This window comes from Manis pentadactyla, chromosome 7 (assembly GCF_030020395.1).
Source record: "Manis pentadactyla isolate mManPen7 chromosome 7, mManPen7.hap1, whole genome shotgun sequence".
Lineage (NCBI taxonomy): Eukaryota > Metazoa > Chordata > Mammalia > Pholidota > Manidae > Manis > Manis pentadactyla.
This window is the reverse complement of record NC_080025.1, coordinates 143,651,890-143,924,246: the sequence shown is the minus strand read 5'-3', so window position 1 is coordinate 143,924,246 and position 272,357 is coordinate 143,651,890. Positions and strand designations below refer to the sequence as shown.

Sequence of the window (272,357 nt, the reverse complement as noted above, 5' to 3'; positions counted from 1 at the left end):
AAAGGGTTAAAAAACCTTGGTTGAGAGAGAGAGATCTCAGAAATGACAAGAGGGAAATTCTACTGGGAAGACTGGGATGGGAGACTGAGATGCCTTGTAGCATAGTGAAGGTAACAATTGGGAGGGCTGGACGACAGAAGGCACCTTTGCAGTGGCATATGTAACTATGGTGATACAGATTATAGATGATTAGGAGGATAGTTCTAATGCTCAGAGTGATGGGCCTGAATGGTCTATACTGGGAATAATGGGAATGAAGCAGTAATTGGAATAATGAGGGGGAAATATTTTAATTGGAAAGGAGGAGGAACATAATATGAGCAAAGTGCTTTTGCATTGAGAATAATTTTACAATGGGAAGCTGTAAAGCAAGAATTTTATGCTGGAAGTAGTGGGAAAATAAGGATCTTGGTGGTAAAACTGGGTATTAGGAAATAGAAATGAAAGAAGTAATGGAATAGATATACAAAAAGAGAGAAAAGTAAATAGGAAGGATGAGAAGGGAAGAGTTTGGTGGGAGAGAACTTTTATCCAGAAGGAATGGGGAAATGCCCCATGCTGGGGTAGGAGAGAAGAAATCCTGTCTCTAACCAGTGAAAAGTCCAGAGCTCTATGGGGCGGGCGGGGGTGGGGGATGCCCACTGCTGCAGTGCTAATGATAGTGAAAGAAAAGAGGTAGGGGGTTTTCATTGGGAATATGATCATGCTGGGAGAAAGTTATCTGCTTAGAGTAATGCGGAAGAAATATTGGTGTGCTAATTGGAAGAAAGAGGGCTAGGGAGAAACAGTGCTTGTATTTGGTGTGCTGGGAGAGTAACCTGCACAAGCTGAATTAAGTTGTGGCAGGAAGAGACAGCACTGTGCCTCAAGCAGTCATGAAGCAGTGTCTTCATTCCCTTCCTATCCTAGAAGGGAGAGGAATAATCTTCAAATGATGAAATGACAAACCTGTACAGGAAGGAAGGGGGCTGCAGAGACTAAGGTTATGAGGAAAAAGCACTGTGTCAAAAATGAGGATGACAGAAACAGAAAGATACTTCTCAACTGGGGGTAATGGGAGATGGATTTCTTGACTGTGAATTGTGGAGGAAATGGCACTACAGTAGAAGTAATCAAGAAGATGGAACTCTGTACTAGGAGCAGGGGGAAGAGAAGTGACCCAGAGGTGCCCAGAAGGAGAGAGGAAGATGAAGCTATGCGGGAGTGAGAGTGAGAAGAGCTTTGCGCTGGGTGGATGATAACTATTCTACAAATCATGCATAGGTACTAGAAGGATGTACCTGAGTGGTCTTGGCAACATCACACCTCTCTGTCTTAGCTTCCTCATCAGTAAAATTAGGGGTGTGAGTTAAGTGATCTCTAAGGTCACTTCCAGCTCCTTAATTGTTTTTATCTATAAGGATACCTTTATTAGTGAATTATTTCCTTAACAAAAAAAGGGCATCCTTTTTGAGGGGGAAATTCTATGCTTTTCAGTGCTGAGCTGTCATGGTAACTGACCAGAAGGAGGCAGGCTAGGATATATACATCTTGAGATGAAACCAGGGCTGGGCTTTAGGATAGAAAAGCTTTGTCATCTGGGATAGGGGAGGGGCTACTTGATTTGTGGTTGTTCACAGCCGTCATACTAAATGAAAGACAGAAACATGTTATAAAACTGGGAGTAGATCTAATCTAGGCCAAAACGATTGGATCAATTGTGACCGACTTTACTGGGTGAGGGGGAAGCAGTGCTCATCAGGGAGTGAGAAAAAGAAAAGCTGTGTTGGGGAATCAGTTCCTGGCTTTCCATATCATTTCTGGGTCGGATACAGTATTTATGATAGGATAACATTAGAATTCAGTCTCTTTTCATTCAGTGTCAACAAAGGGATGTGTAACACAGAGAAACAGCATGGGCTTTGGGTACAGATCGTGGCACCACCCTTTCTTTGTGATCTGCAGCAAAGTACTAACCTCTGAAGTGTCAGTTTCCTCACCAGTAAAATAAGGGCAAGAATACTTAGCTCACAGAGCTAAGGATTAAATGAGAAGATATTTGTCCAGCATCCTGATGTAACAAGTGTGCGAGAAATGATTGGTATTGTCTTTGTTGGAACTGGATGGGGAGCTTTGCTGGGAATTAAGTTGGGAAAGACTGCTTTACTAAGGAATTGTGTGGGATAGTTGACACTGTCTGTACTGATAAGGGTAAATATTTCTGGGAGTGATGATAGAAATAGCACCATATTTTGAGAATGGTTTATATCAGGAATATCAGGAGAGAACATTGTATGAATCTAGTAAGGGTAGAGTTCCAAGTTTTTCTTTGGTTCCTTCTCCCCCCTTTCAGTTTTCCTGCTACATTTTGACATCCTCTGGCTGCCCAAGGCTGCCCAAGCCCTTCTGCCATGTCCTACTGGCGCCTGTTCTTCCTTCTCCATTAAAAAAAAAAAAAATCCCTCTTCCTTTTCCTTCATCAGAATTCTGATTCCCTCTTATGTCTGATCTCCCCTTGATATTAGGAGCCACTGGATTAAAATAATTCACACTCAGATGGATTAAGGAGATTTTTTTAAAGCCCAAATGAATTTCAAACTGGTAGAATTCTCAGTGCATTATTATGAATAATTTCAGGTAATGTGGTAAAATTATTTTGGACAGGAAAGTTGTGGGAGTGAGGGGGAGTGGCTTGCTTTCCCTGGAGTCATGAGATTTTGTTCATTCCTAGTTACGGCATCATATGTAGTCAGAACTCTTTGGGTTGCTAGTGACAGCAGCTCAAATCTAGTTTAAGATAAAATGGACATGCATTGATTCACATGACTGTGAAGTAGAGGAGTGGATCCAGCGATGCAGACATTGTGTGTTGTTAGGTCTTTTTTCTTGCTCTCAACCTGGCTCCCTGCCCAGTCTTTGCCTCATTCTCTCCTTCAGACAGGTAAGGGAGGGCACAAAAAAGCAGCTCTAAATTTTTATAATCCCAGGTTGGGAACCCAGTGGATTCTAGCATATATAAAATCCTAGGATGACTGATCATCTAGCTTGAGTCAAGTCCCCAGGGAGATGGGATGTTAGGTTGGTCAGTTCCAGGTCATGTGCCTATGGGATCATGCAGGTGAAATCTGACTGACAGTCCCTGCACTGGGTTGTTAACAGGGGTGCTGCTGGTGGGTAAAAGGAGGAAGGGCTGTTGGGCAGACAAAAGCAAACCCCAAACAGATGTGTACTTCAACTAGAAAGAAGGAAAGAGTGTACCCTTAACTCCCTTTCAGTATTAGGGAGGATAGCCTTCTCCCTGGCTAGGTCGGCAGTCCTGGGAGAGAAAGAAGAGAGACTGGGAGTGAAGCTCTGAGGAGAACTCTAATGAGGAAGGTTGAAAGAATTGAAGATAGGTAGGTAAATTTCTATTCTTCAGTGAGGCTGATTGCAGTCCAAGAAAGAGCTTGTACTTGAGGGATGAGGGAGACAGCTGTAAACTAGAAGCTAGAGGAAAACTGATATTAAAACAAAACTGTTTCCATAGTTTGGTAAATTATTTTTTAAATGAGAAAATACATTTCTAAATAAAAGGAATGCTCATTAGTAACATTACATCAGACAAACCATAAAGACAGAAAAAATATGAGAAAGATCTGGCAGGAATTTTGTCTTGGGGAATGATGAGAAAAATAGGGTGTTTGTTAAAGGACAAAGGTGAAATTTGGTGAGTGAAGCCTCTCTGGTGGCAATTCCAAAACACTCTCTGAGAATGTTAAGGGAAGGTACTCATGATTAGGCTAGAGCTCTAAAGTGGCAAGTGAAAGGGATGAGGTCTAAACTCGAACCTGATTTGATAGGTAGGTTGTTTATCTGATGAGGCATCTAGAGAGAGGGCTCTTACTGTAAGTGGGAGGGGAGGAGAAGACATGTTACTGGAAAGGATAGAAAGAGCATTGATAGGAGATTCGGGAGACCAAGATTGGAGACATGGCTCTGTCTCCAGCTATGTGACTTAGAAAACTCACTTAATCCTTCTGAAACTTCAGTTTTTTCACCTGAAAATAAGGTTACTAACCTCCTGTTACTACTAATAATAGGTCTTCTCTACTTCAGTGAGTTGCTTGAAGATAATAAGTGTAAAAGTGTTTTGGAATGTCAAAGGTCCTACAAGGTGCTCTTGGCAATGACGATGTTAATATGCCACTAAAGGAGCTCTGAACTTGGAGTGGCTGGGAAATTGCCCTGAGCTTGTGAAGGTGGGAGGGGCTGTGGGTGACAATGGTGTAGAGAAAATATACATGTTGATTTGGAGTAAAGAATGTGAGGAGTCATGGGAAGAGGGGAGAGAGAAAGTGAAAATTAAATTTCCGTATTGTACCTAAAATTTTAGGAAGGTATAGTAGCAAATGAGGGTGTAAAATTAAAGGGGATGAGTGAAAAAAATTCAAAGTGAGCTTGTTGCTATAAATGATGGAGAAAAGTACTGTCTCTGAAAAGAAGGGAGAAATAATTCTCTTCAGGGCATTGTGATGAAATGAGGAATTAGAAATGAGAGTGGTGGCAAACATCTCTTTTTTGAGGGCTGACCTGGGTTTCTTCCCACCTTTTACCCCCCCACACACGCACATTGATTCGGTGTTCAGGAAGCTGAATGGTCAGCTGGGGACAATCAGGAGGAGGCCCGCTGTCCTGAGTGTGGTGGGGGAGTTTGAGAGTGGTCACTTTTGAAGTATAGGGAAGAGAAGTCAGAGCTGAGTGTCATGGGGGCGAGACTTCTTTCAGTGAATGATAAAGACTGTTGATTTATGTAGGTTAGAACAGAGTAGGGTGGATGAAGGACAGCACAGGGGCTCTGTGAGTTCCCATCACCTGGGGTCAAAAGTGGTTCTCCACTCCCTGGGCGGTTTTCCTCACCATGATCCAGGCGCACCACCTTAGTGACCATAGCTGCAGACTGTCTCTCTAGATTGTTCAAGCCTGGTGCTATTTATGCTTTCTACTGGACAAAACCTACCATGGATTTCTGGACCGTTGATTTCTTCCCCAGCCTGACCTGACCCATTCCTAAGGTGGAGTGTCCCTGTGTCTCTGGTGCTGCCTCCCTTCCTCTGGGAAGGAAGGCCCCATGCAAGTACGTCCCTGCAACTTGAGTGCTGCTCTCTGGAGTGGGAATCCGGCCCCTGGCACGGACTTTACAAGTAATTATGGTTCAAACCTTGTGATTTCCAGTTCTTAGGATAATAGCATCCACCAGAAGAATCCACATGAAGTCTGGATGTTTCCTAGTAACCAGTCTGCCCCACAATCATTCCCTCTGGATAGACACCAAACTGTTCACAGACTCTATCGAGGCTTACCCATGGGGAACAAGATGAAAACTCATTATACTCTGTATTACCAGTAATATCATTTTCATACACAAAGGACAGGACCTGTCTGTTTGGCCTACCTACCTTGCAGAGTCAAATTGTTTCCAATTTAAAAATTTTCCTTTTGCTGAAATTATTCTCACCAGAATCACTTCTTGTGTAAGATTTTCAATGAAGTTTTGTTGTTCAAGTTTTTTGTTCTTAACAAATTATAGCATCTGCAATTAGAAATTTACTTTATGGACATTATCTCTACCAAGTCCAATTATCCAAATCAAATTTTGCAAATAGAAATTTTATCACAAAATTTGCTTCTGTCAGTTTTTAGTCAATAACACATTTTTCTACGAGCAATTTTTGTTTGGTTTGGTTATACTTACCACCTTAATAGTCATTATAAATTAGATAAAATAGCCTGCCTTTACTTCTTAGCTAATTCATGAGAAAATGGTAAGCGGTTTCAGAACTGCTATACTGTGAAGGACTCGGCTGCTTACTGTATTGCTCATCCAAGTCTTCTGAATATGTCCTGTCACTCTGGGTGCTGTGTTTAGGTGCTGTGTTAGTTGGCGGAGCAAAGAACAGGCGGCTGGGCCAAGATGCTTTGCTTTGCTCCAAATGCATTGGTGTTTTGAAAAGAGGCGGGGCATTTTAATTTAAACGGCTTTCTGGTCTTTACTCTTTGATTTTTTTCCTGTCTTTTCTCTCTCCCTTCTCTGAAGGTTTCAGCCTTTTCAGTTTCTCTGACTCATCATTTAATTCTCCTGCGCCGGTGTCCACCCCACATCTCTCTCGCCCCATTCCTCTCTCTGCCAGCTTCGGCCTTTCCATTCTCCCACTCTTTCTGGTCTCTCTCACTGTCCCAGACCCTCTCCTCTGAGGCATGGAGCTGTATTTTCCCTTCTCGGTTGCTTTCTTCTACTGCCCCACCCCCACCTCCTTCCAAGAGTCCCTTATTTGAGCCCTCAGTGTCATAACTCTAAAGGCTCAGAGAGAAACTTGTGCCCCTTCTGCTCAGCATCTCTCTGGGACCAAGGAACCAAGAGAAGTTGTGAACTGGTGCTCCTTATATGGCTTTAAAAGCAGCCCTGAGGGTGGCCCGCTCACGTGGGCTTGACTTTATGGAATCTGTCTGAAGACAGAGGGATGGATGATGTGATCTCAGGAGGGCCCCGCCAGAGTAAGGAGCCTGGAAGCCTCATTCTCACGCATCAATTTATATTTGTTGGACACCCCCTGGGTACTTGGAGCTGTACTAAATGATTTCATCCTTTAAGCCCTGAAATCCAGGTTCTGCCTTTTTAGCAGCTGTTTAAAATACTGTAATATTGGGCTGAGTTTTTACAAACTTTTGTTATTCTATTGTTTACTATAAACCATGTTTTTAAAATTAAAAGTTAGAGGATTAGTAATGACATTGGTGACTGTCCTTCATTTCTTTTAGCATAAAATCCTATAGATTCCCATGGCATACAGAGTCCTCTCCAGCTAGTGTGAGATCAGAGGACATCCTGAGAAGTGGGTAGTATAATATTCATGGGGTCTATGTCTTATAGGCACTGGAGCTGGAAAGGGTGGGGTTGTGGGGACAGAGATGGAGAGAAAAAATGTGTGTGTGAGAAAGTGCTTGGGAATAGTTTCTTTCATTTAATCAAATATTTATTAAGTGCCTACTCTATGCAGGTAATTTTCTAGATGCTGAAGACACAGCAGCGAAAAAATATACTAAAAATCCCTACATCATGAAGCCTATATTCTAGTAGGAAGAAACAGCCAATAAAATAAATGAATAAAGTTGGTGACATATACTATATATTTTAAAATTAAGGTATCATTGATATACAGTCTTATGAAGGTGTCACAAGAAAAACAATGTGGTTACTACATGCACCCTTATTATCGAGTCCCCCCCATGCCCCATTCGGTCCCTGTCCATCAGTGTAGTAAGATGCCACAGATCCACTATGTGTCTTCTCTGAGCTGCACTGTCTTCCCCACGACCCCATACACACTCATGTACTATATTAAAGCAACAAATAAAACAGAGAAGGGAGGTAAGGAGTACTGGGAGTTTTAATTTTAAAAGGATGATCAGGGAAGGACTCATTGATAAAGTGAAGACCTGAAGGAGATAGGGAACGAGCTGGTGCAAAAATCTACTCCCAATAGAATGATCTCAAGGAGGGGCAGAGAACAGAGATGGGAAGCACAGGAGCAGGGAAACCAGTTTAGAGAAAATGTCGATGAGCTAGGTGAAGATAATGGTGGCTTGGACTAATGGGATGCTGAGGAGATGGTGAGAGGGGGTCAGGCTCTGGGTAGATTTTAAAGGCAGCACTATCAGGATTTGCTGGTGGATTGGGCACGGGTTATGAGAGAGGAGAGTGAAGGTTTGATTTGAATAACAGGGAGGATGGTGTTACCATTAACTGAGATGTGAATTTTCATGGGTACAGATGGGGACAAGCCAGTTTGGGGGAAAGATGGGGAATTCAACTTGGAACACATTAAGTTTGGGTTCTGTGGAAGTGGAAAATAGTGTGGGGAAGAGCTCTTAATGAAATGAAGGAGGAAACCAAAGATGTGAATATTGCAGAAAGCAAAATGTATTTGCCTAGGAATGAGATGAGGGAGAAAGCATGGGTGATGAGAGGTGAGTATTGTGAAGGATGCATTTTCTGTGGACAGTATATTTAGACAGTACATGAAGCTGGGCACTAGCAAAGCCTGGGCAAGCTGTTAAAGAGAGAATGAAGACAACTTACTGGTAGGAAGCAGTGAATGAGAGTAGCACAGGGAGGCTCGGTGAGCCTAAACTAGGGCTCACGTGGGTTTTGAGAAGGGTAGATAAAGAATGGAGCACTCAGGAAAAAAAGGCTGGGTCCATGGGACAAAAATGCCCTTGAGGTGTGAATAAGCTAAGTAGAGGGAGGGAGGTGATCTGGACATGGAGAATTCTGGTCTCTAAGGAGAATGTAAACCTGGCTCTTGAAAAAGAACAGGTGTAGATTTCATCAGTGAGGGGAAAGGACAATTCTGTTGATGGGGAAGGGGGTTGATAGTTACTGGGCTGATCCTGGAGGCCCTGTGAAGTTCCTTCTGACAGGTGGTAAGGGGTTAGAGAAGACTGTCAGGTAAGCTCTGGGTACTGGAAGGTGCTCTAGCCACATATGCACACCTTGTTTTCTTACAGAGCACTTCACCATTCCCTAAAGCTATTTTACTTTAGGTTATATTCTCAACCTCGGAGTGGGCTCATAGGTGCACGTGTGATCTGTGGCAAATACAGACAGATACACTCCTACATTTACGTAGCCCTCCCCCCTTTACACAGTGAACTCTGTTGGTAAAGAACTGACTGTGCATTTACAGATTATCCATTTTCTCTTGTTTCTTTCCTATTGGTTAGTTTTCTTTTGGCTTTTTGTTGTTTCACTGCTTATTGGTCCTTTGGGCAGAAAACAAGGGAGTTTGTAAACCCCAAACACTGAAAACATTTATAACTCATTATTAGCAGTTCTGGCAACACCATCAGTGGATAAGAAAATTAAAACCAATGGTTGAATTACATTTTAGAATTATGTACTGATTAAAATGTTTACATAGTTGCAATTACAAATAATCAAGAATCTATTAAGTGAGTCAAAATTTATTTTTTACCATTTTCCTCTCTGTATTCTCTCTTGCTGCACTTCTGTTTCTTCCTCGTCCTTCTCCCATATTCCCTCCAGTTCTCACAGCTGACATCAAGCTCAGGGTCCTCAGGATTCTGAACTGGAGCAGAAAGCAGCTGTTTGTGCTGCTCACGCAACCTCGGGAGGGAGGAAAGGTGGGAAAGAGATGATGTCATTTTAAAATCAAGGAGGAAAGAAGTATTGAAAGATGATGAGGGGGGCTAAGTAGCTGGGAGAAAAATCTGGCCACAGATACAATGGCTTGTGTCTGGGGGAGCTTCCCGTCCTGGGCTGGATGGTCTGGGTGAGGAGAACTGGGGACGGGGCGTTAAGGAAGCCCTCTGACTCCCGCCTACTTTAATCAGATCTCTTGGACCTGGATTTGGGAGGATGAAGATGGCAAATCTGATGACTCTCAAGTTTCCATCTGGAAATGAGAGTCTAGGATTCTAAATGTAGGGAAGAGGGACAAAGGGGAGATGGAATAGGTGTTAACACATAGGTTTTCCCATTGGGCCAGGTGAGGATTCCTAGGAAAAGAGCAGAGGCCTGCTGTCGTGATCTCCCCTCTATCCTGCGGGACTAAATCCTCTCACATTGCTCACTCCTGCCTTCTGTGACTGAAGGGCTCCTAAGCCGGGTCCCACATCGCTTGCTTCTGGGTCCTGAGGTTGTGGGGTCTGGATTTGGGGCTGGTGAATGAGTGCAGAACCCTCTGTCTGGCTCTGGAGAAAGCTGAGACGGTAGTGGGTAGGGAGAACGAGGTCGGATGGGGGGAAAGTTGAGGGGTCACGGTCCTGGAGATGGTGTTCTTTGATATACACGTATTGCTTTCCCACTTTGCCATAATGAAATCTGTGCTGGTTAATACCTTTCTTCCCGTTTGTCTTCCCTGAACCTCTTCCCCCACCATCCCCCGACCCTGCCCTGGATGTGCCATCCTTGTGCCCCCACCTCCCCACCTCATCTCCACGGCTGGTCTTCCTGCTGTGGTTCTGCCCATGCCTGGCCATGGTCCCGTGTGCCTCCTCCAACCTGTCTGCCTTCCCTTGCTCTCTCCCTCCCTGTCCGTTGGTTCTCACTCCCCACAGCAGAGGGGAAAGTGTACAGCTCAGATGAGGAGAAGCTGGAGGCACCGGCAGGAGACCCGGCAGGCAGCGAACAGGAGGAAGAGGGCTCAGGCGGGGACAGCGAGGACGACGGTTTCTTGGACAGTTCTGCGGGGGGCCCTGGGGCTCTCCTGGGACCTAAACCGAAGCTTAAGGGAAGCCTGGGGACTGGAGCTGAGGAGGGGGCACCAGTGGCAGCAGGAGTCACAGCTCCTGGGGGCAAAAGCCGAAGGCGACGTACAGCATTTACCAGCGAGCAGCTTTTGGAGTTGGAGAAGGAGTTTCATTGCAAGAAATACCTGAGCTTGACAGAGCGCTCCCAGATCGCCCACGCTCTCAAGCTCAGTGAGGTGCAGGTCAAGATCTGGTTTCAGAACCGGCGGGCCAAGTGGAAGCGCATCAAAGCTGGCAACGTGAGCAGCCGCTCTGGGGAGCCCGTAAGAAACCCGAAGATCGTTGTGCCCATACCTGTGCACGTCAACAGGTTTGCCGTGAGGAGCCAGCACCAACAAATGGAACAGGGCGCCCGGCCCTGAAGGGGCTCCCGAGGACCTTGGGAGGCGGAGGATCCGTTCCTGAGCCTGTTGGGAGACTGCATTAGGGTTCTGCGGGCCAGAGGGGCTGTGACCCTGCCCGGGAGGGGCTCAGGCGGGGCCAGCTACCTCAGTGTAGGTGCTGTAGGGGCAACCTGAGACGGAGCCTCTGCCACAGATCCTCAGGCCTGGGGCCTCCAGGGTTGGAGGGCTTGGTTCTCACCGCTAAGGAGCTGTTGGGACTGACGGGGACTCTGGGGGAGGGGCGGGTTCTAAAATGCCTGGGGCCTGAAACGTTCCTGGCTAATGACCTGAATCACTAATGACAGGGGTGGGAGGAATCCGAGTGAGGCCTAGCCAAGCTGATCAAGCTCCTTATTTATTTTGTGTAAAGTTTGTACATATGGAGCTATCTGCCTGTCTGTCTGCACCCTTCAGAGGGATTGGAGGAAGTTCTGCGTTTCCTCCGTCTTCAGCCAGAGTTCAGCCCTACCTTACTGCCTTGGGGCGGGTACCACCTTGCCTGCCTATAGTGCAAGGACATGCAAAGGACCGGAATAGGACTGTCACTAGCCTCCTAAGAAACGTCAGCACTCTGTCCCTTCCCATGTGACCTACCTCCGCCTCTGTCCTTTCCCACTCCGGGCTCTCCGCTGCTCGCCCCTCTAGACTTCACGCTCTTATTGTGGCGCTTCTTTTCTCTTTACCCAATAAACAGGTAAGCTTCCTCATCTCTGTGCCCTCTTTGCACGAGTTGGCAGATGGGCTAGAGGATTTGCTCCCTTTTGTAGTTTGAGGGGAAATGAAGTACTTGACCCTAGTTCAGCTGGGGTATATCTAGGCCCTGTGTAACCAGACACATGTTACCAGTCCTGTCACTGATTAGAACAGGCTGGGGGCTCACCCCTCTCATGTATGAGCTCATTAATCTTTTTCTACAGAGAGGACACAGTAGCTTAGCCCATCTCTGCCACCCTTTGTTATTCCAGACATGAGGGCCTGGAGTTAAAAGACTCATTTCCAGTTCTGTTTTTGCAGCATTAATTGTGGCCTCTCCTCCCCATTGCACCATTTATAAAGCTTGAGATTATCAAATCCTCTTCTATTATAAAATGAGATCTCTTGAGAAGGCCCACTGCAAACTGGATAAGGCAGGAATCAATCTGTGATGGTTCTAGAAGGGTGTGGACTGTGGGGGAAACTATGGAAATAGGCATCAAAGGCTTTGGGGTTGGAATTCTATGAGCAAATTAAGGAACAGCATCAGTAGACAAAGTAAACATAGGGAGTCGAGGCTTCAGGGAACTTGGGAGAGACACAGTATAGTGAGAGGGAAACAAGACAAATCAAAACTGCCATTTCCCCCCATCATAGAAAGGCTATACTCTCCTGTATGGACCATGCAGCAGGGTTGAGCAGACACTGGGAATAAGGGTTATTACAGAAGCCAGCTGCAGTTGGGACCATGGTAAACAGGCTTCTTGGGAAGAAACTTGACCTGCACTGATTTGGGAGGAGAGCTAGAGTAGGGAAGACAGCCACAAAGAAGAAAACAGGCTGTGAGTGAGGTCTGAAAACTCAGATTAAAGGTCATGGAGGGGAGAGAAGTACAGCTTATCAATGACCTGGCCAGCCTCCTTACCCTTCCTTAGGGTACCCTGCTATTCCCGATTCCTAGAATGGCAAACCAGCCAGTGTCTGTTCACTCAAACACCTACTGCCTGCCTCTTCTGACGAGGCTGAGCCTTTCCTTAGCAGTTCCTCTCTCACAACTGGCTTTGGCAGCCTGGGGCTGACTGGTCACTGACAGCGGGGCCACAGTACCCCAGCTCGGACACCTGGATCCAGGGCAGGTCTTCTCCATTCTCTGGCTGTATGTCAGCAAGGCTTGAGACTCAGGCTAAAAAATGTGTGGTCCAGACCAGCCCCATCCCTGCTCTGGGTCAAGGGCATCTCCGATACCTTAGACTCATCCATGCAGGGAACCTACAGGGCTAGATTCTTTTTAGGAGAGAAGCCCGGTAGATGTGGCTAGCAGGAGCTGTTGTCATTTTGACTGTGGAGAATCCCTCCCTGTCTGCAGATAGAGGGCTGGGAGAGAGGCTCTCTAGCTCTTGCGCCCCTGGGGGAGGTGGGCACCCAGGCAGGATAGCACTCTGAAACCAAGGCCCGGATTCGCTGTTTTTTCTGGATTTGCCTGTTAAGTATCCATACTATACCAGGCATTAATCCAGCCACTCAGGCAGCTTTCTGTCCTTAGGGAATGGTGGTGGTTATTGCTGGTATTTTCTGAGCCTGGGAACCTGTTCTTACACATACCCATGGCCCTGTCTCTGTCTACTTTTATCTTTGCTTGAGGCTCTTAGCCTTGCAGAAAGGGGCTGTGGACCAAGAAAATAAAATCTGGTTTCCTTCCCAAATATTGTTACCTGGTTATTTAACTATACATAGGCAGGTACCAATGCACGGAGCACCAGCCTAGCACACCCAGTGTACACTCAAAGTGTTGTGGACAAGGGCCGCCAGCAAAGTGGTTCCAGGAATGGGGAAGTAATAGACTCCTTACAGAGCAGGGGCCCTAACTTATCAAGTTCTTTTCCTTCAAGAACCGGTATAGAAGGGTTTCCCCCAAGTCTTTCTAGAATAACTCAGGGATAGTAGATGGAAAAGCAGGGGCTCTGGATTCTACCCCCAGCTTGGCAAGATGTTGGTAGGAGTCAGGGTGGCTGTCCTGCCATCAGTAACCTACCTCTTTCCTTTTAATCAAAAGCAGAATTTAGGAATAAGTACTGAGAGCCTGCTGCCCTAATAAACATCTGGCTGCTTATTTGGGGGCAGCCTCAGAATTTTCCTGTGCCTTGATTCAAAAATCTCTGTCCACATCTGGCTGTGTGGGCTAGTCCCTAGACTCTTAGGGAGGGGGACAATGTTTAGGCCCTCTCTTTGGGTGGACTTTGGCCAGTGTAGGGCATGAGGTGGCTGGATAGAATGCTGATGAGAACAAGAGGACCAGCTGGAAAAGCTCTGTGGGGGTGGGAGGTGTGAGTGTGGAAGGCAGCAGAAGCTTCCAGTAGGAAGCAAAGAGCCCCAGTTCTCCTATCAGGGTTCACTGCCTGTGCTGCTGACATACTCAACTACACCCCCAGCAAGGAAGGGCTGGGCTGAGAGATGCACATAGGAGGCTTAAGGGAAGACAGCCTGGGCCTCAGGCTAGCCGACAGAGGAGAAAATCTAGAGCACAGACAGCAGACGTAAGAAGAGAGCAGTAAAGAAATCGAGATGGGGGCCTTTCTGGAAAGGCAGAGATTGAAAAGGGGAAACCAAGCCACACACACAGTCTGTTTATTGGCTCATCATACACGCACACCAAATATGTACACAAACATAAATATTCCAATGTACAGATTTACATGGGACTCCCAGATCACACATTTGTCCTGTTCATCCAGCACCCCACAACCTGTGCCCTATCCAGGTTCCATTTTAGGATGAAGGCTTGCAGGGGGCTGGCACTACAAGGTAGGAATCTGGAGGAGGGAGAGGTCCGGCTCCCCTCTCCTCACAGGTGTCTCCAAAGGGTCCTGTCCCTTTTCAATGGCACCACAGGGCAGAGGGCTGAATACCTCCACTCCCTTCCGGCTGCAGTTCAAATCCCAGATGTGTCTTTTCTCCCACTTAGCTCTTCTCCTCTTTGACTCCCTAATTTCCTCCCCTCCTCCTCTTCTCACATCCCTGTTTCCCAGTCTCTATGTCTTTGTTTCCACCAGTGCTTATAGGGAGGAAGGTCCCCAGGCCACAGAATCTTTCTGGTCTCTCTTCCTCTTCCCGGGCCTTATAGGAGGCTAGGACTCCGGTGCAGCTCAGCAGAGGTGTTGGTGCCATTGGCAGGCTCTCTGCTGGGGGCAGGAGCTAAGCCACAGCCCTCCCCAGGGCAACCATGCTGGATCAAGATGTCTGCACACTCCTGGCTGCCAGCCCGACGAGCATAGGCCAGTGGAGTCAGGCCCCTGGCATCCCTGCTCCTCACGTCCACCCCGTACTGCAAAAGAAAGCACATTTTCACAGTTGGTATGTCATGGCAGGAAAGGTACGGGTTCTTAGGGAGAAAATGGAGAGGTGGCTCTCAAAGGGCTGGGATAAAGAGGGTGTCGGGAGGTCAGAGGCACCGGCCAGGGTGGTGCTGGGAAGGCAAGGAAGGGGTCCACAACTCACCCAGATGAGCAGCTGTGTGAAGACCACGTTGGCCATGGCACTGGAGAGGTGCAGAGCTGTCCGCCCGTCCCCGTCCCCGTAGGTCTCATTCACCTCCTCCTTGGACCCGTGTGCCAGAAGCATTACCAGCAGCCGCAGGTCGTCCTCCACCACAGCCCGGAGCAGCTGCTGCCCCAGCGGCACATCCGAGCTCGGCAGCGGGGCCAGGAAGAGCTTCTGTTCGTACTTGGCCCGGACCCAGCGCTCCTTCTCCTCTCTGTAAGCACAGGCCCAGCAGGGCGTGAGCACGGGGAGGGGGTCGCCAGGCCAGCAGGCAGGGCCAAGGGAAGGGTTAGGAAATGACAGGAGCACCCCAACGGGAATAAGGGAGAGAGAGAACGTGTCCGTCGGAGCAGCAGAGACAGAACTGGGAAATCAAGGACATGCAGAGGGGCAGTGGGCAATGCAAAGGGTGTGGAAGGAGCGGAAAGGCAGAAACACTAAAGGGAGAGCCCTAGGGGACAGCAGGGACGTGGGGGGCTGAGAGGGCAGGAAAATTCCAGGCAGGTCTCCTGTGGCACCTTATCTGGCCCTGCTGGAACAAAGGGGAGGACCTGCACTGGGGGCCCACACACTACCCTATCTGCCACCCTTTCTCCCCATCTCAGAGCTCAGGATAGGGCCTTCGCACCACAGAGCGATAGCGCCTTGCGCATGCGCCTCCTGCTGGCCCCCTGACCTGCAGATAACAGCTCAGAAAAGGCCTGTTGTTGTGAGGCGCCTGAGTGACAGGTAGGGGGGAGGGGCACCCCAAGGGGCCAGCTGCCAACTGCCAGTTTTAACCCTTCTAGCATTGTCACAACCACTAGCATCATCCCGACCTTCCCCATACCAGAGCACCGATGTCCCCTTCCTTCCTGGCCAGCTTCAGGGCCCCATCCACTCACCTGCAGGCATCAGGCCCTGGCTTTGCATAGCCATCCAGGGCCCCCTCCCAGACACTGTTGGCCAGAGCATTGCCCATCGCGGTCATGACAGCCAGCAGCTCAGGCGGCCAGTCATCAAGGTCCAAGGAGCGGACCCGGGACAGGTGGGCCCCCAGATGTCGGTGGGTCCCTGAGCACTCAATGCACATCAGGGCACCTAGGTTCAGGCTGGCCCAGTCTGGATCTGGGTGAGGAGAGAAGGCATCATGAAGCCCACAGACAACCAGAGTGAGACCACCAGGAAAGTCCTCCGTGCCCTTTCTTAGCCTACTGGAAGCCTCTCGCAGAGCTTCCTCTAAGCTGCCCCCGCCCCAGGCCCGCTGGCCCTGGCACTCACTGGGGGCGTCGCAGTCAATGCAGAAGCTGTTGCCGCGGACAGTACGGACGGCCTGCACAGCCAGAGCTGCATTCTGATTCCCCAGTCGAGTCTGCCGCGACAGGAGACACAAGGGGTGGCTGGTCAGTCACGAGCCACCTTCAGGTCCCACCCCACTCTGGCCTCTGTGCCAACCTTGTCCTTAGAGCTGCGGCAGCCCTGCAGGCTGGCAAGGATCTGGGCCTGCACGCTTTGTACCCACAGCTCCCGCTCCTCTGCTGTTGAGGCTTCGAAGTGCCACGTCTGCCCGGTGAGGGACACCACCACAAACTCAAACGACTCTTCTGCCTCTGTGGGGGACAGGGGCATTTACCACCATCAGGGCAGACCACCTTGTCAGCACTGCCTTCCTGACTCTCATCCCCCTCCCCTGACCCTGGCCTCAAGGGCCATGCTTTCCAAGGAAACTTGAAAGAGGAGAGCCATATGGAGCCCTCAAGCCTCCATTCCTAACCACCTGTGGAGCCTGGGTGAAAAAAGACAGGGTGGAGGTTTTATCATCCCTGGTACTGCCAGAATAGATCTGGAAATTAGGGGTGCTCCCTGGAGAAAGAAGGGCTGCGTGTCTGGGGAAGGATGTGATGGGGTGCTAGGAGGCAGTGCTGGGAGATGGTGGGAGAAGGCGGGCGTGGGCACCATCCGTACATGTCAGCTGCAGCCGCCTCATTTTGCAGCTCATTAAACCCAATATTCCTGACGGCGGCGTCAGCGTGGGGCTCCTGGGAGCTGGGCCCCTCCCCCACTACCCAGGCAAAGACAGGCAGTAAGGGCAAGTGGATAGGGAGAGGGGAGGTTTTCTCCACCAGCCATCATGTGTGAGCAGACAAGGACCTGAGGACATCTACAGTGACAAGCCCTATGAGCTGGACTGTGCCCTAAGCAATGTGATGAAGCTGTTCCAAGCTCTGCTCCCCCAAGTCCCCAAAAGACAGCCACATGAATCTCATTCCCAGTGGTCACCACCCCATGGGTGAGTAATTCCTAACAAGCAGTGTGACTGTTGTGGGGCTGGAGAGACAGCTCAAGTACATAGAAGGCCCAAGGGTTAGCCAGAGGCCAGGCCCGAGTCATCTCAACTCATGACACTGACATCCCCTGGAAGTCCTCCTGCTGGGCTCCTGCTCTCCGGGCACTCTTAACAGAACTGCCTTCTAGGAAAAGAGTACTGGCACCTTTTGTTCCCCCAGGTCCCACCATTTCATTTCACTGTACTTTCCACATAGGCTTTGAACTACATAATCTCAATCATTTTGGGGAATCTGTTCCCTGGTGCAGGTGGACCCCATGCCACAAATGCTGCCCATCGCTATGTTACAGGTTGGCTGGGAAAGGGGGCTCTTTCCCGTAGAGGTGATGTCCACTCCGTTACCCACACCCCTAGCCCTGACAGTCAGAGCAGAAATGAGAAACTATGCGTAAATAGAAGGTAAACTTATTTGGGAGAAAAAAAAAGACTCCAACCACTGAGAAGAGGGGCAACTGAAGATAATTTGGGGTAAACCAGGGAAACAGCACTATGATTAATAAAGAATTATAAGGAAGGTCCTATGGAAAAATGTTTGAGGAGCTAGAATTCCTTAGCCTAAAGACGACCAAGGAGAGACTTAGCCAATCCATACATGCGTATTAAGCACCTATTATGTGCTCAGCACTCATTAAACTCAATGGGTGATACAAGAGACACAGAAAACGTAGGTCCTGCCCACAAGTCTTGGAAGAGCTACTGGAACTTGCCTGCTATCTTGTCACCTTCTGTAAGAATAAAAGTAAACTCACATTTTAATAGAAAGGGTTTAAGTTAAGCAGAAGAAAGAGGTTTTCTAAGACACTCAGTTTAGATTACTAAAAAAAGTCACAGGACTACTTTTATTAGAAATTATTAGAAAGTGCTTAATCTAATACAGAAAACGGGGTGTAACTTTTAAGGTACTGTCCCCAAATCCCGCTGCCCCCCTCTTGTGCCCCAGTTTCCCCCTGGATCCCCCTAACCTTCAGCAGCACTGCTGGGGCCGTCTGGTCGGGGGGTCCCGGTGCTCTTTTTCCGCCGGTGCTTCTTCCGGTTGGAGTGGGGAGATGGGGGAGGCTCTAGCTTGGGGCTGGAACTGAGCACCTCAGCTGGGCCACTGGCTGGTGAGGGGAGAGTTGGAGAAGTGTGGGAAATGGGGAGCGGGGGCAGACACGCGTCCTGCCTAGCGCTGCTGGGAGCTCCACCCTGAACTGTCACTGGCCACCCTAGGAGAGCCCAGACCTGATACCCTTTCTCCCAGGAGGCGGGCCTGCCCAGCCTTGGAGGAGGCGGAGAGAGGAGAGGGTAGAAACAGGCAGAGCAGGATAAAGGCGAGTCAGAAAGTCAGCTCTGGCTTCTGCAGCCTGGAGGGGTGGAAGGCGGCCCGGGGAACTCACGGGGAGCTGGAGCCCCAGCACTCCGCACCAAATTTATCCTCAATCACACTCCCCGCTCCTCACAATTAATAGCAGAATTAGAAACAATCAGGGAGCTGCCTAATTACTGTCAATTAGAGCGCGCTAATCAAGCTCCTGTCTCCCACACCCCGCCCGGCGCTCACCACTAAATGTCAAACTTCATTAGAGGCAGACACGCTCCCTCCCTCCCTGCCTTCCTCCTTCCAGACTCAACAGAGGGTCCCCCCCAAGGCCAGCACAGGCCTTTGGGACGCTGTCCCTGGGAAGGGCCCCTCGCTCCCCTTCTCAAGCCTCCCGTACTCACTGCCCCCAGGGGGCTTGGGCTTGGGTCAGGCGGGGCGCCCAGTTCCTCCCTGCTGTCAGCTCAGGCTGGGAGACAGGGCTCCTACTGGGGCGGGCCTGGGAAGGGTCTTCGGGAGGCAAGTCAGGGGGCAGAGTCAATGCGCCTCAGGCCAGGCCCTCCTGCCCACCTCCTGGCTTCCCGGGGACAGCAGGCGCCCTGGGAGTCTCCCTCTTACACCCTCACTTAGGAAAGGCGGGCGGGGCTGCGCGGTTCCCGTTCAGAGTTCAGAACTGCTAGTGGGATCTTTGGCCACAGGGTTAGGACCGGAAGGAGAGTAAGGGGAGAGGGAGGCACTCACTGAAGAGACGGGAGGAAGAAACATGGAGTCAGAAGCGCAGAGGCGTGAGCAAGGTACAAAAATGGACAAAGGGGTGAGAAAATGAAGAGCCAAAGAAAGAGGAGGGAAAGATGGGAGAGAGGAAGAGCCGCCAGCCGCCTAGACAGGGTGGGGCCTCAGCACATCTGGGGAGGCAGCACAGGCGGGAAAACGACCTTTCTGGAAACTCCCGGGGTCTCGTCTGCAGGACCCCCTCCACCACGGCGGGCGAGCCGCCGCCTGCAGACCGTGTTTAAGCCCCCAGCCTCCGACCTCCCTACTCAGCCGCTTCCCTGTCCCCCCGCCGTGAGGCTGATGAGCCGGCTGCGCAGGGGGCTGATGGGGATGAGGAGCCGCCACCAGCGCTGCCTGGGGACGGTGGTGAGTGGGCGGGGAAGCTGAGGAGGGAAGGTCTCCAGCACCAGCCGGCCACTAGCAGGAGTCTGGGGACCTGGGAAAAGCAAAGGGGTGACAGGCGGAGAGGGCGCGGGCGGCTGCTGGAGAACGGACCAAGCTTTTACTCCATTTCCCAGTCTTAGGAGCTGGCCCTGCGGCAGGGGTCTAGCAGGCCCTGGAGAGCTCTGCCGGCCCCTCCACCTGGTCTGGACGCCATGCCTGTCAGCTTCCCAGGCCACAAACACTGCTGCCCAGCTGCCCTCCTCTGTCCCTTAACTGGGTCCTGCATACCTGGGGACAGGGCAGCAGCCTCACTCCACTGGTCGGCGCTGGAAACGGAACAGGAGCGCTGGTGCAGCCCCTCGGGATGGGGGCCAGCCCAGGCCGGGCTGCTGGCCGAGTGGGGGGCACCTGGGGGGGGAAGGGTCAGGTTGGGAGGGGAGGCCAGGGAAAGGGGTGCACATAGACTTTCCTGGAAAGAGAGCTACGGGTAGAGCTCGAGAAACCCCAGCAGGATACTGACCAAACCTGAGGGGATCTTGGGTTCACTAGGTACCAGCCCAGGCTTACTGGAGAACCAGAGCCCTCACACAGGCTCCCCATCCTCTCTCCATGAACATATAGGGGCATACCTCACCACTCCCAGTGATCTGGAGCCAGAAGTTGGGGGCGTGGTCCTGCCACTCCCATTACCACAGTGGTCCTCATCTGCCCATTGTCCCCAGTCCCTTACCCCTCCTGGTCAGGCCCCTGAACCTGATATTCTAGTCCACATATGCCATTTGCTTTGCCTCAGCTTTGCTGCCATTCTGAGGAGAAATAAGTGTATCAAATTCAAGTAATTATGTCTAATTAGTATTAGTAATTATCCTGTTGGGCTGAAGAAAATTAATCTTTCGTTTCCCATCAGGGAAGAACGGCAGAGCCGAGGGGAACCGCAGGCTCTGAGAGTGCCAAGGCCGAGCCAGGGAGGGCTGGCAGTGGAGGAGGCAGGGCAGCAAGCACCCTCAGAGCTCCCCTCCTGGGGAGGCCCATGGAACCAGCCATGGGGCCGCAAGAGCCCCTAACACTTGCAGGGTCCCTTCCCTAAGACAGGGGAGAACTGAGGCCAGAAGGCAATGGCCACGGGATGCCCGAGGACAGGGGGGCCTGTTGGAGGTGTTTGAACTGAAAGTGGAGGTGCTGGCCAGGTGTTGAGGGTAGTAAGGAGGCAGAGAAGGAGCCTGGAGTTGGATAGAGCTGGAGACAGCAAGTGGCAAACACAGAGGCCTTAAACCAGCCCTGCAAGTGCACGGTTGGGTTTCTGGAATCCTAGGAATGGGAAGCTCTGAGCTGAAGGCCACTAGAAGGTAAAGGAAAAGGCTTGACATCCCTGATGCCCTGGGGACAGTATAATGCTGAAAAGTTGGAGGGCAGGTTTTGTGTTTCTCTTGTATTTGTCAAAACACCCAAGGCAGGACCAGACACACAGTGAGTGCTTATGAACGCACGTGTGGCGCCAACTGCTGGCCTGGCTACCCTCGTTTCCAGTCCCCTCAAAGCAACACGCTGATCCTGCCTTCAGAATCCCTGCAACCCTAGCCCCTGCCAGCTCTGGCCTAACAGGTCCCTGCAAACTTAGCCTTTCTCAGAGAGCCTGTCAGGAAGCCTTCCTGGGAGCACACACAATTCCTAGGTTCTCAGACACCCTGCTTCTCCCCACCCCTCGCCTCCTTCCATCCCCTCCTAGGTTCCGAATCTTACTCCCCACCATCCCTGGCCCCAAAGATACTACAGGACCAACTTCCTCCCCAAGACTCCCAACCCAAAAGCCCGAGGGAGGGAAAGTGCTTTCCCTTTTCTTTGTTAATTCTCCCCTCATTACGCCTGCAATCCCACAATCAGTGTGCACTGTAATTGTCGAATTTGATGCTAATGATTAATGAATTAAACATGGAGCCATCAATTAGTCCTCGGAGGATAATTCTGCATAAAGCAGCGGATAATGTAATTACAGTAACAAAGATAATGAGATGTTAACATCGCCCGGTGAGCGGGAGACATGTGTGAGTGTGCATGAGGTCGGTGTCAGCCTGTGGCGGAGGGGACACGGCCTCGGTAAACGCCCGTCCATGTGTTCTGGGGATGTCGGTGAGTGTCTGTGGGTGCTGGGAGTCATGTGGGTGAGTGTGCTCTATCTCCCTTCTCCACGCACTACTCCTGCTGCCCAGGGTGAAGGCCATCAGGGCCAGGAATGTGACGGGATGTAGTGTCAGCCCAGCTCTCCTCTTGCTACTGCCTTCAAGGAAAGGCTCCCCTTCAAGTGCATTTTCACCGCCACCACCTCCGCCGCCTCCTCCAGCATGAGGAGAGAAGCCCCAACCCAGACCAGAGGCTGCCTCTCGCTATCTGCATGCGGCTCTGGGAGAGCTCCCGGGGCCCCAGCTGACCCCCAGTCCCTGTCGCGGATGACAGTGGTTGCCCAGCGCCCTGACCCAGCTCTCCAGGCAGAGCACCAGGGACTGCACATAGCCATCCGAACTGGACCCCACTCCCGCCCTCTGTGGTGGGTGGTGGTCTACCCCTGTTAGTCTCCTTTGTCCACTAGGGCTCTCCCTCAGCACAGTTCAAGGGCTTCTTTCTCAACTCAGGGTGGCTGAGGACAGAACATAGCTTTTCAAGTCAGACACACTTCAGTTCAAACCCCAGCTCTACCACTTGCTGTGGGATTTTACAGAAGTTATTTTACCTTTCTGAGCCTCTTTCCTCCTCCTAAAATGGGGATAGAAATCTCAACTTCATGAAGTTGTCAGACAGGGGCCTGACACAGAGTGCGTCCACTGCACTCTGCACATTTCAGTCCGCGGATATCAGTGCCCTGCCCTAGCCTCTCCCAGTGCCTCCAAATTGGTTAGCGGTGGCCAAACACACCCTTCAGGGCAGAGTGCCAGTGCTCATGTCCCTCGCCTGCCTTCCCTTAATCCAAGTCCCTGCAGGCCCTGTCAGCATTTTGAGAAGGGCAGTTCTCTGAGGCCTGTCCCACCCACGGCAGGCCCTAGTGCCCAGCCCTGTGTGCCCAGTGCAGCAGCCTCAGCACTGTGATAGGCAGGAGCACCCCGTCTCCACAGGCCCTCTAGGGAGGTGGCCCACCCTGCTGCTGAGCTAACCCCTGGGGCAGGGACGCAGCGGCAGCGGCAGGGCTGCTTCTGAGCAGCAGTTTCTTGGCCCCAGGAAAACAACATCCATTTACCTAGAACAACATCCAGGATACTGAGGTCTGGGGAATAAGGGTCCAAAAACCAAGGCAGCCCTGGGCCAGGGGGACTAGGTGTGGGACAGCTCAGGAGCCAGCGAGGCCTCGGGTGGCAGGCAGAGCTGGGCCAGGAAGGAGCCCACAGTGTCATCGGGGAGAGCTGCCCAGCCTCAACCTCACTCTCTTGGGCTCCTGCTCTTCTTTCTGGACTGCTGGACATACGGCAGAGTCTGCTTGGCCTCCAGCTTCTCTTCTAAACTCAGTCCTCTCTGAGCAAAGACCCGGCCTCTCACTGCAGATCTGAGGCCGGGTGAGAGGCTGACCCCAGGCAGCTCTGTCCTCTTCCACCTCCCTACGCGCACGACAGGCTTGGCTAAGAAGCTGGCCGTGCATGCCAGACATCCTGCCCCCACCAGCACCTTCCTCGGCTCCAGATGTGAAGGAGAGAGGGTCCCAGGACCACTGGTGCCGCCTGTCAGCATGAGGCTCTCTGGCCCCACCAATCTCCAAATCACTGCAGGGCCGCACACCAGCTATTGACCTCTGTGAACTCTAGGAGGGCAGCATTTTGGCCAACGAGTTTGGCTGAGCTGATCCTGAAGTGTGATGTTCGGGCCAAGCACGTTTGGAGCCCTGAGAACCCAGGCAGAGACACCCACCTTCCTAGGCCCCCTTCCCCAGCACTCCCACCCCCACCTGGCAGCCACCTCACCTGTGCCCCCACCCAGCTGTGTGTTACTCCGTTCCAAGGCCAGCCCGTTGGCCCGGGGGCTGGTGCCTGGGGCTGTGGCAGGGGTGGCACGGGGCAGGCGCTTCCCTGGCACTTTCACTGTCGTCCGCAGCAGGTCGATCTCCTTGCCGTGGATGTTCTGCATGTAGTCCTGAGGGCCATGTGGGAAGACAGATGCACGGTCATGAGGACACGCCCCTCCCTGGCACCGCGCCTCTGGCAGGGGACTCTCGGCGCCTGGGTCTCTCCCCACGTGCTGCCCAGGGTGGGCTGGAACACGAGGGAAAGCTCACATTCTAAAAAGCGGGACTGTGAGACCCACAGAGTATCTCCAAGTCTGGGTTAAACCTAGATTACTGCTGCCTGAACGTGGCTCTAGGGGCTCTCAGCCAGGAGGAGGGAAGGGCCAAGGGAGATCGAAGGCTCTGGGGCCGAGAGCCGAGACTTGGGAAGATGGCCCAGGAAGCAACACAAAGGAGGCCAAACACTGGACCAGGATGTGATCTAGGGAGAGTGCTCACATGGCCAAGGAAAGGGACGGGCTCCGTGGGATGGGATCTGAGGAGAGAGCTCACGTGGCCGAGGAAGGGACTGGCTCCACAGGATACAGAAAACTGGGGGCCCAGCTCTGGGTGGCTGGTCACCCACTACTTCAGCCCTGTGTTCAGAAGCTCCCATCCCCAGTTTGGTCATCAAGAACTTCTAAAGCCTAGAACAGTCCCATCCTTAGAGTGGTGCCTGACACTATAACTTGTTGAAGAGTTAAAGGAAAGCCTTTGATTTTTTCTGCTATTCTTGGAAAAATAGAGACAGCTCCATGGTCCCACACGTACCAGTGGGTGTCCAACAGCAGTAATAACCATCATCCTCATCACATCACCTGCCCGTCCAGGCCCCAGCTACTCAGCACCATCACTGAACACTGTAGCTGTATTTCATATATTGCCTCACGTAATCTTTACAACACAGTGGTGGGTGTTAATCTGCCCATTTTACAGCTGAAGAAACAGGCTTTCAAAGGTTAATCGGCCCCAGTTCACCGTCCTCAGGCGGCAGGGCCAGATTCAAGCTCAGGCTTTTCAGATTCTCAAGGCTGTGCACCGAGGCAGGTTTCCTTGACCCTGGAACTCACCCTGGCTTCAAGTCAGCACCTGGAGGGCCCTGGAAGTAGAGAAATGGGGAGGGACTCGGAGAGTGGGAGCCACTTGGTGCTCTGACCTTCCCTGCCATCCTGCCATGATGTAGGCCTGGGAGCACCACGGTGGAGGGGCAGCAGGGGCTGCATGGCACAAGCTGCCATTTTAAACATAGCTTGGCCAGCACCCCAGCTCTCCCCACTGCTTCTGGCCTCTCCTTCCAGACCGCCGACTCCCACTCCATGCCCGGACCACAGGTGAGATCCTCGGCAGTCCCCAGCTAGTGTCCTTGATAAAATGTGGCAAAAACTCCTTCCTGAAAGCAGAATCTGGGTGGGTGGCACCGACTTAACTGTGAACAGAGTTTCAATGATCAGACTCAGAAATCAGCTCCTCTCCTGCCCTCAGGAGCATCCAGAGAGATTCCCTGTAAGCCAGCACGCCTCACGCCTTCACATCCTTACGGGCCCAGCCTGCTGACCGTAACCCACGTAGGAGCATCAGACTCGGATCTAAAGCATTCTACCTTCTCACCTTTTAGCTTTTAGAAAAAGGGACAATGTCCTCTGCTTAAAAGAGCAGATGGGAAATGCTTCTTTTTTGGAAGCAGGAGAAGGGCAGGGGGCGGAGCAGGGGTGTGGGGGCTGCCCCTCTCTCTGGGAATGGCCAGACATCAAGTAGACAGGGGTCACCTGGCCTTACAGAGCGAAGAGAACGTAGGAGTTGCCAGCTGGGAAGAGGGGCGAGAGCAAGGAAACAGCAGCCAATGCCAGCCTCCCTCCTGCACTTCTGTTGTTTGGCTGGATGTCACCTCGGGACAGGCCGTCAGGGGCCTCACGGGAGACCCATGGAGGGAAGGGCTAGTAAGCTGGCCTCAGCCGGATCTGGCCCCAGGGAGCCCAGGCCTGGCCTGTAGTCACCCTGTATTCTCCAAGCAGCCCTGACACCTTCCTGGGCAAATGACCCTGCAGGACTGGAGGGGCATAGCTGGCCAGGGGAAATGTGTCCCACAAGTGTGCACCCAAGCACAGCTCCCTTCCTTTCAGCTCTGGCTGCACCTCAGCCCTCAGGCCACCACCTTGGCCTCTGTAAGGGAGGGTGCCAGGTGCCTGGCCTCAAGCACACCCCACCCCCAGGGCGAGTGCCTCAGGGCTCAGAACCACAGAACTTCACTGAGAAGTCGCTGAGAGAAGCCTCTATCCTGGGAGGACCCTTTTAACAACCCCTCGCCCCATTCTTCTGAGCGCTGCCCCCACGCTGAGCCTCACCACGGTAGCTGGGGAAGAAACAAGCCCAGGACCTCCCTGCCCCACAAGTGGCCCGTCTGTCTGCCCCTTCTCCGCAGCCAGCCGCAACCTCTCCCTCCCGGCCTGCCACCACAGGCCCTCTGGGCTTGCCATCAGCCCGGCGTCCAGCATGTGACTTCACTGTCTGGGACCACCCATCCAAGCCCCAGCACCCACTGGCCCGGCCTTCGCACGCATCCGCTCCCCCGTCCCCACAGACAACTCACATCCCAGACTGGCTGTTCCAGACAACTGCCAACAGCTGGCTGGGCCGAAGGCAGCTGCCGTCCCTCTCCTGGGGGAGGCCTGGGCTGCTCTAGTTCACAAGGAGGTCACAACAGCTGCAACCGTTTCCAGGCCCCACTGCAGCCCCGGGATGCCTAGGCTGGGACATGGTGGGAGAGGCTGACCCTATGCCAAGTTCAAGAGCTGCATGAAGGAACTTGGTTCAGAGCCGAGGAGCAAGAAGGGACGCAGGGGGCAAAGACTAGCCCCGTGAGCATCTCTGACCACACGGGACAGGAGCTCCTTAAGCCAGGGCAGGCCCCAGGGCCAAGCTGAGATGGAGCCTGGCCCGGGGGAGACTGTGGTGAGGAGCTCCAGGAGCAGCAGCAGGGACAGGGACATCGGGGGCGGAGCGACAGTGTTTCCCTCCGTCAGCAGAACGGGGAGCTCACGGTGGCGGTGGCAGCGGCTGCTCAGGAGAGCGGTCACCACGGCTGCCTTTATTACCCACCATCAAACAGCAATTTCTTCCCCAGCCTCCTCGCTAATTACCCAGCCAGCGTTCTCATCTCGTTTTATTACTGGAATTAACAACGAGTTCAGAGCGTGGAAAGCTATTAAGATGTGTGATTAAGCCACATTCAATTAGTTTCTACAAACAATTTAATTGATGTTGCAGATAGAATTAACAGAAGGTGATTGTGTGAATGGCTCCGCTGGCTGCAAAATGGGGGAGGCTGTGGCGGGCTCTCTTGGGCCAGGAAAGGACCAGGCGCGAGGCTTGAAGCTTACCCACCGGCCTTTCCTCCGCACGCACACCCAGTCCCTCTGGCCCAATGGCCTCCGTCATCAGTAGGTGAGTTGTCAGCCTGCTCATGGTCTCAGGCAAGAGCCACCCTTGGGAGAGCAGCTGGACCAGCGGAGAGTTCCGGGTGCCCCTCTGGAGTTGGCGCAGGTCCTCCTCTGCCCAGCTCCCCAACACAAGGGAGCCTCCAAGGGAAGCCAGGAAGCCCACAGGGAGGCAGGCTACCTGCTCACTGCTGGAGCTGAGAAGCCTGCTCCGGTTAGCAACGATGGCAAAGGGGAGAGAGAGGCAAGCGAGCCGGAGACACAGGAGCGCAGCAGAAACCAGGAAAGGAACCATGAAGCAAGAGGGGCAGATGGAGTGAGCGGCCCACGCCAGACAAAAACCCAGACCCCCGCTCGTGTGGCTGCACACGGCGACCCTTAGCGTGGCCCTGACTTGTACTCCCACTGCTCACATCACATCTGGGTCGTGTCTTCTGAGTAAGAAGAGATGGGTCTACAGGCAAGGGTGTCGCCATCTGCATGTGCCAGTTCCTCCTGGCATCCAGTGTGGAGGAAGGGCATGCACTTTGACCCCAGAGTCCATGGGCAGCCAGTGGAGAGCTGACGGATGGGGAGCTCACGCTCTCAAAGGACCATTCGCCCAAACTCTTCACGATGTCCTGTGGCTGGGACAACAAGAGGGAGGCTGCAGGGGCTGAGACTGGGGGGCTGAGCCAGCAGAGCTACCTGCCTCTTAGATTCACTTTGCAAGACAGCAAGGACAGGCCTGGGCACTCCTGTCGCCTAGATCCTGTGCCAGGCCCTGAACACACTAAGTTACACACAGGCCAAGAAGTGCAGTGCCAGAGGGATTCTGGGGAGTCCAAACCCCTAGCCTGGCCCAGGCAGGCAGGCCCATCAGCTCCCTCTGCCCTCCTACCTGACTGCAGTCTGGGCAACACTTGCCCCGATGTTAACTCTCCTGCAACTTTCTCAGCCAGCCCCGAAGGGACGTGTTCTTGGCAGGGCAGAAAGCCTCGGGGTCCAGGTCTTAGGTCAGCCACTGGCTGAGTGACTGGTAATTGAACAAACCCTGCCAAGCCTCTGCCCTCCAGTTTGGTGAGTGTCAACACAGAATTCCCTCAAGCACGTACCTTTCCTCCCTAAACCGAATTCAGAACCAAGCACTATACAACACCCAGCATTTTCCTCCATGTCCTGAGACCCCTTCACCACCCCTCTCCTCCGCCCTGGGCTTCCACTAGCTGAGGCATGGGGTCAAGCACAGAGGATGGAGCGCAGCACCTAGCTAGGGCACCACCCAACAGAAGGAACAGGTAAGGGTGCAGCAAAGCGGGGAAAGCAAAGCCCCCACACAGGTAGGGGAGACGGCGGTGCTTCAGACAGGCAGTTCCCAGCTTCCCAGGCAAGCTGCTGCCAAAGCAGAGAGCACATGCATCCTGTCAGGGGTCTGGGGCATGAAAACACAACCAGCTGAGACTTGGCAGACGCGGGTGTGCGCTCACAGCCTTGGCCCAGGACTGGGTGCGGTGGCCCCTCGGCCGCCCTCAGCTGGGAGATCCTGGACCTGCAGGGTGCTCCCTGACCTACGGCACTTGCACCTTGCTCAGGGCCAGTGCTCCTCTGAGTAGCCTTGCGGCCTCTCATCATCTCATCATCGCATCATCTCGGCAGTGGGACCAGGTCTATAAGTCGGTTGGAAGCTGCGTAGGGAGAGGATGGTGCTGAGGAGACTTCGTACCAAATACCCGAGTTGTATGCTGGGTGTGCCCTTCCTCCACCCCCAGCAGCCTGGCACCAGCCCCTGTGGAGGAAGGGACACCAGTAGGGAAGAGGTTAACTAGTGCCCCCTAAGCTAAGGGCAGGGGCCGGGCTCTGGCCTGACTGCAGACAGGCTGCCCCCTGGCTCTTCCTAAGACAGGCCTTCGTGTGCTCTCAGGACCCAGTTACGGCCAGGCACCTCTTGGGTTGGGCCTCCCTGATACCTTGTGCAGATTCAAAGGCAGGCGAGGGACCCTCGGAGGCAGGCCCTGGGCCTCTGGGCCGGGGTGGGGATGGCCCACGTGGTGTGCCTGAGGGGCTTCACAGGAGAACTCATTAGCCCCGCAGTGGGGTGGTGACAGAGATGGATTCTGGTGACAGCTGTGTGCTGGAGCCACGCAGTGAGGGGAGGCGAGGAAGGAAGGGTGGAGGAGCTGCCCCAGGGGCCACTCCAGTCATTGCAACCCCCCACTGGGGCACAGGCCACACACCCTCCAGACCCCTCTGCCCACTAGCGATGCCATCCCCACCCTCCTTTCCCCAAGAGGACCTGGCCAAGGCCCCTTGCCATGCTCAGCAGCCTCGGCTGAGCTGGCCTCTTGCTGTCCATCACCCAGGAGCCCAGAGATGACCACTAGTGCAGCTCCACTAAAGACAATGGAGTGGCAACACTGGCACCCCCAGACTTTGGCCTGATTCCACGAGATGGGCCCAGTCCAGCTCTTAAAATGACTAGAATGTAGGATATCGAACCCAAGTGCACACCAGCCTAGCCTGGCGTGACCGTCGCCAAGGGCAGAGCCACAGGTGAGAGCTGTAGCATAAGCGCTCACCTGGGCCTGGGTCTCGGGGTCAGCAGCTCCCAAGCCACCACAGTGATGCCCATTCTCAAGGGAAAGTCCGTCTGAAATCGGTAGGGTCTGCCTGCCTTTGGCCCCGGAGGCAGCAGTCAGTGCACATCCTGTCCCCCATCCTCTGCCCCCTGGCCCTCCTCATTCGTGCCCCCAGGTTCACTCCTCCCCAGGGCCCAGCCACCCCCCTGCACTGGACTCACATGCAGGCTGGGGTGGTAGGTGAGCAGCCCATTGTCACACAGCGTCACATACTTTTTCTTCCACTCCTTGTTCAGGGACTTGCCACTCCGCTTCAGCAGGATGCCCTGAGGACAGAGGGCAGATCAGCGCCAGGAGCCAGACCCAGAACACCCCGTGGCCTTGCCCAGCCGGTGCCATCGGGCAGCACTGTCCTCCAGCTCCCACCCTCCTAGGCCAAAGTGCTCATCTGAGCAGAGAAGCCATAAAGGACTAGAAGCCTTTCCCAGAGCCAGGCAGTCCCTGGTCACCCTCCAGGAAGCAGCCAGGGGCCGCCTCTCTAGTTACTGGGACCACTGTCCGCGGTGTCTCCCCCGGCTGGCGGGAGGGTGCTTAGACGCTCTCCCAGCAGTGGCGCTCTTACCTGCTCATCTCCAGGACAGGTGAGACAGCGGCCCAAGACCTCGGGAGGGCAGCCCCAGAATAAGGCAGAAAATCCCCTGACTGTCCCCCACAAGGCTCCAGCCGCCCCCAAGGCAGGCAACTGGGACCCAGTCGTACAGCAACCCAAGCTCCCATGTTCCACTAAGCCCCTCCGAGTGTGATGAGCGTAAGGGCTCCGTACAGGCTGGGGTTCTGGCGCTTTGTCCTCTACACTCTCAGCACCGGGAGGATGCCTGACACAAAGGAGGCACTCGGGAAACATCGCGCAGACAGGTGGGAAAAGCCAGCCGAGACTGCAGCTGTCAGATGCTGCACGTGGGAAGCGGACCCCTCAGAGGGCGGAGCTCAAGCACACGGAGGGCAGCCTCCCCGCCTGCCTTGCGGCTAACCCCCAGTGATGCGTCACCCACCCGGGCTCTCCCTGAAGCAGCAGGCAATGGGAGAACAGCCGGGCTTGGGGGCTGGGCTGGGTGGGAGGACTAGCAGTGTGCAGGCGGCAGATTCCCAGGACAGGACCAGGGTCATTCCCTGTGGCGCCTCCTCCCAAATTCAGGCGGGCTGAGAGAAGCGCCAGCGCTCCCCAGAGATTCCTCAACAAGACTCCTACAGGCCGAGAGCCACAGCTGGACAGGCACTGGCTGGGGAGAGCCAGGGAAGCGCCCGAGTCCGTCCCAGTGGTGTCGGACAGGAGGAGCTCTGAGACACGGCCCTGGCAGGCTTCTCCTTCAGGGAGGGCCTACCCAAAGCAGGAAGACAGGGATCGAGAGATTCAGGTGTGTGGGAACGGGCCACCTCTCTGTCACCATAGTCCCAGGGCCCAAGGGTGGGGCATAACCCCCACTTCCATTACACCTTCTCCTCTAAGTTCTTGCAAATAGGAGGCTCAGCCCTAGAGGGATGAGACCAGCCAACAGGTGGTGGCATTTCCTGCCTGATCAACCCCCGAAATAGGGACTGAGGTGGAGGTAAGCAAAGAACCTAAATTACAGTCTCCCAATTCTCAAGATGCCCCACATCCTCGCTACGCATCCTTCCTTCCCTCAGTCTCCTCCTCCCACTGCCCCCAAAAAACAAATGCCACTGAGAGAGGCATGGCCAACAAGATTGGAGTTGGAGTCCTTGGCTATCTGGGGACATAGCCTGCCCCCTAGTCCCCCATCAGTCACAGACCACGTCCTCACAAGCAGCTTCTGAAGACAAGCAGTGATAATGGGACCTTCACCAGACAACATGGTGCCTGGAACATTCTGGAAAGCAAAGCAATCAGGCCCCTGCCAGGTGGTCTGTAAAGGAGCCTTGGTGGCCTGCCTCCCGGCATGGCTTCTATCCCCATGCAGGACAAGGAACCCACACAGCTGCTCCCCTGAGGACACTGACTCTGCTCCCCCTCAGGAGGGCTGGGGGGGCTGCCCGCTGGCTCACCTGGTCCTCGTCTCACTCCTCCCCCTATGCACCCTCACCCTGGGACAGCCACACTGGCCTCAGCTCTCAAATCCTTCAAGCCCAAGCCCTGCCCACCCTCCCCTGTCCTTCCTCTTCATCCAGTTCCAGCTCTTCCTCCTGGGTCCAGGACGAGCTCCCAGTCAAGGGGAAGGGAAGCCAGGCTCTGCGGCCCCTCCTGCCTCCAACCAGCCTGTAACACCACACAAGTCCTGTCACTGCCTGGACCTCGGCCTCCTGGGTCAGGGGAGTGTGCAGTCATGTGTGTCAAAGCAGGAGCCAGAGGCTGCCCTTTCCCACCTGAACTTGCTCCCGCCTTCACCTGGGTCCCCACTTGGGACAAGGAGAGGAGCCCCAGCCAGTGGTAAAGACCAAAGATCCTGGCTGGGCTCATTAGCAGGGCTGTGGAAGGGGCAGGTGGAGAGAGGAGTGCAGGTGGCCAGGGACCCGACCTGCAGGCCTCCTCTCACCTGGCGGAGCCCACCACCAAGGAAAGCTAGGCCAGATAAGGCCTGCCCACCCACACTGCCTGCCTCTCCCATGTCTCCAGTTCCAAGGAGGGAGAACGAACTACAGGGGTTCCTGCTCCCCTCCCTGGCCGGCAGGCTGCGCACGGCAGAGCAGGAAGCAATCTGGGGCGGAATGGAAGCGGTGCGGAGGCGACAGCCCCCAGAGGACCTGTTCCCGCCACCGCCTCCCTCCCAGCTCCGCCAGCCGGCTTAATTGCGGAGTCCGGATTGATTGGGAATGCAAATGGCAACTGAATGCAATCTCCACTCCCAGCAGGAGCGGGGGAGGGGGAAGGAAAGGAATGGGGGGAATGGGACAGGAGGGCGGGGAAGAGGCTGGACCGGCCCTGGGCAGCAGAGAGGTTGGTGGGGGGAGCATGAGGAATGGCTGCTGGACAGGGAGGACTGGAGAGCAGAGGACCCCGGCGCTATGGCAGGCGCACCCCCAAACACCCTGTACCATCCCTCTGTGGCAGAAAAGCACAGGCCTAGGTACCTGCCCCCAGCCAGCGGCTCTAGGCAGGGTGGGCTGCCCTTGGCTTCCTTCCGGGCTCTGTCCATCCTACTGAGGGTCCCTGGGGTACAGTGGCCTGTAACACCCAACAACCTAACTGACCCCCCACTGGACCAGAACCCCAGGTGCAAGTTGACAGGGCTTCATCCTCCACACCACAGCTCCCTTACCCCTCCTTCTGTTCCCATTCAGGGACCAGACAGATTAGCTGGCACCCCAGACAGGGAGGGGGCATCTGAGGCTACACATCTCAAAGCAAGGGCCCCAGGAAAATGGTTCTCTTTTACTTATGAAATGTTTTATGTGTGTGGGTGCACACACAGACAGCACCCACCCCAAGAGCAGGAAGTGACAGTCCCCTGCTCAAAGCACATCCAATAGTGTGAGGCCCAGGGACACATGATCACATCATCAACAGGTTTGTGGAGCCAGATTCTGCACCCACACTTGGGCAGGAAGGAGATGGGGTACTAACCACCCCTCTCTCAGCCCCTTCACCCCCAGGACGCTGACCCAACTAGGGTAACTCCTGCCAGATGGTGATGACATTTTGGGGGGCGGGGCAGGGGGCGTGTTGCTGAAGGAAAAACACGGGACACAAGAGATGTGTCACTCCATCTGCCCTCTGGGACCCTGGCACACTTCCAGGCTCTCTGTTCCACATGCATCTTCACTGCAGAGTCAGAAAACCCCAATCTTAACACAAGAATCCTGGTCACATTGCTCATGGGCCCCAGAAGCCCCAGTCCGGAAGGCCCAACAGGAGCACAGGGCGCTGGGCGAGGCCAAGCTCTGGAGCTCCGGCCATATCTGTCTTCTCTATGGCCAACACCTGACAACATGGCCCCTGGAGCCATATCCTGCGGGAACAGCAGACTGACCACCAGGCCATCCCTGTGGGCACCTCAGTTAGCAGCTCTTGCGCAAGCTCAGAGAGATGCCTCCCTGCTCTGGCCCGCCCCCCCCCAGCAGTTCTGGAGCCCTGCCCAGCACACCACGTTTGCCCAAAGGTGCCCCCTGTCATTCAGTGCCTTTTCCCAGCACAAGGACCCCTGAGAGGATCCAAGCTTCAGGCAGCCCAGCCCTGCCAGGCAGACTCATGAAGGACGTGGGAAGGAGCCACTCAACTCAGGTTTTTTTTTTACAAACGTAGATAAGATGTGTCAACAAACTTGGAGTAGGACTAGCCCTTGGTATACCCTTCAGTGGGCACTCAAGATATGTTTTTCCGAGTTCTCTTCCTTTTCTGGGAGGAGGGGAGGTAGGCGGGAACCCAGACCCCCCTCCACGCGGCGGAATTCCCGAACCACGGGAGAGCCGCGGAAGACGGCGGGTGGCTCTCTGCTGCCCCCCGGTGGTCTGAGGAGGCCCCGCAGAGCCCAGGGAGGCCCGGCGGCTCAGCCCCGCCACTCTCCCGGGAGGTTCCACCTTCTTAGCAGAGCCTGGCGGGGTTGCTCGCCTCTTACACCGTCTCAAGGCCTGGGAAAGACTCGTCTAGCGTTTCCCGGGAGGGGCTCTTCCCAGCTCCGCTCCCGCAGAAGGAAGGGATTGCTGACCTGTTTAATTGGGATGGCCCGACCACTCCCGATACTGTCCACCTTGCACTCGGTGGCTTTTTTCTCCCGGTCCAAGTCAGCACCCTTTCGAGACTGGAAGAGAAAAGAAGAGGTGCGTTACAGGGGCCAAGGGGCCAAGGGAGGCAGCTGCCCACCTGGAGCCCCCAGCCCTCCCCGCCTCCCTCCTCCTGGGCAGGCCCTAGCAGTGGGCAGGGCCGGGGCGGCGGGACCGGGAAGGAACTGAGACCACGAGTATTCCAACGGGTTTATTCTTACACACGGCACCATACAGAGCAGCACAGGTCACCGAGCCGGCCCGCCCCTTACAAAAGAGCAAGGACACGAAATACCAAGGGCGCCAGGAGCGCGCAGCCCAGGGGGCTGGGGCGCAAGAGAAGGGAGGGGAGAGGAGAGGTGGCCGGTGAGGCTGGGGGGATGGCTGGGAGCACAGGGCGCGACAACGGGGGACAGCAAAGTCCAGAAGTGAGAGGGCGGTGGCCCGTCTGCGGCACAGACACCACACGGCACGTTGCACCGAGCACGTCGGCGCGGCCCGGGGGGCACAGTGGATGGAGAGAGAGAGAGGCCGGAAAAGGCCCTGCGCCCCCGTCGGGCTCCTGGGGCAGAGCCCGCCCGAATGCGGATCCTAGGAAATGGGGAGGCCAAGAGAGGGGGAAGGCAAGCGCGCGGCGGTGGTTGTGGCGTCCGGAGCGGAGTAGCAACGGCAGAAGTCCATGCAGGAGGGAGCAGAGGAGGGTAGGGGCGGGAAAGCTCCCCCCGGGAGCGGCTGGGCCGGGGCGGCGCTCGGACGCCCCGCCCCTCTGGGCCTTGTCGCGCTGGCCTCCCTTCTTCTCCATGCAGCGAGCCTGGCGCAGCGCGTCCGGCCGGGCCTGGTCCCCGGCAGCCCCCCGCCGCGGGCTCCAGCGTTCCTAGCCTTCCCTGGGGGTGGGGGTTAGTTACAAAGATTCCTGTGGGTCTCTGGAGTGGGGAGCACGGCGGCCGCTTCTCATCTGAGAGCAGTCCCAGGGCCCGGCCCGCCTCCGGCCCCGCACAGGGGAGAATGTCCAGAGGTGCTGTGTGTCACCACCTGGTCTTCTAATTTGGAAGGAGTTGGAAAGGCCTTTTTGTTGATGAAAAGTTGGAAACAGTGGCACATATCTGCAAATATCGAAAGAATAAAGATTTTGGCAAGTTATACTCAAGCCCCGCACAAGTTGGTCAGCACTGGTGAGGGCAGAGACCCAGGTGCCGGGGGAGAGGCAGCAGCGGGAGGAAGAGGAGGAGGAGGCGGCGGAGATGGAGAGGAGACGGAGGAGGGGCCAGAGGCGGGCCAGGCAGGCCATCTCAGCCAGGAATGTGGGCCGCTCGGCAGGCAGTGGGCCCCACATCTCTCCTGCTCTCCCAGGCTGCCAGGAGCCCAGGGCAGAGGCAGGGGGCAAAGGGCTTCAGCTGCAGCACGGGGGTCCAGCACAGCCAAAGGAGCAGAACTGGGCCGAAGGCCGCCGCCCGCAGCTCCACCATCAGCGCCCGCCCTGGGCCTCTCCCGGGCGCCGCAGCCTCTGCCCCTTCGGCCCAGGGAGGAGGCAAGTGGATAGGACAGCTGCTGGGTCCCCAGACAGAAGAACAGGCCGGGGGGTGGTGTGCAGCCTGCCCCTGTCAGGCTGGTGAACTGAGAGGCCCCCAACCACCAAGGGTCCCTGGGAGCCCCGAGGGCACCCCCCCAGGGACAGGGTAACTAAAGGAGTACATGATGCATCAGGGGGACTAGGGATGCCAGCGGCCACATCCAGCAGGAGGGTCACAAGGGCACCAGCCACAGAGCAGGCGTGGCTCTGTTGGAGTGGATGATGAGGGCAAGGGGGTGGCCTCAACAGCGACGATGAAAGGGGGAGGTCCTGAGATGCACCCCTAGAGAAGGACATGTCTTGAGGCTGCCTCAGGGACAATGGCGCAAGTGAGGTCACCATGGAAACAATGGAAAGGAAAAGTAAGGTCACCACAGTGAAGATGGAGAGAATGGAGGGGCCCAGAGGGAAGGCTTGCCATGAGCACGCGCAGCAAGGATGGGGCAAGGAGCACAGCGGAGCAGGCAGCAGAGCACGGGGAAGAGCAGGAAGGCGCTGTGGCGAGGCCGTGAGCTGGGCATGAGTGGTGGGCAGAGAGGGAACAGCGCGTCCTGGGGGTTGCAGGACGCACAGCGGAGGAAGGTGGGAGGTTACGAATGGTGCTGAGGGAGCAGGTGCCAAGGGCACAGATGGCGGTCACTGCAGACACAGGCACCAAGGGCTCAACAGCGTCAGCAGCAGGTGTGGGCACAGGCAGGCAGCCCAAGGTGCTGTGTGGTGCAGTGGGCACAAATAGAGATGGGAAGCTTCAAGTCCGGGCAGGGGCAGGGCTGGGGAAGCGCGAGGCGCAGCAGCGGCTGTCAGCAGAAAGAGGGTCAGTCAGCATGGACAGGGAGGGGCACATGGCAGCCACGGGGAGGACAGAGGCAGGCAGACCAGGCAGAAGTGAGCTGAGCAGGCAGAGTAGAGAAGGAATGAGCAAGGCCTGGGGAGCACAGCTCTGTCTGGGCAGGATCCCCAAGAACCTGGCTGGACATGGGGCCAGGCTGAGAGCCAAGCCCTGATGCTCAGAAAGAGGTACACTGAGTGACGCAGAAGGACAGAGCGATCTGAGAATCCACACAGGCAGCTGACCCACCTGTGTCTGACCCAAGACTCCCAGAATGGTCCAGCCAAGTCCTGGCTGGAGGGAACGGGTCTGGAGGTGGGCACTGTGTGTCAGAGGCGGGGCGTGGAGAGGGCAGGCTCGGGGTACCTGGTTGCTGAGGGCTGGGCCCCTAGCAGTGGAAGGCACAGGGCGGCCGGGGAATGAAGTCTAAGGTCTGACGAGAGAGGACGAGCCTAGGGGCACTGAGGCAGGGTGGTGAGACCCAGGCTAAGACCAGGAGGCCTGGGGAAGGATGTCTGAGCCTTTGTTATACGACCAGACCCGTAGTGATGGGTGGGAAGAATGCAATAATGGGAAGAGCGGGAATGCAGACTGGGAGGCCTGGGCCCGGGTTCTAGCTCTGCCAGCTAAACCTCCCTGTAGCCTGGGGCAAATGACCTCGGGTCGTTCACAACTGTGGACACACAGGTGTTGGGTGTAAAGATCCCTAGAGCTGACCAGAAGCCCTAAGGGATCGGGGGGAGGGGGGCCAGTGTGCACAGCAGGGCAGGAGGGTCCACGGGGCTACGCTGGGGGCTGCAGCAAGAGCCCAGGCACAGGTGAGGGCATGGGAAAGAGCTGCAGGGCTGTGTCTATGTGGAGGGCAACCCCGACAGGGCTGCCCGCCGCGCAGCTGTCCGTGGCTCCTGCCCGCGGCCTCCTCGGGGCAGGCTCAGCCCTGCCTCTTCAGTGCGGCCGGGGCCACAGGAGGAGGGTCGGCAGGGACACATACCGTGAAGATGTTGGAGCGCCGCTTGGACTGCTTGCGGATGGGTGTGGGGGTGGAGGAGGCAGCGATGGTCTCGATGCGGAGCTCCCGCTGGCTGATGCTGGGGGTGGAGGGGACTGAGGACGAGTAGTCGCTGAAAGCGCTGCTGCCGCCATTCGTGGCCTAAGGACAGAGAGGTTGCTGAGGGAGGCTCAGAGGTGGGGCCAGGGCAGGTGGACGCCAGGAAGCCCCGCGGTCCAGGGACCTGGCTGGGGGTTCATGATGCAGTAGTGAGGCTGCTAGCTCCTAGAGGGCACCGAGGGGAGAGGCAGCATGGCCTGGAGACCAGCAAGACCCAGAGGTCGCTGCAGGCTGCCCACTCAGGCCCCAGCGGGGACACTTCTGGGGGGTGACTCAGGGCAGCACTAGCAGGTCAGACTCAGTGACAGAGGCTGGAAGTGAACAAACTGGACTCTTGGTTCACAGGCGGGCCTGGCACCAGGTAGCAGGACACCCTGGATGAGCTGTCCAGTTAGTGACATGTGCCAAGGATACAGGAGGCCAGGGTGGGGCTCGGGGTGCTGGGGAGGATAAGGTTTGCTTCTAGGCAGTGTGGGCAGTGTGAGTGATGGGGAAGGGACCAGGGAGAGCCGAGGCGAGGGAACAACAGAGCTAGGACAGGTATCAGCGTGCGCAGCAGATAAAGGACGACGGGAAGGGAGAGAAAGCCAGGAAGGACCACAGGACGGAGACAGAAAGCGCAGGGCAGCGTCTACCCTGGGACTCCCGCGGAACCATGAGGCCACCTCCCTAACTGCCTGTAAGGCCTTCTCTAAGTAAAAAATGTGCACCCCCCGCCCCCCCGCGGTCTCCATGAGCCCTCACGTGGAGAAAGGAGCAAGATGCCAAGCTACTGCTGCTTGGCAGTCAGAGCCCCGTGGCAGGGCCCACTGCACAACTGAGCTGCACACACCCTCCGAGCTATCGGCTGAGGCGAGTTGCTCAGCTATGGTGAAGACCTATCATTCCTCCTTTATCCCACATGGAGACACTTACAGGGGACTCCCTGCCGGCTCCGGGAGGGCTAAGGGGAGCAGTCTCTGCAAGAGCAGCCAGCAGTCAGGAAGCCGGTGGGCAAGAGTGGGCCTTGGAAAGACAACAGCCCTTGGCAGAAGTGGCTGAGAGTGAGAAGGGCATCTGGGATGGCCCCAGGCATCCACAGAGTGGGGACGGAGTGAGGAAACGCAGTTATGGAAGGAAGTACTGGCCCAAATGCCAAGGGCCAAAAAATACCCAGGCAGTAGGCCCAGAAGTGGGCAGGTATCCAAGCACAGTATGGAGGGACGCTGGCAGGACCCCTCGCTCAGAGACACCCCCCATACACACCCCACACAGCACAAAAGCCACTGTCCCTGCAGGGCAAGTGCTGTCCCCCTAGATGCAAACAGGAGGGCGACAGGTGAGGAGTGGCAGGCCTGACTTCTGTCACAGGCTGATCCCGAGCAGGCCTATGAGAACTCCTCTGGGCCTCCTGAGCACGGGTCAGTGGCAAGCAGTTCCCAAAGACAGCTCTAGCCGTGCTGACCACAGCCAGCGTACGGGCGGCCTTGGCTGACACAGCTGCGGGGCAGGAAGAGCGGTGAGCAGAGCTGGGCCACTAAGCAGGAAGGCAGTACACAGGGTGCAGATGAGGCCAGGCCCGTGGTGCAGCTACAGGGAACTCAGGCCAGTGCTTTCAAACCATCTGCAAGGCAGGAGACCAGACCAGGTGGGGACAGGCAAGCAGACAGACAGCACGGTGAGGCAGGGCCACGCGCTGGGAGGCGGGGAGGCTGGCCGCACCTGGTTGATGTGCACGGCTGGGATGGAGGCGGCGGACACTGCCGAGTGGCTGGGGGAGTTGGGCAGTGACTTGCAGGGCCCGATGGCCAGCTGCTGCTTCTTCCGCAAGGCCACTACCTTCTGGGCCACTGCAGAGGACAGCAGAGTCAATTACCCCTCTGGGGAGAAGGGAGAAGCCCAGCTTAGAGCCGCCCCCCAGAGCACACAGCACCGCTGGCCAGAGGCTTCTTGAGCCCCGTGCTGGGGGAGCCGTCCCGCCTGGCGCCCAAGTTACCATCCTGGAAGACACGTTCCACGTTGAGCCCGTAGGTGGCACATGTCTCATAGTAGGTGCAGCGCTTCAAGTCTGTGGAGAGCTTGCGGGCCCTGCTGTCGTCGATGACCCGGGGGTTTGCGGCACTGATGGCGTCTGTTGGGGGTTGGGGGGGCATTTGTTCAGTCTGCTGAGTAGCTGGGGCCTCTGCAGGGAGGGCCCTCTGGTCAAAGGGTGGGCTGGTGAAGCGCAGGGGCAGCAAGGGCACAGAACAGGCAAGCGTCTAGGCCTTATTCCAGCTCTGCCACGACTCCCTGAGGGGAAATGAGCCAGCCACTGCAGTTCATCTCAGAACATGTGGACATGGTCAACAGAAGGAATGGCAGGATCTGGCTGGGGAAGGTCCGCAGAGAGCAAGGAGGTGGCACCAGCCCTGGGGCACTATGACAGGGGCTAGGTCAGCACCAGGAGGGGACAGGTAGCTGGGCTTTCTCACCTGCCCACCTGGGGACCCACAGCTGCCTGCCACCCTGCAAGCCTGCTCACCCTGTGTGCCCACCAGCACCATGGGCACCTCGCTGGCATTGCGGAAGCTGCAGAGCCGCAGGAAGTAGTTATACACTGTCTGGAAGCTGATTTCATCCTCCAGGCTGAACACAAACACCACTGCGTCCACCCAGGCAGCAAACTAGGGGGACCGAGCAGAATTACTACCCTCACCTGGTCTCAGGTAAGCACCATACCCCTCTCCCCCACCACACACAACCTCACCAAGTCCCAACCAGGGTCTTCAAGAAAGGGGCACCACAGGCCAGGGCCAGGGCAGGAGCATCACCTGGAGCTCAGGGGGGCCTCCTTCATCCCGGATCAGCAGCAGGTAACTCTGGCCATCCACCACAATCTCCTTCTTAAACCGACCCCCTAGGACAGAGTGTACAGTCAGGCCCCAAACGGGAGCCAAGCAGAAAAGAAATCCAGTTTCCCAAGGAGAAGAGGGTAGGACTGAGGAGCACCAGGCTCTCTGCACAGACGACAGGAGAGAAGGGGGCCGGCCCGTAACGCTCACCTTCCGGGGACTCCTCCTGCACATAGGTCCCCGTCAGATAGCGGTGCACCAGGGCTGACTTCCCACTAGACAGGTTCCCAACAATGCCCTGTGGGAGAGGAAGGGGTGAGAGCAGTGGTCAGGAGGGAGAAGATGGGCAGGAAACGGGAGTAACACCAGGAAGGAGGATTGGCCCTGAGGACTGGGAAGGAAAGAGGAGCAGGGAGGGAGGGCTTTGGGGAGAGGCCAAGCTGAGAGGGGGCCCACCACTCCAGCCGGTGCCCACCCGACCCCGGGGCCGCCTGGGCCTGCCAGGGGCCCACTCACCACTTTAAGCTCTGGCACCGAGCGGCTCAGGGTCCACTCCTGGCTGTTCACAAAGGAGTCTGTAGGAGAGAAGGCGGCCTGTCAGCACACACACCTGTACTGCGGCCACCTGCTGTCTCCTACCTGCCCCTTCCTAGGCCAAGGCCAGAAAGCAGCACGTTCTGATGGGACCCCAACCCTCAGCCCTAGGCCCCCAGGGAGCAGCAGGAAAATGCTTTCAGAGGGGAACAGAGCGATGATAGTCCTCAGGGAAGGGACGCGGAGGGCTGTGGGCTTAGGCCCCCTGGCTGGGACCTGTGTCCCTCCACCTCTTACTGCTCAAGCAACATTAGTAATTCCCACCTTGAGCCACACCCGGCCTGGTGCTCAGGTGAGAAGTCACCCCAGTAGGTCTCAGCCCAGAGCCAAGCAGGCTGGGCACTTGGCAGCCTCCCACAGCGAGTAGGAACAGCTCACTGGCACAGGGTGGGGCCACCCACCACATTCCTAGCCAGAGTAAAGAGGGAGGAGCCCTTACCAGGCCCTGTGCTGTGAAAGGCGGGTGAATGGGGAGCGCGCTGCCAGCCTGGCCCTCCTCCCCAAGCTCCTCCTCGGTGGCAAGCCACCACCCTTTCTTTCCCAGAGACCTGCCTCCCGACTCCTCTCTAGCCCATTCTCCGACCGACAGTGTCCCGGCATGGCTGGCCCCATCACCTTTATCCTCTGGGTTGTTACGGGCGTCCTCCAGGCAGCCCTGCGTGGCCCTGGCCTGGGCCTGCCTCTCTGGCTAGGCTGTGCTTGCTTCCCCTCCCCAGGCTACTTCAAAGAGTGGTAAATACAGCTGGTCCACAAATAGCCCCTAAATTCATCTGCAGGGGCAGCCAAAGGGACAACCCAAGCCCTGCCTGGGGCTAAAAATGTGACCTAGTCCTGCCTAGCGCCAGCTGACGGTAGGCGCGCCTGGACGCCCTGGGTCTCAATTCTGCACGTGCCAAAGTGACAAAGGGGCCGATCTGTCCTCATCTCATATTCTACCACACCACGGGCGAGGGTGGGCGCGGGTCCCGGGTGGCCCAGCCCGGACACCCTCCTCTGCCACGGGCGTCTGGGGTCCATTAGCGATCGCAGAGCCTGTGCGCCCTCTCGGTGGGGCCAGGCCCGCTACCTCGGGCCCAAGGCGGCCCTCCCTTCCCGGGTGGGTCCACGCCGGCTGTCACAGCCGCTCTCGGCAGGGGCCTCCCACCGGGGAACACCCGGGCCGCGCTCTTCCCTTACCGCTCGGCGCGCCCAGGGGACCCGGGGCCGCGGCCGCCCCGCAGCCCAACAGCGGCCCGGCGGGCGCGGGCTCCCTCCGGCGGAAGCGGCTGAGCAGCAGCCTCCAGAGGCCGGCGGCGGCGCGCGGGCGGCCGGGCTCGGGCGCGGCGCGCGGGGCCTCGGCGCCCAGCAGCAGGTCGCGGCGGCCGGGGAAGGCGCCCAGGGCGCCGGCGTCCCCGTCGCTGCGGGTCCGCGCCCGGGGCAGCAGCCCCGACTCCGCGCGCCGGATCTCCCGGCCGCGGCGCAGGCGGAAGCTGAAGCTCTTCCTCAGCGCCGACAGGCCGCGCCGGGGGCTCGGGGGGCCGCCGCCGCCGCCGCCGTGGGGCGCCTGCCAGCGCTGGCTGCGCCACAGCGGGGCGCCCCGCAGGAAGCCCGCACTGCCCGCGCGGCCCAGCCCCGCGCCCTCGGCCGCCGCCGGCTCCAGGCGGTGCACCTCCAGGAACGTCATGCTGGCGGGCCGCGGCCGCTGGGCCTGGGCCCCCTGCGGGCGGCCGCGCCGGGCCGGCGCGGGGCTGGGCGCGGCCGAGGCAGGAGGCCCCGAGGGCGCGGGCCCGGGAGCCGGCGGGCGTCCGTTTGCGGGGCCGCGGCGGCCGAGGCGCGGGCGCAGGAGGCCGAGCAGCAGGCCGCGGGCGCCGGCGGGTGCCGGCCCCGGGCCGCCGGAGCACACGCTCCGGGGCCGCGGGGGCTGCTCGCGCGCCGCGCACAGGGCGGCCTGCAGGGCGGCGGCGGCGCGGCCGGCCGGGGCGCCGTGCAGGTCCAGCGAGTCGCACACGCTGAGGGCGCGGCGGCAGGCGGCGGGCCGCTCCCGGCTGCAGCAGTGCCCCGGCGGCCAGCCCCGCTCCATGCTCAGGGCCCGCGGGCGAGGGCCAGGCCCATGGCGAGGGGCGCGGGGCTGGGCCCGGGCCGGGGCCGCGGCCGGGGCGCACGGACCTCCGGCCTCTGGGCACCTGGTGGCGGCCGGCCGACCGAGTCCCTCGACGCCTCCACCTCGCGGCCGGCAAGCCCAGACCTGGCGAGGCCGGGGAGCCAGCCCGGCGATGAGAGAGAGGCGGCAAGCCTGGCCTGGAACACGCCGGAACGGCGGGGCAGCCCCCAGAGCCCTCAGAGAACAGGAAATTCCAGCCCAGGCCTCCTGCTCGGGTTGGAGCAGGTAGGTGAGAGCTGTCATTAAGGGCAAGCCAAATAAGTAACAGTCCTCCGCTCACCGCACACTGGGCCGTTTTGGAGAGAAGTGGGCCATTTGCTCCTTCCCCAAGGGAAGAATGGGAAGGTGATACACCCGGGGCCAGAATTCAGGTAAGACTAAATCAGGTGTCAGAGGCAAGTCTTAGGCTCACTTTGGGCCTCAGTCTCCTTATCTGTAAAATGGGGAGGCTGACTGAACGATCCTGTCTTAGTTTTGGGCTCAGACATTCTGAGATTGGAAAACTCGAGACTCAAGAGTGGCTGGAGGCTACAGTTGGCTCTTCTGTGAATGACTTGAGGCTGTCTTCTTCCTTGGAGATGATTAAACCATCTCGACTGGGTTACGTGTTGTCCTGCTCAAGGGCAGCAGAAATTCAAAAGGTAACCTCTGGATCAGAGTTTTGGGTGAGTGACTCACATCTGAGTCCCTCAAGTCTCCTGTCTCCGGCTCACTGGGTCTCACGCCCTCTCCAGACGCTGTCCAGGGGTCGCCCCGCGGTTGGCTGGCAAAGCAGAGGTGAAGCAGTTGCCTGCAGAACTGGCTGAAGCCTGACGCTCACTCTGAGCACAGATATCCTTTCACAAGCATGGGCTGCACCAGATTCTCATAAACTGCAGGGCTCACCCCAGGATGGGGGCACGTAGCTGCCTTGCTGGACTTTCCTCTGTATTCTAACATCAGTCCTCTCCGAAGCCCTGGAAATGAACCGGTTTACCACAATCCACAAGGACCACGAGCATATCAGGAGAAACCAATTTAGGTAGAGGGAAGGATGGGGGGGCTTGCATCTCCTTTAAAGAGAGAATACTCCCAGGATTCCTCCGCCCCTAGTCCAACCCAACTCCCAGCATCCCTCTCAGCGTTAGAATTCCATGGTCCTGGTCAGAAGCAAAGTACAAGATAAAAGTGGCACATTCCTGAGGGGCTGGGGTGGGGGAATGCCTGAGGGAGGCAGGGCCTCTCCATCCTAGGTGCTCGGCAGAACCCAGAGCTGGAAACTTCTAAATCCCGGGCTGGATCTCTGAGCCTGGAGAGGCCCTGGGGGTGATTTCATATTTTCCTGGGACTAGGTATTAACAGGGATGAGGATGGCTCCTCCTCTCCACGATGCATATTACCCACATAATAGATGGTTCTGCAGAAGGGCCTTCCCAGGATGCTTCAGGCATGGAGACAAGAACACAACCCAGGAATCCTGACTCACATTTCTGAGTTTAAGCCTCCCACAGTCAACTTCCCTATCTGCATATCTATCTGTCTGTCTGTCCTCCCTCACACACACTGGAATTACCCTTCCCAAAAGAATAAGGCTGCTTATTCTAAACCCTCCTCCCAAGCCAATGAAAATGCAAGTACATGCCAGCAGCCCTCAGAGCTGTCTGGGGACTCGGGAGGGACAGGGGACACGGTGCCCAGTGGGGGATGGGCAGCTTTAGAATAACTGGCTGTCTCAGTGGGAGAGGAGCAGGATGCGATTAGAGGGGAGAAGGCCCCCAGTACCACACACTCAGACAGACACACACGTGCACATGGGCTCAGGGAAGGCAGGCAGCAGCTCCCAGCTCCCAGTCCTGGTTGGCTCAGCCCCTGCAGAAGCAGTCTAGGCAAAATGCTCGGCCTGGAGAAATGCCCAAACCTGCAACAGCTTCCTCTTCCTCACCTGGCTGCCTCCTTCCTATCCCTTCTCAGAGAGCCTTCTTGACCCAGAGAAACTAGACAGAGAAGGGCACCTGCCTACGCATAAATGTCCCAGGACGTCAAGCCAGGCGGAGACCCTAGAAAGGAGGACAGTGCAGACACACACCCCTTTTTTGGCATGTCACCCTTCAGGGATGAGGTCTGGGTGTTCTGTGTGACAAGATTCTGCTCCAAAGACATGCAGCAAGCACATCTCCCCTCAAAGCAGCCCAGAGGAGATTCAGGCAGTCCTACAAAACTTCAGGCTGGGACCTGGCACACAGTACAGAAATGCCGTAAAACCAGCCCTCATGTCAGTTGTCTATTTCTCAAGGTCCTCAGAAGCACCAGGCTAAATCTGCCACTAGGGATGAGACACCACATGGAAATTTCTGGGGGAATTAAAGGTGCAATCTCTCATGATGCCTGCAGTGTGCCTTCTGCATGAGGATGAATACACCCCTTCCTGGAAACAGAGAGGGCAGACGATGAGCACTGGGCAGCCCCTTCTGCTCTGCGAACCAGGAAATCAGGAGAATGAGCCGACTCTAGATGTACCCACAGCTGGGTGAGCTGGACTGGCCAGACCTGAGAGAAGAGGCCACCTGCACCGGGTACCTAGGGGCCACAGGGACACACTACTAAGCCAGGGTAGCTAGGGGGATGGAGAGATCCCTGCAAAGGCCTGACACGTGTGGCCGTGCACAGAACAGAACACTGGTCGTGAGGAAGAGCAAAGGGCAGCCTCCCACAGCCAGAAGGCCAGCCCAGGAATCCCACAGAACCTTGTACCTAGTCTCCACTCAAATATTTGCTGGGTGATCCATTGATAAGTACGGAGGTGTGCCCAGGTGAGGCCACGCAACCCACATGGCGCCTCTGGATGTCCTTTTCAGAGATGAGGAAGGGTCAAGTTTCTGCTGAAAGCCAAACAGTGCGCGGCGTGGCTCTGGCGAAAGGCTCCGGCTTCTTCCAGCCAGCTTGGGTGGTCCAGAGCCACACTGGCCCCCTCAACACCTGTCGGGTTCTTCTTGCCCACAAGGTGGCAGCAAAACCTCTTCCTGACGCGGGGCTGCTGGCGGCGCCGGAGGAAGGCGGGGACCCCAGCAGCAGCATCCAGAGCAGGAGTGAGGCTGGGTGGTCTCCCGCTAGCTCTGGGAGCCCCCGGAGAAGAGGAGGAGACTCGGGCCGCCGTCCCTGACCTGCCCGCGGCTTCCCCAACAACGGGCCACTCGCCACTGCCTGGAGGACACAGGGTTCCTTATGAGTCTCAGGAGTTGTCACCAAGACACACAACAGCGCTCCGGAACACACTCACTAACACTCACCTCTTGGCCATTTCCTGGTTTTAATGCTCCCCCACGAGGAGGACGCAGGGCACACAGGCGTGCGGTGGTTTTATAAATGAATGCGTGTCTCTGCTGAGCATGAACTGCACCCCCAGGCTTTTGTTCTTGTGCGGAGGGAGGCAGGCCCATGAGAGACAGTACCTGGCTGGCACAGTCTGCCGAGGAGAAAATTATCTGCAAAGACCCCGTGTCGAGAGGCATGGGAGTGTCCTGGCAAGACTCATGCTCTTGAGTTGAGATCCGGGTTCCAATTCAGCCTGTGGCACCTATTAGCTCTGTGCCTTCAGTAGTCACCTCAACTCACTGGGTCTGGGGTTTGAGTCTGTAAACTAGGAATGATCCCACCACGCCGGCTGAAGTCTCTCCGAAGACCAGCGATGCGAATTTGGAGGGTCCAGCACAGTGCCCAGCACACGGCAGGTACCAGCAGAAGGAGCCATTACCACTGGGCAAGAGTCACATCGGACACAGAAGTGACTTGGGCCAGCGCCAGCACTGTCCGGAGCAGAGTCTGGTGGCGGTCCGCCTCGGCAGTTCCGGCCACTGGCCCCCCGTCTCTTCCCCGAGAGGTCGCAGGCTGGCCCTCAGAGATTCCCGAGGCCCTTTGGGGTCATGTCTTTCTCTGAAAATCTGATGAAAGCCATTATAGGCTGAATTGTGTCCCCCCTAGATTCATATGCTGAGGTGCTACTCCCCCACCTCCCCCCAACTTTAGAATGTGACCTTATTTGGAAATAGGGTGGTTGCAAATGTAATTAGCTAAGATGAAGCCCCACTGGAGTCGGGTGAGCCTCTCGTCCCATATGACCGCTGTCCTTATAGAAGGGGAAATCTGGATACAGACAGCAATGCACAAAGGGCAGGTGACATGAAGAGACACAGGGACAGGCAGCTGTGGGGAAGCCAAGAAGAGAGGCCCAGGGAACATCCCCCCTAAAACCTCCATAGGGAGCTTGGTCCTGCCCACACCTTGATTTCAGACTTTGGCCTCCAGATGGTGGGAAAATAAATGTCTGTTGTTTAAGCCACCAAGTGTGCAGTTCTTGTTAGCACAGCCCAGAAATCGTATAAAAACTAGACCCAAGGGGGTCTGGCTGCACAGAGAGCGGCCCCCACCCCTCCCGTGGCTGCTCAGAGGAGCTCGGAATTCTGCCCCATCTCCTGGGTTCAGGGTGTCAGCTCCCCGTGGCTGTGTTCCCCTCCTCCCCATGGAAAAGCTGAGAGGACCGAAGGGGAGAACCAAGACCACCCTCTGCGGGGCAGTCATCCCCACCCGGAAGTGGCCTCCTAGCACTAAACTAGCTACTCACTGGTAGTTGCTTGATTTTTTTTTCTGTCCTCAAACTGTGCTAGGTGAAGACCTATCTCCCACTGGCTTCCTTGTTCTGACTTGCCACATCCTAAAACCCAGAGATGGACCAAGACAGACACCGCTCCCCATCTCAGACTGAGAAGGATCCACAGGCTGGCTGGCTGAGGCCCAGGGCCCAGTGTCCACTGCCGTGCCACTGCACATGGTGTCCCTCACTCCTCCAGGGACCCCGGCGCAGGCGGCATGGGACTGCGCACTGCTCTGTTGCAGAACATCAAACAGGGAAGCTCCTTGTAGGCACTGTGGCTTTTCATTCCCATCTGGACATGTTTCCTGCACGTCACACATCTTTAAGTGTTGTTCTCTTCTGCATGATGCCCAGCTTAGGTCCCAGGAGCTGGAATTCTGCCTCTTCAGCCCAGCGGGCTTATCAAATGCATTAAGTTCTGAGATTCCTAATCAGCAGTACCAGCAATCTGGTTTGCTTCATCATATTTTTTACAAAGTAAAGGATTTTAGTAAGGGAAGATCCAATAAAATATTCAAATAATGACACTAATTTTGCTCCAAGATGTAGCAGCACCAGAAACTGCACTGCTGCAGCCGGTGGCACCCCCACCTGAGAGCTCAGATACAGATGTGTAAGTTCAGGGTCTCAAGGAAAGGGGGGCTGAGGGTCAGTAAACACTATTTAAAAAAAACGGTAGCTTCAGAGTCTAATGGACAAAAATGTAAAGCATCTAAATTACAGTCCACTACAGATTTTGGAAGTGGCGCAGGTCACTTCCCCAGCAGGTGGGGCCTACGTTCCCAAGGCCAAGCCCACCCACTGCCCATAGCATCCGGGATCCCTGAGGCCTCTGGATGGGCTCACCAAAGGGAGCCACAGGCAGCCCAGACTGATACCTGCCGGGCCTGGACGTGAAGGCCACCTCCCTCCAGCCCTACCAGCTCATGCCTGCTGCTGGGGGTCTCCCAGAGCTCCTGGCCTCCTTTCAATATCTCCAGCTCATCCTGTCTCTGCGATGGAGACTGATACCAATCTGTGTTCACCTCACCGGGGCTTGGGCTCCTGGCACGCACAGGACGGCTGGCACCGGCCCCCATGCCTCAGAGCCTGCCTCTGGCCAGCCCTAGAGACACCAGGGCCACATTTGGTGCCCTGTACACCCATAGCAGTGGCCACACAGGACACTGCTGATCACCTGTTAGGAACAGCCATTCATTGAACACGACAGGCCCACTGAACGCTTTGCACATACGGATCCACTTACCCCTCCGAGAGCGGCATGTTGTTCTCCCCATTTCACAGATGAGGAATCTGAGGCAGACACCAAGTAACCTGCTCAAGGTCACCGGCCAGCAGGTGGCTGAAGCTGGCATTGCAACCCAGGCTGTCTGGCTCGCCCCGAGCCCTTGGGCCTCACTGGTGTGGCAGATTTTTGCTGACACAGGGCCAACCTGAGCCCAAAGGTCATCTTGCTGGCGGGTTCAGTCTATCTTCCTTTCCTCCTGCCCAGGTACCCACACTGGGATGCCTAGCCTTGCCCTTCCTAGCAGAGACCCTCCTTCCAAACCCTCCCCTGGTTCCCCCTCACCCACCTTCCAAACAAACTCCTTATCTCCAGCTCTGACTCTCCCAGGCCTGGACCAGCATGAGGGGCTGATGTTGTTCTGGAGCCCGGCCCAGGGACACACAGCACTCACAAAGGACAACACTACCTCAAATGAGGCCCTTAACAGGCAAAAGGGGAGCTTTTGGGGGCTGACGGGCCCTCAGCGTGCCTCCTATTCATGCATTAGACAGCCTCAGGAAGCCAGGCCAGCGGGGAGGGGTCAGTCCAACCAGCCTCCCGACCGAAGATGCTCCTTCCCCGAGACCACACGCATCCGGAGCCCTTTAAGTAGCCAGGAACTGACAAGCGAATGCCCTTCTCTGAGACGTGCCCCCCTCCGCCCGCCCTGCAGGTCCGTACCACACAGCTTCTGTGTGCTCCTGGCGGTGGCCGTCCCAGCACTGCCACGGCTATGCAGGAACACCAGGACAGGGTGGGAGCCACCTGCGGCACTCCCTGGGGGCACAGGGCTACCTGCACAGGCAGCCGGTTCAACTATACAACTTCCCATCAACTGCCACCGCTGTTGCCAGCCCCACTGGCTCTCCAGCATCACAGAGTGGCTGGGGACCGGATCAGAATCCCAGCACGTCTAGCACCTGGGTTTACATTGTCATCTTCACCCTTCTCTCATCTGTCTACAGCCTGATGAATCACTGCCCGGCCAGCCCATCAGCTTGGCGGTGCCATCCCATCACAGTGCCAGTAACCCTGGCGACCGCATGGGAGCCCTGGGAGGGTGTCACAGAGGAGCTCTGGGTCCTGCCTGGGCCCTGTGGCCAACCGCAGCCTTCCCCACAGGGCCCTCAGCTGCAAGATGGGAAGGGCTAGGAGGTCCCTGGCTGATGGGCAGCCCCCTGACAGGACCAATCCCCAACAGAGCAAGGGCATCCAGGCCGCTGGTCTGTCGGCAGCACCTCCGTGCGGCCAGTGTATGAGACAGCAGCAGGCAGACAGGTCCCATCTGCAAACACCCGTGCCTCAAGACCCCAGGCAGACAGGTCACCCTCTCCTCTCCACACCTTTACCTGCACTCCTCTGCGCATGCTCCTCGCACACACACACACACACACCCTGCATGAAGGCCTGCGCATGCACACCCGCCACTCCCCCACGCCTCGGACCTCAGCTGTCCCACCAGCTGAGGGCACCTCTGGGGCTGGGGCCGGGGGAGCAGCTACCCAGGGGCGGGGGGTGGAGCCACAGAGCTGGTGCACTGGGCCCGTGGGGAAGGAGGGCAGCAAGCAACACACAACAAAGCTCATTGGACTTACAGGACAAGAGAGAGACTGAGAGGCTCAACTACATAAAAATAAAAAAAATCCAGAACGATAAGAAACTACAAAAACCCTAAGAGAAATATGATTAAAGGAAAGTCAACACCAGGAAAAAAAAGTGTCTTTGTTAATGAGCTAATATTCCTAATATATACAAAGCTCATAGACATCACTTAAAAAACACAAAATCTCAACATGAGTAAAGAAAGTACAAATGGCCAACACATGTGGACACCACTTGGTCTCATGTGGTAGTCAAAGAAATGGAAATCGAAAGGAACTTCAACCTCTCACCTACCTCAGCCTAACGGTTGGCTTTTGTGTTAGTGAGGCCCCCTTGTGCGTGTGGGGAGCACGTCCTCTGTCCCCGAAAAGCAGCTCAGCCCTGCACACGAAGGGAACGGAGCCCTCTGCCCCTCATCCCAGTGCCACAGGAGCTCCTATGGAGCCCAAAGAAGTCCAGCCCTTCCAAAAAAGTGAAACCAACTCTAAACATCCAGTAACTTGGAAATGAGAAAGTAAAACACCCCTGTCTCCAGAAGGTGGAATACCACGCAGCATTCAAACACTGTCCGCAAAGACTTGTTTGCCCAGCACCAGTGCAATTAGGCTCCTGTTTTTTAGAGCAAGATGCAAAATTGTACATAATGCAGAGCCATGTGCAAAACGCAGGGAAAAGGGGACACATCCAAACAAGGACAGGGGCTGCCTGCAAAGGTTAGGACCTACAGTGATTTGGTAATGATTCTTCCTATTTTTCTGCAAAATGTATATTTCATTCAATCTTCTAAAATCTTTATAGAGGGTCTGTTGCTTTTGTAAAAAAAAAAAAAACAGAAGCAGAAGAAATGGAAGGCTGTTCCACGAGGGAATGGGGGCTGGAAAAGCAGCTTGCCAGGAAAACCAGGGGTTTGTGCTTGCTGGGCTCCCCAAATCCCTGCTCTGCCCAGCCCCTGCACCTCCACATCTGCAGCCACTCTGGGATCACCACACATTCTAACAAGGACTCACGAGGGCTTTCCGATTCCAGGTCTGGGCAGGACACAAAAGCAGCAAGTAGGCTGTGACAAGTATGCGTAATAAATGTATGCTTTGCCCATCTTTGTAAAATGTCATGTTAGGGCATAAACTATACTCACAACACACTCAGAAAACTGCTCTTGCCCCCTTCCCTTCCCTTCATGTGGAAAATTCCAGAAGGAGTGTCCAGCACCCCCACACCCACAACAGGATCAACTTCCCACATTTCACCAAACTGCGCTGCCCGCTCATGGACCACTCTTGTGCCATCCCTGGTCCCTGGCCCCTGGTCCCTGGACACGGTTCTTGCTGGCTCTCACTGGTCAGCTTCGTAATACTTCACAGGAAATACGTTCCCTGCATTATCCAACCTTTCCTCTACTCAGGAACACTCAGGTTGCTTCCTTTGTCTTTTTTTAACCACTACAAGCAAGGCTGAAATCAATATCTACGTACCCGTGTGTCTGCTTTCCGTAGGATACATGCCTAAAAGTAGGACAGTTGGGCTCAAAGGCATATGAATTTTTCATGTAAATGGATACTGTCCGGTTACTTTTCCAAACAGTAGGCAATTCATCCACCCTTTCTGCAACCAGCAGGTCTGCCAACGCCACTCTGCCACTCTCGCCCGCATCCGAAGTTCTCGTCCCGCCTTCTGCTGCTAGCACAGGGCACCCACGACATCGCTCCTCCGACTTACATTTCCCTGAGGATACTGAGGTCGACCATCTTTCCAGTCAGTGAAAATCTGCAGTTTCTCTCTTCTCTGAGTTGTCTGCCTTGTCCTACTCTTTGTCTGTTTGTCTTTGGGGTTTTAAAAATATTTCTTAACAGTTTACAGGAACTCTTTGTATAACAGGCATCTTAACATTTTAACTAGCATTTGTACCCAGAGAGTAAATTCTCCTACTTTATTCTACAAAAATGTAATTAAATCTATTAATGTTGTCATTGATTATATTATAACAGCTGAACAACAATCCATGAGGCAAGAGCGACACTAGAAAAAGGTGGGATGTGGAAGCCCTTACGATAGAAGACCTGCAGAAGGGATGTCTGGCTAAGAAAACTCCCATGTGGCAAATGCCAACATGACCGGTTCAGGCCAGGAGCGCTGATGAACTTAGACACCACCGTCTACAAGGGTACCCAGAGCAGCTTATTTGCAAGGTGTGGAAGCCTCACCCCAGATGACCTACCAATTACAAAGGGGTTAGAAATGGCCCTACAGGATCAGAGGATCTGGTTGTTATCTCCTTGACAGCACGAGCAGCAGGGCCTGATGTGACACAAAAGGAGATATTTCTGTCAAAAGGGCTTAATTGGATTTCATCAAGCCCTAGACCTCACTTCAGGTCATGGGCAGCACCAGGGATGAGGAAGAAGTTAAATTCACGGCATGGACCTTTCCAAGAAATATGGTGTGGACTCTTCCAAAATCTGTGTGACAGGAAAAGGTTTGCGATGGGCCCTGCCCCAGCCGGTCCCATCCCCATCCCATCCTGACTGGGAAAAACAAAAAGGTCACATAAGACATTTGGGGGATAATTGAGGAAATGTAGTAATAGATGAGCTATTAAATGATGGTGGTGAATTCCTGCTAATTTTCTTAGGTGTGACTATGATATTACATTGTATAGAAGAGTGGGCCTGCTCCCAGGTGCCCGCTGAAGTGCCCAGGGAGGAAGTGCCAAGGTGTGTAGACTACTGAGCACCACCCCCACAAAAAAGGGAGGGGAGGACCCGAGAGAGAGAGAGAGAGAGAGAGAGAGAGAGAGGGAGAGAGAGAGAGAGAGAGAGAGAGAAGCAAAAAGATAAACTGTTAACAATAAACCTTTCAAGGTGGTCATTTTTCCAAATGAAAAGCTGCAGGGTGGGGGGGAAATCGTCAGTCTTTTCCTCTATAAATTCTGGGTTTCCTGTCTGAGCCTGAGATTAGACGGTAGCTCGAATTCTCTCCTGGATGTTGAAAAGCTGTATTAAGTTTCAAGGTGCAGCAGTGCCCACCTGCTCAGGGCACAGGTGAGACCGCACTTCCTGGGTTCTTCTTGCCTCTGCCATCATTCTCAAGTGACCTTGGGCAAATTCCTTTCTATCTCTGTGCCTCAGCATCCTCAGCTGCAAACTGGGGGTGCCACTGACCCTGCAGAGACGTCCTAGGAGTTAGAAGCAAGCACAGCAGGCAGTGCCCAGTGTGCCCGAAGCCTTAACAGAAAGTTCACCTTTCAGCTCTGTTCCTCCAGACACGCCAGCTCTGGTCCTGCCACCGTTAGTGAGAACCCCATGCTCTCTGGCACCTGCAGCAAGAGCTGTCAATCCTGCAACATTTGCAGTATGCACACAAAATGCTGGGGTGTGGGGTGGCACGTTTGAATGGTTTAAAAACACTATACCAGCAATTTTCATAATAAATCACTACCCCAGGAAAACAGGGTCTCACAGTGCCTACCAAAGCGGCCAGGCCTGCCACCGCCCTCCCCCGCCTTCCGTCCACACTGGGTCATGGCCCTCGGCACAAAGGCTTTCAGTAAACACAGTTTGTCTCTGGTGCCGGCTCAACGGCCACGACCCAACGCCCTCAGCTGTGTGGGCCTCACACCTACCGCCACCCTACAGCTCCATCCCAGGGGCGAGGGTCACAGTTGGGTGTGGGCCTGCATTCCACACCCCTGGCTCCGGAGCTGACTCCTCCCTCCCTCGGGGCCTGCTGGCAGGGAGGGCCACTTCCACGACTCCCCAGGGAAGCTTCCTCACTGCTCAGGTAGCTTGGCCGTTAGGCCCTAAGCCTGCTGACCTGTCAGAACCAAGCACCACAAAAAGCAGGCCCCTGTGCTTTCACTGATCGCTCAGCTCTGACCCCTTGAGGAGGAAGGGGAACTCCGAGAGGCAGGAGAGAGAACGCAAGGTACCCCCCTCTTCTGGTCACCTCAGCGCCCTGGCGCGTGCTGGGCACTCCACGAGCGCCAGCAGCCTGGGCCCAAGCTAAACAGAGCACCAGTTTGTCACGAAGGCCCTTCCCCACACTCCTGACTTGGGGAGGACGCAGGCCCCACAGACCCGACATCAGGGTCCCACCTGAACGGCTGCCCCCACCTCAGGCAAGTAGGGAGGAGGCCCTTGGACACTACCCTGGCCCTGGGGGGCAACAGAGCACAGGGATACAGGCTGGGGGTGCCCCTGAAGGACCTCCAGGGTGCAGCAGGGCTCCTGGACTGGGTAGGTCCCCTGGTGGTTGGTCAGGCATTACCTGACAGGCTGGTACTGGGCTCAGTGTCCAGAGGGGATGCGGCAAGCAGGGCAGACACCAGTTCATGACAAATGCCAGAGGAAGAGCCAGGGGGCTGGGAAGGCTGTGGGTCGGAGGAGGGCACACAGACCTTGACCCAGAAGGCAGGCCTTGGAGCTGGACAGAGCCAGGTGTGGGTCCCGGCTTGCGGAGTGCCCCCGTATGACACTCCTCTCACAGGTAAAGGGCCACCCTGCAGGGACCGCTGTGTTGCTCAGCACGCACTGCCTGAGGGCCGCAAACCAGAAAACCTTACAGAAACAGGCCCCGCCTAAGATGCCAGGATGGGGAGAAGAGAATATTGTGACATTTGCTGGTGACACGTAACATCTTCGCACCACTGCAATGGGTCATGGCCGAGGGAGAGGTGGCTACCAGGATCGCCCAGCACACCTCTCCTCTTGTGAGCCAGAAGGGGGTCACCACAATGCAAAAAAGCCGGGGGCCTGCCCAGGCCCTGCTGCTCAGCAGTGACCTTGAATCCTGGGATGGTCACTTCCGCCCTCTCTGGCCTGCCAAGCAAGGGCTGGGCTCCCCTTCTCCAGCTGGACCTGCTCGGCTGTCTGGCCTATATGATCAGCACCCTATTCCCTAACTGTCTGCACCTCACGACCCAGTACTTTACCAATCATGTAACACTGACACGCAGAAGGGTCTAGCACTGGTCTACAAGGACTGCATGCGCCAACTGACTTTATTCTCACACCAACTTGATGAAATGGGTGCTTGTCAACCTCATTTTAGCAACAAGGAAGCCAATACACAGAGATTAAGGAACTCACCCAAGGTCACACAGCTACTAAGTGATCAAGTCTGGGATTCAAATCCAGGCAGCATGGCCCCAGAGCCAGATTCTTAACCCCTGCCTCATACGGGCCCTGACAGAGGAGCGATGACACCTGGGCCTCACTCCACCACAGCACCCAATGTAAAGAGGTCTAGAATAGTCCAGAAGCAATAACCAAGCAGAAGAGGGCCTCTGAGAGATTAAAAGCTTTTCATAGCTCTTCTCACCAAAGGCTACAGGGCCTTCACTTAGCACCTTCTTAACAAAAAAATCCTCTGGGCAGAGAAGTGTGTCAGCTCCTCCCTTGAAGAAAGCAGGAGGAGGAAGGGCTGGGAGCTCCCACCAGGAGCAGAGCAGGAGCCCTGAGTGGGGTCCAGATTTCCGGAGCTCCCCCCCCCCCATGCACACAGATACACACACCGAGAGGTGTGTCTGGGCTTGAATCCTACTCTGTGAGCCCATGCTCCTGGTTTGCAAGCTACTGAAACATTAAATTCAAAGGGAGAAGAGAGCTGCTGTAGGTGAGCACACCAACAGTGCAAGGCGGAGCACCGACAGACGGGCCAGGGAGGGAAAATACACACTACGAACACCACAGAACAGTGAAGGCACATCCCTCTGGGATCACGAGGCGTGGGGGCCCCCCCCTCAGGGCCCGGAGGACGGCAGGCCCGGGGCTCCTGGACCGCCAGGGTGGAGGCTTCCTTCCCCAAAGCAAGGAAATACCCGCTTTGGAAAAACCTGTATTAAGAGATTAAAACTGACTTACACAAAGTAAGAGTAACAAACTGAGAGGAAAATGAATGAAGGATATGAAGAGAATTAAACAAAATACAAACAACCAAAAACATTTTTAATGTTGACTCTCACTGGTAATCAAATACACATAAAATACAACAACAAGGAAAAGCATTCAATCGTGTTCTTTAACCTTTGAGGGGGGCAAGCGGGGAACAGGAGTGTGGGGCAGGGAGCAGGTGGTCTACCCTAGAAATGGGAATGGGACAGCGGGGGGCAGCACGAGGCCTGGAAACGTGCGCACCCGACAGTCTCACCGTTTTCTTCCGGGAATTTGTCCAAAGGAAGTAATCAGATGAGTGTACGAAGATCTACGTCCAAGGAGACGTATAAGGAACCCTAATCCTAACACAGGGCACCCTGCAGCCTTTTAAAATAGTGACCAGCACTCACTGTGCACTTCCTCGGTGCCAAACACTGCCCTAAGCACTTTACAAGCGTGACCCGCCACGCCTCACCCAGCACAACCTACAGGCGGGTTCTGTGGCAGCCCCTCTATCTCACATCAGGAAACAGGCACAGAAGCTCTCCCCTTTCCTTGCCTTCAAGGGGGCCCCGGGCAGCACATGTCAAAGTGCCACATGCAAGGAGGTGGGCTCAGAATGTCCCAGTCCCTGGACGCAAGAGACCATGGCCAGAGAGTCTAGATGGATGTGGTTCAAACACTCGTGTGCAGTCACAGCAAGCTATGCAGATGCCACCCAAATGCACCTCCAGAAGACAGGCGAGGGCAGAGGTGATGCACCCACACACTCTCTCCAGCCAGCAGCTGAGCAGGAATGAGAACCCAGGGATCCTGGTCTCTATCAGGGAGCTGCAGGTGGGCAGATGACCAGAGGGGCCTTCCGGGAATCTGCATGTCTCTGGCTCCCCTTCCCCTTGGCAGTATCTTTCATACAATCTCCCCTTGGCTGTGAAATGCCTACAATACCAAACCGATCCGGTGTAGTTGATAGTAGGTATGTGCAGGGCAGAACACAGACCAGAAGGCTGCACATCAGACACCAACAGCAGGCACCTCCCAGGAGGGGAAGGTGGGGCACACATGACTTCTGCTTCCTTCTTTCCGCATTTGAATTTGTTCTAACAAGCATGCATCACTTTTGTCACTAAAACATATATTTAAGTTTTTCAAGTGCTTAAATATTTCAAAGTGCTTATGAGCAAGCACCTATGTACTGTATGCAATAGCCATGCTGCTCACAGAAGGAGAGATGCCCCCCGAGAGCCATTGTTTGGCTGGGGATTCAAGACATTGAGAAGGAAATTACAGCAGCAAAGAGGACCCTGAGACAACTGTAAGTTATTTTCTAGAAGTTTCCAAAAGTTAAACCTGAGGTCAAAAAGCTTCCCTGAGAGGCACCCTTGAATGGCTGATGGGCATCCATCCAGGCCAGGGGAAAACACCTGACAAGCAGCTGGAAAGCCTGGTTACATCCCTGGTTCCACCACAATGCGCATGGCCTGGGAGAAGTTGCTCAGCCCAAGTCCTAGGCCAGCCCACCCGCAGATGGAGATGATACCTACGTACTGAAAAGACTCTGTGGGAAAATAAACAGTAAACTGCACAGAGCTGCACATGCCACACAAACATCTGTAGCAGGCAGGCGGAAGGGTGCTGCCTGGGGGAGTACCGTACCAGCCCCAGGCTGTGTCCTCAAAAGCAGCTGTTTCAGGAACCTCCCTCCCACCTTCATGAATCTAGGGCTCAGCTACATGCTCCAAAATTAGCTGTCACTGACCCCTTGTGTGGTGAGAGTCAGTCAGGAGTCAGGAGGAAGGCAATCTGGTAAAATGAACTTTGAGTGACCTGCACATTAAAGAGAATAAGAACAAGCCAAAGGTTCCTGGGTGGGTGCTCAGGCAGTGCTGAACAGACAGGGGAGTTCCCAGGGCCCTGCCCTGCGTCCCTGGGGCCTCAGCTCCCCTGAGCTGGTAGTCTTACCTTTCAAGAAGGGCATGTTCCCTCCCTCCCTCCACTATGGAGGTTCTGATGCCAAAGACTGGCTGACAGATGGCAGGGAGGGCTCATGGTGCAAATGCATGATGTGGACACTAAGAGCTCGTTTATCCACTTCTCTTCCTGCTGCATTGCCCAGCGGCTGCTGCTCCCTCTAACCCATCTAGCACACTGCAGCCGAGAGGGCAAGTTCTCAGACCCAACCTGACTGCAGGCTCCTGCTTCGGCCCTCCCAGGACAGCCCAGCTTCTGCAGAATTAAGCGCCATCTCGAAAGGTCTCCTGGAATAGTGAGGTGTAAATAAGTTAATACAGGATACAGTATTAAAAACTCCCAAAGCAGGGTCCTCCTGCCTGTCCCCTGAGGACTCAGTGGCCCAGCCATGCAGACTAGCCCACTGCTCCTTGAACACCACGCTACACTAGCACCCTCCCTTGCCTCCTTCGGCGGACCTGTTCCCTCTGTGTGGAAGGTCTCCCAGATCCTCCTTCCCCGACCCCCTGGCACACACATCTGATTAAAGAAATAAGTGGTGGTGAGGACTTGATGATGGGGGAATCTAATAACCACAATGTTGCTCATGTAATTGTATGTTAATGATACCAAAATAATTTTTAAAAAATCTAAGTGGTAGAGGAGAGTAAGTGGCATGAGCCGGCCATGGGGTGCTCAGGAGGGAGCACTGTCCCGTCTACGCAGTGCGTTCCATCTGGCAGAGAACTGAGCTCAGCGCATGAGGACTGACTGAGAGGGTGGGGGCGGCCCCAGCGCACTGCTGCCTGAGGTCAGGCCGGGGAGGGGGCCTTTCCAGCCCTCTCCTCTGAGCTTGAGGAAAAGGGGTCTTGATGAGTCTTCGCCAGTCCTAACTAACCTTTGCCCTGATCTTAAGATCTAGGCTTTATTCCCCGACTCCCAGTCTCTGCTCTGGCACCTCCCACCGGCTGATCCAGTCCCCCTGGGGGTCTGGAGGGAGGGCTGGCACGGCCCCTTCTCTTCCCTCTCCCCTTCCTTCCACCCTCCCGTCCCTGAGCTAGCTGCAGCTGGGCCACACAGTAGGAGCTAAGTGAATGTATCTGGAACACACGCAGCTTTCCCTGGCCAAGAGCACCTACATGAATATCCTCTTTTTCACAATTCTTCGAGTTCTTTTGTGCAAAGTCCTAAATAAGCAACCAGAGCCCTACCAGGCACTCATTCCCTAAACCAGAAAGGCCAAGGAAAGTTACAAATGCAGGTGCCTGGTCCCATGTAAAACCCACTAAATCAGATCCCCTGGAGGGAGCCTCGGAAATGCAGACCTCAGCAAATCCCAAAGGTGAGCACCTCCAGCAGGTTGGGGCCCACTCGCTGAACAGGCTAGAAGGGCCAAGGTGCTCAGGAGCGAGCTTCTCTGTCTCCAGAATGATTCAGTGGTTCTCCTCTCTGCATCAGAGGGCTACTGCTAGGATCTAGTCACAGGACACACAGGAAATGGGAGACAAATCTGAAGCCCAGGCAGGCCTGCAGGGAAGGGTGTGGCTGCTGAGGCTGACACCCTCTTACTGCTCCCTCTGAGTCCCCATGCCAGGCCCATGGCCTGTGGCCCCTTCTCTCTTGAGCCAAGAACCAAACAGGAAAACCTGCACCTCTTTACCTGGGTCCCTTGAGAATGCTCCCCCACCCCAGTGCCCACAGAGGCAGGCCGGCGCCTGAATGTGTCAAGGGAACAGTGAGGTGAAGGATGAAAAGGTGTTGGCCTGAGCTGGACGCTCGAAGGCACTTCACTGATTTAAAAAAAGTTTGTTTGCTGGGGGCAAACAGAAGGGGACAGGAACAAGTCACCCAGTTGACAAAGCCCGGTTCCTGTGCACAGTAGCTGCCATACAGCTCACCGTGGCTACGGTCCACTTCCCGGCCCTCCCTAGCCACCTGCGGAGCCCACCCCTGCTTGCCCTCCTCTCAGGCAGCCCTCCCCCTGTTCACATCCACTCAGCAACAAGCCCACCTTCCCAGGCCACTTGCTGGGAGCCAAGGGCTGCTCTTCCCAATAGCTCATCCTGCCTCCCAGCTCATTTGGCCCAGTGCCCCTGCGCCCTGGTGGTCCCCCGTCTGGACTGGGGCCCCGTTCCCCTGCAGCCCTTTCTAGGACACAGCCAGGAGACCCAAGCAAGTCCTGGGAGCTCCTTTCCCTGCAGGCTCCTGCCTAGGCCCTGCATAAGTTTCCCCACCAGGAAGGTGGGAGTGACTCAGAGGTTCTGCATGTGGTCTCCTGTCACTCTATCCCGGCTCCTGACCATGCATCTCTCATTCCTTAAGAGCACAGGATGCACAAGTTTTCTCCTTCTTTGGCTTTTGGTGGGAAAGGAACTTTTCAAAATGGTCTGCCTCTCCTCAAATCCTGTCCTGAAACACAGGAAAGCAGAACATTTCTCTGCTTCCTCCTGTCCTGGACACGGGGTCAGAGGTGACGGAGAGAAGCAGAGAGAAGACAGGAGGGCAAGGTGCCATTGCGCTTCCTCAGTCCCAAATGGATTCCGCCTGCATCTCCCAGGTCACCTTCAGCACTGGGAAAAATAAACCTTTTACCAAAGTATTACAGGGGCGAGGTGGAGGCTTACCATACGCTAGGAAAATGCCATCCCTTTCCACTAAGAGGCTCATCCCTAGTAAACGCAGGTCAGCCTTCCAGACATGCTGTGATGTAACAGCCAGGACTCAGGTCTGCTGGGCTCCAGCAGGGGTCCTGGTCAGGCTCAGAGTGAGCAGGGAACCACCGAGAAGCTGCTCCCCACTTCCCCCCCAGAGAGAAGGTGGGGTGCTGCCTTGCAGGATGGCAGCAATATGGTCTGGCAGATAGAGGGAAGCTCTACTGCAGACAGGTTAGAGGCAGAGACTGGAGAAGGAGTTTTTTTGGGTCTTTCTTTTTTATGCCTGTCATCAGCAGAAAAGCTGAGGTGACAGTGGGAAAGCAGGGATGAGATTGGTAATAAAGATGTTTCGAGAGAGAAGTTGGAATAAAGGGGAAGAAGAAGGAAGCAAATGCGAGGCCTTGCCAGGAAAGAACAGGGAAGCTAGGATCAGCAGAGCTGAGAACGATGCGTGAGGAGCAGCTGGGCCTGGTGACAATGAGACATCGGGTCCCAGGATTCGCGATGAGACCAAGCTCCCAGGCTAAGCAGATGGAACATGGGGTACTTCCAAACTGCAGTGGGGCAGTTGGTCATGGGGGAGGGCTCCAGGAGGGGAGATTCTGCCTGTCCTGTTGAATTCAAGCTAGGGGGTGAAAACGCAGGTGCGGCTTTCTCAGCCTAGAGGTCCCAGCCAGGAACCTCCTGAACTGGGGCGTCACTGCTGAGGAGGCAGGACTGGACATAGACGCCAGCTGATTCCTGCCTCTCCCGCTGTGGGCGGGCTCTGCCACACACGCCTCCCTTCCCTCACCCCTCTCTAGCTGGCCCACCAAGCTCTCCACCAAAAGGGGCTGACGGCTGTGTTTTGGCGCTGACGGAGATGTTTACGTCCCCTGAAGGACTGGAGGCTGCAGGGAATGGCAGCTCTCCCCACCCCACCCCCTTCAGATCTAGGAGGAAAAATTGGTCATCTCTCTTTGGGGCCCCAGGCTCACACAATGCCATCTCCTGGTCCCCAGCCACAACGGTGATTCAGGCCATTTACTCAGACCCATGTTAATGAGTTTTTTCTGTCCCCTAATTAGTTCACAGTGAACTCAGCCTTGAGAGAAAATAGATGAGAGAGGGCTGGGAAAAGGACAGAAGAAGTCATGCCGGATGGTTACAAAAAAGGGCAGGGCCCAGCCCTAAGTGGGGTCCTCTACTCCCAAATGACTAACCTGCTCCTTTGCCAGGTCGGAGGACCTGTCAAAGCACAGAGTTAATGTTCAGGAAGGAGATCCAGAGCCTCACAAGGACACAGATGGGAGCAGGGCCCTAACTGTGAGACCAAAGATGTGGATGGGCCCCTGCCCACAGTTCCGTGTCATCAGCAAAGACCTGGCACTCTTCCTGCCTTTTCACTAGGGCAGCAGCCACCACCTGCTGGTGGGTGTCCCCCTTCAAATGGAGCCAGAGGTCGAAGCAGGATGAGGCCCATCTGCACAACCGGGACTCAAATGTCACCATGCCACAGGGTTGCCTGTGGGTGTACCTGCCCCCAACACACCAGGGGTTGTGGGGAATGTGCCAACAGCATGCACCCAAGTCCAGGGCCCGAGAGCCTAGAGAAAGAAGCGCTGGGCAGCACAGTGGTCCCGGGCTCCAGTCCGAAGCCCAGCGCTGTGCCCCCAGATGTCCGCCAGCGTCTCGCAGTCCTGCACCCGCCTTCCATGCGGCTCCGGAGAGCAGCGGCGGGTGCCCGGCGCGCTTGTTATTCGGCGAAGGCGCCCATGGACCCGCCGACACCTCCCACGCGGTGGCGGTGCCTGCGCCCCGCGCCAGGCCTAGCCCGCACCCACTCGGCCGCGGCGGCGTGGGGGTTTGCATCGGGAGAGGGCGCCGCGGCGAGCGCCACCCTCCGGGGCCTGCGGGAGCCGGGCCCGGGAAGGCTGCCATCCACTAAAGGGAGGCTGAGATCCCCACCCCGCCGCGTTGCAGGGCCGGGGCAGTGGATGACACGCTTCTCCGGCAACGGTCCCACCTCCCGGCCAGCCGAGGCCCTCGGCCGCGCCCACCCTCCCCGGCCCTGCTTGACCAACTCTGGCTCCAGGACCCCGGAACCTCTGCGGCTCCAAGAACACCCGTCCCAGAGCGACACCACCATAGCGCCCGGAGCAGTAAGGGCAAAAAACATGTCCCCTGGCATGGGACCGGCGCCCGGCCCCAAAGTGTCCCGGGACAAGATATGGCAAAGCCTGGAAACCGACTCCGCAAAGCCAGCGACCAGCAAACCGCGTGGTCCAGACCTGAGGCGCGCGACGACCCCACACTGGGAGAGCGCGGCTGGGCCGAGCCCCTGGCCGGCGCTGGAGGGGCCACCGCTCCCCGGCTCCCGCAGTCTCTGGCTCCGCTTACCCTCGATGGAGATGACGTGCTCCCGGATCTGGTTCTGCAGCGCCAAGTCCTCGATGCGCTCGATCAGGTCGTAGATGGCGTAGATATTGGGATGCACGGACTCGAAGCGTTGGATCTCTGCCCGGATGGCCGCCGAATTGGAGAGCGCGAATTGCTGGGGAGGCCCACCGGCCAGCTGCTGAGAAGGGCCGCCGCCGCCCCCGGCCCCGGGCCCCGCGCCACCGAACTGCCCGCCGCCCCCTGCGCCGCCGCCGCCCCCCGGAGCCGCCAGGCTCGGCTGCTGCTGCGGGCTCTGCCCACCGCTCGCCTGGAAGTTCATGGCTCCGGAACCGCGGGAGCCCGAGGCTGGCCCGGCCAGCGCCTGGGGCGGCGCTGCGGCGGCGGCGGGCGGGCGCGCAGGGCTGGCGGGGCCGGGACTACAGAGTAGGCTGCGCGGGGCTAGCGCATCGGGTCGGGGGCCGGGCGCCGAGGCCGGGAGGCGCCGCCGCGCACGCTGTGGCCTCCGCTGCCCGGCGCTTAGCAGCGCCGCGGTCCCGCTGCCTCGGAACAGCCTCCAGCGGCGACAACAACGGGGCCGGGAGCGCGCATCCCGGGCCCTCCCCCCGCGTCATGCGCACGCACCGCCGCCCCCGCCGCAACGGCACTGGCAGACCGAGCCCCCTCCCCGCCGCCCCCGCCCCTCGCAGGCTCGCTCGTTCTGCAGCCTCCGCCCCCGAGCCGCGCGCTCCAGGCCTGGCGTCGCTGCCCCTCCCACCTAGCCAGGGCCCTTCCGCCTCCTCTCCAGCCCCACCCACACCCGCCGCGTGGGCTACTCGTTCGGAGCGGACAGCTGCTCTGGCCTCCTCCCGGCCCTGGCGGTAGCTTTCGCCTCCCTGCGCTGGTCTCGTGGGGGTGTCCGATCCCTGGGCAGTGCCCGAACAGTGCCCTGCGCCTGAGGGTACTGCTGAACGCGGCTGATTGGCGGCAGAGGGTCGCCAGCCCAGGTGCCACGCTAACATCGTCCTCCCTTCGGACTCATCTTCTGGGCATCTCCTAAAAGACTTCCCGCCGGACTGGAGAGGGTTAGCTGACCACCGCTGGACTCCTTTGGTGCATAGAGGAAGAAGGGGAAATAATCAAATATGCCTTCTTCCCTTACTCACCAGAGCCCACATGGCTCTCTTAACTGTCCTCACCCCCTTGTCCAACTTGTGTTCCTGTCCATTTTTTCTGGGGCCCGGGAGCTCCCTTCAATGTCCCAGTTTCCATCCCCATTTGTGAGAGCTGCAGTCCTTCTAGCCACCTCCACCCCCCAACACACACAAACACAACCTTCCCTAAAACCCACAAGAGCTGGCATGTGCAGGACACTGGTCCTAAACAATCAGCCTGCCAGGGCTGCGTCCCTCTGTGTCCTCTGACAGTTAACACGCCATCCTTTTTACACACACTTCCACTTCCCAGGCCAACATGGGTCTTTTCCCAGCAAAAAGTTGCCTCCCATTCAGCTAGCACCACAATGTTCCCCAATACCAAACCAGTCACCATTCCTAAGTGTTCTGCAGTCTCCAAAGAACCAGATGCAAGCTCATAACACCTAAGGCTCCCCAGCTCCTGAGATATAGGTCTTATCCACCTGTTTGACTTTAAGGACGTTCTGTACCCTCTCAGCACTTCATCTGCAAAGTAAGTGGTTGAACAGATCACCTAGCTGGTGATCCAAAATTCTAGAAAAAAATGTCTAACATCTCTTTTAGATGTTTAATTACAGTTGACAGTGAGAATTTGTACCAGCTAAATACCAGGAGAGATGCTGAGGGTAAACAGCTCCTCAAATGCAGCCAGCACACAGCTGGCTTAGCACAGTTGGGCGTTCTATACCTCTGTCTCCTCTATTATATGTGGGCCACATGAGGGCAGGGACACATTCACCTGTGTTGTATTTGCCATTGTATTCCCAGCACATAGTATACATTTAATAAATGTTTCTAGAATTAACGAATGGGAAGGAACTAGAAATAAGTTAGTTCTGTATGTTACAAATTTTAACTGACTTTCCCAAGGAAACACTTGGAGAACTTGCTCCCACAAGTAGGGATGTTCTATGGGAATACCTGGGGCTACATCACATTTAATCAAGACTGGCCTATAGAATACAGGATGTGAGATCTCTGTAGCTATAGGAGCCCAGAGGAAGGAGGGAAAACCCACAGAAATTAGGGGCCCAGGCCAGATTGGGGCTCAACATCCTCTACACAGTAACTCTAAGGACCCAATTTCCAAGCCTAGATTTTGGTGAGGGGAGTGTACTAATACTAGGTGAGCAAGTATCTACCGCATGATAGATCCCTTACCTGTTTTTCACACTTATTTAATAAAACACCTGATTTCTTCCCCACAATTGCCTTATGAGGTATGTTTTACGAAGAACGAAATTTAGTTCAAAGAGGTTCAATAATGCACCCAAGGTCATTTAGTGGACAAACACAGGATAAGGGATCAGTATTTGTGCCAGGTTCTAAAGTTCATGCTTCCTGCACAGCCTTACAGGGGCAAAGTGGAAGAGGGGACCGGGAAAACAGGAGAGCCCAAGCCAAGGTGGCCAGTCGTGGGGGCGGGAATCCTCAGCCAACCTGGTGGAGCAGCCCTTGGTACTGGGCTCTGGGTTGGAGAATCAATGGGGGAGGGAGTGGGGGAGAGGGGAGGGGAGGGCTCCAAGGTGCCTTGTCGAGTACACTTGACACCTGAACTCCCCAGAGCCTGCATCTCCAAATACGGTGCTCTGACGTGATCCCGATGACGCTAGTTCCTGGAGTGACAGAAGCCCTGACTGCGGGCTGCGGAGGGGGCGGAAATCCCTAGAGGGTGGTACAAACCCCAAGCCCGTCTCCACCGGCCCCTCGGCGACTAGCGGGCACCGGGATTAGCCCGCCGAGCCGCGCAAGTGGGTCCGCAGGGTGGCAGGCGGAAACTGGGCACTGTGCGGGACTACAAGTCCCACAATGCTTCGCGAAGCGGCTGCGGGGAAGCGGGGGTGCCTTCAGGTGTCTGCGACCTCAGCGCCTCCCGCCCGGAAGCGTCCAACGCGGTCCGCTATGGACCTGGCGGAACAGGGCGGTGAGTCCCTGCGCGGTGACCGCGTCTCCCCCCAACGCCGCCGCCCCGGCCCCAGCTGGACCCCGCTCGCCCCGCCCCAGGATTGCTTTTGCCCTCCTGCGGCTCGGTGGGGGCGGAAAGGTGGGAGGGGTGCTGGAGAGGTTAGGGGCGGGAGGGCGAAGTCCAGGATTTCCGGGCGGCTTCTGGGGTCTACCAGCCAGCTGCGTTCGGCGAGGCTTCCCGAGGAGGCGCGGAGTCGAGCTGCCTCTGGATGGCGCGGAGTGGGCCGGGAGGGACCGAGTTGGTCCAAGGGGTGGCAACCGTCCCAAGCTCCAGATTGCCTAAGGGCGGAGTTTGACGTCTGGTGTGGGGAAACCTTGGGAAACTGTCTCGTGCCGCGGGTGGGGTTTGGGTAAATGGTAATAGGAGGTGAGGGTGGGCATAGAGGCCCTTTTTCTCCCCCCTTGGTTAAACTTTAACGAGCGAGTAGATAAACTTTGGGGTAGATGGGCTTTGGAATGAAATAGATGAAGGAGTACATATTAGCTTTGGAATGAAGTAGACCTTCACTTTAGAGTGAAGTTTGGTGAGGGTTGAATTTAGGGGAGAGGCTGCTTAGAAGGTTAAAGTCCTTACTTAGGCGCAGTGTTTGAGTGAACTGGGGAGCTGGTGAAAGACCTGGAACTCGGGTTACAAGTTAGGACTTGGGATTTGGTGATGGGAAAGGGTACTCGAGGCAAGTTTAGGGTGACCAGAGCAATCTGTGCCCTGGGGTGGGATTTGGTAAGGGGGCACCAGAATGAGAAGTGGGAGAGCTATGGTGGGGTGGGGTCAGTAGCCTTCTGAGGTTCAGAGAGCTCTCGGCCAGTGAGCCCACCTCTCATGGGTTCTTTGTGCCTCCCCAGCTCGGTAGCGTGGCCAGCAAGGCAGATGCCATGGCCCTGATTGAAGGGGTGGGTGATGAGGTGACCGTCCTTTTCACGGTGCTTGCCTGCCTTCTGGTGCTGGCTCTTGCCTGGGTCTCAACACACACCGCCGAGGGCACCAACCCACTGCCCCAGCCATCAGGAACCCCAACACCAGCACAACCCAGTGAAGCCATGGCAGTCACCGACAGCATCAGAGGAGAGGCCCCAGGAGCTGAGACCCCCAGCCTGAGACACAGGGGTCACACTGTTCAGCCAGAGCCTGGCACAGGGCTTGCAACAACGCTGCCACCCCCAGACTCCCCGCAGGAGCCCCTAGTGCTCCGGCTGAAATTCCTCAACGATTCAGAGCAGGTGGCCAGGGCCTGGCCCCATGACACCATCGGCTCCCTGAAAAGGTAAGCTGGGATGAGGACAGAAAAGAAATGCTGAACAGTGGGTGGGAGTGATCACAGACCTGGAAGGGCCCCCAGCGTTTTCTGGGACTCACCCTGCATTTAATAGATAAGGGAACTGAGGTCCCCAAATGGAACACTCTGCTATTCCCCTGTAGCTGGAGGGGATCCCCTTGGAGGCCATGACCTGAGTGGTGGGTGGAGGGGAGAGGTGAGGCGTGGGAGTGTTGTTCTGGGCGAGGGACCAGGACTGCCTGAGGCCTGCTCTCTTACCCAGGTCCCTCTCTCCTCAGGACCCAGTTTCCGGGCCGGGAACAGCAAGTGCGACTCATCTACCAAGGGCAGCTGCTAGGAGACGACACCCAGACCCTGGGCAGCCTTCATCTCCCTCCCAGCTGCGTCCTCCACTGCCACGTATCCCCTCGGGTGGGGCCGCCACGCCCGCCCTGCCCACCGGGGTCCGAGCCAGGCCCCTCCGGGCTGGAGGTAGGCGGGCTGCTGCTGCCCCTGCTGGGACTCCTCCTGCTGCTGCTGTGGTACTGCCAGATTCAGTACCGGCCCTTCTTTCCCCTGACCGCCACTCTGGGCCTGGCCGGCTTCACGCTGCTGCTCAGTCTCCTGGCCTTCGCCATGTACCGCCCGTAGTGCCTCCCCGGGTCCTCGGCAGTGTCGCCGGCCCTCCCAGACCTTGCTCCCCACGACGTGGTGGGAGTTGCTGTCTGCCCAGGTCGGCCTCTCCCGCCTGCCTCTTCCCACTACCCTGGAGCCCTGCCCTGCGCCGCAGAGCCCTTCAGGGCCCCGCCGAGGCCCCTCCGGGTGGCCTCCGTGGCTCTGGGCTGCCCGGGGCTGCTGGCCTTCAGCCCTCACTGACTGTGGGCCCCAGGGGGTCGGGCGGCTGCTGTCAGTGCCTCGACCCTGGGCAGAGCCGGGCCGCGCCCCTGGGCCCGCCTTAGTGTTCTGCCTGAGCACCCGGCCGCCTCTAGCCCCAGAGCATCTTGGGCTGGTTTGGGGAATCCAGGGACCGCGGGGGGCTGGTGAAGGGGTTGGGAAGGGTGGAGGGGTTCTCTGGAACATGTGCGGATTAAAGAACTGTGAATTTTCACTCTCTGTGAGTGTGAGTGTGTGGGCCCCTGGGGTTGGGGGGCCGCCCTCGCCTTCCCCCTCCCGGAGAAGAGCGCAGGGCGCGGAGAGGACCCTTCGCAGGTTGACTTCCGCTCAGCTTTCCGCCCCAGGCTCGGCGCCCAGCCTTTTGGGTCCGCCCACCCTGTTTCGAGCCCGCCCCGGCGTCGCGGAAGCAGCTTCCCGGAAGTAAGGAGCGGAGCTCGCGGAGCCCCGGCGCGCGGGGCCTGACGGGAGCCACGTCTTTGCTGGCTGAGCACAGAGCCGCGATTGACGTTTGGACCGTGTTCTGGGGGCTGCTGGGAAGATGGCGGACCCGGCGGCCCGCCGATGAGGAGGCCGCGGGGGGAGCCCGGCTTCCGGGCCCCGAGACCGACTGAGGGAGCGACCTGCGCGGGGCCTGGGGAGTCATGTAGGGGTGGCGCCTTTGGGGTGTGCCGCGGGAGGGTGGCGGAAGTTGGTGTTGGCGACCGTGACCACGGTCTCCCGGGTCCCCAGGCCGGGTGGGTGTGGGGACCCTGACACAGCCGACTCGCGCGGTTGCGAAGCTGCGCACTCGGGCCACACGGGCGCCCTGCCAAGTGGGCGCAGAGTTCTCCTTTCACGGGTGAGGAGGCTTGGGCAGAGAGACGAAGCCACTCGGCCAAGGTCACGCAGTTGGTAAGTGGGAGCGCCCAGCATGGAACCCAGGACCGTCCGGCTGCGGAGCCCGCGTTCCGTTCTCCGTGCCGCCGCCGCCTCCTGCGGGAGGGGGAGGTGGTCGGGGGGTCGTATCGACGGAGCGAGCCGGGCACCAGGCTGGGCGCGACCACTAACCCTGTTGGTGACCTCGGGCTTAATTTAACCCTTTCGCCTTTCTGGGCCTTGGTTTCTCCACCTGTGAAATCGAGGTAATGACAGCCCTACCTACTCCTTCATAGGCGTTAAAGATCAGAAGAGATATTTAATGCATGTGGAGTTGCATTGTAAATATTACTGCGCTGAGGACACTGAAGGATTATGATTGCTGCTTGTAAGGATAGGAGGAGATAAGGGCTGGGTGGGGAAGAGGACCAGAGCAGTCACAAAGAAGGATGAACATAAGTCTGGGTTGCTCTGAGCCTAGGCCCCTCCAGATGGGGAGTGAGGTGAACAGTAGGTAGCAGGTCTTTCTCCCCTTTGGAGAAAAACCTCACCGTCTTTTCTGGGCCACCCTTCAGGGTCTCCGTCACCCAACTCCATGCTTCGAGTCCTGCTCTCTACCCAGGCCTCCACTGCACGGCTGTCTGGCCTGCTGCTGCTCCCATCAGTACAGCCCTGCTGTCTGGGGCCCAGCAAGTGGGGGGATCCGCCTCCTGGAGGAGGGCCCCATGCAGGCCCTGTGCAGGGGCTGCAGCGGCTTCTGGAACAGGCAAGGAGCCCTGGGGAGCTGCTACGCTGGCTGGGCCAGAACCCCACCAAGGTGCGTGCCCATCACTACCCGGTGGCACTTCATCGTCTGGGCCAGCTCTTGAGGTCTCAGCCACAGCCCCCTCCTGTGGAGCAGGCCACTCTGAAGGACTTGAGTCAGCTCATCATCGGAAACTGCCCCTCCTTTGATATTCACACCATCCACGTGTGTCTGCACCTTGCAGTCTTACTTGGTGAGGAGGGTGCCTGGGGGGTGGGTGTTAATGGAAGAACAGGCAAAGAGCAGTAGAGGACCCAAGTTCACTGACAGAATTCAACTCTCAGGCTTTACCAGGAGTGGCAACATAGCCCAGCACACTTGCCACTGCCCTCCTGAGTCCATGACAGCCAGCAGGAGTCAAGCAGCATTCATTTCAGCTTAGCCAGGGTTTCCCCCCTCCTAACGTGTTCTAGGAAGTCACCATAATTTGCACCATTGGCATGAGACAAGAACTTGCCAGCTTTGTATAAGGCCTTCCCCACAGACTTCTGACACCTTACGTTCACATGGTGTTTCACATTTCTCTAGTGTTTCCACTTACACCATAGCAACCCTTTCAGCCCAGAACATGGAGACGAGAAAGGTTGGGAATTCATTAACTGAACTCCCTGACTGGAGCAAAGTAGAGCAACTCCGTGTTACCAGAACTGCCTCCTCTGACCCTCTCTCCCTCTCAGGCTTCCCATCAGATGGGCCCCTGGTGGGTGCCCTGGAGCAGGAGCGAAGGCTCCGCCTCCCTCCGAAGCCACCTCCCCCTCCGCATCCTGTCCTTGGTGGTCAAAGATTGGAAGCTGCTTTGAGCTGCCCCCGTTTCCTGCGGCATCCACGGCAGCACCTCATCCACAGCCTGGCAGGTGCTGGAGGGGGCGAAAGGCAGGTGGGGGTAGGGACTGAGGAGGAAGCAGGCAGTGTGTGGGCGAAGGAGGATTCTAGTCTGGAGGTCTGGCCTGAAGGTCCAGCCTGATACGCTGTTCTTTGCAGAGGCCAGGCCAGAGGAACTGACACCCCATGTGATGGTGCTCCTGGCCCAGCACCTGGCCCGTCACCGGTTGCGGGAGCCCCAGCTTCTGGAAGCCATTGCCCACTTCCTGGTGGTCCAGGAAGTCCAGCTCAGCAGCAAGGTGGGATTGCCTCCCACCCTCCCATGCTTTTCTCCTAGTCATCTTCAACCACCCAGTTAGGCCCAGCACCCTAGCCAGCCTGACTGACTTGCTTCCTGCAGCAAACAGCCCGAGGCTCTGCTCTGCCTCCCGGGGGTCCATCTTGCTCACACCCTCTTGGCTTGTCCAACTGCCCTGCTCTGCAGCTCTGCAAGTACTCAGCCGAACTGCGTTGATCCCACTTCTCTCATAAGTCTTCAGTGCCAGACCCCACAGTGATGTCTACCTGGCTTCTTTGGTGATTAATCACATGGGGTTCAAGACACTGGTTATATTTCTGGTGTATGTGTCAGGGGTAGAGGGATTGTTCAGCCTTTATAGTGTTATGAGCTTGCAGGCTAAGCCTGTCTGAGGTTCAGCTTGTGCAGGATAACGGAGAGCTGTTTCGTTCTGGGTGATGGGTTGCTCTTCCTCCACAGGTGGTACAGAAGTTAGTCCTGCCCTTTGGGCGGCTGAACTACTTGCCACTGGAGCAGCAGTTTATGCCCTGCCTTGAGAGGATCCTGGCTCGGGAAGCAGGGGTGGCCCCCCTGGCCACTGTCAACATCTTGATGTCACTGTGCCAGCTGCAGTGCCTGCCCTCCCGTGCCCTGCACTTTGTCTTCTCCCCAGGCTTCATCAACCACGTCAGTGGTGCGCAGACAGGGCTGGCTGAGTCCCTGAGGCCAGTGGGCAGGGAAAAGGGGGTTGGGGGCACTGCAGCCCAGCAAATCTCAGTCCTGCTTTCTTGCAGGCACCCCACATGCCCTGATTGTGCGGCGCTACCTCTCCCTGCTAGACACGGCTGTGGAGCTGGAGCTCCCAGGATACCGGGGTCCTCGCCTTCCCCGAAGGCAGCAAGTGCCCATCTTCCCCCAGCCACTCATCACCGACCGTGCCCGCCACAAGTACAGGTGGCTGGGGCAGCCTGGGGAAGGGAAGGGACCCGCCCGCAAGCAGCACAGAATAGAAAAGCCAAGGGGCCCTGAACTGTCCATGCTTTTACACTCTTAGCAGTCAGAAAGAAAAGTGGGCCGTGAGGCAAAGAAGGCATTTGCCCAGGGTTGAGGGGCTAGGCTGCTGATTTAGGAGGAGACTCCTGGGCCTTTCCAGGAATCAGTGTCCTTTTCCCCTCTCAGTCACAAGGATATAGTAGCTGAGGGGCTGCGCCAGCTGCTGGGGGAGGAGAAATACCGCCAGGACCTGACCGTGCCTCCGGGCTACTGCACAGGTGAGCTCCAGGTGGGCGGGGGCGGCCAGGGAAGTGGAGCCTGGGCTAAAAGCCTGTGGCCCCTTCTCTTCCGGCCTCCAGACTTCCTGCTGTGCGTCAGCAGTGCTGGTGCTGTGCTTCCCGTGAACACCCAGGACCCTTTCCTACCATACCCTCCCCGGTTCTGTCGCCAGGGCCAGGCTGCCTCTCAGCCTACTACCCGTGACCCTGCCCAAAGGTAAGGGAAGAGCGCGGGCACCTCTCCCCTGCCTGCTGGGTCAGTGATCCTGAGCTGTGGTCTCCCCCCTCCCCAGGGTGGTGCTGATGCTGCGGGAACGCTGGCATTTCTGCCGGGATGGCCGAGTGCTGCTGGGCTCCCGGGCCTTGCGGGAGCGGCACCTAGGCCTAATGGGCTACCAGCTCCTGCCGGTGAGAGCCTCCTGCCCCCACCCCACGCTGGGCCCTGTCGCCAGCCCCGTAGGCACTATGGGTGACCTGCTGCTTCTCCCCTGCAGCTACCCTTCGAGGAACTGGAGTCGCAGAGAGGCCTGCCCCAGCTCAAGAGCTACCTGAGGCAGAAGCTCCAGGCCTTGGGCCTCCGCTGGGGGCCTGAAGGGGGGTGAGGGGGTATACTTGGGGTTCAGTTTGGCCCCCCTATGGGGGGTGGACAATTTGCACTTTGAATCCCTTTGTTTTGGTTTTTCATTAAAGTCTCTTTCCCCATGGCGCATCTCATTTTTGGGAGAGGGAGGGGGCAGGGCCCCCCGACCTCTTTTCATGTACCCCCATCCCTGCCCCCAGAGAGACATAAAGCCAGAGATAGGTGAGGACCAAAGCACTTTACTGAGGTGGGGGCAGTTAGAGGACTTTAAATTATTTACTTAAATAAAAAGGAGGAGCGGGGGGAGAGCACCCCCAGCCCACTCCTCTGTCCGTCGTCCCTCGCTGTCCACTGGGGCAGCAGCTAGACAGGCATAGGCATCTCGTTGTACTCATCGACTCCCTCCCGCTCATCAAACACCGGCTCCGCCTCATTAGCATCCAGCTGTGGGGGGACGGCATCAGGAAGGCTGACCCCAACCTTGGCCTGGGACAAGGCCACAGGGGCGTGGGCGGGGGGTGGGGTGGGGGGGGGCTTACACATTTCATCTCCCGCTCGGTGAAGATGCGGGTGAGCACCACCATGCGGAGCGGCACTGTGAGGATGAGGATGAAGGGGAAGGCCAGGGAGGCGGCTGTGGACATGACAGCCCACAGCAGGGCCAGGCAGAGCAGCTGCAGAGCCGTGAACAAGTGCATTCGGAGGGTTCGAACCTGGGAGGGGATGAGACTGGTAAGCCCAAGCTTCTGCCCAGTCTCTGTGGGCCCTGGTCCACGCAGGACCGTCCAGCCTGCCACAGCCAGAGGACAGCTGACCCCTTCCCTCCACCGGCTGGGGGCTCACCAGAGCCAGGTGTGCACAGACTGAATGGCGGCCGGCCAAAGTGGGGCGACGGGGGCCTGCAGGCTGACCCACGCAGACCAGGAAGGGGCAGAGGCAAGGGGCCCTCCCAAGCGGGGTCTCACCTTCTTGACATAGGTGACGTCTGGGTGGTGTTTGGGTGGCATGAGCAGCAGGTGCAGCCGCTCGTAGAACTGGATCCCATTGAGGGAAGTAACTCCCATATACAGGAAGATTCCAAAGAGCACGGCCAGGGGAATTTGCCGCAGCAGGTCCCCGATAACCATGGAGAGGCCTGGTGGAGGAGGAGGAGGAAGTCGGCCCCAGGTCTCCCCACCTCCACAGGCTGCTCTGGGAAGGTGCGGGCAAGAGGTGAACATACCCACAAGTAGGGCAACCAACAGCCCTGTCACCCGCTGCTCCTTGACTTCCTGGATCTTGGGCTTGTCCCCAGGTGCCACAGCCTTGCTCATGACGGTGAGCGCGTTGGCATGAGTGACGGAGCGGACGGTGGCGGCAGCCAGCCAGGGCAGGCCAAAGAGGGCACAGATGCCACCCATGGCCACGATGAGCAGCAGGTCCAGGTGGAAGCCCGAGCCCTTGTGCAGCATGCGTTCCTTCTTGGAGATGATCAGCCTGAGCAGGGCCAGGCACTCACTGAGGCCCGGGCCCTGCGCCCAGTTCAGCAGCAACGGCGCCTTTCCAGGCGCCTGGAAACACCTAGCTAGTTGCCTGTTTTCGGAGCCTGGTGGCCCCTGCCCCTTCTATCAAAGCTGTCGAAGAGCCGAGCCCTGCCCGTGCTGCCCTCCCTGCCCTTTGGGACAGCTCCCACCTGTCCTGCAGCCATCCCAGCAGACAAACGTCAGTGGGATTTTCTGCTGCCTACACAATGAACTCCAGCAGCTAGCCTGGCATCCTGGGCTCCCTCACCCAGTGCAGCTGTGCCCCTTCGCCTGGCCACAGCTCTGGCCCCTCCACGCATCGGGTAGCTCCTGTCCGCACAGCACCCCCCTTGGCTAGGGCCACTCACGTAGTGATTTGGGTCTCCATGAAGATGAGTATGAAGACTAGAATGGCGGGTAGGAGGCTGGCAACCATCATCCACACAGGGAAGGGGCTGTTCTCCCCCAGGGGGTTGATGACCCAGCCCCGCTTTTTTGGGGCTGTCACTGAGAATCCATTGGGCACGCTCAGTTTCTGCAGGGCAGAGGACAGGGCCAGGGGCCAGTGAGCCTCAGAGGGAGAGCCCTGAGCTGCACTGGGCAACGTGATGCTAACAGCATGCTGAGGTAAAGGCCCGGCATCTACCCAGTCCACCCCTCTGGGGTTGGGGGACTAGAGGCAAACACCCCAAGCCCAGTGCCAGGCAGCACCTCCTCACTGCTGCATGTGCTCCACCTCACCTGTGTGTAGGTGTCCTCAATACTGTAATCCACAAGCACCATGATGAGGATCGCAATGGGCACCCCAAAGTCCCCAATCACCCGCCGTACCTGTGGACAAGCACCACGCTCAGAGGCTCTCTGCCTCGCACTCCGGCCCTAAATCCAACTCCCCACTTGCTGTCCCAGCTCCCACCTCCCTCCAGCCTTTCAGCCCACATACTCGGCCAGGGAAGAACCGGCTGTTCTTGAATTTACGCAGGAAGAAGGCAATGAAGAAGGTGCCGGCCATGAGCACCAGCGACAGCAGAGCCGTGTTGGGCTGGCCTCGGGGTCTCGCCTGCCCAGATTGCCTGGCTGAGCTCCCGTTCCCAGGCCCCAGAGTGGCTCCTGCCCCAGCCCAAGTGGCATTCTCGCCGCTGTCTGCCTGGGACCTGTTGGAGGCTGAACAGCCGTGGAGGGGGTGTTCCTGGAATATCTGCGAAGAGGCAAAGGAGCCTGTCAGTTGAACTGGAAAGATTTCCAGGCTGAGCTTACCGAGCGGGACAGGTAGGATGGGGGATGGCCGGCCTGCCGTCAAGGAGTTTGCCTTAAGAAAATGATCAGGTAACCAGATCGGAGTACAGGGCAACTGGGGATTAAAAGAGGGGTTGGTCTAATTTGGGAAGGCAGCTGGGGAGTGTGGCTCCAGCCAGGCCTAGAGGAGGGCAGGGGGCACGGGGGGCCGTGGGGACAAGTCTTCTCCTGAGCTTGACACAGACATGGATGTGATGCCCAGAATGGGACTGTCATCTTGGGGGCCTTTCCCTTTCACATTTCTGGACTGTTTGCCACTTTAATGAGAGCACATGTTACCTTTGTTATTAAAAATATGTGTGTTTTAAGACTGATCTGAAGCCCTGGTATGTGTGTGCTGGTGACAGGAGGGTAGTAAGGGCACAGGAGGAAGAACTTTGGGCACCTGGGACTGCAGCCAGGGGACACTCTGGGCCAGTGTGACCTCGCACCCAGGAGAGCGAGCAAGGGAGAGCACACCACCCGGGATCCCTCCAGGCCTGAGGCCTTGCCCCCTCCTGGCCCCATTCTCAGCAGGGCCTACCCACCTTAACCAGCTTGTAGAAGGTCTCATAGATGAAGATGAGGGAGATGAGGAAGGCAAAGATCTCCTGGGTGAAACGTGAGACAAAGCGCACCAGGAAGCTCCCCTCTAGGGCCACCATGAGCAGTGCCAGGAGCACCAGCCAGAAGCCAATCCACACACGGCCCACCAGGTACTCCAGCTCGTTGCTGCTGCAGAACTGGGGTAGGAGAGGGGGGGTGGTCCGGTCCAGAGCCAGGGCTAGCACGGTGGGAGTCCCGGGGTAGAGGAGGGGCGGCTGGAGCAGGTGGGAAGAGCTAGCCCGAGGAGTCTGAGGACCCTTACCGAGAAGAAGGCCTCCTCAAAGACCAGCAGGGGCCCTGAGAAGCCAATCACCAGCAGTGGCTGGGCGCCCAGAAGGCAGAAGACCACACCCTGCAGTGCCGTGGACATGATCAGCTCTGATACCCCGATCAGGTCCTGTGTCTTCTCTCCTGGGGTGGCAGGAACCAGCTGAGGAGCTGGCGGCTGGGGCCCTGTGCACGCCCCCCCCCCGCCCCAAAGCCTCTCCTTACCCAGCAGCCCCCCAAAGGTGATGGCAGGAGACAGGGCCGCAAAGTAAATGAAGATGACAGCAGCCAGGCACTGGGGGTCCAGCGCGTCTCGGAAGTCGCTCAGGTAGTGGGGATAGCGGCGTCGCACATCTCTGATCAGTCCCCCAAAGGGCCGGCCTGTCCTCCGGAGGGGATCGTCTTCCACTGCACCCACTGCCTCTACCATCTGCAGGAGCGCTGCAACCCAGGCCTCCATCAGGGTCCCTGCTGCAGCCCCGTCCTACCCACCCCGCTCTCCTCCACATACACACAGGTGCCCCAACCTGACCCCAGAAGCCCCCACCCCAGCCAGCCCTGCCCCGGCCCCTGGCCTGCGCTGGCCCGTACCCTTATCCTGGGCGGACTTGGGCTCCAGCCCAGCCCCCGTGGGCAACAGCCGGCCTTGCTCCTCCCGCTTCTTGAGCATCTGGCGCTGGAAATGAGCAACAGATCGCAGCAACTCCTCGCCCTGCACTTCCGAGGGCGGCAGCACCACACTGCAGTCCAGGAAGGCGTTGATGGCGGTCAGCAGGTCCTCCCGCTCATCTGCCAGGTAGGCTGCCTCGTGGAATTGCTGCCAAAGCAGGATCAGGATTGTGAGGGCACAAGATGAAGGCCGGGGGCTAGAGCAGGGCTGGGCATGATGGTTAGGGGGCATCCAGGAGGGCTCTGGGGCGGGGCTGACCTTGTCAGACATGAGGGTGGAGATGGAGCGGCCAATCTCGTGGTAGTCCATGTTGGCAGTGCTTGGGCCCAGCAGCAGGAAGAGGAATCGCACAGGCACCGGGACCTCCAGCACAGCGTCCAGCTCCACTGCCTCCCGCAGTCGGACAAAGGCCATGGTGGGGCGGGAGAGGAACTCCACGCAGCCTAGGGGCAGGCGCCATGTGGGCACGAGCAGGGTCTGGCTGTCTCCCAGCCTCCAGCCCCTGGGTGGCACCCCTCCATCTTGCTGCCAGAGCCCCCATGCCCGAGATGCCCCCCACATACCCACGAGGACCACCGTAGCTTCAGCATTCTCCGGGATCTTCTCCAGCAACTTCAGCTCATGCTTGGACTTGGAGCGAGTGATGCCGGTTGGCGGGGCTGGAGGTGGCAGCTCCCGCTGGGATGCAGGAGAACGCGGCTCAGCCCAGCTGGGTGCCCTAGCCCCACCACCCGTTCACCCTGCACTTGCCCGCAGTCCTGTAGCTACATGTGGTGGCCAGGATCTGACCCAGGCAGGGCCACCTCCCTTACCTCTCGCTCCACCTCCAGCCGGCTCTCAGGAACACCTCCAATGAGAGGCTCGGTGACGTGCGGGTCGCTCTCAGCTCCCTGGCCATGGTGATGCCCCAGCAGGGAGCCCAGGGAGCCCGCCGAGATGTTGCGAGGGAAAGAGAAGTCCTTTTCGTCACTTGGGTGGCTGCAGGGGCAGAGGGAGGCGAGGTCAGGAGGGGGACAGCGGGGCTAGGGCCAGGTGAGCAGGGTGAGATGGACAGAGCCCCACCTGTGTTTCAGCAGCAGGGCCCGCAGCACGTTAGCTCGGTCCTCAGCCTTGATCTGGTCAGAGATGACCATCTGCTCCACCACCTGGTGGGCCACCCCAGGAAGGGTCTGCTGATCCAGGTCCAAGAGTACAGCCCCTGGAATCAGGATGGCATGGAAGGGCCCTCATCCCTGGGCAAGACCAAGGGTGCAGGTGGGAGGGAGGGAGAGTTAGGGAAGGAGGGAGACAGCCAGGCTAAGTGCAGTGTTTAGGGTACAGAGCACCAGCCAAAAATCTGTGAGCAGGGTTCCAAACTCATCCTCTCTCTCACCTGGTCCTTCCTACCGCCCTCCCCTTAAGAATGTTGGGCTCAGCAGAGGCCATGGGACCCCAACTATTAGCCTGGGCTGGGCCCTGCCCAGACGCCCCTTCTAGAGAACATGAAGCCTCCACTGGGGAACCCCAGGCCACCCACTCAGACAGAACTGCTCTTCACAGTTAGGAAGTTCCTCCTCCGAGTGAGTTGTAGACGCCTCCTCTGACGTCCACTCTAGGGTCCCAGGTCTGCCTCTGGAGTGCGAGCTGGTCTGTGGCCTTGTCCACATGTCAGCCTTGAGCCATTTAAGATGACCCCTCTACCTGACTTCCTAAACTTCCCCAAGTCCAACAGCTGCTCCCGGGACGGCCTCTAGAGCTATCCACGTGGTCATTGCTCTGAGCTGCCATTTCACATGGAAATGAAAAGTCCTTCCCAAAGTCACCAGGCCATTTTTTCTGTCAACATCAACTTGCAGGAATACAGAACTAAAGACAGAAACAAAGGCCCCTGAGCAGCCAAAGCAGAGACAACAAAGCCCAATGATAAAGCCCTGGCCCTCTGGCCCTCAAGCCTCACTCAGAATCTATTTACTACTCGTTTGGGAACACTTCTGAGGGTAAGCTTCTGAGTCCTCAGCTGCTTAGAAATAGGCCCTCTGGCAGCAAGCGGGAGGCACTTCCCCAGTAGGAAGTAGGACACAAGCAGAGAGCAGATCCTGCGCCTCTGGTCATTTAGTGAAGTAGTTTATACAACCCTGTAGGTTAGATCATTTCAGAAAGCTTTCCATCAAAATTGCTTAAAAACAGGTTAGCATCCAAAACATACCAGCTTCAGTGATCTGAAAGTATCACCTAGAGAAGCTGCTTGTTGAAAATGCCAGATAAAAGAGAATAGTGCCGATCCCGCCTTGCCATCACCCAGTGACAGACCCCGAGGAATGGCAGGCTGGATGACAGCAGGAGAGCCTCCCTCCTGGGCTCTGGTGATACTACACACTGTGCTGCTCAACACAAATCTGGGGGTCTTTTGTTCTTCAGAGGATGGGCATGGGTGAAGGGAGCTTCCTGGGGCGAGGATGGACAAGGGAGGAGGGCCGGGTACCGTGGGCCAGGGTCCGGCGGAGTTCCAGGAGGCTGCGGAAGGACAGGGAGGCCACGTGGGGCTTCCCCCAGCGCTCCGTCTCCTCCTCCACATCCTCCTCGAATTTGATCCAGCGTGCCGTCTCCCTCCACTGAGGCTCTTGGTTTTTGTCCAGCAGCAACTCATTCAGCTCCACAAACACCTTGGGGTGAGTGAGAAGGCGTGGTAGGGTGAGAGCCGGATGGGGTCCGAGGGACTGGGGTCCAAGACAAGCTGAGTCGGGTGGGGCACATCACCCCACAGGGCACAGGCACAGAGCCCGGCCAGTTACTAACCAATCTGTGACTCTCTTTCCCTCATCTGTGAAATGGGGGTAATAATATCCATCTCAAAGGACTGTTATGGGGACTTAAAAAACAAAGCATACAAAACACTTAGCACAGTTGGTGACTCATAAGTGCTTGATGGATGGTCACCATGCACACGCACACACTGGGATTTCATATGATTCCATTTATACACACTCAAGAACTGGCAAAACTAATCGTGAGTAGAATGACAGAAGGGCAGTCATCTACACGGGCACCAGCTGGGAGGAGGCTGAAGGAACCTCAGTATGGGAAGTGGTCTGTATTAGGTTAGCCAGGCATTTACATGTGCAAAAGTCACTAGGCTGTATGTTTAACCTGAGGGCCCTTTACTGTGTGTCTGTTAGACCTCAATAAAATGGTAAATAAAAACCCTCTGGAATGGTCAGAGCTCTGGAGTCTCAGATGGGCAGCATCACTAAGTGACTGAGTGGCCTTGACCAATCACTGCCCTGGAGTATGGCTGACGCCACCTTCACAAGCTGTGGGAGGATCACGAGTGCAGGGGGGGAATGGATTCTGAAAAATGAAGTGTGCTGCTCCATAGAGCCGTTCTAGCCTCGAGGGACCTCAAACACCTCAGGGAACAGCCATGGTAACAAATCAGTGGTGTCTAAAAGTGACGCAGAATTGTAAAGCCCAGACCAGCACCGTCCAAGCTGTGCACACAACACCCTTGTGGACCGCACGAGCCCCCAGCCGCAGAGGACAGCCCTGGCGCGCATGGTTACTGAGAGGTGGGGGGTCAGGGAGATGAGGGACAGGGAGACAGTGGAAGAGCGTGAAGTGGCCAATAGTACCTCGTGGGGCTTGTGGGAAGCCCGGGGTCGGGCCCGGGGCGTGGGCCCAGGCTCTCGCCCTTCCCGGCTGCTCTGCCCAGACCCTTTGGCATTCTTCCGCACCAAGTGCCGCCGTACCCCGGGAACGTCCTCAAACCGGTGACCTGTGGGGGGCAGAGGGACAATATCAGGCTCCCCCTTCCTCTTGCTCCTGTTCCCACCAGCCCCTGGCCCGGCACTCACTCTTCATGAGGTCTAAGTCAGCTGTGGCCAGCGTCTGGGCCTCGCTCTCATCTGTGGGGACCTGGGGCAGCAGCGCCTGCTCAGCCCCAGTCATGCTTCCAATGCGCCTCCTCTCCTGCAGGTTGTAGCTGCGGTGTCCGGGCTGCACTTTGGTCGGGGGACGCCCAGAGGCACCCCCATCATCGCCTCCTGCAGTGCCTCCAGCCACCACCACCACCTCTTCCACCAGGGCTCTGGACAGACAGGCAGCCGTGAGCTCCTGCGGCCAGGAGCCAGGCAGGAGGACCCTGGGAAGGGGACCCCCACCCTCCTCGCTTCCCGCTTCTGTTAGGTATGGAGGTGAAAGAGGGAGGATGCTGGAAGCGGATGGTGGCATTTGAATCTGGGGCTACCCTTTACTGGCTGTGCCACTTGAGCCATCACACCAGCCACCTGTGAACAAAACTCAACAGCAAAATGGAGCTGAGGCCACCTCCCAGGCTCTGGGGAGCAGCGAAATACACTTGGTGCAGGCCTTTCCTTCCCAGGCCTTTCTACCCCTAACCGTGACTCAGGAGGGTCACAGCATCCCGTTTCTAACCAAATGGTGTAAAATATGTGGACGGATATGAACTCCTTGTCCCTTACATTCCACTTCTGCTCCTATCCCCCACCTAAGATGCTCCTTTCTCTCTGCCATTGCTCGTGTGGCCTGGTCCCTGCCACATCATTCTAAACAGTTCTCAGGCATGTAGCTCCTCCCACTGCTCCAAACCCTGGTCTCTGCCCATGACAGTCTCCCCCACCAGGCTTTCTCTTTGGTCTGCCTGCATGCTTGGCAACAAATCTGACCCCACTTTTCCAAGGTCATGCTTTCCAAAGCTCCCCCACATCCTCCTGGTCACCCAGCCACCTGTGGGCTTGCACCACAGTGCAGACGGCCACTACAGGCCAGCCCCACATGTACAGCCTTTCTCCTTGGTGAGTCTGTGCACCGCTGGAGGGGCAACAGGCCCTTCACTTCCCCACAGCCCTTCGTGCCACCTGGCACCCAGAAAATAACAGGTCCATGATAGTAGTGCCCTTGAGACCTAGTTCAAAGTGATTTCCTTCAGGGAGGCTGGAGGCCTCTGGTAACACCCCTAAACTCTAGTCACCCTGGTACTAACACTGCCTGAGCCAGGCAGTCGGCACAGGAACTTGTTCTGACAGTTCTCATTTCAGGAGATAACCAGGGTGGACTGGCAGCTCCAAAAAACAAAAGGGGTTCTCCTATTCCTCTTACACTCTGGGGACCCTGGGGTGCTTGGAGGTCACCAGTCCAGTCCCTGATCCAGTGCCTGATGCTGCTCCACCTGAAGCCACGGCAGGGGGCAGCTTAGACTGCATATTTCTGTGCCAGGCCCCCGCACCTAAACCTTGATTCACACCATCTTTTAATGCCTGCAACCACCCTGGGAGAATAGTTCTATTATTCTTCATTCACAGATGGCAGAATGGGGCTCAGAGGTCGTTCCTTGCCCAAATAGCTGCAGATGGGCAGGACCGGGATTTGAACCCCAGTCTGATGATCCCAGGCTCATTATTTTTTTCTCCTGCAATACCTCACTGACCACACCAGCAGAGGAGGTCTGTCTGGGGACACTTACCCAGTCTGGGCCCCTTTGGTGGCCCAGGGAGCTGCCTCCTGGTGGGGCTGCATTGGAGGGGTAGAGGGACTAGTCTTTTCTGCCTTCCGGTCAGTGCCTTCATCCTCCTGGAGAAAGAACTGAAACAAGGACCCATGTGAGCAGGTGAAGCCAGGCCAGGGACCCTGCACACATACTCTGGAGCCCTGCCCCTGCTCACCTGCACCGAAGAGGGCGTGGAGGCAGGGGATGGCTGGGTGAATGCCCGGGCCCCCTCAGCCTCCCCGGCCTCATCCTCCTCTTCCTCTCCCTCCTCAATGGTAGGGGTCTCCCCAGTGGGGGAGGCTCCAGGGCGCCTGCGAGCCTTCCGTCCTGGGCCCTGGGGTGTCTTGCGGCGGCGGGCGTCCAGAGGCAGGTGGGTAGACAGTGGGTGATGGATGTGGTGGGAGGACTGGCGGTGGTCTGCAGGGAGGAGGAGGTCTGGCTGCTGAGAGGCACATCTTCCCTGTGGGCCATCCCGGCCCCTCCCACTAGGCCCCTAGCCCCTTCCTTGCTGGGCAGTCAAACCTAAGCTCCCCGGCCTCCCCCTCCCTGTCTGCCCCTCACATTCAAAGTCCTCCTCCCCATAGCTGCGGCCTGGCTCCTCCCCTCCTCGAGACCCAGCTTCCTGCAGGATCTCCTCAAACCGCTCCACGCCCAGGGTGCGGTGAAGTTCATCCTCCTCCTGTTCGCTGAAGCCAGGCGCTGCGGGGCCCAAACTCTCTGGCTCTGGCTGTGAGAAAAAAGATGTGAGACACACACACACAGGGGCTCCCCAGGGGTTGTATCCTGCCCAGTGCTGGAGACCCAGGACTCCCCTAACAGCCTTCCCCTCAAGTGCCAGGGACCCAGGAGGAAGCCTGGCTGTGTCCATTCCTGTTGGTTCTAAGGAAGGTGGAAACGGCCTGGGGTCTGCCCTGGAAGTCTCAGCACAAACCCTGTATGTCCGTGGGCAGTTCACAGAGCTGAGAGTGAACAACTCCGTCCGACTAGAGGACAACTACTGAGTCTGAAAGTAACTTCTGGGCCAGCCCAAGCCAGCTGACTCGACTGAGTCAAAACTGAAACCCAGCCCCTGGGTTTCATGGGAATGCAGCACTTCACCTGGGCAGGAGAACCCCCTATTTGCAAAGCAGCACCCCACGGAGACAGGGCCCCTCGCCAGATCCCTTGCCCCGCCCCTCACCCCACCCCACTCCCCCCACCTGAGTCATACTGCAGGAGCAGAGCAGCTAGACTGCGGTGGCGCTTTCCAGAGCTCTGTCTAGCTAAGCGGCCAGATGCCTAGCCGGTGGCCTTGGTCCAGCCCCCAACCCACCCCCTGCCGGTCTCAGCTCCAAGCGCGCCAAATATTTGTTCAAGAGCTTCTGAACCTGAAGGGCATCAGGATCTCCAAGGGCAGGGTATGGAGCCCCCTCTGTGGAGGTGCCAGGCGCTAGAGCACGGAAGAGCAAGGGGAGGAGGTCTGGGAAGAGGGCGGGTCTTGGGGAGACGCAGAGGTGGGGATAGGAGCAACTAGGGATGGCGGGGTACTGGATTCAAGAAGATCCTGGGGTCAGGGGGCTTGCTTCATCCCTGCCCACCTCTGGCTTCCCACAAGCGCTCAGCCCCACTCTCACCAGAATTAGCACACGGGAGGGAGGTGGCAGGAGGCTGCCCAAGCGAGCTCAGGGAGCTAGCGGGGTGAGGGAGGGGGTCGAGAACCCCTCGCACCTGAGGCCGCAAGAGGAAGTCCATGGCCGGCTAGGGAGAACTCGGGAAGGAGGGGGAGGGGACCAGCCCACACCCCTTCCCAGTCACGTGCCCGCTGGGCCAAAGTGGCCAATAACGGGCTGATTACCGCACTGGGGGTTAATCATTAGACTTCCCAGGAAAATCGGGAGGGGGCCACGTGGGGCGGTGGCCACATGGGAGCTGGAGGGGCGGGCCTGAGTGGCACGTGGGGCTGGTCACAGCGAGCTTGCCTGATCCAGAACCACTGTGCCCCGACCACCGCTGCTCCAAGGCCGGGTCAGAGAGAGTCTCCACGTTGGAGACCCAGGGTCCCCAGCGTTCCCTAGCTGAGGCTAAACAACCACCTGGGTTCAGCAAACAGCCTCAACTCCACCACAGGCCTGGAAACTGTGACCCTCCACCAATACCCATGGCAAACCCCCGTGCACCCGGCAAGGCCAGAGTAGGGATGGCAGCGCCCCTCCCGAATCCATCACAGGCTTCCCTCCCTCCCAAACCTCTCTACACACAGGCACCCTTGTTTGACCTGGACCTCTGCCGGAGCACCTGTGGCTTGAGAGGGCCGGTGGGACTGCCAACCCGGCGGGCAATACTCACAGTGCAGAAAGAATCTGCGCCCGAGGCGGGGCGCCGGGGGGCGCTGCTCATGGCCAAGTCTTAGCCCTTTTCGCTGTCGCTGCGGCTTTCAAGGCAACAAGGCGGCGGCATAACCTGGGAGGGGGAGAGTACCAGTCGCCGTGTGAGAGCGGCCGGCCAGCGTGGGCGTCCCGGCCCTGGCAGCCCCAGCTCCCGGCCCAGGACAAATCAGGACTCGGGGCTTACCGCCCGCTGGCCACGGGGCGGGGGCCTCCCGGCTGCGCAGGATCCTCCAGCCTGGGAAGAGCCTTAGAGTGGCCCAAAGAGGGGGAGAAAGCAAAGTTATTTATAGGAAGAAAAGAGAAGAACAAAAAGGGACAAAGGCGAGGGCTGAGCAGAGGGAGCCACAAAGGGCCAGGCGAGTCAGCAGAGCAGGGGGAAGGAGCAGAAGGTGGGGGAAAAAATGGGGCGTAAAAGGAGCCATGGGCCAGACCTGAAGAGAAGGCAGCAGAAATCAGGGAGCAGGGATAAGAGGAGGGAGGCAGGGAAAGAAAGGACAGACTTGAGCCAGAAACAGAAGCAGGAGTGGTGACCGAGTGGTGGCACCGAGGGGGCTGAACCAGGGGTGTGCTGCGGAGAGTGAGACCCTCCGTGGGGCAGAGGGGCTAGGGAGAGAGAGGGCCTAACACAGCAAGCAAGGGGGCTGCTGAGACCCTGGCCCAGGGCGAGAAGGGGTGCTTGGCTGTGCCCCCTCCCCCGAGGAAGGCCAGATGGGGAAACTTGGCCCTCTGGGGGAGGGGCCGGAGCCCAACTCCACTCACTCAATAGGAGGGAGGAAGGGCCGAGAGCGGGCACAGGCAGGGCCGATCTTTTAATGGGGGAGGGGCACGTGACGAAGTGGGAGGCGGGTGGGCACAGAAGCCCTGAGGTTCAGCCCTGAGGGGCAGTCCTGATCCCTCCCCGCCCCTAGTCTGGGGCCAGGAAAATATGAGTGGCTTGTCTGATGCCCTCCTGATGGTGACTGTAGGGGTATGTGGAGAGAACGCTATGTGGTGGGGGGAGCGGAAGAGTTGCTGTTAAGGAAACTGACCAGTGCAAATTGGGGTACCCACTCACAGGAAGCACAGGAGTCACCCAAAGCTCTTGGCAGGTAAAAATACTGAAGCTCTGCAGGATGTTGTGGGGGTCAGACGGGCCCAACTGGGGGTGTAAAACAGTCCAGTGCAGGGTAAACAATATAGGTTAGGGGGTCAGCCCAGGGTGGGGAGCCTGGAACAGACACATTCCTGGCAAGCATTCCCACTCAGCTGACCGCTGTCTGTAACTCCCTTAGCAGGCCTTCAGCCAGGGCACGTCTGGTGTGGGGGGAAGGGACCCTGGTGGTATGGGAAGGGTGGGAAGGGCCCTGAGCTCCTGCAGGTGCCCCACTGCCACCTCCGGGCTGTGCTCTCAACGTGCACCTCCATCCTCCCCTTCTCCCTCTCCCCCTCCAGGTCCCAGAACACAAAGCAGCTTCTGTCCAGAGCGTCGGTGCCGATAATCCGGGGTGGGGGCACATTCCTGGACCAGCCCCGACCCGCCCAGAGGATTAGCATTTCTCCCCCGGCCCAAGGGATTAGCACCCCGGACCCCCACTTGGGCATTAACTACCCCCAAGTGAATTCGTACATTCCACAGCTCTTCCACGTGGGGGCTGGCTAGGGGTGCGGGTAGGAGGGCGCAAGGAGGAAGATAAAGTGGACCCTGGATTTCAGACAGCGGCACCCCTCACACCCAGCACGGAGCACCCCATCCAGACAAGCTAGCCCCCCAGGAGTCAGGTCCAACTCTCCGAGCCCCTCTTGCCCATCTCAGCTGCTCCCTCTTCTGCCAGACCCCTTGTCCTGACCTGGCCCGCTACCCACCCTTCCAGGCTCCCTCTCAACCCGGAGGTTGGGGGCAGAGGCCCGGGGCAACCCCCAAGACTGGGCGCCCTGCACCGTAAAGGATAAAGTAAGGGGTCACAGGGGAGGGGTGTAGACTGCAGCCCGCCCGGCGGCGTCTCCCCGTCTACCCACTTTGGGTGGCAGGGGGCGCGGCACCCTGGCGTTAGGGGACTCTAACAAGCGGACCCCGGATCCCGCTTCCGACCAGGGTTCTGTACGCCTCCCCATCCTTCTCCCCAAGACCTCGCTTCCCCGCGCCCCAGTCTCCGCCCTTTCCTCCACTTGCACTCCCTCCCCGCTCCGAGTCCCGAGTTCCCCCCTTTCCTTCCCCCTCCCTTCCTCTCTCCGCGGCCCTGGCCTCCCCTGCCACCGCCTCTCCGCTTACCCGCTTGCTCTGGGCTTCGTGCCCCGGGGGTCTCGGGGTCTCTACGCCTTCTCCCGTGCTCTCGCGCGCTGCTGACGACTCCCCTGTGCCCACCTCGGGGAGCGCCCCCGCCACTCCCAACTTCTCCCAACTCAACTTTCCCCCGCGCCGCGGGCAGGCCAGCCCCCTGCGTGCGCGCCCCGCGGCGCACCGTGCGCGGCCCCGCCGCCACAGGCTGGAAGGCACGGAGCCAGGTCTGAGTTCCGGCGCGGGGGCGCGCTTCCCGGCACCGCCCGGTACCGTGAGCCCTGGGCCGGGGAGGCCACCGGCTGTCCCTCGGCCCGGTCCCGCGAGGCTGCCGCTCCGGGCTTCCCCGCACGGAGCTCGAGCGCCCCGGGGACGCCGTCTCTTGGCCCCAATAAGCACCTCTGGGCGGAAAAAGAGCCCGCCTCACGCTGGGGATCCCAGGAAGGAAAACTCAGGCACGGAGATGATCAGAAAATTTGGAACGGTGGAAGTTGAAATATAAATGCATAGGGATCAAGATTCTGTCCCGCCCTCTTCTCCCAACCCCTCCCCGCTAATCTCCAGTGCCTAAGAATTTAGAATTCCCCTGTCTTTGCCTGGGGGACGGGGGTGGGGAGAGGAGAGGTTTGAGAGGGGTGATGGTTGCTGGAGGTTGAGTGCCCTTTACCCTAGCGGACCTAGGCTTTCCGAATGGAACTGCTTCCTCAAAGAGATTCCCTACGGAGACTTCTTTAAAAGATCTCTATGTGCTTCTTCTGGTTTTCTCAACTAAATTACGGATTCTTCTAGATAAGGAATACACTTTTCGCTTCCTTTCTTTGTTTGCCACTGTGTGAAACAGAACATTTTGAAGAAAACGTTTGGATATAAACGAGTTAATTAACAAATGTTAAGCACCAACTCTGGTTCTGGCGCTGAGTGCTGTTTGGAACCGTTTTCGTCCAGCTCACAGCCTTCAAGAATGCAATAATGAAACAGTTAGCACCGCAAGAAAATCTGTAATCAACTCCTTAAGGAATGAGGTCAAGGTTGCTTCAAGTGTTGCATCTTTCTGTGTTTCTGTCTGAGGGCGGTGACCAACCTGCCGGCCCTCGGCCACACCCAGGCTGATTCCAGTGGGCCCGGAGCCCAGAGGCTGGCAAGGGGGGATTCCCAGTACTTCAGCCAACTTGCCTCGCGATGTCAGAGTGTAGACCAGCTAGTGTCCGGTAGGCTCCGAGGCGACAAACGGGGCCCAGAAGAGAGAGGGGTCTCTGGCGCATGTTAAATCCAGTCTTGAATGGGGCACACCTGTCTCTCTTCCCAGCCCTGAAGTCAACTGCTTCCTGTGAAGTCATCACCAGCAAGACATGGCTCCGAGCCATTCTCCAGTCAGTCCTGGGTCACTAAGATGGCCTGGGGAGAGGTCGAAACCCGTGCTGAGATTGTCAGGAGGTCGCTGGAACCTCAACACCATCAGCTGGGTCAGAGCCAGGTCAACTGGGCCCAGGATGCAAGCCGCCAAACCCCAAATCGCAGGTGCGCCCCACCCCCACCCCTGCTGCATTCTGGAATGTGTAGTCCCGGAGAGGTCCTTTTCAAAAGGTTGTAATCACAGAAAAGAGCGGGGCACAGTGAGAACCGCAGAACCACCGCGCGGACGCACGGAAAGCGGATACGCGATGCTTCCTGGGTCTTGAAGTCCAGGGTTTGCCTCCGCGGAGGCACTGGAGCCCGGAGAGGTGAGTGCTGCCGGACCCGAGCGCGGCCTGCTGGGGGTTGTAGTCTTGTTGTCTAAGGCCATGGGCATTATTTGGGAACCTGGACGTCCTAGGACTACAAGACCCATAAGCCCATGCGCAGCAAGAGGCGGGGCGGGACCGGAGGCTAGGTTGCCGCCTCCTCTGCAACGCTGGGCCGGAGCCTTAGAACCAAGGGCCCATAGGGGTCCCCGCGGCTACCGCCATGCAGAAATACGAGAAACTGGAGAAGATTGGGGAAGGTAATGGGACCACGAGATGTTCCTGCAAGATCTTTTCCTGCAGACCCTTCAGCATTCCTTGCAGCCCTGGCTTCTCTACCGTCAACAATACCCACAGACTCCGACCTCAGCACTGGCTGCAGCCTTGGCCCCGAGCTCAGGACTCCGTACAGACACCTATCTGAGACCCGTTAGCATTTCCCACAGACGCCGCTTCCACGCTTAGCACTCTCTGTAGACCCACCTGCCAACCTCAGCACCTCCTGCACTTCCTATCCCTAGCCTCAGAACCACGAGCCGGACCTCACCCACCTCCCAGCCACTGTTCTCGCGTCAGACCTCCAACCGCAACATTCCTGCCTTGTTCCCTTCCCAGACCCCTGCTCACGATTTCCAGACCCTCCTGAAGCATGGCCTTTACTCTAGACCTTCATACCCTGCAGCCCCAGCCTCTCCCCACCGCAGACACCCTTGAGCCACCTGCAGGCACCTTTTATGCCACATTCCCACTCGCGAAGCTCTTCCACTGGGGCCTTCATTGTGCATCTCTTCCCTTACACCTCCAGGCATCAGAAATAACACTCTCACGCTTCCTGCTTCCTGCAGGGACTTCCTAGGATGGGGAAGGGTACCCATCCTTTTCCTCACCCCAAACTCTTTCCTCTAGGCACCTATGGGACAGTGTTCAAGGCCAAAAACCGAGAGACCCATGAGATTGTGGCTCTGAAACGGGTGAGGCTGGATGACGATGATGAGGTAAGACTGGGGTATTGGGGCCAGGGAGGGTGTTGAGGGCCCAGGCTGGGTGGGATGTGACTGTTGCCCACCCGGCCCCACCCCCCACCCATGTAGGGAGTGCCGAGTTCTGCTCTTCGGGAAATCTGCCTGCTCAAAGAGCTGAAACACAAGAACATTGTCAGGTGTGTAGACGGCAGGGACCTCTTGCCCCTGTGGTTAGTAGGAGGTGGAGGGGGCTTCAAAGGTAGGCTGGCCTGATACTGGGATATTAGGCGCACACTTGTGGATCTGCCTGGCTGAGCCCTCCCTTCTCCCTTCTCCTAGGCTTCATGATGTCCTGCATAGTGACAAGAAGCTGACTTTGGTCTTTGAGTTCTGTGACCAGGTGAAAGGGAGGCTTGGGAGACAGAAGCCTTGGGAGGGTGTAGGGACCAAGAGTGAGGTTAAACTCTGTCCCGTTCCCACACCCCCATCCCTTTTTAGGACCTTAAGAAGTATTTCGACAGCTGCAATGGTGACCTAGATCCTGAAATTGTAAAGGTGAGAGACTGGTGTTCTGGGGACTTAGGCTGGGTGGGGGTCTGTATTCAGTGTACACACCCTGAACACCAAGTTCAGGCCCTGAGCGGGGTCACCCTGGAGTGTCAGGAAACCAGCAAACCCAGTTTCTGCTCTCCACAAGCCTCCATCCTAGTGAACATTTTCACTTGATCTCTTTGACCTGCTAGTACCACTCTGATGTCAACGATGTGATTTACACTTGAAAGAGGAGAAAATGAGGTTCAAAGAGATACATTCATTCATTCAACACATACTTACTGAATGCCTTGCTGTGTGCCAGGCCCTGTTATAGGCCCAAAACCAAGTGCCTTATTCCAGTTCCAAGGAAACAGTGCTGAATACGAACACAGTACAATATGTCTGTTGATGGCTCTGATGTGTGTGCCCACATGAGGGGAAAGAGGTCATGGGCTGGGAAGGGAGGAAGGCCCACCAGGCTCTAAATTCTGGAAAGGCAGGGACCCGGGCCTCCACTGACTGTACAGTTCTAATCCCTAGCTCAGAACGAAGCAGGTCCTCCGGAGTGAATGAATGATGTCTTACTGAGCTTACCGCTGCAAGACGGGTGGGGCTTTGAGACAAAGCCGAGAGTGAAGAGAGGGGAGCATCCCCCTGGCTGGGTGCAGCATCCTGTCCAGGGCTCTGACGTCCTCCTCCCTGCCCCTCAAGTCTTTCCTCTTCCAGCTGCTGAAAGGCCTGGGGTTCTGTCACAGCCGCAACGTGCTGCACCGGGACCTGAAGCCCCAGAACCTGCTAATAAACAGGGTACCCCCCGGGAGAGGGTGGGAGGTTGGGAGGCTGGAGCCACAGGCAGCGGGAAAGGAGGGGAGCTGGCTGAAAGGGGCGAAGCTGGCCTGAGACTGTTGAAAAGCCCCTCTCCATGCCCTTTCCCATCTCCCTGCAGAATGGGGAGCTGAAATTGGCTGACTTTGGCCTGGCTCGAGCCTTTGGGATCCCTGTTCGCTGTTACTCCGCTGAGGTGAGCCGGGGGTGTGGGGCGGATGTGAGGGAGGGAGGCCCAGTGAGCATCTCTCAGCTCTCCTCCAGGACCCAAAACTTTATTTTCCCTTCCTCGCTGAGCTCCCTCCTTCCTAGCTCTCTAAGTAGGGGGCCCTGTGGATGGGGTCTTCTCCAGGTGGTCACGCTGTGGTACCGGCCACCGGATGTGCTGTTTGGGGCCAAGCTATACTCCACATCCATTGACATGTGGTCAGCCGGCTGCATCTTTGCAGGTGACACGCTAGGTCTTCTGTAGAGGGGCACTCTCTCCCGTTCGAGTGGACAGCTACGGCTTGGAGGGTCCCTCTAGAGAAGGGGGTGGGACCCTCGGGGATGGAGACAGAAGGCACTCTAGAGGGTGCCCGAGCAGTGAGGGGCTCTTCCTGTGCCATCTCTTACCCACGTCCTCTGCCCCAGAGCTGGCCAACGCCGGGCGGCCTCTTTTCCCTGGCAATGATGTAGATGACCAGCTGAAGAGGATCTTCCGATACCCTTGCCTTCGCCTTCATGGAGCCCCCTGAAAGGAGAGCAGGGAGCCATGGAACTCAGAGTGCAGGGAGGGAGGGTGGCAACGGGCTGGGCCAGGGTGGGGGTGCTTGAGAGGGGACAGAGGGCGGAGGGTAGTGGACACCCTGGTGTCACAGGGCAGATGGGCGCTGCCAGCTGGTGTGATTGCAGCACAAAGGGCTCGTGGAGGAAGCCAAGAGCAGGCTCCTCCAGCCGAGAGGTGGATCCTTAGGATGAAGAGTCCAAAGGAGCAGGAGGATTATCTGGGGCTGTGTGGAGGCTGGCTTGTTCATCAGGAGCTCAGGCGTCAGGGTTTAGGCAAGTAGTGAATGTTTGTAAGTGCCTGGTTCACCGAAGACCATGCAGGTGGGGCTGAGTATGAGAGTTGCTCAGTCTGGCCCCTACCTCTGTCATGGGCTGGGGTTGTAAAGTGAGGAGGGTAGGGTGGGGTGGGGAAGAGCCCCTCATCTGCCCCTTTCCACCTGAGTGGTCCTTGACCCTGTGGACACGCTGCTGGGGACACCGACTGAGGAGCAGTGGCCTGCCATGACCAAGCTGCCAGACTATAAGGTGCAGTGGGGAATGGAGGGGTCATGGTGGTTCACTGGTGGTCCCCTTTTCTTCCTGGCCCTACAGCCTTTATGCTCTGACCCTCCCTGCACCCCCCGCCCCCTCACAGCCCTACCCGATGTACCCAGCCACAACGTCCCTGGTGAACGTCGTACCCAAGCTCAATGCCACAGGGAGGGACCTGCTGCAGGTGACCAAGGGCAGGGATAAGGGGTGGGGTCAGGACAATTGTCCAAAGGCACATGGAGAGGGTGGGGTTCTGGCGGCTGACTGGCCTGAACCTGCTGCCTTTTTTCCTTGCCTCCAGAACCTCCTGAAGTGCAACCCTGTCCAGCGCATCTCGGCAGAAGAGGCCCTGCAGCACCCCTATTTCTCTGACTTCTGCCCCCCGTAGGCTCCAGGACTCTGGCTGCCAGGCTGGTGCCTGGCCTCTTTAAGCCCCTCCCAGGAGGGGAGGAAAAGCAGGGGACACATGGGGTGCTGAGCCTCAGCTGTGCTGGGCTCAGCCAAGGTGGAGGTGCCCGGCTGTGTTCTTCTCTCCCTCCGTGGACTTTATTTAATATCATAAACTGCCTCCTTCCCCCCAGTCTGGCTGATTAGTAGGATGGCTCTGAGAAGGGGTGGCTTGGGCAGGGGTCTTCGCTCTGCTCCATCCACCCTCCATAACCCTGCTTCCAGCTCACACTGAGCCCAAAGGCCCCATCCTTGATCCGCTGCTCCTGGTGGCTGGGCTCCAGGGCAGCACACAGCGTGGCTGTCCGAGGCTCTCAGCATGCCCTTCCTCCCTCGGCCCAGGAGGGCAGTCCTGAGGGGTCAGGCAGCCAGTGCCTGAGAGCAAGGGCGGCCTTCCCCGGAATGGGGATAAAGGGCTGGGCCTTTCTATGGCCCTCCATCCCCCGCACATGCCTGCCCGGTCCCTTCCCTCCCCACAGGCCTTCAGGCTGGAATGGGAGAGACTCAAAGATGTGCTTGGGTGAGGAACACCCCTTCCCCACCTGCTGGTTTGTCAGTTTTCCAGTGTTTGGGGGGTTGCAGAGAAAGACCTGGGAAGGTGGGCTGTGGCCAGGGCCTGGGTGTGCCCTTACTAGCAGGAGCAGGAAGGGAGGGTGTCCACCCTCTCAAGCTGGGGCCCCCAGTTTGCCCTGGGGCTTGGGTCCCAAATGTGGGATAAGGGTCCTGATCTTCTATGCCTGGATAGCAGCTGGTGTCCGTGGAAGTGGGCAGCCCGCATCTTCTCCCTTCTTGCTTCCCCACTTGCCAGGCTGCCTTCTAGTTATTCACGGCTGGTACCCACAAGGTGGCTGTCCTATCCCATATTCCTCTCTGCCTTCTCACCTGGCTTTGGGCTCCGTTCTCCGAGAAGTCAGTCTGATAAAGTCCTTCACACTGGAGGTGCAAATGCCTGAGGCCCTCTCACTACTCTGTTCTCCCAGAGATTGGTGGTGGTGAATTGGGACCCACCTTCTTTTCAAACACTAAGTCCACTGTGTGAAGGCTGGCAGGGTCCTGTGCCGGACAGGGCTGAACTTGGCCTGACTAGTCTGCCAGTAAGAGGAAAAGCTGAGGCTGATACACTAGAATTTTATTGGGGGTGAAGATGGCAAAGATCTATGCAGGCTGGACATATCCAAGATGTCAGGGTGCAGTCCTGAAGACACCAACACCGCGTCTAGAGCCGTGTGACAAGGTAGCAGGTGCGGTGGGAGGCAGAGAGAGTCCTGGTGACAGCACAGGGAGGAGCAGGGGGCCTGTGAGGAGACAGCACAGCATTGAAACAGAGCCTCACAGCTACTGCCCTGCTCCTGGGCCTGGACTTGGCCCTCTGGACCGGACCTGCCCCTCCTCCCTTGACCTTAGGGAGCGATTTCACATTACCTGGGGCCCAGGCTGAGATGGGGAACTTGGGCTTGATGGCTGCCCAGTCCTTCCTGAAGCTGTAGGTGGAGGGAGAGGGTCAGATGGGAGGGGTCCTTTCTCCCAGGGACAAGTCAAGGTCACTGCATGCCCCTCCCATGACAACTGTTTTCTCAGCTGGGGAAGGCTGGTGTTCTAGGCTTCAGGGGAAGGGCCTGTGCCCACTGTGGAGATGGCAGGGGAGGAAGAGGGCTGTTACCAGATTGGTGCTGGAGTGCCTTTGGGAATGCCTTCGGTTCCAGAAGTATCCCAGGACCCTTTCTCGGAACACCTGGGGCCAAGCAGAGGGGGAAGTGACCAGCGTACACCCTCCCCTTGAGTCCTATGGTCTGATTCCTCCTCCCCCTACTGGGGCCTTGGGCCCACCTCACAGAGGAAGTCGAGGATCTCAAGGATGGTGAGCAGGCTGGCTCCGATGAATAGTCCCATTTGGCCCCCAATGTCTCCTACCAGAGACAGGGTCACCCATCAGCTCACAGCCACCTGCTCAACCCACACCTCCCTAGATGCCTGGGATGCCAGACACACCCAGCAGCTCTGATACTTCATAGGCCTTCTTCTGCTCCACAGTCTCGTAGTTGAGGGCCTCAAAGAAGATGTCCAGCACCAGCACGTTCTCCCTGTAGGAAAAAAGGCCAGGAATGTTCGCTGGAGAGCCCCTGGTGCCAGCTGCTGCTAGGAAACAGGTGCCTGTTCTCTTGTCTCTGACTCCTTTCAGGAGCCCTGGGAGGGGCCTCCCGGCCTCGCGCCCCCCGTTTGCAGAAGAGACTGCATCGGAGAGGTTAAGCAGCTTGCCCACTTGTCCCAGAGCCCCGCGATGATGTGCAGACCGGTGGTCCACCCGGGCGTGCGCACGGAGGCTCACCCTGGGGAGGGGAGGGGGGGGAGGGGGCCCGCCCCGCTTACGCGATGTAGGCCTCGCTTCGGTTGTGTTTCCGGGCCAGGTAGCGGGCGGCGGCGCGGCTGGGGATCCGCACCATGGAGAGCTCCTTGGCGTAGCGCGTGCTGGCGCACGGGTTAGGGCAGGCGCACGCGTCCTTTCGCAGCATGGCGTCTGCGGGCCACAGTCGCCAGGGTCAGGGCCCGGCCCCCGGGGGGTCAGGGTTGCCGGGCGAGTCGGGCGGGGGAGGCTTGCCCTTACCCAGCGCCGGGTTGGCGCAGTCCTTGTACTGCTGGGGGCTGCACACTGGAGCGCCGCCTGGGGTCGGGGTGGGGGTGTGAATACAGCTTCAGGAGCGGTCCCCGGCCCCCACCCTGCGCCGCCCCCTTCTCCGCTCCCCCAGCCCCTTACCAGGCATATGCATCATTCGGCAGCCGCACTTCCGAGCCACATAGCGGGCCTCGCAGGCCAATCGACACCCCATTAGACTATACGGTGGGCTGGAGCCTGGGCTGGGGGGACCCGGGGAACCAGAGGGATCCGGCTCGAAGTCTGGGTCCAGAGAAACGGAACTACAGTCGCCCCAGGGTGGTGGCAGGAAGCTCAGCTGTGGACAGTCAGGTTAAGGAGGGACCCGGCTGGAACGTGAGCGGTCACTGTGGAGCAGAGGCCCCTGGCACCAGTCTGAGGAGCTGGGGGCGGGGGTGGGGCCGCACCAGTGAGGATACCTGCTGCTGCTGGCAGGACACGAAAGTCTGGTAGCCGGGGGCCACCCCGAAGCCCAGCTGGTCAATGATGGGTGGCTCCTCTTGGCTGTGAATCTGCACGCGGATCCCCACCTCAAACAGGGTCTCCTCTGCCGGGGGAGGGGAACCCTGAGGCCTGAGTCCTAGGGACCCCGTGCCGGAGCCTCCTCTCCCCAGGACTGAGGCCAGCCAGCCCCGTCCTCTTCCCCCAGGAAAGGGCATGATCGGGGCTCCTTCCAGCCCCGGCTCACCTTCCCAGAGCTTTTGGCGTCCCACCTGTGCCCCACCTCCCTCGCATCCTCCCAGCAGCCCCCATACCCATGTCCCTCCACACGGGCAGGTACTCATCCTGCTGCACATCCAGCATGACCTCCAGCCCACTGCCCATGCCACCCCTGGGAGTAGTGAGAAGCTCTGCCCCGTCCACGCCGGAGTTAAAGGTGTAGCACTGGCCCATCCGGGTGAAGATCTGGGGATGGGCAGACAGGTGGCAGACCTCACCAGGGAACAAGGGCCCTGGCCAGCCCTTCCCCCGGGCAAACATGAGGACCGTGGGACCTCTCCCCTCCGTCCGTTATTTGGATCTCTTCTTTGAACACAAAACCCACATCTCAGTGCCCCCAGTCCCTCCCTCATACAGGCACGCGTTGTTAGCCGCTCCTGGGATCCCATCACCCCAACTCCTCCTCTTCCCCTCTCCCCTCCACCCTTCCAGGCTACAGGGCAAGCGTTTCTTTGGAGACCGGTGTGAAAGGAAATGGGTCCCTGTTACCCTCCTCCAGGCAGAGGGAAAACAAGTCCCCTCCTCCTGGCAGAGAGGGGTCACTAGATTCCCACAGCCCCGTCAGACTCCCCCCACCCTTCAGGAGTGGGTAGGGGCTCCTCAGACCAGACCTGGGGCCCAGAGCCAGCCTGGGTCAGGGCCCCGGGCTGGGAGGCATGAGTTTGCACAGTCCAGATGAGTGACAGGGAGGGGACCCCAAGGAGGACAGCTTCCTGGGGGGAACCGAAAGGCACCAATGGGGCGGGGAGCTCGGGGCCTGGCTGCGGAGGAGGGGATCTCCAGGCACAGGTGCTGAGTTTCCCTGGCTTTGGGGAAGCTGGGGCTGGCAAGGCCGGGGATTACTGGTCCTGGGCAGGGACTGGCTGGTGCTCCTGGGTCCCTGGTGGGATGGGTCTGGTGGTCAGCTCACCGTGGTGAAGTTCTCAGCCCCACACGGTTGGCCACGGTAACGGCAGTCCAGCAGCATGTCCTCAAGGGTGTGCCCTGCTCGGGCATAGAGTCGGGCCATGTCGAAGGTGGGACTGGGCATGAAGCCGGGCGGCGCGGGGGGCCGGCCCAGGGCGTGCAGGAAGGCAGCATGCTCGGTGGGCTCCAGGCCCAGCAGCGTGGGCCCAGCCCAGTGCAAGTCATTGGGTGTGAGGTGTGAGCGCCGCAGCGGGTTGATGTTGCACAGGGTGATGGCTGGGAAGGTGAGCCGGTGGCTTTCACGCTCGTCCAGGGCCGTCTCGTGGTGGAACTCCCCGTAGTAGCGCACCCTCTGAGCCACCTGGTACAGGAAGGCAGCCAGCGACAGCAGCATGGCTGCTGCCCACAGCCCCCGGCGTGGGGTCAGGCCCCCCGGGCCAAAGACATGGCCTAAGCCGTGCAGTGTGCAGCTGCGGGCGAACACGCGGATGTCCGAGGCTGGCTGCTGGGCCTCCTCTGGCCCTGAGGGGGGCTTCATGGCTGAGGGGACTGAGAGGGCGGGGGGGAATGGTGACCAGGTTAAAAGAGGCTTGGAAGGAGGAAAAAGGTTCCGTCTGAGAACTGGGTGGGGCTGGGAGAGGCTTTGGGTGGCCGGGCAGGGATAGCTGCAGGTGAGGCAGGGGGTGGGGGCAGGTGGAGGAGAGGAGCCGAGACTAAGGGGTGGGGGGCCCCGGCCTGGGGAGTCCAGTGCGGCCCTCTCCGGGAGCAGGCTGCGGCTGGGCTGGGCGCAGCACTGGGCTGGGGGCTCCGCAGCAGCCCTGGTAGGCAAGCTGGTGTGGCGGGCAGGGGCCGCGTGGCTGGAGGCTGTCTGCTGAGCCTCTGCCGCAGAGGATTGGGTTTCAGCGGTGAGGGGGCAAGGGGGCCGGCGGAGCAGTTTGGGGGCGGGGTAGGTCCCTGGGGCCCCCGGCTGAGCCATTAGTGCGGCATGTGGGGGGGCTGTGGCTGTGGAGACCAGAGGCGCCAGCAGGAAACCACAGCAATCTTGGGTAGAGCTTGAGGGGAGCCCAGAGGTAAGTTGGGGCTGGGGGCGCCTTTGGTCCCTCTAGGTTCTCAGCTGCAGCCCCTGTGGTGGGGCTGAGGGTCAGTTGCTTCCCCTTGGCCCAGCCCCTCTCTCCTCTGGTCTGTCCTCTCTCCCCACTAACCTCACCAGGGACCATTTGCTTTTTCACAGAGAGTGAAGTTGGCTCTCCACCAAGCTGGGAAGTGGTGGGAAGTTTGGCATTGGCAGATTCCTCTTTCAGAGCCCCCAGCCTCCCCTGGCCGGCCATGGCCTCTTCAGGTCCCATGTTCAGGGGCAGTCTGTCGCCAGTGGCCCCCTTTCCCACTTCCCCACACTCAGGCCCTCCTCTATTGGAGACTGATTTTGGGCTCACCTGCCACCCTCCCAGGCATAACCTGGGTGCCCCATGTGCCACCCCCCCAGGGAACCTGGGTATCCTATAATTTCACATCTCTTTTTTTACTTAACATATCCTGCAGACCATCCAGCACCTGGAAAACTAATCCATTTGGGAGAATGCACACCATTCCATTACATGGACCCCTACTGATGAACATTGGGGGTTTCTAGTCTTCCACTGCAAACAATGGTGCTTATCTATATCACTGCATGGATGTAAACTCCAGAAATAGAACTGCTGCTGGGTTAACAGGCAACTGCATGAGTTATTTGATAGATAGCACAGAATTCCCCACCTTGGGAGTTATGCCACTTTGCATGCCCAGCAGTAAAATGGAGTGTGCCTGTTTGGCATGGGGGCTTTTCTAAAGGAAGAGACACTGTGCCCCTAAACTGGCTGCAATGCCCAGGGGCCATAATGCCTAGAACAGTGTGGCAGCACCGGCCTTGGAAGGCCAGCGCTGGCACATTTGACTGAAGATGCCTCAGTTGATCCAGAAGAGACAATGGGTTGGGTGGGGAAAGACTCCCAGTGGCTGGAGCAAACATCTCCAGAAAGCCAACTTGCAAGGTGAGTGCCACCTGACTTGGGACAGGACAGGGGGTGTCTTGCTGATCCTAGGTGCAGGGAACAAGGGGTGGCAGCAGGAGGGCTGGACGCTGGGGACCACAGGAGCCAGCCCAGACACAGCACGTGGAGGATGGCAGGGCCTGGCCATCGTCAGTGTCAAGCCCTGTGTCTGGTGAAATACTCATTTGCCCCCAGGTACCTAGGATGGAAAAGCACTGCACTGTAGACGTGAGAAGGCAGGTTTATCTCCATTAATGTATTTACCGAGATTTGTTTCTATTCCCATCTCCTTCCACTAAGCATTTGAAGACAAGGGTTCACATTGGTGGGCTCTTGGCTGAGTGGAAGAAACAAGTTCGCCAACTAAACACGACCACTCTGTGCTGGGAAAGCCTATCCACCTGTCTGTCCTCCTGGCCAGACCGCAGGTTTCACGGGCAGGACTTCTTACCCCATTGCACCTTCTTAATGAACACAGCTCTCAGAAGGCGAGAGAATAACATAGTTTATTGCACAGATGTGACCAGCTTCTCAGGCTGTACTATTGCGAATTTTAAGTACTTCACCACAGATTCTCCCAAGTAAACTCTTAAGCTCTCAAGATGAAGCAGAGCCAAGGTCATGACCCCTGATAAATAGCCCCATGAGCCAAGGTTGAGGTTAAGGCTACACAGCAAGCGTGTGGCCACCACACAGCCTTCTAGGCTGGATCGCTCTGCTTCCCTAGTGGGTGGGGTGCGAGCAGTATTTGGGGGCCACCCGCAAGAGGTAAGAGACTCTCAGAATTTGGTGTCAGAAGGCATCCCAGGTAGCCTGAGGCTGGGGCCAGAGCTGGTGGGGCAGGAGCTGGCCTTGGTCGACTCGCTGCAGGGAGGCCAGGCAGGCCGGTGTGGACCAGGCCTGAGTGCTGAGGCCTGCTCTTGGCTACGCTCACTAGGGAGGTGTTTACTGGCAAAGCAACCCAGCCTGTACTCTGTTTCCTGGGCTGTGACCGCCAACCAGCAAGGAAGCAGGGTTATCAAGCCAGTGGCTGCGGCCTTGGGATATTTCAGATGCTTTGTCCCCGAAGCAGTTATCTGGTCCTAAACCACATCCAGAAAAGACTGTGGGGACTCTCATCCCTGGGCTCTGTACTCATATCTGAGCCACTGCTACCTACTCCAGGCTGGCCTCCAGCCACAACCCACTCTGCTCATCCTGCACCCTTGAAACGTGCCATCGCCCTTCGGTGCCACAGGATAAATCTTCAAGGCTTGGCTGCCTCGGAGGTCTGGCGTAGGCAATCCCTCTCCCCCAGCCTAGGGAGCAGGGTGCAGCCTGAATGGGTCCTCTTCCCCACCCCAGGGCACAGTCCTTAGCCTGGAATGCAGTGAAGGGGTAAGGATTCCTGGTGGGAAGACAGGACCAAAACCGAGGCAGGACGGGTGGGCTGCTCTGGGAGACTGTGAGGAGGCTGGTGGGAAATCCTGGCCGTCCTAGGCCCTCAGAAGCCAAGTCCAGCCGTGCATCACTCACACCTTTGGGGCTAGACATAGACTCCTCCCCCCGCGTGGTTGGCCCAACCTCTTCCAAGGTGAGGCTCTGGTCCCACCTGCCTCAGGGAGCCTCTCTGACACTCCACGGAGGCTGGTCCGGCAGGAACCTCTCCTTCCCAGACTGATTCTATATTCTGAGGTCAGCATGAACTGCTCCCTAGCGGCCTGGTGACTCCCAGCACTATATACTCCCCATGGCTGGAGTCTTGGCGTGTCTTGCCCCTTCTGTCCCCTTCAGATCTTGGTGTTTTCACATAGGAGGGGAGCTGTCCACAATCTCATCAGGTGACTTCAGGCTCACGGGGCCAGGGCAGTGGTAAGATAGCCCAGTCCACTGGGAGCTCCTGGAGGACCATGGGGGGGCCCTGCCCCTCCTGCCTCCCCAAGGGCCAGGTGCGTGTTAGGCACCTATCCCATTTGGATGGCGGGGAGGGTGAAATCGAGACAGTCTAGAAACACTGGACTGTCAAGGGAGCAGGGAGAAGAAGGGAGTTGCTCCCAGGCTGGTGACTTGTGGGTTGGAGGGGTTGGCCCAAGGGTGGGCTTCTTGTGCCCTGGCCTAGACAGGCAGTGGGGAAGGAGAACTGCTGGGTATCGGTCTGAGTGAGGGAGATCCTGGCAAGGGTGTGGGCACAGGTTTCAGCTCCAGGTAGAGCGGGAGACTCAGCAGGGTCTCTGAGAAGGTCCAGGAGGGCCTGGCAAAGGGAAGGACAGAGGAGGAGCTCGGGGCCTCTGCCTCCGCCCTGGTGCAGCCCGGCCACTCAAGGCTCTGGCAGGAGGGAGGCAGCAGGTGGCAGGAGAGGGACTGGGTGGGCGCGGTCCCACTCACCCCCAAGCCCAGCACTCGGCTGGGATTTACCGTGAGCAGGGCAGCAGCCCAAGTATACTAGCCCTCCTGGGGGCTCAGGCCCTGGGAGCGCCCCTGCGCTGAGCCCCGGCCCTGGGCACTGCTCTCAGGACTTCACAGGGCGGTTCCTGGGGCCTTTGGGCGCCTCGGGTGGTGGGGCTTCCAGGGCCTGCCTGTGGATGAGCTCTGCATAGAGGCCCCCCTTCTTCAGGAGCTCTTCATGAGTCCCCACCTGCAGGGAGGAAGGAGGAGCAGGTGGTCACTGAGCCCACTCGGAGTTCAGAGCCCCAAGAGGGCTGGCTCCTTATCTGCCACCTAAGCCAGTGTCCCTTCTGGGGACATTATCAGCCAAAGCACAGCTGGTCCCAGGTTGCCATCAGCACATCTCTATTTGTTAGCACCACCTCCCTGCTTAGCCAGATTTCAGAAGAGCAGCTGAGTCCTGCCGCCCTTACAAAGCCCAGTGACTCCAGCTTCTGCTGGAATGGGTGCTTGGGGGCTGAGCCAGACCCCATGTAGCCTCCAAGCCTGGCTGCAGACCCAGCCTGGGGGGTGCTGCTCCTGGGTGGCACCTGACCAGGGTCCCTGGTGCTGCCTCTTCGGCCTGCAGCCCCTGGCCCCTCCCCCAGCACAGCACATCTCTGAGTTCTTTTCTTTGCGGTCCTGGGAGTCATGGTGCAGCTCTACTACCCCCAGGGAACAGAGCAGGAAACTGGGGCCCTGGAGGGCAGGGCTCACCTAAGGGCAGACACTCCTCATCCACATGAGGTACTGCCCCAGAACATGGCCCCACAGCCCTAGGGCCAGGCTAGACCCTCACACGTGCCATCCCAACCCACGGACCGGCTCCCTGGGCCCCGGCTGACCTCACAGACACGGCCTTGGGCCATCACGACGATGTGGTGGGCCCCACGCACGGTGCTGAGCCGGTGGGCGATGACCAGCACTGTGCGGCCAGTGCTGGCACGGTCCAGGGCCTCCTGCACAACCTGCTCGGACTCAGCGTCCAGCGCGCTGGTCGCTTCGTCCAGAATCAGCACCGTGGGCTGCTTGATGAGGGCACGGGCGATGGCCAGGCGCTGCTTCTGGCCCCCAGACAGGGCAGCACCCCGCTCACCTGGGGAGGAAGGGGTCAGGGCAGGGGCCTGAAGTGATCCTCAGCTCTGACTTGGGGGCGCGCACACGGCACCGGGCCATCCAGAATGTCCCACCCAGCCCCTTGGGGCCCTCCCCACACAGTGCACATCCGTCATGCCTCTCTGAGGGCAGAGGCTCTGCCTGCCAGCATCCTGACCCTATGTCCCCATGCAAATGCACACGTACCCACACATGATGACAAGGTGCTCTGCATGGGGCAGGGCTCAGCGCACCCAGGGCAGTCACCAAGCACCCCGCCCGCACTACGGCAGGGTTTCAGAACCATGAGGGGCGCCCCCCTGCCCCAGCCCCCCGTTCTAGCCGCCTTCTCCTGGCCTCCTGGGACCTGATGTGCACTCCAGGAGTGTGAATGGCTCAGTGGGATTTGAAGCCCAGCACTCAGGCACTCTGGGAAGACCACACTTGGGGTCCAAAATGCCCACAGAGAACAGCCAGGGAGCCAAAAGGAGCATCACGCAGTGGCAGCTGCAGGTCAGTGAGGGCAGACTGAGGTGCCAGACAGGCCCAGGGGCTCTGTGTGGAGCTCACCCAGGGGTCAGAGGCACGAGGAAGTGCTGCCCACGAGAGGCGGGCCCAGCTCCTGCAGTCAGGCAGTGTGGCATGTGAACAGTGAGTAAAAGCCGCCGGAGCAGTAACACCAAGCATGACGGACAGCCGTGGACAGTGGGGGCCCTACTTGGATGGCCGAAGCTCAGCTAAACTGCTGTCTCACTTTCAAGAAGAGTTGAGAACCCCAGGTATGCCTGCACCTTGAGACATGCTGGAACATTCTGCAACAGAGCCAAGGACTCTGGACGATAAACATGCCCCAAAGGTTGAAAGAAAAACCTCTGAGATGAACACACAAGGCTGCAAGCTGCAATGTGAATATTCCAGGGAGATGCTACAATGCTTCAGGGTTCTAGAACCACTAAAGTCTTCTTCTGGGTAAGTCAGAAGAGAGACCCAATCCTATGGGTCACAAGAAGGGAAATGCCTTTATGTTAAGGAATAAAAATACAGCAATGGAACAGGAGCCAGAGGATAAATGATGATGGGGGCATGCTACCTCACTGTTTCTGGTTGGGTCTGGCGCCATGTGGCCCCTGGTGAGCTCTGAGGATGCCCAGCACCATGGATCACTTGTGTCCCTGCACTGCACTCCCAGTCACATTCCTGTCTCTGCAAGCACATGAGCCTGGACTTCCATGTCCCCACAGAACCATCTCTGTCCCCGTCAGCCACAGGTCTGGTCTGGTTTCTGACACTATGACTAAGTTTGTTCCCCTCGATCCCAGCCTCATGCCGGGGTACCTGAGCAGGATGCCATCCCTGGGACTCACCGACTATGGTGTTGTAGCCCTGGGGGAAGCTGGTGATGAATTCATGGGCGTTGGCTTCCCGGGCCGCTGTGTAAACCTCTTCATCAGTTGCATCCAGCTTCCCAAAACGGATGTTCTCCATGACTGTCGTTCCAAACAGGACTGGCTCCTGGGGGTGGGGGTGTCCACAGGAAATCTGACTTTGCCCCTGAGGGGCACGTCAGGAGAGGCTATTCTGGCCAGACCAGGACCCCGTGCAGAGCTGGTAGGGGCAGTTCAAAGTTACAGGTCAAATGAGAACAGAGGTCCATCAAAGTGGGCAGAGGCCCTCAGGAGTGGGAATGGGGGGTGGCTGGGGTAGACAGAACGGTCATCCCACCCCCACCTGCTTGGACCACTTTAATCCAGAAACAGAGTTCCTGCCCCGGTGAGACCAAGGCAGAGCTAAGCAGCAGCGCGGGTCCCAGGGCCGGGGAGCCAGACCCCAGTGAATGCTGGGGAGCCAGTGAGGAAGGCCAGAGGCCCCCATCCCCCCAGCAGGGGGCCATCGGGTGGGAAGGCAGGGAAAGGCCCAGGCGCCACCATAAGGACTGAGAGAAGTAGGACCTGGTGAGGGAGGAGAGAGGGGCTGGGCAGAAGGGACAGATACACTTCCAGCGGAGCCTGCAGTGAGGAAAGCATCTTGTCTCCACACCTGGCTGATGAAGCCGATGACCTGGCCCCGCAGCCAGGAAGGGTCCAGGGAGCGCAGGTCCCACCCGTCCAGTGTCACCATACCAGCCGTGGGGTCATAGAAGCGCTCAAGCAGTGAAGCCACAGTCGTCTTTCCTGGGAAAATGGGTGGGGGAGCCAGGGGCAGGTGGGAAGGGGGTGTGGGTTTCTGGAGACTGTGCCAGGAGAGAGGGGCCCCTACTCCCGACTTGAGCAGCTCTCCCGGGAAGGAAAGCCACGGGGTGGGAGGGCAGTGGGTTCCTCTTACCTCCCCCAGACTGGCCCACAAGGGCCACGATCTTGCCAGGGGGCAGTGTGAGGGTGAAGTCTTTGAGCACCTGGAAGCCGGGGCGGCAGGGATAACTGTGGGGGGCAGGGGAGCAAAGAGACCTTCAGTTGGACCAGGTGCCGACCCCTTGTGGCTCTGATCACTATACCCCTAAAGGGGGTAACTGGAGGGAGACACTGACCCACAGGTCCCTGGCCAGGCTCCCCTTCCCATTGTCAGCCCAGAGGGACCTACCTGTGCCCACCCGCTGACACTGACCTGAAGCAGACATCGTGAAATGTGACGGACCCGCGCAGGCACTCCCTGGGCACGCGGCAGCCCCCGGACAGCGGGATGCACGGGCTCAGAGTCATGTACTCGAAGACCCGGGTGCCCGCGCTGAGCCCCCGCACCACCTGAGGAGGGGATTTACTGGTGAGGGAGCAGCAGGGTCTGAGGGAATGGGTGGGGACAGCAGCGTCTTTGGACTCCCAAGGGCAGGCAGTGGGACGGGCTGGTGGTATCCCCAGTTCCGTGACACACAGTGAGTGGCGGCAGTCGGACTCCAGCCCAGATCCAGTCCACACCCCTGACCCACCCCCCAACTCTGCCACTCACCTGGCCGAACAGGACAGAGAGGTTGGCCATGGACCTGTGAAGAGGAGGAAGGAGGGGTGAAGGCGTGGGCCTAAGAAGAGCCTGAGAGAAAGTCAGCACCAGAGGGGAAGGTCTGGGTCTCAGTTGCCTGGGGGAACAAGCCGGATGAGGCTGAGCCAAAGCAGGGAGTGCCCCTCCTCTCTGGGACCGCAGATGCCCGGGACCCAGCAGTGCTCCCGGGAGGAATGGGCAGGTGGCTTCGCCTTTCGGAGTTGTGGTCCCTCCTTGGCTGGAGGAAGTGGATACCTGAGGACGGGGGCTCCAGGGGGAAGGGCCGTGGGAAGCAGGCACGGGGCTCAGCGGGGTGGCCCCTGTACTGCCTGCCTGCAGCCTGCAGGGCGGAGGCTCGCCCCCTGCACAAGCGCTGGCCACCAACAGAGGTCGGGGAGCTCAGGCCTAGTGCTGCTGGCTCCTGGGGAAGCTAGAACCAGTGCGGATGAATGCAAGTTAATCCTTTCAGAGAAAGAACAAGACACTGGACCACAGGGAGAACTCAGGGAACCCCAAAACCCAAATCCTCTGAAGACATTTTATTGTGGGCTGGCACTGCGTAAAGGATGGTGAGAGTGTGTATCTGTCTAGACAGTGGGTCGCCTCCTGTCATGTAGGGCTGCCTGCTGGTGGGAGGAAGGTGAGTCACTGCTTCTTAGTCACCAGTCCCTGACTGGCCTGGCCTGCCCGTGACAGTGTGTGCGTCTGTGATTGTAGGTGCACGTCCTTCTTGAAGAAGAGGAAAGACCGACTCTCCAGCAATCTCATTTCTTCCAGCACAGGGCTGGGTGGGGGTGGGGGTGGGGAGCCTGCCAGGAAGTGGTTCTGGCAGGTCAGAGGCTCAGAGCCATGGGCACTCGCCAAAGGGAGAGGGGAGGCCTTGAGCAAGGAAGAGCCGGGACAGCACGTTATCTGTGATGAGACGGGAGAACGTTCTCCACAGGAGATGTGGAGGCCATTGGGGCCTGGCAGAGGGGCCAGGCAGCAACTGAAAATCAGAGGCACGTGACTCAGTGGTGCGTGATGACCTTCCTCTCAGAGATGGCTTAGAAGGCAGGCCTCAGCTCTCCCTGGAGGCCTGGTGGTGGAGGTGGTCCATTCCTAGAGGGGCCCAGACATGGACGCAGACCAGGTCAGACTGGCCTATGGTCTGTCTGGGTACCTCCCCATCTCTTGCAGAGCCCAGGAGCCCCTAAAAGAATACTTATGACGAAGTCTAGAGGTTGAAACTGCTTCTCTCCCCTCCCTCCCTCTGCTGGATCCCAGGAAGAAACATACCAGCTTCTTTAATAAAATAAGACCCAATTCCTTCAAGGTGGGTCACAATGAAGCATCTCCACGTGGGAGGGGGCCCCCCCAGAGGACAGGGCTAAGGCCTGTGGCTATGGGAGCAGCCCCATAGCCAGCCAGGGAGAAAAACAGTACAGACTGGCTTTCTGGGCTTTCTTGTGTCTGTAACAGTAAAACGGCTAACTGGCTAGACAGTACGGTGAGGAGGAGAGCAAAGGGTCTGTACCTAGGCCATCAAGGGGCCTGGGGTGCAGAGGCAGGCCAGTCTGATGGCGGGCCAGGCTTGGGAGGTGCAGCTGCCTGCCCCACAAGGAGGCTTTCCTGCCACTGCCTGTGTGAAGGGCATCAGAAGGGCCTGTAAGGGTTCTCAGGACGACAGCGCGAGGCTGACGCTCAGCCCGGAGTCAGCCTGGGGGAGGAGCAGCAGGGTAGGGGTGAGGCAGCCCCACCTCCACAACAGCGAAGAACCTTAGTCCCAGGGTCACTGGGCAACAGTTTCTGGGCTGCAGGGGGGATGAGGTCGCACAGGACCAGAGAATCTGAACAGGCCCAGATGTGGGAGCCCCGGTAGAAATGGGGCTGAGGGTGGGAGTGTCTTCTGTGTGTCCTACAGCTGGCTGGATTAGCTCCATTTCACCCAGGGCAACACTGAGGTCAAGGGGAGGGACTCTGTAAGAAATGGGCAGTAAGACATGAAGCAGCGTCAGGCCACAAGCATCATCAGAATCAGGAACAATGGGGTAGCGGCACAAGGGGGTGTCTGGGTGACCTACCTCCTGGACACGACTGGCAGTACACCAGTTCTGCACTCTTCCAAGATTTATTATAGCATATTCACTCATAAGCTGTTTACCATATGTTAATGTTTTATGTATTTTAATATACAAGGCTTGTTTTGGGGGGTAGACAATGTGAACAGAAACAGCAGAAGTAACGGCAAGTGTTTAGCGTGGAGGAAAAAGAGGAGCCTGCGGCCAGGCCGGCCTCGAGCTCTGGGCTACCCAGGGCAGAAGGGGCCCAGCGGGACAGGAAGCTTTCACAGCAATGAGCCCGGTGAGCCGGGAGGCTGGCCCGTGTGCGGGAGGGTGAGTTTCTTGTTCCCAGGAAGGTGGGGCAGAGAATGGCAGGCTAGCTCTCAGAAGTGTGTCAAAGATGTTGCATCCATACATGGAGTCTTATTCAGTCTTAAAAAGGAAATCCTGACACAGGCTACATGGATGACCCTGGAAGGTGCGCCCAATGGAGGAAGCAAGTCACAGAAGGACAAACGCCACAGGATTCCCCTTACACGAGTACCCAGGGCAGTCAGCTTCAGAGACAGAAAGCAGAACAGCGAGGCCGGGGGCTGCGGAGGGGGTGTGGGGGACGGTGTTGAAAAGGTGCAGTATTTCAGTTTTGCTGTTTGAGTTGAAACAGTTCTGGGACGGGGGTGATGGTCACACCACCATGTGATTGTACACAGAGCTATGAAACCATACACTTAAAAATGGTTAAGATGGTAAATACTATGTTATGTATATTTTACTATGATTGAAAAAAAGCTTGTTAAGGAAACTTGTGAGTTGTCTGAAAGGCTGAAGATGACAACTGCATTTCTGAGTGTACAGTCAGCAAGGTGGGGAGGGGCTCTGGCGGAGGGGCCTCCCTCTCCCAGCCCTGTGCGTCGCTGGAGAAGCCGGCGGCCCGGCACTGTGAGGCAGTCCCCAGGACAGGCTGGCAGTCCCGTCTCCCGAGCCAGCAGGGCTCCTTGACAATGGCAATGGCCCCCACTTACCTCTGCACTGTCTGGGAGGCCACCAGGAAGGACATGAGATCTCCCCCTGTCAGCTGCTGCCCAGCCACGAGGGAGCCCCCAATAAATAGGGTGCCCAAGATCATGCCTGTACAGAGAAAGGGACGTGGTTAGGAAGGCAGCAGCTAGGAGCAGCCTCAGAGCCCAGCCAGTTAGTCCCCACTTCCAGCCCTTGCTGTACCTCCAACTGACTGGGATTTTGGCAAGTCACCCGAATGGTCTCTGCCTTTGTTCCCGCATTTGGAAAAGAGTGGGTGGGGGTGGGGTGCACCTCCACGGCTTCCTCCTGGGCGCCTAGCAGTACAATACACATAGCTAGGCTGAGACACAGCCCACCTTCCCACTGCCTGCCCGCATGAGCAGGCTCAGGGGCCTGGCACTCCACAGGCGTCTCAAGGACATCAAGCAGACGGACAGCTGCCCTTGCCTGCCTTACTGGGACTTCCTCCCCCCAAGCTCCCTGGCAGGCAGGCCCTGGCACCCCAGGGAGGGCCCTGCTCACTCACAGTTGAAGGCGATGTTGGAGAGCCCTTGGAACAAGGCGATGCCTCTGCCCAGCTCCTCCGCCTTACGGCGGGATTCCTCCAGCTCCGCTCTGTAGCGTCTGGGAGAGAGGCCGAGTCCCGCGGTCAGGTGCTCAGGCGGCAGCCGGGTTGGGGGCACGGGGGGGGGGGGGGGAGGAGGTGTGCGGGGAGCCCTCCCAGCTTTGTGCTCCACTCCTGCCCAGGACTCACTCCTCCTCCCGCTGCTCCATGGCGAAGGCTCGCACAGTCCGAACATTGCCCAGGGCCTCATCCGCTACACCTGTTGCCCTGGCAATCTGTAAGAAGCTCAGGAAATGGAGAGCCACGTTGGAAACGTGGAGAAGTAACAGGGCGGAGAGAAAGCGGGAAGGATAAGGAGGACAGGCAGAAACTCTTGCACCTGTTCCTGACACTGGCGAGACAATTTTCGGAGAGCTGAGCCCATGAGGGTGCCAACTCCCATCAGGGCAGGCGTGGCCACCATCAGCAGCAGCGTGAGGCGTGTGGACAGCATGGACAGGGACACGAGGCAGCCAGCCAACTGGGTGCAGCTCCGCAGCCCCTGAGGAGTGGGAAGGGAGGCAGGAAGGCCATTTGGCATCAGCACCATGACATGCGGGCCTTTAACAAGGATCAGCTGGCTATACTTCTACACTCACAAGGCTAAGGCCACAGGTCTGACCCCTGGCAGGCCGACTGGCAGTCCAAGGGGCACAGAATGGTGACCTCTTCTTGACCAGCAGGCATGAAGTGGCTCAGTGAGATTATCTGAGGACTATGGCACGCTTCCCTAGACAAATCTGCCGCTCTCTCTGCTCTAGAAACTGAACAAAAAGAATCGCGTGGGGATCCTGCCCAGTGACTGCTACGGGTCAGGCCCTGGCATGATCCTCAGCCACAGTGACAGTGCTAATGTGGGCGGATGAGGAGCGGACATCAGCAGTACAGTCAGGAGCCATGGCTCGTTCTCCCTAGCGCCTGTCAGCATGCCCGGCATCCTGGGTGCAAGGCAGGCTGGAGTGAGGTTGCTCTTAACCAGCTGGGCCAGGAAAGGCTCTTTGCTGAGCTTGTGGGAAGGTTTTCTGGGGAGGCAGGACTTCAGAACAGGAGAGAAGCAGTCTGTTCCGACCTTGGACACTGCCGTGGCACCTCCCTTCCATGAACTTCCCCAGCCCCTCACCCACATCCTCACTAGACAGCAGGCCTCTCGCTTGAGTGTGTCTAGGTTCGGGCCCAACGACCGGGTGGGGTGGGGCTGGCCTGGTTTGTCCGCACTGGAGGGGGAGAGAGTGTGTGTGCGTGTACGGGGGCCTGGACACCGACCTGTGAGATGACAAGTTTGAAGGATGACTTAAACTCCTGCACATCAGCGGTCAGTCGGCTCACCAGCTGCCCTGTCTTTTTAGCATCAAAGAAGGCAATGTCTTGTCTGGCAGTGGAACATGAGGGTAGCAGGTGGAAGAGGGGTAAACATTACTTCAGGGTGAGGCCACCCCCCACATTCACCCAGAGCCCCAGGGCCCAGCAGTGACCCCCACCCCCACCCTACAGCCGCAGTACCGGAGCAGGTTGCTGAAGAGAGCCCTCCGCATGTCCACAGCCACACGCTCCCCAACGCGGGAGAGCAGCGCCAGGTACCCGAAGGTCAGCAGGCCCTGGGAGAGAGGCCGGAGCACTCAGGGGCGCCCCCGGCAGCCTCTCTGGGCACCCCCAGGCCCTCCCTCTGCCGCACCTGGATGCCATAGAGGAGGAGCAGGTGAGCGCTGATATGCCGGGACTCAGTCAGGAAACTGCCCACGTGGTCCCTTGTGTACTTGGCCACAATTTCCACCAGCTGGCCCAGGAGCAGGGGAATCTGTACATTCACCAGTGCCGCACCCAGTGCCAGCTGGGGGAGGGGCAGACATTTAGAGGGGGCCGTGCTCTTCCCCGTCCCTGGCCCTGGGGCTGGCCCTTCCTCTCCTGCTGCTGTCCGTGTTTCGGCTGCTCCTGTGCCTCTCTGAAGTTAAAACCCAGGCTGCCAGCCCCTGGGAATCCCTACGCCCTGCACACCCAGCGGCCCTGCGCAGGCTCTCCTCCTAGCCCTCGGGCAGCCCTCGCTGCTCCGAGGCCTTCCCTGAGATTTGGTGACGCGAGAAGCTGTCCTCACACAGTTCCACCTGGGGCTTCTGCAAACCCCTGGCTCGGTCCTTCCCTGTCCCTGGTGTGAGCAGATGGGGGAAGATCTCACCACGATGGCTGCCCCTAGAACCAGCAGGTGGGGGTGCAGAAACTGCCAGAAGAGCTTCCAGTTAAAGTGGGGCTCCACAACATAGGGTCTGGAACAGGCAGGAGGGGCCTCTTCTGCCTCACACAGGGCCACAAGGTAGAGGCGGGGGCACTTGCTCAGCACCACAGGGCCCAGGAGGCCTCCCCCAACCCAGTGCCAGGCAAAGGGGCTTCGCCTGGGAGCTGGGGGTGTTCGAGGGAGGTGGGCCCGGAGCTGGCGCCGCACCTGGGCCATGGCCCTGAGGAGGTAAGAGCTGTGGTGGCCATCACAGTACCTGTGGGGAGAGAATGGCATTGATGGCTCGAGGCCACAGCTGTCCCTCAACCGAACAATAAAGCAGTCAGGCTCTGGGCTGGGCCCTCTGGTGAGCAGCATTCCTCTGCTGTTAAGCCTACGCTGCCTTTCTCAGGGCTGCTCTTAAGCAACCTCTGTTTCTGAGACACACACACACATGCAAAGCAGCGGAGGAGGCAGCAGCCTATGACCAAGCCTGATGCCCTCCCCACACCGCCTCTCAGCCTCCAGAGCCACCTCTGGTCAGTGACCATTTGCAACCCAAGCTCTTTCCGGTCACAGGACAGCAGAGCTGCAGGCTCTCCTTTAACAGACAAGCACAGAGAAGTCCTGCGTGAACAGGGCTCAGAGAGGTTAAGAGCTGTGGCGGGCCTACCCTGGCACCACACTTGCCTGCAGCTTGAGCCTGGGGCATGCGACCCCCTTCACTGAGGTCATGGCTTGCTGCGTTTGACCCTTGAACCCCTGGGAGGGGGACATCATTACCCTCACTCGATAGATGAAAACGTGTGGTTGAGAGAGCTGAAATAATGTCCCCAGGCAGCAGAACTGGGACAAGAGGGGAACCCTGCTGTGTGACTCCAGGATCCAGGTTCCTTCTACCCTGCTCTATGTGATGTGCTCAAGCCTATGTGTGGGACGGCCAGGACTGGACCCAAGCCCGCTGACCACTGGTCAGTGCTTACTGCACCCCACCACCCCGGCCCCTCCCCAGACCTTGAGAGCTTATGTGACCACGTACAGAGGGAAAGGGTGACACACTCCCTCTCTGTAAGCTGAAGGGAGGAAAAGAAGTAAAAATCCAAATAACGTGTCTTGTCTTCTCAAAGAGGTCAAGGTCACCTCCTCTGCAGTTTCCCTGTCTACAGACAGCAGCGCAGGGCTGCGTGCCTGCTGGAGGCCAGTGCTCTGCTATGAGGCATGGGGAATGGGAAGGGAAGAGGACAGACCAAGTACTACCTTTGCGGTGGCTACACTTCAGTGGGGTGTGGGGGTGGGGACACAGCTAATGGCTAAGGACAAAGCTTGCTGAGCGCAGAGAGAGGGGAACTGTAGGGCACTCAGAGCAGAGCAAGCCCTCCTCCTCCCCGCCCCATGAGACCTGAGGGTAAACAGGAAGGAGCTGGCCAAGTGAAGGAGGTGGGATAAAGTGAGGAAGAGCTCTAGGCAGAGGGGAATGGCCTGAGTGCCTGCAGGTAGGAAAGAATGGAAAAGAGGAACAGAATAGCCAAAGCCTGGCATACAAGAAGGGGGAAGAGACATGGGGGCAGTCATTACAGTTCTTATAAAACACCTGGACTTTAGAGAACAATGAGAACCATTCATGATTTTTAGGCTGGGATGTGACATACTCAGATTTGATTTTAAAGATCATAGCTGAGAGAAGTGGCCTGGAGAAAAGGACTGGATATAGGGAGGCCTGTCAGAAGCAGAGGTTATCTGGCCAAGAGTTTATGGTGGAATGCTCAAAGATACAAATGATTATTGATGGGGAAAGGCTTTTAACAAATGAATAGAGTGAGAGGTTTTCCCTTTACTGTGAACTGTGATAGTTTTTCACATTCCCAGACCTTCTTAACTGCAGACTCGATCTCATCCCTCCCCTGTTTCAGGGAGGCCTGGGCATCCTGCCACCTCTATGTTATGCCTCTCCCCACCCCATCCCAACTGCCTGGTTTTTATGTCTTGTTTTCCATTGTGAACTTTATGTCTCTCCTGATTTTAGAGGGAGAAGCCCACCCTCCTTCTGTCCTCTGTAACTGTCCAATTTCATCATTAGAATGTATACTCTCTGAAGGCAGGAAGCTCTATCTTACTCACCATTGCATCCCCAGCACTTAGCAGAGCTCTGATACATAATAAATGTTCGGCCAATGGTTATGTTTGTTGAATGCAGGCCCTTATTGGAAATGCAGAACTATCTGACCTGAACCACTACTGCAGTGTTTGCGAAGTCTTAGACTTACTGAGCTCAACGGTAAGAAATAACAATTTCCACTGCCACCCAGTACAATTTCAACTTATGTATGTCACAGAAAATTGAAATGCTTCACAACACAATATTTCCTCTAATTTTAAAACATATATCCTATTATATTCACTTTTATATGGTCCTGACCCACTAAATTCATTTTATAATCTATTGTGTCATGGCTTGCTCATTTCAAAAAGCCTGCACTAATAAACGGACAAATACTTGAATATTTGAGGTCTTTCCCTGGGTAAATAGTATCAACACCCTTCAACATACTAAGAACTAATTTACCATGGCCACTTTCCAGCTTCTCTCACCTTCTCCAAAACAAGACTCTAAGCCAGGCCTGGTCCCTGCCAACAACTGGAGGGTCACTTCCCAGCACCGGTACTTACAGCGCCAGCTCGGCCCAGCTCCTGCCCTCTGTCAATCAGACGGGCTTTCCAAATGACACAGGTCCACATCCACCTGATCTCTGTGGATCTGCTGCCTGCTCCAGGATTAGAAGGGGCTCATTCACTTCTCACAAAAAGCATTTACTCTAGGGTGCAGTTTCCGGGTCCTTGTTCGTTTCTCACCCGTGTTCCTCTTGCGACCAAAGAGTGCAGCGATAACACACAGAAACACACAAGTACGCCATTCCTAGATTGACTATTTATCTTTGCTGATAGTATCCAGACATAGGACCATATTTGTTCAGCTCACTTTGGGCCGTGAGATAGTAATAGTAAATGTCTCTGGGCACTAAAAATCTTTGTCCAAATCGCCTGACCAATCCCAACGGCGAGGACGCCAGCCCGGAAATGAGTTGAGACCAGAGGGCTCAACACCTGTGCATTATGGCGCCCCCTGGTGGGGAGTAGGGACCAGGCGTGGTCACCGACCCAGAGCTTCCCCTCCGCTCTGCCCACGCGCAGATACAGAGGCATCGAGTCTCTCACTGGCACCTGCGTTGTCGCTATAATTACTTGAGGCCAATTCCCCGGGAGTGACATTTCACCCTGGTCCAGCCTACAACTTCCAGCAGGCCGTGTGCGAGCCAGGGACTCCATCTCCCGGCGGGCCTCATGCCCCCGGCCAGTCAATGACCCGCTCCCAGTAGGTTTGTCCCTTTTTACCTGACGGCCGAAAATGTCTGCAGACGGAGGGGTAGCAGCGGCCTGCCTGGAATAGGGCCGCTCCGAATCCCGACCCGAAATAAGTGCAGCAACATGATGGGGCGGGAGAACAAGAGCAACCTGCAACGGCAGCTCCACCCTTATCCCTTTGAGAGCTCCATGTTGGCTCCGGCCCCATCCCGACAAGCCCCTCGCGCCTCGGCGATGATTGGCGGACAGACACATCAATCTCGATGCAAGCTGTCATTGGAGAAGCCCTTGTCAGCCCTCCCAGGTTTGGGCGGGGCCGAGCAGACAGGCCCTGCCTTCCGCCCCTGTCCGGGTCGGATCCGGAGTGACGTTCTGCCGGCGCGCACAGTGTGATCCTTACCCTGGGGTATCCGTAGTAATGGGTCAGCCACTGACCTCGGGGCCATTCTCTTGAGGGTGTTCCCTGCCGATTCTAGATGTCCCGGAGTCCCCAGGGAGTGTCGAGGGCTGATTCTGGGGGAGGAAGGGACAAAAATCGGCTGGCAAGTTTTTTCAAAACAGGTGCACGTGCCTTGCCTTGCCACACACCCCGCCCACCTAGGCGGGTCAGACATCCGGAGAAAACCCCTCTGGGGAACCTAATACTCCCCTTACTCAGCCATTGAGAACTACTCTTTTTTTTTTTTGGTATCATTAATCTACAATTACATGAAGAACATTATGTTTAGTAGGCTCCCCCTTCACCAAGTCCCCCCCACAAGCCCCATTACAGTCACTGTCCATCAGCGTAGTAAGATGCTGTAGACCCACTACTTGTCTTCTCTGTGTTGCACAGCCCTCCCCGTGCCCCCCCCACATTATACATGCTAATCGTAAGGCCCCCTTTCTCTTTCCCCACCCTTATCCCTCCCTTCCCACCCATCCTCCCCAGTCCCTTTCCCTTTGGTAACTTAGTCCATTCTTGGGTTCTGTGAGTCTGCTGCTGTTTTGTGAGAACTACTCTCATGGAGGCCCTGTACTTATCAAGGCACAGCTTCAGAACCATCTCCCCGAGGATACCTTCCTCACTGCGGTCAGGCTGACTTGCCTAAGGCTCCCACCACGCTGCTCTTGCACCTCTGAATAGCGCTTATGTCTTCCTGTTACATAACTGCGTAGCCGCTTCCACCACTGGGCTGTGACTTCTTTTTGGGTAGTGGCTCTGTCTCATTGATCTGTACCCCCATTCCCCTCCAAATGCCTGGAAGAAAACAATGCCCTTTATAGTAAATTGACTTCTATTGGTAGGGAGATTGTTAATTGATGGTTCTGGGGGGTAACTGGGTAGGGAAACGTGCCAGGATTAGCTTGAGTTTGGGCTGGGTGTAAAGGGGAGGGTATGCGAGAGGTCCTAATGTGCTTATGGTGGAATATCAGGGTGAAGTGAACGAGGCAGGGGAGAGATCCTTTAAAACCCCACATAACCCATCCTGACAGATGCATCAAAGAAATAGTAAGAATTTCCTAGCCCTGCTGCAAAGTGCAATTCCACTTTGGTCACTAGGATGCCACCTCCAGGAGGTGGCTTGAGCTACTATGACAATCCCCTCCCAGGAAGGAGGTACAGAAGGAGAAAAACAGGCATATCTGGGTTCAGATTTTTGTGGGCACTTCCACAATTGCCTCCACATGCCTCCAGTGAACAATCTGGGAAGTACTCCGGTCCTCTGTCCATTTCATGGATGCTGGCCCCTCCGTCAGCCCTCAGGCCTAAGCCCTCGAGGCCCTGACACCTGGATGGCTGAGTCAGCCCCTAAGGAATGGGCTTCCCTAGGAAACCTTGTGATTCAGGGCCTTGAGAATGGCGTTGGACAAGCCGCCAAACAGCTGCCTGGGCCACCTCCTCCTTGTTGAGGTGGCAACAAGGAACTTGACCTAGTCACCTCATTGCTGATTACTCAGATTATCCTTCCAAATCCTGGACCCCAGCTTCCCACTGCCATTAAGCTCTGGTGTTTCTCAGGGGCCCCAAAAACTGGATCAGGAATTGGGGAGGGTTTCAGAAGATAAAGAGGTAAACATAATGGAACTTCCAAGAGCCCCTTTTTCTACTGTAAGCTCCAAAATCACTTCTCGCATCCAAGAAAGCTGGCTCTCCTTTCTTCACTTCCTTCTCCTCTCAGCTTCCTCCAACCTGGCTGCAAATTCAGGCAATCTCCCTTTTTCCCTTCCTTAGTTCTTTCAGACAAAACATTCAGGCTTCCCTCCTTCCCTCCCTCCCTTCCTGTTTTTGGTTTTAAAGCAACTCTGTGTTGATTGATCACTGTATGTTTGTGTGTAGGCAAGTGGGACCAAATTTTAGGGAATCAAAGATTTAACATCTTGGCTCTGTAGTCCTATATCCTTTGACCTTTTTCCTTTGCTTTTTTATTTTGGCCGCTACTCTCTGGCCTCCCCTTTAAATCCACTCTGAGGTCTGAAGATGGGGTAACAGGTGTCTGCTCTGGTGAGGTGCTTCCGCGCCTGCCTCTCCAGCTGACGCCCCGCCCAGGCATGGAGGCGGGGCCCTGGGAGGTTTGGCCGCAGGTTGCCCTGGTAGGGGTATGAGTGGTCAGACAGGTGACTTGGAGGCTGGGACGCCAGAGGGCTGCTCCACCTGAGTCACTGTGCCGTTGTCACCATCCCTGTTGAAGTTTGCTCAGCAACCCCGACCTCTGTGAAAACAGTGGCAGCTCCCATCCTTCCAAGCTTTCAGGAGAAGCGGAGGGCCTGATGGTGAGGCGAATGGGCTGGGGGGGGAGCAGGGGGCAGATGGGGCGGTGGGGAGATCTGGGGCCTGGATCAGTGCCCCTCCTCCCCGCGCCACTGCCTCCTCTTCCTCCTTCTCCACGACGAGGGCACGGGGGAGGGAGGGTCTCCTTCTCTCTGTCCCCTTCCTCTCACACAAGAAGCTCTCTGCCGTCAGTCTCTCCTGTGGCCCCGGGGCCCCTGTGCCCAGTGGTGCAGGCCCCAGGGGCCTCTCAGACTCGCCCCAGTGCCCTCCCCACCCCAGCCACCGCCCCCACACAGGCACTACCCTTGATGTCACCCATCTCTGCTCCCCCATCCTTGGATTCCTACTCCACCCCACCCCTGGGCTCGGAGACTCCCCTGCCCTCCTGCCGATGCCCCCAGGATCCTCCTGGGCTGCGGATAGGCCCTCTGATCCCTGAGCAGGATTATGAGCAGCTGGAGGACTGTGACCCCGAGGGGTCCCAAGACTCACCTCTCCATGGGGAGGAGCAGCAGCCCCTCCTTCATGTGCCTGAAGGGCTCCGAGGTGGGTGTGGGACTGTGGGGGAAGTGGGTTGGGGAAGGGGCTCCCTAGGGGCTCCCAAAGGTGTGGAGATCTGGTCACTGAGGTGAGAGCCAATTTCCAATGCTCTCCCCTCTGTGCCCAGGCTCCTGGCACCACATCCAGAACCTGGACAGCTTCTTCACCAAGATATCCTTTGTGCTCAGCCTGGCGGCCATGGCGTGGGAGGGCCCCTTGGGTTGGCACTGCCGTCCTTGGCAGGGAGACCATGAGGGCGCAGCAGGTTTCGGTTTGTTGGGGGACTAGGGGGAGCGTCCTCAGGGAAGGCCCTCGTACCTTATTTCTTGACGCACCGCTACATCTACAGCTACCACCAGAGGAACGGCTTTGCCTGCATCTTCCTGGAGGACGTCTTCCAGCTCGGGTGAGATGCTGATCCCAGACCCCAGGCTCTGTCCTCTTGCTTCTTCAGTCGTGCCTGCTGCTTCTAGTCCACCCAGGGCCTCCCCAGGCAGCCCAGGGGCTCGGCGGGGTGGGGAGGACACTGGGGCTGAGCTGGAGGCTGGGGCAGGGGCCTATCTGCCCTCAAGCCCCATCACCACACCCCTTGCCCTCCCAGACAATTTGTTTTCATCATCACCTTCACAACCTTCCTCCTTCGCTGTGTGGATTACAACATTCTCTTTGCCAACCAACCAAATAATGGGACAAGACGTGGGCTACTCCATAGTAAAGTGACCTTGTCAGATGTGATCCTACCTTCTTCCCAGTGTGCCCAGCGGTGAGTGACAGCTGCTTGGGAGGAGGAGCAGGTGGGGGACATGAGCAGTCTAGAGCCCTCCTTTCATTCCTTGATCTAGATCAGCAGTTCTCAGGACACCGTTAATACATTTACAGTTGATTGAGAACCCCCAAAAGCTCTGCTTATGAGAATCATATCTATCCATGTTTGCCTTGTTAGAGATTAAAGCTGAGAACAGCGTTAAAACCTAACCTAAGAATGCATAAACACATGTTCCACTGGTATAGATGCACTGTCACGTGGCGTCTGGGAGCTCCACCCTAGAGACAATAAGAATGAAAACAGCAGAAAACCTTAAATTACCTGAAAAAAGTTTGACCTTGCAGACATCTGTAAGGGTCTCAGTAAACCCCTGGGCTCACACTTTGAGAACCACGGATCTAGCTGGAGTCCCTCTCTGTGACTCTCCCATCACCCCTCAAGTCCAACCTCCCTCTCTACTGAGACCCTCTCTTGCGTCTTTCTGTCCTGCCCCACACAGGATCCGCTCCAGCTCCCTGTTGGTCTTCCTTCTGATCCTAGCTGCGGCCTTCTGGCTGTTCCAGCTGCTTCGCTCAGTCTGCAACCTCTTCAGCTACTGGGACATCCAGGTGTTTTACAGGGAGGCCCTACACATCCCCCCGGTGAGCTGGGCAGGCACGTCTGTGGAGGGGTGCTGGGTCAGAGGCAGAGGGCGATGGGGGAGTGGGGGTTGTACAGATGGAAGAACCCACTGGAAAGTGGGCCGTAGGCCTCCTTGACACCTGCCCTAGGCCTGAATAACATTGGGAGGTGGGGTACCACCACTTACAAAACCTGGTTCTCCTCCTAGTAGAGCTTAGTTGGTTTAGATGAGAAGATGATTTATAGTCACATGCTTGTGGTCACAACAATGGGTATTTAGAGGAAGGGAGGTTATCTGGCTTTACAGCACAGGAGGAATTCGGGGTGGGGTGGGCAAGGTGGTAGCTGCAGAGCTGTTCCAAGCCCTGGAGCAGGAACAGGGGAGCGATGAGCATCTGTGGGCAGCAGCCACGAGATGGACCCACCCGTCTGCAGGCGGGTCCCGCCAGGCCCTGGGGGGTGACCCCATCCCCCCTTTCTGGCCTCACCTCTATTGCAGTAAGCCACTGTGTGGGCCCCTGCACTGTCCCTGGTCACGCTTTGCCCCTCTTTCCTCCCTGTCTTGCTCACGCTCCTTCCTGCTCTGTTCATAAATTATTTATTTAAGTCACAGCTCAAAGGCTTCCTTCTGAAGCCGGCTCCCCGTGCTCTCCTCAGAAGTCCAGAGCCCTCTGCACAGCCCTCCTGCACAGCCAAGGGGAGAGGTTTTGAACAGCCCCTTGAGCAAGGGAGTATGAGACACTGGGAGGATCGGGAGGGCTGGGGAGCACAGAGGGGGGAGAGTGGCAGTTAGAGCGCTGCTCTTCTGGAGGCGGCCGGCCCTTCTGGCTCCCCTCCTTCCTTCTCTCTCCCCTATACCTTCCAGGGGCTGCAGAACCAGGGATGGACTGGAGAGGCTGGCCCCAAGAGACCTGACTGAGCTGCACAGGGGCAGCTGGGTGAAACTGGGCTAAAAAAAGGTTTTCAGATGAGATCCAAATGAGAGCTGGCAGCCCCCACCCCAGACATGGACTCAGCCCGTGTTTTAGGAAGGTTATCTGGTAATGGAGTGGGATAGGGCTGGGGGCAAAGCGTGCAAAGGTGGTGAGGCCTCTGGACCAACGGCAGGAATGGGAAGGGGCAAGTTCCCCCTCACGTGCTGCAGTTCTGTGTGCAGGGCTGCAAGGGACTCGGAAAAATCTGCTCTTAATGAGCTGGGATCAAATACCTAAAAGGTTTAGCTTATGAAGTGTCGCTGGGAAGCACCTGCCTCAGGGCCCCAGGACTGGCAGGGGCCTGAGGAACACAATTAAGAGGATGAAAGCAAGGAGGAAGTGCCCCCTGGTTAGTGACAAGCTTAGGGGAGGACAAGAGGTGGCTGAGAGGAAAAGGTGACAGGTTTCACTCCTGACAGACCCTGGGTGTGGAAAGTGGGGTGAGGGCCGATGAGGGATGTAGCTCTCGTCCAGGTGAGTTTGGGTACCACGCTGCAGAGGAGGGTAGGGCGCTGGCGCTCAGCTGCACTTCTCCTCAGGAGGAGCTCGGTTCCGTGCCCTGGGCGGAGGTGCAGTCCCGCCTGCTGGCGCTGCAGAGGAGCGGGGGTCTGTGCGTGCAGCCGCGGCCGCTGACCGAGCTGGACGTCCACCACCGCATCCTGCGCTACACCAACTACCAGGTGGCGCTGGCCAACAAGGGCCTGTTGCCCGCCTGCTGCGCGCTGCCCTGGGGAGGCAGTGTGGCCTTCCTCAGCCGCGGCCTGGCGTTCAACGTCGACCTGCTCCTCTTCCGCGGGCCCTTCTCTCTCTTCCGCGGCGGCTGGGAGCTGCCCGACGCCTACAAGCGCAGCGACCAGCGGGGCGCCCTGGCCGCGCACTGGCGGCGCACGGTGCTGCTGCTGGCCGGCGTGAACCTGGCGCTGAGCCCGCTGGTGCTGGCCTGGCAGGTGTTGCACGCCTTCTACAGCCACGTGGAGCTGCTGCGCCGCGAGCCCGGCGCGCTGGGGGTGCGCCGCTGGTCCCGCCTGGCCCGCCTGCAGCTGCGCCACTTCAACGAGCTGCCGCACGAGCTGCGCGCGCGCCTGGCCCGCGCCTACCGTCCAGCCGCCGCCTTCCTGCGCGCCGCCGCGCCCCCAGCGCCCCTGCTCGCGCTGCTGGCCCGCCAGCTTGTCTTCTTTTCCGGCGCCCTCTTCGCCGCGCTGCTCATGCTCACTGTCTACGACGAGGATGTGCTCGCAGTGGAGCACGTGCTCACTGCCATGACTGTGCTCGGGGTCACGGCCACCGTGGCCAGGTGCCTGGGGGAGCTGTGTGGGGGCGGGGGCATTCCTCTGACCTGGGGCTGAGCCTCCGGTGAATCCCTACCCCTCCCACTTCCCCTGGCCCCCAGCCCGGCCTTCATCCGCACATCATCCTAACTCCAGGTCCTTTCTCCATCCGGATCCCACCTTCCAGGTCCTTCATTCCTGATGAGCAGGGCCGCGGTCGTTGCCCGAAGCTCCTGCTGCAGGCGGCGTTGGCCCACATGCACTACCTCCCCGAGGAGCCCGGCGCTGCCGGCCGGGACGGCGCTTACCCGCAGATGGCGCGGCTGTTGCAATACCGAGCGGTGAGCAATATCGAGGCCCAAAGGGGGGCCTCGGAGGAGGCTGTGCAGCCCGCGTGGTCTGGGAGAGGGTGTCGGACAGAGGCGCTGGGGACTGGCTCTCCCAGGAGCAGAATAGTGACCGGTTGGGAGGTTTCCTGCCCCGGAGAGCGTCTTTGGGGACCTCTTGGTCCTGATCAGAGGGTGGGCTTCCTTAGCAACCCCTTCTCAGCCTCACCCCTGCATCCCCAGGTCTCCCTCCTGGAGGAGCTCCTGTCCCCTCTCCTCACCCCGTTGTTTCTGCTCTTCTGGTTTTGCCCTCGTGCCCTGGAGATTATTGACTTTTTTCATCACTTCACGGTGGATGTGGCTGGAGTTGGGGACATCTGTTCCTTTGCCCTTATGGATGTGCGGCGTCATGGCCACCCTCAGGTTAGAGCCCTTTTCCGGCTGGGTGAGGTTGTGGGTTGGTGGGAGTTTGCTCATCTCAGTCAAAGCAGAGCTGGGTGCCACCTGTGACCTTGAATTAGTCACTTCACTGTCCTTACCTGTCAAATGAAGACAATGACTGTAGCCAGTGTGCAAGGCTGTCCTGAGGATTACAAGAGATGATGTGTGTGGAACCCTAATAGAGTTAATGGCATATCATAATGCCAGTAAAATGGGAACAAAAATCACCAGAGAGGTTGAGAAACCAGCCAGTCGGTGGATGGGGCTGGAGTAAGGCTGGGCTTCCAGACCAAAGCTGCCAGGCCAGCGCTGGGGTCCAGTGTGTACAGGCGGTCTCATCGTAGACAGTGAGCGCTGCACTCTCTCTCATGCTGGGTCTAGACTAGGTCCTGCTCCGCTGCTGTATGTCTCGGTGATCAGGAGCACGTCCCTGCTGCAGCCTCTGTTCTCTCACCTGGAAAATGGGGCTAGCGTTTCCTTCCTGTTCTGCCTGCCCCACTAGGCTCCCCCTGCAGCTATAAAACCCATGTCTGTAGTGCCTGAAGGACTGTCTTTGCTTTCAGTGGCTCTCCGAGGGACAGACAGAAGCCTCACAGTCGCAGCGAGCGGAGGATGGGAAGACCGAGCTCTCCTTGATGAGGTTCTCCCTGGCCCACCCACAATGGCAGCCCCCGGGGCACAGCTCCAAGTTCCTGGGGCATCTCCGGGGCCGGGTACAGCAAGATGCAGCCACCTGGGGTGCCACCTCTGTTCACAGCCCTCCCACCCCTGGGGTGCTCAGCGACTCTTCCTCACCTCTGGTGAGTCTGCCTTCTGCCCTCACCACAAACACCATCCTCTCTTCCGTCTCCTCTCTGCCTCACCCTCTGTATTAACCTGCTCACTGGTTCAACCTGCTTTCCTGCCTTCCTTAGACCTCCTCTCACCCCTTCTGCCTTCTCTGCTCTTGCTTCCAGCCTGAGGCCTTCCTGGCCAACCTCTTGGTGCACCCCCTCCTGCCTCCACGGGACCTGAGTCCCACAGCCCCCTGCCCAGTTGCAGCCACAGCCAGCTTCTTGGCCTCCATTTCCCGCATTACTCAGGACCCAGGGTAAGAGGTGGGGTCCTGAGATGCAGGAGAGCTGGGGTGGTGGGGTGGATACTCCAGGAGGAGTGTGCCCTGGAGAATTGGGAAGGGGATATTAAGGCTGGTCCTGCCATGGGGTACAGCAGGGAGGGGCATGTCTTTGATCTACTGCACTCTGTTGCAGTTGTGTGTCTCCAGGAGGAACTGGGGGCCAGAAGCTGGCCCAGCTCCCAGAGCTTGCTTCTGCTGAGATGAGTCTCCATGCCATCTACCTGCACCAGGTGAGTAGAGGAGTGCCAAAGAGAATGTGGGGAGAAAGCAGCTAAATGGAATGGAGACTAGAGCTAGGTACTACTCAAGAGGAGCTGGGCGTCACATAGTGGCTCAGGAGGGAGCTCCTTATTCCTTTTCATTCCATTTAGCTCCATCAACAGCAGCAACAGGAGCTGTGGGGTGAGGCTTCAGCCTCCTCTCTGTCCAGGCCCTGGGCCAGCCCCTCACAGACACTCTCGCCTGATGAGGAGAAGCCATCCTGGTCGAGTGATGGTGAGTCAGTCAGGTGTGCAGGGGACAGGCTCAGGTGGACAGCAGGCATCATGGCACAGCCCAACTGATGGCTTTTCTTACCAGGATCCAGTCCTGCCACCAGCCCCAGACAGCAGTGGAGAACCCAGAGGACCCAGAATCTGTTCCCTGGGAGGTTTCAGGAGACTACAGACACCCAGAAGGAGCCTGGCCAGGCTTCTAGCACTGACTGAGAAGGCTCCTCAGGGTTAGTATTGTCTAGCTGGGGTGGAGGTGAGGGATGAATAGGAAATTGGGTGAAGCCAGACTTGGAGGATGGAAACAGTAAGACTTGGAGGTGATAGGTATGGAACCTGAACTACTGGACTTGCTTGTGATGAGCCTTCTCCTCCCCCAGGTTCCCCAGGTACCCCAGCCACAAGAGATCAGGAGGTGGAGTGGGAGGACACGCCGAGCCCTCTTTAGAGAACCTTCACAGGCTACAGGCCCAAGGATGCTTTAGTTGAGCAGGACATGGGAGGTTAGCGATGACCTGGCCCAGAGAGCAGAGAATGGTTTGGAGAGGAGATGCCGAAGGCATCTGGAAACAAGTCTTAGAGATGATCATCCTCATGTGGAGGGGCTAAGAGGCCACTCTCCAACTAACTGTCTTGGAGTGGTTGCCTGGGAAGAAGTCCCCAAGTATCCTCAAGGTGGAGGGTGGGGCCGAGGCAGAGAGGCAGAGATCTAGCTAAATGTAAGGGAAACCGTGAGGGCTGGGACCTGCCAGGCAGTGGACTCTCCAAGCTTGCCTGGCTCTCAGGTTCCCATGGGACTTGTGGAAGTTGGGAATAGAGACTGTGAGTGGAAAGACTCTAGAGAGGGCTGATGTTTTTGGAGTTCAGCATAGAAGTGACGTCTGAGGAAGCGGGTGTGGCTCCTCATCCTGTCGGAAATAAGCAGTAAAGGTTGCTCACGGCTGTGTTGCACATGTTTGTGACCTTAATCTCTGGCATCCCCACTCCTGGCCACTGAGGGCTCTACCTGCTTCTCAGTCAAGAGCAAGAGAACAACCCGGGAGAACTGCCTGTGACTGGCTGGAAACCACGTTTCTAGAGTGCTGGGTCAGAGCAGAATATGCGGGACAGGGCTCCTTGACAAAGAATCACCACCTCCTCCATCTGCACAAGTTAAGAGATAAAGCTTGCCATTCTGTAATTTTAATAGACGGGCCTGGATTAGGATCTTAGTAGCTCTCATAGCATCTGGTCCAGTCTTGTATGGTTGCATCTTCAGTAATAAATATTTGAATGACTTAGAGCTTAGGTTTCAAGATACTCCTAAGAGAGGTAAGGGGAATCTAAAATTCACCTAAAGAACATGACAGAGGTGACAGGAGGCCCTGGAATCCCACTGCTGGGAGGGGCCTTCCAAATTTAGACCTCGGGTAGGGAAACAGGCCTAGAGAGAGAGATTTTGCTCATTCCCGGGAATTAGGCGAGTCTGAGCAGATTCTGGGGAGCCACCTCGGGAGGGAACGGAGAGGGGGCTGGTCCTGGCCAGGCCGACAAGAGAGCGGCAGAGACCGGTTGAACTGAGGGTCCCTCTCCGGGAATTGGGGAGGAAAGCAACGGGGCTCTCAGGGGCTCGGGGTGTCTGGGCCGGGAGGATCGAATGCCCAGGGTACTGCGCCCCGCAGATGACGCTCCTGCAGGGAAAAGCTCTGGGTGCGTATGCGGCTTGTCACCTCCTGGGTGCGCAGCGTGAGCCCGAAAATGTCCTCGTGATAGCGTTGCTGATCCTGCGGGGAAAGAGTTAAAAGGGTGAGGACCCCAGTCGCAGGTCTGAGCGGGAGCGGCCCCGCCCCTCCGCACCCGGAATGGCCCCGCCCCTCCGCACCCGCAGCACGCCGATGACGTCACCGGCCTCGTCTAGCTCCATGTCGCCCTCCGTCGCCAGGATACGCTGTACCGTCTGCAGGACGCTTGTTGCCATGGTGACATCGCCGCAGACAAACAAGTGGCCGCGCTCGAGGCACAGCACGCGGTGCACCTCAGTTGCCAGCTCTGTCCGCAGGAGGTCCTGCACGTAGGTCTGCGGAGAGGCGAGGTTAGGGGCGGGCCCGGGGTGGGTGGTGGGCCCTGGGTGCGGAAAGGCTCCTGGCGGGCCCGGTGGGGCCTTAAGCGGCTGGGGCGGGATCTAGAGAGGCTGAGCCGAACGAGAGGCTGGTCTTGGGTAAGGTGGGTGAAACCAAACCGGGTCTTGGGCGCGCGGGTGGGGGCGGCTGCTCTAGTGCCACTTGGTGGGATCTGAGGGGCCGGGCGGAGGGCGCGCGCTGGAGGGGGCGTGGCTGGGCCTGAGCCTGGTGCTCCGCGGGAGCTCACGTGGTTCCGTCCCCCTGTTCCTAGCTTCAGGTTATCCTCGCGCCCTTCAGGGTCCCCCACCTTAGGACTGTTGGGTTCCCGGGAGAAGGCTGTGAGGACGCGACCAAACACCCCGCGCTGCTGGGCATCCTGCACTTCGTCGCGGTAAAGGTGGTCGAGTTGGGAGCATCGGCATCCGAACACCAAGGTCATGGGGGCGGGCTGCAGTCCTGCAAGCAGCACTGAGGCTTGGGAGAGCCCCTTCTCTGGGAGCGCAGCCTTAGCGACACGTCCCACTGGCTACTCATGCCTAGGCTGACAGCTCAGGGCAGAAAGAACCACGGTTAGCTTTGGCCTCTAGGAGAGTGCAGGAGGCTTTCATAGAGACCCCGTCTGAGACACTGATTTACAGATGAGAAGCTCAGAGGAGGTGTGACTTCCCTCTGGTGGATTAAACAGTGGTGGCACTGTTAGAGAAGGTAGGGCTTCTGGCTCAGAATTCTATGCCCTTTGCCCCGTCTAACACTCCAGTTCTGGGACTCCTTCTAGGACTCCCTTCTCTGCTCCAACCCTGTATTCTTCCGTGCCTTCAACTCCCACACTTTCTGCCTTTCTCTCAGTCACAATTCCCATCTTTTGATTTACCAGCTGCCCTGGGTACCCCGTGCCCAACTTGAACACCCTGTAGCTTCCTTGGGTCTTGGACATACCTAGGTGAACTCCAGTACAGTCCAGAGTCCACCTGGGACATTTCTGTCTTCTGAGTCCCAGCCCCATCCTCCCCAGACTTCTAGTTCCCCCTGTCCTTTTGTCCTTAATCCAGTCCAACACCTACTTTGTGCCCAGCACCAGGAAGCCAGAACAACAGCACCCTGCCCTAGTCTCTAAGCTCTCCCTGTCCTCTTGGTCTCTGAAGTTTCTTTTCATCTTTGTGGCCTGTTCCTTGCCCTTCTTCCTACCTGGTTCCTGTCTTGCAGCTCCTTCTTCCTTTGTCCCTAGATTGTGTGACTCCCTCCTGACTCCCAGCCATTCCCTTGGCTCCCAGCCTCACCTTTGCTGTCAATGTCATGCAGCCGCTCCTGCCAAAATCCCCGAAAGGGGGCGATGCCAGTACCAGGGCCCACGAGGATGCAGGGCAAGCTGGGATCAGGCGGCAGCCGGAAGGAGGGAGCCCTAGCCAAGAACCACTTGTCAGGCCCCCTTTGCTTCCCCAGCTCCCCCATTCTTACCAGCCTGGGGCAGTGGAGAGAGGAGAACTCAACTTCCACTGATAAATGTTAATACTTGTCAAATGTTTATGACAGCATTTAGCTCAAAATTGTTATGATGTGTTTATTGAAAGAACTTTGCTTACAGAGACTCCCTGGACCTGTGCATTCTGGAGTTTGGGTCAAAAGAAATATAGTACAGTTTGATTTGAAGAATGTTTTGATGTTTCATTTTAGGAGAGTTAGAAAATGTGGGACAGCAAGGACAGCCTTTTGGTACATGATGGGGTCATTGAGTACTTATTTTAAATCGTGCCCTTAATATTGATATTTGGTTTGTATTCAGTATATTGGTACAGTTCATTTGTAAGTTAGCCTCCTGGATGGGTTTGAGTCACTAGGCCAAGCTGGTGCCGTCCTGGGAGCTCTTTTTAGTCCCATCTGAGACTTTCAACTCCTGGCTGCTGGGTGGAGCACACTTTTGAACACAGTATGAAGGAAGGGTATCTTGAGATCCTTTACTTTCTTTGAGTCCTGATAACTACTGTATCCTAACTGTACCCTAACTAGTGCTCCCTGGACTAAGTGGGGACTTGCCCTTGAACAGGGCAGAGTTCCCAGGTGCCATGTGTCCCAACATCAGAATGACCCCAAGGATGTAGCAAGGGGCACAGTAGACTTTCTATAAGCAACAGGGCCTGCTGGTCAAATTCCAGCCCTGTCTCTGGGAGTTGCAGTTTCAGGGCAGGACTCTTAAGTCCAAATCAGTGAAAGCCCCAGGCTTCGACAAAGTTCTGAAGTGGTTCAACTGGACACCTCATCTTTGATATGTTAAGTGGTTCCTCCCCGCTCCCAATCACACCTGTTACCAAAGCTTTCACCCTCACGCTGTGTGACCAACCACCAAATCCTTCATCTGTCCCTGGCCACCCATGTGGCACTTTGTCCACCCTGGCTCAGATGACACTCTCTTCTTGAGGCCTCTTCCACCTCCATCCCTCACCATGGTCACTTACCCTCGGATGAAGCAGGGTACAGGGTCTCCTGGCTTGAGTTGGCTTAGCCATGTTGAGCACACTCCATAGTGCAGGGGGCCCAGCCCATCTAGGGGGTCAGGGAGGAGAGGGGCCAAGTGAGAGGCCCATCCCAGGGTCCCCGTGTGGCCCTGGCCCTGGCCCCCCACCTCCTCACCCTGGGTCCTGTATGCCAGCACGGCTACTGTGAGGTGGATCTCTCCTGGGTGGGCGCTGGGTGCTGAGCTGACAGAGTAGTACCGGGGCTGGAGCAGGGGCAGCTGGGTGAGGAGCAGGGGAGCAGGGAGCGCCACCGACGGAAACTGCTCCAGCACTTCCAGCAGCGTGGGGCAGCGGAACCACTTCCACTCCTCATAGCGCCGGGGGTCCTAGCAAGGGGCAGGGGCAGGTTGCAGGAGGCGTGGGACCTCCAACCCTGCCTGTCGGCCTCCCTTCGTGATCCCTCCTGAGCCGAGCCTCCCTGGGGTTTCTCCCTCCTCAGTTCAGGCCAACTGCAGAATTCGCAGATGGGTAACTGACTCGGGATCTGCATCTTAAAGCCCCAGCTCCTGTTAGCCTGGAGGATTCCCCTTCCCGCGAGCTCATCCTGCCTCAGTAGCCCCCGCTTCCCACTGGAGCGGCCTCCCCACCTGGCTGAGGGTCTCCAGCTCCTGCTGTTCACTGGACTCTTCGGCCAGGGTGCTGAGCAGTCGAAGGAGTTGAGGGCTGGGCGGGGAAGTGATGTCCAGGAAGAAGGTGAGAGCCTGGCGCAGCGTGCATGGGGGCAGCCGGGGGTCCCGCACCCAGTTGGGGGGAGGGCCACCTGAGGGTGGTGCACAGGGAAGCTCTGAGGAAGGAGCCAGCCTTGTCTGGGGTGGTGATTGCTTCTTGCGGGGTACACATGGATTGACCATGCCTCGAGGTGTTTTATTGGAGATCTCTCCATTGAGCAGTGGTGGTGAGCCTGTCTGGGCAGCCCCTGTGTGTGTTTGGGGGTCCCTGGCTGGTTTGGGTTGGTCTGGGCACCTCTGCTTTTCCCCTGCCCAACTTATTTTTAACCCAGGCACTAGTGCAGCCAAAGGTAGACCCAATGACAGTTACAGAGCAGGCTGGGCTGCTAGGGGGGCCTCTGGGGGAGGCAGAGGGAGGGAGCAGCCTTTTGTGGGTGTGGGGGCGGTTCTGAGAAAGAAGCCAGTTCTGTGGACCATCAGCAATAAGGCCAGCCTGGCAGGAGGTAGCGCAGCAGGTTGTGAGCATAGGTGGTGCTGGCGGTGAGTGGAGGTGACAGCCCTCTGCCAGGCCCTGAACCTCAGGGGACCCTGGGGCAAAGGGATGGTGTAGGTGCTCACTGTCATGCCCCAGACCATGCCTGCTCACCAGGGCTGCCCTTCTCCAGCTGTTCCACTGCCACGGGCTCTCCTGGTGGAGGTGGATCCTCCACGCGGCTCAGCAGTGCCTCCACGAGGCCTGGCCGGTTGGGCGGGCAGACGCCTATGTGGTCCCCTGGCTGGTACTGGAGCCCCTCTTGGCCTCCAGTGTTCAGGCGCACCAGAATCGTGGCTCGACTGGGGGTGGGGAGAGGGGACAGCTATAGGGTGTGGGGAGGCGAGGGGAAGGAGAATGTGGGAGGAAGACCATTCAGGGGCCTGGGAAGGAGGGGGAGGGGCAGATGGGGGTGGAGAGGCAGCCCTCCTCACGTGGACTTGCTGCTTTGCAGGTTTTCCACGGAGAGGACTGTAGCCTGGAACATCTTCCTCCTATGCACATGGGTCAGGCCTGTAGGGGGAGGCAAATGAGACTGAGACAGAGCCAGGGACCTGGGCTTGGCCCTTGAGAGTTAGTACTGGGAGCCCAGGGAGCCCAGGGAGCCCAGGGAGCCAGCAGATCAGGGGGAGGTGAGGGCCGCACCTGGCAGCAGCTGGAGGCCTTCAGCCTGGGCACTCAGCCGGTACCTCTGGCGCTTCCAGCTCCGTCTGGGGCTGAAGATGTCCTGGGCGGCAGCCTTGGCATCTTCGCCCACACAGAAAGTTTCACAGGAGGCCTGAGGGGCAGGGTGGTGAGGGCTGAGGACCCAAGGCTGCCAGGGAGGGCCTGAGCAGTGAGGAGCTCAGGGCAGCTGATACGGGTCATCGAGCCGGGCCTGTTGGGTCCCCAGCTGCTGCCACCTTCCGTTCCTGGGGCCGGGGGAGTGGAGGGGCCTGGGCCCTGGAGCAGGAGGTGCCCATCGGAGGCTCCCACCTGTGGCACTGGCACCCTAGTAGCAGGAGGGAGAATGGGACTGAAGCGGAGGCTGAGGCTGCTGGGCCCTTGTTTTTCAGCACTTTTCCTGGTGGGGCCACTGCGCTAGCTATCCCTCTGCACGTGTTTGTGTTTGTCACCCACTAGCTTCTTGATCGGGTGAGTGTTTACCTTGTGTCCCAGGGGGCACAGAGTAGCCCTCAGTGAACGCATCTACGTGTTCATACCTGTATTCAAGCTCTGACTCCCCTATACTTATATTTCACATACCTCAGTTTCTCCACCTTTACAGCTCATAGGTTCAGATAAGATTAAATGAGGTACTTTATGTAAAACCCTGGAGTAAGACACCAAGTGCGGTGGATATGGGAGGATTCTCTGGCTGGTCTGTCCTCCCTTGTACTGCTCACAAGAGTTGGAGGGGCCCCCTGGGGCAGGACCCTGGGAAGGTGCCTATCCTATGTTTTAGCTCAAGCACCAGTCTCGCAAGTTGCTCGTCCAGTCCCCGGCTTGAAATCTAGTGCTTATCCATGACTGGTTGCTCCCTCTCCACCCACCCCCTATCACCAGCCCTGTTAATCTTTCTTTTGTGTGTGTGAAGTCTTGTATCTCTTCCTTCCTTTCTCGGCCCCCTCCCTTCCTTCCTACCCCCACTGCTGCCACCCGCGTTAGCTCAGAGTCTTCCTGCCTCTGGTTGGATGCTGCTCTAGTTGACCCTATGCCTCCAAAGTAGTATCCCTGAAATTTCATGGGCTTCTTCCTCTTGACCCAGACCCAACTTCCGGTCCATACCCAACTCCGTTGCTTCCATTTGTCTTCTTTAATCTTGTTTTCCATTCCCCCTTCTCCTCCCAATCTGGGCCTGTCTGTTTCTCAAGCCTGACCTCCTCTTCCCCATCAAACCCTCCCCAGCCCACCCCCTAGGATGTCCTCGTCTCCGTCAGTCCAGACCTGCCAAGCTCAATCCTGGGAACCCTGGCGGGGCTGTACTGCCCCAGAACGTTGTCAGGACCTGGAAAAGGAGTCCTGTTCAGCTCCAGGCATACCCCCAGACCAGGCAGAGCTGCCTGTAGAGGAAGCCCAGGCTTAGAAAGTCACAGCCCTGGACCCAGCCCTTCCTTGCACTCTCCCGGCCCAGGACCCCCTCTTGTCCAGGCGCCACCCCAAGCCTGCTGGCCTTGGACTACTTGTAGTTTCTGTGTTGGCCTCAGCTTCTGCCCTTGCCTCTGTATAACGCTCTCTTGATCCTTTTCCTCTCCGTCTAGCCTGCCCCCCTAGACAGGGGGCCCCGCCCTGTACCCCCCTTTCTTTGTGCACCCACTCAAGGGGTCTGGCCTATGCCCGACCGGAAGCTGTCACCTGCCAGGGCCCTTCTGCTCTCTTCTGCCTGGGCCAGGCCCCTCTGGTGCTGTTAGGACCATGTCATTTGCTACTCATGAGCCAGAAGGGCTGGCTGTGAAGTGGCAAAGTGAGGGTGGATTTTGGAAGGAACAGGAATGGACCAGAGACCCACACAGGGCAGCAGTGAGATCTCCATCCTCAACACTGCAGTGTTCCACCCCGATCCTGGGGGTGGGGGGAGTCCAGGTTGGAGAGAGTCAGAACTGGGACGGGGGGTGGTGGTCTGGGCCAGGTATGGGGACAGGCCTAGGGACTCACCTGGAAGGCGGCCTGGGCCCAGCCGCGGAAGGCCTCCTCCTGGCCACACAGCTCGTCACCCTGGCCCAGCTGCAGTAGTCGCTCCCCGCCCAGCTCTTCCAGCCGTGTGTCCACCGCCCGAGCAAAGGCGCAGAAGTGGGGATACGCCCGGGAGCCCAGGCCGAACACACAGAACCTGAGGTGCAAGGGACTGTCACTGGAGCCCCTCTGCCCCCAGCCCCAGCCCACGTGTGTCTAGGCAGCTTGCCCTCCTGGCATGCCTCCCTTTGCCAAAGCTTCCCAGACCTGAGGGTACCCAGTGCCCCTGCGCTGTCTGTGTTACTGGACTCCTTTCTCTTCCGCCGCCAGGAGGACACCAGTGGGTCTGAGCAGGAGACGCTGTTGAAGCGGATTTTGTAACTCCTGGCGAGAGAGGACAAAGATGGGTGTCATGGGCAACTGGAGACATGGGGTGGGCCCAGAAACAGCCAGGGGACAGATAAAGGAAAGGCCCTGTCCTTGGGCTTGGCTTTGCATCCCAGGGTCTCTGCGTTCCCAGGTCCTGCTCTTCGTTCCCTCCCCTCTCTGGAGACCTCAGGACTGACTGGCGCCTGAAGGTCCTGCAGACTGAGAGTGGGCAGGTCACAGGAAGGCAGGCGGCCAGGGGCTGTGACGGGCCCAGGCCACCTCACATCTGGCCTCCATTTCTCCCCGAAACTCCCACCTCCACTCACTTGTGCTGTTCTGGCCGAGGGGAGCTGTTGTAGGGGCCTGACATCTCCATCAGGGCCGCTGCAAAACTCTAGTGAGGGGAAGCGTTGGCATCACGGTTAGATTTGTTTTATTTTGCACTACACAGAAGTTTAAAATTGTACTGGGCTGGCCCTTATTATTATTATTATAATTATTATTTGTAACTTTGAATTTTAATTTGTTTTAAAATTTTCAAAAGAGGTACAGACCTTTGGAAACATTACAGAAGCATGTAGAGTAAAAGAAGAGAAAAGCTACCCTTGTCTTCTCTCCAGCCTTGGCCCCCAAGGCATGTGCGCTATTGACAGGTGTTAACCTTCTAGCCCTTTTCCATTGTACGTATATACATATCTGTATTTATACTTTTTTTAAAAAAGTAAAAATGGGACCATATTGTACTTACCTACTTATCATCAATAATCTTTCATGGACATCCTTCCAGACTGGCGTTATTTTTTCGAATGGCTACGTGGTATCTTTTCATTTGTATGTACCACACTATGGGCCTTCTCTCTGACCGAGGACATGGGGGTGGTCTATAAACAATGCTCAAACATTCAGCTATACCTGCTTCCTCTTTTGCATATTCCAGTAGGTGGTCCTCAGAAGTGGAACTGCTGAGTTAGAGGATTTAAAAACCTGATGGGGTGGCCAAATCCTCCTCCAGCAACAGGGTGGGAGAGTGCTCTTTCCTCATTCCTTTTGACACTGATGCGAACAGTCCTTAATGTTTCGGCCACTTTGATAGGTGGGAACAGCTCTCAGTCTCTCTGCATTACCCTGATCACTAGTGGCACTGACATCTAGAAGGTTGAGCTGCATCACATGCTACCACAGAAACAGCTTAAAACTACATGGAACAACCTTCACACAAGAAAAAGCAAAATGTGGCAAAATGGAGTGTTAACTGTAGATGCATTTGGGTGGTGGGTCTACAGATTCACCATAATTAGTATGAACTACCTTAATTTCACTTTTTGAATCTTTTGTTGAAGGGTAACATACATATAGCAAAACACACATATAAATGTACAGCTGTATAGATTTTCACCAACTGAACCTACCTGTGTAATCAGCATCCCATTCAGAAACATCACCAGCATTCTAGAAGTCACCTTGGTGCCCCTTCCCAGTCACCACCATCCCTGATCCACCCCTGATGACCTGCTTAGAACACCACACATTTGTTTTGTCTGTTTCTGAGCTTGATACAAAGTGAATCCTGTGGTCTGTATTCTTTTGAGTCTGGCCTCTTTCCCTCTACATTATGTCTTCAAATTCATCTGTATAGCTGTGTGCTTGTAATTCATTCACCCTCTCTGCTGAGTAGCATTTGAATAGACCACAATGTATTTATCCAGTCTACTGTTGATAGTCATTTCAATTGTTTCCAGTGTAGGGGTATTATGAATGATGCTGCTATAAATATTCTTGTTGGTGTCTTTAATAAATATACCCAGTTTCTGTGGAGTTTATTTCTAGATTTTCTCCATTTTTTTGAAAATTGAGGTAAAATTTACATATACTGAAATGCACAGAACTTAAGGGTGCGCTTCAGCCCATTTGGCTGTTGGGCAGTTTAAAAACAAAAAAGTTGAATATACATCTACCCGATGACCCAGCCATTCCACTCTTAGGTATTTATTCAAGAGAAATGAAAACATAAGCCCACAAAAGCCTTGTACAAGAATGTTCATAACAGCTTTATTCATAATAGCCAAACACTGGAAATGGCCCAAGTGTCCATCAACAGGAGAATAGAGAAACAAACTGGGTGTGTCTCACAGGGAGCACACAGCTGGGCTGTGGAGGGGGTGAGCTACTGAATCACTCACAGTGAGGTAAGCCCCCAAAGCAGGCTAAGTACTGTGTGCTCCCCTTTCTAAGATGTGCTAGGCTAGCCTAGCTGGCAGTGGTCAGACAGTGGGGGTGCTTGATGGGGAGTTTGACTCGGAAGGAGATTGGCTGGGGGAGTTGACAAGGGGATTTTCTAGGTGATGGAAATGTAAAACTAGGGAAGGTTGTGGTCATGTAGGTGTAAATGCTACTTTCATATTAAAGAATAGTCGGTAATCCTATTTTTCTACAGAAGGCAGAGCAGAATGAGGTTGAAATGGGCAGCAGGGGAGAAGGGTGCTGGAGGAGGCACTTAGTGCTCAGAAGGCATTTGTCACCTGGAAGCCAAAACAGGTAAGGGCGCCAGAAGCGAATGTAGCCAAGCCCAGAGACAGGGCAGCTTGAAAGATAATGGTTAATAACACAGTATTCAGTGGTGATAACTCTGGCTTGTTTCTTTGAAGATTTGCCCAGAAAGTGAAGTTGCCTAATTGCTGTTGACATCTGAGCAGTGCTCCCTACTTTTGTTGAGAAAAGCAGAAAAGCAAAAGCTAAAGTCACACATGAAGTGGAGCATCACTGTTCCCCCTTTTGTCAATGCCCGAGAACGGGCTAACCTCATGAGCCAGCACAGACGTGCTTTCTATGTATTAAACACTTGCACTGATAGTGCAGATGACTTGGAGACATAGTTAAGCAGGTGTGTGTGTGTTGGGAAGCCCAGGGTGGTCCAGGAGTGTGGCTTGCACAGGCTCCTGGGTCCCAGGGAATGTCCACGCTCCCACTCTGGGGAACTCTCGGGCCATCTCCACTTTCCATCGGGGGGTAGGGTTCCTGCCCAGCCTCTCCAGTTGGAGTCTCCCCTCATTCCCAGGTTCAGGCCTCACCTCTCCATTCTCTGGGGGATCCCCATTCCCAAATGTGCTGGTCACCACCAACACCAGCGTCTCATGCTCGAGGGACACCACGTCATACTCATCCATGCACAGGACCTATGGACGAGAAGACAGATGTCCCAGGGACTTGGGCCCTGCTGCCCCTGGTCCTTCTACTTTGGCCCTCCCTGGCAAGGCAAGATTCGGACTCTGACTTGATCCTTGAATCCCTGTGGATCCTGGCATTCCTCATGGGCCCTGGCTTGTGGCTCTCTCCTCTCCAGGGTGTAGATGAAGGTGTGCCTCCCCCATGCCCCCAGATTCCTACTTTTCTGGGATCAGTCCTACCCGGGGGTCGAAAGCCTTCCGGAAGAGCCTCCCCAGCTGCTGTGCGTAGCTCTGGGCCCTGCCGGTCTCGGAGCCATACAGGATCGTTGCCTTCACTCGCTTTGCCATCACGGTGCCCATGAGTGAGGCAGAGATCTTCACTGCACTGTGGGCAAGGGTGGGGTAAGGTGGACCCAGGTGCACGCTGCCAGGGCCTCTCCCCAGGCTCATGGTCTGGGCTCCTTTACAGCAAGGTCTTGGGGCACTGGGTGGTGGGAGGAGAGGGTGGTATGCCTTCCCACCACCCAGACCGCCACTGGAGCTAGTCTCCCTGGGTGAGGGGGATGGGCAGAACTCCAGGGCACCTACTTGGCCACCTCCTTAAAGGTCTTCTTCCTGGTGATGCCGGCACCCTTGGCTGCATTCCCCTTCCAGGGGTCTGGCTGCAGGGGATTGGTGGGGGATTGGAGGGAAGTAAAGGAAAGGAAAGGTTGGAAACCCCCCTGGGGCTGCTTAGTTAGAGCTGGCCTCAGTAGGCAAGGACTGGTGGAGTAGGCACCTGGTAGCGAAATGTAGGGGACAGGATATAGTTGACCATCTCTTGATGGAAGACGGGGGTGAGGCTGCCCGAGATGGGGGGCACGATCCAGGCCCAGTCAGCAGGGCAGCCCCCCCTCGCCTTCTGCTCATTCTCCAGGTGCTTCATAAAGGAGGCTGTGGCAGCATGGTGATCCACAATGGTCACTTTGGCCAGCTGGGATGAGGGAGGGAGGGGATGTATGGGCTTAGACTTAGCCTGTAGACCCGTACTTCTGTCAGCTGCAACCCCACTGAGCCCTGGGTCATTCCAGATGTAACATACACTGTGTTCCCCTAAACCAGTGTCTCCCCTCACAGCATGCATAGTCATGCTTTAAGTTCAGCATGCAATAGCCCCCCACCAAGCCAAAGTATCCTAAACTTTTAAGACCCATAGAAGTACTCAGCAGGCATTAATTTGCTCAAACTAAAATGCTCAGCACACCCTCCATCTGAAATTAGTTTCCAGAATCCACCGATTCCCATAAATTACAATACCCAGTATGCCCTGGGGACCAGAATTCCTGCAGGTGCAATGATCAGCAGGGCTCCTGACACACACCAGACCCCCTACTGCACACCTGCAGTAGTGTGGCTGTGTTCCCCGAGCTGCAGGCCCAGTGTGCCCTATGGCACTAGGACTATGTAACTCTTTCCAGTTGTCTCCAGCGACTGCCCCAGCTTCTAAGTGCGTCCCTGTCTTTCCAGCTTCTAAGTTGCCCTCCTGGCCTGTCTGGGCCACGCACCTGGTAACTGTGCAGGACAGCCAAGTTGATTTCCACTGCTGCCTTGTCTTTCCACAGGGAAGAGGTCGTCCGGGTATCCAGGTCCATGCAGACGGCCACATCCTGGGAGCAGAGGTGCATGGCATTGGTAGAGATGGGGTGGTCGAGAGTGCACAGAGAGCAAATCTGTCTCAAAATTGTGAGTGGAAGGAGTGAAGGTGGGTGGGTGGCCATCAGGAAGCCTGACTGCTTAGTTGGGGCTGGTTCAATTCTCACATGCCAAGACACCAACAGCACACAGAGGGACCCTGGGTCAGTTACCTCTTCTTAGTTCTGGACCTTAAGGTCTCATCTCTACAATGGGTCTTAGCAGTTTTTGAGTCACGATCTGCTTTGAGAATCTGATGAAAAATTTAGGGCTATGGATCCTATCCTCAGAAATTAACTACATATTTGCACACAGGCACAAACACACGCATGCACCCCCATCCCTTTGCCCCAACCTCAGTGGTTCCAGAGCCCTCGCCGAAGTTCTACTTTAGGAGGCAGCCTGGACCTGAAATCTGTTTCCTCCGTTGATGACGTTCTGTGGCTCTCTGTGTGAGTCAACAGCTCTAGCCCTGGAGTAGGTGGGGCGTGCAGCTCCCCGCAGGCCCGCCTCTACCCTCCCGTTGGTCCTCACCTCCAGGATGTTGTAGCGGTGAGGGTCACACAGGTTCCGCGTGCCGATCTCAGTGCTCATGTACCAGCCACTGAAAGGGGCTGCAGGGAACTCTAAGCCCCCAATTTCCAGAAGCATGTTGGACACCGCTGGGAGGGCATACCAGCGCAGGCCCAGGGCCGCGAACCACTCCAGCCTGGGGGTGTTGGAGCAAAGGGTCAGGCGCCCTGTGGAGCCTTGCCATCCTGACCTCTCCCACCACCTGACCCAGGCTCTCATGCTCACGTGGGGTGCTCCAAGGGCACCTCGAGGACCAGCTCAGGGGGCAGGGCAAAGAGTTCTGGGGGCTCATCTGGGGCCTGGATCAGCAGGGGCAGTACATCGAAGCGGCCGTTTCCGGGGGTCCAGCCATGCTGGACGCAGAGCTGCAGGGAGCAGGGCCGGAAGCAGGTGTGAGGGGGCTCTCTTCTTCGGCACCTCCCACCCTTCAGCTCAGTAAGGGTCCCCTCTCCCGCTTCACTCTTTGACTGGACCCCCAGGCCTCACCCACCTCGGTGATCTCCACGTTGGCTGGGTCCCCCCGCACGGAGCCGTCCTGCTGCCGGTAGCCCGCGTAGCGCACCAGTTGGCTGTTCCAGATTCGGAAGTCCCCACGGCCGGGGCTGCGCTGGGGGAACACTGTGATGGCCGAGCTGACGCGAGAGGAGAGCTGGTCAGAGTCCCGGTTTGCTGCCGCCTCGGGGAGGGGTGGGGTCTGGCCCGGTGGGCGCGGAGGGCTGCTCACCGAAGGTTTCCCCGGTTGGTGGCGTACTTGACGTGACTGCAGATGTAGGTGAACATTTCCTGCGCAGAGCTGCAGTCCCGGGCATCGAACACCTGACCCGCCAAGGCGGGGGGCAGGAGGGAGAGGGGGTCTTCACTGTCAGCCCCAGGAGAAAGTAAGGAGCAGAGAGGGCGGAGCCTCGAGGGCCGGAGGTGCCCCCCCGCAGCCCTCCTGGCCGTTCGCGCCCTCACTGACCCTCTCTGTCCTATACCCCACACCCCCGGCATAGCCTGGTCGGCACATCTCCCTACCCCTGCAGAAGCTGACTTGGTACCGGGTATGGAGAGGGGGGCGCCAAAGTACTGATTGGGGAAGGGCACCAACTGCCGGGGAGGCCCCCTAGGGGTGTGGGTAGTGAGTTCCCCATTAGCCACTGTGCTCAAGCAAGGCAGGTGACCGTGCCAGTCACCAGACTCTGATGATAGGAAGGGGGTGGCTGCCCTAGGTGACCTCCAGGGACTCTGCCCATCCTGACATTCTGATGTAGGAGGAGACATCTTGACTGGCTGAGTGTGGGGGCCCAGCAGGAGGCTGGGAGGTCCCTTTCCTGCTGGAGGGAGGAGGAGACTTGTGTTAGTGACAGGGGTTGTGGGTGGCAGTGGCTGGCCTGGGGCCAAGGGAGGGATGTGCGGTGAGTGGGGTCAAATGTGGAAGCTCTGGTGGGTTCAGTTGAGCTAGGGCTTTGAAGACTGCAAGGGCATGCAAGTGTCAGACAGAATTGTTCTGTTACTCGAGACTCCTTTGGGATTTACTGAGCACGTGGCTTTATTCCAAATTCTTGGGTAGCCAGTTATAGCTAAGGAGGCCAAGGTCGTGGATCAACTTCCCTGTGGGTCAGCCTGCCTCTCTTAGTGCCAGGTCACAGGCTGTTCCAGTAACCCAGGCTGGCTCTGAGTCCTGTGGTGGCGTGCGTGGGATTGCGTGGGGCCAGGGCGCTGGGGACTGGAAGGGAGCAGTGTGTTTGGAGTGAGGGGGCTAGGCTGGGAAAGCGAGGCCCACATGGAAGCAGCAGCTGGGGGTGGGGGGCTTTCCCAGAAGGCTGCTGCGGTTGCCCTGACAACACCCCCTCCAGGGATCACTGCTGAGCTGCCCTCTCCAACTCCATGTGTCTGGCTGTTTCTTCCCCCACCTCCAGCCAAGGCACAGCTATGGGGGGTCTAACAACAACCCAGTGTTGGCTCGGGAGCTGATGGCTTCCCAGGGCTGCCAGTCTCTAAGGGAGTGGGCAGGAATCTCCCCACTGCTTGGGACTCCCAGGGAAGCCGAAGGAACTGCCCACACCCCTCTTCTCTTCCGGGTCCCCGGTCCCCATCCTGGGCACTGCTAGCCAGCCACACCTGCAGCTTCCCCCACTGGATCCGACCCACACAGCGTGGAGCGTTGCGCCAGGCCTGCTTGGCCCCGAACACCAGCTCACTCTCCCGAAGCTGGTAGGTGCCTGTGGCCACCACCTCAGCGTCCACCTCCTGAAGCCGTTGCTCATGGGCCTGGGAACCACTCCTGTGGAGGACGGGAGCAGAAGGAAGTTGTGTGGCCCTCAGGCTTTGTGTGGCTTGTGAGGGAGGCTGGCGGGTGCTGAGCTCTGGTCCTGTGTGGGTGGCATCAGGACGGGGGATAGGAGTGGATTCCAGGGAGGTAATCATGTTTCCAGGCCTCATCAGGACAGGGACCCCAGGGCAGAGGACAGGGTGGGCTGTGGGCCTCAGGGCAGGGTCTCACCGCTTGATGGAGCTGTAGTACTGGTTGATGAAGTCCCTGGCCTGGCTCAGCAGCTGCTCAGCAGCTGGAGGGGCCTGGGAGGGCCGGCTCTGCAGTTTCCTTGGAAATACTAGGGAGCCCAGGCAGCGTCGTGGGGTGCAGGGCCCATCCTGGGTTGGGGTGGGGGCAGAGGAGGAGAGAGCAGGGAGCCAAAGGTCAGGACCAGGTCAGGGTACACTGCCCTGGGATGAGGGGCAGAGGGAGGTCTGGACTGGGGAGGTGTGGACTCAAGGCAGGGGCTGAGGCTGGAAGTAGGGGTGAGGTTGGGCTGGGTCAGTGCAGGACTTGGGGCAAGAGCCGGAGGCTGAGAGTCACCAAAGCACTGTGCATGCACGTTCCTTGCTCTTCCAGCTCTCTGGCCTCTGGAGACCAGGGGCCAGTTCCAGAGGGCAGGCCTCAGCCATTCTGGCCTCAGCTGGGATGGGAGGGCTCTGGGCCTTACCTGCTGTGCCTGGGCGCTCAGGGTGTCGTAGGTGATGCTGCCCACCTCCCAGTTCTTCACACGGGGGAACTTGGGCCCCTCTGGGGCCCGGGTGAGCGGGGGGCTGTTGGGAGCCGGGGGTCATGGAGGAGGGGTGTTTCCTTCTGGAGGTACCCAGAGAAGCAACCCCCTGCCTCCAGCGCTACCAGTCCTGATGATTTACTGCTGGCCTGACAGATGTGCTCTTACATGGTCTCAGCCCTTACAGCAACCTAGGGGTGTGTAGTGCTTGCACCCAATTTACAGCTGAGGGACGAAGGCTCAGCAAAGTTAGGGGCCCAGCCGGGCCTTGCAGGCAGAGCTCACACCTTCTTCACCCGTCCTCCGGATGCGCTAAGCTCCTGAGCGCCTGGCCCCAGGCTGGGTATTCATCCCCATGCAGGGCCCACCTTGCCTTTTGTGAACATGGAGTGTCTAACCCCCCAAAGTTGTGATGAGCCCTACCTTGAAAGGGGGACGGAGCCCATGCTGAGCAGAGGGAAGCCCCAGCAGGGATTCCTCAGGCCCAGATTTCCCTCCCCACTCACACCCCTCCTGACAGCAGCCATCGTGTGAAGGGAAGCCTCAGAGGCCTTATCACTTCCTCCCAGAGCTGCTAGGCCAGCAGCGAGGAGGAAGGGAGGGACTCGGGCCTCAGGGCGTCTGTGCGGAGCCCTTCCCTGGGAGCTGCCTGCAGCCCAGCTGCCTAGCCAGGCCTGGTGCTCAGCCTGGCCTCAGCATGTCCTTCCTCTCTCCAGAGACCTCTGCCCCTGAAAGCTGCCTCTGGGGGCTGGCGCTGCCAGGTCAGCTGTGGGCTTGAAGGTCACTAAGAGGGATCCTGGAGCAGGGGAAGGGCCTCCCTGTGCTGTCTTCTCAGTCTCCCATCCCAAGGGCCCCGAGTGTCCTGGCCCAACTCTCTCCCCCTCTGTGAGATCCATCTTCTCACTCTTCCATAACTACCCTCCCAGCCTCTTACTTTCTTTTTAAATAATCTTTACTGGTTCTTGAAGGCTTGCCCGAGCTATATAAACTTACAACAACCCCATAGATAAATATGCTATATCCCTATTTTATATATATGTAGAATCAGAATTGTTAAATAACTTGCTCAAAGTCAAACAGTTTGGCAGCAGAGCAGCATTTAAACCCTGGCCATTCAAACCTGGAAAGCTGGCACCTTTACCCCCGACTTTCACCTGTTCCTGCTGGCCCTGATCCTGGTCTCTTGTCTGAGCCTCCCTGACCATCCTGCTCTTTCCAAGCTGATAGCCAGTTTGTGTTGGCGACCTGGCCCTCCTGGTTGGGCTGCAGGCTCCTGCCCTCCCCAGCCCCAGGCTTCAGGCCTTGACACCCACTCTCCTGCCACCTGCTCCAACCCTGGTGGCCCTCACCTGTGGTCTGGTGCAGGCTGGGGTGCAGGTGCTGGTGCCCGGCTGGGCTCAGGTGCTGGGGGGGCTGGGCCCTGCTTGCCGCACAGCCCAAGGCCCAGCCCCAGCCCCAGGCCGCAGGGCGGCCCAGGCTCCTGGCCCACGCTCTTCAAGTTGCCCATGCTGGCCTTGCTTCAGTTCTGCTGCTTCAAGCAGAGCCTGGGCCTTTTCCTTAGGAAGGGGAGGCGTCAGTGGGAGGGGGCTCTCTGGTGCTGGCCCTCGCCCCGCCCCTGTCCCACACACAATGGGACAGGAACAAGGCCGGCTGGGAGGCTCTAAAGCCTCGGCTCCATGCCTGCCAGCCCAGAGGGTGGGGGGCCGGACGCCTGGGTTCCGCTCCAAGAACTAAGGCTGATAAGTGAGAACCCAGGTGTCCCATGGAGCCCTGGGGTGGGGTGCAGGAGCTGAAGTGTTGGTGGGGGGATAACGGAGTGAACAGCCAGAGGGTCAGAAGGGCCCTTCTGAGATGCCTGACCAGAGTAGAGGCCTCCCGCCTCACCTTTGCCAGCCCTGCCCTAAGGGGTGAGGCAGAAGGTGAACACTCAGTAGCAGGGCATGATTCCCAGATTCTTAGTGACCACAGGGACCTGTAGGGTTGCTTAGGTGGTATTCTTCACCAACTTACCCACATTTAAAACCCCCTGGACCCCAACCTTCAAGTCCTTTTGGGTTCTTGGGGTTACAGGCCCAGCAAGGATGCAGTGACCCTTTGTCCTGGAGTCTGCATTAGGGTATCCCTTCCCTTCCCAGTCCCAATTTCCTGGAACCCCCACTCCCTGTGACTCAAGTGGGGGGACACAAAAGAGCAGGAAGCTGCCATCCAGGGCCTCCGCCCCCACCCTGTCATCCAGTGACGCATGCTTCCCTGGGCGCAGTAAGTCAGCAGATAGACCCAGCAGTCAGAGCTGAGGCAGGGACTGCTCCCAGGGGAGATCATGGAGCCTCAGCAAGAGGGTGGGCATAGGAGAACTACGATTCCCAGAATGCAGGTGGTGCAAGCCAGCACTCCTCAGGCACCTCAGGTAGTAGTGCATGCTGGGGTTTGTAGTTTTAAGCCACTTGGGGGCTGCAGAAAGGCTATGAGCTGGGGCAACTGGATCCACAGGGTCCAAGCCTCCTCAATTTGAGACCACAGATACTGAGAGAAACTGTGAGAAAGAGACGGAAGTTGAGGGACTGGGCTAGGCAGAGACTGGGAGAAGCAGACAGGCAGACAAACAAACATGTACATTTGTGTTGGCTGGACTCCTTTGAAAAGCAGCAAAGGATAAGATTGGGGTGGGCCTGGGTACAGGGCAGGCAGGCGGATCAGCCGGAAGGAACGGGCTGTGCTGTGAGCTCTGGGGTCATACCAAGAAGGTCGGGTCTGCCAGTTTGGAGGGAGGAGGGTGAGGGGGCCTCATAAACATGGACAAGCCTGAGCTCCCAGACACCAGAGAGCTTTGCTGTCCCACTTTCAACAAAGGGGAAGGTGCGAGGCAGAAGCATGAGGTCCCTTCTCAGCCTGCCTGTCCCTGTGGCCCAGGTGCCCGAGGCTCCACCCTGCTGGCCTCCCTTTCCCAGCAAGGCAGGAGTTGGGATCCAGGCCCCTGCTTCTCAGACATTTTCACCCATGAAGGATGAAGTGAAAGAGTCCACTTCTGGTTCCCGTTCAGACACCACCTAAAATGCAATGATCAGGAATGACTCCTTTATCCAGATTCCAGTTAACAGAGCTGTGGTTGGTCTCATCAGGGACCAGGTGACAACAAACATTAGATGCTGACGCCCTCATGACCTCCTGCCTGCACCAGTAACCATAGCCCCTCCCTGGGGTCTCCTGACCTCAGGGTCTTCCCTCCCATCTCTGCTCCAGATTCATTGCCAAAGGAGGGCTTACCTCTTGCTTTGGCTCTTTCTGAAACCTTCAACCCAAGGCCAAGGCCACTCCAACACACTGGCCTGGCCCTCGGTTTCCCAAGTGTGATACTCACACCCTCTCTTCTAGACAAATGGGCTTCCTCATGGGTTCCCAAACAGTCCTGTACATCCCTACCTGTGGGCCCTTGCCTATGCTGTCCCATCCACCTTGCCCTTTGCCCTTTCTACCCCTCTCTCATGACCTGGCCTTGCAGCTCTGAAAGTATCCTGTCCAGCAATCCCTTCAAGAGAGAGCCTACTGCAGAAAGTCAGGTGGCTGACAGAATCTGCCCAGTGCTCAGTCTAAGGCCATGTGCTTCCCTGGAAGCTTCAGTTGGTCACTGAGCCCAGGAGTAGCTGGGCTTACTGCTTTTGCCCAGCTCGGACCCCTCCATGGGGGGCATCCATGTGAGGCACCCACTGGCTTGGCGGAGAGCTTCTTGGAACTCACTGTGGTCAGAGGCTCTTCCCACAGGTCCTTCTCCTTCTGTCTTTCCTTTCACAGATGTCAGACCTGCCTCCTGTTCTGGGGGCTTCTGCTGCCTCCCATTATCTTCCATAAGTGGGCCCCCTAATCAATGTCTTGTGCTTCAACTCCCACTTGGTGTGCTTCCTGGAAGCCCTGACCCACCCACAGCCCCACTTTCTCTGCGAGGCCTTCCTCAACACTCCGTTGTCTGTTCCCCAGGCTGTTCTTTGTCATCCTGCCACCAGGCCCTGGGAACATGTCTTGCTTTGGCTCCTCTCAGCAGTGACTCTTGGGCAGTGTGCTCTGTGTTGGCAATTTCTATCCCAAATGAGAATGGGTGCTCCATGGGCTTTGGAAGGTCCAGGTCGAGTCCTGCTCGTTCAGGATCCTGCTGGGCCTGTGCACCCTATCCGGAGTAGGTGCTTCATGAGCATTGGCTTGTTTAGGTGCAAATATGTGCGGCCACCCAGGGACTAGACACTGTGTGCTGGAGGCAGTGGAGAGGGGCCACTGAGAAGGGAGCCACTGGATGCTGGATTGTTCTGGGTGGGCAAAAGAAGCGGTCAGCCTGTGAAGTGTGATGGGTCCAAGAGGGGCATTTTCTGGCTGAGGGAGGCTGGGGACAGTTCAGCACAGCCATGCTGATGGTGGGTTACAGGGAAGATCTGAGTTGGTGTTGATCTGGGCAGATGGAGCCGTGGCAGGGATTTTGGGAAGAGGAGAAGACAAACATCAAGGTAGAGACAGAGATATCAGAGGTAGAAGCTTTCACCCGAGGGAAGATTCCCTTCTCCCATTTTTCCTGGGGCTGCAGCTAGCCTTGCCCTGAATGTCCTCATTTCCATCAAGGGCCTTCCACCTCTGGGGTAGGGCCTTTCCCTCCCTTCCCTGGCCCTGCCTCGTCCTCAGCTCTCTCCACTTGTTCTTTGCTAGTCATCCCTGCTAGGGTGCCAAGGCTTATGCATCTCAGTGGCTGACTGCTCTTATTGGCAATTGCATTTTAAAGAGTAATTTCTGAAAACACAAAACTTTCAAGACTGACAGAGCTGAAGTTTCACTGATAGGAAAGAATTTTGATTATAAATTGTGGGATTTCAAGCTGGAAGGGGCTTTGGGGCGAATCTGTGTGGGAGTCCAGGCCCTCAGCCCCTGGCAGTGGCTGTGTCTGCTGCCGCTGAGAAGGCTGGCTAGACTCCCAGCCCTGTTGGCCGTCGCTTGTCCTGGTGACTGACCCTTCTGGGGCTGAGTGGTCAGGCCCTCAGCCCCTTCTGCTCTCTCAGAAGGGCGAGGCTCTTACTTCTATCTTCCCTCTCAGAGCAGGCTTAGGTGGGATGCCTTGACCTTGGGGAGGGAAGGTCCTGGCTGCAGGGATGTGTGTAGGGCAGTGGGGGCTATGGAGGGTTGTGGGTGAGGGGAGCGGAAGGTCCTGCCTCTGTACAGCCCAACCCAGGTTGTTCAGTGTGAGCTGGAAGTGCTCACCCTGCCCAGTATGAACAGCTTCCTTCCTGCCTGCTGGCAAGGCCTGGGTCAGGAGCTGAGGGGAGGAGGCGTGCAGAGGGGGAGGCCTCCCCCAGCCTCCTCAGGATGTAACTCATGCTGTGTTGTCAGAAGATTGGGAGCGGAGAGGTTTGCTCAGCTTCCAGATTACAAGACAGAGGCTTGTTTGGGGACGGGGTTTGGACAGGGACTGGGTGCTTAGGGCTCAGGCACTGGGCGGTATCTGTCCAAGAGGGGCTTCTGAGCTGGCACTGGGGAACCGTCATGCAGCACCGACCCTTCTTGAGAAGCCACACGGGGGCAGCAGAGAGCTGAAGAGGTGAGATAGGAGCCTGAGCTGGGCTCAGACTCTCAGAGACCTGGGAGGAGCCAGGCCTGTGGTGAGTGCCTCTGGGCCCAGCTGGGTGGTGGTGGGTCCACACCAGCCCTCTGGGACCCTGGAGTGGTTCGTGCGCATAAGCCTGAAGCTCCTGATGGTGACTCGGTGACCAGCCCACCCCCAGAGGAGAAGGGGTGTCTTCCTAAGGGAAGCCTCCCTGTTTCTGCGCAGACCACTGGGCTGTGGTGAACTGAAGGCACAGGCCAGTCCAGCTGGAAGCATGAGCATCATGTGTCATGGCTCCCGTGGGAGAAGGCAGCTCTGGCGGCTGCTGGGAAGTCACGGGAAGGAGGGCAGGGGCCTCCCGCAACGCTGTAGATGCCACCCCAGTCCCACACATCGGTCCCCTAGGCACATGAACCCTTCTTAAGACTCTTCTGTCTCCTGGCCCTCAGACTGGTAGGAAAGTCATCGGGCTGAGAGTTCTTTGTGTTGGCAGTGATGGGTGACTGTTGGCCCTTGGGGTCTCCTGGGGAGTTTGCTCTAACTTCTGATGGAAACCTGGCTGTCCACAGGCCTTGATTCCTCTTGAGGTTTAGACTCTTCCTTCCAAACCACCAAGCAGGTTCTGTGCCTGTGGGGTGTATGTGCGTGTGAGTATGAGCATGAGTGTGTGTGTGTGTACATGTGTATATAAACACACATGCATATGTGCCCTTGGGCAGTGTGTCCTGGCGCTCACTCTTTGACCTGCCTTCTCTTCTGGTGCCTGCCCCCCAAAGCTAATTTGGACCAATAACATCAGGGTGGATATGAATGTTTTCATATCCATGGGGACTTGAAGTTGCCCTTCATTCCTGTGATCCAGAACGAAAATCAGTTTTTAGGGTCAGACTGAGGTCTCCCAAAAGATGACCGTGGGGCCCTTGTCTCCGGTCCTCAGGGCCCCACACAATGCCGCAGTTGTGACAGGTCAGTGTGACAGGCCCTGCCTTCTTCCTCCCTCCTCTTCTCCCTGCTTCTTCCCTTCAATCCCTCAGGCTGGTCCGGTTTCCTGGAGTGGTTGCTGTGGTGCTCGGTCTCTTGGGAATTGAGGCTTTGGGCATCAAATGTGCCCAGCATGGAAATTCCGTAGCAACTATCACTGGGGATTGGCTGGGCAGAACCTCTTCCCCCTGCTTCTCAGGTGCCCTGGGGAGGGGCAAGGCTGTTTCTCCAAACCAGGGTGGGAGAGAGGCAGATTCCCCCTACTGATTTTAGATTCCCCCTACTGATTTGTGAGATAGAGACCCTGATCCTTCAGTCACTACCCTCCCTATGGGATTATCAGCCCCTTGGCTCCCAGTGAGCAGCAGACGAGACACTCCTGGTGTATTTACTGTTGATGATCTGGGCCTTTCCTGGGGTCCGCATTCTGTTGTCTGGCTTCCTAAGCTCCATCCTGGGGCTGTTGTAGGAGCTGGCTGAGGGTTCCTAGAGGAGCCGATTTAGAGGGTATTTTGCCTTATGAATCCAGAAGGGGGAGCTCTCTAAGCCTTTTCTTTTTCAGGGGAGAACGATCGAATCTTCTCTTCCCAGATATTCTGGGCCCCTGCACTGTGATGGCCTCTGCTGTCATCTCATACCCTCACCAGCTTATCTTCCTACAAGAAGACCCCCCCACTGGACTGTTACTCTCTGAGGAACTGACATGAGTCCTGGCCACTCTTCTCAGTTCAGCCAAGTTCTCCCTACTTTGTAAAGCCTTCCCTTTCCTTTCCAGCCTGAAAGCCATCTATCCCATTTTGAAGTCAAACCATTCATGGTCTGTACCGCTTCTTGCCACTTGGGATATAGGACCATGTGACTTCTCCTGGTGGCTGCCATTATTTGTATGTATGTGTTTCCTATAATATTGTCTATTTATGTATGATACTTTTCTTCTCAACTAATTGTAAACTTTTTAAGGCTCAGGGACTGCATTGTATGCATTATATTTCTCTTACAACATAGAGGTACCTCACAGTACAGGGCACATAGTAAGTGATGGATAATCATTTATGAGTAGACTGGGGAGATGACGGGCTTGGAGACCTGGTTGGACCTAAGTTCTCCTCTAGTCCCTGATGAGTCATGGGGTGGAATAGCTACCGTTCAGGATATGGAGTTAGAGTTGGGTTAGCATTTCCATGCTCATCTCCCACCCAAGGCTTAGAAGAAAGAACAGGGAATAGTTCTGGAGAGCTGACAAAGCCACCTCTGTATCTAGAGCTCTCTGGGTCTTGTATCTTCTCTATTTTACTTACTGATTTCTTTTAGCCCTTGTTAGGTATATAATCCCTGACCTGTCCTGGAATGCGTGGTGGGGAAATCACCTGAGCAGGAGGTAGAGGCCAGGAGACCTGCCGCTTGTACAGCTCTGTTTCCAACTCAGTTCCAAGGGTGTGCACTGCTCTGAATCTATTTTCTTATCTAAAAGACAAAAATGTTCCCTTCTAGTTCTAATATTTCATAAGCAACAGAAACCCTCAAAGGAACACCTAAGAGTTGCAAATGTGAAGCTTAGGGGAGGATTCCTATTTTTTCCTTGATAATGGGTGGGGGTCAGGAAGGAAGGCACATTCTGGAATATGGAAGTGAGAATGGAGGCTTCTTAAGCACCAATTGGCAAATCCAACTCTTGCTTCACCATATGCTGTTTCCTGAAGCTACTGTCCAGTTCCAGAAGCATTTTCATGGTTTGGGGTGACTGTCTAATTCACTGTGTCAGGAGGAGGGCCCCAGTCTTGGTCATCTGAGCTGCACTCCCTTGTTTCTTGCCCAGACTGGTATGAAGGGCTTTCAGCACCTTGGACAGAGACAGATCTCCAGCCCCGCTAAGCAACAGCAGCCAAGAGCTCTTGGGAATTTCTACCAGGCCAGCTTCCGTGGCGGGGTGGCATCAAAGTGCAGTTTGCTCCGTAGTACTTTTCAGTTTCTCAAAGTCATCCTAAAATAAATCCAAGTCTATGTCAAAACAGTGCACTGGTTCTGCAAACTCTGAAGGTATTGTTTAAGAACAACTACCATGCCCTAGAACAGTGTCAGGCACATTGGTGCTTAGTAAATAATTATTTGAAAGAAATACACACAAATTCAGCTTCTAGACAAGTGTTTAGGCCCCTTGCCCCTTATAATCAGGTTCCTGCTCTGGCCAGTGCCTCCTGTATGGTAATTCTAGAGCTTCTACTACTTGCTAAGTTCTGGAGCCTCATTTAACCCCTTCTTGTGTCTGCGCAGGGCTTAAATCAAAAGGTTAGATGGCTGTTAAGTCCTCTGCCAGGGAAATGTAACTGGCCCCTCCTCTTACTCTTCTGCTGGTAAGCAGATTTGTGGGAGGATCTCTCACCTGACTCCTGTTGGGATCTTGCTTTATGACAATGTTCATGCCCTTCATCTATGCCTGAGTAAACCCTTACCATACAGGAGGGCCCAGCCCGCTCAGGGCCCTCCCGCCCCAGACTCCCCCTGCACATATCATCAGAAGCACAATGCCGCAAAAGATTATTTTCTTGATATTTCATGCCCATTAGTTCTCTCTCCCCAGTTAGATTATGAACTCCTTGCAGGTTGAGTCTGTATCATATCTGTCTGTTTTCAGGAGACCCTACAGTGATGAGCACAAGCAGGGTGGACTAGGAGACCGATGGGTCTAGGGTCTTCGACTCCACTTATTTTTAGCTGAAATGAGATGTAGGATCACGCAGGATATCTGTGGAGTAACCGCTGGCCTCGAGGGCACCTGGGATCAGAAAGCAGAGGCAGGAGATGGAGGTGGGTACTGAGGGAAAATGGAAAGACCACTGGGGAATGTGGTTGTATAGAATTAAGGAATCACTCCCTGTTGGCTGGAAGGGAGCCCAGAGGTCAGCTTGTTTGGTCTCCTCATTTTACAGGTAAGGAAAGTGAGATTTAATGATCCTCCTCAAGTTACACAACCAACGGCCCCATTCCGTCACCTCTGACCTGGTTCTTCCCCCTCTCTCCCCTAGACTACTGCATAGCTTCATGTAGCAGATTATATTTTTCCGAGATGGCTGCACAACTAGATTTTACATGCTTTTTTTACAACATGTCAGTGACATGCCTCCATTGAGAAGTGGGGGTCTTTGTTCCTCTCTTTGAATCTGATGGGCCATGATTGTGGCAGAAGTCCTGTGTGGCTTTCAAGGCTGAGTTATTAAAGATGGCACAACTACTGCCTGGACCTCTCTTGGGACACTTGCCCTTGGAACCCAGCCACCATGTTGTGAGGAGGCCAGGCAGCCACGAGGAAGGCTTCATGCAGGAGTTCTGGCCCCAGTCCTAGCGGAGATCCCTGCTGACAGCCGGCATCAACCACCACACACGAGTGGATGGGCCTTTCAGTCCCGAGGCGAGTGGAGCAGGCATAGGTGGTTCCAGGGGAAACTGCCCAAATGGCGGAGCCAACAGCAAAATAAATGCTGTCACTGATTTAAGTCACTGGGGTTTGGGATGTCATGCAGCAATAAGCAGTTGAGACACTTCATTTCTGCCTCAGTTTCTCCAAACCATTGTACACATTTCATTAATTCAACATGTCTTTATTAGATACCTACTATATGCTAGGGTCTGATTTCTATATTCATGGACAATACATTTCAGCTGCGACCACAGTTCCTGTGCACACAGAATGAAATTCATACTCCTCAGCCCTCTACTAGTGCCTCCAGGCTATCAGTCCATTGACACCACACCAGACTATTTTGTCCCCAGACCTGAATTCCATTCTCCAGTCTCTATGCCTTTGCTCATGTTGTCCCCTCCACCTGCAGTGCTTCTCCCTTGCCCCACCTTGACCTTCAGTGACCTGCTCTGAAACATCTTTCCTCCCAGACTCCTCCAGCTGAAAGCAATTGATGCCTCCTGATACTCCCACAGCACTTACTGCAGACCGCACAGTTTCTGTCTGCCCACTGCCTCTATCAAGCCCCAGCAGACTGTGAATCCCTGGGAGAGGGATCCTGGTTTAGCCCTCCTGCCCTGCCAACCCCAGTATCTGGCACAGGGCCCAGTACACAGGAGGCCCCCCAAAAACATTTGTTTCATGTGACTACCTGCAGAACAGGATTTAGAACCCTAGTCTTAAGCACCTTATTTGCTTCTATTGAAACCATGATGGTAGGGAAAACCTCCCACCAATGGTGGGTACCAGGTTGGTGGGAGAAACCCTTGGTTTTGGGTTGGGGTTGATGGGATGGCCACATGCAGTGAGTGGCGGGAGATCCAGATCCTGGCTAGTGGTCTGCGGGGGTCCCTCCCTTCCTCCCTTCACTTGCTCTCAGCCAGCCCTGAACATCCACTTCCAGAGGGGGAATATGCTGTTTCTTTGATCTTCATTTCCTCCAACCCCAGTTCATGTGTGAAAACATCTCCATTCTCAGGACCCAGTTGCATGGAAAACAAGGCCATGCCATGCCACCAAAGCTTGCACTCACACAGCAAGGACTGCTCTGTGTTCTCCCTGGGGTTTCTCTGGATCGATTCCTCCATAAGCTGTCTTTCCTGAGCCTATTTGGCTAGAACTGCTTCCTAGTCCCCTGTGATTGCCACTCGCTCTCCTGGGCTTGATTCTGTGTCTTGCCGGGCCCGCTCTTTGGGGGTCCACCAGCAGGGCCAGGCTCCAGTTTCTTGTTTCCTTCCAGAATGTCCTGGCTAGACTCCGTCAGACTGAACAGAGCAGAGAGTGGAGCGGGCAGGATGTTTTCTGCAGAGTTCTCCCTAAACTGCCTCTTTCTGGGAGCTGGGAGGAGCTTTGCATCTCACTGTCCGTGTTGCTTCTCCCTTCCCTCTATCACAGGCAGGGTTGGGAGCCCTTCCCAGGAATGTCCCTGCTCTGCAGGCTGGAGGTGGGGATGGCAGACACGGTGCTCTTGCTCCCTGATCTGAGGCAGTGGGGGTGGGGAGGCTCCATCAGCTCGCCTGTTGCCCTTTTCCTCTTGGTGCCTGGCAGTTGTGGTCCCAGGAAGGATGCCTTGGGCTCAGCCCGACCCCATCTCGCAGACTCTTCCTTATTCCAGTCCTTGGCTGGGGGTGGGGAGGGGTGGCTCAGACTGCCTTCAGATATCTGTAATCAGCTCTGACTTCTAAGTGTGTGTGTGAGAGAGAGAGAGACAAAGACAGAGACAGAGACAGAGATAGAGACAAGAGACAGAGACAGATTTACTTCGCCTTAGCCTGCGGGAAAGCTTTCTTCTTGCCTGCCTCTGTGCACAGGAAGAGGGCTACTCTGTTTGTTCTCTCTTTTGGGAGGATCAAAGCTCCCTCTTGGTTCCGTGGGATAAGAGCAGACGCCTGTCCTGGGAACATGGGTCCCACAGCATGGACAGCCAGCCAGGCCAGATGAACAGCCCCCTTCCCCACAGCCTGGCTTCCTTAGTCCTTGGTCGGGAGAGAAGGTGGTGCTAAAGATGCTCCTTTCTTACTCTTCCCTCCCCAGGCCCATTTTCACTGCAGGCCCTTTCTCACTCTCTCAATCTCCCAACCTGGAGGGGAAGACACCACTAAAATGTGCACCTGGGGCAAGCATCCCAGCCTCCAGGGGGTGGCCGAAGGGTGGGGGAGGGGCTGTGCCAGTCGTAGACTGGGTTCCACCCAGTACCCAGATGGGTTGATGTGCCTGATGCCAGGTCACAAAGGAAGGGGAGTCTGTGCCATTGAAGGCCTAGGCATCTTGGAGTGCAGGTGAGGAAGCTGCCCAAAGTGGAGAGGGCCGAAGGGATGACTGTACAGGCAAGAGCCTCTGGTCTTTTTTAGCATCAGCTGGTGGAGCCACCTCCTTCTCTCCCACTGGCTGCCTCCCTGAGTCACTGCCCACCCACCAGCAAATAAAAAAGGGGTGTCATCTGCTGGCCAGTGGCCCCATCTGGCTCCAATGTTTGCATCTTTTTGCTTCTAGGAGGAAGGTGAGAGTCTAGGTAGGGTGCTCTTGCAGAGACCTCTTCCTCTGGGTCTTTCTCCTTCCAGCCTCTGCTTCCTTCTCTGCCCTTTATTCCTCCCCTCCTCCAACATCCCATGATTGTTCTCCCTGGTGACAAGACCCACCCCCTTGCTCCAAGGACAGAGGCAGCTGCAAACCCTCAGGGGCCCCCACATGGACCCATTCGTCTAGCTGGGTCTCTGATACGGCTGCAGGGGAGGGGACCCATGGGCTGCTCAGCTGACGACTCCTCCCTGACAGCCAGCTCAGCTGTCAACACTCACCTCCCTGCCCTGGGCTTCCCAAGGCTCTGCCTGGCTGGTTAGGCCAGGGAGAGACACTGAGCCCGGGAGACCCTCACTGAGACCCAGGCAGGCGGTGGGCCGGCAGCGGGCAGACACCCTGCCTGCCCTTGAGCATCCTCGGGCCTCCTTGCCTAAATAAGGGAGCTGCAGCTGAGCAGGCCAGCTGGCCGGGGGAGGGGCCTGCGGCTAGGCCAGGGTTTTCCGAGGGGCTGGGCCGCTGCACCGCCGCAGGGCCCCGAGCCCGCCTATTGCGCCTGCGAGGCTTGCCCCGAGCTGCAGAGGGAGGGCGGGCTGCTCGCACATGGGGATCCCCAGGCTGGAACTTCGCGTTCAGGGGCCTCCCTTTGATCCCGCAGTTAGGAGGCCACAATTCCTGTCAGAATGTCCCTCTCTGTGCAGTAGGGCCCCGAATAACCCCAGAGAGGGATGCGTGCGGGCGGTGTGTGTGTATTGGGGGAGCGCCCCTGCTCTGGATGCTTCTCCTAAGTCTCATACACCCTTATCTCAAATCTCGGCTGGCCTGGGGCCTCCAGAGATTGTCTTGTCCTTCGCATTTCCCAGGTCTGCTCTGACCCTAGGCTCGTCTTCCCCAGGCCCAGGCCTCGCCCGTGTCTTTGAGCACATGCTATGTATGTACCAAGCCTGTGCTTGGCGTGGTGGGGCACCAGGGCGTAAGGGGCCGGCCTTCTCCCTTCAGGTCAGGTTCCTCAGTCCTTCTAGCGGTGGGGGGCGGGAGTGGGACGGGGGCGGCCTGGAGGCCAATTCCCCAGTCCCTCTCGGCCCGCCTCAAGGCCGGCCGTCGCACCTGTCCTCACGGGCCCCCTACCTAAGAGCGCCTTCCCCCTCTTTGGGACGCACGGGTCCCGGGGGGCTCCAGGGCTGCGCGAGGGGCTGGGGTGGGGGTAGCCCTCTGCGCGGCTCAGCCAATGGGAAGGGCGGGCGCGCGGGGTGTGTGGAGGGGGAGAGAGGGCGGCGCTGCGGGCGCGCGGCGGGCGGGAGGGGGCCGGAGCCCGAGGGGCGCGCGCCGCGTTAACCCTTCCGCGGCCGGGCCGAGCCGCAGGCGCAGCCCGAGCCGCGGGCGCCGGAGCTGCTGTCTGTGCGGCGGGCGGGAGCCGGGAGCCCGGCGCTCAGGCGGGCGGAGCGCAGCGCGGGGACGCGGCGGAGCGGGGCCCGCGGCTCGGCTGGGGCCGGCAGACAGGTGTGCGGGCGGCCGGGCGGACCGAGCTCAGGCGGCTCCAGGCCGGGGCCGCGGTCTGGAGCCGGGGGCCGAGCGAAGACCCCGCTCCCGCAACCCAGCCCCGGCCCCGCCCGTGTTCTGCCTAGCCGCTGGGTGCGGGGATCACGGCCGGGCCGGGCCACCCCTAGCCTGTGCTGGGCCGGGCCGGGCCGGGGTGGGTGGGGGCCCGCCCGGCCCGCCCATGGGCTCAGGATGCCGGTGCGGAGGGGCCACGTCGCGCCGCAGAACACCTTCCTGGACACCATCATCCGCAAGTTTGAGGGCCAGAGTGAGTGGGGGAGGGGGCCGGCGGGGAGGGGGTTCTTGGGGCGGGCCGTTCTCTCTCGAGTGTGGATGGAGGGGCGTGCCCGGGCCGTGTGCATCCGGCAAGTTAGAGTCAATGGGGGCTGGTAGCCCCAAGCCCCTCTGGTCTGGGGTCGCGGGGGCAAGGCTTGGTGCTGGGGGCCGTGGGCTTGGGGCCAAGGGGCCTGTGCTGAGCGTGCGGGGGAGGCTCAGCTCAGGCTTCCGGGATCAGGGAGTGTTACACCCTGAGTGTGCAGGTATCCCCAACTCTGGGTTCCTGAATGGGGATGGGGCTGTGTGGGGGCAGGGACAGAAGAAGGTACATTGTCCAAACTGACAGACCTAAGAGTACAGAGCATATGCCCATCTTGACTGTGTGGTGCCAGGCTGAAGCCATGTATGCAGGGTCAGTGCCTAACCTGCTCTTGAGTGTTTGGGGGGCATGTTTGTATCACCCATGAGCTCAACCCTGCATGGGGAGTGGGGAGGTGTCTCTGACAGGCTATAAACTGTGGACCTGGGGCAAAAGGGTGACATGGGCTGGATCTGGGCTTTGAGGGTCTAACAGGTCCCATGCAGTGTGCTCATCTTGTTGATTTTCCTGTCCTGAGTTCCCTTGTGAGGACTACAGCACCCCTAATGCTGGCACGGTAGGGGAGGCTTCCAGAAGTGTCCCAGGCTGGTGAATGTTCTTGGTGTGTGTGTGTGTCTGTCCCCAAAGCTGCATGTGCCATAGTGGGTGTGACTGCCAAGGGCTCTGGGGTTGGGGAGCGGGTGACATTCCTTGCCCATGACCCTGTGAGCACAGGACAACGTGTTCTTGTAACTGTGGTCAGGGGAGGGAGGGGTCAGGTCGATGTGCAGCATTGTCTGAGGCAGAGGAACAAGATGATCCTGAAGGGGAGGGGACTGCCACGGTGGAGGGGTCTTTCCTTCCCACAAGCTCCTGAGGCTGCGTAGGCACAGGAAGAACCTGGGCTGGCATCTGGGGGCCTGGCTTCTGGCCCTACCGCTGCCACTGACTGCCATGTGACCTTGAGTGACTCTTCTCAGAGTCTCGGGTTTACCGGTTTATACATCTGGGAAGGAGGGGGTGGCCAAAGGGGCCTTTTAGTTCCCTTCTTTCACTGTAATTCAGGAGCTTGGAGAAGGGGGTGGGGGTGGGGCCTGCCTTCGAAGAAATTTACTCTTCTCTCCAGGCCTGGGAGTGGGGGTCAGGTGGTTTTCCTTCTCTGAAGCTGGCATGTGTGGCTGATACTCTGGACTGTCTTGGGCCCAGGGACAGATGTGACAGGGACCCCTCACTTCTGGGGTTGATAGCTGCCTGGGAGTTTGGGGAGGCCTGGGGAATTGACCGAAAGATGACCCAACTTCAAAAGTAACTTCTGGGAGGTCAGAGTAAGGGAGGGCAGAGCAAGACAGGGAGAGGCAGGTCCTGATGGCCTGATGACCTGAGCCTGCCTCAGGGAGCTTTTGCTGCAGCAACCTGGGCCTTGCCCCGCGCTTGCCCGAAGCTGCAGTGGGAGGGCTCCAACTGTACAGAGAGCCCCAGCATTAAGGGCCAAAGTGGCTGGAACTTCTGTGTTTATAGAAAGCTCTTATCCGGGAGCATCTTCCCTGGCACAAGCTGGGGCTGCTGCCCGCCAGCCTGGCTCTTGAGGCAGGTGTGGAGCTGGTGAGCCAAGTCTAGCTGAAGTGGGTATACTGGAGCACCTCTCCTTAATGGGGCCGAACTGAGGAAGGCCTCATAAGCCTGGGGCAGGTCCCCTTTCCTGGGTCTGCCCTCCTACAAGTAGACCACTGTCTCACGCCGTTCCCTGGGCTCCAGGTATTTCTAGGGTTTGGGGTCACAGGTCCCTTTCCTTGCTCTCTATGATTTTGGGTTTCTGCCTGTGACCTCAGCTTATTTCTTCACCGGGCAGACCTAGCTGTTGTCATTTACAATTACCAAAGCTGGCTGTCATTTACAAGCTGCAAGATGTGGACTGACTGAACTTCTTTTGAGCCTCAGATTCTTCATCTATAAAACGAGGATAATGATGCCTACCTTATGGGGTATTAAACGAGAGAAGGCAGCTACGTGCTCATGTGGTACTTCCCTTGTCCTCTTTAGCGCGCCCACTCCCCAGCCTGTGACCGCCCGAGGAGGGGCGTGGGAGTCCTGAGAAGTACTGATCTGGCAGGGTCCGCAGATACTTGGAGTAGTGATTTCCTAGAGATCCCAGGGGGGTAAGGAGTGCCCGGAGAGCGTCCCCAAGGCTAGAGAGCTGGGGTCAGGAAGAGAAGTCCGGAGAAGCCGGTGCAAAGGGAAGGCTGGCCGCCATCTCTGGCCCTTCCCAGGCTCCCTCTCCAGGTCCCGTGTTTATCCCTCTGCCGCGGCTGCTGACACGCGTTGCTGACACCCGCCCCGACTGGCCTCAGCCCCCGGCGCGGAGGGGGCGGCGGGGGGCTGGCAGCCTGCCCGGGGGAAGCCATACAGCCAGCCCACGGGCCGGGCGGGGGAGGGGGCGCGTTTGCGGGCCGGCCATGGCACCTGTGTTGGGGCACAGCTGCGTTCGTCCCTTGCTGGGGCCCCCCAGTCTCTGCTGTGCTCTCTGGTGCGGGTAGTCCCCGCGCGGGTAACTGTGTGACAGGAGAATGAGGGGAAGGGCTGGGAGCCCCGGAGGCAGGGGTCTCTGCTCACGTGCCCGCTCATCCCGCCCCCCAGGCCGCAAGTTCATCATCGCCAACGCTCGGGTGGAGAACTGCGCGGTCATCTACTGCAACGACGGCTTCTGCGAGCTGTGCGGCTACTCGCGAGCCGAGGTGATGCAGCGGCCCTGCACCTGCGACTTCCTGCACGGGCCACGCACGCAGCGCCGCGCCGCCGCGCAGATCGCGCAGGCCTTGCTGGGCGCCGAGGAACGCAAAGTGGAGATCGCCTTCTACCGGAAGGATGGTAGGCGCCGACCGGGGCGGGGCCGCGGGGAAGGGGCGGGGCCTCGAGGGTGAGGGTAGGGAGGGGCGGGGACGGGGGCGGAGGTGTAGGGGCGGTGGGAGAGCCGCCTGAGACCGGGCGGTTTCCTTGGGGGCGTGACCCCCCGACCTTGCTTTGGCTCTAAGGGGAGGCGCCGGCTGAGCTTTGGGGCTGTAGGGCTGTCTGGGTCCCTTCACGCACTTAGGCGGGATGGTTTGCGGGGTGGCCAAGGGGCTGCTTGGCTGTGGGTCTGACACCTCTGGTTCCTTCCTCCCTGGGCAGTTGTGGACACGCTGAGCTAGGCGGGCAGGAGTTTGAGGGGCAGGGCAGATAGGTGTGTGCGTGGACGAAGGTAACAGCAGGTCAGGCTGGTGGCTGGACACTGATCTCCCGCCACAGCTGCCCTACAGCGGTCCCCGCCAGGTGACTGGTTTGGGGTGTTGTCAGTGAGGGCAAAGCAGGTGAGGGCCGCTGAACTCTGGCTTCCTCTCTGCTATCCATCTCCTTCCCCGTCTCTCTTCTGCACTTAACCTGCTCCTGGGCGGAGGTGTGTGCCCCTGCCCCCCCACCTCAGTTCCCTTTGTCTCATCACTTGAGCCCCAGTCCCCCGCCCATGACAGGTGTCTCTGCTCAGCCACCGCCTCCTTGTCCAGCTGCTTTGGGCTTCCGGAGAGTGGATAAACACAGCCCTGGGTGGGGCTGCTCTCACACTATGCCTGCCCTGCTGGGGTGGGCTCTGCTCAGGGCAAGGCAGTGGGGCTTCAAGGGGCCTGCAGGTATGAAAGGTCTGGGGGTGTGGCTCCAGAACGTCCCACTGGACTGCCCACGGGTGCCCAAACCCTGTCACTTAGTGTGTATCCTACAAGCACTTATGAATCCCTGTGAGCCAGGCCCAGCTCTAGAGGCTTGGAGATGGAGCAGTGAAGACAGATGAAGTTACTGCCCCCAGGGAGCTTACCTGCTGTAGTCAGCACTCTGCCTCCCTCTGGGGGTAGGCGAAGTGAGGGATCAGTCCCGGTGTGCCGGGTCCCTAACCCAAGAACCTCCTCTGTGTGCTCAGGGTTGGCTGAAGCTGTGGTGTTCGGCTTGCTTCCTCCGATGGCTCAGCTTTTGCAGGCATGCACAGTCTGTGACATCGCTGGATGGCATTAGAGGGGGCATTGTCACTGGGGCCCTGCTGGTTGGGAGACAGGAGGGGTTGGAAGATTGCATGCAAGATCTGAAGGTAGGACTTACTATTGGACATTTCACTGATGTCTTCCTAGAACCTTAATCAGAGCAGATCTGTTTTTTTTTTTTTTTGAGAGGGCATCTCTCATATTTATTGATCATATGGTTGTTAACAACAATAAAATTCTGTATAGGGGACTCAATGCACAATCATTAATCAATCCCATACCTAATTCTCAACAGTCTCCAATCTTCTAAAGCAAAACGAACAACTTTTTACATGGTGAACAAGTTCTTACATAGTGAATAAGTTCTTACATGGTGAACAGTGCAAGGGCAGTCATCACAGAAACTTTTGGTTTTGATCACGCATCATGAACTATAAACAATCAGGTCAATTATGATTATTCGTTTGATTTTTATACTTGATTTATATGTGAATCCCACATTTCTCCCTTATTATTATTATTATTATTATTATTATTAATAAAATGCTGAAGTGGTAGGTAGATGCAAGATAAAGGTAGAAAACATAGTTTTAGTGCTGTAAGAGGGCAAATGTAGATGATCAGGTGTGTGCCTATAGACTAAGTATTAATCCAAGCTAGACAAGGGCAACAAAACATCCACGGATGCAGAAGATTTCTCTCAAAACAGGGCAGATCTGTTTTTATATCTGCCTGGCTTTCCAGTACTAGCTAACATTGGTGGGTGGCTTCTCTGGGCTGGACAGCAAGCAGGCTAAATGTTTCACTTACTATCTCATGGAATCATCACAACAACCCTGGGAGGTAGATACTATTTTTATTTCCATTTTATGGATGAGAAAACTGAAGTTTAGGGAAATTAAGAAACTCTCCCAAAGTCACACAGCTGGAAAGTGTCAGAGCTGGGAATGGAAGCAAAGGGAACCATATCTGTCTGATTAGAGCCCTACTCACTGGACTCTGTTGTCCTATATTAAAAACAGCACCAAATAGTTACAGGTGTATCTATTATTGCACATTACTTTATGTACAATTTTATTTTGGAGGTTTGCAAACCATCGTTGTCATGAAGAGAAAGTGAATATGTAAGTGCTGGGTTCAGGTCTAACAGAAGAAATTATGTCATATGGGACCAGTCGGTTACCGCTTTGTGCCTGTTTCTACTTCTAGGATAATGTGCCCACTTGGCCCATCAGCAGCAGGGGCCTGAGTGCCTCTGTCTTCCTCATAGCACGTGCTGGTGTCTTTGGGAGTGGATGGTCAGGGGAGCCCTTCTGCAGAGGTGTTATCATGGAATCTGGGTGGCCTGGAGGATCATTTAGTCCAGCCCCGTCCAGTTACAGATGGAGAAACGGAGAAGCAGAGGTCTAGTTACCAGCATCAGTGGAGGGAGTAGGACTACAGCCCAAACTCCCTGCCCAAGTTTAAGTTCTTTTCCTACCTCCAGGTTATTATTCCATGTGGGGCGCAACTCAGAAAAATCCTATGCCAGCCGTTTCTGCCTGCCCCCTTCTCTGCTTTCACCTGGTTTCCATGGGGATCATGTATCTCCTGTTGGCCACCAGGCTGGCCTTGGGCCTCAGGTCACATGGGTCTCCACTTATCCTGGCACTTGAGGCCTAGGATGCAGACAGATTTTCTCTGCCTCCCCGCCCTTTGCCCTAAAACTCTCAGTCCCTTGGGCGACTTCCCATGACCTGATGTGGGCTGTGTGTGACTGCATGCGTGAGTCTTTCTGCGTGGGCGGAGTAGGGAGGCACAGGTGACGAATGCCAGTGCCGCTGCTTGTTTCTGTCTAGGCTTTTCTCAGGGTCTCTACCTGGACCAGCCACTGGGAAGTGGGTCCCTAGGCTTCAGCCCCAGGGAAGTGGGTGGCTGGGAAAGAGGTGGGGCTTTTTGCTGGCAGGCGCCACTGTGGACAGCTGTGCTGTGTCGGGGCCTCTAGCCTAGCTCTGTGCAGTATCAGGGCCTGGAGCCAGACAGCCCCATTATTTAGTTGCTGGTTCTGCTGGGAGGCGGGGAGGCCAGACTGGGGGGTGTGGGCTGGAGGCAGAGACACGAGTTGCCAGTGGGTCGTGCGCCCTGTGCCCAGGCCCCCTAACGTGAGGCCCAGGGTAAGGTGGAGTCAGGAGCAGAACCCAGCAGCAAGGGCTGGCAGGTGGAGCCTCCCTGGGGCCCGGGGGCCACACCTTGGCACAGGTCTGCTGGCACTTCCTTACCGCCTTCCAGGTGGGCTGTGGGTCCCTTTGAGGGGGCTCCCCCTCACTTTCTCCCCTCCTCTGCCAGGCGTTGTGGAGGTGCCCTGCTTCCTTTCCTTGTGCTCCTTCTGCTCTCCGTCTCTGCCTCAGCACCCTCCCCACCCAGTGCGTGCAGCCTGCCTTCCTGTGCCCTGGTCTCTGCCCCTCTCCCTGTCTGCACGTCTGCTCGCTGTCCCCTTGGTCTTTATCTCCCGCCTGCATCTGCCTCTCTTCCTCCCCCCTTCAGTACCCCTGAGCTCTCCTCCTTGCCTCTCTCCCTCTGCCCTCTGGGCTCTATCTCGAAATCTCTCTCTGGCTCCTCATACCTCTGCCTATCCTGGCCTGGTCTCCATGTCCCGGTGTCCCTGGAGCCTGTGTGTGGGTGGGAATGGGGTGTCTCTAGAGAAGAGTCTGTCGGCTTCGCCACTCCAGCTGCAGGCTGGCTGCCATGGTAACAGGGTCAGAGGGCCCCCACTGCAACAGCTGAGTGTGGGCTGGGGGAGGGGTAGAGACAGCGGGCCAGCCTGCTCCCAGTGCCCCCCAGGACTGGAGCGGGGAGCCAGAGCCCCAGAGGCAGCCCCATACCCACTGGTCTCTGGTCCCCAGACTCAGACCCCCACTTCCCAGGGGCTGTGCAGGCACTTCTGGTATCAGTGACACTCCTCTGGGCCTCCTGTGTCCCCCTCCCACCACACCCAGTCCATTTCCCCATCTTCTTCCTGTCCCCCAAATCAAACCCCTCACTATGACAGTCCCATGCCCCTCCACCTCTCCATATGGCCAACTCCTCCCCAGGCTTGGACACCTGCTCCCCTCCATCTTCTCCAGGCCCCAGGGCCCCTAGGATGTTGAGGCTGAGCAGGCAAATCAGAGGGAGGCTGCTGCCCAGTTGTGTCTGTGCCCTTGAGGTGGGAGCAGACGAGAGTGATGACTGGGGGAAGGAGGTTAGTCACAGGTAGCGCTTCAGGAGGCAGTTGGGGAGTGGAAGCCCTTGGGGAACTCCCTCCCCTGGATCGGCAGGCAGGCCTGGGGGCTGGAGCAGTACTGCCTCAGAGCCCAGCTGCTCTCCCCACCTGGCACTTGCCCTCCTCAGCTCCAGCGGCTCCAGGGAAGGGGCATTCAGTGTCTTGGCCTGTTAGGGACTTCCTGTCCCAGCCCCACCTTGGGGGCCAGGCAGGCCTGCCAGGATTGAGTGCTGTCAGCCACTCCTAGCCCTCTCTGGGGTCAGGAGAGCGTTGGGAGGGTGGCTCCTCCATGTTGTGTCTGCTGTAGCCCCCAGAGAGGAGCTATGTAAATATTTGTGCAAAGGCGTCTGGGATGGGAGCAGAGCTTGACAGTGGCCTTGGGCTTTGGGGAGGGGCCGTGGGCAGCAGGAGGGCCAGCGTGGGGGTGTGAGACAGGGTGAGACTCTGCCTCTTTTCTGCCCAGAGGGGGTTTCCAGGGTGGTGTGACTTGAGAGGGTCCAAGGAAGCCCTTTCACGCTTAAACACATCCCACGAGGGTGCCTGAAATGCCTCCATGAGAGAACCTTTCACTTGGGTGGAGAATGGGGCTTTTACTTGAAAACCACATTCTCTCTCATTGCCCATACCTGTGCGCAGGGAGGACATGGAAATTTCCAGCTCCTTAGTGTGAGGGCGTTTAATAGAAACTTTCCTCCTGACATGGGGAGGAGGGTGTGGGGTCAGGGCTGGAAAGGGGGCCACCGAGGGACACCTGGGACAGGTGATGAGTATGGGAAAGGCTGTGGATGAGCCACTGACCCCCTTTAGTTCTCTCCTTAGTCCAGGGGCCTGTAAAGATCTCCATGCTGAGGACTGGGGTTGGCCTCAGATGGACTCCTCCGTTTTGGTCACATGTCTATTGGACTAAAAATGGCACCTTGAGGGCCAGGCTGTGTCTTCCCTTGGCTCCCAGCTTCCCCGTCTCAGTTTGGGATGAGGTTGCCTCCTCTGATTTTCCTCGCTGGATGGTAAGGTACATGAGGACAGAGAGCAGCCCGTAAATTTTGTTCTCTATTGTATCTGTGTCTAGCTCAAAGTGGGGGTTCAGTACATGCTTGCTGAATGAGTGAATGAATGAATGAATGAATGAAGAGGCGGACAGTGTGCTTGTGCTGTGTTGCAGAAGCCCCATCCTGGGAATCAGTGACTTGGGAGAGGTTTCTGGCTCAGCTACAGAAATTGGTGTGTGACCCTGAGCAAGTCGCTTCACATCTCTGGGCCTCTGTAAGAAGCCTTCGAACAGTAGATTGCCAAGGCTGGGAGGGGTCTTAGAGGAAGGTGGGCCGGGGAGAGGTGGCCTGAGGTGGCCACTGAGAGGGCCGGGAGACCTCCAGTCCTGCTGTGTGTGGGGGACACTGTGGGGTGCATGGAAGGCATGTGGGGATCAGCCTCCCTCTCCCAGATGGGCTGAGGAGACCCAGGGATGGGAGCCCAGCTCTGGTGGCGGGAGCTCACAGGCACACTCACTGCTGGGATGTGCACCTACGGCAGGTGGTCGTCGTGGCCCTCTGGGAGAGGCCTCCTCCCCAGTACTTTACAGGAGAGAGACTCCTGCTGACAAAGGCTAAGGGGACGGGCCGTGCTTCCCAGCTGGCAGGCACCTGGTGGGGACTCCACCCGGTGTTCCTTTCCCCACTCTGGAGCCTGCCCTGCTCGGACCACCACCGCACAGTATGTCTTGCCCCAGAGGGCCTTCTGGGACGTGATGGGGCTCAGGGCCCCAGGGAACCTGGGTTTTAGGCTGGGTTCCCAGAGCTGAAATTCCTCATTTGCTTGGGGGGGGGGTCCTTCACATTTTGCCTCCCAGGTGCCGCTGCAAAGTCCTGCAAATAAGATGGGGGCTGTAGCAGAGTAGTGCTGGGGGATGGAGTTTATTCTGCTTGCTATCAGGCAGGGCACCACCCGGTAGCCTCAGGTCCTGGCCGACCCGGGGCCTCAGCACCCCAGTTCTGAGGGCTCTGCCCTCCTCACCCTGCCACCTGCTCACGACCCCTGCCTTCCTCCCCCCTGCCCCCCACAGGCCTCTGCAGACCTCAGCTCCTGCTCCAAGTCACTGAAACCATGGTATCAGTGTTACTGTTATTTTCTTCCCTTTCACTGGATTTTTTCCTTTCTCTTTTCCCCTCACTCCCCAGTCCCCTTAACCTCCTGTTAGGCAACCATTCAAATGTGTGCAGTGTGGATGTGTTGCTTGTATATGTTCTTGGAAAATGTGTATTTCACCTGGATGCATCTAAGTGTCATTTATGTAAATGGTGTGTGCTACTACATACTGTATTCTGGTGTTCACTTCTCCTACACAGCATGGTGCGAAGCCCATCTAGGCTGTTCCTTGGCATCTAGTCTGTAGCTTCATATTCTGTGATGTGCACCCACCTCATTTTGACTGCCTGCTCTCCTTGGGAGCAATCTCCAGACCGTCTCCATAAATAATGCTTCAGTGAAGATCCTCATCCATGGCCCCTTTTGAACTTGTGTGGGGATATCTCTGGGACGCATTCCCCGGAATCAGATTGTTGGCTCACGGGATGTGTGGACACTTAAATTAAGTACAGTATGGCCATGCCCACTGTCACCCTCTTAAACATAGTACCAGATTCCTAGTCCCCCGTACCTCTGCCACACGTAGCATTACTCATCTTTCTAATTTTTGCCAATCTAATAGGTGAAAATGATACATTGCTGCTTTAATTTGCATTTCTTTGATTTTGTGTGAGTCCAGGCATCTCTTGGGCTTGATAGCCTTTGGGTTTACTTTTCTGTGAATTGCCTGCTCATAGCCTTTGCTCAGTTTTCTTTTGAAGATGGTCTTTTGTTCTTACTGATTTTCAGGAATTGCATGTGTATTCTAGGAATACAAACACATACAGTTAAATAGTCAATATATATATTGTGGATATTAATTCCTGTTGAGTCAAGATATTGCAAATATCTTCTCCCATGCAGTCATCTATTTAATTTGTCCAACAAGGATATTTCATTTTGGTACAGGCAAGTTCATAGATTTTTAGCTTTGTGCTTTTGAAGTTTTGTTGAGAAATTCTTCACCATCCTGAGGTTGCAAGCTCTCTACTTTCTTCTATTAACTAAATTCTTTTACCTTTCCCAGTTGGGTCTTTAATCCATCTTGACTCTGCCCCTGTCTGCGGTGTCAAGTACGGATCAAGTTGTATTTTTTTCCATGTAGGGATCCAATTTTCCCAACGCATCTTGTAAACAGCCTGTTTGTTTCCCCTGATTTGTGGGGCCGTCTTTATCACAGGTTAATTTCCTATATGCCCATGGGCCTGTCTCTGAGCTCTGTTCTGGTCCAAATGTTTGTCTTTTCTTGCATCAAAACCACATTTTAAAAAACTGTGGTATTTAGTATGTCTTGGTATTTGGAAAGGCAAATTTTCCTGCTTTCTTCTTCTTTTTAAAAGTTGACATAGCTGTTTGTGGACCTGTTTTCTTCTTTATAAACTTTAGAGAAAGTTCATTGAGTTCCTGGAAACAAAAACCTGCTAGAATCTTGATTGGAATTAGATTAGTTTTACAGATTAATTTAGGGATAATTGACGTCTTTATAATCCTTGTCCCATCCAAGTGCCTGAAATGTCTCTCCATATATCAGATAATTTTTGTATCCTTTCTTCATTTAAAGTTGTTTTTTTTCCCATGGAAGCCTTGTGCATTCTTGGCCAATCCAAGATACTTTATAGTTTCGATGCTGCTATGAAAGAGATCTTATTTTTGACTTCCTATTCTAGTAGTTTCATGCTGGTGGGGAGATATGCTCTTTATTTTGTGGGTTGATCTTGTCCCTGGCAACTTTGCTGAACTCTCTTCCTAGCCTAATTATTATTATTTCTATTTATTTATTTATTTAGGTATCATTAATATACAATTACATGAGCAACATTGTGGTTACTAGATTCCCCCCATTATCAGGTCCCCGCCCACATACCCCATTACAGTCACTGTCCATCAGCGTAGTAAGATGCTATAGAGTCACTACTTGTCTTCTCTGTCTACCCTAATTATTATCTGTTGATTCTATTGGTCCTCGAGGTGGGTGATCCTACATCTGCAAATAATGCTGGTTTTCTCTGTTGTGTTTGGGTCATTGTCACATGTTTCAATGCTCAAATGTTCCATCTGACCTCAGGAGGCCTTCCTGAGCACTTCCCTGGTTGGAGCATCCTGGTATCCTGCAAGGCAGGCGAGTGTAGGAGGGATTATGACTCTTGGTTTAGTGGTCGAGAAGCTCTGGCTGACCGGGTGACTGACGAGAGGGCTGAAAGGGAAGGGGTGTTCTCGAGGCGTCTCCTTGCTCTCTGGGGTACACGGGGAGCCAGGTTGGGAGCGCAGATCTAGAAGCTTGCAAAGCCCTGGAGGAGGGCGGGGACCCGGGTTGCCCCCTGGTGGCCCGTGTTCTTGCCAGGCTGCGTGTGGGTTGCGGTGAAGAGGGCTGGCAGGGGCCTGAGGCTCAGGAATACCATGTCTGAGAGGCTCCTGCTCCAGGCCCCTTTCCTGGGTTCCTGGGCAGTCAGCCTCCACGTTCTGGCTTGTTGACCAGATTAAATAACATTTCAGTGAAAGAAAACTTAATTCTCATGGTGTTTCTGACTGTTGTCTGACGCAAGATGGTTTTAAATGGGCACATTCTGTTGTGAAAGAATGGTCAGTGCCCTGGGCCTGGGAGGGCGGCTGGAGAGGGAGGAAGGGACTCTGCTCGCACCCGCCGCGGTGCAGGTCGCCACCCCGAGCCCGTGACCAGCCCTTGGACACCTGCTTATCCGCCACCTCCCGTGAGCAGCCCAGCCCCGGCCTTAGGCCCGTGACTCTGTGGAGAGCGGGGAAGCTCCCTCCAGAAGCCAGTGTACAATCATCTCCTAAATTAGGGATGTAGTTTTAGAAGAGTTCTCAGTTAGAAAGATCCACGTGGGCCAGATGGGGCAGTCGAGAAAATCTTTGCAGAAGGGGGCCCCACGGGGCCTAGAGGGTTGGGAGGAGTTGGAAGAGTGGTGGGGCAAAGCTCGGGTGCACCGAGGCCAGCCTGCTTGGGACCCATCGTGTCTATTCATCCAGGCTTGGGAGCCCAGCTGGGAGGGCGGGTCGGAGGGTCCAACATGGTCAGGAACAGGGGAATCTAAAGGACTGCGAGGGGACAGATGCCAAGAAGTAGGAGGGAGTAATAAAACCTGGGGGCTTGGGGAGGCGAGGATGAGAACAGAGCTGGAGCAGCCTTCCGCACACGAGCTTGGCCTTCTTTCACCTTCCTGGGACTTCTGGGGCAGGACAGGGCTGTGGCTCCCAGTTCATCTTGAAGCAGTGGTGTTCCTGAGAAGGCTGGCCCAGGTAGGCCCCGGGCAGTGGGCTTGGGCGGGGGTCTGGAGGCTCCCAAGGACTTCTGGTCCCACGGGTCCCTGGGACAGTGTCAGGCTGGAGGGCATGGTGGAGGGTTGTCTGGAGATGCTCCTTCTGTGTGAGTGGGGCTGGGTCATGGCTCCCCACCTCCTGCCCTGCAGTGGATGTCCCGGGGACATCTGCGATGCTCGGCTCTTGGGCTCAGGAGGGGAGGGTTGGCCTCTCCCCATCTCTGTTGCTCTCTCTCTCACACCCACTCACACACGCACACACTTATGCACACTCATTTACTGGCTGGCCTCTGAGGCTCCCCAACTCTGTCCCCTGGGCCTGCAATGTCTCTGGCCTTCCCTAGGCCCCTGACTGCCCAAGAGAGCAGTGTTAGCGACATGGTGGCCCCCAGCCAGGAGCGGTTCCTGCTGCATCTTCCTGTCGCCGCCACCAGGCTAAATATAACCTGACACTGCACAGCCCTGGGCTGCAGCAGAGACAGCCTCTCTGCCCGGGGGCGGACAGGGACGACTGGAGCAGCCTCCTGCCCTCAGGGTGACTTTGCGCCCTGCTCCTCCTGCAGGGAGTGAGGCAGGAAGGCGACCAGGGTGAGGACAGCTGCCTCCCCGAGGTCACCTTCCCTGCAGGGACCCGGCACCCTGCCTTGTTCCAGCTCTGGATGCTTCCACAGGCCATCTTTCATCTCATATGGCACCCAGAGCAGGAGTCACTTGTCCCTGCAGGTCCTGCAGGGAATCTGAAGCTCAGAGAGGTGGGCGACCTGCCCACAGCCACACAGAATTGCCCAGGACTCCTGATGGTTGGGGCAGGTCAGCTTAGCACCTTAGGGCTCCTCCCCATGCCTGGGTTATTCTCTCTCTCTCCATCTCATCCACTCCCAGCTGGGGTCCTGTTGACTCCTTGGCTCAGTGAGGGCAGGTGCCTGGCCTGTCTTGTTCATGATGCCCCAAATGCTTTGCACGGATGTACTCAGGGAATATTGGAGGGGGATGAGGAAGGAGCTGAGATGACACCTAGTTTGCAGACGAAACAACAGACTCTGACCTGGGGGCCTGGCCCAGGACACTCAGGGGCACCAGCAGGCCTCCCCTTTGCCACCTGTCCAGATTGATAGGTAGTTACACCCCCACTAACGCTGAGTGCGGCTCCTGCCTGGGCTCTGCCAAGGCTCAGGTGCCCAGAGGTGGGAAATCAGGTTTGCAGCTGTAAGTACTGTGGGTGGGGCCCCTGGCTGCTGATGAATCGATGCTGTGCAGGGACAGTGCTTCCAGGTGTACTGCTGGGCATCGGGTGGCACCAGGTGAAAGCAAGCCAGCCTTGTGTTCTCATGAATGTTGGTGTCCTTACTTAGGGTCATGAGGAACTGTACGTGCCCACCTGGAATGTGTCCAGGCCTGCTTCTCCCCCAGAGCCCCTCGCACTGCCCCTCCTTTTCTCCCCTCCTCCGTGAGCTGTGTGACCTCTTTAGGACAGTAGGGTCCAAGGCACAGAGACCCCTGTCAATTTATGGCCATTAATCATTGACTGCCTTCCCTCTCCTCAATTCCATCCCCATGGGGTGCAGCGTGCCCTGAGCCCCAGGAGGCAGGCAGAGTTGGGGCATCCAGCCTCCTCTTCCAGAGCCAGGTGTCTTCAGCTGGAGCTGGGGATTAGACTGGGTGTGAGTGGGGTGTCCTTTGGCATTGGCCACATCAGCCAGGCTGGCCCAGGGGCCTCTCATTCCTAAGTCCCTTCTGCCTGCTTCTTTCTCTCCTCTTCCCATTTATCGAGACATCCCTTGGGCCTGGCTCCTGCTTCACATACGTCATTCACCCCTACCTCCCTGCAGGGTGGGCATGAGCTCCCATGTTTCTGATGAGCGCTCTAAGGTTCGGAGAGCATAGGTGACTTGCCCAAGGTCATTCTCAGTGAGTAAAGGCCTGTCTCCACAACCCGTGCCCTGTCATTTGCATAAGGGAACCCACAGCCTTCCTAGGGGCGCTAGGGGCTCCATCTTCCCCTTCCCTGACCACTCCCCGTGCCGGCGGCCCCCGGGATGCGGCCCGTGCCTGCCGCAGAGTGGCTTCTGGCGGAACTGCAGCCTCACCCGTCTCTGGGCTGCCCAGCTTTGCTCCTGGGGGAGCTGCCCATGGTCAGAGGGAGAAGAGTGACGGGCAGGGTCTCATGACAGGTGGGAGTGGGGCTAGTGGGGCCAGGCCCTGTTCGGTGTGTGCAGTGCCAGCCCAGGGCTCCTCTGGAGGCAGCTCAGCCGCTGACTCTCAACATTTCTTCTCTGTCGAGAAGTTATGTGAAGGTCAGTGCCCCACCTCTGGAGGCTGTGATTTGCTCTGTGCTGATGCCCAGCCCTGGCTGTCCCTGTGCCTCACCCCTGGCCTGGCTGACTTTCAGCGGCTCTCAGGGACCCCCCTGGTCCCTGCACCCCATTCTGGCCAGTGATGGGATGGGGCCTGCCGGCAGGTCCGGCTTAAGAGCCGCGGGTGGGTGATGTGACTGCTCACAGAAGATCCAGCCGACCCGGCAGGAATCTGGGAGGCCGAGCTGGCTGACTTGGGGGGCCGCCCCCTTTCCTTCCTTCCATATTTCTTTGAAATAGCAGCTGGAGACTACCTCCCTCCCCGCTGCAGCCATTCGGCAGGGCTCCAGTTCACATTTTTGGAATTATCAGGGCTTTGACAGGGTTATTTGAAAGGAAAAATTCCTTGAATGTCCACAAAGGGAGAGGGCCAAGGGGGCTTTGTGCATGAGTGTGTGTCCAGGGGTGGGCAGCGACCTGTGCTGCGAGGGGGCTTGTATCTGGAGCTGCTGTAGCCGGGCAGGGGGTGGGGTGGCAAGGTGGGATGCCAGCATCCTGTGCTCCCTGGGCTGCAGAGAACAGCTCTGGCCTCTCTTGCTGAATGCCTGAACCAAAGTGGGCATGGGGTATCGAGACCTCCAATTCAGAATTCTGAGGCCATGTGTTGGGGGCGGAATCCCCAGGCCATCCCCACAGAGTTGAGCTTATCTGGGTCTCAGACTCTGGACTTCTCTGAGACAAGTGTCCCAGTGAGGAGTGAGGACCAGGGCCCTGGGTCACTGGGGTCCTGGGGCTGGGTGTCAGGGGTCTCCAGAGCTAAGGGTTCCTGGTCTCTGGCCACCCTTCAGTCCTGAGGAGGGCCAGGCCCTGTTGAGGCTGCTGCCGGCCATCACCATATTAGGGCATAAACTCCGGGCAGGCTGTCTGGGTGCCAAACGGTTTCCAGCTGGGCCCAGCCCCCTGCAGCTTCAGCCCCGCAGCCTGCTCCGGAGGGGCCATGTCAAAGGCCAGAGGTCAGGGGACAGGAGAGCTGCTGGGCGGAGACCCAGACAGAGCTACCCTGCTCAGGACCCTGGGGCCAAGCCATGAGGGTGTGGGAAGCGGGGAGTGGAAGGCCTTTTGGGTCGAAGGATTCCTGGCCAGCCCCACCCCTGGCCCGGCCCCCTCGTCTCAGCCTTCCTGCTTCAGTTGGTTGCTCAGGTTCTCCTTCACAAGATGAATTCCACAGCTGTTAGAACTGCTGCTCTGCTTCCCTCTCTCAGCCCTGGCCTCGGCCAGTCTCCCCCAAGCCTGGCCAGCATCTCCCAGAAATCAAGCCTGTGGAGCCTGGCCTGCTCAGCTGGTGCTGAAGCCCTGCCGCACCCCCAGGTCCCAGCCCCTGTTGGCAGGCATCAAGTGCCAGCCCAAGCGCCAGGCCGCCAGCCCCCCCAGGTTTTTGGTCTCAATTCAGCACCGGCACTTCCTCCCAGCTAGGGTGCTTGGGCCGTCCCCTGCTGGCCAGCACGCCATCCCTGGTGCATTGTTCTAGGTGTAAGGTCCTTTCCAGGGGATGCAGACGCTGGGGCCCCTGCAGTTCAGAGAAGACAGATAAGCACGGGGGAAGCCCAGACAAGGGAGGAAATCTCTGCCCTGGGAAGAGAGGGAGGTGAGAAGCATGCCTTTCCTTGCAGGGTCCATAGAGGAGGAGGAACAGGATGTTAATGCACCTTCTTCTTTTATCAAGAGGGCCTTCCTGCAGGCGGGGGTTCCTAGCTGGGCCTCAGGCAGACCCTGAGGTCACACTGTGGTCTCGTTTGGAAATCAGCAGAGAGAAGGGTGAGGGAGCTGTGGCTGGACAGGGGACAGAGCTGGACTGGGTACACTTGGCCCGGTGGCCTGATCTCACCTGATATAGGGGCTCTGGTGGTCAGAGGGAGATTGGGAGGGAAAAAATATCAGAGATAGAAAGAAAGACAAGGAGAGGCAGAGAGAAAGATCTAGAAGGTAGTGCTTCTCAACTTTTCAGTGAAGGGTCACTTGTCTTTATTTCTAGTATGTCACAGATCAATACTTTTGTGAAATACAAAATCACATGCTTGGACTGTGGCCATGCCAAATTGCTGTAAAGGTTTTTTTTCAAACTCTTGCTCTCAGCTTCTGAACATCCTTGTTGTGGGCCGACTTAGCAGTCGGGGGTACTGTAGGGAAAGCAAAGACAGAGATGGAGTGATCGCCGACCTCCTTCATGTTCAGTACGTGCCAGGCATTGCCCTGGGCACTTGCTATGTGTTGACTTAATCTTTACAATTAGTGAGAAAAGAATTATTATCACTCCCATTTTTTGGTGAGGAAAATGAGGCACAGGAAAGCTAAATCATTTAAGAAAAATGACTGAGTGGTGGAGCTGGGATCTGAATCTAGAGGTCCTGGGCCTAAAGTCTTTGGTCTAACCACGGTGTCACACTGCCCAGCACCAGAGAAAGAAGGGTAAATTGAGAGGCTAGGGAAAGACAAGTGGAGAGAGAGGGAGAGCCTCCTAAGGGCGAGCTGGAGCGGACAGATCCAGGGAAGGAACTCAGAACACAGGCAGCAGTCAGGAGGGGATGCTGGAGAGGCGGCTGGGAACTGTGGGGGCCTCGTCGGGGAGCAGAGGTGGCCCCGAGGGGCCCTGCTGCTGCAGTGGCTGTGTCCTACGCTCTGCAGGGAGCTGCTTCCTGTGCCTGGTGGATGTGGTGCCGGTGAAGAATGAAGACGGAGCTGTCATCATGTTCATCCTCAACTTTGAGGTGGTGATGGAGAAGGACATGGTGGGGTCCCCGGCCCATGATGCCAATCACCGTGGCCCACCTGCCAGCTGGCTGGCTCCAGGTAAGTGCCCTCAAATCCTTTTCTGGGGCCACGAGGCCACCTAAGGCCAATGCTTTGCAGGAAGGGGTGTCAGGGAGGTCCCTCTACAGGTCAGGAGGCAAACACGGAGCATATGGGCCAGGCCCGTCTGGCTCAGGATGGACAGACAGTGTGGAGTGGCCGATTGAGCCTAGGTTCACTGGTCCTTAGGGCAGGATCGTGCCTGGTTTCCCAGCCTTACTTGTGTGGGCACCTGCCGCAGGACCTGGGGGCTCCCCTTTCCAGCCTCGGGGAGGGTCACTCTTCCCAGATGGTCCTGGCTGCCTCAGGGTGACTCCCTCTGCGCATCTGAGGCTCCATCCCAGGGACTCATCCCTGTTCCCTGGTGCTTGTTCCTGGACTGGCCTGCTCCCTGCTGTGGCCTTGGCTAACTGAGGAGAGGATTGGAGGGCAAAAGTCACCATGGCTGGACCCGGGGAGGCCTCCCCTCATCCCCGCCATGACCCAAAGGCTCAGAACCCTTCTCACCTTCCCCACGATGGCCTTTTCACGTCTAATTTTAATTTTCCTATCAGTCGTGGCAAGATTCCACCTCTTGGCTTCTCACACTCTAAAACGGCCGTGTTAGTCAGGCCGGCCCCACCTGCTCCACAGGGGCACCTGTCAGGCCGCAGGGAACGGCAGGGAGGTGTGGCACCCTCCCATTTATGAAGGTCCCATCATTTACTGTGTGACTTCCAGCAACTCAACACAGCTCCAGCGGCTCACCCAGCTCATGTATGCCTAAATTTCCTCTAGTCTAAAAAGGGGAAAATGATACTGCTACCAGCACGGCTGTGGGAGTCACGGATGGTTCACACAGAGCCCACCACGATGGGAGGCTCAAGAAACGGTGGCTTATTATCAGAGCCTTACTTAGATAAGACTGCAGTTAGAAAAGTTCTGAGCCTTGAGTTCTGTGCAGTGGGAGAAGGGGTGGGGGGAACGGCCTGCCAGGGCTCCCCCTTCCCCTTCTTGTCCTGATCGTGGCTGCGGCTCCAGTTTCTAGGCCTGGCCCCCTCCCCGGCAGCCTTCCAACCCCGGGCCACGCACCTCCCTTCTCCCGGCAGGCCGAGCCAAGACCTTCCGCCTGAAGCTGCCCGCGCTGCTGGCCCTGACGGCCCGGGAGTCGTCGGTGCGGCCGGGCGGTGCAGGCGGCGCGGGGGCGCCGGGAGCCGTGGTGGTGGACGTGGACCTGACGCCCGCGGCGCCCAGCAGCGAGTCGCTGGCTCTGGATGAGGTGACCGTCATGGACAACCACGTGGTGGGGCTTGGGCCGGCGGAGGAGCGGTGCGCGCTGGTGGGCTCTGGCTCCCCACCCGTCTGCGCGCCCCACCCGTCGCCCCGGGCACACAGCCTCAACCCCGATGCCTCGGGCTCAAGCTGCAGCCTGGCCCGGACGCGCTCCCGAGAGAGCTGCGCCAGCGTGCGCCGCGCCTCCTCAGCCGACGACATCGAGGCCATGCGCGCAGGGGTGCTGCCCCCGCCGCCCCGCCACGCCAGCACCGGTGAGGCCCGGGGGCGCTGTGGGAACTGCCTTCGCGCCTTCCGGCGGCCGGGCCTGCCCCGTTCCAGGACCTCAGTGTCCTCCCCCTGGCCCTGTCCTGTGTGCCTGGGAGATGGAAACCCCATTAAGCATGCACTTCATCCCATTAAGTGGCCTTCACTCCATTAGATGTCCATTCATCCCATTACATTCTTCCACTCGCAGAGCCTTTGCTGGCCCAGGGCGCTGGCCCTCCCAGGACTGCCTGGAGCAGGGATGGCCCTGGGAGAGGCACCTGGGTCCCTGCCCCCACCTGGCCCTCTGGCAGGCTCCAGTGCCCCTTGGCTAGACCCTGATGGAGGTCTTCCTCCTCTGCTACATCGTAGCTGCGTCATGCTCTGCTTCCTTAAAGCAGGGAGGGGTCTGGCCTTGCTTGTTTCTCAGTGACTTTGCCTCTGTCTCCTGAGTTGGCCTCCTTGACTCACTGTACCCCGTGGCCTGGCTCATGGTCTCCAATTCAGCCTGCCAATGTCACCTGGCTTTCCCTTCCACCCCTGAGGCCATGCACACCATGCCCTCCACCCTCACTAGCTTTCCCCTCCACCCCTGGGGCCATGCACCTGCTGCCTGCTACCCTCACCCTGCTTTCCCCTTACTCCAGGGGCCATGCACCCCCTGCGAAGCGGGCTGCTTAACTCCACGTCAGATTCGGACCTCGTGCGCTACCGCACCATTAGCAAGATTCCCCAGATCACCCTCAACTTTGTGGACCTCAAGGGTGACCCCTTCCTGGCTTCACCCACCAGTGACCGGGAGATCATAGCACCCAAGATAAAGGAGCGGACCCACAATGTCACTGAGAAGGTCACCCAGGTAGGCGCCCAGCCCCTGGCTCTCCCCTCACCTTAGAGAGGCCTGGGGGGAGGGGAACGGGACTGGATGGGGGGGGGGTTAGACAGGGGAAGGACCGGGGCAGATACGCAGGACAACTTGGAGGGGTTCAGGGGTTGAGGTTCGGCACCTGAGAGGGTCAGGGTGGGCAGGAGAAGGCAGCCACACGGCACAACAGGGTCTGCTCACAGGTGTGGCTGGGGGGATACCGGAGGGCAAACCCACAGGAGGTTTCAAGTTAGAAGGGGCCACGGGGGTCAAAGTCAGGGGTCCTGATTCTTGTAGGCCAAGATGATGAGCCAGCCAGGCAGAGGGTGGGGACCAGGTGCTAGGGCCTGGAGGTGCCTACCCTGCCCCCAAGCCATGGGAGAAGAGGATTTCCTTCCCACACTGGGAGGGAGGGTATGGTGGTGGGTGCACAGTTACGCAGGGATCAAGTCCCCAGATCCTGGGCCAGAGAAGACTACCAGCTCTTGGGAGCATTGCCCAACACTGCTTGGTGACAGGCCAGCCTGGTGTCCTGCCCCCCTCCAGGCAGCGAAGTTGCCTGCAGTATCCCCACTGCCCAGGGCTTCCCGGCTCTTTCTCAGGTCCCAGCCCTGGGGGTGGGGTGGGGGAGGGCCAGGAGCGGGTGAGAGGCCCAGGACAGGAGGTGTCCCTGCCCCACGCTGCTGTGCCCTCTCCTGCCCCTCCCACTGTAGCTCCCGCGTTGGCCTGAGGGAGGGAGCTGCCCGCTCCTGCCCTCCTCCACTGCTGGCCTCCTGGGCCCTCCTCCCTGCTGGGCTCCTGCTGCCTCTGGCTCCCCGGGTCCCTGCCAGACCTCCAGTCCTTTGGCCTTGACTCCAGAATGTTCCCCCGCACCCAGACCTCATATCTGGCTGCCTTCTGTGCCCCGTGCCCCTCCGCAGCAGTCTGCCCTGCTCGTGCCCGCCGTGTGTGCCTGCTGTGCTGTGGTCCATGTGCGCGCTCTGTATGTGTCCGTGTGCACGTGCGTTCCTGGCTCTGCCTGTCACCGGGCGGTCTCTCCATCTCTGGGTGCCTGTCTGACTCTGGCTGGCTGAGCCCTGGACCGGCAGGACCATTAATCTGCCGTGACAGGCCTGGCTGCCCGGGGAGGGGAGGGCCGCGGGCTGCGGGAGCGGCTGCAGCAGGAGCCTGGAGCGGGCTGCGGGGGCGGGGGCCGCTGGCCAGCACTGGGCGGGGCGGGGGAGCCCAGGGTGGCAGGGTGGGGGTGGGGGTGGGGGAGGAGGGGCCGGCTGAGGAGCCGCGGTTCTGACCGTCGCGTGCATTGCCGGGCTGGTGGAGGGCAGAGCGCAGCACCCTGGCAGCGGGGCCCACACCGGGGGGGCCACGGGCAGCCTGAGCTGCGTGGGCTGCTGTCCACGCCCACTGCCAGGGTGACCCCAGCCAAGGGGCCCAGCCCCAGCGACCCTGGGGCACAGCCTGGGCTGGGACTGCTGCTGGGGTGCAGGTGAGGTTCTGGCCACGCCCTCGGGCCCCGAGGCAGTCAGGCTGGGGGGAGCCAAGTCCTCCATGGCGGTCCTAGCAGGGAAGGCGAGCGGGACATGGCCTGTGCAGCCCAGGGCCCAGAAAGGCCGGGTGAGGCGGGCTGTGCGTATCTCCAGCCTGTTGGCCCAAGAGGTAGGTGACCCCCTGGCCCCTTCCCCTCCCTTCTAGGGCTGGGGCACTGGTACAGGCAGCGGCAGGTTGGGTGCAGCCCAGAGGGTTCTGGCTCCAGGCCCAGAGAGGGCTTCCGGGCCGCAGGACAGTCTGGGGGAGCCATGGAGTCCGCAGCTCTGCTCACCCGACTGCTGGCCCCAGCTCTCTCTTCTCCTAGTCAGGGCCCCCCTCTCCCATGGCTTCTGTGGCCCAGTCTTCTAGCTCAAGGAGCAAAGGGAGGAGATGGAGGACAGGAATGAAGTGGGTGCCCAGAGAGGGTGGCAGGAGACCAGCACCCTCCCGCCCAACCCCACCTCCCCCTGCGGACAGTGGCCAGCCTGGCTTGGAGGCGCTGGGCTCTGTTACTCCTGCATTCTATGTGCAGTAGCAGACCTGTGGGAAGCGAGGAGGCTTGGGCTGTTTCAGGGCCCCAGGTTGAGTCTGGGGAGGGTGGGTGGGTGTCAGAGGCCACTGGACGAAGGGGAGGCAGGCTGAGCTGAGGCACCTGGCTCACCTCTTCTGGGCAGCTTGAGGTGCGGGGGCTGTCCTGGGGTCCCACAGGCTGATCGCTCTGTAGGTACCTCCTGGGAGCAACTTATTTGCCCCCAGAGACTTCTGTTATCCTGGAGGAGGCTCCAGGTGATGGTACAGTATCAGTTGAGGGGTGGCCTAGGGGTGAGTCTGACAGTCGCACCCCTCATCAGTCCCTGGCACCCAAGCACTCTGCCTTCTCTCACACTCTTCTCCCAGCTGGGGCACAGGCTTGCTAGGATTTGCCGTACCCCACAGGTGAGGATGCAGGGTTTGGCTTAAATGAGCTTCAGTGTTCTGTGGGGCAGCAGGTCACAGGGGCTTGCATGCCTGGCCCAAGGCTGCATGGTAAGCTGGAGGTTGCAGAGCTGGGCTTGGCTCATCTGGGCCGGTAAGTGAGGTCTTTGGGTCCAGGCCTGTGTCCCAGGCTTGCCCCACGTGTCTGCGTTTGAGCACGGGGTGGTGCTGGTGTTGCTATGGGCAGACTCTGGGTGGGGAGGTCGGGGTGCAGGGTCTCTGCTGTCAGGCGCAGTCCCACCCAGCCCCCAGGGGGCCTGGCCTCTTGGGCATGGGGAGGGACCTTATCCAGGGGTAGTTATCTTCTTCTGTCCCTTTGTCCATGGGGCCCTGGCCATTTCCATGTTTTCTGTCCCCACCTGACCCAAAAAGGCTGCTGTGCTATGCTGTCTGTCTTAAGGAGCAGACAGTGTGGGCTGAAGGCAGGGCAGAGCTGGGGTCTGGGGAGCCACACACTCCCTCCCCTTCTCCAGACCCCAGCTGCTCCCCTGACCCATCACATGCCTCAGGGGCCCCCATGTCCACCCAGGTGGCCCAAACCTTGAACTATGGCCTGTTTTAACTTCCAGATACTTCCTCTAAGGAGATGTTCTCCCAATAGTCCATCAAGTGATAGTGGGTCCAGGGGATCTCCAGCCTGAATATGAGTGGGAGTCTTGGGGGCTCCACCCACCCCAGTCCTCTCAGCCCAAACACTCAGTGCTGCTGGGAGCAGGGCCAGCAACCTTGACTCTCAATAAGGTGGGCCAGGCCTTGGTTCGGCTGCCCAGGGATGGCAGTGCCAGGCCAGGGGAGTTTGGGGAGGAAGCTCTTGGCTTGAGTCAGACATCTGTGAGCAAGGATTGCGGGGCAGGGGGAGGTCCCAGGGGACAGACGGAGGCTCCTGGGATAGTGTGGGGAAGGTGACCTGTCTCTTCTGGCCTAGATGGCAGGCCTGCCCCTGCCTGACTGTTAAGAGGGCAGGAGGTGTAGGTGAACTCTCAGGACTGCGTGTCCCTCTGTGTCATGTGAGCTCGTCTGTGGTCAGGTTAGGTGCTCTGTGGGCCTTTGCTGGAGTGTGGGAGGGTGAGGACTGAGGGTGGCCTGGGGCCTGGGAAGACAGGGGGCTGGAGGGTGGCGTGGCAGGGGAGGGTCTTTGTCTCTCCCCCACTGGGAGGCCAAGAGGTCTGAGTCTGGGTGTCTGGTCTTGGGCCAATGGCACAAAGAGACCTTTAGGTCCTCAGTCCCTGGACTACCAGTGGTGGGGCTGACAGAGAACCGCAGTGGCCACCACCCTTTAATGTGCTGGGGCTGTGTCTCCTGAGGGCCATCCCCCAGTGGGCCTCCCACACCCAGGCTGGGAGCCGTGGCCCTTGCAGCGTTTTCTGCACTGAGACTGTCGTGTATGGCAGGTGTGGGCAAGTGGCATGGTGGAGTTATAGCCATAGGTATGGGTCTGCAGGGCTGGTGGGGAGCAATACTTCAGGGTATTCCTGCATGGTGCCCTGAACCCAGGGAGCCAGCTAGTTGGTCGGTGGACTGTGGTGCCCAGGCTGAAGGGTGGGGAGCGGCTCTGGCCTCTTGGCTGAGGGGTAGGCATTTTGATAGAAACTTTTTGGCCTCCTCTTACTCTGGTTGGCATTTTCCCTGGAGACCCCAGAAGAGATGTTATGTGCTCCCAGCCCGGAGGTCCTGCGGCCTGGTCCCCCAGGTGGACAGCACCCCTCAGCCGCACCCGCCCTGCCTGCGCAGGTGCTGTCCCTAGGTGCGGACGTGCTGCCGGAGTACAAGCTGCAGGCCCCGCGCATCCACCGCTGGACCCTCCTGCACTACAGCCCCTTCAAGGCCGTGTGGGACTGGCTCATCCTGCTGCTGGTCCTCTACACGGCTGTCTTCACCCCCTACTCGGCCGCCTTCCTGCTGAAGGAGACGGAGGAGGGCCTGCAGGCCCCCGGCTGCGGCTACGCCTGCCAGCCCCTGGCCGTGGTGGACCTCATCGTGGACATCATGTTCATCGTGGACATCCTCATCAACTTCCGCACGACCTACGTCAACGCCAATGAGGAGGTGGTCAGCCACCCTGGCCGCATCGCTGTCCACTACTTCAAGGGCTGGTTCCTCATCGACATGGTGGCTGCCATCCCCTTCGACCTGCTCATCTTCGGCTCTGGCTCTGAGGAGGTGGGCTGGCAGGGAGGCAGAGGCCTGGAGGGCATGGGGAGAGGGGCGGAAGATGGTGGGTGAAGCGGGTTGCACGTGGAGGGCTCCAGAGGCATGGCAGGTGCCCCAGCTGACCCCTGCCCGCCGCCCCTCTCTCGTGGGCCACCCACTAGCTGGGAGAGGCCCCGAGGAGCACCATTTTCTAATTTGACTATAGGAAAGGGCCCTGTCTTCTGATTCACACAAAAGTGCCCTGGAAGTTAGTGGGAGTTCTGGCCAAGCACCTTAGGCTGGTGTTGTGCCTTTCAGAGGCCCAGTCTTCTCATTCTCATCAGAGGGACCATGAGCCCACTGTCACAAAGAGTAGCCTTTTGTCACAAAGCCAGCACAAAGATTAATGGGACTGCACTGTGCCCAGTGAGTGGGAGGTGCTTCGGTTACGAGGAGGTTCTTGGAGGAAGTCTGGGATTTTCCCTCTGATGCCCTCCAAGGGCTGCAGGGCCCCCATTCCTCAGATGCCCCCAGCTGAATGTCTCTCCCATCCCCCCAGCTGATTGGGCTGCTGAAGACGGCGAGGCTGCTGCGGCTGGTGCGCGTGGCGCGGAAGCTGGACCGCTACTCGGAGTACGGGGCAGCGGTGCTCTTCCTGCTAATGTGCACGTTCGCGCTCATTGCGCACTGGCTGGCCTGCATCTGGTACGCCATCGGCAACATGGAGCAGCCGCACGTGGACTCGCGCATCGGCTGGCTGTACAACCTGGGCGACCAGATTGGCAAGCCCTACAACAGCAGCGGCCTGGGCGGCCCCTCCATCAAGGACAAGTACGTCACAGCGCTCTACTTCACCTTCAGCAGTCTCACCAGCGTGGGCTTTGGCAACGTCTCCCCCAACACCAACTCGGAGAAGATCTTCTCCATCTGCGTCATGCTCATAGGCTGTGAGTGCATGCCTGGGGGTGGGCATGGGGCAGGGAGAGCCTGGGCTGGAGGAGAGGGAGGGTGCTGGCGGGGCCACCATCATGGCGTGTCTGGGGGCTGGGGCACCAGGGTAGAGGCACAAGACAGAGCCCAGGGGCATGTGTACACCTTGTGTGTGCAGTTATGCTGCGTGGGGCTGCGTGTGTCCTTCACCTGATGCAGGGGTGGGTGGGGTCCCCTGGGCGCTGACCACCCCACTCATCCGTGTCCCCAGCCCTCATGTACGCCAGCATCTTCGGCAACGTGTCGGCCATCATCCAGCGGCTGTACTCTGGCACGGCCCGCTACCACACGCAGATGCTCCGGGTGCGGGAATTCATCCGCTTCCACCAGATCCCCAACCCACTGCGCCAGCGCCTCGAGGAGTATTTCCAGCATGCCTGGTCCTACACCAATGGCATCGACATGAATGCGGTGAGGCTGCTGTGCGGTGATGGCGCTGGTGGCGGGTTGGAGGGAGCAGGGTGACAGCACGACGTGTCCTACCAGTGTCACAATATGGTTCCGGCGTCACAGTTAGTGCCTAGGGCGACCCTGAGAGGTATGTCACTCTCCTTTTACGGATGGAGCTTACTTACTGGGAGAGCTCTTGCTTTGGGGCAGGCAGACCAGGCCCTTTCCTTAAGGTGTTGCATTTAATCCTTACAACCCCAGGCAGGAGTGTGTCTCTACACTTGACACCTGAGGAAACAGAGGCCTAAGCAGTGAGGCATCATCTGCAGGGTGTCCATCTAGAAGGGGGTGAGCTGGGATGGGCACCCAGGTCATCCCCACTACACTGGACCCCTTGTTCCTCCCAGGATCTCTGGGGTGGGGGCTGGGGTGCTGGGGGAGTTGTGCTGAGCCGCTCTGGCCCCGCAGGTGCTCAAAGGCTTTCCTGAGTGCCTGCAGGCTGACATCTGCCTGCATCTGAACCGCTCGCTGCTGCAGCACTGCAAGCCCTTCCGAGGGGCCACCAAGGGCTGCCTGCGGGCGCTGGCCATGAAGTTCAAGACGACACACGCACCGCCAGGAGACACGCTGGTGCACGCCGGGGATCTGCTTACCGCTCTCTACTTCATCTCCCGGGGCTCCATCGAGATCCTGCGTGGTGACGTCGTTGTGGCCATCCTGGGTACTAGGCCTGGGCGGGGACCAGGCACCGGGCCTGAAGTGCCCACCTCGGCCTGGAGAGGTCCGGGCTCCCTGAGGACACAGTCGCTGGGGTTGTGGATCCGGAACCAGAACTGCCTTCAGGGACCTTGGGCTCCTTTAATTCACCTCAGCTCAGGCCCTCCCAGGGGGCAGTGGAGAGGAGCCCCTCCTGGGGTGGGGCTGCTGAACTCGGGGGGTTCTCAGATTCTGCTCCCCTTCTGGATCCCCCACAGGCAGCAACACTCTTGCTTCCTTAAAGCAGGATCAAATCCAGACACTCCAAGGAGTAACATTTCACGGAGGAAGTTCATTAAATTCCCTGCAGCCTCCTGCCACAAAACCACGAGCAGCCCTCGCTGCCCCCAAAGCAAAGGGATTCTGCCCTTCTTCCCCTCCCACCCTTTTCTTTCTGCTCCACCTGTACACCTGGGCAGGTGTGCCGGACAGGGGACTTCCTGCCCTCTGCCTTGGCCTCGTGCACCTTAGGATGGCGTGTCCCACTGGGCCAGTGTAGATTTTTATTTCTCAGTTCAGTACAAACACATATACTTACCTCATAAACACCCCAAACAGCTAAAACCAAAGTCTCACTACCCAGCCCTTGGCCTTACTGTGTTTGATGCCTTCTGGTGTTTTCTGTCCCACGCTGTGCTAAGCTATGCTATCCTATTTTCTCTCAGTAAAGCGAATGCTGGTCTTGATTTACTTGTTAAAATCCGCAGCTTGAAGAACACTGTTTTATGAGGGCACAGGGATTGGCCAGGAGGGTGTCTGGGACATGGGGCTTGGGGGGTAGAAGGGGAGTGAGAACCCAAGGAAGCCAAGGCCGCGGGCTGAGCGGGCTTTCCACACTGGTCCTGCTGGCCGGTTCCAGTCGCTGGGAGGCAGGAGGTCCAAGGTCCCTGGCCCTTTAACCCCCAGGGCATGTGCTGGGAGCCGGGGGGGATGGGGCCAGCCCAGGCTTCCCTGGCTCTGGGGCTGGGGACGCCACTGGGTGACCAAACTGAGGGGAGGCCCCTGCCCAGGGTGAGAATGCCCGGACAGCAGGTGCACTGCCTGTGCTGCTGCCCCAGGGGCTGAGCCTCCACTCTCGGTGGCCTCCAGGGAAGAACGACATCTTCGGAGAGCCTCTGAACCTGTACGCCAGGCCTGGCAAGTCCAACGGGGACGTGCGGGCCCTCACCTACTGCGACCTGCACAAGATCCACCGAGACGACCTGCTGGAGGTGCTGGACATGTACCCCGAGTTCTCTGACCACTTCTGGTCCAGCCTGGAGATCACCTTCAACCTGCGAGACGTGAGCGCGCTACCCTGGGTGGCTATCCCCCAACCGTGTGACCTTCTCTCAGGGGTCCTCTTTTACCTGTCAGGTAGTATCTGGGTCGCACCAGGTTGTCAAAATACCAGGCTCAGCCTTTGTCCTGGGGCAGAGGTCACATGTGTGCAAGAGTGGAATCTTGTCCCCAGAGAGGGTGTGCCCGGCCCCACCTTCTGCAGGTTAAGGAAGGGGTTTGGGCCTGATTCAGGCAGGCCGCGTGGGCGCGGAAGGGCCCTGACACCACCCTTGGTTTCAGACCAACATGATCCCTGGCTCTCCAGGCAGCGCGGAGCTGGAGAGCGGCTTCAACCAGCAGCGCAAACGCAAGCTGTCCTTCCGCAGGCGCACCGACAAGGGTGAGGCGGGGCGGGGTGGGGTGGGGCCGGCATGTCTGCTCGACCCAGGCTTTACAGACTTTACTGCCCCTGCCCTTAGAGCTCCCCACACCTCACCCCAGCAAACCAGACGCTGCCCTCCTTTCAGGCCCACTTGAGCTGTCACCTCCTCCAGGAGGCCCTCTTCTGCCTTCTAGGGCGGGGGCACCCCTAAGCTTATGTGGTCCTGATGGGGCTGGCGTCTTGGTGGGTGGGTGCTGCCTGAAGCGATGAGGGCAGAAGAGACCAAGGAGGGTGAGGGGCCAGTGACAGGGGCCGGGGGCCGGGGCCCCAGAGAGCCTCGCCCAGCAGCGCCACTGCCTGGGCTTGGGCAGCCAGCCACTGGGGATGGGCTGGTCCCCTCCCAGGAGTTCTCAGTCCGCTTGAGAGTGGGGGAAAGACAGCAGGCCAGCTGGGGACAAGCCAGGGCATCTGCCATAGCCCCCTCCTAGGCCTGGCTGGCCCCCTCCTCTCCTCCCTCCCCCACCCCCGCTTCCCTCTGTGTCCCCTTCCCTCTCTGAGGCCAGTTTCTGTTTCCCACAGACCCGGAACAGCCAGGGGAGGTGTCGGCCCTGGGGCTGGGCCGGGCGGGGGCAGGGCCGAGTAGTCGGGGCCGGCCAGGGGGTCCGTGGGGGGAGTGCCCCTCCAGCGGCCCCTCCAGCCCTGAGAGCAGTGAGGACGAGGGCCCAGGCCTCAGCTCCAGCCCCCTCCGCCTGGTGCCCTTCTCCAGCCCCAGGCCCCCCGGAGAGCCGCCGGGCGGGGACCCCCTGACTGAGGACTGCGAGAAGAGCAGGGACACTTGTAACCCACTGTCAGGTAGGATGCAGGCCACCCCCGGCGGGCGGGTAGGTGTGGCATCTGCCCTGGCCTCAACCCTGCTCTCTGGCTGCAGGTGCCTTCTCGGGAGTGTCCAACATCTTCAACTTCTGGGGGGACAGTCGGGGCCGCCAGTATCAGGAGCTGCCTCGCTGCCCTGCCCCTGCCCCCAGTCTCCTCAACATGCCTCTTTCCAGCCCCGGCCGGCGGCCCCGGGGTGATGTGGAGAGCAGGCTGGATGCCCTTCAGAGGCAGCTCAACAGGTGGGGGCGGCCCCTGGGATCCCGCTTTGCCCCAGCTGCTTGTGTGACAAGGGGGAGGGTCCAGTAGGCATGTGTTGTCTGCGGGTTTTTGGCAGCACTGTAACTGTAGGCTGAAGGGACGGTGTCTGTTCTTTGTTGGCCTGTCTGTGTGTCCAGCAGTTTGACCTTCTGCTCCGGTTCAGAGCTGAGCCAGGGACTAGCACAGTAGAATGAAGAGTGGGCCCGGGGTTGACCAGTCGGCCCATCTATAGGGTGGCCCCAATGTCACAGTCACTGGCGTCCCCACTGCCCCAAGGCCCAGAGCATCCTCCTTCTTGCCCCAGGCTGGAGACCCGGCTGAGTGCAGACATGGCCACCGTCTTGCAGCTGCTGCAGAGGCAGATAACACTGGTTCCGCCCGCCTACAGTGCTGTGGCCACCCCGGGGCCCGGCCCTACCTCCGCCTCCCCTCTGCTGCCTGTCAGCCCTGTCCCCACCCTCACCCTGGACTCGCTTTCTCAGGTGAGTTCCCCAGCCCCAGGTCCCCCCAGCGTTGCCCCTTCTGCCCTGATTCCACCTCAAACCTGCTTTGCTACCCTTTCTACATGGCCTGGGCTCCTGCCCGCTTTCCTGTCCTCCTCCCAGACGGTACTCCTAGGAATATACAGGGCGAGGCAGGAGAGCCCCCGGACCAAAGGCCCCAGAGAGCAGTGGGCTGAGTGGCGTGGGCATCCCCAGGACCACCTGCGTGGCCAAGTCTACTCATGCTGCCTGTGTCACAGCCATGAGTGGCCTCTAGGAAGGGACTAACTGACTGAGCCCAGGGCCTGGTGGTGGGTGCTGTGTGCCAGTGCACCCTTGGAACAGGGTTCCAGGTTTTTGCTGTGACTGGCAACCCCGTCTCCGACTCTGCTGCCAATCAGTGGCGCTCATGCTAGCCACCTTGTGGGGTTGTCTTGAGGGCTTTGGCTAAGCCCCGGTGGCCTTTCGGCCAGCATCTCTTTGTCCTCTTCTGAGTAGACACTTTTGGTCCTGGCCTCTTGACAGGACAGCTTGTCTGGGCCTTGAGAAGGGGGGCTCCTCTGGCCACCAGAGGTGGCCTGGGATCTGCTCCCCTCCCCTGGCATCTGCTCCCCCTCCCATATGTTGCCTGCTCCTGTTTGCAGACACCAGGGCCCACGTCGGCAAATGTGCCAGTCTCCCTTCACAGCCACCCCCGCAGAAATCTCACAGCAGACTGTCAGCACCCACAAACCCCTCCTGCCTGCCCTGGCGTGCTCCCTGGCCTCCCGAGGCCGAACGCCAGCCTGCCTCTGTGTCTAGGTCCCTGAGTTTCTTCCTGATTGAAGGAAGGAACCTTGTCTCTCTTCTGTCCCGGCTTCCATCCCAACTCAGGGCCCCTTATTCCGGGTGGGGTTTGAATTCAGCCGCCACGTTCCCTGGAGAAGAAAGCAGCTTCTCCCCGTGTCAGGCAGAAGCTCGCAGCTGCCCGGTTTGGCTCTTGCCCACTGTGAATTCTTCTACTTCCAACTTCAGCGCATCCCTTTTGCGGTCCAGGTCCTGCTCTGTCTGCCTTGTCCCCTCGGCTCTCTGTCCTCCAGTCCCGTGCCACCAGACCCTCTCTGTCGTCCGTGCCCCCCGTCTGCTTGGCCTCCTTCCCATCCCTCCCTGCAGGCTCCTCGCCCGCTCACACTCTGTGTTCTTTGCAGGTTTCCCAGCTCATGGTGTGCGAGGAGCTCCCGCCAGGGGCCCCGGAGCTCCCCCACGATGGCCCCACTCGTCGCCTCTCCCTGCCGGGCCAGCTGGGGGCCCTCACCTCCCAGCCCCTGCACAGACACGGCTCAGACCCGGGCAGTTAGTGGGGCTGCCCAGTGCGGACATGTGGCTCACCCAGGGTTCAGTGCGCTGCCTGGGCCCCGCCCCTCAGAGGCCCTGCCCCGGAGGCTGCTGGCCAGGAAGGGGCGAGGAACCCGAAGGCACAGCCCCTCCCCCAGCCCTAGGGCCCGTCTCCGGCAATACTCCGGGCCCAGCGGAAGGGGCAGGGGCAGGGCTGGGCAGTGGATGGGGGTCTGTGGTCCCCTCACCGCCTTGGGGCAGTAGCTGGTCTAACTGCCTGGAGGCACCCGGCCCTGGGCCTTAGGCACCTCAAGGACTTTTCTGCTATTTACTGCTCTTACTGTTAAGGATAATAATTAAGGATCATATGAATAATTAATGAAGATGCTGATGACTATGAATAATAAATAATTATCCTGAGGAAATTCCTGTGGTGCTGGAAGGGCTGTCCCTGTGTTCACATTCACACGTGCATGTGTTATGTGGGGGCCTCTCTGCAGGCATCCTGCCTGTCTGAGTGCATAGGGCCTTGAGGGGTGGCTCCGGTATCTGGTGATGGGTGTGTTCAGTGGGGGGGTCCCCTGGGGGCCGACACAGGTCACCCCACGACTTCCTGCGTCTGCTGTGCCTTGCTTCCACTTACAGTAGAAGAACTGCCCAGACTGTTTTGAATACAGGTAATCCTAATGGGATGCCAGGCCTGGGTCGCCCTCAGGATCACGTTGCTTTGCTGGGGGGGCATACTGGCTCCCGCAGCTGGCCCCCCACTGACAGATGACACAGCCATCCTCTTGGTCCCCTGAACAGTTCATGAACCCAGCCCACGCTGACCCTAACCGCCCTGTATTTGGTTAGTTCTGGCAACATACCTGCAATGCTCCAACTTGGCCTTATCTTGACTTTAACTGAGACTCGCAGGGACCTATATAATTGGGCCCCCACAGCAAACAGGGTTTTCTTGGCCCTGAGCAGAGCTTCCCTGGTGTCTGGCTGCAGATGGGCCTCACCTTGATCGCCACGATCACTTGGTCACCTGTGATCCCTGATCACCAAAGAGCTGCCTGGTGAGGGTGAAAGTTTCAGGGTGGCCCATTCCCACAGCTGGGGGACTGAGAACAGACGTGCTGGGGCCACGGAAGGGGGGTGGCTGTGTGCGTGAGCACTGCTGGTCTTGTGAGGACACAGCCTCCTTCCTGGGGCAGCAGCTCCGCGGGATGGTGGCAGGACAGCTGCCACCCAGGAGGAGGAGCCCACGGCAGCAGCCAGCTCTGCTAGTGGGCGGCGCTGCGCCAAGGGCTCGATTCCTTAGAGCAATGTTCTTACAACCCTGGCCCTTTGAGGTGGGTTGCTACCCGAGCTCTAAAGTCAAACATGGCTCTTCCCGCTGCCCATGCCTGGCATGGGTGGGTGTAGGGAGGAGAGACCCGAGTCTCTGAGCAACCTCACTGTGCCCTGAGTGGTTGGGGAGAAGGAAGAGAATCTCTCTGGTCGGGGCAGTTCTGCCCCAGGGCCCTGGCCCCTCCCTCAGGGTGTGACCCGCAAGGATCCCTGTGAGCTCTGGGTGCCCTGGGGCTGGGGGCGGAGGAGACCCCAGGGTCAGCGTGGAGAGGGGTGACAGAGGCATCCTTCGTGCGGCAGGATCTGTGACGAGTGCACGTGAGCACACGTGTTCATGCCACGCGAGTTCACACATGGGCCTTCCTGGGGGCTGACGTGTGAGTGGGGCATGGGGGGCTTCTGGCGGAGGAATGCCCTGGATTTGGTTTCCCTTCAGAGACTCGAGCAGAAACCTGCCCAATTCCAGCCCAGGGCAGGAGACAGACCCAGGCAGAGGCCTCTGTGAGGGTGCTGGTGAGAAGTAAAGGCACAGGCAAAGCTCACTGGACGGCTGTTAGCGGCTGCGTGAGCTGGGCCGGGCCCTGCCCTGGTGTCTCTCCATCTTTGCTGTCTCTGCCCATGTCCTTAGAACAGCTGCGTCCTGGGGGCTCAGCTCTTAATCCCGCCATTCTGCCCAGGTGTGGAGGAGGGTGGTGGGTGGGGCTGGGGAAGCCTGGGGAGGGGCTGGGCCAGCCCAGTGAGTCAGGGCCCCTGTTGGTGGGCATGGGGAAGGGAGAAGAAACCTTTGCTTGCCCTGCAGACTTGTGTCAGGTTTGAGGCTGGTTATGTCTCTGGGGCACCATGTCAGCACCCACAGTCAGCTGCTGGCCTGGTATGGACTTTGGTGCTTCCAGGGATGATTATGTGTGTGTCTGTGCTCAGGATGGGGGCTGGGTCAGCAGGGGGGAGCCTCTAAATGCTTCTCCTTGATGGAAACACACGGGTGTGCCAGAGGGCAGTCAGGATGGAGGAGCTGCCAGTGTGGCCGGGACACCCTGGCCAGGTCCCTGCCAGAAGCCACCCACTGAGATTTGAGGGTCGGGGGGGTTAAGAGTCACATGTTCCTATTTACTGGATGGTCTGCCTGCCGGGCTGCAGTTAGATGGTTACATGTGTCATTTATTCCCTAACAACCTAAAGGTGGGTATACTTAGTTCAGTAAGGATGGTACCACTCAAGATGGCTAGTGAATGGCTGGTGGTCCCACTACTGGTAGGCGGCCGCACACAGCTCCAGCCTGCATGGGAGGAGCAGCAGGGACCCTCAGAGCATGACTCTGGGGCTGATAATGGCGGGCTACAGGGCCTGGGCTCAAACCTGGGCCTTGTGGGGCCTCAGAGGCAGGCGGGGCGCTGCGAACAGGCAGCGAAGTGACTCCCGTTCCCGGCCTGCTCTGGCCCTCCCCTGGCTGGGCGACAGCCCGCTCCTGCCGGTCTGGGGTCAGGCTCTGTCTAACACAGGAGAAGTGCTATAACCACAGCTGTGCCTGTGACTCTGAAGCTTGGTGTTTGTTGGGCTGGTGAAGGTCAAGTCCTTGATCAGAGCCTACCTTGACCTACCAGAAGGCTGCCTTGACCACCCACAGCGGGACTTCAGGCTGGCTGAACCTCATGGAGTCCTTCTTGCTTCCCCGCGGCGCAGGCGTTCTCAGGGGACTTGGGGGCGGGGTGGAGCTCCACCTCCTGCAATCCGTGGCCCCGTGGGCTAGCTGGGGGCACAGCCTCCCAGCAGGATCTTTACCCCCCAGAGACCACCCTTGTTCACTATGCATTGTCCATTCTTTTTAGGTGCACTTTCATCTTTTAATTTTTTTGTAGAAACCATCAGGTAAAGCACTTTGGAAGAGAAGTGAAGCCAGTAGCCTGTGATCCTGGGAGAAGAGGCATCTCGCTCCTGGGGCTCAGGAAGAGGGGAAATAAGGAGGAGTAAGGGCCCCTGTGCAGCCCCCTGTGTGCTAGGACAGGTCCTGGGTTCCAGCAGACATAGAGGATCAGCCCCTTGAGGGAGTGAGCAAAGCTGGTCTCACAGTGTTCCCTTCTCCGGCAGGGCCAAGGGCCAGTGTTGGGGGGCTGTTGTCCAGCACTGACGGTGCTCCTAATCCAACGGCCAAGGGGTGGGGCGGGCAAGGGGAGAGATCCGTGCAGTTGCCAACGCGCAGGAAGGCAGGTAGCTGAGGCTGGAGCTGGAGCGTGGTCAGGGGCCGGGGCAGCATGGGGAGGGGCAGGGCTGGGATGCCTCCCCCGACCACCTCTGCCCCCAAAGGTCCAGGAGCAGAGAGAGGCCCTAGTGGTGCATCCAGGGCTTGTGACTCAGCCACTGCCCCAGGTCCAGGTGCAGTCTCGCCCCCACACCTGTCCTACCTGGACTCCCGCCCCTGTTCAGCCCACACAACAGAGTTCTCATATTTCATCAAGTAAGAGTAATTGACACTCACCGAGCACATCCTTCCCTGCGAGCATTGTTCCCACACCTGAGACCAAAGCCCAAGAGGCTGAAGTCACTTGCTGGGTGTCTGCAGCTCCTGAAAGCAGAGCTGGAGGGTGAACCCAGGCAGTCTGCACCTCTGCCGACTGGCTTACCCCTTGGGCTCACTGCCTCCCTTGCTCTAGGGACAGTGATAAGAAGACCTTTGCAAGGGCCTAGGATTTCTAGAAGCTTCTCTCTCTGGCAGATTTTTGTACTTTCCACTCCTCTGCCGGGAGCACTGTGTGTTTGCTGAATCCCTGTGGTCCTCAGGTGAGTCAGGACAGGCTTGCAACGCCCCCTCCCTCTGGCTGGGAGCCCCCCTGTGCTACTGTAGCACCCTCTGCTCTCCCCACCTCACGCGCTCCTACCCTGGACTGCCCCATCTCAGTGGGCTCATTGTGTCTGTGCCACACTGTGTCCCTGTCTCTGTCCCTGTGGCACCAGTCTACTAAATAAACATTTCTGGATTTTGGTAGCAATTAGCAATAAATTCCTTAACATCAAAGGGCCTATGTGTTTGACTTTGGGGAGCTATGTCTTCCTGTGCAGCCAGGTTTGGGGGTGAGGGCTAAGCAAGGGGCTCTGGGCTTTCTGGCATTCCCCGAGTCTCTCCTGCTGATCTGCAGACGTGGGGTCTGGTGCCTTAAGGATGAGCCCCTAAGATCACCTGCTATTTACATCTTCTGCCTCAGCTTAGCACAGGGGGTTGGTCCCTGCTCTGAGTTACAATCAGGGACCTTGTCTGGTGCCTTCTGGGGCTGGAATCACTCTTGGTGGGCATCTCAGGGTGCAGCTGGAAGTCCTGGGATGGCCACTGCTCACCTGAGCTTTGGGAAGCCCCTGCCTCTGCTTCCCAGCACCACCCTCTCAGGTGCTGTGCCACCAGCTGGCCATACCTCCAGAGGCCACCCCGGCAACCCAGATGATTTTTCTAGGGTCGGGGGAAGAGGTCTCGTGCCAGGCTCTTTCTGTAGCCCACCTGCCCATGTTGGCAGGGCATGCCCAGGTCCTGAAGGGACAGGTGGTCTTCTCTTTGCCTGACAAGCCCTCCATGTCAGCTTGGAGAGACTCCTCCTCTTCCTTTCCAGACTCCCTGCCTCACACCTGCTATGCACCCACCACCCCAGCCCCCCGAGATGGAGTCCTGTTAACTGTGCCTGTGTTCTCCCCACATTTGCCTCATCTCTTTCTTGTCTTGTAATTCCAGCTCCCTCCTTTCTGTTCTGGAGAAACCCCTCCATCCTTCAAGCCCTAGCTCAGACGTCAGCTGCCTCAAGAGGACTTCTCTGGGTTTTTCTGTTGAAATAAGCCTCCTGCAGCACTGGGCTCAGACCTTGGGTACAACCTGCCCTCCCCTCCGCCACTGTTGTGTTGTCTGTCTTCTGGAAAGGACACCAGCTGATCCTGGCCGTCTTTGCATCTCCCCTTGAGATGCCTCTGCCTTGGGTCTGTGGGACTGGCAGGCACCTGGCCAGCACATCTAGGTTCCTGTCTCCAGGTCCCAGATGGCCTCTGCATGGGGGGCTCCCAGCTCTCTGCCCTCTGGGTGGCTGCTCATATGTCCTTGATGGTCTAGGCTGAGAGAGAGTCCTTCTAGGGCCTTTTGGTTCCAACTTCAGATCTGCAGGAGCCACCTTCAGTGCCAGGCGGTGGACAGTTCAGTGGGACCTGAACGGTGCTCCACGGGGCTGCTTGCGTGAGCCCTTACATTGTTCATTCGAGAAGGTGTCCTGGGGGTTTGATTACACAGAGATCATAAGAAGGACACACACAGTGGGTTAGTCTGTCTCAAGTGCTCAACAATGTTGAAACAAATTCAAAGCACAGGGATTTCAAAGGTGACTATTTTGAGGCATTTTTAGATAATTGTGTATCATAAAAGAGCGGTTGGTGTGAAAACTGATGATTTAGTAAAGATGATTTAGTACTGATTCAATAGTTCAAACTATTGAACAGTAATAGTTTTCCAAAAGCTTAAATATCATAAGTGCATGATATTAAGCCCTATAAAAACTCAATTTATCTTAATCATATTATTGCAGTGATTCTTAATAACTTTATTTTCTAGAAGTCCAAGTTACAGTTCAAGTTTCTTAATTTTTGGTTAACTTTTATCTCACCCCCACAAAAGGGATTTTGTGGCATTTGTCTAAATAATCAGCTCCATTATTTTATAATCACACCTTGTGAGTTGGAAGTCTACAAGAGCCATTGCTAAGAAACCAGAGCAGAAGAATGTAGCTCAAATGTCTTACCATTACTTTAAAATTAGCAATAGCATAAGGTCTGGCTGCAAAAGACTTAGATGCTAACTGGCAAGAAAATCAGTCATTAGGGAAACAGTCTGGAGAGGACTCGCACAACAAGGCGACCATATGTTACAGCTTTGCTTCCTCTTTCTGCTCTACCAGGTGATGACAGCTGGGGAATCAGAGGGAACCCGATGATTAGGGACACTAGGAAGGTCAAATGAGGCTGTTCTCACGGTCTTGAGCAGCCCAAGTGGAACGCAGCTCTTAGCAGATGGGAAAATGACTGGTGAGTGCTGAGTGCTTTATTCAGTTACCCTGGGGCTGCAGGTGTCCCGCAGGGAAGATGGGTTCTCTCTGGGGCTCTGGGTGTCTACAAAGAAGAGAATGGGGGAGTGAGGTTTGGTTAACCAGTCATTGGTCATGTAACCCAGCTGCCCTCTGCCCTCCAGGACAGCCCTTCCCTTAGAATGCTGAGACATGGCTCGCGCCCCATCCCACAGAACAGTAGGCTGTGCCCAGCCCCTCCCCAAGCCTCTGGGAATGCTCTCGGGGGAGGCTTCTGTTCTGGGGTAGTCCCCCTGTGACTTGGGGCTCTGCAGGCTCCTGACTCCTAAGCATGCTGTCAGCTCTCTTGCATGCTGCTCTAACTCAAGCTGGGCACCCCCTCCTGTCTTCATTATCCTAAAGCACCACTAACTGCAGGCTTGGCGCACAGCAGATGATTAATGGAGATTTGGGGGTCATGTGAGTGCAGGGCAAACAGCCTGCAAGATGATCTCAGACATTCCCAGCCCGAGTTCTTGGCCGGCTCCTTGCCAGTGCCTTTCTTACTGGCTGTTCTCCTTCCTAGTCCTTCCGAGACCCTCCTGGGTGTTCCTGTCTTTCTGAAGACCCTTCTCTGCCCCTTTGCCCCCTGCTTCCCTGGCCTGCCCCCAGACTCACAGACGTCCCATCACAGGATCAGCAGATCCATTCACGTTTCTCCAACTGCTCTCCGCAGACCTTGCCCAGGGCTCTACTCTCCTCCTTCCAGAAACCCTTCCAGGCTGTCAGGATGCTGTTCGGACATGCACCTGGTGGACTCAGAGATGAACCGACCGCGCCCGTTGAAGGGAGAGGTGGCTGCAGGAAATTCAGCTGACTTTTCTTCCCACCTCCCTCCCTCCCTTCCTCTCAGCAAGCAGCTTCCCCTCGGTGACAATCAGTGATTCTTAAGGAGGCATCTAGCTGCAGAGACGGAAAGAACATGCGGAGAAAACAGCAGAGTGGGAGGCCAGGAGTCCAGGAGAGCGGAGGCTAGCGCAGACCTGCGGACGGACAGACGGGCTCCACCCAGTGGCTCCTGTCACCGTCCCTCCACTGGGCTCTTCTGGGGTGGGGACAGTGTTTGGTTTTAGGCTAAGCTGTTCAGCTCAGGTGTTGGGCAAGTCCGTTCATGAGTCATCAGCTTCCCTGCTGTGGGGGAGCAGGCTGCAGGCGGCAAAGCCGGCCTCTTGGGCCCCCAGGCACTTGGCGAGGATCAGGGCCCCGCGGGGACTCTCAGTGCCTTGGCTTGCAGGAGACCCAGCTCACATCAGACTCGGCCTGACCAGGACACACTCCTTATGCTTTCCTGCTATCTTTTTACCAACTGACTGGCAAACATTGGATGTCAAGTCCGTGGCTTGGAAATGAATAAAATGCAGAAGACCTGCATGTAACTTTGGTAAAAAGGCGGCTCCTTTGACTGAATGCTAACAAGCTGGGAGTAAAGGGTGCCAACAGGACAAGGACTGCTCCCTCGGGTCCCCAGTGCGTGTCTCCCTGCTCCAGACCCCGGGTTAGCCTCCGATAGCCTCTCAGCGAGCAAACCAGAGTATCTGCTGTGTTGTCACCACCCTAGGCTGCCCTGTCTTGACTTCACAGTTCAACCAAGAGCAGGAGAGTTTTCAACTAAAATATTTTTCTTCAGCTCGGCCTAGAATGGCAGAAAGTCAAGAAAGGCCCTTAGAAAACAGAGCGTATCCCTCTCAATTTTCACAGGGGGAAGAATGAGGCCCAAAGTTGCCACAGGCCAGAAAATTAAGGACAATAAGGCTTCCAATCCTCTAGTGTGTGGCACCGGAAGCCATGCTGGACACAGTGGTGGTGGTATGCAGCCCCCCATGCCCGAGCGTCTGGTGGTCCAGCTGGGCCATGTGAGAGAAGCGTGCGGAGGCAGCAAAGGACCCACTTCCCCCAGGGCCCCCTCAGAGCTTCTTTAATTCTCAGTCAGGTCCTCATTCACCAAGACTTGCCACCTGGTTGGCCTCCTCATGGCCACCACTGACCAGGGACCCTCCGTGGCACTCCTACTACACGAGATGCTACATTGTCCTGTGACAACTCTTAGCTGAAGGGCTGTGCTGGCTAAGAAGAACTGGCATTTAGGGGAATACCACTTTAAAGTGGGTGGAGATGGCATGGCCATTCCCGATGTCTTGCTGAACATGGGCACACCCTTTTGGCCCTGCTGCATACCGGGGTTACCTGCGGGGTTTCCACAGAGGGGACAGGAGGCTAGCTATTTGCAGTGTGGTCCACCTGGTGTCCCTTCAGCCAGCCTATGCAGGAGCCATTCCCAGTTTCTTAGTTCCTGACCTTCTCCTGGATGCAGGGCACCCCTGTCTCCTGGGGAGCTGTGTTGGTGTCTTGCTCCTTCCCCAGCTCTGTGTTGCTCAGTATAGCTGGGGATTGGGGCGGTATTCCCCCTTGCTTCAGGAGCAGAGGCTCCCCTAACTGTGATGTTCTTTGCTCTAGTCGTTGCTATCCTTTTTCCCCAAAAATACCTGGAAGCAACCCATGAGGGCCCCGAGCTCTATGTGAATTACAGCTTGGACGTAGAAAAACCTGATTTAGAAGCAATTTCCTTTTAGAGCCACCTGTGTGCCACCTGGTTCTCTGGGATTCTGATCTCACCTGTGGTCTGTGCTCCCACCCCCAGGTGACTCTTGAGGGGACGGAACTGTCATTTCTTGCCAGCAGAGGCAAAGGTTCTCTGGCCTGAGGTGGCGCTCTCTTTGCTGAGGGAAAGCTGAGGAGAGGGCTTCGTAGTTACACCAACACCATGTCATTCCCTGAGAGCTTTTGGGCACAAGCTTGTCCCACATAGAGGAGGAACTTGCAGACTGGAATCTGAGCCTGGCTGGGTCCCGTCTGTCCCCCTGTCTTGCCAATGGTTTTCAGCCCTGGGCAAGTTCACTATGGATTCAGTGTGACCAAAGAAATTGACAGCAAAACGTTCTTGGGGTGAAAGGGTTATACACAACTTTATTTCCAGGTGGCAGGTTAGTCACTAGAATCCCATTCACTCAGAGCGAGTCTGCAGGCAGCAAGCCAGTCTCTGCCTCTGGGCCTCTCCACCTGCACAGCCGTCCTCTGGGCTTCTCTGTCCTCAGCGCTGCCACCACTCCAGCCTCTGCTCTGCTCTCCTGCAGCCTTGCAGCCCTGCCACCGTGTTGTGCCCAGAGCACTGGGCGGAGCTCTTTATATAGAGTCAGCAGCCATGTATTGCCACAGGTGTGCAGGGAGCTGGTCTTCCAGGGCCGGGTGAGAATCCCGGCCGCAGGGACCCTCATCTCACCCACATCCCCGGCTCCTCACAGGGCCCTCTGAGGACAGTTCAGCTTTAGCCATACGCTGTGTGACTGTGGCCCTGGGGGTCGGGGTGGAGCAGGAAGGGGTTCCCGCTCCAGTGCGGGTCGGGGTCAGGGTCGGCTGCGAGGTGCTGGACGAGTCTGAGTTTGGTCCGGCAGCTGTAACAGACATACCACAGACAGGGTGGCTTACAAAGAACAGGGATTCATGTCTCTCAGTTCTGGAGACTGGCAGTCCAAGACCAAGGCAATGGCAGTCTGTGTGTGGCAAGGGCTGGCTAACAGACAGCTGTCCCCGCTTGGCAAAGGGGAGAGGTTGCTCTCTGGGGTCTCTTAAAGGGGTACAGATCCCATTCCCGCGGGCTCCACCCTCATGTCCTAGTCACCTCCCAAAGGCCACATTTCCTAATGTCCTCACCTTGGGGGTCAGGTTCCCAAGTCCGCGTTGGGGTGGGGTGCGCAAATCCAGTTATAGCAGAATGGACTAAGCCCAGAGGACAGTCCCCTGAGACCAGGGAGCACCCTCTCTGTGGCCCAGACAGCCACGAGCTCCTTGGCCAGAGGCAGAAGAAGGAGGGCTGGGCGTGCGTTATGACGACAGACTTGTTCCTTTTGCATTTCAAAGTGGAATTCAGAAACTCATGTTAAGGGTTAAAAATTATGAAACAGACCTGATATAAACCAGGTTATTTGGGGACACATTTTACTGGCTGCTGTTGTGGGGAAGGTGGCATTTTTCACTTTTGGGAAAATAAAATAGGAATGTGTGTTAGTCTTGTCTTCCTAACACGGCTATAAATGCCTGAAGCCGGGGCTGACATACAGGTTGTAATGAAATGAGGGGACGCCTGAGAAAGTCTCTCAACAAAGGGCCACGTGAAAGGCCTTAGCAGAGCAGCAAGGCCCAAATTCTACATCCTGTTGTCCCTGAGTGTAGGCAATAGAAACCCTGTGTCTTCTCTCAGTTCTGGAGATTTGTCTGTTTTGGTCATTGTCACTTGTCACTGAGCTGGCATAGGACTGGGCTCAGTGCAGGCTGGCCAGCTGATTGAAAATATCAGGGCTGGAAAGGAGGGCTGTGTGAAAAGTCAGCAAGAGTCGGGAAGGAGCCAGGCTGGGCGTGCAGACAGGCTCCAGGGGCCCGGGGTCGGAGCTGGAAGACGCTGCGGAGCGCACTTGGCCCCATGCATTCATTACAGACACCGGCAACTGAGGCCACCCGCGGCTGGTGCACGGCCACACTGAGCGGCGGCGGCAGGGCAAGGGCTGGAGCGCCGGGCCTCTGGCCTCCCTATCCCGCCAACCCCGGGGCTCTTCAATATAAAACCTGGCTGTTCTTTGGGCATGCAGATAACACTCTTGACTCCTGTCCTCCAGCCTTGCTGCGAAGTCCTCCTCTGGGATTGGGGCAGCCCTGCGCTGAGCCATTCAGCTCCTCCCAAGGTGTCGCTGTCTCCGAGATGGGAAGGTAGAATCTGTTTCCATCGATACCTGCTTGCGTGATCAGTGTCTCGCGCTCTCTCTACCACCTCTCAGACCCTTTCACTCTACTTCTGGCTCCTCTCCAGCAGGTCCTGGTCTCAGGATTAACCTCAAGTGAACCTTCTAGAAACTCGGGTCAGAGGCCTAGAGCGAGGTTGGCTTGCCCTGCCCTGTATCTGGACAGGCCCATGGTTCTCACCCAGGGGTGATTTTGCAAAATGTCTTGGTACACTTCTGGTCGTCACAACCAGGGTGGGGGTGGCACCCAGAGGGCAGAAGCCACCGAAGCTGCCGCACATCCCACAAGGCACAGGACTCCCCCTTGATGAAGAGTTCTGCAGCCAAAAGTGTTAACAGTGCTGGGGCGAGGAGTCCTGCTCTAGCCCTGCCCTTGACAACTGGTGGGGCAGAGGGATTCCCCAGTCCTCCTCCCCCAGAGTGTGGACCCACTGCTCCACCCGCCACAGCTGCCCCGTTGCACGGTGTCAAGGTCTACCAGTCAGCGTCCAGGCATAGAAACAGACGTTTCTGGATATTTCAAGCTGAGGGGGATTTAGTACAGGGAATGTTGGCAACATTGCTTACAAATGTGGAGGAAGAGCTGGAATAGCACAAGGGAGGAGAGGAGGACCCCAGGGGCGGCCTGGGATGGAGCCCACCAGCGATGTGACCTGCTGCTGCAGTTCGTGCTTTGACACAAGCCATTCTTGTGGCCATGGCAGAGACGCCAGCTCTTCTAAAGGTCACAGCTGCCTGCAGCTGCTGTGGCAGGAGCAGGCTGGCTTCTCTCTTCTTTCTCTCCTCTGTTCTCTTGTCATTGATTCTCACCGATGAAACGTAAGCAGAAGCCAGCCGGCAAGGAGGCTAAGCTGGCAGTTGTCAGACTTCCAGTCCTCACAATACAGAGGCAAGTAAGGCAACAAGCACGGGTCTGAGGGCCAACAGGCGAGTAATTGGTGTGTGGAGGAGAGTGATATTGACAGCGCTCGACTTTCTGGATGAAACTCACTCCTAGTATTTTTTTCTTTTTTGGATTAAATTTCATTTTTATTATTGAAAATTTAAATATACATACACAAGCACTGAGAATAGTATAATAATCCTTTGTTATCTGTAATTAAAATAATATATATGATAATCTATTATCTAGCTTCAATAATTACCAATTCACATTCCAGTCTTGTTTCACCTATGCCACTAACTCCCCTGATAACAGATTATTTTGACGCAAATCCCAGAGGCATACCATTTCATCTGTAAATATTTCAATATTTCTAAAAGATGAGGACTGTTAAATAAAGTAACTGTAGTAGCCTGCCACGTCTAAAATGTAATTATTCCTTGATATAATAAAATATCCACTTAATGATCAAACTTCTTCAGTTGTTTCACACATTCTTGAAAAAAATATTTATTTGAATCAGAAACCAAATAAGGTCCAGGCATTGTGACTGGTAGTCAGGACTCTTAAATCTGCTTTGATCTATAGGGCCTTCCTCCATATTTTTCCCTTGTTTTTTCAGTTTTGATGGAAGCCTCTGGTTTCACCTTCTAGAGTTTTCTACAGCTGGATTTTATTGATTTCATTCTTGTGACGTAGCTTAACATTCAGGTGCCAACTGTTTGCCCAGGGCTAACACTGGGGAGGTCCTGAGCAAATCAGGGTGGTCGGTCATCCTACATTTTTCTCTGTCACCTGTGTTTCTCATAAGTTGGTAGTTAAATCTAGAGCCTTTATCAGGCTCCAGTTTAATTTTTTGGCAGCATTATTGCCTGGTTTGGTGGTGCGTTTTTGCAGCAGGGGGCCCATAAACAGCTGGTTGCCTCTTCTTTTGTGATATTAGCAGCCATTAAGGACCGTTGCTTACATCCATTTATGAGGGGCTGCTAATGTGATGTTCTAGTTCCACCATCCCTTTCCATGTAGGAGCTGAATTTCTTTTATAATGAAAAACTTACTCTTAGAAACTCTGGTTACTCAGAGCTGCATATCACAGTAAAGGCAATATCAATGCTTGAGTCTTTCCTGTTATTTACCAACTTTTCAAAATATGGTCCCTTGGCATGACCGAAAAGTGAAGAAGGAGTTTCCTTGAATAATATTATAAATCCACTGACCGGAAGAAAAAGGTTTCAATCATTTGGAGTATTATCCTTATTGGTGCTCGTGTGCCTCCATCTTCGGCCAGTGGGAACTTAGGTTGGCTCCTGAGTTATTTTGACTTGAACCTCGTACTCTTGATAACTTCCTTGTTTTATGATTTATTAAGATGTTCTAAATCAAATTATTTTGTACCTTCCTGTCCTGGTTTTGGGAATAGCTGTTTCTCCTATAAGTCCTGGTTCTTTTCAATGGGAAATGTCTTTAGAGACAGGATGCTCACTGCTAGTCGACTGGTCATTGTTTCTAGATCATTTCAGTGGCTTTAGCTTAGAAATTTTAAGAAGTAAAACATAGAGTGTGTTTATACTGTTATTGCTAAGTCAAATTCAGAGTTACAGAATTTTAATCTAATGTCATTGATCTTACGTCCCCTTTTCCCACACTGAAATCCTGACTCTTAATGGTACCAAAATAATTACTCACTTGCTTTATCCCACAACAAGCACACGTACAACAGTCTTGGAGTAACAATACGAACCACCACAGCTAACAATTTGATTACAGGAAACAGCTCGTGATATTTTTGAAGTTCTCCTTGTCATTAGAGCATATCCCACTAGGGATGGGTAGTCAAATCACTGTGTTCAAGTCACTCGAATAATTCCTTCTTGGGTGGTTATATTACCAACTGGTGGTTCTGTTACACAATTATGGTTTATTTGTATAATTTCCCTTTTCATTTTTAGGGCTTGCTTTTTAAGTTTAATTCGAAAGTTGAATCTACAAAACAAGGTATATTCACAGAAGTCTTGCTTCTCTCCATGTCTTCTATTCCATTCCCTCCTCCCTCATTGATGACCAGAAAGGTATTGTGTCCCTCCACTGGTTTTAAAATAAACAAATGTATGTGTATATCTCATTTCCATACTTTTTTTTCAGAAGAATGAAAGCATTCCAGGTGCCTTTTCTCTTCCGTGCTTTTTCCACATGCTATCTGGGAGCAGTCCACGTTAGTATGAGAGGTAGTCCCCCCTCCTTTTCTACATAGTACTTCAGCATGGGTGTATACCTAGTTCCCTTAACCAGTCCCTCATTTGTTGTTCGTTTCCAGTCTTTTGTGGTGATCACAAAGTTGTGCTACAATACATAGCCTGTGCGTACATCTTTTCATATATTTGCTAGTGTATCTTTGGGATAAATTCCCAGATTTGCTGGGTCAAAATGTTATTACATGTATCATGTTGTAAGTTATTACCAAATTTCCCACTGGTACTTTTTTGCCTAACCTTGCCAACAGGATATATTGTCACGCTCGTGGCTTTGTGCCCGATTTGATGGGTGAGAAATCGTATCTCACTGTTTTTGTAGTGTGCATGTTTCTGTCACAGGCTGAATTCCTGGGGAGCAGACTCTGAGACTAGCAAGCAAGTTCATCAGAGAACGATCTTTGGATGAAACCCGTGGAAGGGGAGGGAAGGAAGCAGGATAGGCAGAGGAACAAGTTGAAAAATCTCCACAGAGGACCCAGCCAAGCCCACAGGGAGCTCTGGAGTGGGAAGGCCCTTCAGGGAGGCTCTGAGCTGGGATGACCCCCCCGTCCTGCATGGGCATCCCTCGTGAGGTGGGGGCTGCTCTGGAAGGAGGTGTGACCTTCATTCAACAAGGCAGTTTTCTTCTGCAGAGGCTGAGCTGAGGGCTGTCTTCTGGTGACACTTGCAGTGTGGGGGATCCGATCTTTCATTTCTGAAGGAAAATGGGTGGCACGTCACTGCTCCCTCCTGTGTATCTCAATTATCTTTATGATCTATGTTAATGACTTTGACTTTTTAAGTTTTATACAGGGGGCCTTATATCTATCATCTATGTACCTTTGTATCTATCTATGTTTCTCTGTAACTATTTATCTTTCTTTCTATGTATCTTATCTATTTATCTATGTATCTACCTGCCTACCTACCTACCTACATATCTATCATCTGGCTGATCTGCCTGGCTGGTTTGAGATAGGTGTCCTAAATATTCCTGGTTTAAAAAGAGCGTTTATGTGTATGTCTCCTGTCATCTCCCACACTTTCTGCTCTGTGAAAGCCGTTGCTAAGTCATCGTAGGCATAGATAGTATTGCCGGTAAATCTCCACCATGAACTGCAGACTTCAGACTCCAAGGTATACAGTGTCCTACTTGCCTCACTTCATGCTTTTTGGCCTGAATTCTGCCTTGCTGGATGTCAAGATAGTGATCCATGTTTCATTTTTATTTGTATTTGCCTGTTATATCTATAATTGCTCTAAGATTTTTCTGTCTTCTCACATGTAATCTTTTTGAATCTCTTTGTAGTAGGAGTGTCTCTGATACGTAGCATGGTATTAGATTTTGAGCCAACCTGAATATTCTTTTCTCTTAATGTGCGTTAAGCCTGATTACATTCGCTGGTGTGATTAGTCTGTCACGCTGGTTTATCGTATGTAGTTCTCGGTGGGATCTACTTCATGAGTTCTCAGGACAGTGACCCACAGTCCTAGTGAGCACATGGTACTTTGGGTTTCCCGTGCCTGCCTATTTTCTCATTAGTTGCCTGTAGGAGCAGCATTTAGTGCTAGTACCTTCTTCCTGCTCACTCTCTCTTCCAGCTAGTGATGGAAGCAAGACTCTGTACTCCCTGTTTCTGCCTATCAGGGGTCTGCAAGCTGGCTGTGCTTCTGATGTGCCTCCCCGCTCCCCCTCTTTCCCCCTTTGGGTAGTTGCCTTCCATCTACAGCATCAGAACCCAGCCTTTCCCTGCCCTATGATCTCCCTTACCATCACCACTTGCTGCCCGTCCTTATATTGATATGTTTCCAGGCATTTTTGTTGTTGGAAGCTTGTTTTCCAGAAGATACTTTAGTAAGAGCTCATGAGAGTCATGGTCCCCGAGTTCTTGAATGTTAACAGCAGTCTGTCTGCAGTCCTTGTGGCTCACATTTTCTTTCCTTGAGCATCTTAAACATTTTATTCCACTGTCTGCTGCCATGCAGTGTGGCTGCTGAAAAGTTTAAATGCAGTATGCTATTCTTTCCTTTTTAAGAGACTTGGGTTATTTAACCAATCTCCAAATGTATTTTTCTTCCTTTTTTTTAAGTCCAACAGTTCTACTAGCATGGGTACTAGTATAGGGCATATGAACAGCGTGCCCACTGAGGGCAGTTTCAAGTATTTTTATTTCAGGATTAATGTCCTTGTGGATAAAGTGAAGGTTCCTGTGGCCAGGATTCTCACCTGGCCCTGGTTGGCTAGCTCACCACACACATGTGGGCAATACCTTGTTATTGACTCTATATAAAGAGCTCCGCCCAATGCTTTGGGCAACATGGTGGCAGGGCTGCAAGGCTGCAGGAGAGCAGAGCAGAGGCTGGAGTGGTGGCCGTGCCAAGTATAGAGACTGAGATGGCTGCGGGGGCAGAGAGGCCCAGAGGCAGAGACCGGCCTGCTGCCTGCAGACTCACTCTGTGTGGACGGGACTCTAGTGATTGACCTGCCACCGTGGGAATGAAGTTGGGTATGACCCTTTCACCCCAAGAACGTTCCATTGTCATTCTTTGGTCTTATTGAATCCATAGTGAACTTGCCTGGGGCTGAAACTCATTGGCAGGACAGTCCTAAACAATAATTGTTATGTTTTATAGCTTTGATCTTCTTGAGGATTCCTATTATATAAATATTTGATCTTTGTCTATTTCCTGTTACTTTCTCTTGAACTCTTTCCATTTTCTTATTCCTTTTGACTGAGACATTTTCCTTCATCATCTTCTACTCAAGACATTATCCATGGTGTTTATTTGCATTTGTAATTCTTCTAGCTTAGCCTTCATTTCTGAGGTGCTTTTTATTTCATATCTGACTCTCCTGTCCTTCAATCAGCTTTCTGAGCCCTTCCATTCTGACTCATGATGTTCTAGCCTTTATTGTTTAATTTCTTTTAGCTCATTCAAAATATTAAGTGACCAGCTTTCACTAAACGTGTTCTGGCCACGTGTGCTGCCACCCGTCCTGGTGCACCTTCCTGGGCTGTGGGTCTATTCTGTTTCTTATCACTTTTCTCTCAACTCAGCTGTGATGTTTGAGTGAAATTCCTTTCAGCTGCTCATGTTCAAGTAAAATGAATTTTTTATACTTCCAGAGGGAAGGTTGGGCAAGGTAGCTTTTTGAACCTGATGGTTCTAGAGCTCTTATTTCTTCTCCTTTCACAAAGGTTTATGAAATACAGGGAGGGCCTCCTGCTCTGAGATCTGTCTCCTCAGACCTCCTTCTCCACTACTAATTGGACAAATTAACTTCTCCCTTTGCTTCTATTGATCTGACCTGATGGATTTGGATTCTTTTCCAGCAGTTTTTCCTCATCTTCCTCCTGAACATGTGTTTATGTCCTGCTGTTCCTGAATTTATTAGCAGTTAGTCCTTAAATATGCATGTTTTGGGTTTGTGGGATGCGTTGTCAGCATTTTGATTGTAGATGTCAGCCTAGAGGTTTTGGCTTTGCTATTCTAGTTGTGTTTTCTTTTTATGTGGAGATTTGGGTATGTCAAAAAAAAAACACCCAACTATGTGCCATTACTATTCATCGCCTTTTTAATTACTTGGGTTGTTAAGAAATTTTCAGTGTAAATATGTACCTGATGGTATCCAGGGCAATGTGTCCAAAGGACACATACTAAGCAAACATAATAAAGCTTTAGGAGTATATGAAATTCCCTAGGGCTGCCGTCACAGCGGGCTGCAAACTTGGTGGCTTAAAACAACGCAAGTACATTATCCCCCAATTCTGGAGGTCAGAAGCCTGAAGGTGTTGGCAGGCCAGGCTCCTCGTGAAGGGTCCAGGGCAGAGTCCTGCGTGCCTCTCCTGGCATCGGGTGGCAGCTGGAAGCCCCTGGCTGTGGCGGCATGGCTCCAGCCAGCCTCCGTCCTCACGTGGCATGCTCCCTGTGTGTGTCTGTGTCTCTTCTCTTCTCACAAGGACACCAGTCATTGGTTTCAGGCCCACCCAATCCCATAGGCCCTTGTCAACTTGGTCACATGTGCAAAGACCCTATTTCCAAATAAAGCCACATTCACAGGTACGTGGTGGATGTAGATTTGGTGGGGGGACACTATTCAATCCAATAGTAGGGCGTTAGGTTAGATAAATGTATAATAGGAGGATTTCCTAGATAAAGAGAAATAAAAATGTCTCCAGAAGAAGAGAATCAGAACAGTTAGGCACAGCTCTTCCCATCTCTGGCATCGGATGAGAGACGTGTGCCACATTAGGCAGTCAGGGTCAGGGGACTGGCACCCTCCAGTCAGCTCAGGGCTCCTCCTGAGGTCCCACTGTGCCCCTGGATGTCTCCTTTGGGCTAACCTCTTGCAGAAGGCTGGGGACAAAGTTTGGTCCAGAGAGAGCTTAATTCCCTGCCGTCCTTTAGGAGGTCTGACAGCCTGAAGTGCTGTCAAAGAGAAGCCTGTTATCTCTGGACACAGTGGGTAGAGAGCAGAAGAGAAGGATTGTTCTCTACTCCCTATTCTGACCATCGAATCCCTATAAATGAGCTGCTTTTTAAAAGCCTGACACCCTCACACGGGCAGAGAAGGAAACGAGTCAGAGTAGGTGCCAAGAGCTATAAATTTCCTCTGTCCGTCTGGGGCTATTATTCTATTGCCTACAGGCACTCACTCAGCAGCTCGGAGCAAATCAGTCACATTGCTCAGCCCAGGCTCCGCACTGGTTGTTTAATTAACTGCATGTATGCAGTTCAGGGTCCTTGTTCCTACCCGGGGCGACGGCCAGATTCTCAGGGGTCTAGAAATAGCCCAAGGAACTTTTCTGACTTACAAGTAGAATGGGTATAATCATACCTCCCCTGTTCTACCGCAAAGCCCACCTCTCACCAGTCCATTCAGACAACAAGACCAGCCCCGTTCCAACCCCGCTTCGGGGTGTCGTCTTACGTCTTGACATTTGACCTGCTCTGCGGTGAACACGGGAGAAGCCTTTCAGCTCATTGACAGGGTTTGTGCCTGATTAACGGGCCATTTGCCATTCTGTATCATTTTTAAAGGATTTGAGGGGCTTTTCCAGGCACTTTAATCCTATTGGTGATCACATGCTGAAGTTCTGACGTTGGGCCCCGAGGCAGCCTGGTATGGCTGCGCATTCTCCACATGTCACAGCTGTCAGTCTGTCCTCACTGTCCTGCACCATCGTCAACACTCTCCCAGTGACCCACTCGCCTTGTGCCAGCTGCCCATCCACCTCACGACAAGGCAGCCTCTCAGTTCCATGACAGCAACCAGCCTGTCACCTTTGACCCTCGTGCCCTCATCCCTAGCCGCCCAAGGCCAGATCCCCACCGCCTGCCCCTCGCTCTTGTGCGGAGCCTCAGCTTGGGACACAGTTTATTTCTTGAGCAGCGCTGTGAACCACGTGGGCCTTTGCGTCTGTCACCGCAGGCGTATTTTGCTCGCCTTTCTAATTTATGCCCTCTTTGTCCCTTTCTGTATTCAGAGATGCCTGTTCTCTCTTGGGCAGCTTCCACTTTTATCTTCATTTCTGTGATGACTTTTTTGATTCCACCCTTTCCTGGGTTTTGCCAGCTCCCTTTTCATATCCTTCTGTTTTCTCACCATTTCTTTCTTGAGCTGTTGCCTCATTAAGTTTAAAAAATTCATGGCAAAATATTTGGACATGATTTTCATCTGTTCATTGCAGCACATTTTTGGTGAGTGTCTTTCACCTGCCATTCTTCCTCTCCTCTTTATGCTATGGGTTTTTGTAGAGATTTTGTGTAGATCTAAGTATTATTCTTTGAAGCAAGAAGTTTTTTCTTGGGCCAGATATGTGTAGGAGGTTCATGAGGGTTGGAATTAAGGTTGATTCCAAGGCTAGCAAAAGTTAACCTTATAAACTTGTTAAAAAATTGGATTTGTTTAACTTTTACTTTTCCCCACTTGGTGGAAATAGGAAGGTATGGAGATGGGATTCCCAACAAGCAAAATCAATTTGGGACTGCGCTCTTTTAAGAAAGGGGGTGGTGGGAACATTTGCTTTGTAGTTGGACAGATTTGGGTTCAGATAGGAGCCCCACCATGTGCTGGTGCGTGGCCTTGGAGACATTGCTTTAAGTCTCAGAACCTCAGTTACTGCATCTGTAAAATGGGAGTAATATTACCTCCCTGTGTGGTTATGCAAATATAAAGGAGACATAAAGAGCTTGGCAAATCATTAGTTAGGTTAAGCGGTGGGAGCTGCCACAGCAGGCAAACTCCAAAACCTCAGAGGCCGAACATAACACAGGCTTATTTCTTGTTAGTGCCAGATCCAGGTGGCCCCATTCCATGCTGTGACCAGGAATGGGTGGCACTGTCCTCTCCACGCAGGCTCTCCATAGCTGCTGCCAAGTGGAGCTGTGAGAGGCACATCAGCTCTTCCAGCCTTGGTTGGAGCGAGCCACATGCCCCACCTGAATGCAATGGATGCCTATCCCGGGAACCATACGCAGGCCCTGGGATATTTGGTGAGGGCTAACTATTGACTCACACTTCTCAGTTCTTTACTCCATCAACATGGTAAATTTTTGCCTTTCCATTTTCCTCTGATTATTATCTCATAACAGTCCCTTTTGCAGATCCCAGCATTGCATCAGCTGCAATGTCAGGGGAGGGGTTTTCCGCACCTTCACACCCGGGCCAGGACTGTGGGGGGGACCAGGCATCACCTAGAGGATGTGGTGGGGAGGCGGGCGGCAGGAAGGTTGTTTCTACACTTTTCAGAAAAACAAAGGAAACCAGAAAGAGGATAGAGACATTAAAAACTGTTTTTAAAAGAGTGGGAAAGAACCACGGCTAGTGGTAAATACAAAGTCGTTACTCTTGGAATATTCCATAGAATCCATATAAAATGAAAATCCCTCCATCGCATCCCAGATGGGCAGACCTCTGACCAGGAGTAGGGATGCTCTTCTCTGTGGGACAGTGCCTGTTATTAGGCTCAGCCTGCACTTGCAAATCCCATCCATCGGTCCTACATAAGCCCAGCCCCTCACAGTGACTCAGTGTACCAGCCAGACGCTCTGCTCCCCACAACCTTTTCTTGACCCCCAGCTCTTTGACCCCCTGAGAGCACCCACTTTGAGATGTTGACTGCAGTGGCATTGCTGCCCTCACTGGAGGCCTGAAGTTGCTGGTTTCAGTAGCCGGTAGAGCGTCAACTCTTGGTCACCTCTGTGGAGAGGAAACGGGGGCTTTTCAAGGCTCTGAAAACTTGATCAATAAAACAAATACAAACGGTAAGAGACAGGAGTGCCTGGGCTACACACACAGAGATGCCATTAGAGGAGCTAAAGAAATGGCGTGACAAGAGAAAAGGGGATTTGGCTGTAGATACACCACCAAATGGGGAGTCAGAGACGACTGTTGATGTCCGTCCAGTGCAGCTAGGGGACTGGGACACGCACTGAATGACACGCATGGACAGGTCATGGGAGAGCTGGTCTGCTTGGGCTGGGGTGCTCATCAGTTCCCATCGCGGCTGGGAGGCATATCCTCCAGTATTGGGCACTTGCTTTGGATCTGATATCATGTTCATCAAACAATATTTAGATTAATGATTTTACTTCCTGGTTCCCTGATACTCGGAAGGAGAATGTTCTGGTGGGAAACAGAATTCTGGTCATTGGAATGTGATCCCCTGAGCTGAGAATGAATGACTTAGTGACTGGTTGATGTCTTGGTCTGTTGTAGGTGGGAAGTATTCTATGCTAGAATGATCCCCCCTGGTGATGCATAAATCAGTGTGCATCACTGACAGTTGCTATCCCTGTTTTCCATTTGCCTTTTAATTGAGACCCATGTGTTCAGCTAAAATTACTTTCTCATTCTCTTACAGCTAAAGGCAGCCAGGTACCACAGTTTTGGTCAATACAGTGTAGGTGGAAAATCCCTGGGGAGTCTGTTCCCTTTTTGGATTGTAAAAGTAAAGCCTTACTAGGAGGAAGTGCTTTTTGCCCTTCTTTCTTTTTTTTACCTAGAGCGTGGGTGTGAGGCCTGGAATTACAGCAGCCGTTTTGGAACAGTGAGGACAAAAGTCATACCAAGGGTGTCAGAAAAAAAGGATCACAGTGGGGATCTGGCTCCCTGATGACATCCATGAGCAGCTGTACCAGCCCTGAATTGCTTTCCTGTGGCATTGTTAGAAAAATAAACCCCTATCTGTTTAGGCCAAAGTTGGTAGAGCTTTGTACTATTTACAGCAGAACATACTCTTCATTGACACCTGTTTCCCTGGGGATCCTTTCCAGTTTTCTTTTCTCATCATAAATATAACTCATATTTTGTGAAAATTTAGATGAAACAGTAAAGAATAAAGAGAAAAATCACTCTGACGTCCACCACGCAGAGATGATCATTGCTCACACAGCTGTGAGTGTCCGTGTAGATAGCCACGGGGGCACAGACACACGATGTTTCCACACACATGGGGCTGCATTCTGCGACTTGCCGGTCGCTGTTCCGTCCCCCTGCATGTCTAACTCTCTAGTTTCTATGGGCCCCAGTATGGCTCAGCAGTGATTTGATTGTGGCCTTTTCTCTGAGACATGCCCCACTTCCCACCACATTTCCCAAGCTCCTGTTCTGTGTTGAACAGTTCACATGTGGAGTCCTGACCCCCAGGACCTCAGAATGTGACTGTGTTTGGGGACAGGGCCTTCACAGAGGTAACCAAGGTAAACGAAGGTCATTAGGGTGGGCCTGGCCCTCATCTGAGTGGCGGCTTTACAAAGAGAGGGGATTTGGGCACAGACACAGGGAAGGCTGTGCAAGGACTGGGCTGAAGCGGGCCGTCTGCAGGTTAGAGAGGCCTCAGAAGAAATCAGCCTGCTGACACCTTATCTTGGCCTCTAGCCTCCAGAATGTAAGAAAATAAGCTTCCGTAGTGAAACCACCCGTGTGTGGGCCTTTGTTAGGGAAGTCCTAGGAAACCAATAGACCCCCAACGCCACCTTCCAGAACCAGACTTTGGGGAGATTTCCTTTGTAGGCACACATTAGGCTCAATTTTATAGCCTGTTATAGGGCACTCTGTGAAAGGTTGAGCTCTCAAAGGGAAGCAATAGTCAGAATGGGTTGTCTTAGTAAAACCCCTTTATTTTCTAATGAAGACTAGTACACAGAGCGACAGGCGGACACCACCCTCAGCGGTGCTCGGCTGTCCATTGAGGAGGGCTCTCTCCTTGCTCAGGACCCCTGCACTCTGTCCCACTCCCCTTTTGAGGAGAGGCAGACAGAAAGATAGTCCACAGGAAACTGTGGCTGTAACATCATGCTTCTCTGCATCAAGGCTGGCTGCACCGCTTCGCTCTGCCCAAGATGATTGATAGTTATGATGATGGATTTCTTTTTTTTTTTTTTGAAATTATTCTTTTATTAATGCCAAAAGCAAAAATGTCAACAATGACATTTGTCAGGTGAATTTTGGACACCAAAATAATCTGTCCGTTTTTTGACAAAGGTAGATTTCCCAAAGTGAATAAAACATAACTGTTTAAAAATTATACCTTGATGAAAAAAAGGTTAATTCACAGAACCCTTGAAATTTAATCAAAAGCGCCCCATGCTGGTGAGCATAAAACTGTTTTGCCGGATTCCTTCTTAGTGTTTTAGGGTGTAAAAATGCAGTTAGTACAACTGCTGTTCCTAGTGACTGCATTTGACATCTCAGCAAAAATTCTCCCCTCAGATTTCATTCTTTTTTTTCTTTAGATAATTATTTTTTATTGAAGAGTAGTTGACACACAGTATTACATTAGTTTCAGGTGTACAACACAGTGATTCAACATTTATATACATGACAATTCTAGGTACCAGCTATCACCATACCAAGTTGTTACAATATTTTGACTATATTCCTTATGCTATACATTACATCCCGGTTACTTATTTATTTTACAATTGGAAGTGTGTATTTTTTTTTTTTGTGAGGGCATCTCTCATATTTATTGATCAAATGGTTGCTAACAACAATAAAATTCTGTATAGGGGAGTCAGTGCTCAATGCACAATCATTAATCCACCCCAAGCCTAATTTTTGTCAGTCTCCAATCTTCTGAGGCATAACAAACAAGTTCTTACATGGAGAACAAATTCTTACATAATGAATAAGTTACATAGTGAACAGTACAAGGGCAGTCATCACAGAAACCTTCGGTTTTGCTCATGCATTATGAACTATAAACAGTCAGTTCAAATATGAATACTCATTTGGTTTTTATACTTGATTTATCTGTGGATACCACATTTCTCTCTTTATTATTATTATTTTTAATAAAATGCTGAAGTGGTAGGTAGATACAAGATAAAGGTAGAAAACATAGTTTAGTGTTGTAAGAGAGCAAATGTAGATGATCAGGTGTGTGCCTGTAGACTATGTGTTAATCCAAGCTAGACAAGGGCAATCAAACATCCACGTATGCAGAAGATTTCTCTCAGAACAGGGGGGTGAGGTTCTAAGCCTCACCTCTGTTGATCCCCAATTTCTCACCTGATGACCCTCCTGCGACTGTGCCTGTCTTAGGTTGTTCCTCCCTTGAGGAATCTTACCCGTCTCTGGTATGCCTACACTTTTATATGCCCTTTATATCATTGTGTAGAACTAATTGGAGGTCATCACACAGGAATTGCTTTTTTTTTTATCATTAATCTACACTTACATGACGAATATTTTGTTCACGAGGCTCTTCCCTATACCAGGTCCCCCCTATATACCCCTTTACAGTCACTGTCCATCAGCGTAGCAAAATGTTGTAGAATCACTACTTGTCATGATGATGGATTTCAATCCCTGTCCTCATTGGGGGGACTGCGATGAGGGCTTCCTCTGTTCTTGCAGAGATATTGAACAGCAGCAGGCAAGCAAAGCTATCTAATGAAACAATGTAAGACATAAAACCTAACGAGCTGAAGCACATTCTGTGCTCTCCCCTTGTTATAATCTACATTGGGTGTCCTGGGGGACCTGGACGCCCTGGCCTTGGGTACCAGTCTCTCTTGGTGACAGTGTTCAAAATCCGTACATTCACAGGGGAAGGAAACAGTCATCGGCAAATGGCCAAGGGCCATCCCCTGACCTGCCACTTCTGCAGGATCATCCCAATGTCCCGGGCACATCAACTCTTCTTTATTTCTTTCTAGGCGGGAGGAAAGAGAATTATTTTTGCATTAAAAAGAAACCTCGTAAAATACACTCTAACAAAATTTACCATCTTAACCATTCTTCAGTGTGCAGTTCAGTGGTTTTAAGCACATTCACATTGTTGTTCACTTCACTCTTTTCATCTTGCAAAACGGAAACTCTATCCCTGTTCAGCAATAACTCCCTGTTCTTCCCCGTCAGCTCCTGTTCTGCTTGCTGTGTTTGTGACCCTGACTACCGCAAGCACCTCCTCTAAGTGGAATCATATGTAATTTGTCTTTGTGCCGGGCTTATTTCACTTGGCATAATGTCTTCAAGGTCACCCATGTAGCAGGTGTCGGGATTTCTGATATCTTATCATTCACTAAGGCTGAATGACACTCCCTGGTGTGGACAGGCCACAGTGTGCTTACCCACTCACCCACAGATGGACACCTGGCTTCCCTACGTTTCAGCTCACTGTGAACTACGCTGCTGTGAATGTGGGTGTACAAATACCTTTTAGAGACTCAGCTCTCAGTTCTTTCGGGTATCTACCTGGAAGCGGAACTGCTGGGTCATCCGGGAATTCTATTTCCCATGGCAGTCGCTCCAGTTTCTACTCCCACAGCAGAGCACAGGGTGCCAATTTCTCCACATTCTCACCAACACTCGTTGTTTTCTGGTTTTACTAATGGGTATGTCATGGTAGCTCATTGTAGCTTTGACTTAGTTTCCCTAATGTATGTCAGGGTGATGTTAGCATACAGTTTTTACATGGGAATCCATTTTGTAACTCGCCGTTCACTGATTTGTCCTCCTAAGCTCTCTAGTTTCAGAGGGGCCCTGATGTAGCTGTGAGAACTGTAAACGCCTCACGTGAGTGGACTGACACAGTGTTTGTCTTATTATGATTGGCTTATGGCACTTGGCATAATATCCTCGGGACAACAAGAGCCACGTTGTCACATGGGGTGCTCTTCCTCCAGGTGGCCACATGACCCCCTTACCTTTCTGGGCCTCTGCGCAAAGGGCACCTTGTCAAAGAACACTTCCTGACCTACCTAGATAAAGTAGCAACCCCATCACTTTCCTTCTTGGCTTTTCTCCATAGCTGGGACCACTGCTTGACATTTTATGTATGTTTGTTTATTTCTTTACTATACAAATTAGGTAGAAGCTCCAAGTAGCATGGACTTTATCTACCTAACAGGCATGTGGTAGATATTTGTTGAATAAATAGATTCTTATTAATACCTGGTAGGAGTGACTGTATTGATCAGGTTTATTATTTGCAAATATCAGAATCCACTCTAGTTTAAGGAGAAAGGGATTTATTAAGGGTATTAGGTAGACCACAGAGTCAGGGAACTTAGAAGGAACACACTCAAGAATGAGCTTCCAAGAATGATTCCACGTCATGCCTCCACCCTGATCAGGACTTCCCAAAGCAGGAAGCCACGGCCAGTTTTGTTAGGCTGTGAGCGGTTAGTGGAGCCTAAACCCCATGTCCATTCCCTAACAGCAAGCAAGGCGTGGACCTACGGTTCCCCTCACCCACCCAACATGAGGAAGACAATATTCACCCTGTGCAGAAGCCTTCAAAAGATTTTGGACAGCTGTGTATGACAGCTGCCCATTGTATACCCTTTTCTATGTTTTCCATTCTGATGGGACTCAAGTATATGTCACTGTAATTTTGATTTTTCTGATCGTCAGCAGGTGAGCAACCCTGCATGTGCTTGTTTAAGCATTTGGTCTTCTGGGGCTTCCCGTTCAGCCTTTTAGCGTGCTCTTTTACGGCTTTCCTTTCTCGTATGTTCTATTCATGCCTGGTCAGTTTCAGATGTTGGGAATGTCTTTTTCCAATTGGGTGTCAGTGTGTTAATTTTGTCTGTTCCTTTTGAACAGAGTTCTTAATTGTGATAAAGTGAAAACATCAAGTTTCGACTGATAGCTTGTGTTTTCTAGGTCTTATTTTAAAATCTTCCCTGAATTCAACCCCAGGTATCAAACATATTCTTGTACACTTTTTTCCTATTAGCTTTAGAGTTTATACCTTTCCCACTTAAATCTTCAGTTCACCCGGAACCCCCTGTGCATATGGCGTGTAGTAGGTACCCAGCCTCCTGCTCCCCCCAATACAGAGTATTAGTTTTCCCCACGATCATTTGCTGAGTAAGTTCTTCTTTCCACACTGACATGTGGTGCCGTCTCCCATCACAAAGCTCTCATGTACCCGTGGGTCTGAGGCTGAATCTTCCATTTTGGTTTATGGCGCTAGCACTTCACCGTTTTATTGCTATGGCCTTGGTGTATATGTTTATCTCTGATAAGACCAATTTCTCTTTGACCCTCTCTTCTAAATCATGTTAGTAATTTGGGAACTTTTATTCTTCTTTATATATTTTAGAGTAAGTTTGAGTTCCTAAACAAGTACAGTTAGAATGTGATTAGGATTACAACAGTGATAATACTTGGCTGGAACTGATATTTTTATGTTAAGTTGTCTCACCCAACAACTTGGATTGTTCCATGTATTTAGATCTTTTAATAGAAGATAAAAATTTCCTCTGTTGTTTTTTGTTTTTGTTATTTTTTGTTGTGGTTATATTTTCAGGCGTTTGTTGCTTTTGTTTTTATTATGAATGCTATACTATTTTCAGTTATATATCCTCAGACGTTAGTGGGGTATAGGGAAAGTATTAGTGAATTTTGTAAGTTGATCTTACATCCATCCAATTACACTCTTATTAATTCCAATAATTTGTTCAGATTTCTATGTATATTATCATATTGTCCCCAAATAATGACATTTTTATCTCTTTCCTCCCAATCCTCACATCTCTTATTTCTTTTTCTTGTTGTATAGTCTTGGCCGGGACCTCCAGTTCTTTGCTACATAATAGCAGTGCTAATTGGCATCCTTATTTTCTTGCCAGTCTTAAAGGAAATGTTTCTCCACTAAGTGTGATGTTTGTTGCAGGGTTCGATACGCAGCTGTGAAAAGCTGAAGTGATTCCCTTCAAATTCTAGTTTTCCGAATTACTGTGCGGCTCTGTGTGGTGCAGGGCTGTCTGTCCCCATGCCCCCAGCCCACATGGCATAGCTGCACCTCAGCCCTCGGCTCCACACTGCAACTTCATGACTTACAGGTTCTTTAAGTCAAATGGGGTTTCACCTATAGGCTCATGGGAATATATATATATACATTTTACCTATGCTCATGGGAAGCCCCCTCCATCACTGTGCTGGACGGACAGAGCTCAGTGCTGGTGTAGGGTGATGACGCCTTCCTGTTACTCACAGACATTGCCTGGCATGCCTGTGAGATGCGGTATGAGAGAACTTGGCTGTGAGTCAGGCTGTTTGGGTTCAAAACGGGGACCTGCCACTTACTAGCTGTGTCACTATGACAAGTTACTTGGCTTCTCCAAGCCTCGGTTTCCTCATTTGTACAGTGGGGAAAATAACTGCTTGCTCACTAGGGAAGCCACATGGTGGGTTGTTAAATGAAGCAATCCACAAAGCAATCAGCAGAGAGGAGTTGCTGTCAGCTGTTGCAGTAGGAACCCAGGAGAGGAATCTCAGTACCACGTTCAAAGTAGTATTTTCACAGAACTTTTAATGATATGCAAAATGTTCTTGATAAAAGGGTAAGTGAAGCTTTATACAGACTAAGTCAACATTGTTTAAAAATGTTTTGAAATCTGCACAAGCAAAAGGCAGAAGAGAAATATATCGAAATGAGAGATTATATGTGATTTTTAATGATAACTTTTATATTTTTCTGTGTTTTCAAATTTTTCTCCAGTGAGTATGTAGTTACTTTTATAATCTTTAAAACATGTTTTATGGAAACAAAAAACCTCTGCGTGACTCAGCTGTGGCGAGGCTGCCAGGAAAGCCTCTGCTGTCTTGGTCGCCTCAGGAGGGCCAGAGCCCTGCAGCCCCCGCGTGGAGGGGCGGCCCGGGGCTGGGCGCTGGCCACACCCTGCCGAGACTGGCGCTTTTGTGGCCCTGGGTATCAGTGACCATGGGGACCTTCAGCGTCACTGCCAAACAAATATGTGGTATAAGTGTGTGAGCGCCTCAAAATCTAGAGGGAAACAGGGCTGAGAAGCAAGGAGGGGGTGACAGCAGGTTGCAAGGAGCAGAGGAGCCCCCAGCCTGGAGGAGAGAGGGAGGCGGAGGGGGCACAGGACCACCCACCTCAGGCTGGGGCCTGCAGTGTCCCCGCCACGTGAGGATGAGCTCCACGGCCCGGGGCTCTGGCACCAGCCCAGGCACTGACCTCTGGTGGTCCAGCCCTGGGGCCAGGGGCTCGGCTACTCTGGCCCGGACAGCTTTTCACAGCTCGTCTCTTACTCACCTGCTCAGGCTGGGCTTTCATCACTTGCAACTTGACAAAGGTCCTGAGTAATGCAAAATGACAGTTATCAGAGGAAATGAGGGACCTGAAGGAGAGGCTTGAAGGAGAAGGTGGCACGTGAAAGAAAGATGTGTCCCTGGGAGGGCAGAGGGAGGGCTTTACGTGCCCTGCCTGCGCCAGCACGCCTGGCCTCTCTGTCTCTGTCTCTGCCCCTCTGTCTGTCTGTCTCCCATTTTCTCTGTCTCCACATCCGGCTTTGGCCTCTCCTTCCAATCTCCTTCCACTGCCCCCTCTCTCTGACCTGGCCTCAGACGAGCTCTCCCCAGGTCTTCCCACCTCTCGTTCCCCTGGTCCTGTGTCCCCCCTGCCCTGGCCCCTGCTCCCCATTACTCAGCCCCAGGTCCCCTTCCCTCCCCCAGCCTGGGTCCCTTGCTGGGGTGCTGGTACCACCCTGGCACCCAAGCTTGAAGCCCCCCAAGCTGCTCCCTCTCCTTCCTTCTCTATACCCATCAACACACCCCAGTGTTTCACCTCCTGGATTATTCTGGAATCTGCCTCTTTTTCTAACCTTCCCACCACTGCCTTGATTTAGTGTCTTATCATCTCTGGCATGAATTCTCAGAGTTCTACCTCGTCTCTCTGCCTCCATTCTTGTTCCTCCCAAACCCGCTGTCCTGGTGGTCACGCAGTGAGCCGGAACAATTGCAGATCCCATCACGCCTCCGCGCTGCGGGGAGCAGACCCCAAGGTCCATCTCTGGCCTCCCAGCCTTTACAACCACGCGGACGGCTGCAGGTCCCTGCTCGGAGTACAGTGTTTATCTTCTTTGGGTCTCTGCTCAAGCTGTTCCCTCCCTGCCGGGCCCCCTCTGCCGTGTGTGTTAGACTCAGGTCTCTGGCATACTCCCCTTGCCCCCAGTGCACTCCTGGCATGCCCAAGCCCCCAGGGAGGGGGTTTCTACATTTCCACCATGATTTTGTCATTTCCTCAGACTACGGGGCTTACCACTAAGCCACGGGTGCACTGAGCTGGGGCTTTGACACCCCTCTGTAGTGTGGTCCAGAGCCAGGGCATCGGAGACACTCCGCTGTCAAAGGAACCCACGGGGACCTGGCCCTCATGAAGGGAGGGACATTGGGCACTGTCAGGTGGTGGGCTGCCAGGGCAGGCTGGGTGGGGTACATGCCAGCACCAGGGCTGTGGGTCTGTGAGGGCTTTGCTTCCTCCTGCTGGAGCTGGGGTGGGGAAGTTATGTCATGGAGAGAGGCTGTCTAGTCTCTGGAGACATCTTTAAACGTGGGGTCCCACCTGAGAGTCAGGAGCTGCTCAAGCAGCTCTGTCTGGCACAGAAGGGAGGTGACTTGCCCATGACTGAGCCAGCACTGTGGGAGCAGACCTGAAATTCAGCATTGGTATAGGGCTTGCTCTGTTCCAGCCCCTGGAGATGCAGGCCCTGGGGTGTATAAATGAGCCCCGGGCTTCAGTCTGGTGAGGCAGACAGGTGAGTGGGTAACAAAGCAGCGTGCACAGGCTGCTGGGAAAGCAGAAGAGAGGTGGAGTCCCTCAAGGCCCCCTACCAGGCAGCTGTATCCCAGGTGGGGAGACAGCTGTAGGCTGAGGAGGATGTAAGCACATGGGTGCGTTCACATTGGGGGGGTGAGGGAAGAAATCAGCACTGTGCTAGCGACTGTGAGGTGGGGGCTCCCACAGGCCTTGTCGCGAAGGCCATTTGAACTGAGACCTGAAGAACGGGGCAGAGGCAGCTAGGTAAAGGGCCATGAGGGGCAGACTTAGAGGCAACAGGAGATGCCAAGGGCCTGAGGTGACAAGTTTTGGGATGGCTGGAAAATGGGGCTAATAATCCCTACTTTTAGGAGTCAGCTATTATCATCACCATGTTGCATAACGTGTGGTCCTCGAACTCAGCGGGTGGGGGCAGAACCTGTATCTGTTCTCACACTCACGGGGTTAAACCCTCCAACTGTAGTTGGGCTAATCCAGGACAGGTGTGGCTGGACCTCTCTGCTTGGGGCTGGGGGTAACCTGGGTTTGACTGAGTTCAGATGTGATCTACCTGTGTTTGCCCTGGGACCCAGGCTGAAGGCTTTCTGGAGGAAGCTCTCCTACCCTGGGTTTCTGGAGAGCAAGCAGGGAACCAAACCATGCCAGGGAATCACATGCTTCTGTTTATGTTCTGTCTACTGACGTCCCATTGGCCAAAGCAAGTCATGTGGGGAAGCCCCACTCTGGCGTGGGGAAGCACCTTCTGGGGGAGTGTGAATATTTGCTGAGTGATAGTCACTCTCACCCACCACCTCAGAGGGTTAGGATGAGAGGTGTCGGCACTGGAATGAGCACATGGTAGTAAATACTCAGTACGGAGTATTTAAGGAGGAGGATGTAAGGACAGGCCATGTCCCAAGGGCCTTGAGAAGCCATGTGGAAGTTCAGATTTTCCCCCGAGGACAGTGGGAGCTGCTGAAGCTTTGATCAGGTGGGTGACATGGTTTGATTTGGATTTCGGAGTGACCCCTCTGGAAGCCAAGTCGAGGATGGTCTGAAGGAGGTGAGACTCAGGGTCAGCTCGGGCCTGGGGTGAGAAGCAGGAAATGGGTAGGATGGGTCAGGAAATTTCAGGAAAATGGGGTCTGGAGCGTAAAAAGATGGGGTGGCCGTGTGGGGGGAGTGGTGCCTAGGATGAGTCCCTGGTTAGTGGCTGGGTGACAGGGACACGGTGTTGGAATCCGCAAGCTGAGGAGCACAGGGGGCAGTGCAGGTGGCTGCGGGGGGCGGGCATGTGGTGCGCTGGGTGGGATGACATGTCCGACGGGAGGTTTGCACAGGACCTTCAGGGAAAAGTGCCCCTCTTGGAGTGTGGGAGAATCTGGGTGTGGCAGTCATATCAGCTGCAGGGGAGGCAGTGAGGGGGCCGCAGTCATCCCAGTTGCCAGGGGGTGGAAATATGCTGTGTCCAGAGGCATGTAATATGTGGCCAACATTGCTAGTTGCTTGGAGCACTCCATTCTCACATTCTTCTTCCAAACTGAACCCTGAAATTATTTGAAGGTAGTAGTGCTCAAGCAAAAGACTCCAGCCCCCACCTTCCTGTCTGGCCAATGAGTTGTAAGTAGGCTGCTCTGTGTTCTGGGAAAGCTACTCAGAGTGTGGGGCCATGCCTTTCTCTTTCTCTGTCTCACAGCCTGGTACTCAGATGCGATAGCTGAGCTCTAGCAGCCACTTTGGACTCGGAAGCTGAGGGCCACATCTTAGGTGGCTGTGGTGAGCAGGAAGGAGGCTGCTTCTCGGACACCTTCGTGGAGGTCCTATACCAGCACTGGGCTGCCTTTTACATAGAAACAAAACTTCTCTCTTGTTGAAGCCGCTGTTGTATTTTTCTGTTACATTCAGCTGAACTTAGTCCAAATGAAAACATTATGTTTCTGTTTCTGCGGTATGTGGTCAATCTGCAGCCTTGCACCTGAGTGCATTTCCAGTTCCTGCCGTGTTCATCTGAGAATAAACCTCAGCTGCCTTGATGGCGCTGATGGCTACGGTGTGCTGCGCCACCTGGTGGACACATGGCCGACAGCGTTCCTCTCGCCAACCTCACAACACAGAAGCTGGCGGGAGCCCGGGCTGGCTCATTTGACCTCAGCCCCAAGTCATCTTTCAGCAGGCGACACAATGAGTGCTCCAGAGCCCTGAACGTCAGTGGGCCTCTGAGAACACCGAGAATTCCCAACCTTCTTCAGCTTCGCAGCCCAGGCATGCTCCCAGAACCCAGTGGGGGCTGCTTAGCTACCCCTGTCAATGGGGCGACCCCTCCCCTAGGGTGAGAATTTCTGGACTAAATAGAGGGCTCCATGTGACCTCTCATTCCTTAGTCTTTGCTTTTAGAGCAATGGTTAAAGCAGGAGAGGAGGTGGGGAGATGACTCACTGCCTGGCTGAGCAGGAAATGAACGCCAAGGGAGGCTGACCTGGCAGCAGCCTGCAGCGGAGGAACGGGGGCCGTGGGAGCTCCGGGCGAAGGGTGCTCGTGTGGGTGGACTTGCTAGTCTCCTTCTGCTGACTGCCGGCACGAGCCCAAATGGCCAACAATGTCAAAAGCAGAGTTCAGACAACAAAAACAGGCCTTGGAGTCTTAGAAATTCCAGAGCTTCGCTGGAAGGTCCCCTGCCCTTGGGCACACAGGTCACTCCCGGTCTCCCGCCGACAGTGTGACTGGTGCCAGTCTTCTCTCTCTGGGCTCCACTCTGTACCAAGTGGCCGGATCACCTTTCAGCGCCGACACTGTGTCACCACGGTGGCCTTTGTAATTAGCGTGGCCCTAAGTGACTAAGGGGAGATAGCAGAAGCTGTGGGGAGAAGCCCAGAAGAGCAGGAAGGTGACTTCCCCAACTTGTACCTCAGCACCCAAATGGAACACCTGCCTTTTCCACGGCACGTGTCTGGGGAGGTCCGTGCCACACGGGCAGTGGCGGGGTTCAGCAGGTTGACGTATGGCCTTGGTTTCTCCCTGAAAGGCTGGGGTGAGGTGGGAGGAGAGCCAGAGGGCAACAGACTGGCCCCAGGGCAAGGGCACTGGAGCAGTGGGTATTGAGAAGATAGAGCAGGCAGAGGAAATGAGATCTGGGGGGCATGAAATGCACCCCAGTCAGGAAGCTGTGCACCACACGGCTTGGAGGAAGGACTGAGTCAGCTGTCACCTGAAGGCCAGAGAAACTGGGTCTCAGGGTATTTGTGCAGCATTTTACCCCAGCTCCTGCCCTTGGGCTGCCGGGCTAAAGTCCTACTTCCCTGGGATCAGAACCCAGACACCTGGAAGCCCTTGATTTGTAACTCTTCATACTTTTTATACTTAAAATGACAAAAATGAAAGAATTCTTAAAGAAATCCTAGTACCTGTTGGCTCTGAGTCAGGGGTTTCTGTGTGCGCCAGGCAAGGGGGTTGTGTTTTCTCAAGCTCCCCTCGTGCCACGGCCCTGCCTTAGTGTCCACCCCTCCTGAAAGGCCACCACCTGCAACAGGGCTTGGGTTCCCCCGTGTCCTAGCGTCCCCTTCCTTAGGCCAGCAATCTGGTTCTCCCGCCGCTTTCTCTGTCTGCATAGGCACCGGGAGCTGTTTGCCTGGTGTGTGTGTGTGTGTGTGTGTGTGTGTGTGTGTGTGTGTGTGTGTGTGTGTGTGTGTGTGTGTGTGTGTGTAAAGCTTGGTTCTCTCTGCGCTTCTCAGTCCTGTTGGGATCTTGGTGGTCCTCTGCAAGGAGGGACCCCACTCAGAGCCCAGCCCCTTGCTTCTCCTGCCACTGCCCCCCACCCCAGCTTTGCCAAGCCTGGTATGGGGGTTATCTGCCAGCTTTTCTTTGGCCCTATCCTGGGGAAATGCATAGGCCCCACCACCCCTTCCCAGGGTCTGCGCCTCTGCCAGGGCTGGCTGGTGGAGGTGTGTATAACAGGGTCTCCCTCTTGGGCACATTCACCCAGAGAAATGTGCAGGCAGCGCTGAGGGTGTCGCTGCCCCTATATTCTGGGTCTGTGAGCTGCCAGAGGACCACCAGCCACATGGGAGGCAAATTACAGGACACAGCCATGACACGGGTGGGGCACTCTGACCACCCCAAAAAGTGTGGTCGGGGGTCCTCCTCCGGGAGATTAACCCCACGGATTTTGGGTCCAGACCACTCTGGCATTGTCTGAGCACCACTGGTCCTGTTTCCTGGGGGCCACTATGGCTATTGGCCAATTTACTGAACAACCTGAGCTCGGTGAGGTGCAAGGTGGAGACGGAGGCTCCCCCCGTCCACCTGCTGCATTCAGCCTGCTGTGCTGATGCTGAGACCCTTCCTTACCCTCCCCTCCTCTGTTCCATCTCTGGGGACAGGCCTGTGTCTCCTGGGCTGCTGGTCCCGCAGTGGACGGCCAGGGAGGCGCGGCCGGCGGGGAGGGGGCGGGTCTGACTCTGCCTCCTCCTCGGGCCGCAGACAGGCCCACAGGGGCCCACTTCCCCCGCGGAGTCTGCTCCCTGGTCCGGGAGCGCCTCTTTCCTCTCTGCCCCCTGGTCCTGGGCTGGAAGTGTTTCCTGCTAGCGCATCTCTGGAATGCCTGGGCGCTGGCGGCTTCTTAGCGCCCTCATCGCCAGGCAACAATTCCCTGAATTCAGGGGTCCTTGTGCGGCGTACCCCAGGGTTTCTGTTCCCACTACCCATGTCCAGCTGGGCCTTCCATCCTGCCCTTGACGACCCTGGGAGCTGACTCTACCATCGCTTTTTAATTATGTCATTAAACAGCCGCATTAAATGAATTTGAAACATCTGACATCCAATTCAAAGTTTTCCTCTGCTCCCAGTCCAGCCCGAGCCCCTGTCCAAGGGTCCCGGCCTGGGGACGGTCAGGGTCGCTGGCTCTCCGCCCCCTGCTCCCCTGCTCAGGCTCCCGGGAGCCAGGCAGGGGTGGGAAGTGATGGAGGAAGGCTGTCCTTGGGCTCTGGACGCCGGGGGGCAGGCGGGGGGAGCCTGTTCCGTCGATGACCAGGCGGGTGGTCTCCTTTTGGGTCGGGGGCGGGTCCGGAGCGGCAGCACGCGGAGCTGAGCCTGGTGCGTGGGGAGGGCTGACTGTCCATCCCTCTGGCTCCTAGGAAGTGTGAGTCGGAGGCAGGGGGCCCTTCACACGGGCCTGTAGGTTCCATTGTAGCTGAAAGTGGGGGGCACCAAGCAGTCCCGGTCCTCCTCGGGGATCCAGCGTTGGACGTAGTTGGGGCCATTGTCCCGGGGCCACACGATCACGGTGTCTCTGGAGGCCAGGGAGGGGTCCTCTGGGAAGAAATTGAAGGGCCGGAGCAGGAAGCCCACGGAGTTCCCTGGAGTGGCCGTGTTGGGGATGTCCTCGGAGTGGGGGATGTGCAGGAAGCCCACTGTGACCCAGGCCACCAAGTCCTGTGGGAGAGAGGGGGCTGTGCTGAGGGCCCAGGGGTGCGGCGGGCAAGCCCCCAGCTCCACTCTGAAGGAATGGGCACCTCTAGACCACTGAGCCTGCTGTCCACACGGTCCTGGGACTGGCACAGACCCCGGGATGGGCCTGGGGCTGGAAGAAGGCAGGGCCCCTACCTCGTTTTCAATGTTCTCATTGTTGTGAAGAAACTCCTCAAAGACCACAGGTGGGTCCCAGGGGTTGTTCTGGTTATAGATGCTGCTGCTGAATAGCTCGGACTCCCGGTACTTGGTCACCGCCAAGGGGTACCTGCCCAGGCAGAGAAACCAGGGGCCTCTGGGTGCTGGGGCCTCCCAGCCCCTCCCAGAATGTCTTGGGAAAAGCTCCTGCCTTCCCTCAAAGGTGAGACCAGGCCCTGGGCGTTGGCCAGATTGACCGGCTGCGCCCTGAGGTCCCCATGCACATCGCGCTCTCCTCCCCAGGCAGGGCCACGCACCCAGAACACATGCACACATGTATGACAAGCACGCACATACCTAGATGCTCCACCGCATGGACTCAAGATCTTACAGCCACTACAGCCAGAAACAGACACACGGACACTGGGAGACTCAGGAACCTTGAGGGAGCCTCTAGCCCTGCAGCCTCCAGGAACCCCTCACCTGGCCCAGGTGACAGCCTGCTCCTCCTGCCAGCCTGGGGGCAGCACTTGGTGGGCCATGGAGTGGATCTGCAGGCGGTAGCTGCGCTGGTGGCCCCAGGGGTTCTCCTTGGGGCTGGTGAAAAGCAGGTACTGGGGCAGCGTCTGTTTGAAGCGGAAGGCCGCCTGGCGCTCCCGGGAGAACTGTGTCTGCTCCAGAGTCGGCTGGACGATGCGGTGCCCCGGGCTCCAGGGGTTCGTGATGTTTTCCAGCTTCATCTGCAGGGTCTGGAAGCTATTCTTGGTGCCTACAGGTGTGCAGGGAAGAGAATGAGAGCCAAGCCCCCTAAACGGAAGCGTCCTCCTTCTACACTGGCATCTCCACCCAGATCACACCCAACAGCAAACCTTCCGGGGTGAAGACGGGGTTGGGGTATGCGCTGAGCTAGCCATAGGGTGGAAGGAAGGGATCAAAAACAGAGAACCACAGAGGAACTCCAGGAGGCGGTCGGGCGGCTGCATGCCTCCGGGCAGCGGATCCTGAGAGCTGAGCCCCCAGCCTGTGTGCTGCAGCTGTGCCCTGGAGAGGGGACTGCTCCCCTTGCTCAGGCGGAGACTGGGTCTAGTACCCTCTGTACCCACCGGGTGAATGGGGCTGAGCAGGGGAAGCCACCCATCTGGTCCTGGGAGCCTGTTCTGACATGTGACTTGATGCCAGGCCATGTTCTGTTTGTTCCGCCTGTACCATGTTTTGTGGTGACATCATGAATCCAAGAGACACAATGAGCACTCTTGGAGGACACTGCGTCCACTTCACGGTGCCAGCCAGCGCCCGCTTACACCCCCCTGGCCCACGTACCCCTTTCCGCCCCTCTAGGGGGTCAACCAGCACCAGGGCAAGGATAGGGTCCTCACCCACACCCCCCGGGCACTAGCCCCTGTCCCTGTTTTCAGGGCACACAGATTTCCAGCACTGCAGGTTTCACAGCTGCACAGATTCTCCTGGTTTGACGCCCCCAGGGGAGTTTTGACACGTCTCCAGAGAGTGTAGGTTATGCCTGGATTCCAGTGTTTGGCCAGGAAGGTCCTTCCCAGCCCAGTCCTACCTGCCACGTCCAGGTCGATGCGGTAATGCACCAAATGGGTGTGAATGTTGCCGATCAGGTGCGTGTGCAGGCGGGTGCCGTAGCGCAGCCCCTCGGGGGTGTAGAAGGTGGCGTGCACATAGCCGGTGGCGTGCATCTTGGCCTCCATCACCCCATTGGGGTAGAAGATGAAGTCCCAAATGTAGTCGTAATTGTAGACCGTTGATGTAGTTCGCAGCACCAGCACCTGTCCCTTGAGACCCGCATAGAAGTTGAAGCCACCGCTGAAGTTGGAATCAAAGTGCCGCCGAAGGGGCACCCCAGTGGGCATCTCAAAGAGGCAGAGGGCCCGGGGGTAGCGCACGGGGCCATCAGCATCATAATAGTGGAAGGCATCCAGGTAGGTGGCTGTGTCTGGGCAGTCGATGCCAGGGGCTAACTCGTAAGTGGTGCTGCCCATGCCCCAGCCCATGTCCATGTATTTGGTCTGCATGCCTGCAGGTGTGTGTCCCCCGTACAGTGCTATCGCCTCTTGCACGCTCACCTCATAGGCTATGCGCTCACCCGCAAAGTGCACGTTCAGGACCTGCAGCCCGGAGGAGGAGCGCAGCCTGAAGGCAAAGCTCCAGCCCCCGTAGAGCACGGTGTTGCCCTGCAGTTTGTAGCGGGGGCCTTGGGGCTGGACCAGGCGGGGGCCGTTCACAGTGATGGGAGGGGGGAAGTGCCCACGTGGCGTGTAGGAGGAGAAGAGGGGTGGCTCCTCGAGGCTCTCTTCCTCCTCCTTGCCCTTGGGAGGTGGGTCCTGCAGGGCCACCACATCCACTTCTCCTGCCTCATACTTCTGTGCCAGTTCATCCACGCTTTGGTAGAACCTCCCGTTGTACCAGACCCGCATCACCGTCCAGTCCTGGGCATTCGTGCTTCCATGATCCACGAGGAGCTCCAGCCCAGTGGGGTGCAAGAAGAAGCCTTCTACGAAGCGCTGCAAGATGAACCAAGAGTGGCGCTGGCCGGAGGCCACGCCCCGGGGTGCCACATCTGTGAAAGTCAGGCATCGGGAGTGGCAGTCCTGGAATGAGAAGCCTGTGGTGTCAAGGAAAAACCGGTGCAGGGGCTTGGTGGCCTCCTGCAGGGTGTGGCTCAGGAGGGCGTACTCTGCCAAGGAGACTGGCCTGGAGGCCCAGGCAGCCTCATGCCCCGGCTTGGGGGGCAGCTCTCGCATGTAGTAGGCCCACGGCAGGGGCCCCACCGCAAACTCAGTGATGTTAGGGTGCTCCTGGGCTCCAAAGAAGATGATGACTCGCGCCTCCCTAGCGGGACGCCTTTGACCTTTATCCAGAAACCTCAGCACATTTTGCTTCTTGGGCAACAGCATCTCAATGAGGAAAACATAGTTCTTGGCCATGGTCAGTGCTCGGGAGGACTCCAGGTTCAGCTCCTTCCGGGACCAGAGGAAGTTGTGCACAGCCTTCAGCTCCTGGACGCTGAGGTCCGCAAACACCTCTGCTCGCCTGTGTGGGGTCCATGGGGAGCGCTCGGCTGCAGCCAGTGTCTGCAGCACCAGGACGGCAGCGAGGGCCCAGCTGAGGGCCAGGGTCTCTTGCCCCATGGCTCTGGAATGCAATAGAAGGGATGCACTTGGTTGTTTTATGGTAGAAGAGAATGGGTTTCCACCAGGCTGAGGCCTTGGACTGCGGGGACCCTCAGCCCTGCGGTTCTCCTACAGACTCAGCTTGGGGGAGAGAGGATGAGCAGGAGGAGCACAGAGTATTTTTAGGATGGTGACAATACTCGAGGTGACACTATAATGATGGACACATGACGTTGGGCATGTGTCCAAACCCATAGAATGTTCAACAGCAAGCGGGAGCCCTCATGTGGACTGTGGACTGTGGACGGGGGTGATCACAGTGGGTCACTGTTGGTTGCCTAGATGATAACACATGTCCCTGTGTGGTGGGGTGCTGGTAGAGGAGGGCGGGGGTGAGGGGGGGTCTGCGTTGCAGATGGGCACATGGGAAATCTCCCTTGCCCCACCCCTGGTTGAGGCAGTCCTGGGTGGCACCTGGGGCCACACACAGTTCCCAAAGCTGTTCAGGTCTGTGCTTACCAGTGATTTTAATTCTGCTCTCTCTTCTCGCTCGTCCATAGACCTCTTACAGTCCTGTGTATTTTCTTACCTATGTAAACTTATTTTACCATTTTCTGTGCATTTTCTCAGCAGGGCAGAACCTGGGCTCTGATCTCTCCACCTCTGTATTTCTCAGCCTCTTGTGTCATGGGTGTTGACAGCAAAGCTGTGTTTTTGATATGGCACTATTTTTTATGTAGATACATTTTGAAATTGAGTGTGGAAGTTCAGTGTTGACTCTGGTGTCAGGCTGCCTGGGTTCGAGTCCTTGTGCATCCCACCACCGGGACCGATGGTGTGCCCTTGAGCCAGTTGCATTTGCTCAACTGTGCAATGAAAATAACAACCACAGTACGTACTTGCCAGGACTGTTGCAAGAAATCAATTGGACAATAAGGATAAACTGTTCAGAACAACTCCCACCTTGCAGGAGGCACTCGAGAAATGCTAGCTGCTCTTTAAAGTCACCCATGAAGATTCAGTCTGTGATACCAGCATTTAGAAATTTAAACAATGGAGAATGATTCAGCTGTGATCAGGCTGTAGACCCGTGGCTTTGAGGACGAGGACTGGGTGGCCGGTCCTCCCACAGGCCCCTGTGGCCCCTCTGGTGGGGCACTTAGGTTGTGACCCTCCAAGGGGCCCCTCAGGGTGGGGTCATCCCAGGCGGCAATCAGGGAGACACCCTCTCCCCTTCCATTTTGGGGGATGGATGGTGTGGTCAGGGTCTTCACCTTATTACCCTACCCCCAGAGCTGCCAATGACTCCCCTCCGAGTTGCCTGCCTGTCCCCGGGCCCTGGGGGAGGCCCTGGGACTCACATGACCCGTGCTCCCCAGCCTGAAGGGAGCGGGTGAGGCAGAGGGGCTGCTGGGCGAGTCCAGAGTCAGCAGAAGGGTGTGGGGGTGAGCTCTTGTTTACTAGTGAATTTTAGTCAAGACTTATTTTCTAAAAAATAGATTTTACTTTTTAGAGCAGTTCTAGGTTCATAGCAAAATTGAGCAGAAGGTGCAGAGATTTCCCATATACCCATCTCTAACACAGACACCCCTTAACCCCTGCCCATCTCTACCAGCACCCCACCACACAGGGACATGCATTACCATCTGGACACCTACAGTGACCCACTGTGATCACCCCAGTACACAGCCACATGAGGGCTCCCACTTGCTGTTGAACATTCTGTGGGTTTGGACACAAGCACAATGTCATGTGTCCATCGTTACAGTGTCACCCCGAGTATTGTCACCATCCTAAAAATCCCCTGTGCTCGGCCTGCTCATCCTCTCTCCCCCAAACCCTGGGAACCATTGACCTTTGGGCCGTTTGCAGAATGTCCTGCAGTTGGAATCAGGGTTTGCAGCCCTTGCAGGCTGGCTTCTCTGGCTCAGTAAAATGCATTTCAGCTCCTCCACGTCCTTTCATGGCCAGACCCCATTTTTGGTAACCTCTTATCCCCAAATTTCTTTCTGCTTTGCTAAAGAGGGAGATGTGGAAGGGACCTGTGGCCCTTTTAACCTGAACTTGGCTATTCCTTTAACCATTTCCTTCCCTAATATGATCCTCTGTTCCGATTCCAAGTGGGCAGCAGGCGAGGAGGACAGTGGCAGTGAAGCCACAGAAGGGGGACCTTGGTGGCCAGCGAGACCTCCATGCTGGGCACTGTGAAGCATGCCCTCTCCACCTGCTTCTTATCTCTGGCACCCCGAGGAGAATGGCATCCATCCCCTTGCTTTGCCCATCTCACCCAGGGCAGTTTATGCCTGCCTCCCACAGAGCCCTGGGCGACTCCCTCTGGGCTCCTGCCGCTCACGCACACCCTTCTTCCCTTGCTGCCCTCCCCTCCCTGGCCACCCCTCTGGACGCTCCCTGAAAGCCCCTCCAGAACATACCTGTTTGCTGTGCTCTGGGCTCTCTCTGCCGCGAGCCTTGGTCTCCGACTCCTCTGGAGCTTTATGGCTCTACTGGACCCCACCCTTAAGGGAGGAACAGGGCGAGGCACGCCGACCCAGGTGGGGACCTAAGGCTCAGGGGTTCCCGCAGGGGGCAGGGGCAGCGGCCTGCAGAAGTGCATGGGGCTCCGGCTGCTGCAGCTCCTGGTACCCCTTCAAGGACACACGTTTGGAAAGCCTCCAGGCCTGCAGCACGTCAGCGGCCAGGGGCCACTTGTGTTGTCCGCAGTCTGTTGCCCTGTCATTCTTCCTGCCGCACAGCGGCTTCCACAGAGCCGTCTGCCGTGCTGTCTGCTCCGAGCTGGGCAATGCCATGACCTGCTACGGCAGCTGGTGTCTCAGAGGCTGGGGATAAGGACGAGGGGACATTTACTAAAACGCCTCACCTGGAACAGTCATGGACAAAGGCAGGAGCTGGTAGAGACTGACACCAACATCAAAAATAGAGAATTGACCCATCTGTAGCATTGGGAACCAGAGACAGGATAGCTTGGGGGAGAGAAGCCACTGAGTTGGGACTCCAGAAGTAGTCTTACAAGCCACCTCCAAGACCCTGACTGCACCTGGAAAGGAGGGAGGAGCTGGCTGGGGAGAAAGCCGTCAAGGTGGCTGAGGCTCTGGCCCATCTGGGAGGGGGAGAGAAGCTGGTGGCGGGGAGGGGAAGGTCCCCGTGTAGGGGGGGTGGGTAGGTAGATGCAGGGCAGCAAGCTCCTGGTCGGGGGGAAAGAATAGTCAGGCTAGTGTGTGCAGCTCAGAAGAAGCAAGAGGACATTATCCCCCCGACCACCAAGTCTTGATTGCTTGTTCTTTTGTTATGACTTCTGCATTTCTCATCATTGTCTGTCTGCTACTTGTATTGCAAGGAAGGTCAGTGTTCACTGGCAGGTAGATGAAGGTCGGAGAGAATGCGTCAGCCTGCCGCTTGTTGGCAGTGTGGTGTGTCCAAGGCCGGGGATTACCTTGAAATGCTGAAATGACTGTGGTGATGACTTCCCTCCCACCTTCCCCCTGATGGTCTGAAGGTTTGCGAGTTGGTGAGTCTCGGTGATGGGCTCACCAAGTCCGCAGGGACTTGAGGCTGCATCCCAAGAGAGTTCTAGGAACAACTGGACACTGAGAAGCACAGTCTGTTTCTGTTTCACAAAGGACATTGTAACCAAGTTAACGAAGGGAGGACAGATTGGGAGAAGATCGTTCTGAAGATTAAAAGGGAAAGGGACCACATGTGTAAAAGAATGAAGTTTGACCCTTAGCTCACACCAAACACAAAGATTAATTCAAAATTATCAAAGACCGAAATGTAAAACCAAAACGATAAAACTCTTCAAAGAAAACATAGGAGTAAATTTTCATGACCTTGATTTTGGCAAGGGATTTTCAGCTGTGACCCTAAAGCACAAACAACTGAAGAAAAAAATAGGCAGATGGGGCTTGATCAAAATTATCAACTTTCATACTTCACGGGGTACCATTAAGAAAGTAAAAAGATGACCCACAGAATAGGAGAAAATACTTGCAAATCACCTATCTGATAAGGCACTTCTCTGTAGACTGTATAAAGAACTCTTGCAAATCAATAATAAGAGTAAGGATCAATTAAAAAATGGGTAAAGGATCTGCATAGATATTTCTCCAAAGAGGCACACAAATGGCCAATAAGCACATGAAAAAATGCTCAACATCATTGGCTATCAAGGATATGTAAATAAAAATCACAAGGAGGTATTACTTCATATCCACTAGGTTGGCTAGAATCAAAAAGTCAGGTAGCAAGGTTTGGTGAGGATGTAGGGAAATCAGAGCTCTCATACACTGCTGATGGGAGTGTAAATAGTGTAGCCACTTTGGAAAGTGGTCTGGCAGGTCCTCAAACGATTAAACATGGAGTTACCATATGACCCAGCAATTCCACTCCTAGGTAAACACCCAAGAGAAATGAAAACATATGTGTCAACACAGAAACTTGTACACAAATGTTTGTAGCAGTGTTATTCGTAACAGCTAAAAGCTGGAAGCCACGCAAATGTCCATCAAATGATGAATGGATAAACAAAATTAATATATCCACACAATGGGATGTTATTTGGCATTAAAAGGAAATGAAGTACTGGCACATGCTACAATATGGTTGAACCTTAAAAACATTAGGCTAAATGAAAGATAACAGGTAAAAAAAAAAAGGGTCCCATTATTATATGACTCCACTTAAATTAAGTGTCCAGAAAAGGCAAGTTGATAGAGACAGAAAGTAGATTCTCCTGTGGTCGCCAGCATGGGTGGGGGTAGGAGGTGCCTGCTGATGGGTATGAAGTGGGATGAAGATGTTCTGAAATGGACTGTGGTACAGGTTTCACACATCTGTGAATATTCCAGAATCCATTGAGTTATCTACAGGCGAACTGCATGGTATGTGAATATCTCAAGAAAGTGGTATTTTAAAATAAAGTGAGAGACTATCTGTCGAATTCACAAGGAACTCCTACAAATCAGCCAGAAAGAGGACGCACTCCCAGTGGGAACACAAGTGAAGAGTTTGAAGGCGACTTAGAGGAGAGGAACGCAAAGGGCTCAAGGGCACCCTGGAGGGGGTCAGATGCCTATTAGGACAGTGCAAATCATCTCACAACCAGATGGGATTTCACATCCATTGCTGGCTGAAGGAGAGGGCTGAACGATGCCACATGTTGGCAGACACATGGGGAAAGAGACCGCAAGCAAGGCTTGTGGGTTGGGGATGCAGGTAACAGCTGTTCTGGAGAGCTGTCCCTGGCGCATGAGCATGAGATAGTTGTAATGCTGCTTCTTGGTATATATGTCAAGGAGACCCTCACGCAGATCCATGGAACGGGACGCAGACACGCACTGTTGTGGAGATGGAGAGCTGGCGGCCATCTGGGTGACTGCCACCCTGTGAGCGAACTGCTGACAGGCAGTCATGCACACTGTGGGGTGCTGTGTACCTGGTGGATGCAGAGGGGTTGGGTGTCCGCACAGCAGCTCGCTGGAGTGGATCTTAACATAGGAAGAAGCAGGATGAACGATAGAGCACAGTACCATTACACAAACTACCTGATGCGTTCTCAAGAATAGGCGCAAATACAGGATATATTAATACATTAGCACGATTGCCAGGGAAGGGTGGAAGTGGGAACACACGTACCCACGTGCAGACGCTCACTGTACACACACACACACGTGTCTGCATGTGCACACAAGGAAGGTAAGAGTGAGCCCTCGGCCCGCGGTGATCATGTCCTACACTGAGGCACACGCTTAACTCCATAAATGAGAGGGAGGCCTGAGAAGGGGGAGCAGCTGCTCCTTAGCGCCCCGGGTGGAGATGGCGGGGTGGGGGGGGCGGGGCTGGGACCACTGCGGGGCCCCTCTTGGGGATGAAGGCAGGGAGATGGGCCATACAGGTGCGGATCTCACTTTTTATTTGAAGCAGTACATAAACCGTTTGTAGGAAGAGAGATAATTTTACAAGGTAGCGTAGAGTAAGCGGGACAGGGGTCATGCCCAAGGGCGAGTCCTGGCAGGGGTTGGGAGGAGCTGCCCTCGGGGCGCACGCTGCTCAGGCCTGGGACTCTGTCCCCTCTGAATCAGATTCCCTGGGCGCCATAATTAGCACCAGAAAGGGGGGTCTTAAAGCAACAGAAATGCATTGTCTCACAGTCCTGGAGGCCGGAGTCTGAAATGGAGGTGTTGGCAGGTCACGCTCACTGGAAGGGCCGACGGGAAAGTCCTTCCTTGTCCCTTCCAGCTTTCAGAGTTTCTGGAAATCCCTGGTGTCCCTGGGCTCTTTGGCTTGTGTCACTCCAATCAATCTCTGTCGCTGGTCACCGGCGTCCTCTGTGGGCTGTGTCTGTGTGTCTCTCCTCTTATAAGGACACCAGTTACTGGACTAACGGCCTACCTGCTGCAGTGACCCTGCTTCCACGCAAGGTCACATTCTGAAGTTCCAGGAAGGACGTGAATTTGGGGGGACCCTATCAGTCAGTCCAGGCTGTCTACAGGCCCCACCTTGCAGACGGCCAGGCTCATGGCAGCGAGGGAGTTTGGGCCCCGTGTTCTGGGCTGCTGCTTCCCTGGGGCCCCACACAGAGAGCTCGAGCTGGGTGCTGGAGTGTGTGAGGGCCTTAGAGGAGGCGGACGCCCTGGGCAGGGCACAGGCAGGAGCGGGGCCACCGAGCTGGGATGGGTGGGGTGTTCTCAGGACCCTGAGCTGGTGGGGCACCGGGTGGAGGCGGCGGACAGAGCGAGGACCCCCTGCGCACTCCTGCGGAATTGCAGGTTTGGGGAAGGGACCCCGGGGAACGCCGTGGACAGCACAGAACAGGAGAAACCGGTAGGAATGGCCCCAGGGAAACGGGGATTCTGGCTCTCTGCTCTGCCACCAGCTCTTTCCCCTGCTCACCACACTCCCAACTGGCCGCTGCGCCCTCCCTATTGCAGGCGACCTTGATTTCTGAAGTATGGTTTATCCCTCCTCGGGGTTAATGATTGGTGACAGATGCAGATAAACGCTTGGGCAAAGATTGTGTCCTTTAAATTCCTGGCTGCCTGCCTCTCTTAAAGGGGCAGAACTGATGGCCTTGGGAATGAAGGTGTTGTAGGGGACAGGTTGTCCAGAATTGGGGTGGGGTGGGGCGGGCAGCGTGATATGTGAAGACGGATTCAGCGTCGGGGTTAGTAGGCTGGAGATCACAGCTCACAGATTTCCCATTGCTAAATCTTGATATTTTGTTTACGGAAAGTCACAACACAGCAGCGATGCCTTGAGGTAATCTAGAGTGTGGGACAGTTGCCACGGACCCGCAGGAAATGAAGAGCTCCGAGGCGGCACAGGGCCCTTGCGGGGGGCCGGAGAAGTCAGCCGATTCAATCTCTAGGCAGGTTTTGATTCCCCTCGGGAGGACAGGCTTACAAAGAGAAAACTCTACCGTTTTCCAAATGCAGGGTCGCTGGTCATGAGGCGCCCTGGTACTGGGATATCTGAGCCTGATCATTCTTTGTTATGGGACTGTCCTTGGCACTGGCATGTTTTGTAGCATCCCTGGCCTCTACTCACTAGATACCAGCCCCCACCCAGCCCCACCTCAGTTGTGACAGTCAAAAACATCTTCAGCCATTGAAAAATGTCTCCTGGGAGACAAAACTGCCCTTCGGCCAAGAGCCACTGGTGTGTATTTTGGCCTCGGGACTTGGACCGGGGAACTGCGGCAGCCGCCCAGTCCCCTGCTCTCACGTGGATCTCGCCAATCTGTCCATCATGCTTCGGCAGAACACAAATCTGGCCGTGGCCCCTTCCCCACTTTGACAGGTTCCTGTTGCCTATTGGATAAAACTTCAACTATTTTCTTGGCATTCAACACCCCTTACAGCCCAGCCCAAGGTTCCTTTTGTTCTGGGTATCCCCACCCCTTCCGTATAACTTGCCGCCTGCCAGCCTCCAGAGCTGGGCCATTCCCAGCCAAGCCAGGCTCCCAGTGCCTCTGGGCCTCTTCCTGCTTTGTTCCCGCGTCTGAAAGGCTCTCCCTCCTTATTCATTGCCCAGCTCTTCCTTCAGGGCTCAGCACCGAGCCCCTCCTTCACGTCCCCTCACCCCGACCCTGGCCTCCTGTGGCCAGCTTCCCTCCTGCGTTCCTGTCACCCGGCCCCCTCCCTCACTGCCTCTCACAGCTCTGCAGCTCTGCTCGCAAGTCTGTCTCATATGCTGCTTCCTTGAGGGCAGGGACTTAAATCAGTATCTGATACACAGAGACCAACACAGTGCCTGGCACGCAGTGGGTGCCTGTGTTTTGTTTTCAGAGTGACTGAAAGAATAGGTGTGGGTGAAGGGGATGGAAGAGATGTCAGAAAAACTGCTCGATGGTGAGTTTTCTTCCAGGTTACCATTTTTTTCCAGTTTTATTGAGCTATCGTTGACACATAACATTGTGTAAGTATAAAGGTGTACATGTGTTGATTTGACAAGTTTATATATTCAGTGCAATTGCCACTGTATCATGTCACATAATAACCATTTCTTTTTGTGGTGAGAACATCTAAGATCTCCTTTCTTAGCAACTTTCAAGTAGATAGTGTGGTATTGTTATCGATGATCACAATGCTGTGCATTAACTGCCCAGCACTTACTCATCTCCTAACCGGAGTTTCATACCCTCTGACCAATATATTCCCGTTTTTTGAGGAACTTCCTTACTGTTTTCCACAGTGGCTGTGGCAGTTCACATTCCTACCAGCAGTGCACCAGGGATCCCTTATCTGCACATCCGTATCTTGTTATCTCTCCTTGACACCAGCGGTTCTAACAGGTGTTATGTAATAGCTCATTGTGGTTTTGGGTTCTGTTTCCCTGATGATCAGTGATGTTGAGAATCTTTTCACGTGCCTGCTGGCCACCTGGTTTTCTTTAGAAAAATGTCTATTCAGGTCCTCTGCCCATTTTTAAAATCTGGTTTGTTGTTATTGAGTTGTATGAGCTCATTATAGATTTTGGAAATTAACCCCTTGTCAGATATGTGACTTGCAAATATTCTCTCTCATTCTGAAGGTTGTCTTTTCATTTTGTTGATTGTTTCTTTTGCTGTGCAGAAGCTTTTTAGTTTGATGTGGTCCCGCAACCAGGCTACTATTAAGATGACCACATAGCTGAGACATGGGGTGATCAACTGGGGTAGGAGACTTTATGTGATGTCACAGGCCCCTTAGGGCAAGGACGGCTGAGAATGACGTGAGTCTGCTCGGCCTTCAGGGGCCTAGGACCTGCGGGAGTGCTCGGGGCCCACACTCAGAGGGCCCTGTACTTGGTTTAGTGCTCTACTTGGCTGTCTTGAAATTCTTAACTTTTGAGATGGATCCCCACATTTTCATTTTTTACTGGGCTCTGCAATTTATGTGGCTGATCCGACTTTTAGAAGGTCAAGGTTTAGACCTGGATTTAGAAGGGCAAGGTGGGGTAGGGCAGGGAGACAGGGTACAGGGAATGAAAGTAGATGAACAGGGTTGATAAGATTAAGGGGTGCGGCTGAGTTGCAGAGGGACCTAGGCCAGGAACCAGGAAGAGAGGCTCCAGGCAGATGGGTGGCCACAGCAAAAATGTGACAGGTAATTGAGGCCAAAGTCTCAGATGCCTGATTCCAAGCTTAACTCTTGTGGGCCCCAATCCCTTAAACTTGGCCACCTGCTCTCTGAACCCCGTTCCTCTCCCACATCCCATTGCCGAGGTGAGGAGCGCCAGGCAAGGGCTTATTTCTCTAATAGCATATACCCATTTTCGGTGTCATAGCACCTGGTATGGAGGAAGTTGGGGACTGAAGGAGCAGATTGAAAAAGCCACTCTGAGCCCTGTCTGGTGCCTGGGGTCTGCCACTAGGTCTTTGAGGCTCCCAAACCTGTAGCCCCCTCCAAAGGACGTAGCTTCCCTGAGACAAGGTGGTGTCTCCTTGACCTTGCAGTCACTCGGCCTGAGCCCACAACCCTCCCAGGTCTCACGAGAGACTGTCTGGCTGCTTGCTTTGTCCCTGAGAGGCCTTCTCTGCATCTGTGTTCTTGGAGTTCTGGTTTTTAAGAGAGGCAGCCACAACCTAAAGGGGCCCTTTCCAACTTCACTGACTGGGAAAATGGTGGCTGAAGGACTTTGCACAGATCCTAATGACACTGTCAGTGGGGGACCCGTGGCGCCCCCGAAGCTTCATGCCCCAGACCAGCCCTGCAGGGGGTGGCTCTCCCAGTGGCCACCACACATTGGAATCATCTGGGGGGTGCTCATAGCTGTTGAGCACCTGGGGTCCCACGCCCAGTTCTGATTGACTTGGTCTGGAGGGACCCTTGGGCTTCCAGGTTTTTAAAAGCTTCCTGGGGTGGTTCTATGGTGCAGCCAAGACTGAGAACCATTCATGGCGCAACTCTGTGGGTATAAGAATTCATACATAGATTGCACTTGAAGAAATCGGCTTTGTATTTTAAGTGAAACAGCTGCTTCTCATTAAGCTCAAGCCTCTATTTTTATAATACTTTATTCTAAGGGACTGAATTGTCCACTTGGTACTTGTGATGGGGCAGCCTGGAAAGAACCAGTGATGGGTACACTGTGTAGCACTAACCAGAGAGCCAGCAGTCACCTTCCCAAGGAGCGGAGGGTCCCCATGAAAGGGCCTGACGGGGGGCCAGGAGGAGGAACTCGGGAACAGTAGACCCACTCTGATCGCCATCCCTGCTTCCCACACCGGGCAGGCCGGGGTCCTGCTTGGAGTGCCAGCTCACCGTCTATGGCGTTAGGGGCACACATCTGCTGCCTTCGCTGCATCTGAGGGCTGAGCCATGCTAATGCTGAGGAATCCTAGCTTGCCTGGGAAGGAAAAGACAGCTGGGATGTCGGGATTAGTGGAGGATCGACATGACCTGCCCCGACTAGCATCTCGGGGGCCTTCTCAGTTGGCAGGCCCAGGAGTTTCTTCACCTTGGCCTTCCCCGTGTTCTATCTCGGTCACCCTGCAGGCAAACAGGCTACATCTGCTTAGCTGACCAAGAAAGCTAATTACTGGTGTTTTCCCATTTCTGGGAAAACATGTGTATCCTGTATTTGTGTGTCTATCAGTACAGAAGGACTCATAAAAATATTAGCAATTGTTTTCCCTGGGGTGTGAAATTATGGATACCTTTTGTCTTCTAATTAAACTTTCCCATATTATACTTTCCAACATCCTGCAATGGGCATGTATTATTTCTATGATCAGAAAAAAGAAATTTAAAAGTCTACCACACAAACACTATGGTCAAGAAGCCAAGTTTCTAATGAGCAGACCACTCTGAAAAAAAAAAAAGATATGGGAAAGATAGTAAGAAAGAACAAAAAAATATATTTTCATAATTGCTGCTGGGCTGATAGGCTCTCTAGGTGCTAGTTTGGCTTAGAATGAGAAAATCTAGGAAGCTCAAGGCCAGTTTGAGAGTGGAAGTCATGACCCCAGCCCCCGGGGTTGTGCCCTCCGGTACTGAGAGGGGAACCAGGGTACACAGCACAGAGGAACCAGCAGCTCAGAGCCTCTCAGACGCAGACTGAGCCCGCCCTCCTCCGAGGAGCACGGCTTCCATGGCTCAGACGGTGACCAAAGTCAGCGTGGATGAAAGCTGTCAGCTTTTCTTATGAAGTGGGCAGCAGAGAGTCACCACCTCCCCCACTCACGTTAATTTTCAGAACAAAACAGATTTCTTTCCAGTCAGAATGCAAAGAACCCAAGCTTTGCTGACTGGGGCCGACTGCACGTCCACTTCTTTCACAAACACACACGAGGGTGTCACTGTTGGACACTCTGAACCAAGCACTGTGTAAGGGCCTTGCCTGTGTTACCATTGGTGACCCCGTGAGGTTGGCCTGCTCACCATCCTCACACTACAGGGAAGGTGCTGGAAGCAGGCTGGCGCTGGTTCCAGAGCCCGCATGCCTCCGCCGCCCTCCGCCACCCTCGGCGTGGAGACGGAGGTAAGAAAGCCCTGGCCCCTGCTTCTGCTCCTGAGAAGGGACACAGCCCTGTCCACAGGTGAGGGTCAGACAGCTGCCGGGTGCGGAGACTGGGGTGTGTACTGGATGCCGAGAGGGTCCGTGCGCTGGTACGGGGGTGGGGCCGGGCTCCCCAGGGGGGGTGGCCTTTGAACTGGTCTTGAGAGAGGGGTTGGTCTTTGTGAGGCCATGAGTGTCACTGCTTATGTGTGGGGCAAGCTCTGCAGGGCGGGGGAGGTTATTATGCACAAAGGAGCTGTGTCAGCAGCTGGTCCGAAAGTACAGAGACGAGAAGTGGAAACAGCCCAGAGTCCACCAGCAGGTGATGGATTGAGTGGTCACGGTCTGTTCATACAGTGGAATCGTGCTCATAATGAGAAGGAGCAAACTGATACTGATATTTGCAACATAGCTAAGTCTCAATGATGTTGCATAGAGTGAAAGAAACCAGATACAAAAGAAGAAACACTGCATTATTCCATTTACTGGGGTTCTAGAAGAGGTGGAAAATCAGAACAGTGGTGGCCTCAGCAGTGGATGGGGAGGGGCACTGACTAGGAAGGGGCCCGAGAGAACGTTCTGGGGCTGATAGTAATGTTCCATATCCTGATGGGATAAGTGTATGCATTTGCAGAAACTCATCGGGTGGTGCATGTAGTAGGCTGCATCCTAATCCCCAGAACCTGTGAATAAGTTACATTATGTAGCAAAAGGAACTGCCACAGGTGTGATTACATTAAGGGCTTTAGATGGGGGATCATCCAGGTGTGAGCACAAAGTCCTCACAAGGAGGCAGAGGTCAGAGGAGGTGGGACTGTTAAAGGAAGAGGTTGGAGCAATGGAGGAAGGGATCATGAGCCAAAGAATGTTCTAGAAGGTGAAAAGGCAAGGAAATAGACTGTCCTCTGCGAGCCTCCAGAAGGAACCAACACTGCTCACGCCTTGACTTTAGCCCAGTCAGACTGATTTTCTATTTCTACCCTCCCCCAAATTTAAGATAATAAATTTGTGTTGTTTTAAGACACTAAGTATATGGTGATTTGTTACAAGAAAATGAAACAGTCACCTAAGATGTGTGTGAATTCCACCTCAAGGGAAAGAAAAGGACTGCAAGCAAATGTGGGACTCTAGTTAATATTGTATGTACTGAAGTACTCAGGGGGACGAGAACAGACGTCTACAACTTACCTTGAAATGCATAACCAAACCAAAATGGATAAAGGCATGGTTGATATGTGATAAAGCAAATACAGCTGCCTATTGATTTCAGAATCTAAGTGGTGGGTATCTGGGTATTCACTGTAAATTTCCCCCTAAATTTTCTGTATCTTCGAAGATGTTCATAGTAAAACGTTGGAGGAAAAGGCAAAGGTTTGACCCTTGAAGGTGTGTTCCAGAACCGTGAGCAGCTCTGTGCAGCCAGGTTGTCCAGATCACAGGGCAGGGGCTGGCTCAGTCAGTGAGAATGCCAGGGAGGCTGACAAGGTCCAGCTGTGGAAGGACTGTGGCCTTTATCCTGGAGGCAATGGGGAGCCCATGGAACGTTCTAAACGGGTGTAACAGAGCTGGATTTGCATTTTTACCTTTCACAGCTCAAGTCATGTACCAGATCAGAGTCTCTGAACAGCTGTTGACTTGAGCTGAAATGCAAATCATTTGAAGTGGAGGCTGGAGCTAATTCAGCATCAGTTAAAGGGGTTTCTTCTCTCTGCGTCTGTCTCAGCATTAGTAAGTGGGGGCAAAGCTTGACGCTCTTTCAGGAACAGATACAGACTTGAGAGCTTGAAGTCTGGAGAAAAAGGGCAGTTAAATTTAGCCTTATCTTTATGGCCTATGTGTTTGTGGAGATAAACAGCAGGAAGAGAAAAAACAAAAACAAAAACCACGCTGGTATAGATGGAGTATCTGAGGTGCTCATTCAGTGTAACGATGAAGAAAAACTCAGGATCAGGACCCAGACTCTCTGGATTCACATATCAGTTTCGACATTTTCTAGCTGTGTGGCCTTGGGCAAGTTGTTTAACTTCTCTGAGCCTTAGTTTTCTGTTTGTAAAATGGTGATAAAACTAGTCAGGAACTCCTTTATCATAAATGAGGTAAAGGTAGTCACCAAAAAGTGCCTGGTGTGGTGCCGGCATGGAGCCAGTGCTGAAGAACTGTTCAGCATTATAATTATGGTCCACAGATCAACTGCTTAAATAAGAGCGTGGAAGTAGGAAGCTTATCTGTACTCGCGGCTTGTGCCATTCTTCCAGTGTCTTGAAGGTGGTTATTAAGTGCCTGTCTGTGGTCTAGACTGCTCAGAGCTTCAGCCCCACCTCCCCAGTTCTCAGAGGCATTCTCACTGGCCTATCCTATCCCACCTAACAAGATCTGTGGCCTTTGGTAGGACACTGCCATGCCAAACTGGGGCCTGGCACAGGGGAAGCCAGGGGACTGAACACTTTGATCTCATTCACCTGCTAGGGCCAGCTAGAGGCCGAACGCCATCCCACGCCATGGCACAAGGGGACCTGTGAAAACAGTCCATGCAGGCCAGCCTGCCAGGGCCCAGGGTGGGGCAGAAGGGGGGAAAGCATATCTGGAGGAGCTAGAAAAGCATCCAGCACACTTAGGAATTCTGGCGTCCTGTCTGTAGGTGGGGTCTAGGTCCCTGAACCTGAGCATGGAGGAGGGAGAGCGCTCACATCCAAAGAATATGACTTTCCCTTTCTTCTGGCTTCATCTTTTCAACCAGAAAAGCCACAGTGGCAAGTAAGGAAGTCTGAAACTACTTAAAGAATAAACTTTACCTCTCTCTTATTTCGTTTTTAGGTCTAGCCACCTCTGTTAGGAAGAAGGCTCATGAATCAAGTCTTTAGGGAAGAGCTTGATTGGTTTCCACATCTTCTATTCTGAGTACCTAAATTCAACCCATGTACCTTCAGGCTGAAACCATCGTTCCCAGAATCATGGGCAAGGCTAACCTGAAGCATTTGGAGTCCAAGAGGCATTCGTGTCACCTGCCATCCAGCAGTTTGCTGTCCCAGTTGATGGCGTGGTGGGAAAGCCTCATTCTGTTAGGCACAGGGAATCTGCACGCATTGCCCAAGGAGTCAGGTTGAGCTGGGTAATGCTTAAAAACACTCGTTCCCTGGGGCATCCTCAGGGAAGAACTGTGGGCAGACGCAAACACACCTGAGCCGGTCCTGACCCCAGGGTTTACAGTCTAGTTAGGGAGATAGGCAGCACCAAAGAACATGCAGTGTGTCCGAGGGGGAGCGAGGAAACGTCGCCTGTTCTGAAGGCTCAGACCCAGACCAGGACGAGTCCCTCCGTCGAGGTGGGGTCAGCATGACTGCACATACCAGGTGGGCTGGGCAGGGGGCCTGTCCCTTGTCCCATCGGACACCAGCTGCTCCTGGAAGTGGGACCTCTGGCGGAGGTCGGGGCACTGGGTGAGGACGGCCTCGGAGTGGGGTCGCCCTTCACCGCCTTGTCCGGGCAGCCCTGGGGATCCATCAGGTGGGAGTTCAAAGCCCACCCCGCGTTGGGGTATGTCCTCTCAGTCCCCAACACAACTCCCTCCTTATTGGTTGTTAGAGAGTGAGCGGCAGGAGGGTTGTCCATTGGCTACGAGGATGTGGCCGCCCGACTCCTCCACCCACGCGCTCTAAGCCCCGCCTTCCCGCCGCGTGACTGCGAACAGCGCCACCTCGTGTCCAGTGAGTTTGGAAGCCCTTGTGGTTTTGAATCCGCTCTGCAATTGTTGAATGCGGCGCACTGTGGCAGGCACAGTGCCAGGGGCCAGTTTCCCTGCACCGCAGGGACTGACAGGCATCCCTCAAACCATGGCGGAGAACACCACCCTTCTAAATTCCTCCCATCTGTTGCCCGGCCTCCAAACCACGCGACCTTTTATGAATTCATCAATGGACCGGGAGTTCACAGTCTTGGGAGCGTTTCTAGCTGCTGTTGCTTTTCTTCATTTCATTCAGTCCTTATGCCTAGCCTCAGTTTCTTTTAGCGCGTTTCCTACTGTTTCTGGCTTCACCCGATTCTGAAACTAGGGGCATACCTGATGTTGGTATTATTTTCTTCTCCGTGAAAGTGCTGCTCCGCACACGAATTCCTCTTTAAGGCTGCGGTTTCCAACTTTGGGGAATGCGATTCCCAATTGCCAAGAGTCTTAGCAACTAGAATACCTGGTTGGGATGTGTCTGCATCCATGTCTGTCACAGAATTGGGACAACCCGAGCCCTAATTACAGTCCACAATTGGGATTTTTTAATTTAAAGGAAGTGGTCGGTTAGCTTTCCCTCTTAGATAAAGGTCGTATTGACAATGCCTGCCGTCGAAGTCGAACAGTCTGAAGGGGAGGCGTGGAGCTGAATATATATACAACTCTCTCTGAGAGGACGCCCCACATTTGGGCGCCTGATGTAGTGTGCCACTCATCTTCTTTGGGTGAAATGAGAGAACAAAAAACACAGACAACACAGATAGACAGACAATAGCTGCAGCCCCGATGTGGCGCAGCACCTTTATTTTCATACTGCCTTTCTCGGACCTCAGCCAAGTGCGATACTCATCTTTCCCTTCTCAGTGGGGACAGGCCAGAGCACCTTGTTGATTTTCTTAGAAGCTGCCTGGTAAGCAGGGGCGGTGTTTTCACACATCCTCAAGGTCTCCCTATTTTCAGAGTGAGGAGTCTTGGCTCGTCTTCGAGGACAAGATATGTTTTTGTGGGCAGATAACTTCCAAGGACGGCACCGGTCGTTCTCAAGCTTGTGCTTTCCCGTGCTGCGTTCAGACGTGGGGGGAGGTGCTTTCGCATTCTGCCTGCAAACATGGGAGAAGACAAAGGCCGTCCCTAACACATATCATTTCTAATTTTTGAGTCAGATGAAAATCTGTAAACCCCCAACAAGATCACTACACCACTTCAATGAAGTGTGCATCCTGTTATCCTTAAGATTTGTCTAAAGATCTTTGAACTTGGCAGAATTTCGAGTTCTTTTTTCTTTTCATTGTAAGATATAACATACAAATGAACATTAAACAGATAAATATGTTCGCACGATTACTTATAAAGCAAATTGACATACCTCTTAATCAAAAGTAGCTCATGCCTCAGAGGCACCCAGTCGTCTAATTATGACTCCTTTTCTCACTCCACAAGTGACTCAATAATGACCCTTAGGGAAATCACTTCTTGCTTTTCTCCAGACTAGTGTTTTCACCTATGCAGTCACCCCTAAAGGATATAGACTGGTTTTGGCTGTTCTGAATTTCACATACACAGCCTCTTAGTGAAGGAACGTTTTTGGGTCTTGCCTGTTTTGCTCAGTTTCATGGGGTTGTGGATCAGTCATTGCTGTGTAGTTCCCTATTCTGGGAGTTTGCAACAAGTTTTGTATCCATTCTGCTGAGATGGGTATCGGGCTTGTTTCCAGTTTGGGGATATTATGTGCAAAGTTTCTATGCTTGTTTTTGTATATATGAGCTGGTGAATACGTGTACCTCAGAGGGAACCTTGGAGAGCAATGGTGAAGCCATAAGCCATGAATCTCAGTTTCACTAGTTCATGCATATTTTTCAAAGCACTTGTGCCAGTTTACTTTTCTGCCAGCAGTGTGTGAGTTTTCATTGTTCCACATCCTCACCAGACTATATTTTGCTAAACATGGTAGCTTAGCTTGTATTATTTTATTGTGACTGTAATTTACTTTTACCCAAATATGGATGAGGTTGAGCACATTTCCTGTGCTTATTGGCAATTTGGAGTTCCTTTTATGTAGCGGGTCTGCTCAAATCTTTGGTCAATTTTTCTACTGGGTTGTCTGCCTTAATGATTTGTAAAAATTCTTTACATTAGATTGAACCATATGAAATTGCTGGTATTTGACCCTTTTGGCCTACAAAAAATGGCAGTTTCATATGGTTCAACTTAACACATTCTGGATACTTGCCCTTTGTTAATTATACATATTGACAAATATTTTATCATGTTACTTGGTGTATCTTTTTGTTTTTCTTATTTGTCTTTTGAGGGCCAGAAGTTTCTAATTTTAATGCAGTTGGTCCTTTCCTTTGTGGCTGGTGCTTTTTGTGTCCTGTTTAAGAAATCCTTCTTGTTTTTGTGTGCCGAATGAAGGTGACCTGACCGTGCTGGGGGCTTGGAGCTGAGCTCTCAGGGCGTTCTACTTTGGGTCCTGGGTCACACACACTGCTTGCACTGTGGAGAGGGCAGATTCCTCTGCGACTCCAGACCTGGCGGGGTCGGGCAGGGAGAGGCCACTCCCTGGGGCTCTTCCACTGTGGAGCCAAGTGATCAGGAAGAGCTTTTGTGCACACTGCGTCCCCACCGTGTTTATGAGGGTGGACATTCTCCCCAGTGAGTCGTCAGACCTGTGTCTGAGTCAGGGCTGGGGCAGGACTGAGCTGACATCCACGTGGGGGCTCGGGCAGGGTGGGCTGTTACAGGGGCTAACTCCAGCTCAGAACTGGGAGATCTGGTTCTTTAATTGCATGTCCCTGGAGCAGATGAGGTGGGACAGGAGAAAAGGGAATGGAAACAGTGGAGCAGGAGGAAACTCCCCACCCGCCCTCTAATTCTGGAGGCTGTGGGGGCTTCACGGCATGATTCTGTAAGGTCAGCTGGCTCAGGCAGAGCAGGTGGGCTGAGGGCATGCCTGAGGGAAGAGGGAGAGACGTCATGATCTCTGGCCCTTACTCTTCAGTGTCACCTGGGTTAGGCAAGGCAGGGTCTGTCTAACCTGTTCCCAGTTCCATTTCCAGTATCCTCAGTGCCTGCCACATGGAGATATTAGTAGATATTTGTTCAGTAATGCATTAATAAATTTCAGAGAACTGTGTGAAAAAAAATTAGTTCGTTTCTCCTGAAGAAAACTTTTTGTAGCCATTAGGTGGCGATGTTAATCACATCTAGAGGCTCGTAAGGGGGAAGTCAGATAGGGAACCAGGCAGGTGAATGTAACTTCTATCTTGTTTTAATCCTGTTTGTGAACTTGCTAATCATTAAGCTTAAAAAACATACTGCCATAAGGAATATTTGCAGGGTAAAACTGAAGTGAAGGCCTGATAAATAACTTTCTTCCTCAAGCTAAGGAGGATATGAAATTTTTCTTCTCCTGTGTTTCCAATCCCATCCTTTTATGGCTGGACAGGACGTAAGTTCTCCCCATTCTTCATTTAGATAAACGAATGTCAACTCAGTTCGCCCTGCTGCTCAGAAGTGGTCTTTTACTGTCAGCACCTGGCAGCCTCCTTTGTTTATTGCCCTGGAGTATCTGAGAATGAGAAGCCTGCTTCCCTCTGGCTGACCCCCCACAAGCAACGCCACAGCTCCGGGTCTGCGCAGACTTCTCCGGCCACCTGCCCTCCTTCCCTGGATCTTTGGTCTTCTCTCCTGTAGGAAATCAGAGGACTCAACAGCCCTGACTTTTCTTTAAAAAAAAAAAAAAGAAAAATCAAAAGCAATTTGTTTATTTGGAAATACACGGAAAGCCACAGGCATGAGGTTCCTGTTTTGAAGGGGAAAATGACTCCGGAATGACTGAGGTGTTGAAATAGAGATAGGCAGATAGTAACACGTTTATCTCCTTGCCATTATAGTAAAACTAGCTTTTTTTCTTCTGTGCCCACTTCTGTGAGTTTTAGTGAGTGGATAGATTCCCACACTGTGGTCAGGGTAGAAAGCAGTACCCAGATTCCCCTGTGCTGTCCCTTTTTAAGTCACACTAAAATGGTGTTGTTCCACATTGCACCTACACTTAACAATTGAAAAAAATGTTGTGCCACTTCCTTGGCCGCCATGGTTTCTGATGAGAAACTACCGTAATTTGGTCCACTCTTCTCTCTAGGGAATGGGCCTTTTTTGTTGGGCTGTTTTCAAGGGTTTTTTTTCCCTTTGTTTTTCCTTTTTAGCAGTTTGGTTATGGTATGTCTGGCTTGCACTTCTTTGAGTTGGCTCTGATTGTGGTTCAGTGGGTTTCTTGAGTCTGTAGATTTATATCCTTCGCCAGATTTGGGGAGTTTTCAATCATGTTTCTTCACACACAGACAAAAGTAATTATTCCGGGTATCTTTCATTGGCCTCTCCAGAGAGTCTTCCCACCTTTCTCTAGCCTTGTCTCTGCCTCCAAGGGGTGACTTCTATGGCTCACACCTCCGGACGCTTGTCCTGTGACTTCCTGTTGGGTTCGGCCAGTAGGACACACTGGTGAGAGACCCGAGGAGGGTAGCTGGGCATTTATTCCCCAGGATCCCTCACTGCCAGGTCATCTCAGGCTGGCTGTGCCTCTCTGGGAGGGTGGGAGCTCGAGTCAAGCGCCATCTCCATTAGCCTTCTCCGTCTATGGCTGAAACATAGTAATTGCCCCCCTTTCCTCGTCTTTTGGGCCTAGGGGTAATGACACCTCCCTGAACCACTTTGGTCACCAACCCCAGTTTGGTACTGTCACTTATAGTTCCCACACTTTGCTAACATCTTTGTAAATCACCCCTTTAACAGACACTTCTCGAATGACCCACTTTGAGTGCCATCTTTTCTGCCTGGGCCTTGACAGATAGAGTGGTTTTGGGGGACCACGGTTAGCCTCACTCTGGTTGTCACTGCACTCCTGCTGAGGACCCCTGACCTGGGTGCAGGCAGTTGTCCCCTTTGGCCTTTCAGGCTTTTATTCTGTAGGATTCATAACAAATCACCTCAGTATGTATCACTTTGGCATGTGGATTATTATTATTGACTGAAAACAGTCAAGTCCCAAAGATTCAGAAAGAAACCTTGACCTTCCCTTGAACTGCCTAAAAAAATTTAGATAGAGGACCCTGCTCCAGGAAGGGAGCCCTCCCTGCAGACACCACATTATAGTATGACCTCGGGGGGGTAGACAGGGAGGGACCTAGCAAAGTCCTTTTGCTCAAACTCCTTTCTGTGTCCCATGGCTTCTGTGTGGCCCAGCAAACATCTGTTCCCAAACACCTACTCCTTCCCATCTTCCTGTGAATTGCTGTCCTACCCATTGAGGTCAGGCCCTTATCTGCTTCTGCTGTCATATGGCATATACCTCATTTTGCCTGACTGGAATCTCTCATGTTTATGTGGATTCTCCATGTGTACATAACTAAATTAAATTTTCTCCTCTTATTTGGTCTCATGTCAATTTAATTCCCAGACCTGCCAGAAGAACTGGAAGCATAGAGGAACACTTTTTCTACTGGTTAGGCTTCCTGAAGAAAAAAGGGCCATTTGATTACTGCTACTGCTTTTACATTAACTGATGTAATTAATGACTTTTGACTTTAGAGTTCTTGTTTTTATAACTCTGAAGTTAATTGAAGCATAGGGAGTCCTAATGTGTGTTTCTTTACTGTGGTCGTATCATTCATATATAAGAGAGTTTAAAATGAATATGTGCAGTCTTAGTAATAATAATAACATGCCCATGATCTGGGCTAGGAAGAAAACGTGCCTGCCACTGTAGACCTTTGTGTGGTCCACCTGGATGTCTTGACGTTTGTGTTGTTTATCTCCCTGCTTTTCTTTTTCAGTTTTGAGATGTGTGTGTGTAAGTGATACTTTCTTAGATTCTGAAGAACTGAGGAGCAATACAAAGCTGGGTGCGTCAGAACGGGCAGGACTGGCCCTCTTCAGGGAAGATCACACACTGCATTCTGCTTTCCTGCTGTTCTGGGAACACTTTCTGGGGAAGTCAGTGCGGAGTCGTGAGCAAGTTCAGAAACAGGAGGAAGTCACCATATTGGAAGCAAGGCTGTGTCGTGGGCCAGCAGGAATATGGTCAGTGGGTCACCACAGCTGACCTCCCACCCACTGGACTAGAAGAGACCAAGCAGAAAACTTCTGGAGGTGGGTGTGATAGGAATGTCCTCAGGGATCCAGGTAGCAGGAGGAGACACGCACAGGTTCCAGGAAACTCACGTCAAATAAGAGCCTGGCCATGTCCCTCTTGGGCCTGATGCCGGCTGGTCACAGTGCAGTTTGTCCCTCTGATTCTCATTTTATCCATGTTGTGCCAAACAGTGCTGCTTCTTTAAAGGTATATGCCCAGCTTTCAGTGAGCTATAATCAAGTTGTGCTTTGCAGTTTCTGCTCTGGGAGATATTCATTCTTTAAATGATGGATTTTATCCACAATATGCTGACTGGACATATTTAGCTCCCATCTTTTTGAGATGAAAATGTATTAATTAGAATAACGTCTGGCTGTGAGTGACAGAATACTTAACATGACCCGGGTTTCTTTTCCACATAAACATCTAGGCAGGTAGTCCTGGATTAGCATGGTAGGCCATGGGTCATGCTTTTTCTGTGCTCCAGTGAATGGACTCCATTCCCAAATCACCACATGGTCCAAGATGCTTGTTCTAGGTCCGGCTATCGCACCTGCATTCCAAGCATCATAAAAGAGAGAATAGAGGGTGAGGGACACAACCTTTCTCTCAAAGGATGCTGCCCAGGAGGTACACACGCTACTACTTCTTAAATCTCATTTCCAAGAATTAAGGCTCTCGATCATACTTCATTGTAAAGGAGGTTGGGAAATCTAGTCTGCATCTGAGCAGTTATGTGTCCAGTTGATATCCAGGAGCCCTACTGCAAGGAATAGAGGAAGAATGAAAATTGGAGAACAAGACTGGTCTCTGCTGAAGGATGCCCCAATTATGATCCCGGTGTGCACGGAAGACCATACCCTCTCCGGGGCCTGCACCACTGAGTCTGCCAGAGCTCTGCTTTCCCTGGTGCCATTCTAGGGGTTTGAAGGAGGGGATAATATTCTCATTTGAGGACTCCATTTTACCTCCTTTGAAGGAAGGAGGAGAGAAGATCTGTGGAGTGGTGAGTACCTTCTGTTCTCTCCCTTTTTGTCACCAGCGATCCACGTTTGCTTGACTGATTTGTGAGGTGTCCAATTTTTAGACAGTTTGATTTCTATTTGTCACTCGATCCTCACATTAGCCATGGGTTTTAGATATAATTGTCCACATTTTGTAAGTGGAAAGACTACTGCTCAGGACGTATTTGGAACTGATCCTACGCTGAGGACCTGGTGAGTGGCAGAGCTGAGGCTTGAGCTCAGCTCTTCCGACTGCAAGCTCAGAACTCTGCAGGCGCCGTCCCCGCTTCATTGTCCCTGTCATCTCTGGCGCAGCTCTGTCGACCAGGGCACTAACTGGTCTGAATGCCTGCCTAGTCCAACTCCTTATCTGGGTTTCAGGGGACGGCGAAATTGTCTGTGCTGATTTGGGTCTTTCGATCTGCATCCGTTTGAAAATTGGCTAATCAAGTACTAGGAACACTGCTGAGATTTTGGTTGGGGCTGCACTGGATTTATGCATAGGTTTGGAGGGAGATGCCATCTATACAAAACTGAGTTCTCCTTTCTATGGACATCGTGTATATTATTTCCATTTATTTAGGTAGTTATGACTATTTTTAATAATGTTTGATGATTTTATTAATGTCCTGAATATCTAGATTAATTCCTAGGTAACCTGTAGTTTTGTTGCTATTGTAAATGGTTTCTTAAAAAAAAAATTTTTTTTTAATCAGCAAGGAATTAATTTTTTTCACATAAACATATGCAAAGGTAAGCAATCCAGGACTTGTACCACATTCAATTTGCTCAGGCTCCTGGGGTCTCTCTCTTGCACCGTTTCTAGCCCATGGCTGTTATTCTCCTGGCTACAGGCTGACTCCCCAGCTGGAGGTAGGGGGTCCGGCTTCCAGGAGGGAATGAGTGCGATGGGAGAAGGAAGGACAGAATGACTACTGGGTTGACCACAGGTGGCCTCCTTATCTCTAGGAGTGCTCCTTGCCTTAAAGTGTGGTTTTAACAGAGCTGTACTAACAACTGAATTGTTATATCTTTTTTCCATCCTCTTACTTTCAATCTTTCTGTACTTTTGTTTTAGATGTATTTCTGGAAAATAGTATGTGGATGAATTTTATAAAAATTCAGTCTTTCTGTGTATTTTAAGTGGACTATTTTGTCCATTTGTATTTATTACAATTACTTATATAACTTAATCTATAGCCACCTTCCATATTTTACTTTCCATTTGACTCACTTTTTTAAATGTTTCTTTTTGTTTTCTCTCGGTTCTTATTTGGCATTGACTGAATTTTTTCTCATTTCTACATTTTCTCTAAACTGAAATTTACAGTTTTATGATTATCCCTATTTCTTAGTAATTGTCACTGAACTTTCACTAAAACACTGACATTTAAATATTTAAATTAGGTGTTAGCTAATTGAATGAATATACAAAAGAATTAGCTGACAAAAGCTGCACTTAACATCTTCTTTTCCAAACAGAGCAGGGACCTTATAACTCTTTGACCCTAGTCATTCCTTGCCACAAGGGGAGTGATACAAAATTGCCATTTGTTTTTAGATGATGTCATTGGGCTGCTTTTAAGACATTCTCTTTGTTTTCTGAAATTTTACTTGGTGCCTTTAAATAAGGATTTCATTTGACTTCTGCCTTGTATTAATTGAGCTTTCTCTCTCTCAGAATTCTTGTGTTTTATTAGTTCAGAAAATTTCTCAGCCATTATGTCTGATACCTCTCTTCTCTAGTTTTCTCTCTTTATTCTCCCTGTAATTCTGCCTAGACATATGTCAGATCTAAATGTCTTTTCCATCTCTATTTCCCATCTCTTTTTTCTGTCTGAGCTGGTTTACTACTTACTTCCCTGTGCATCTATTTTTTCTTTTTAACAAAATCACTAAATATATTCTCCATGCTGTACTACCATTCCCATGATCAACTTATATTACGACGGAGATCTTTGTGTGCCTTTATCCCCATCACCCTGCCTCCAACCCACCTCCAACCCTCCCCCTTGGTAACCACTAGTCCTTTCTCATGTCTGTGAGTCTACTGCTATGTTGTTCCTTCTGTTCTACTTTGTTGTTGTACTCCACAAATAAGTGAAATCATATGGTATTTGCCTTTCTCTGCCTGGCTTATTTCATTGAGTGTAATGCCCTCTAGATCTATCCGTGTTGTTGCAAATGGTAGGATTTCTTTTTTTTTGTTGTTATGGCTGAATAATATTCCATTGTGTATATGTACCACCTCTTCTTTACCCATTCATCTATTAATGGACACTTAGGTTGCTTCCATATCTTGGCTATTGTAAATAATTCTGTGTATCTATGTTTAATGTGTTTACTGGGGGTTTTATTCTAATTGCTATAATTTTCATTTCTGTAAGTTCTCTTTGGGATTAAAAAAATTGTCTAATCATTTTTGATAATTCCTTATTTTTGCCAATACTTTAATTCTTTTTTATTTCTTTCAATGTATGAAACATGCTAATTTTACAATCTACATCTAAAAATGGCAATAATTGAAGGATTTGTGCTCTCGATTTTATGTTTGTAAGTTACACTGAATTTCAGGGTTATTTTTTTCTTTCTGTGAAACAGGGCTTTTAGGAATTATTTGAAGCCTGAGATGAAGGTGAATTTCCCCAGACAGAATTTGCATTTGATTCTGACATGTGCCTGGGCTCACTACCCCCTTGAGGACTTGAAATTCTTTTCTCAGGGTGTTTGGATCATCTAGGCAGTGGGAATTCCACCTCCAGGTCCATGTTAGAGTCAGCGTGTATCCATGCAAATTCATTCAGTCCTTCCACCAAGAGTATGCTTCTCACATCCTTTGATGGGGGATGTTCTTTCCATCTGTTCCCAGAACTTGCAGATTTATATACAGAGTTCTTCACTTTGACACCCCAATGTAAGAGGCTATAGGATTTGTTGACTGTCTTCAGCACAGTTATTAGGTGTGATTTGGGGAGCATGATTTTGGTAGATGGCCCTGGAGCGGTAGGTGTGCTGGACAGAGCTAGCACAGAGGCTGCTCCCTACAAGGCCCTGCTTGCAGCCCTTGGCTGTCTTCTTGGAATCTGGCTTATAGGATGTTCCTATGCTGATAGGGTTGTTTTGAGTATCTGGAGCACTGAATTCTACTGTATCAGACTTTCCTGGACTGTACCAACTACGTGGTTTCAGGTGAACATCTGCTTTTCTTCTGGGAGTTGTGAATTGTGGAAGTTGTGCAGGTGGAGAGAATGCCTATGTGATCAGCCCCTGATAAAAACCCTGAGTTGGGAGTCTGAAACAGGCTTCCCTGGGCAGAAACACAGCGTACGCCTTCCCGTGTGGCCCTCCCCGTAGAGTGGTGGGAGAGCGTAGGGAACCTGCACCCGGATTCCTCCAGAGTCGGTCTGGATGTCTTTTCCCTGTGTTGATACTCTGTATATCCTTTTTGCTGTAATAAAACTTATCCACGAGTACAACTGTTTGCCTATTAGGTCCTGTGCGTCCTTCTGGTGAAGCAAGGATGTCGGTAGCTGTGGGACTCGCAAACAGCCAGATACTGGTTTCAAGACTCAGCTCTCTGAATTCCTGCTCCTCCTGTTACCAGCACTGGGTACGTGGTCTCCTTGGGAGAAAGAATTCGAGGACAGATGCAGAGAAGGTGTTGAGCATTAAGTGTTTATTTGGAAAATAAAGTTCAGAAAAAGACAAGAGTACATACCCAGAGAGATGGGGAACAGGGAGACCCAGAGGGGGGCCAGCCTAGGGAATGATAGGGAGACTTTTTTATGTGAAGGGAAATGAATATTCACTGAGATTAGGTTTCAAAGGGGACAGGTGGGGTCTTCCTGGGGTTCAGGCTTACTCTACCCTCACGTGGGGCAGAGGGATTTGGGGCTATATTTGGTCCCCATCAGAAGTGTCAAAGTTTGAGGAGATGTGATTTATGCTAATGATAGGAGGGATGTGGGTTTTGGGGTGTGGTTTGGCCCAATTTCTCCTCCATGTTGGAACCAGCTTGTCTGAGCCAGTCTGTGATCGGTAGTCTCCCTCCACATGCCCTGGGGACAGCTTGCACGGAACCTGTAGAATTAACGCAGGCACCACACCGAAGTCCCCCTTGCTCTCGCTGTCTGGCCACCTACCTACTTGAACGCTACTTCTATTATGACCTATTCAGGTTAACCATGAATTTAAAAATATCCAATTTATATGCTATCCAGCTGTTTTAGGTATTTTTTCGTAAGACTATTATTTTGGGTTTCTGTTTCATCATATTGTTGGGTGCCTTATCTTTAAAAAAATGATTTCCAAAATAATTGGTGTTATTTACTTCTTAATATTTCCAAACAGCCCAAATAGAAAAAATCCAATTCTCAAATTACCAAGCATTCACCCTCTTAAATCTGAACTGTAGGGAGTGGGGCTCAGAACCTCAGCTCCTGTCCTCCCTCATACTGAGGCGTTTGGACCTACGCTTCTATGACAAGCCTCCAGGAGAGTCTATTTTCAGGGCCAGCAACTCTGGACTTGGACAGGAGGTTGGGAGTGGGGGGAACGTCATAGGCTTGCTGTCGGCTCACTCCCTTTGCCTCCTCCAGCCAAGAGGAATTCCCTGCAGTAACTAACAAGAAGCTGAGAGCAGCAACAGGGGAGCTTATGGTCCGCACTGCTCCAGGGGGGCCCTGCAGTGGGGCAGCCTGGTGAAGGTGAGCAGGACGTGGGTGAGGGCTGCGTGACTGCTGGGGGCGCGGGGCGGCGGCCGAGGCTGCATGTGGGGCAGTGGTGACCGAGATGCTGGCGAGTGGTTCTTCCCTGGCTCGCTTCTCCCCAGGGAGCCCAGTGCAGAAGGGGCGTGGGCATGAGTGCTCAGGAGAGGTGGGGCTGGGTTTCCTGCCCTCCCTGTGCTTTCTTCTGGTCTCTTTCCTAAGGAAAGAGGAGGGGTGAGCCCACCTAATGGGGAGAGAACGTGCAGCTTCCCTCCTGCAGGGCAGCTTAGTCCTGCAGCCTCATGGTACCTGATGCAAAGAGCCCCAAGGTCCCAAGATGGACACGGGCTTCCCTGGTGTCCTGGGGGCCATTTGGTCACAGACTGGGGCTCTTTGGGCTGGGCCACCACTGGGGTGGAAAGGCAGGCACGATGCCCCTGGGGACTCAGTGGAACGGGCCCTTTTCTCCTCCCCACACCTTGCACTCTTCATTCCTGCCTCTGGAGAGCCTGCTGCCCAAACGCACAGACACATATGTTAGGGGCTCACCTTCTTATGTTGGCGTCTCCCCCAGCAGAACAGACCCAGGGGCACCAGGGATGCCAGAAACAGCAGAATCCAGACACCCAACAGCAAGGCCTGAAGGCCAATGAACAGGGCCTGGGGACAGAGAACCAAAGCTGCAGGCACCCGTGTCACTGTTGCCATCTGTGCTCTGTCTCCATGCTCATCTTCAACACAGGGTCACTCTCTACCTTTTCATCCCCAAGTCTGCAGCTTCTGCGGGTGGGGGCTGCTGCAGAGGGGGCCCTGTGTCTGGGGTCCATGGGTCTAGCGTGTGGAGAGCACCCGGAAACCTCTCTCAGCCTCCGTGACAGGCTTGGGCTGTGATTTGGTTCCCCAGCAACCCTAAGACTTGAGAGGATCAGGGAGCTCATGCATTTGATGGCTGTGGGCAGCACCTGGCGTACTCGCAATCCTGGTTCATATATTATCATCGGTTTAGCATCATATTATTAATAAAATCTGTATTTCCCGCAGCTGCAGGAAGGGTTTCTGTTCGTTTCAATGCCGCATCTGTGGTGACACTAGTCAAGCTGGGTGCAGAAGAGGCAGTGCCGGTGTTGACGGACAGCCTGGCTCTTGCCCACCGCCTCGGCCCTCCCTGCCCGCCGCCTGTGCCCCTTTCTTTCGTTCAGCTCACCTTCAGCATGTGCAAGTAGGTGAGGCACAGATGCAGATTTCTGACTTCCGGACTTGGCGTGCTGGGGGGCAGGGTGGGCCAGCTCCTCAGGGAGGAGCTCTGACAGATATAGTTTGTAAATAAAAACTTATACTCAAAGAAATAAGTACTCCCAATGATGATGGCGGCGAAGGCCGTGGAGAAGGCTGCCAGGGCCAGCAGGGTCCTCAGCAGGGCCTGGTGAGGGGAGGCCGGAGACCCGTGAGATCCAGTCTCTCCTGGAGTCCAGCCCCAGGAACACAGGGGGAGGGGGCAGGAGGTTTGGGGTGGCCTCCAGCTTCTGGGCCTGGTGTCACCCCCTGTCCTCCAAACTCACCCAGTAGATGCCACCCCGTTTCTCATAAATGAAGGCGACAGCTCCTGCCAGCACAGCCTGGGGGGAGGTTGGAGTGGGAGCAGGTGAGCTCAGGGAATGCCAGGCCCCCCGCTGCCCCCCTCTGTCTCCCGCTGGAACTCCCACAGGGTGCTGGCCCTTTCCCAGGACACCGTGTGGGCCTGAGGTTTTGAGCTAAGCTTTGTTGTCTGTAGTAAGATGCCAGGGACGCTGCTGAGGCCTGGATCGGACTCGTGAGGCTGCAGGACCCTCTGTGTTAGTGGCATCAGAAAGCGCTGTGGTCAGGCCGGGCGTGAGCCCTCCTCCTCTCCCCCCAAAGCCTTCCTGTTTAGGGTGCTTTATGACAGGTCCAGACAGTGGGGTGCGGCCCCAGTCGCTGAGAAGTCCTCAGTACCGGGTGAATGTCCCGGTCCATGTGCCTCCCCAGCCGTGCTCAGCAAGCCACCCAGCTGGGCTCACAGAACAGGAAGTCTGTGAATCACTGGGGGCGATGCTGTAACTAATCTGAGAGTTTTGCCACTGGGTGGATGAGGGTGATTACTTTTGTCCCCTTTTTCAATAAATATGTGTGTCTCACTGTTACTCTGTGACCTCTCATGTCCTCTCATGACCGGGCGCCAAGCTCCCACTGCAGATCGCGCACCCGTCTGTGGACGTTAAGCCCTGATGCCCACGGTGGGCAGGACCTGCAGAGGGCGCTGGGAGATGACCCAGAGGTGACCCTTCCTTGTAGAGCGCACACGCTCCGGCACATTCTCTTGCCTGCGTCTCAATGCATGTGTCTGGAGATGAGAGGGGTCCTAGACCCTCGGCTGGTATTTGCTGCTGAAGGCGGGGGAGGCGGCCATTCAGGGAGAAGCCCTGGGCAGGGGGCCAGGAGAACCAACCGGTGACTGGATATCCCACTACTTCCCTCAGCTACTTTCTCATCTGTAGAAGCAGGGGACTGGCCTGGATGACTTAGGGTCTAACATCGCGCGGCACCGTGTGGCCGGTGATGGACAGTGATGGTCTCTCGCCTCTGCCGCTGCTCTGGCCCCCGCCCCCGGGGCTCACCACAGTCCCTGTCCAGAGGGCAGCTCCCGACTCCCGCAGAGAGCAGGAGTAGAAGAGGTAGAGGCATCCTCCCAGGACCCCGCTCAGCACTCCCAGCACCATCTGTACGACCTGGAGGAGGAAGCCGAGAACCTGGCCCCCAGAGCCCTGGGCCCAGGAGCAGCCCTGTGCCCCCAAGCCTCGGGGCAGCTCGGAGGGCCTAAGAGGGGAGGAGAGGAGGGCGGAGGAGGGGAGGGGAGGGGAGAGGCAGGGAGGACCCCAGCCTGTGCGGCATCGGGTCCAGGGCACAGGATAGACTCTGGCTTCCACTGGCTGGGACATTAACTGGTCAGTGGCACCTTTGCACCCCTTTAGCCCACAGCCCACCCTACCCCCAGCTTTTATTGGGAAGACCAGTAAGTGAGGGAAAAGCTAGGAACAGCTCAGGAGAACTTGATTTCTAGTAAGGAAATAAAACTGGCTCAGCGTCCGGTTGGGAGAGGCTGGCTGAGAGGGTGCCCAGCAAGGGCAGGGTCTGCCCTCCCCGATTCAGGGGCCCAGGTGCCCCTCTGGGCCCCTGCTTACCCAGGAGGCCACCAGCAGCCGGCTGCTGCCCCGGGCCTGGAAGGTGGTGCCGGGGACAGGGGGCCGCAGCAGGGGGCACCCCCTCAGGATGAGCTTGGCCAGAGCCGACTCCTGGTGGAAGTGCACGTCGATGCGGGTGGGCTGGGGGGCCCCAGGGGCCACCTCACCACTGTCTTCAGTCCCCATCCCACTGGGCATCTGTCTGGGAGGGAGGAAGGGAATGTCAGAGAGGAAAAAAGGGCAGGGTTGCCCAGATTTCCCTGATGTTCAGGACTGGGGTGGCCTCTGCCCAGAGCAGCAGGCCTCGAGTCCTCTTGAGGGGAGTCGTGTCGGGGTAGCCTGACTCTGCTGGAGCTGTGGTGACCCCTGAGCCTGCTGGAACCTCCCCTCAGCCCAGACCTGCTCCAGGCCCATGTCCCCCAGCCTCAGGGAGGACCATGCCATGCTGGTTGAGCTTCTATTGAGGCAGCTGCTCCCCAGCTGGGCTTGGGGGTTCCCCTGAGCCCCTAAATACCTCCCTCTCCATCAGTGGCTTCTCAGCCCCACACTGCCTGGTCAAACTGCCCTCACCCCAGGGAAGGACCAGACTGTGGGTGCACTTGGAGGTCAAAGGCTGGACTGACTTGGCATTCACACAGGTGCACCCAGCCTCTGCTCCTCACCCCTCCCTGGAGTCACATCCTCTGCGTGGTGGTCTGTCCCTCTGTCTCCAGCAGGTTCTGAGGGGCGAGGCAGTTGGGGGGCCAGTGGTGGGAGGCCCTGGGAGGGTCCTGTGTGAAGTTTCTCAGGAAAAGGGCCTTTGGGCCGCAGGCCCACCTTACCTGCTGTCCTCAGGGACCGGTGGCCAGTGTGCAGCAGGGCAGGCAGAGGCACTGATGGGGCCGAGGGTGGGCAGAGGGGAGGACTAGGGAAGGGAGCAGCGCACAGCCCTTGTGGGGGCCTTCCAGGGCTTTCTGGCTGCTGCTGTCATTGGGCTCTGGGCGTGGGGACGGGTGGGTGGCCTGGGAGCCCATGCAACTGGCCAGCCGTGGGAACCCTATGGGGCGTCCTCTCTTCCACCCTGACCTGGGCAGGGACCTTTTGAACAAAGATTTGCCTTTGCTCTGAATTTGTGAGTTGTCTGAGTGGGTATGAGTGTGCAAGTGTGTGTATGTGCATGAGTGTGTGCTTTGACTTCTCCGGCCAGCCTGATTATCTAATCAAGACAAAACCCCCTCAGAGGGGCCCCTTTGCTCAGCTATTTTCTGGGAAGTTGCGCTGCTGGGTTAGGTCAGGCCCCCACCTCCCCGCCCCTCCCACTCTTCTCTCTCCAGGCGCTGGCAGGTCGCGGCTCCAGCTCAGCTCCTTCCAGGCCTGACTGCTTGGAGCCCTCCCAGAGGGGAAAGCAGGTGAGCAGGACCCCCAGAGATTCTCACTGCAGGATCCCCTCTCCCCCAGGAGTCTTAGAGACCTGTCCCCAAAGCCCCCCATCCTGTCTCACAGATGCTGATCTGCCCCCATTCCAGATTCCCATACGTTGCTTGGGAGGGGGTAGGGGATGCACTAGATGGAGAATGGCCTTAGAAAAATGGCCAGGGCGGGAGGAGGGACAAGCGCCTGTCTGTCGCCTGGCTGTCCTTCACTCTCCATTGGCCCCCTGACTTCACTGCCATTGCTCTGGTGGGGTGGCTGAGGCTCGGGCAGTTTGGTGGTGAGAAATACTGCAGAGAGCAGCGGGAAGGTGGAGGGCCCAGGATATAGGACGGATCCTGGTTCTCTCTCCCCAGCTCCAAGGCTCTGGGAGGAGGTGCGGAGTCTGGGTGGCACAGGGAGGGAGTCATCACGGGGCTAGCCTGGCTCAGAGGGAGTGTGGGGGCTCGCTAGGCTGATTTGGGCTGGAGTAGAGGGGGCACAGTGGTGGGACCCAGGGGCTCAGAGGGACCTGCCATTCACGGCACAGTCAGGGTGGCAGCAGGATGCTGGCTCCTGGGTCAGCTTGGTTGGAATCCAGGCTGGAATTCCTCGTGTGTGTTTATGAACAATTCTGAACCTCCTCGTGCATCTACAGAATTGTCAAACATCCGTTCTTTATACCTTGCAGGAGGCCAGGTAGGTGAAAAAGTGAAAATGCTCTGAAAAGGACGTAGACCCCAAATGGGAAGCCTTCAGGATTACTATTGTTGCTGGTGTTATTAGAATTGTTAATAATAGTATTATGATTTAAACAGTGGTACTTAAATAGGTCGCCCATTAGAATTACCTATAGAGGATTTCTTTTGGAGCTAGGCAAGTTGATGATAAAAGTGCATATGGAGAAGTAATCTAGCAAAACGGCCATGAAAGAAAAAAAATACTAACACGAGGGAGTCAAGAAATAGCTCAAGTAAATATTAAACTCTATAGTTGTAATTAAAATGTGGCAATGGTCGGTGCATATCTCAGCAGGCACACCCATGGGAGGACTATGAAGATTAGATTCAACCCGAATTCCTGGGGGAATTTTGTTTTTGCTCAGGGGAGCATTAGAATCAGTGGGAGAAAGATAATATCTTCCCCAAAACACAACATACCTGTAACGATCTGGAAAAAAAACAGAGCAACTTGGACCATGTCTTCCAACTTAAAAGATAAATCCCAGATGCGTCAACATTTAAATGTGAAAGCATAAAACCACTTAGGAGAAAACACAATTGTCTTACATTCTTGAATTGGGAAAGTCCTTTCAAAGTATGGTATAAAATCCAGAAATCACAAAAAGATGGAGAACTTCGGTTATGTAAGAATACAAAGTCAAAAATAAATCACAAGTTGTAAAGAAATATTTGTAACTCATGTCACAGATGTAATTTTTCGAACACACAAAGAACTCCTATAAAGAGCAAAGCAAAACAAAGTAAAACAAGAACGATCTAGAGAGTGATTGCAGTTTGAAAAAGAAGAAAAAATTGACTCCTAAACATATGAAAAGATGACCCCCCCCCCTACTCATAATAGGAGAACTATGGATGGAAACTGGACCATCCAGGCTGCAATGGTCACAAAAAGCAGATCAGCTATTGCCTGGGCCAGGGAATGGGGTTTTCTGGGGAGGAGGCTTTAGGGACATTTTTGAAACACAGAAATACCTTGATCATAGTGTGGTGACACAAATGTATAATTTGTCAAAACTCCTTGAGAGATACGCTTCAAAAGCGGCATTTCATTGCATAAAATCAGTTAAAATGTACAATGTGATGTAATTTTCACCAAGTACATTTGAAAAAGATGAAAAAGTTTACTGACACCTTCTGAGGGCCCTGGAGTAGGGCTGTGGACACCCTTTGACCCCATCCTGCATGAGAATTGCCTGGAGGCAGCTCCATGGGGGGCACTGTTCATTACGAATTTAAACACACATTCCCAATGACCTGCTAATCCCACATTGATAATATATGTCTATCAATAGGGGCTACTTAAAAAAATTATAATGCATCCATACAGTGGATACTATGCAACTACACAAATGCGTGAGGAGGCATTTTATGGATTGATGTAAGATTATTTTAAAACCATGGTTCTGTGAACAAAGCATTGTGCAGAATGGTGTGAGTGATACGTTGCTATTTGTGGGAAAAGGGGGGAAGAATATTTCTATGTGCTTTTACATGCAAAAAAAATGCCTTTGTAGGACATAAAAGAATGATAATATTATTATTCAGAAAATGTAATATATCCTTCTGGGTGGCAACTAGGTAGCTGGGATGCAAAGATGGGAAAGAGGTTTTGAAAGGATACCCTTTTTTATCTTTTGAATTTTTTAACCATATGAAAGTATTATGTGTAAATATATATACTAACTTTATATAATGTGAATGTACACTAAGTATTATATGATGCCTATGAATATATTATATAAATATGGCTATGAAAGTATTATGTGTAAATATATATGTATATGTGAGTATGTCTATAAATACGTATGTCACTGACATAATTCACATTCTTTTCTTTGTCCGACCCAAGACCTGACCATTTTGGGGAGAGGCCCGAGAAAAGCTCTGGAGGTGACTTGGATTTGCAACCCAGACCAAGGTCACTGTGACCCTGATACCTGCACTGGGAGACCCTTTGGATCTTGGCAGGCAGACCGTTCGTTCCCTCTCCGCTGACTCGTGCGGCGTAGCCCCTCATCGGGTCCTTAGCCAGTTCGCATCTTACCGAGTCCCCAGACCTCACTTCTGTGCATCTTCTCCCCGCAGGCAGGATGGCCCAGAGCACGGTGACAGTGAACGGAGTGGATGTGGGCTCCAGGCTGCCCCAGTCCACCCACATCAACATCCACATCCACCAGGAATCAGCTTTGGCACAACTGCTAAAAGCTGGGGCTTCGCTGAAGGAGCACTTCTCTCGCCCTCGGGATACTGGGCCTTCTGAGGCCAGGATAAGCTATTGGCAGCTGGCACTGGGGGTAAGAGCAGTGGGGGCCTCGGAGGATGGCAGCTGCCCTGCTTCCCCTGAAGCCCCACGGGAACTCGCTGTTTATGTCCTGTCTTAGTTGCTGTGGAGGAAGGAGGGCCCCTGTCTGCAGTGCAGTGGGCAGTCCCAGCTGGAGGTGGGGATGGGCAGAGGAATCCCTGGGGGCTGTTAATTCAGTTTAAGTGACCCTGTGTGGCTTGAGGGCCTGTCGGCACGTGTCTATGCGACAGGCACTTTGAGGTAACTACGGGGAGAACCCCGAGGCTATGAGCATCCCTCAGACGGGACGGGGCAACCACAAGATCGCCCAGAGAGGAAGGCGGATCAGGGGAGTCCGCGGGCGGCGGGCGGCACACTGCAGGGGCTGGCGTCCGAGCCAGACCGTGAGCGGAGCAGCGTGTTTAGACAGAGGTGGAAGGTGGAAGAAAAGGACGGAGGCAGGAGCCGGGGCAAAGAAGTCCGAAAGCGGAGGGCAAGGTCTGTCGAAGTAAAGAGAATGGGGTTCGCGGCGGACTAGACCGGACGCGCAGAGCAGCGCCGCACCGCCGACAGCCTGCGTGACAGGCTGAGGAGTCTGTCCTGAATGGGCTGCGGCAGTGGGAAGGCGCGGTGGACTCTGAGCAGGAATGCAGGTCTTAGGCTGCCTCACAGCCAGGAGGTGTCCAGGTGAGAAGTCCGGGGGGTCCGTGCCTGTGTGGTCACAGCAGCAATGCCGCAGAGAGAGAGGAGTCGGCATCCCTTGCGGATGGGGTGTCCACGACTTGGGGTGAAGGCTTGCCGTTCAGGGCAGGGGAGAGGTCCAAGGACATGCTGAGGTATGCAGTGTGGGGCTGAATGACCAGGAGAGCGGAGCCTGGAAGCCGGGAGCAGCAGGCGCTAGGGGTGTGCGGCGGTGTGGGATCCGGGTGGGACGAATCTGCCATGCTGGCAGGGCGTGCGGGTGGTGATGTCCAAGAGCCTGTGACACTAGGAAGCAGGGGCTGGGCTGGAGTTGGGTGTGCACAAGCTTTATTCGGGGGCAGCCCTACGAACAAACGGAACGGCAGGACTGGGCAGCGGAGCCGTCGGACCCCAGTGCAGGCCCCACGAGGTCTCCACCAGCCCGGTGGCGACGCAGAGAACAGACCGCTCGTTCCGGGAGTTCCATGTCAGGTGGAAGCAGCCCTTGTTCCAGCCCCTTGCTTGACCCTTGGATGGGAGGCCGTGCCCCCAGAGGGTGCCCTCAGCCTGAAAGATGAGGGGACTCGAAGGAGCTGTAGATCTGTCAGCTAACCACACTCCTTTCCTAAAGGGGGGCCTTTGTGGCCGTCCTGGACAGGATGGTGGAATTCCCAAGGGAGAATGAGAGCAAAGCGGGAATCCCTAGTGGGGGTGTAGTGCGTGGTGTTCAGAAAACAGTAAAGAAGGATGAAAGGCTGGCATGTGGGAGCGATGGGGGGAGAACCAGGGCATGCTGCTTCATGGATGGCAAGGGAATAGAACCTTCCAGAATCAGAGCTGTAAAGAGGTCAAGATAGAGGAAAAAGAGGGGAGAGCCAGCTAGGCAGGAGCGCGGTGGCCACCCCCAGGGCGTGGGGGCTCGTGGGAAGGGGTCTGGCTTTCCGCCCTGTCTTCCAGGTGACCCAGATATTGCTGGGGGCAGCGAGCTGTGCCCTGGGGGTGCTGCTCTATTTTGGGCCCTGGATCGTGCTGCGGGCTTCAGGCTGCGCCTTCTGGGCCGGGTCTGTGGTGAGTGAGGAAGGGAGGCGAATGGTTACGGGTGAGGAGAAAGTTCCTCTGGATCTCAGTCAGGGATTTGGGGAGGAGACCAAGCGCCCTTTGCTGCGGGGAAGCTGCCTTAGGGCGCGGGCGGCACCTGTCTACCCTCCACTCTCTCCTCTCAGGCAAGGCTGGGAGGAGCGGGGCGGCGCGGCTGGAGTCCTGGCCCCGGGCTGGGCTTCTTGCCTGTCCCTTGGGTCCTGCTTTGACTTGGCTGTTCTGGGAACTGTTGGGGGAAGGAGGGTGGTGGATCATTTCAGGAGAAGAAACCGGGGGCCTTTCCTGGTGCCTTCTCTTCCCAGGCTATTGCAGCAGGAGCTGGGGCCATCGTCCATGAGAAGCACCGGGGCAAACTTTCCGTGAGTCTCAGGCGTCCTCTGCCCCATCTGGACTCCTGCCCCCTCCCATGCCTCGGTTTTTCTGCGCTATTTTTCTGCCGTCTCCTCTTTGGTTCCCAGTATTCCTGCTGCACCCCTGTGGCTGTACCATGAGTAGAGGGGGTCTGCATCCTGGATCTTTCCCTTCTAGGGCTGGGTGTCAGGTCTGCTCACCCTGGCTGGCCTTGCCACGGCCACGGCGGCGGTCGTCCTGTGTGTGAACAGCTTGTCCTGGCAATCTGATGGCATCCTCTACCTCGACTATGTGTGTGGTCGCCCAGCCCCTGACAGCACAACCCCTGAGTACGGGATGCGGCGGAGCAGCCGCTGGTCACGCTGGGAGGAGGATCAATGCAGAGCCTACATGCAGATGCTGACGGTGAGACCCCGAGTCCGGTCTCCCAGGGACCCATCACAGCCGCCTGTGCCCAACGAGCCGGGGCGCTGGTGGGCAGAGATGTAGGCTCTTCGAGCTGGGACCTCATCCCAGGCCTGTGCTTCAGGAGGCTTGAACCTAAACTGAAGACGATTCTCAGACCCTCAGGACATGAAAATTTCCTGAATCAAAGGGGATGAAGAGCAAAGAGGAGACATTTTAGAGAGGATATCATGGACACTTCTCTGTCTTTTCTGTGTGTGGCTGTTTCAGTCACCTATCAGTGCTTATCATACTGCACCAAAATGTGGCTTAAAATCACGACTTAGTATTATTTCGCACAGTCTGGGGCTGTCAGGTCTCAGATGGGCAGTCCTGCCTCAGTGTCTTCATGCAGGTGCAGCCAGATGCCCGCTGGAGGCGAGTCATCCAAGGGCTTGACTGGGCTGGACCTCCAAGACGGAGCCCTCACTTCTGGGAGCTCAGTTGGGGTGTCAGCCTGAGAGCCTCCAAGGCCTCTCATTCTGGGCAACTAGGTTCCAGCAGGGAGCAGCCCACTGTGAGCATTTCAGGAGAAAGGAGTGGAAGCTGCCCGGCCAGCTCAGAGCCACCCCCGGACTGGGGCACAGTGCCACTCCCACTGCATTTTGTTGGCTGAAGCAGTCACAGGCCCTTCCCTGTTCTAGACGGTGGGGGGGGGGGGGAATAGACTCCACCTCTTTAGAGGGGGTGGTAGGGTCACACTGCAGACAAGCAAATGGGGTGGAAGCCGTGGCTGCCGCCTGGTTGGGAAATGCAGCCCGCTGTGGTGGGGAGTCGTGGGACAGTCTGATGGCCGTCTGGCGTGGGAAGGTGGTAGTGAGACCAGAATCAGGAGCCAGCCCCTCACTGTACCCGTTTCTTCCCTTATCTCCAGAACTTGTTCCTAGGAATCCGTGTTCTGCTCCTGGCTGTCTGTGTCCTGCAGGTCATTGTAGCCTTGGCTTCTGTGGGCGTGGGCCTTCGAAGCTTGTGCGGCCAGAGCTCCCGGCCCCTGGTGAGCTGTTGGGAGGCACTGGGGAAAGAGTGGCGTCTGGCTGGTGAGGCCTTGGGCACAGGGGCATCACTGGGTCAGGAGCGCTGCTCAGCAGAGGTCAGACCCGACCTCACTCAGCCTCTTCCCAGGGCCGTCTGGGGGCTGTGGCCCCGGCTGTGTCCTGGGTGCCATCTGCTCCCTGCCTCTCTATGACCCCCTGGCCCTCATTTTCCTACATGTCTTCCTCCTGTCTAGCTCCCCTTCCTCTGTTCCCCTTTGCATTTGCCTGAGTTCAAGTTCTATGAAGCTCATTTCCTGTTAAGAATTGACTTCCTCCCTGTCTCTTTCAGGATGAGGAAGGGACAGACAAGAAGCTGCTGGGGGAGAATTCTGTGCCTCCCTCCCCCTCCAGGGAGAAGCCCGCAGCCGCCATCATCCTGTGAGCTTCAAAGATCTGCCTGGGCCCGGCGGCGGCCCTGTCCAGAGTAGCCCAAGGCTTGAGGGGACATACCTACTCCCTGCGGCCCGCACTGCAACCCCCCTTTGCAACCCCCCACACCTACCTCTCCTTTGGCCGCTGCCCAGCCCCTCCTTCTCTACCACCCCGCCCCCGCTGCTCCCCCCCTAGTGTCCTCCAGCCAGTGTGAACCTTGGTCACATTTCCGCCAATGCTGATTAAACAGAAACAACCAGGAAAAATAACCAGAAAGGACATCTCCCTCTATTTATCCACATGGTATGCTGTCAGTCGTTGTGTTGGTACATATGGAATTAAAAGAGAGCTGGTTTATCACATGGAAACAAGGTCCCAGTCAGACTACCTTTAAATAATGTTCTGCTCTAGATCCCCAGTGGCACAGCACGGTTCCCTTCCAGGCAGTGTGAAGTGAAAACAACCCTCATACACTTGGACTCTTTACCAACTAAGATTGTCTTTAAACATCTGTAACTTTAAGCTGTGGGCTCAGAGTACTATCTGAGGCCTGGGACGAGGTCCCTCCCTTCCTCCCACCTTCCCTGCAGTCGTCAGTGCTGGCTCTTTCTCTACACACACACACACACCCCTACACACACACTTACACACCTGTACACACCCCTACACCTATACACGCACACACACACACCTATAATTCTTCACTGTCATTGTAAATGATATGATCCGTTTGTTTTTACCTTTGTTTTTTGTCTTTCATTTTCTTTATACTTACATATATATATGTGATATCAATATATGGCGGTAAGCATTTCTGAAGGTAAGAAAGCAGGTTATGGCCTGCAGAACTAAAAAGTGATAACGATTCTAGGGTTTTCTGGTTCCAACATAGTGAGCAGCCTTGCCCCTGCATGGGGTTTCATGAACTCTTTGTAGGTAGGTTTTCTTACTGGCCCTGAGCCCCCAACTCCCCGCAGCACAGTACTGCCTCGTGAGGTTGTGTGGACGCGCAGAGCTGCTGCAGGAAGGCAGCATGCCCCCGCCAGGGGGGCACTCAGAGGGCAGGGTCTGTGGCGCTCTCCCCAGAGCTCCTCACTGGCCTAGTCCTTAGAGAGATTTGTAAATAAGCCCGTGTAATACAAGGGTACAGAGATGAGGCAGAAATATGTTCAAAGTATTGGACAGGGGCTGGCAAGTTATACTCTGAGGGTCAAATCTGTTCTGCCACCTAATTTTGTAAATAAATTTCTGTAAATAAACCCACTTGTTTGCACAATCATCTGTGCTACAAGGGCAGAGTTGAGCAGTCTCAACAGAGACTGAATGGCCCACGAAGCCTGAAATATTTAATACCAGGCCTTTACAGTCAAAGCTTATTATCCTCTGGTTAGGAGACCACACAGGAGGGAGCGGCTAGTTCTACTGGATGATAGAGCTGGGCCTGTATTCTTGCTGCCCCAAGTGTGAATCTGCCCCCACATTCGCTGGTCTGCTGCATGGACCACACTGGGAGGGGCGAGGGAGGCTTGCTGGGGATGCAGAACCCCAGCCAAGATCCGTAGGAGCTCCCTGTACTCAGCACGTTTTGAGAAGCATGGGACAGAGAATCACATTAAGGTGGCTTACCTGGGAGAACTCAGATTTGGAACAAGACCCCTTGAATCTAATCTCTTGGTTGTAATTATTTTTATGAACTGCTAACCTTAGAGTTTTAAAAAAGAATTTTAGTGATACGAAACACAAGCAGGACCCCAAAGATGCTAGTAGAGGGGCATCTTTACTTTCTTCCTTATCTTCAGGTGCTATTAATTTCTGGGCTTTGGTGTGTCTAAATCAGTCCCTCTATGGCCAGATCAGGGAGAAATTCTTTTATTATTTCATTCTGGTAAGTGAATGTCAATTTTTTTTTTTTTTGGTAGTTGTTGAATGAGGTGGTCTCTTACCATCAGTCTGGCGGCTTCTTTCCCTTCCTTGAAGTTCCTAAGGCTCTGAGGAAAGGGGTCTCCCCTCCCCCATTTCCTTCACCTGGCCTCACTGCCTTCCTCTCTTCACCCTGTGAAGAACCCTGGAAGTTTCTGAATCTTTGGTTCTCTTTTCTGTAGGAAATTAGATGACACAACTCTCTCTCCTTGCTTTCGTTTACGTAGAAAATCCAAGAGTCTCTGCACAGCTCAACCTTAGTGCAAAGCTGCCTACACACAGATGGAAATGATTTCATGACCTTGAGAAAAAGTCAGGCAAATTATCCTGGGCCAATTTATATTTGTGGAAGGATTTACAACCATTCAGAGCATAAACAGGAAATAGTTCTCTTTTTCTTTTCGAATCACTGCTTTCAACCATGTTTTGTTAACTCCCCATTTCCCAGCTGGGTCGTTTAACAACAGAACCAGATTCCAGATTCTACAATTTTACTCATGAAAATGGCCAAACATCTGGTGTTCAAGACGCAGTTCTATTCGTTTTTAAAACTGCGGTCGGTCGTCAGAGCTTGGCACCCCTTCCCAGAGCAGCCCAGGCTGCTTGACTGAGCGGTGGGCAGGCCCAGCTCCTCCCTAGCACTCCTCATGGCAGCAGGGCAGAGGGCAAACGGTCGGCGTCCTGGGCGAGGAACTGGGCGTCCAGGTTTCCTGGGCTCCGCGGGATCCAGCTGAGGTTCGAGATGTTGCAGAGAGGACGTGGCTGGTGCCTTTTCTCGCTCAGTCCGGGAGGCACCTGGGGATTTCCTGCCCTCTGCTCAGGTAGCTGCCCAGGTCAGTCAGGAAAACTCGCTGGGAGAGTCAGAAGGAGAGAGCCACGAGATGGCGGAAAGGGCTTTCCCGCAGGGGGAATATGCAGGAACCATTTCTGGCCCCTATACAGCCCTGAGACTCTTCAGAGGCGTGTCAGGGGATGGGATAAAGCCCCACTGCCTCAAGCCCCATAAAGAAGGCCCTGGGGCCTCAGCCTAAGGAAGTGCTCCCCAAAAATGTTGCGATTAGGTTTTAGAAAAAACTGTCAACTTTAAAACAAACATCTCTGCGGAAGCAGAAAGGAGACGTTGCAACTGCTCGCTTGCACCACCAGGGACTGCTCTGAACTTCAGCACTTACTGGTTTAGCTTCACCCTCTTAGGCGAGGACAGAGGCCCAAAGGATGGCTGTGCGGGACGACTGTGCAGGCAGAGAGGCCCAGAGGACAGCCGTGTGGGCAGAGGGGCCCAGAGGCAGAGACTGGCTTGCTGTGTGCAGACTCACTCTGAGTGAATCGGATTTTAGTGACTGACCTGCCATCATGGAAATAATAGTGTTGGGTATAACCCTTTCACCCCAAGAATGTTCTACTATGATTTTCTTTGGTCATACTGAATCTGTAGTGAACTTGCCTGAGGCTGAAACCCATTGGCAAGACAATGATATTCCCATCTTGACTTTTGTTCTATCTTGATTTATTTTAATCCCATAAATTAGATATTTTGATATTTTCATATACTCAATGTTTGTTTAGATTTTATTAAGGGAGAAAATATCTCCTTTTCCTCTTGTAGCTCAGGTCTGCTTTCTGACATCATTATTCTTCCTTAAGGTATATCCTTTAAAAGTCTCTGTAAAAACTGCCAAGGTTGTCTTGGCAGTAAACCTCCTCAGTTTTTATTTATCAGTATATTCTTTATTATGCCTGGCTCAAGACAGTTTCACTGGATTTACAATTCTAGCTTTCATTAAATATAACCAATTCTGGTTGCTTTGAAGATCTTTTCATTGTCTTTGGTGTTTTGAAGATTTACTTCAAAATGCATAGGTGTGTAGGAATTATGTCCCCTTAAAAATTCTTCCTGAGGAATTATTTTAAAGAAATAAGGAATTATTTTAAAGTCTCAGAATTCACATGTGTCTTGCCAATGGGTTTCAGCCCCAGGCAAGTTCACTATGGATTCAGTGTGACCAAAGAAATGACAGAATGTTCTTGGAGAGAAAGGGTTTATACCCAATTTTATTTCTCGGTGGCAGGTCAGTTACTAAAATCCCATCCATGCAGAGTGAGTCTGCGTGCAACAAGCCGGTCTCTGCTTCTGGGCCTCTCGGCCCACACAGCCATCCTCCAGGCCTCTCTGTCTGCGCAGTCGTTCTGCACAGCCGTCCTCTGGGCCTCTGTCCTCGGTGCTGCCACCACTCCAGCCTCTGCTCTGCTCTCCTGCAGGCTTGCAGCTGTGCCACTGTGTTGTCCAGAGCACTGGGTGGAGCTCTTTATATAGAGTCAGTAGCAACGTATTGCCACCCACATGTAGTGAGCTAGCCGACCAGGGCCAGGTGAGAATCCTGGCCACAGGAACTTTCATCTTATCTACAGCATGTTTCTTTTTAAAATCTGGGAAACTGTCTGAATTGTGCCTTTGAACAGTTCCTGTCCTGCAGGCTCCTCTGAAACTGTGACTTACATTAGACCTTCTCCCCCTGGCTTCCTCATCCCTCGGCCCCTTTGGTACTTTCCATTTTACATCTCTTTATTTCTACTGCTGCATCCTGGTTAAATTCTGCATAGTTATTTACCAAGTTCACTAATTTCTGCCTCAGTTAGGTGTGATCTGCTTTGAACCATGCTCTTAAATTTTTAATTCCATTTAAGCAGCTCGAGACATTATATCTGCATCTTTTTGATATCTTTCCATTCCTTTTCAATACTCTTGTTCCTAAGTAATACCACTGATGATCTATTTTATTTCTTTAAACATTATTTTTTTT

At 55.4% G+C, this 272,357-nt stretch overlaps 14 protein-coding genes and 1 long non-coding RNA gene across 40 annotated transcripts in view; 7 read left to right on the top strand and 8 right to left on the bottom strand.

The window, feature by feature from the left end:
- Positions 1–10,649, top strand: part of GBX1 (gastrulation brain homeobox 1) — a 16,882-nt gene extending 6,233 nt beyond the window's left edge. The window contains exon 2 of the mRNA XM_036899685.2: positions 10,096–10,649. Within this exon, the coding sequence (XP_036755580.1) occupies positions 10,096–10,649 (554 nt within the window). The remainder of the gene's footprint in view (positions 1–10,095) is intronic.
- LOC130684326 (uncharacterized) lies at positions 9,006–10,875 on the bottom strand. Its single transcript, XR_008998582.1, has 3 exons — positions 10,776–10,875; positions 10,582–10,694; positions 9,006–9,142 (listed from the first exon to the last, which is right to left on the bottom strand). It is a non-coding gene; the product is annotated as an uncharacterized LOC130684326 (long non-coding RNA).
- Positions 10,876–13,972: 3,097 nt separating this feature from the next.
- On the bottom strand, positions 13,973–64,368 carry AGAP3 (ArfGAP with GTPase domain, ankyrin repeat and PH domain 3). 7 transcript variants are annotated; one of them, XM_036899614.2, is made up of 18 exons: positions 63,808–64,368; positions 41,241–41,299; positions 40,935–41,022; positions 40,704–40,789; positions 40,415–40,556; positions 39,890–40,024; positions 39,616–39,743; positions 37,798–37,956; positions 34,353–34,445; positions 29,913–30,017; positions 23,623–23,791; positions 19,970–20,089; positions 18,189–18,326; positions 16,335–16,489; positions 16,161–16,251; positions 15,785–16,007; positions 14,859–15,114; positions 13,973–14,685 (listed from the first exon to the last, which is right to left on the bottom strand). In XM_036899614.2, exons 1-18 carry the CDS (start codon positions 64,124–64,126, stop codon positions 14,479–14,481), a joined length of 2,673 nt encoding a protein of 890 aa, XP_036755509.2. In that variant the 5' UTR covers positions 64,127–64,368; the 3' UTR covers positions 13,973–14,478. The 7 variants fall into 7 exon arrangements, with proteins under 7 accessions (XP_036755509.2, XP_036755507.2, XP_036755508.2 ...); XM_036899612.2 differs by lacking the exon at positions 63,808–64,368 and adding an exon at positions 42,495–43,555; XM_036899613.2 differs by lacking the exons at positions 19,970–20,089; positions 63,808–64,368 and adding an exon at positions 42,495–43,557.
- Positions 64,369–66,768: 2,400 nt separating this feature from the next.
- Positions 66,769–69,305, top strand: TMUB1 (transmembrane and ubiquitin like domain containing 1). 2 transcript variants are annotated; one of them, XM_036899625.2, is made up of 3 exons: positions 66,769–66,903; positions 67,788–68,206; positions 68,497–69,305. In XM_036899625.2, the coding sequence occupies exons 2-3, from the start codon at positions 67,818–67,820 to the stop codon at positions 68,846–68,848; spliced, it is 741 nt and encodes a 246-aa protein (XP_036755520.2). In that variant the 5' UTR covers positions 66,769–66,903; positions 67,788–67,817; the 3' UTR covers positions 68,849–69,305. The 2 variants fall into 2 exon arrangements, with proteins under 2 accessions (XP_036755520.2, XP_036755521.2); XM_036899626.2 differs by having other exon boundaries at positions 66,888–67,023.
- Positions 69,306–69,531: 226 nt separating this feature from the next.
- On the top strand, positions 69,532–73,823 carry FASTK (Fas activated serine/threonine kinase). 4 transcript variants are annotated; one of them, XM_036899622.2, is made up of 10 exons: positions 69,532–69,734; positions 70,522–70,944; positions 71,429–71,605; positions 71,733–71,872; positions 72,331–72,544; positions 72,690–72,804; positions 73,030–73,121; positions 73,203–73,338; positions 73,415–73,529; positions 73,616–73,823. In XM_036899622.2, the coding sequence occupies exons 1-10, from the start codon at positions 69,653–69,655 to the stop codon at positions 73,721–73,723; spliced, it is 1,602 nt and encodes a 533-aa protein (XP_036755517.2). In that variant the 5' UTR covers positions 69,532–69,652; the 3' UTR covers positions 73,724–73,823. The 4 variants fall into 4 exon arrangements, with proteins under 4 accessions (XP_036755517.2, XP_036755519.2, XP_036755516.2 ...); XM_036899621.2 differs by having other exon boundaries at positions 69,535–69,734; positions 72,645–72,804; XM_036899623.2 differs by having other exon boundaries at positions 69,588–69,982; positions 72,645–72,804.
- A 101-nt stretch (positions 73,824–73,924) lies between these two features.
- On the bottom strand, positions 73,925–88,284 carry SLC4A2 (solute carrier family 4 member 2). Of its 2 annotated transcripts, XM_036899541.2 has the most exons (23): positions 88,118–88,284; positions 85,829–85,942; positions 84,065–84,230; positions 83,679–83,920; positions 83,480–83,598; positions 81,852–82,084; positions 81,630–81,772; positions 80,483–80,663; positions 79,084–79,219; positions 78,834–78,999; positions 78,585–78,699; positions 78,280–78,464; positions 77,943–78,168; positions 77,577–77,792; positions 77,347–77,495; positions 77,027–77,221; positions 76,147–76,401; positions 75,945–76,034; positions 75,572–75,738; positions 74,924–75,177; positions 74,667–74,836; positions 74,241–74,414; positions 73,925–74,145 (listed from the first exon to the last, which is right to left on the bottom strand). In XM_036899541.2, exons 2-23 carry the CDS (start codon positions 85,877–85,879, stop codon positions 74,065–74,067), a joined length of 3,714 nt encoding a protein of 1,237 aa, XP_036755436.2. In that variant the 5' UTR covers positions 85,880–85,942; positions 88,118–88,284; the 3' UTR covers positions 73,925–74,064. The 2 variants fall into 2 exon arrangements, with proteins under 2 accessions (XP_036755436.2, XP_036755438.2); XM_036899543.2 differs by lacking the exons at positions 85,829–85,942; positions 88,118–88,284 and adding an exon at positions 85,211–85,656.
- A 1,153-nt stretch (positions 88,285–89,437) lies between these two features.
- CDK5 (cyclin dependent kinase 5) lies at positions 89,438–94,849 on the top strand. 3 transcript variants are annotated; one of them, XM_036899547.2, is made up of 12 exons: positions 89,444–89,641; positions 90,751–90,839; positions 90,936–91,003; positions 91,146–91,206; positions 91,305–91,361; positions 92,052–92,147; positions 92,287–92,361; positions 92,518–92,614; positions 92,799–92,868; positions 93,398–93,458; positions 93,568–93,648; positions 93,766–94,849. In XM_036899547.2, exons 1-12 carry the CDS (start codon positions 89,473–89,475, stop codon positions 93,850–93,852), a joined length of 1,011 nt encoding a protein of 336 aa, XP_036755442.1. In that variant the 5' UTR covers positions 89,444–89,472; the 3' UTR covers positions 93,853–94,849. The 3 variants fall into 3 exon arrangements, with proteins under 3 accessions (XP_057360902.1, XP_036755442.1, XP_036755443.1); XM_036899548.2 differs by lacking the exon at positions 89,444–89,641 and adding an exon at positions 89,947–90,104; XM_057504919.1 differs by lacking the exons at positions 92,518–92,614; positions 92,799–92,868; positions 93,398–93,458 and having other exon boundaries at positions 89,438–89,641; positions 93,525–93,648.
- Positions 94,850–95,025: 176 nt separating this feature from the next.
- Positions 95,026–98,725, bottom strand: ASIC3 (acid sensing ion channel subunit 3). 3 transcript variants are annotated; one of them, XM_036899545.2, is made up of 11 exons: positions 98,192–98,725; positions 97,317–97,467; positions 96,981–97,108; positions 96,664–96,859; positions 96,514–96,570; positions 96,279–96,426; positions 95,901–95,992; positions 95,739–95,818; positions 95,572–95,643; positions 95,334–95,392; positions 95,026–95,206 (listed from the first exon to the last, which is right to left on the bottom strand). In XM_036899545.2, the coding sequence occupies exons 1-11, from the start codon at positions 98,723–98,725 to the stop codon at positions 95,128–95,130; spliced, it is 1,596 nt and encodes a 531-aa protein (XP_036755440.1). In that variant the 3' UTR covers positions 95,026–95,127. The 3 variants fall into 3 exon arrangements, with proteins under 3 accessions (XP_036755440.1, XP_036755439.1, XP_036755441.1); XM_036899544.2 differs by lacking the exon at positions 95,334–95,392; XM_036899546.2 differs by lacking the exon at positions 95,572–95,643.
- Positions 98,726–100,707: 1,982 nt separating this feature from the next.
- ABCB8 (ATP binding cassette subfamily B member 8) lies at positions 100,708–116,187 on the bottom strand. Of its 3 annotated transcripts, XR_008998581.1 has the most exons (17): positions 115,948–116,138; positions 112,522–112,834; positions 112,024–112,179; positions 111,852–111,946; positions 111,615–111,720; positions 110,692–110,853; positions 110,502–110,587; positions 110,274–110,371; positions 109,750–109,855; positions 106,656–106,689; positions 106,317–106,453; positions 106,038–106,132; positions 105,753–105,886; positions 105,080–105,227; positions 103,466–103,716; positions 102,582–102,831; positions 100,708–102,447 (listed from the first exon to the last, which is right to left on the bottom strand). XR_008998581.1 is itself a non-coding variant. In XM_036899581.2 (16 exons), the coding sequence occupies exons 1-16, from the start codon at positions 116,040–116,042 to the stop codon at positions 102,706–102,708; spliced, it is 2,142 nt and encodes a 713-aa protein (XP_036755476.2). In that variant the 5' UTR covers positions 116,043–116,138; the 3' UTR covers positions 100,708–102,705. The 3 variants fall into 3 exon arrangements, 2 of the variants coding, with proteins under 2 accessions (XP_036755476.2, XP_057360901.1); XM_036899581.2 differs by having other exon boundaries at positions 100,708–102,831; XM_057504918.1 differs by lacking the exon at positions 112,522–112,834 and having other exon boundaries at positions 100,708–102,831; positions 115,948–116,187.
- A 2,323-nt stretch (positions 116,188–118,510) lies between these two features.
- ATG9B (autophagy related 9B) lies at positions 118,511–126,495 on the top strand. The gene is made up of 14 exons (XM_036899719.2): positions 118,511–119,215; positions 119,337–119,380; positions 119,551–119,615; positions 119,811–119,972; positions 120,475–120,616; positions 122,110–122,864; positions 123,026–123,179; positions 123,408–123,587; positions 124,169–124,405; positions 124,562–124,695; positions 124,856–124,952; positions 125,094–125,217; positions 125,302–125,443; positions 125,594–126,495. The coding sequence occupies exons 1-13, from the start codon at positions 118,669–118,671 to the stop codon at positions 125,427–125,429; spliced, it is 2,769 nt and encodes a 922-aa protein (XP_036755614.2). The 5' UTR covers positions 118,511–118,668; the 3' UTR covers positions 125,430–125,443; positions 125,594–126,495.
- Positions 126,496–126,814: 319 nt separating this feature from the next.
- On the bottom strand, positions 126,815–144,021 carry NOS3 (nitric oxide synthase 3). Its single transcript, XM_036899709.2, has 26 exons — positions 143,824–144,021; positions 142,415–142,517; positions 141,934–142,082; positions 141,552–141,714; positions 140,176–140,267; positions 139,942–140,083; positions 139,677–139,816; positions 139,413–139,587; positions 138,752–138,853; positions 137,986–138,180; positions 137,796–137,869; positions 137,448–137,592; positions 137,112–137,216; positions 134,370–134,437; positions 133,942–134,058; positions 133,657–133,831; positions 131,668–131,800; positions 131,457–131,535; positions 131,137–131,324; positions 130,410–130,582; positions 129,938–130,148; positions 129,763–129,850; positions 128,590–128,711; positions 127,620–127,768; positions 127,075–127,269; positions 126,815–126,976 (listed from the first exon to the last, which is right to left on the bottom strand). Exons 1-26 carry the CDS (start codon positions 143,979–143,981, stop codon positions 126,815–126,817), a joined length of 3,603 nt encoding a protein of 1,200 aa, XP_036755604.2. The 5' UTR covers positions 143,982–144,021.
- Positions 127,097–188,853, top strand: KCNH2 (potassium voltage-gated channel subfamily H member 2). 8 transcript variants are annotated; one of them, XM_036899714.2, is made up of 16 exons: positions 127,097–127,263; positions 127,584–127,703; positions 159,533–159,763; positions 174,516–174,680; positions 175,769–176,206; positions 176,846–177,057; positions 181,294–181,722; positions 182,252–182,639; positions 182,894–183,093; positions 183,541–183,793; positions 184,918–185,111; positions 185,389–185,488; positions 186,050–186,322; positions 186,399–186,585; positions 186,909–187,086; positions 188,274–188,853. In XM_036899714.2, exons 3-16 carry the CDS (start codon positions 159,634–159,636, stop codon positions 188,421–188,423), a joined length of 3,297 nt encoding a protein of 1,098 aa, XP_036755609.2. In that variant the 5' UTR covers positions 127,097–127,263; positions 127,584–127,703; positions 159,533–159,633; the 3' UTR covers positions 188,424–188,853. The 8 variants fall into 8 exon arrangements, with proteins under 8 accessions (XP_036755609.2, XP_036755608.2, XP_057360899.1 ...); XM_036899713.2 differs by having other exon boundaries at positions 127,584–127,709; XM_057504916.1 differs by lacking the exon at positions 127,584–127,703 and having other exon boundaries at positions 127,166–127,263.
- Positions 188,854–224,474: 35,621 nt separating this feature from the next.
- On the bottom strand, positions 224,475–231,035 carry AOC1 (amine oxidase copper containing 1). Its single transcript, XM_036899681.2, has 5 exons — positions 230,918–231,035; positions 226,916–228,507; positions 225,832–226,117; positions 225,346–225,478; positions 224,475–225,174 (listed from the first exon to the last, which is right to left on the bottom strand). Exons 2-5 carry the CDS (start codon positions 228,501–228,503, stop codon positions 224,905–224,907), a joined length of 2,277 nt encoding a protein of 758 aa, XP_036755576.2. The 5' UTR covers positions 228,504–228,507; positions 230,918–231,035; the 3' UTR covers positions 224,475–224,904.
- Positions 231,036–254,887: 23,852 nt separating this feature from the next.
- On the bottom strand, positions 254,888–260,215 carry TMEM176A (transmembrane protein 176A). 2 transcript variants are annotated; one of them, XM_057504915.1, is made up of 7 exons: positions 260,065–260,215; positions 259,244–259,445; positions 258,680–258,790; positions 257,606–257,662; positions 257,251–257,466; positions 256,596–256,706; positions 254,888–254,962 (listed from the first exon to the last, which is right to left on the bottom strand). In XM_057504915.1, exons 2-7 carry the CDS (start codon positions 259,439–259,441, stop codon positions 254,903–254,905), a joined length of 753 nt encoding a protein of 250 aa, XP_057360898.1. In that variant the 5' UTR covers positions 259,442–259,445; positions 260,065–260,215; the 3' UTR covers positions 254,888–254,902. The 2 variants fall into 2 exon arrangements, with proteins under 2 accessions (XP_057360898.1, XP_036755343.1); XM_036899448.2 differs by lacking the exon at positions 254,888–254,962 and adding an exon at positions 254,997–256,263.
- A 280-nt stretch (positions 260,216–260,495) lies between these two features.
- On the top strand, positions 260,496–267,912 carry TMEM176B (transmembrane protein 176B). The gene is made up of 7 exons (XM_036899447.2): positions 260,496–260,631; positions 263,461–263,669; positions 265,295–265,405; positions 265,738–265,794; positions 265,964–266,191; positions 267,105–267,224; positions 267,554–267,912. The coding sequence occupies exons 2-7, from the start codon at positions 263,466–263,468 to the stop codon at positions 267,644–267,646; spliced, it is 813 nt and encodes a 270-aa protein (XP_036755342.1). The 5' UTR covers positions 260,496–260,631; positions 263,461–263,465; the 3' UTR covers positions 267,647–267,912.
- Positions 267,913–272,357: the final 4,445 nt, after the last annotated feature.

Bases quoted from the DNA above. Each gene is read 5' to 3' on its own strand.
- AGAP3 (XM_036899612.2), bottom strand. From the start codon at position 43,377: ATGGAGCGGGGCTGGCCGCCGGGGCACTGCTGCAGCCGGGAGCGGCCC. The intron at 40,557-40,703 runs GTGATGCTCCTG...CGGTCCCCCTAG, and splicing joins GAGGCCCCCCTGAGCTCCAG to TTTGCTGCCTGGGTGGACGC. The intron at 14,686-14,858 runs GTGAGTTGTGGA...TTTCTTTTGCAG, and splicing joins TCACACAGCTGCTCATCTGG to TACGGGGTGGACGTGAGGAG.
- TMUB1 (XM_036899625.2), top strand. From the start codon at position 67,818: ATGGCCCTGATTGAAGGGGTGGGTGATGAGGTGACCGTCCTTTTCACG. The intron at 68,207-68,496 runs GTAAGCTGGGAT...CTCTCTCCTCAG, and splicing joins ACCATCGGCTCCCTGAAAAG to GACCCAGTTTCCGGGCCGGG.
- FASTK (XM_036899621.2), top strand. From the start codon at position 69,653: ATGAGGAGGCCGCGGGGGGAGCCCGGCTTCCGGGCCCCGAGACCGACT. The intron at 69,735-70,521 runs GTAGGGGTGGCG...GCCACCCTTCAG, and splicing joins CGCGGGGCCTGGGGAGTCAT to GGTCTCCGTCACCCAACTCC. The intron at 72,545-72,644 runs GTGCGCAGACAG...GCTTTCTTGCAG, and splicing joins CTTCATCAACCACGTCAGTG to GCACCCCACATGCCCTGATT.
- SLC4A2 (XM_036899541.2), bottom strand. From the start codon at position 85,879: ATGAGCAGCGCCCCCCGGCGCCCCGCCTCGGGCGCAGATTCTTTCTGC. The intron at 77,222-77,346 runs GTAAGGGTCCTC...CTCCTACCCCAG, and splicing joins TTGAGGAGGCCTTCTTCTCG to TTCTGCAGCAGCAACGAGCT. The intron at 74,146-74,240 runs GTAAGCCCCCCC...GTCCCCCCACAG, and splicing joins CCGAGCGGGAGATGAAATGT to CTGGATGCTAATGAGGCGGA.
- CDK5 (XM_036899547.2), top strand. From the start codon at position 89,473: ATGGCTCCGAGCCATTCTCCAGTCAGTCCTGGGTCACTAAGATGGCCT. The intron at 90,840-90,935 runs GTAAGACTGGGG...CCACCCATGTAG, and splicing joins GGCTGGATGACGATGATGAG to GGAGTGCCGAGTTCTGCTCT. The intron at 91,004-91,145 runs GTGTGTAGACGG...CCCTTCTCCTAG, and splicing joins AAACACAAGAACATTGTCAG to GCTTCATGATGTCCTGCATA.
- ASIC3 (XM_036899544.2), bottom strand. From the start codon at position 98,725: ATGAAGCCCCCCTCAGGGCCAGAGGAGGCCCAGCAGCCAGCCTCGGAC. The intron at 97,109-97,316 runs GTATGGGGGCTG...CTCCCCCGGCAG, and splicing joins GCCCGTGTGGAGGGACATGG to AGGAGACCCTGTTTGAGGTG. The intron at 95,207-95,571 runs GTAACAGCCCTC...GTCTCCTCACAG, and splicing joins GGCACTCCAGCACCAATCTG to GCCCCCTGCTCCTCCCTGTG.
- ABCB8 (XM_036899581.2), bottom strand. From the start codon at position 116,042: ATGTTGCTGCACTTATTTCGGGTCGGGATTCGGAGCGGCCCTATTCCA. The intron at 103,717-105,079 runs GTGAGTCCCAGG...CTTCCTCCCCAG, and splicing joins GGGCTACAACACCATAGTCG to GTGAGCGGGGTGCTGCCCTG. The intron at 102,832-103,465 runs GTCAGCCGGGGC...TCCTCCCTGCAG, and splicing joins CCCAAGGCCGTGTCTGTGAG to GTGGGGACTCATGAAGAGCT.
- ATG9B (XM_036899719.2), top strand. From the start codon at position 118,669: ATGGTGAGGCGAATGGGCTGGGGGGGGAGCAGGGGGCAGATGGGGCGG. The intron at 119,216-119,336 runs GTGGGTGTGGGA...CTCTGTGCCCAG, and splicing joins TGTGCCTGAAGGGCTCCGAG to GCTCCTGGCACCACATCCAG. The intron at 124,406-124,561 runs GTGAGTCTGCCT...TCTTGCTTCCAG, and splicing joins GCGACTCTTCCTCACCTCTG to CCTGAGGCCTTCCTGGCCAA.
- NOS3 (XM_036899709.2), bottom strand. From the start codon at position 143,981: ATGGGCAACTTGAAGAGCGTGGGCCAGGAGCCTGGGCCGCCCTGCGGC. The intron at 137,217-137,447 runs GTAGGACTGATC...TCTCGTCCATAG, and splicing joins GGAAGGCTTTCGACCCCCGG to GTCCTGTGCATGGATGAGTA. The intron at 128,712-129,762 runs GTAAGTGACCAT...GTTCTTGGCTAG, and splicing joins GTACCCTGCTTCATCCGAGG to GGCTCCCTCCTTCCGGCTGC.
- KCNH2 (XM_036899711.2), top strand. From the start codon at position 156,736: ATGCCGGTGCGGAGGGGCCACGTCGCGCCGCAGAACACCTTCCTGGAC. The intron at 183,794-184,917 runs GTACTAGGCCTG...GGTGGCCTCCAG, and splicing joins CGTCGTTGTGGCCATCCTGG to GGAAGAACGACATCTTCGGA. The intron at 186,323-186,398 runs GTAGGATGCAGG...CTCTGGCTGCAG, and splicing joins CACTTGTAACCCACTGTCAG to GTGCCTTCTCGGGAGTGTCC.
- AOC1 (XM_036899681.2), bottom strand. From the start codon at position 228,503: ATGGGGCAAGAGACCCTGGCCCTCAGCTGGGCCCTCGCTGCCGTCCTG. The intron at 226,118-226,915 runs GTAGGACTGGGC...GCACACCTGTAG, and splicing joins CATCGACCTGGACGTGGCAG to GCACCAAGAATAGCTTCCAG. The intron at 225,479-225,831 runs GTGAGGGGTTCC...CTGCCTGGGCAG, and splicing joins CAGGCTGTCACCTGGGCCAG to GTACCCCTTGGCGGTGACCA.
- TMEM176A (XM_057504915.1), bottom strand. From the start codon at position 259,441: ATGCCCAGTGGGATGGGGACTGAAGACAGTGGTGAGGTGGCCCCTGGG. The intron at 257,663-258,679 runs GTGAGCCCCGGG...ACCTCCCCCCAG, and splicing joins CCCTCTGGACAGGGACTGTG to GCTGTGCTGGCAGGAGCTGT. The intron at 257,467-257,605 runs GTGAGTTTGGAG...TCCCCTCACCAG, and splicing joins AACGGGGTGGCATCTACTGG to GCCCTGCTGAGGACCCTGCT.
- TMEM176B (XM_036899447.2), top strand. From the start codon at position 263,466: ATGGCCCAGAGCACGGTGACAGTGAACGGAGTGGATGTGGGCTCCAGG. The intron at 265,406-265,737 runs GTGAGTGAGGAA...TTCTCTTCCCAG, and splicing joins CCTTCTGGGCCGGGTCTGTG to GCTATTGCAGCAGGAGCTGG. The intron at 265,795-265,963 runs GTGAGTCTCAGG...TTTCCCTTCTAG, and splicing joins AGCACCGGGGCAAACTTTCC to GGCTGGGTGTCAGGTCTGCT.